The 252,503-nt window shown below is 51.2% G+C and overlaps 9 protein-coding genes, 4 long non-coding RNA genes and 1 pseudogene across 18 annotated transcripts; 7 read left to right on the forward strand and 7 right to left on the reverse strand.

Moving 5' to 3' along the window:
* Positions 1 to 2,360: 2,360 nt before the first annotated feature.
* Positions 2,361 to 2,624, reverse strand: LOC129650848 (selenoprotein W-like). Its single transcript, XM_055579649.1, is given in 1 exon segment — positions 2,361 to 2,624. A coding segment is annotated over 1 exon segment (264 nt).
* Positions 2,625 to 9,792: 7,168 nt separating this feature from the next.
* On the forward strand, positions 9,793 to 22,535 carry XAF1 (XIAP associated factor 1). Its single transcript, XM_055580087.1, has 8 exons — positions 9,793 to 9,934; positions 11,990 to 12,125; positions 12,892 to 12,948; positions 13,310 to 13,505; positions 15,726 to 15,811; positions 18,768 to 19,109; positions 22,208 to 22,275; positions 22,428 to 22,535. The coding sequence occupies exons 1-7, from the start codon at positions 9,903 to 9,905 to the stop codon at positions 22,250 to 22,252; spliced, it is 894 nt and encodes a 297-aa protein (XP_055436062.1). The 5' UTR covers positions 9,793 to 9,902; the 3' UTR covers positions 22,253 to 22,275; positions 22,428 to 22,535.
* A 5,806-nt stretch (positions 22,536 to 28,341) lies between these two features.
* On the forward strand, positions 28,342 to 31,699 carry FBXO39 (F-box protein 39). Its single transcript, XM_055580088.1, has 3 exons — positions 28,342 to 29,367; positions 31,059 to 31,235; positions 31,571 to 31,699. Exons 1-3 carry the CDS (start codon positions 28,342 to 28,344, stop codon positions 31,697 to 31,699), a joined length of 1,332 nt encoding a protein of 443 aa, XP_055436063.1.
* Positions 31,700 to 36,418: 4,719 nt separating this feature from the next.
* On the reverse strand, positions 36,419 to 39,287 carry LOC129650849 (proteasome maturation protein-like; annotated as a pseudogene).
* Positions 39,288 to 41,013: 1,726 nt separating this feature from the next.
* LOC129649427 (uncharacterized) lies at positions 41,014 to 58,408 on the reverse strand. Its single transcript, XR_008713108.1, has 3 exons — positions 57,971 to 58,408; positions 44,759 to 45,433; positions 41,014 to 43,752 (listed from the first exon to the last, which is right to left on the reverse strand). It is a non-coding gene; the product is annotated as an uncharacterized LOC129649427 (long non-coding RNA).
* SMTNL2 (smoothelin like 2) lies at positions 57,013 to 78,792 on the forward strand. Of its 2 annotated transcripts, XM_055576844.1 has the most exons (8): positions 57,014 to 57,491; positions 65,397 to 65,487; positions 66,004 to 66,246; positions 66,919 to 66,994; positions 67,893 to 68,072; positions 69,117 to 69,234; positions 69,522 to 69,673; positions 77,833 to 78,791. In XM_055576844.1, exons 1-8 carry the CDS (start codon positions 57,102 to 57,104, stop codon positions 77,957 to 77,959), a joined length of 1,377 nt encoding a protein of 458 aa, XP_055432819.1. In that variant the 5' UTR covers positions 57,014 to 57,101; the 3' UTR covers positions 77,960 to 78,791. The 2 variants fall into 2 exon arrangements, with proteins under 2 accessions (XP_055432820.1, XP_055432819.1); XM_055576845.1 differs by lacking the exon at positions 66,004 to 66,246 and having other exon boundaries at positions 57,013 to 57,491; positions 77,833 to 78,792.
* Positions 74,018 to 85,498, reverse strand: LOC129649428 (uncharacterized). The gene is made up of 3 exons (XR_008713109.1): positions 84,821 to 85,498; positions 78,986 to 79,092; positions 74,018 to 76,113 (listed from the first exon to the last, which is right to left on the reverse strand). It is a non-coding gene; the product is annotated as an uncharacterized LOC129649428 (long non-coding RNA).
* Positions 85,499 to 98,806: 13,308 nt separating this feature from the next.
* TEKT1 (tektin 1) lies at positions 98,807 to 115,548 on the forward strand. The gene is made up of 8 exons (XM_055576854.1): positions 98,807 to 98,860; positions 101,472 to 101,678; positions 103,195 to 103,360; positions 106,226 to 106,354; positions 106,895 to 107,038; positions 109,321 to 109,543; positions 113,933 to 114,129; positions 114,961 to 115,548. The coding sequence occupies exons 2-8, from the start codon at positions 101,489 to 101,491 to the stop codon at positions 115,166 to 115,168; spliced, it is 1,257 nt and encodes a 418-aa protein (XP_055432829.1). The 5' UTR covers positions 98,807 to 98,860; positions 101,472 to 101,488; the 3' UTR covers positions 115,169 to 115,548.
* On the reverse strand, positions 115,368 to 116,478 carry LOC129649433 (uncharacterized). The gene is made up of 2 exons (XR_008713110.1): positions 116,229 to 116,478; positions 115,368 to 115,539 (listed from the first exon to the last, which is right to left on the reverse strand). It is a non-coding gene; the product is annotated as an uncharacterized LOC129649433 (long non-coding RNA).
* A 787-nt stretch (positions 116,479 to 117,265) lies between these two features.
* LOC129649434 (uncharacterized) lies at positions 117,266 to 119,767 on the forward strand. The gene is made up of 2 exons (XR_008713111.1): positions 117,266 to 117,678; positions 118,843 to 119,767. It is a non-coding gene; the product is annotated as an uncharacterized LOC129649434 (long non-coding RNA).
* A 7,350-nt stretch (positions 119,768 to 127,117) lies between these two features.
* Positions 127,118 to 131,330, forward strand: GGT6 (gamma-glutamyltransferase 6). Of its 2 annotated transcripts, XM_055576852.1 has the most exons (4): positions 127,118 to 127,471; positions 128,087 to 128,289; positions 128,378 to 128,491; positions 128,797 to 131,330. In XM_055576852.1, the coding sequence occupies exons 1-4, from the start codon at positions 127,338 to 127,340 to the stop codon at positions 129,816 to 129,818; spliced, it is 1,473 nt and encodes a 490-aa protein (XP_055432827.1). In that variant the 5' UTR covers positions 127,118 to 127,337; the 3' UTR covers positions 129,819 to 131,330. The 2 variants fall into 2 exon arrangements, with proteins under 2 accessions (XP_055432827.1, XP_055432828.1); XM_055576853.1 differs by lacking the exon at positions 128,378 to 128,491.
* Positions 131,331 to 131,440: 110 nt separating this feature from the next.
* MYBBP1A (MYB binding protein 1a) lies at positions 131,441 to 146,605 on the forward strand. Its single transcript, XM_055576846.1, has 26 exons — positions 131,441 to 131,684; positions 131,862 to 131,960; positions 132,672 to 132,755; positions 132,846 to 132,920; positions 133,021 to 133,128; positions 134,093 to 134,268; positions 134,416 to 134,583; positions 134,695 to 134,812; positions 135,830 to 136,125; positions 136,358 to 136,468; positions 137,001 to 137,126; positions 137,334 to 137,501; positions 137,620 to 137,719; positions 139,732 to 139,828; positions 140,012 to 140,163; positions 140,492 to 140,578; positions 140,657 to 140,815; positions 140,919 to 141,101; positions 141,190 to 141,350; positions 142,256 to 142,508; positions 142,709 to 142,834; positions 142,912 to 142,980; positions 143,532 to 143,645; positions 143,850 to 143,951; positions 145,083 to 145,231; positions 145,395 to 146,605. Exons 1-26 carry the CDS (start codon positions 131,478 to 131,480, stop codon positions 145,972 to 145,974), a joined length of 4,068 nt encoding a protein of 1,355 aa, XP_055432821.1. The 5' UTR covers positions 131,441 to 131,477; the 3' UTR covers positions 145,975 to 146,605.
* On the reverse strand, positions 146,474 to 185,468 carry SPNS2 (SPNS lysolipid transporter 2, sphingosine-1-phosphate). 4 transcript variants are annotated; one of them, XM_055576847.1, is made up of 13 exons: positions 184,920 to 185,468; positions 168,509 to 168,574; positions 158,504 to 158,640; positions 154,307 to 154,458; positions 154,018 to 154,084; positions 152,373 to 152,515; positions 151,923 to 152,075; positions 151,609 to 151,798; positions 151,231 to 151,296; positions 149,310 to 149,408; positions 149,051 to 149,214; positions 148,575 to 148,621; positions 146,474 to 148,045 (listed from the first exon to the last, which is right to left on the reverse strand). In XM_055576847.1, exons 1-12 carry the CDS (start codon positions 185,287 to 185,289, stop codon positions 148,579 to 148,581), a joined length of 1,650 nt encoding a protein of 549 aa, XP_055432822.1. In that variant the 5' UTR covers positions 185,290 to 185,468; the 3' UTR covers positions 146,474 to 148,045; positions 148,575 to 148,578. The 4 variants fall into 4 exon arrangements, with proteins under 4 accessions (XP_055432822.1, XP_055432825.1, XP_055432823.1 ...); XM_055576850.1 differs by lacking the exon at positions 184,920 to 185,468 and adding an exon at positions 170,182 to 170,733; XM_055576848.1 differs by lacking the exon at positions 184,920 to 185,468 and adding an exon at positions 169,714 to 170,173.
* Positions 185,469 to 193,006: 7,538 nt separating this feature from the next.
* Positions 193,007 to 237,972, reverse strand: SPNS3 (SPNS lysolipid transporter 3, sphingosine-1-phosphate (putative)). Its single transcript, XM_055579650.1, has 14 exons — positions 237,878 to 237,972; positions 236,563 to 236,676; positions 236,192 to 236,262; positions 232,405 to 232,470; positions 227,241 to 227,485; positions 226,368 to 226,519; positions 225,600 to 225,666; positions 224,721 to 224,869; positions 223,620 to 223,772; positions 220,083 to 220,272; positions 202,598 to 202,663; positions 196,242 to 196,340; positions 195,971 to 196,142; positions 193,007 to 195,013 (listed from the first exon to the last, which is right to left on the reverse strand). Exons 1-14 carry the CDS (start codon positions 237,970 to 237,972, stop codon positions 194,949 to 194,951), a joined length of 1,704 nt encoding a protein of 567 aa, XP_055435625.1. The 3' UTR covers positions 193,007 to 194,948.
* Positions 237,973 to 252,503: the final 14,531 nt, after the last annotated feature.

Raw genomic sequence — 252,503 nt, forward strand, 5'->3', positions numbered from 1 at the left:
TAAAGGAAATTAATATTCAATCACCTTCAACCAACAAATATAGCAGATTCACATGGCTCACACTAATATTTAAACTTATGATATAATAGCTTACATGGGAAAAAAAACTTGAAAAAGGATAGATACATGCATATATATAATGGAATCACTTTGCTGTACACCTGAAATGAATGCAACATTGCTAATTAACTATACTCCAATATCAATTTTTAAATAAATATAAACTTATGATTTAAAAATTTAGATGACAACTTAAAATTTGGAAAGAGATACATAATAATTTCAAAATTATCTTGGGGAGAACATGAGCCAAGTTCTAAGACCATCATCCTAGGGGAAAAAACCCTGCATATGTGTACAGGAGACACACAAAAGAAAGTTCACGTAGTAGTGTTTGCAAGAAGGAAAAAATTTGAAAAATCCAACAGCGAGAGAATGAATAAATAAATTGGGGTATTTTCATGCTAGGTTTTTATATAGCAGGAAAAATGAAGGAATTAGAGATATGCACATGAATATAAATGACGCTTACAAGTATTGGGGGAAAGCTTTATAATATTTGGTGAAAGAATTAAGTTACAGAACACTTATTGGATGATAATGCTTATAAAATGTTAAATATGCAATATAAGACTGTATTTTGCTTAAGGATACAAACAAATAGCAAAAGTATAAAGAATAGAGGCATAACTAAACACCGTATTCTGTCTGGTTTTAAGCTGATGGGGAGGAGGCCTGTGATTAGGTAGGAGAGCTCTAACCATACCTGAAATGTTTTATCATTTGAACTGGGTATGAATACAGATATGTTTATCATTTTTTCCTTTATAAAACAAAATATATTAAAAACCTATTTTAAATATTGTAAAATAAATGCTTATAACATTTTTAAAGGGGCCTGTGCATATATTTGACACTAGAAAAACATTCAGGAGGTTCCAGGTATAAGATAAAGGGGGAAAAAATATTTCAGACAAAATAAGAACAGCTAATGTCCCACTTACTGAAAATTTAGTTTCCAAAGGTCATCTTTGGTGGGGGATGGGGGGTTATAGTTAGAGAGAGGAGCACAGGGATGAAAAAAGATGGGGTTCTTAAGGATCTTTTTATCACTATGTTTATAAATGACATCTGAATGAAAATGTGAACTTTGCTCCCTTCTCAAATGACATCTGAATGAAAATGTGAACTTTGCTCCCTTATCCCCAAATTGATGCTGGGTCCAAAGTTTCATGCCCTGAAATAGTAATTGCGGCCTTGACTGATAAACACAAAAGCACAGACTGTCTTTCAGATACGTCTATCAATAGAAAAGACAAGAATATTTGCTGGGGGAGGGCCTTCCCTTTAGTAAAACGTGTACTTTTTTTTTTTAGGGTTTATTTATTTACTTTTGGCTCCAATGGGTTTTCATTGCTGCCCTCGGGCTTTCTCAAGTTGCAGCGAGCGGGAACTACTCCCTCGTTGCTGTACTCGGGCTTCTCATTGTGGTGGTTTCTCTTGCTGCGGAGCACGGGCTCTAGGGCTTGTGGGCTCAGTTGTTGTGACTCTCAGGCTTGGTTGCTCCAAGGCAGGTGGATCCTCTCAGACCAGAGATCAAACTCATATCCCCTGCATTGTCAGGGGGGATTCTTAACCACTGGACCACCAGGGAAGCCCAAAATGTGTACATTTTAGGGCACGGTGCATTTTGTTGTTAAAGACGCCAGACAGAGTTCTATCCCTCTGAATTAAAATGAAGAAAGTGAAAGCCGCTCAGTCGTGTCTGACTCTTCGCGACCCCATGGACTATACAGACCATGGAATTCTCCGGGCCAGAATACTGGAGTGGTTAGCCTTTCCCTTCTGCAGGGGATCTTCTCAACCCAGAGATCAAACCCAGGTATCTCACGTTGCAGGCGGATTCTTTACCAGCTGAGCCACAAAGGAAGCTATCTGAATTAAGTTATATAATTTGTTGTTGTTGTTAACCTCATCACCATTTATTGAGTTGTGAACTGTTGCTATTGCTGCTGAAATCTGAGACTCACTCATCCTGATCCTGCTCTCGGCTTCCCCTTGAAAAGGAAGCCTGGAGCAGGACCACCCCAAACACCAGAGGGTAGAAGGAAGACATGGGGGCAGGGAGATGCAGGGAGATGAGGGATGGGGAGGGGAGCAGGACCAGTGAGCAACATTAGGCTTCTGGGGATACACACACACTCCCACACACACACAGGCAAAGACCAGTGTGCCCATCCCGCTCCAACCGCGGCCATGTGAACATCAGGGAAGGACCAGGCGTCCAAGAGACATTTCAGTCCTTCCTGTCATGAAGCGTCTGCTAAGAGGGGCTGGGCCAAGGTCACTGGTCTCTGTCTTTAGGGCACATCAAGCCAAGCGGCTTTAATGATGGCCACCAGCTTCAGAAACTTGCCCTCTGCGTCCACGTAGCCATCGCCTCCCTTCTTGGAGTCAATCAGCTTTCCTGCTACAAACACTTCAAAGAAACCAGTGACCTGGGGAGTCCCCTCGCTGCAGATGTCCAGGCGGCCAGGGAACTCTTCTCCTAACTTCTTTGTGAGCTGAAGATACTTGGGCTTGTAGCCTCAAGCACCACATTAAACCACTCAGACAACTGCCATCGTTCTGGACCGCAGGGTCCGCTATAGTGAGGACTTGCAATCTGAACCCAGGCAAGGAAAAGCGAGGTCTGCCAAGTTATATAATTTTTAAAATAAAGTTGTTCAGAATCCCCACAGTGCAAATTGCCTGGTGGCTGAGGACTGGACAACATACGGTCCTTGTAGATGGGGTGGGGTTCAGTGGAGGCTGAAGTAGGGAAAAGAGAATGAGAGCTGACTCCTGGAAACAAGCAAGATGAGACTTCTCTTTAGAGAAGTTCAACTGTGAGAGAAAAAAAAAAGAGGTATACTGAAAAAGGCCAGAGAATCAAAGGAGTTCTTAATTTGTTTGTTTGCATTATTATATACATTTTTCTTTTTATTCATTTGACTGCACTGGGTCTTTGCAGCATGTGGGATCTAGTTCCCTGACCAGAGATTGAGCCTGGGTCCCCTGGATTGGGAGCTCAATGTCTTACCCACTGGACTCCCAGGGAAGTCTCTATTATATACTTTAACCCCATTTATACAAGGTTTAACAATATGCAGGGACTTGCCTGGTGGTCTAGTGGTTAAGACTCCATGCTTCTACTGCAAGGGGTGCAGATTCCATCCTTGGTTGGGGAACAAAGATCCAGTAAGCCATGCAGCTTGGCCAAAAAAGAAAAAGTGAAGTCATAGAGTGGGGTCCATTTTTAAAAATGAAAAAACACTAATTATTCTCTAAAGTGAGTGGCTGTATATCAGCATGACATATACACAGCAAGCTTTTTCTGATAGTAGAAAGATGCTCTAGGTCTAAAATTTTTCTCCCTGCTCCCCTCCCCCCTCCACAAAAAGTGATAATGAAAGATTTAATGTTCATGGCCATTTGTCCTGGGTCACATGAGATTTGGCAGCAGCTAAGGTGGCCCATTCCATGACTGAGACCTAGAAAATCACCAGAGAGAGGTAGAAGTCCCCAGAACACTGACCTGGAGATGTCCCTCTGGGGAAGTGGAGCAGTGGTTAGTGGGGGACAAAGAGGGGAGCTGCGATTGCTGGTTGGATGGGGAAAAGTAGGGGGAGAGGGGGAGGGGATGCCTTGATCAGGAACAGAGCTGAGAACGTGTGGAAACTGACCTCCAAAGGAAGGGAAGGGAAGAGTACTCGAGACCACAATTGCAGACAGAAGTCGTGGAGCTGCTGTTTCTTGCCCATCCGTTTAATGACAAGGTTCCTCCCCTCTGGATGCCAACTAAGCAGGAGCTGGCAGGGCATCCCCCGACTTTGCTGCCCAGGCTGACTTGGAGTCTGCCCCAAACACAATCACAGATATTCCCAGGCTTGAATTCCATCCAGAGAGACTAGTCATTTGATGCAATTGCCTGTGGTCTGAAAAACAAACTCCCACCCAAACACATTGTACTTAGGGAGACTGCAATCTCGACCATCATGTCTCCCAGGACTCAGGCCCACTCTGACCACAGGATCTTTCTAAAGGCATGACTGACAGAAGTGCTCACAATCCCACCATGTAATTTTTGTCTGGCAAGTAACATACTTCTGTCGTTACATCATTTTCCTTAGCCTGCACTGTGTTCAGTCACTCAGTTGTGTTTGACTTTTTGCGACTGCATGGACTGTAGCCTGTCATCTGTCCATGGAATTTTCCAGGCAAGAATACTGGAGTGGGTTGCCATTTCCTACTCCAGGGGATCTTCCCGACCCAGGGATCGAATCCAAGTCTATTGCCTCTCCTGCATTGGCAGGCAGGGTCTGTACTGCTGAGCCACAGGGAAAGCCCTTCCTTAGGGTAGCGATCCCTTAAAAGAAGAAAGCCTGACCAAGATCCCTTCTTGAAGTCAACCGTGGAAATAACCTTTTAATATTCTCTCCTGTCTTCCATGAGCTTGTGCAGCTTCCACACACAATTTCTCAGCTTATCCTCAAGACAACACATTGAGGTATGTACTATTATTCCTGCTTCCTGGGCTAGCCTAGAGTGCCCGCTCTCCCCCACCCCCCCACCCCACCCAGTGAAGGGTAACACTGGGCAGCCCAGCCAAGTCACGGCTGAGGGATTGGTTCCCTGTGACAACCCTGACCCCCCCTGGCCTGACACAAAGGAGGCTACCGGAAACTCCTGACTGCTGCCAAGCCGGTAGCCAGAGCGTCCTGGAGAAGAATTCTAAGCTCACAACAGAGCATTTCACATCTAGTTTTTTTATGGGTTTGGGATTGGGGAGGGGTTGGTGGCTGGCCAAAGACGAGCGGCAGAATGATGCCATCATGAGAGCCCACAACACTGATTCATGTCATGGTGGGAATGGGGACAGGCTTCTGTGCCAGCCAGAATGTGCCTGGTTACACACGCCGGTTACAAACAGCAATGACTCCAGAGCGGGCATGGTGGCCAGAAAGAAATTTTCCTTCGTCTATAATATTCCAATTGTTTTTAAAGAGAACTTATATCTAGGTGGGAGGGAGGCTCGAGATGGGGGTGGGGAGGGATGTATGTATACATATAGCTGATTCATGGTGGTGTACAGCAGAAACTAACACAACATTGTAAAGCAGTTTTTCTCCAACTTAAAAAAAATGAAAGAAAACTTCTTTATGGATTAGTTATAAAATTATAGGTTCTCTTTAAAATTCAGAAGGGAGGGAGTGGGTGGGATGAATTCAGAGAATAACATGGAAACCAATACATTACCATATGTAGAATAGAGAGCCAGTGGGAATTTACTATATGACACAAGGATCTCAACCCAGTGTTCTGTGACAACCCGGGGCCGGAGGGGAGAATGGGGAGGGAGATTCAGGGAGAAGGGGACATATGTATGCTTGTGGCTGATTCATGTTGACGTACGGCAGAAACCAACACAATATAGCAAAGCAATTATCTTCCAACTAAAAAAAAATTCAGAAGTTAATGGCATCCACTGTTGCTTTGAGAACCTCAGGTTCTGGGGTGGGGTGGGGTGGAGATGGGAGTGGAAGGAGATTCCTAACTTCTAATTATCTCAGACCTGCATTGTTCACACCCATTCAGCTCAGCCAGCCTTTGCCTGCCCACTACACACAGCCCAAGGCTTCACAGGCTACTGGGCACAAGCTCAGAGGGTCCTCTGGCAGAAGCTGATGAATTAGAAACAGCTTGATGAAAGAGGTGATGAGGACCTCCTGCATGGTCCAGGGGGTTAAGAATCCACCTGCCAGTGCAGGGGACACCGGTTCGTTCCCTGGTCTGGGAAAATTCTACTTGCCAAAGGGCAACTAAGCCCATGTGCCATAACAACTTAGCCCACGTGCCTAGAGCCTATGCTCTGCAAGAGAAACCACCACAGTGAGAAGCAACTAGAGAGTAGCCCCTGCACCTAGAGAAAGGCTGTGTAGCAACAAAGATCCAGTGTAACCAAAATTTAAAAAAAAAAAAAAAAAAAAGGAGAGATGGTGATGAACCTCAAATAGCCTATATCTGTGGTTGGATGAGCACAAGTTGGGGCTACAGACAGATAAGCAGCCAACCAGACCCAGAGACAGAGCAAGTAGATCCTGTATCTGTGATGATATCAGAGTTAGCTTTGAAGAACTGGTGGAATTTTGATAAGGTAAGGAAGAGGTGGTGCAGGGGTGTGCCGGTCTGGAAAGAGGAAACATCTTGGAAGACAATTAGGATGTAGATTTTAAAAAGTTCAAGGTTATTTCCAATTCCACCACCATGGCATCACTGATCCCTGTCCCCCAGGAGTCTCATCTTTGCACTCTCTTTGACATTTCACCACCCCCTCTGTTCTGGGGGATCTCAGCAGGAGACAAAGTGTGTGAAATCTCATGGGGTTTTCCCCATTATTTTTGCTATGTGTAAAACTGCCTGGAGATGGACAGCAGTGGGAAGCAAAGGTCAGAGGAATTAAACAATTTTCCCAGGTGGGGAGGAAGGGAATTGGGACATTAAACCTGGGTCTCCCCCATCCCCTCCAGCTGTCAAATAAGGTGGCTGGTGTCTGACTTATGTTCATAGACCCCCGAGTGAGATCAGCCTGGTTCAATTCCCAGTTCCGATATTCACTGTGTGACCTTCTTTTTTTTTTTTTTTTTCCCACTGTGTGACCGTGAGCAAAGTACTTAACCTTTCTGGGCCCCCATTTCCACAGATGTAAATAGAGCTAAAATACATACATCAGAGCTGTTGGGCAGATTAAAAATGATCTTGCCTGTAAAATGCTTCATATAATGCCTGCGGCAGAGGAAATGTATAAGCAGTAATTTTTGCTGTTACTGATCATTACTGATCACTCCTATCACTGATCATTACTGTTACCATCCGCTCTCATGAGTTTCCCTGGTAGCTCAGCTGGTAAAGAATCCACCTGCAATGCAGGAGACCTGGGTTTGAGCCCTGGGTCAGAAAGACCCTTGGAGAAGGGACTGGTGACCCACTCCAGTATTCTTGCCTGGAGAATCCCATGGATGGAGGACTACAGTCCATGGGGTTGCAAAGAGTCAGACAAGACTTAGTGACTGAGCATGCAGGCACATCTCTCATTCAGTATCTGGATTTTAGAGTCTGCCAGTTGGCTGGCGGAGAAGGCAATGGCACCCCACTCCAGTACTTTTGCCTGGAAAATTCCATAGATGGAGGAGCCTGGTAGGCTGCAGTCCATGAGGTCGCTAAGAGTCGGACATGACTGAGCGACTTCACTTTGGCTTCTCACTTTCATGAACTGGAGAAGGAAATGGCAACCCACTCCAGTGTTCTTGCCTGGAGAATCGCAGGGACAGGGGAGCCTGGTAGGCTGCCGTCTATGGGGTCGCACAGAGTCAGACATGACTGAAGCGACTTAGCAGCAGCAGCCAGTTGGCTAGAGACCACGTCTGAACCTTTTCCTTAATCCTATTCTCCTTAGAAAATCTGCTCTCACTCCATTTGCAGGTGTCACAAGAATTCTCTCGGCAAGCCTGTGCCACCGCTCAATGCTTGGAATCCTTCTGTTAGCTCAGCTGTGACTGGGGTCTGGGAAAGCTCTGAGGACCCTCAGTTGTAGGGGTGGGGGTGTGCAGATACACATTAGAGAGGATCTATCAAGAAGGCGGAGGCAGGGGTTGTATAAGCAGCTTCCATACCCTGTTCCCCCTTCTCTTCCTGTGTGTAGCACAAAGAGCTCCAGACAAAGAGCCTGTCTGCACCTTGGCTTAGGTGGGCTTTCTCACGAGTTCACCCACGTGGGACATGAGAGTAGCGTGCTCACTGCATCCTAGACCTTCCCTGCCCCACTCCTGGGGCCAGGTCCCCTCCATCCCTGACAGGTTTATCCAGGGAGAGGGTGGTGACCAGGAGGAAGCTTAGGGCTTCCCAGGACTTCCACCCACAAATCCCAGCTCTCCTCCTGCAGTAACCCACTCTTGTCTTTCTTCCATGAGCACCAAGAGTTGGTCCCCACACTTGTGGAATCTTGAGTGACACTCATCTGCCCCATTCTCTTATTGTTCAGGTGGGAAAGTTCCTGGCATTCAGAACCAGCCCTTTCCTCCAACACCAAACTGTTTCCACATTAGAATCACCTTTGGAGTTTCAAAAACTCCAAAGTCACAGCCACTTGCCGGACCAGGGAAATCACGCTTTCTGGGGTTGGGCAGACATCCGTGGCTTTTGGTTAGTTTCCCAAGCGGTTCGCAAGTGTGGGCAAGTTTGGAATCCACCATCCTTGCTGCCCCAAGAATCCCAATAAATGGCCACACGTCAGGCTAAGTGCCTGAGTGTGAAGTACCCATCATGCCTCAGTGGTGCCTTTTCAATTTCTGACTTGACCGTCAGGAGGGACTTACTCATGTAACAGTGAAAAACTTATGTAGATGGTGTGCTCACTAAAGTTTAAATAAATTAAGATGCTTAGACAAATGTGCAAAGCCACAATCATTCCAATAACACATCAATGTCTTAGTTGTGTTTATGAATAATAAAGGTAAATATTGAAGCTAATTAAAGACAGGCATGGTATTTTTTTACAAATAAGATTCTGGGAAATAGAAATACACATTAAATCCCCTTAAAAATGTCAACATAAAGTATATAATATCCAAACGTTTCTGATGGAATTGCAATTATCTGCAAATTTTTCAGTTTCTACTGAGCAATTAGATACACTGTTCTGTCATTTTTATCTAATTAATTACATCCTGCTCTCTGTGAAAAGAACACAAACAACTGTTCTACATTCATTTGATCCAATTATGCATATATAATTTTGGACACGTGTTGCCTTTAGCAGAACTTGATTTCTTTGTATCTCAAATTTTGGGGTCAATTCGTCCAGTCATTTATAACAGTCTGGGTGCCAGACTCCTTTCAAGTCCATGTATTCAAATGAAAGCAATTTTTCACACAGTTTCTGGGAGCACCTGGACTCCCTAAGTTCCCTAGGTCCCCTGTAGAGTCCAGAGTAGGTGGCAGGAGGAGGGGGGTGGAAATGAGGAAACAAGCCCAGAGGCTAAAGTGACTCTTGTTGTCAGTTAGGGCCACTACCAAGATTCGAATTCCCGGCTCCTGACCCTCTGGCCATTCTAGGAGAGACAAGAGCTGGGCCTCTTGGCCCGGGGTTCAAAGCCTGATTCTGCTTCCTGTTGGCTGGCAATGTGTGCAAGTTACATCAGCTCTCAGCGCAGCAGTTTCTGTGTCTGAAGACTTCCCCATTCGCCTGCCCCCTTGTTAGCATTACAGCCGTGTTTAATGTTGTTATTTACAAGTGAGGACAGAGTTGAACAGGGGGAATAGGTGAGTGCCCTAGGTCACCAGGCTGCTACGGGATGTGGCTCCAAAGCCTGCAGTCCTCACCCTGCACCCCCAGTTCCTCCTGCCCCTGACCCGGACCAGAGTAGAATACAGGAAGTCAGGAGCCGTTCTCAAGGAGGAGCAGCCTTCAAGTTCAAGTTCAACATGGCCAACCAGCTCTCTCCTACAGAGGAAGGATCAGAGGACCAGGAGGGACAAGGAGGTCAGTGTTTTGTGGAAGAGGATGGAGTGACCCGGATGCAGTGAGGCCAGCCTGGGGGAGGGGAGGGGCTGCTGCCCAGGGCGGCCTGGCCTCTGGCTCCCACCCAAGGGGTCGCAGAAACAGCCGGCGGTAGCAGCACAGGCTGAGGGAGGAGGCAGGGACCGGGCTTCCTGGATGTCCAGTCACAGGTACTGTGCAGCAGCCCTGGGCTGAGGAATCTGAAAACCCCTCCCTTCCTAGGCTGTGGGCCCTTCGCTTTCAGTTTCGTTTCTCTGCCTGCAAAAACTGAAACTTGAAACAGAAAGATTCCGGAGATCAGAACATGGAGGGAGCCTTGCAGGTGTGCAGGAACTGGTAAGAAGTCGCTTTCCCTGGTGGCCAATCTGGCTGGTGAGAGGGGCAGACAGGATAAGTCTGTTTCTAAAGTGAAAAGGAAAGGGTCTATGTGCCCAGGAAGGCCAGGGTGGGCCCCTGCGATAGGAAGGTGTAAACTCAGGAGATATCAGTGAGAGAGGCTTAGGGTTGGCAGACATCCCTGAACCCCGCCCCACCCCCGCCTCCAGGTACTTAAGACTTTCTGGGACAGTTCTACAGCCAGACAGCCAGGCTAACCATCCCTGCTGGACTGCTCCTATTTTTCAGACCTCGGGTCCTAATTTGTATGCTCTTCATACCAGTCTTTGAAAGAAAGAGGCTCCCGCAGATTGTCTGAGACCATGCCCACCCCCACCTTTAGAGGGACCTGTGGAGCAGGGTGAGGGGATAGAGCAAAGGTCCCAGACCACACCTCTAAATCATGGGGACCCAACCCCTTGAGGCACCTTACTCTCGAAGCTCCCTACCTGTGACAGGAACCAGGGGGATCCCTCCCCAAGGTCTTTCTCCAGCCAGACCCTCCTGGCTCTCTGGCGTTTGCACCAGCTCAGGAAAAAAAGCTGAGGTGTCAGGCCAGGCAGAGGGGTAAGAATAGAGGAAGGGAGACTTTCCTGGTGGTCCAGTGATTAAGAGTCCATGCTTCCCAAAGTAGAAAAGCTTTGTATACATATATATGTAATATATATTATATATCATTTATATAATTATATTTGTTATCTATTTATAAATAAATATATAATTGTATTTCTATTTATTATATATAATATTAAGTATAATTTATATGTATTAGATATGTATAATATATGTATTACTATAATATAGTGTATATATATGTATATATAGTATATAGGGTATATATGTATTAGAAAACTTACAAGTTTTTGCCTAACTAAAATATGACATTTTGATTCCACTTGCTTGACTTTGTATAAATAGAATGCTATTTCTAATTTTTAAAAATAGATAAGCAAAAGGTTTACTGTATAGCACAGGGAACTATAGCCAATATCTTGTAATAACCTATAATGGAAAATAATCTGAAAAGTAAGATATATATAGGGTTTCCCTGGTGTCTCAGACAGAAAAGAATCTGCCTGGCAATACAGAAGACATGGATTCGATCCCTGAGTCGAGAAGATCCCCTGAGAAGGGAATGGCAACCCACTCCAATATTCTTGCCTGAGAAATCCCATGGGCAGAGGAACCTGGGGGGCTACTGTCGATGGGGTCCCAAAGAGTCAGACACAACTGAGCAACTAAACCTCAGTCTTCCACATTGCAGGCAGATTCTGTACCATCTGAGCCACCAGGGAAGCCCGGGTTAGAAGTCAAAGACACAGTCATACGCTTTTGAGACAAAGGATCATAAATCAGAATGACATGCTGGCATTTTACAAAAAGTTCGCCAAGGATACCTGCCTAGTCCCGGTGAGCAGGCACAGAGAGTACTGAGTGAGCAGTGAGTCATTGTGACTGAGCACAGAGCTGAGAAAGAACACTATTCTTTTCATTTATATTCCTGGCATCAGAAGAAAGAAAAAAAGAAACAGTTGAGCAGGCTCTTCCATCTATAAGGGGCTCTGGTTAACGTGTAGTACCGATGCACAATGCACATGAGGGAGGGAGGAGCCCCAAACACACGCACAGAGAGTTTTATCTTTAATTTGTTCTTGTCCTGCCTTAAAATATAAATTTTATTTCATCAGTCACAATCAAGACAATGAAACTATTCATTACCTCCCAAAGGTTTCTCTTGTCCCTTTGTAATCAATCGCTCACTCCTGCTCCTTCTTACCCATCGTGCTCTCCCTGGGCAACATAAGAGCTTTACAGAGCATCCTTACCACTACGTCATGATTCAGCATTGTTCTGACTTGAGATCAACATGGGGAAGGCGAGTCAGGTGGTCTCATCATCATATTTTCAGTGCTTGAGGCCTTGAAAGATCTTCATCCAGGAGCCCCATGTATAAAATATGGCTCCATGCTTTATACCATGAAATAAACCTACTTTTCCTCCCTTTTGATCCTGCAGCAAAAGAAGGGTGGCCTCCAACCACCTGGGCCTCCATGAGGCCCACTGCTTGATGTATCTGGTCCTCTGCCCAGAATGCAAGGAACCTGTCCTGCAGCATGAGATGGAAGAACACCGCCAGGGCGGGCACCAGCAGGTGGGGAGGCAGATTGGGGGATGGAGGTGGAGGGGCAGGGTCCTCTCTGCAGCCCATCTCATGGCTGCCTGCCATGGGCAAGTTGCTCAGCCCCTGCGCCTAGCCCCCTATGCAAAGTGGAAAAGGTAGATAATCCTGCCCTTCCTGTACTGCCACTTGGACTTCCCTGGTGGCTCAGACGGTAAAGAATCTGCCTACAAAGCAGGAGACCTGGGTTCCATCCCTGGGTCGGGAAGATTCAAGGGAATGGCAACTCACTCCAGTATTCTGGCCTGGAGATTCCCATGGACAGAGGAGCCTGGTGTATTACAGTCCATGGGGTCGCAAAGAGTCGGACACGACTGAGCTACTACACTTCTTTCCTGTACTGCATTGAGTAGACCCCGGTTTCCCATTCCCAATCCTTTCCCTACAGGCATATGAGGTTGGCCAAGACTAGGGGTCCCTGTTTTGGGAAAAGTAAAATGTTCGTTTGAGATGTGTCAAAAGGATAAACAGGAAAGGGGCGCTTGAAAGGCAGTCACGGCCAAGGTTGGTCAAAGGCCAACCTTTCTCTCCAGCTATTTCTGGAGCTCCTCAAGCTCAGGCATCCATCTCAGCTCAGAGGGTCCCACAAATGTGTCCCTGAGCTCAGAGTTGGTGCTGCAGGCAGATGAGGGTGCCTGATTCCAGATGAGGGTGCCTGGATCTGGCCCCCAAGTGCTCACAGACCCACCCCTGACACACAGAGCCAGGGTGGGACTCGAGCACCTCCCTCCGCGTTTAGGTGGGATGCGCCATGTGTCAGCAGAGCGTGCCGAAGCACTCGCTGGAGAGTCACGAGGTGAGGCGCAAATGTGATTTCTTCTGCCAAGCCCAGGAGGAGGGGAGGGGGCCGGTCATAAAGCTCTCCCCTCCCGCCCCCAGCTCTCTCTTCTCTCCCAAGCAGGCCTGGAACTAGCTTATCCCAGTGACACAGGGCCTCCTGCCCCTGCCCCTCTTGCCAAGGTCCAAGACAGCTCACGTTCCCCTCTCAAGGAGAGGCCCCCCTCCCACAACCTTCTCCCACCCCCCACCCCCCAGTCTTTCCCACCTGCTTTCTCTTACTGGCTTCAGTCCCCCTCAGGGAAATAAGCTCCTAGCCCCAAGGCAACTGCAATCACTACAAGCCAGTGACTATGCCCGTCCCGCCGGCCTCCCCGCAGGCCCAGGAATGCCAGGAGCGCCCGGTTGAGTGCCAGTTCTGCCAGCTGGCCGTGCGCCTGAACAAGGTGGACCTCCATGAACACTACTGCGGCCAGCAGACGGAGCTCTGCCCAGACTGCGGCCAGCACGTCATGCTCCGCGTGCTGGCCCGGCACAGAGAAGAGTGTGGACGTGAGCAGCTCCGGCTCCAGAAAGGTGAGGATCGTGAGCTCTCAGCAGGACGGGTGAGGAGGGTGATGACAGATGCGTGCGTCTCTAAGTCACCCGGCTAGTCTAGTTCCAGAGTGGCCTTCTTGTGCTCCTGCTGTGTCTTGAAATGACTGGTCCAGAGAAAAGCAAATATCATACATTAATGCATAAATATGGAATCTAAAAAATAGTACTAATGAACCTATTTACAGAGAAGGGAGACTCCGGTATAGAGTCAGACTGGTGGATGCAGCAGGGGAAGGAGAGCGTAGGACAAACTGAGAAAGTAGCATCAACATATAGACACTGTGTGCATGTGTGCTAAGTCGCTTCAGTCGTGTCCAACTCTTTGCGACCCCATGGACTGTAGCCCACCAGGCTCCTCTGTCCATAGGATTCTCCAAGCAAGAATACTAGAGTGGATTGCCATGCCCTCCACTCCAGGGGATCTTCCCGACCCAGGGATCGAACCCACGTCTCTTACGTCTCCTGACTTGGCAGGCAGGTTCTTTACCACAAGGACCACCTGGGAAGCCCCATATATACACTAAGGGAAGTCGCTCAGTTGTGCCCAACTCGGCGACCCCATGGGCTGTAGCATACCAGGCTCCTCCATTCATGGAATTTTCCAGGCAAGAGTACTGGAGTGGGTTGTCATTTCCTTCTCCAGGGGATCTTCCTGACCCAGGAATCTAACCTGGGTCTCCTGCATTGCAGGCAGACGCTTTTACCATCTGAGCCACCTTAACACCCTCATATATACACGACCAAGTGTAAAATAGATAACTATAAGAAAGCTACCATATTACGCAGGGAGCCCAGCCTGGTGTTCTGTGACAACCTAGAGGGTTGGAAAGGGGTGTGGAGGGAGGTTCAAGAAGGAGGGGATGAACATATAATTATGACTGATTTGAGTTGTTGTGCAGCAGAGGCCAACACAATATTGTAAAGCCATTTTCTTCCAATAAAAAGATTTTTTTTTAATTTATAAAAATAAATGACTGATCCAGGGAGCCAAGAAGCCAGGGGTTGGGGAGCTGGGAGCTACACAGATGAGTGCAGAGGCAATGGGGCCCTACCAGATGGGAGGCTTCCCTTGAACTCCTCCAGCATGACTCCAGCCTGGCAGAGACCTACCTGAATCCTTGTAGAGATGAGAAAGCTATGCAGAGTGAAACAGGGGCTTGCTAGAGGCAGAAACCAGACAGGATCCCCAAGTTCCCTGACACAAAATCAGGAACTTTCCCAAAGGATCCAGGTGTAACTCCTGACCCTTGGGCCTGCGTGTTGGCCACCTGGTGCCACAGCGTCCTCTCTTTGCCCAGTTACCTCTTCAGGAAGTGTGTTTACAGAGAACACGAGCCAAACACATCCTCTCACTGGTTGTTTTAGTAACAACAGTAGCATGGGGACAGAGCCGAAAATCCCCTGGGCGGTAAGTCTCTCTGGGTAAACGATTTTATCAAAATCAGCAAATGAAAAACTGGGGTGCTTAAGATTCAAGTACATTCCCAGCAAGCCTGGGTTTCAACATAGCCAACAAACAACTCTTCAGCACAACTTTGTCAACACAACACAACTTCAACAAGACTGCACAGCTTCAACAACACAACACAACTTCATCAATACAACTTCAACAACACAACACAACTTCCTCAATACAACTTCAACAAGACAGCACTACTGCAACAAGACAATACAACTTCATCAACACAACTTCGACAACACAACTTCAACAAGACTGCACAGCTTGAACAACAGCACAACTTCAACAAGACAATGCAACTTCATCAACACAACGCAACTTCAACAAGACAGCACAACACAGCTTCAACACAATCAACAAAGATGTGTGCAATTAACTCCTCATCTGATCACAGAGCTCAGAAATGGCTAAACTGAAAGAGTAGTCAGGCTGAACAGGACTGGCATCTGTGGTAACAACTCCTTCCATCTCCTTGGAAACCAGTCCTGCTCCAGGAAAACGTCTCTTCATCAGGGCTGTGTGCTGCCCCAAGGGCACTTTTACGATTTAATTGGAAATAATGTGGGTGAGTCCTGTTGTGGGTGGTCCATGTGGCCAAGGACCCTGGCAGTGCAGGACACTCATGGCAGACTCGGGTCAAGGCATCCTCAGGACTGTAGGCCACGTAGTGCGTAGTGAGGCAGCCGGGCTGGCCATTGTCAAGGGCAATCATTTGTGCTGTTGCTTCTGTGCTTTTTCAGGGAAGAGCATTCCAGCTCCTGAAAGCAACATCTGCTGTCATTATTGCAACCAAATGATCCCAGGAAATAAGTATTTCCCCCATCTGGTGAGTAGAAATTTGTCATTGTCTAATGATGCCAATAGCCAGTCCATATTCCAAAAAATACGATATGAACAGTAGATTCTTTCTGGAATTCATTCATTTTATTTATTTACTTATTGGGCGCACTGGATCTTCATCATAGCCTTCATCCCAGGCTTCTCATTGCTGTGACATCTCTTGTTGCCAAACACAGGCTCTAGATGCATGGGCTTCAGTAGCTGGGGCGCCCAGGCTTAGTTGCTCCATGGCATGTGGGGTCTTCCTGGACCAGGGATTGAACCTGTGTCCTCTGCATTGGCAGGTAGATTCTTAAGCACTGGACCACCTGGGAAGTCTTGAATGGTAGATTCTGGGTCCAGTTTTACACAGCATGAATATTAAGAGGTTCCCATATTTCGTTTTGCTTTGTTCAAAAAAGGACATCGTGAACTGCTTTAGGCTCATTTAGCACACGTAATTGGATTCCAATTATGCCAGCCCTTCAAGGAGCCTCCCTGACCAATCCAGCTATCACTGATCACCTCTGAGGACAAGGAAATTACAATTTAGGCCTAAATAGGCTCTGCTTTATTATTTTCTATCCCATGTCCCTGGTGGCTCAGATGGCAAAGAATCCACCTGCAATGCGGGAGACCTGGATTTGATCCCTGAGTTGGGAAGATCCCCTGGAGGAGGGCATGGCAACCCACTCCAGTATTTTTGCCTGGAGAATCCCCATGGACAGAGGAGCCTAGTTGTATAGAGTTGCAAAGAGTCAGACACGACTGAGCAGCTAAGCAGAGCACAGCACATCCCATATGGAAGTCTTCTCTATTAGGCTGTGAGCTTCCTCCAAAAAGTTAATAACTTTCTCCATCTTCCCACAATGAAGCTGATATCAGGGCTGTGTACCAAAAGGAGGACTCTGAAAGGATGCAATGATGTGATGGATTGATTGATTGCTTTTGCCTGGGAAAATTTACAGACATTCTCCCTCCATCACTCTAAGCACCTTTTAGTGCATTCGTCAGGCCAAGCTGTTCCCCTCTTCTACAGGATGGAGCATTTTCTTTGGGGGAATCTCCCCAAAGGATCTCTCCAAAGAACTCACTTCCTTCTTCCTGGATGGCAAACTGTCCTTTCTTTAGCCTTCAATCCAGAGAACAATGAATATCAGAACTAAAGAAATCCTAGAGATGATCTAAGTCTTTTTGTTTATCATGGACCATACATATAAAATTTACTATTGGTGACATTTAGAGCATTTTAATATGAATACTTGACTTAAAATCTAAATTACATTCCCTACCCTCCACAAAAACAATATATGGATTTGAAAACATGTTGATTGATTCTCTATTTCCACCTTTTACGTATTAATGAATGCTGTGGAACTTAGTTTCACCTGGTTTTCTACTATTCCTCTTTAGTTATTATTATTACTGTCACTTTATTCAATTCATGCCTGCTTGGATATACTCATACGTTTACCTTTCTCTTTGCTGATGTTCTTTCTTTTTAAAATATTTTACGGATTTATTTTGGCTGCATTGGGTCTTAGTTGCGGCGTGTGGAATCTTTACTGCAGTGTGAGGGCTTCTCTCTAGTTGTGGCATGTGGGCTCCAGAGCGTATGAGCTCAGTAGTTGAAGTGCACTGTGGCATGTGGGATCTTAGCTCCCTGATCAGGGATCAAACTCGAGTCCCCTGCATTGCAAGGCAGATTCTTACACTGTACCACCAGGGAAGTAACAAATCCCAAGCTTTCTTGAATCCCAAGCTTTCCTTCTGGGCAAGATTTCTGTCATCCTGAAATACATGTCTAGGTATCTCTAGTTGTCTGCGCAGTTACTTCCTTTATTCTGCATCCTTGAATGTTAATTGGATTTCAAATTCTACATTAACCTTTATTTTGAAGCATTTTCACCATCTTCCCACCTCTGTGATTGCTGTTGATAAGTCTGCTCTCAGTGTAGCTGCTGATCCTTTGCCAATAACCATTTTCTTTGTTGGATTTCAAGATCCTCTTTGCGTTGGATCTTCTGTGGTTTCACTGCAATGTATCCAAGAGAAGATTTATTTTTATTCATCCTGCTTAGGACAATAGGCTCAGATGTGTTTGTTTGTTTGTTTTCCTCTCTCTCTTCTTCAGAATTTATCACCTCATGATCAATTTCTAGTCCAAGGTAGACAAGCTTTGTCATTTTTTTGTGACCCCATGGACTGTATAGGAATCTTCCAGGCCAGAATACTGGAGTGGGTAGCCGTTCCCTTCTCCAGGGGATCTTCCTGACCCAGGGATCGAACTCAGATCTCCCACATTGCAGGCCAATTCTTTACCAGCTGAGACACAAGGGAAGCCCAAGAATACTGGAGTGGGTAGCCTATCCCTTCTCCAGTGGGTCTTCCCAACCCAGCAATGGAACATGGGTCTCCTGCATTGCAGGCAGATTCTTTACCAGCTGAGCTACCAGAGAAGCCCCTTAGGGCAATAGGCTCATATGGGTTTGCTTTTTTCCCCCCTCTCTCTCTTCTTCAGAATTTATCACCTCATGCTCAATTTCTAGTCCAAGGTAGACAAGCTTTCTTGTCATTTCCCTTTTCCAGTTAGTCAATTTTTGTCTCTCAGCCACCGTAGTTCAGACTTCAAGTTTCCCAGCTTTGTGCAGGGAAAGGGGACTCTTCCAATTTCACACATCATGTGGATGGGACTTTTCTCTCATCCAAGCTCTTAGTCGTGAGATTGACCCCACAATCTCCTCCTAAAGGGTTACCTCATGTGCTTAACAGGGACGTCTTCTTTCCTGGAACATGAGTTTGCTTGCTTCCTTGCAAAGTCAGCTCCGTGAACGTTTGTCGTATTATATCCAGCATTTCTAAAGAGTTTGGAGTGGAAAATTTTCAGGTTAGCTCGCCCACTGTATTGTCCACCATTAAAGCTGAGGTCATTTTTAAATTTGATGCTTGACTCCCCCTTGCAGGATAGATGCCGTCGAGTCTCAGGAGCTGTGGCAGCTTCTCCAGTGGGGAAACCAGAAATTCCTCCTTCATCCCCTTCGAGTCGGGCTGCTGAAGACCAGACTTCCAAGGCAGAGAAAGATGTCCGTCCAAAGCTGAGAAATAGTCACAGAGCTCCCTTTCTTTCTGAAACGTCAACAAGGCAAGCGCCACGAGGCGCAAACAAAACCACGAATCTGTCTTTGAAGTCCAATGGCAAGCTCAGAGCCTCCTCTCCTGTAGAAGATGAGACAGCCTATGACATTCTGAGGAGATGTTCTCAGTGTGATATCCTACTTCCCCTGCCAACCCTAAACCACCACCAGGTACCCAGCCTCTGTTCCCTCCATACCTGGCTGTGAGCCATCAGGACAGTGTTTAAAGAAATGCAAGTCCTGCGAGATGTCCTCAGACAACACTATCTCCCCTTTCTCTGTGTGTCTGGATCTACTCTCACTTATCCCCTGTGTATATGTGTTCATCACCTCCCATTTCTGATGGCAGAGCCAGTCTCTCATCTCTATCTCCAGTTCCCAGCCTAGTTACTGACCACAGCAAATGCCCCCAAACCATGGAGCAAACAAATGAATAGAAGGCATCCAGTCTAGCTCTCTCATGGCGTAGATAAGGCAACTGCAGTCCAGAGATCAGAGCCTTGGTCAAGATCCTAAGTCAGTTGGTATCTTGCCTCCAGCAGATTAAGGTTTACCTCCAGTAGCTCAGGATTTGCAGCCTCAATAACCTGATTTTTCACATCCTAGATTACTTTCCAATAAAGAAGAATTAGCATTAGAGGTAGTTAACCATTATGCACCAGTTACAATGCAAAGCGGGGCTTCCCCAGTGGCTCAGCTGGTAAAGAACCTGCCTGCCAGTGCAGGAGATGCAAGAGCCATGGGTTTGATCCCTCAGTTGGGAAGATCCCCTGGAGAAGGAAATGGTCACCTGCTCCAGTATTCTTGCCTGGAAAATTCCATGGACCGGGGAGCCTGAGGGGCTACAGTCCATGGGGTGACAAAGCTGTTTACAAATGGTTAATCATTATAAACATCAGGAAGGTATTTTACCCCTACCTTATAGATAAGGAAACTAAACAGAAAGGTCAAATGGCTTCCCCAGGATTTCACAATTAGAGAGTGGCAGAATACAGCCAGGTATACATGTGGATATAGTTTCAAAGCTTATGCTCTCAAGCCCCATAAAGGATGTCTCACTTTAAAATACTTTCATTATTTGATGTTTTTCAAAATACAAAAGTTATTGTTGTTGTTCAGTAGCTAAATCGTGTCCAGCTCGTTGCAACCCCTTGAAAGGCAGCACACCAGGCTCCCCTGTCCTTCACTATCCCCCGGAGTTTGCCAGTACTAGATACTAGATTTGGTTGTAACCATTTGACATGATACCATACAAACAAACACAAAGATAAAGCTAATCCCCCCCACACCCACCCCACCTCCCAAGTGCCATGCCATAAAGTACTAGTATCAGCCTCCAGGTGGCTGTCCTTCCAAAACGTCACCTCTGTTCACAAAAACCTGACAAGCCTCCATGGGGTTTGAATTGGTTTCCTTCCCCCATATATCATCTTCCTAGACTCATGACTCCACCACTTGCCTTTTTTGCTGAATATATGACGCACACGCCTTACAAAGAAGTAGACCTAAATCTTGTTCTAACTTCTTTAAGCATCTCTATATGAACACAAGCACACCATTTTACCAAGCTGAGTGAATTTCGTTCTTGCTGAGGGTGTTATTAGTGCCATATTTCCTTGCCTCCTACAACTGAAATTTCCTTTCATACTTCTCTCCATCCTTAATGATGGGCTTGCTGAATTTAGCAAAGAACAATTCATTACTTGGGACAAAAATAACTACAAAATAATTTCATGGGACATACTCATACTAAGAAAAATTCTTTGTCTCTCTGAAATTAACATCTAACTGGACAGCCTGTATTTTATCTGGCAACTCTATTATATAACCGCACACACACACATACACACACACACATTTGGAGTCCAATTGTACACACTACTTGTATAGGATTCATCAATAACCAATAATAAGAAGGGCATCCCTCCAAGTCAAATGATGTTGCCCCTTCCTTTTCTTTTTTAATGTTGTAAGAGTCCATGAGGACTCCCTAGTGGCTCAGATGGTAGAGTCTGCCTGCAATGTGGGAGAGCCAGTTTCAATCCCTGGGTTGGGAAGATCCCCTGGAGAATGGAATGGCAACCCACTCCAGTATTCTTGCCTGGAAAATCCCATGGACAGAGGAGCCTGGCAGGCTACCGTCCATGGGGCTGCAAAGGGTTGGACACGACTGAGCAACTATCACTCACACACACAAGAGTCCATGGTGTGCTGTGTTGTGCTTAGTTGCTCAGTTGCGTCCGACTCTGCAACCCCATGGGTCGTAGCCCACCAGGTTCCTCTGTCCATGGAGATTCTCCAGGCAAGAATACTGGAATGGGTTGCCATTCTCTTCTCCAGGGGATCTTCCGAATCTAGGAACTGAACCCAGGTCTCCCGCATTACAGGCGGATTCTTTACCATCTGAGCCCCCAGGGAAGCCATAGCGTGGGTACCCTCTAATCTGTTCGTCCACCCTCCTGATGATGACAGTCCTCTATTAAACATTGTCCCAAACCTCCCATAGACCCCTCCTAGTTCACTGGCCTCCCTTTTCTTCTCTTTTTCTTTTCTCTTTTTAAATTTTTATTGGAGTACAGTTGCCTTACAATATCGTGTTAATTTCTGCTGTACAGCAAAGTGAATCAGTTATGCAGATACATATGTTTACTTTTTTTTAGGTTCTTTTCTCATATAGGTCATTACAGAGTATTGAGTAGAGTTCTCTGTGCTATACAGTAAGTTATCATTAGTCATCTCTTTTATACATTGTTGTTGTTTTTCAGTCAGTAAAAAAAATGTGGAAGTGTTAGTCACTCATTTGTGTCCAACTCAGAGACCCCATGGACTGTAGCCTCCCAGGCTCCTCTGTCCATGGGATTCTCCAGGCAAGAATACTGGAGTGGGTTGCTATCTCCTTCTCCAGGGGATCTTCCCAATCAGGATCGAACCTGTGTCTCGTGCATTGCAGGCAGATTCTTTACCACTGAACCACCTGGAAAGCCCCCTTTTATCCATAGTAGTGTATATATGTCATTCCCAGTCTCTTAATTCATCCTACCCTCCTCTCCCCCTACCCCAACCCCACTTGGTATCCATAAATTTGTTCTCTACATCTGGGTCTCTATTTTTGCTTTGCAAATTCGTTCATCTCTACCTACGACTTTTCTGTCATCTACAGCTCAAGGTCCCTGCTCCAAAAACTGGGGATACGTTTAACCAGCGATATCCCAGGAACTAACACTTCCCACTTTATACACCTTCAACTTTTTAAATATCCGTTTCTTTAGGAGAAATGCCGGCGGTTAGCTTCATCAAAAGGAAAACAAGTGTGAAGTTCCAGCTAGCTTTGGGAAAGGTACAAAAGATTTTGAAGATTTTGTTTTTACACTGGTTTTTCTGCTTGCTTTCTGTGCTAGTCTGTATTTGAGGAAAGACATTTTATTCACTTGGTTTCTTTCTTGTTGAAGAAAAGGTTTGGATTTTAACTATTTTCCTCCTTTTGAACAGAGATGTTGGTTTGCCCAAGAGCTACAGCTAAACCAGGAGGAAAAGAGAACGCCAACTCTTCTGCCTGAGAATTCTGATCAAGCATCTAGGCCCAACCCAGCCTGGACACCTTGGGAAATCCAGCTTTATCTCTGAAGAATAAAAAAGATCTTCCTGAAAGCCTGTCCTCCACCTTTCTTTAGATTTTTGACTGGTTTTCCAGGGCCGGGGGTGGGTGGGGTGGGGGAGCAGCAGCTAGGACAGCATGGGAAGGGGAGTGGCAGAAAATGAGAGAGCGAGGAAGAGAAAAATGAGGTTGGGTGGTGGGGGCAGCCAGGTAATGCACGAAGAGGTGCCAGTGGAGGCCGCTGGCAGGGGGAGCAGCTGGGAGACACCCAGAGAAGCAGCCCCCTCCCGGCGAGTAGCACAGCCCTAACTGTCTGCTGGCCTGTGGGGAGACCCCTTAGGGTACCAGCTCCCACTAGGGAGGACAGAGCCCAGGACAGTGGGTGCTTGGGTGTGCCCCCACCCACCCAAAACTGCAGAAGTGTGACCTTTCTCAAGCTTTGTTAGGTTGGCTGAGTCAGGTTTGCTTAAGGCCTTCTTTGGGTCCTGGTGGCTCAGACGGTAACGCATCCGCCTGCAGGGCAGGAGGCTGAGGTTCCATCCTTGGGTTGGGAAGATGCCCTGGAGGAGGCCATGGCAACCCACTCCAGTATTCTTGCCACAAGAATCCCATGGACAGAGGAGCCTGGCAGGCTACAGTCCACAGTCGCAAAGACTCAGAAGCGACTGAGCTACTAACACTAAGGCTGGGCTGGCAGTGGCTTTGGCTTCCCAGAGAGCGCCCGACAATGGACAGGAACTGGGGCTGGATCCGGACAGGAAAGGTGGCGAACGATCGGACCTGCACAACCCAAGTCCTGGGCAGAACCTCTTCCCCGTGTGCCGAGGGGCCGGGCAGAGGGTAGGGGCTGTGGGGCCCAGCCTCCTGCCTCCCGCCCCTGACAGGGGCGCCTCCCCGGCCGTCTGCGGGATGGGGGCACCTACTCTGGCCCCTCGACCTGCGCGATCACCCCGGGTTTGGGCCCCGCGGCCGTGGGGATGAGCAGACCCCGGCAGGTGGCGGCGCGTCACAGAGGCCGCGGGCCGCTGGGCCTCTAGCCTCGGCCGGGCCGCGGGCGGCGGAGTTGGCGTCGGAGCGGAGGCGGCGCGGGCGGAGCAGGCCTGGCGCTTGCGGTCCCTGCAGCCGGAGAAGCGGGGCCCCGCAAACGGGTAACGCGCGCGGCGGGGTGGGCGCCCCTCCTCACCCGCCGCCCCCGGGAGGCTCCTGGGTCCTCTCCGCACCCCGGGTGATGGAACACCCAGGTGTCCTCCCAGGCTTGGCAGCTGTGTGACGTTGTGAACCCGGCCTACGTTCCCGCATCTGGGTTCGAATCCTGGTCCCCACTTACCCATCTCATTTTCCTAACCTTCTAACACCTGTTTCCCCATTTGTAAATACCTTCCTTATAGGGATGCTATTTAGAAGCACGTTGGCACCAACTTTCTGATGGCAGCAAACACTTGTGTAACATTTACTATATGCCAGGCACTGTTCTAGTGTTTTCCATCTATCAGTCCATTTAATCCCCCCAACACTAGGAGAAAGGAACAATTATCCGTATCAACAGATGTGGAGGGGCTTCCCAGGTGGTGCTAGTAGTAAGGAATCCACTTGCCCATACAGGAGACACAAGAGACGCAGGTTCGATCCCTGGGTGGGGAAGATTGCCTGGAGTAGGAAATGGCAACCCACTCCAGTATTCTTGCCTGGAATATCCCATGGACAGAGAAGCCTGATAGGCTACGGTCCATGGTGCCACAGAGAGTCTCGACTCAACAGAGAACACACACACAAAGTTACATACTGCAGGTGACAGAACTAGAATCTAACCCACTAATCTACACCGCCTCTTGAGGGATAACATAGGTTCCAGGTAATGACATGACTTTTGGAAGGCTTGCAACACCATTCCCAACCCACCAAAGTTCTTCCAGCCCCACCCTATGGTTTAAAGTGTCTGATAACTATTCTGACCCTGTTCACTTTCACTTTTCACTTTCATGCATTGGAGAGGGAAATGGCAACCCACTCCAGCGTTCTTGCCTGGAGAATCCCAGGGACAGGGGAGCCTGGTGGGCTGCCGTCTATGGGGTCACACAGAGTCGGACATGACTGAAGCGACTTAGCAGCAGCAGCAGCAGCTTTTTTCCTTTCTTTTCTTTCCTTGGTAGCACTGTGAGGTTTCTGGGATCTTAGTTCCCTATCCAGGGATGGAAACTGTGCCTCCTGCAGTGGAAACCAGGAGTCAACCACTGGACCACCATGGAATTCCCTGGTTTTAGCTTTTCTTGAGAAGGCAATGGCAACCCACTCCAGTACTTTCATGCATTGGAGAAGGAAATGGCAACCCACTCCAGTGTTCTTGCCTGGAGAATCCCAGGGACGGGGGAGCCTGGTGGGCTGCAGTCTATGGGGTCGCACAGAGTCGGACACGACTGAAGTGACTTAGCAGCAGTAGCAGCAGCAGCTTTTCTTGTGCACCTCTTAGGGCTTTCCTGGTAGCTCAGCTGATAAAGAATCGCCTCCAATACAGGAGACCCCAGTTCAATTCCTGGGTTGGGAAGATCCACTGGAGAAGGGATAGGCTACCCACTCCAGTATTCTTAGACTTCCCTGATGGCTCGGATGGTAAAGAATCTGCCTGCGATGCAGGAAACCTAGGTTCAATCCCTGGGTTATAGGTTCCTTGCTCTATGCTAAGTGCTGTGGGGTCCCCTAGCCCCGGACAGTTTTATATGTGAAGAAAGACACACTCTTTTTTCTTCATTAGTTAAAATACTTCCTCAAAAAAGAATGAGGCTGTTCCTCATCCCAAAGAGTGTGTGGGTTTCATAGAAGAGAAAGGCTTCGACACTGAAAGGGGAAAGAGAAGGGGGCGGGCTGAACCCACCAGAGCCCTGTATCCTGGGTGGGGATAGGCTGCTACCAGTTTCCATGCAGAGGCCTATCTGGGTGGGAGATGGGAGGGCCAGCTGGAGGAAGGGACCAAATTGTTCAGTAGGTGATGATGGGGTAGTGAGGATAAAGGCATGGAGGAAACCTACAGGATCTCATTTGAGGATGCTCATCACCACTGTGGTGTTGGGGAGAGCTGGAAGAGCCCCGGGAGCCCCTCCTGGGGAGAATGAATAGGAGACTATCCACCAGAGGGTCTACTCAGATGACAGATGCAGCGTGAGACGTACACAGGGCAACGTGAGTGGTGCTTACAGACGTGGAACACACACTTGGCAAGCACACACACAAACAAAACGAAGCACATAAAGCACACCGGAATAGTTGCCTCTGGTGGGGAACGGCGAAGTGGGACATAGAGTTAAAGGGAATAAATGGGCTCCCTCGTGGTGCAGACAGTAAAGAATACGCCTGCAATGCAGGAGACCCAGGTGCAGACAGTAAAGAATACGCCTGCAATGCAGGAGACCCAGGTTCAATCCCTAGGTGAGGAAGATCCCCTGGAGAGGAAATGGCTCCAGTATTCTTGCCTGGAAAATCCCATGGACAGAGGAGCTTGGTGGGCTATAGTCTATGGGGGTCACACAGAGTCATAAAATCAAAGAGAGTTCTTGCACAGACAAATGTCTGTCCTGAACTGAAAATTATGATTAACTTGTCCCTCTGCATCCAAGGCCTGAAAAGTAGAGGCAGGAAAAAAGTACAAGAGAAAGTAAGAAAGCCGAGGTCTAACCTGGGTCCTATTACTAACCTACTGTGTGACCACAGGCAAGATCCTTCACCTCTCTGTGTCTAGTTTCCATCTGTTAAAAAAAAAAAATTCAATTCTCAGGTCTCTTCCAGCTCTGAGCTACAATGAATAAAAAAGTCAATAAAAGCTTTGTGGAGCCATAGGGCTTAAACCTTGAAAAGGCAATGGCAACCCACTCCAGTACTCTTGCCTGGAGAATCCCATGGACGGAGGAGCCTGGTGGGCTACAGTCCACGGGGTCGCTAAGAGTTGGACACAACTGAGCGACTTCACTTTCACTTTTCACTTTCATGCATTGGAGAAGGAAATGGCAACCCACTCCAGTGTTCTTGCCTGGAGAATCCCAGGGATGGCAGAGCCTGGTGGGCTGCCATCTATGGGGTCGCACAGAGTCGGACACGACTGAAGCAGCTTAGCAGCAACAGCAGCAGGGCTTAAACCTTAAAAATGGAGGGCTGGGGAGAGGTAGAGAAAAGGAGGGTAGTTTTCAAGCATGGGAAACTTTGAAAGCAAAGCCATGAAGATTACAGCAGATGACTATGAAAAGTCTGACCGAGAGCTCAGTGTATCTGGTAGGGCCTTAGCCCAGTTCTTCCCTGGGACTCCCTAGCTTGACTGGGGTACCACCTGCAATTCAATCAAGTCAGAGACTTTCCAGTCCTTCCATTTCTCTGTTCACCAATTGCCAAATCATGTCCACTAAAAAACTCACAATTCACCCTGATTCCCACTATCATGCTGCCCTAGTTCCAGGCTTCAAGCCTGGACTCTGCTCTAGACCATCCTTCCTCCACTCCCCCAGAGTATTCTTTCTTTACCTCAAGACTGTCCACAGCACTACTGGGCATGTGATCCTTAGACCTGCCCTGATGTCAGCGAGGTTCTCCACCTTTGTTCTGCAGCTGTGCCTTTTGAATAGAGACACGTGTGTACACGGCTAGTCGCTTCAGTCGTGTCCAACTCTTTGCAACCCCATGGACTGTAGCCCACCAGGCTCCTCTGTCCATGGGATTTCCCAGGCAAAGATACTGGAGTGGGCTGCCATGCTCTCCTCCAGGGGATCTTCCTGACCCAGGGATCGAACCCATGTCTCTTCTGTCTCCTGCATTGGCAGGCGAGTTCTTTACCACTGGCATCACCTGGGAAGCCCCGAATAGAGACACAGCCATCAGCAGTGTCGCTCAACACAGTGATTCATCCAGAGAAGATGTCAGAATTCCTCTAGGACACAGCCTTTATCACATCATTCAGAGCATCTTGAATGATGCCCTTGAGCCAGCACTTCCCACTGCCCCAAATCCAGGTTCATCACTCCTTGCCTGTCACAAATTAAGCTTCAAAAAACTGTTAATTCCCTGAATATGAACACATCACATATGCTCACATCCTGTGACTTCACCCATCTTGTTCCCTCTTCCTGGAGTATACCAGATCCTCCACCACCAACCTATCTGCTTTGCACACACATATCCACCCTGCAAACCTCAGCTCAGATGCCACCTCCTCCAAGCAGCCCTCTCTACTACTTCTTACCCAGAAAGAATTCATCATGCTTTGTTTGTGCTACCCTGCACCATGAATGGGCTTCCCAGATGACTCAGTGGGTGAAGAATCTTTCTGCCAATGCAGGAGATGCAAGAGGCGTGGATTCGATTCCTGGGTCAGGAAGATCCCCTGGAGGAGGAAGTGGCAACCCACCCCAGTATTCTTGCCTGGAGAAGCCCATGGACAGAGGAGCCTGGTGGGCTACAGTCCATGGGGTCGCAAAGAGTCGGACACGACTAAGCAACTGAGCAGAGGCAGAGGCACCACGAATATACCTGAGCCTTTTCTTGTCTCCCACAGTGTTGTAACAGTCCTGGTCTGTGTCCCCGCTAGACCCCTGCTGGGTTGTGAATCCTTGTGGGTGTACACCGTATGGTGTATTTATCTTTGTCCCCCATGCACCAGCCCAGTACTGACACATGGGGCTGCAGAGCAAGTTCATTGCATTAGGTTTAATATGTGTTTGGCAGGTAATGGTCTTCCTTTTTATTCCCACAGAAAACAAGTGATTGCTTTTCTTTCCTCATTTTTGGAAGCCCTGCCCACCACGCAGCTGCAGTGGACATACTGGTTCCCCGATGGACGAAGAAGACCAACTGATCCAGCCTCAAGACCAGAGCTGCTGGGCCACCCTGCCCGATGTGTGCCTGCGTCGTGTCTTCTGGTGGCTGGGAGACAGGGACAGGTCCAGAGCGGCCCTTGTCTGCAGGAAGTGGAACCAGACGATGTATTCGGCTGACCTCTGGCGATACAGGACCATCACGTTCAGCGGGAGACCTTCCAGGGTACATGCGTCTGAATTCGAGTCAGCCCTTTGGTATGTTAAGAAATTTGGTCATTACCTGGAGCACCTGGAGATCAAATTCCTGAATCCTTACAACGCTGTCCTGACCAAGAAGTTCCAGGTCACCATGCGAGGCCTCCTCTCATGTCTGGGCAAGAGTAACAACCGTCTGAAATCTCTCTCCATCCAGCATCTCGAGTTGGACCGCATGGTCTGGAGGAACAGCATCAGGAGCTCATTCATGAAAAGCTTGAGCTTCTTCTTGAAGAAGATGGGCAAACACCTGAACTATCTCAGCCTGAAGGGGGCCAGGCTCACCACGGAACAAGGCTGCCACATCCTCAACGCCCTGAGCTACTTACGGAGCGAGAGCACGGTGACGGAGCTCAACATCGAGGACTATTTCAGCCACCACCTCGCCATCTACAGCAGTCCCCAGTTCAACAAGACCATGGCCACGTTCCGCAACCTGGTGTTCCTGACTCTCAACTACAACTGCATTTCTGACGAGCTGCTGGAGAACCTGTGCGACCACAACACTGGCACCCTCCGGACCATGAACATCAAGTGCCACGTTCATGACCCCCACGGGCAGGTCATCTGGGGCATGTCTTGGGCCAAGCTGGCCAGGCACGCCACCAGCCTGAGGGTCAACTTCTTCTTTGAGCGGGTCATGAAGTACGAGCGCTTGGCCCGGATCCTCTTACAGGAGATCCCCATTAGGAGCATCAGTCTGAGAAGCTGCTATTTCAGCGACCCCGACTGGTCCATGAGACCCACCCTGACGGATCTCCTGCCCACCTTTCGGCACACTCTGCAGGTAGGTACGACCCGAGGGCCGGGAGGCCTGGGAGGAGTGGCTGCCCCCTGGTTCCTCCTGCCTGCTCTCAAAAGGTGAAAGTGTTAGATGCTCAGCCATGCCCAACTCTTTTACGACCCCATGGACTGTAGCCTCCCAGGATCCTCTGTCCATGGGATTCTCCAGGCAAGAATACTAGAGTGGGTTGCCATTTCCTTCTCCAGGGGATATTTCCAACCTAGGGATCAAACCCGCGTCTCCTTCTTTGCAAGCAGATTCTTTACCATCTGAGCCACCAGGGAAGCCTTAAGTTGAGATTCTGAGAAAGGTCACCAAACTACGCCTCTCCTGGTCCCCAAGACCACAGCAGAGGACAAAAGCTACTGCTTGCTTCTTGTACATGAAACCCACTCTTGGTTGACTCTCCACCAAGGAAAGTGCCTATATCCCTGGCTCAGAACTCTGAGGCCTGAGCATGCAGGTGCCTCCACCGGTGACCAGCAGATGGGCAGCCCCTTCCACTCATCCACCTGACACAGCAGCACATGGGACACAGAGCAACTCCAAACCAGACAAAAAACCAGACTTGACCCAAGTTACCGAAGAGCTCAGAGGTGTGGGCTATTCTCTAATCTGGCAGCTCCCCATCTATTAAATCAGCATCATTTTGTCCCCTACTGAGGACCTCACAGTCTTCTCAAGTGGCTCAGCGGTAAAGAATCCATGACTGCCAATGGAGGAGATGCAGGTTCGATTTCTGGGTTGGGAAGATCCCCTGCAGAAGGGCATGACAACCCACTCTGGTATTCTTGTCTGGAGAATCCCATGGACAGAGGAGCCTGGCGGGCTACAGTCCAGGGGATCACAAAGAGTCAGACACAACTGAGCGACTGAGTAACAAGGACCTCACACAAGGTTGTGAGCATGAATATACAGGGGTATATATACCACTACTGGGACTTTCCTGGTGGTCCTGTGGCTAAGCCTCTACACTCCCAATGCAAGGAGACCCAGCTTTGATCCATGGTCAGGAAACTAGATCCCATATGATGCAACTAAGAGTTTGCGTGCCACAACTAAGACCCAGTGCAATCTAGTAAATTAATTAATTTATACCACTTAATAAATTTATAATTATATAACAAATAAATGATAAATTAATAAGTTCATTAATAAACTTATAAATTAAGAAACACCAATACTTACAGTGAGGGATGACAAAGTGTGAAGAGGTCATTTACGCTCACACAGCCCTGAAGTGGGCAGGCTACATCATACTACCTTTTGGTGTTGCCCATAATCACCTGGCCGGTCCACTGCAAGGCCAGGAACACCATCTTGGTCTCCAGAATCTAGGTACATTGCCTCAAAACTCAAAGTTTTGGAAACTTGGATGAGATCACTTGCATTCCCAAATCCCTTCCTCTGACAACTGCGTGTCCAGTGTCCCTTATCTAAGGCACTGGAGGGGACTTGCCCAGTGGGCCAGTGGTTGAGACTCCGCTTCCACTGCAGGAAGCATGGGTTCCAGCCCTGGTCCTGATCAGGGAAACTAGGCTCCTGTGTGCCACGTGGCACATCCAATAAATAAATAAAACACTTAAACCACCACGGCCACCAGGCCAGTGCTGGATCATGAAAGTGCTATGAAATGATCCAGCTAAGTCCCAGTATCTCTGTTCACATCGTCTGCCCCATTGGTTCTTTTCCAGAAACTAACTTTTGAATTCAACAACAGCCATGAGTCTCTGGATGAAGAGCTGCACCTCCTCATCTTATCCTGCAGGAAGTTGTTTTATTTCAAAATCTGGGCTTTCCTGGATGTTAAGTTTGTGGAGCGGATCCTAAAGAGCCGGCAGGAAGGGCAATGTGCCCTGCGTACACTCAAGGTAAGAGCACCCTGGGGTGGGTTCCACTGAGGGCAGGGACACAGGGGCTTCTCAGAGGCAGGTGTCCACTCCTGGGATGAAGGTCAGGGATGAGGCAGGGCATGGGGGTTGGATATCTCACAAGTCTGTCCCTTCTGTGAAATTGCTAATTTCCAAGAGAATCTGGAGTTTAGGATTAATAATTAGTAGTAATCATCCTCAGCATTAATAGTTGGGTTTGGGCTTTTCCTGATTCTGCCAACAATTGTACGGGTACCTCATTTGGATTGTCTTCGGGGCCTGGGTGATGTAGTCACAGGGTGCGTGTGTGCAGATGTGTTTCTCTGTTGGCACAGGTGAGAATTTACACAAACAGATATGAGACGAATGAAGAGGACAGGACACTGCGGGAAATTTACAGGAAGTACAGAAAGCTGATCGATTCAGAGCTTAACTATTTTGTCATCGCTTACCCCATGATGTAACAACCAGCGCTCTCCAGAGAAAGAAAACCACGAGCACTTTGCACCTGACAATCCGGTCCTCATAGAATGACACTTGGGGCATCCCCTACTCCACCCCTTTTCCTCCTCTCTCTCCTTTTTTGCTGGTTTCACACCAACGTGACACCCCAGCAATGCCTAGGATGTCATGCGAAGACCCCAGGTGACTTTAAAGTGCTATCTTTGCCAACTATCCAGGGGTGATTTCTCTTTTTTGTGGTTTGGTTTTGCTTTTAGAGTCTCAGTCAGCCATGGAGCTGAAGGCCCAAAGCCTCTCAGAGCAGGTTCTTACTCAGGGACCCTGACTCTTGCTAACCTTGCTCCCGAAAAGGTGCCAGGGAGCAAATGGAGCCACGATTTCCATTGACTATGAGTGTCAGCTCAGAAAGACTTTTTTTTTTTTAAACAAGATTTGTTTGTTTATTTTTCATCTTTGGTCACACCCTGCAGCATATGAGATCTTATTTCTCTGACCAGGCATCGAACCCATATTCCTTGCATTAGAAGGTGGAGTCTTAACCATTGGACCGCCAGGGAGGTCCCCCAGAAACGCTTTCTATCTTGGCTGACCTTCATGTCAGAGCCTCGTGCCACTGAAGCTGGCCAGGTCTGATCTCAGATGAATGAAATCCACCAGCAGGTCCTCCAGCGAAGCAGGGGGATTCCCACGTGTAGACAGAGCCGCTTAGAGCCAGAACTCCTTCCCACAGGAGCTCAGCTCCTAATCTGTTGGTGTTATGGACTCAGATCTCCCACATCTGCTTTTCTGGTTCTCCTTTATTTTCCCCATCCAGGCAGCATGGTGCTCAGCCTGCTACGAAAGCTCGGTTCTCATGTGGGGCTGAACCAGAAGTGACCATGACCTTCGTAGTCACTACAAAGCATCTGTAATGTCCTGGAGAAATGTCCCTGACACAATGCTAAGTGAAAAAGGCATGACACAAAACTGTGTTTCGTGTGATATCAATCATGATAAAATACAAGTACAGGGTTTTTTTTAAGCATAGGAGAGATATACCAAAAATGTTAATAGTGATCTCTGAGTGATGGGATTATGGGTGATTTTTATTTTCCTTTTTATGCTGTCCGCTATTTCTCAGATTTTCTACAAAGACCATGTGCTATTTTTATAGTCACAGGGAAACATGATGTGTTTTAAACGGGAAGTATGGATAAACTCCTGAGCCCATGCTGTTGACATGGATTGCTTCTGATCTTTTGAGATTTTGTGCATATAGTTCTACCCAGGGTTTTTTCCCCAATCAGTTCAGTTCAGCCGCTCAGTCATGTCCCACTCTTTGCGACCCCATGAACTGCAATACACCAGGCCTCCCTGTCCATCACCAACTCCCAGAGTCCACCCAAACCCATGTCCATTGAGTCCATGATGCCGTCTAACCATCTCATTCTCTGTCGTCCCCTTCTCCTCCTGCCCTCAATCTTTCCCAGCATCAGGGTCTTTTCAAATGAGTCAGCTCTTCGCATCAGGTGGCCAAAGTATTGAAGTTTCAGCTTCAACATCAGTCCTTCCAATGAACACCCAGTACTGATCTCCTTTAAAATGGACTGGTTGGATCTCCTTGCAGTCCAAGGGACTCGCAAGAGTCTTCTCCAACACCACAGTTCAAAAGCATCAATTCTTCAGTGCTCAGCTTTCTTTATAGTCCACCTCTCACATCCATACATGACCCCTGAAAAACCATAGCCTTGACTAGATGGACCTTTGTTGGCAAAGTAATGTCTCTGCTTTTTAATATGCTGTCTGGGTTGGTCATAACTTTCCTTCCAAGGATTAATTGTCTTTTAATTTCATTGCTGTAATCACCATCTGCAGTGATTTTGGAGCCCAGAAAAATAAAGTCAGCCACTGTTTCCCCATCTATTTGCCATGAAGTGATATGACTGGATGCCATGATCTTAGTTTTATGAACATTGAGCTTTAAGCCAACTTTTTCACTCTCCTCTTTCACTTTCATCAAGAGGCTCTTTAGTTCTTCTTCACTTTCTGCCATAAATTAATAAAATCTCAGGACTTTTGACAAGTGTCTCACTTCAGATTTTATCTCATCTTTTGTATGTTGTATCCATATTTATGCTTAGCTTTTCAGGTCTTTATTAAAACTCATTCTTATCTAGTGCTTTTCCATTTTCACAGCATTTCCTCAATCACTGTCTGATCTGAATGTCCCTGCAATGCTCTTGGGTGCCTATGGTTCCTGTTTCATGAACATTCAGAAAAAATCAGCCCTGGCAAGGGGTGCAGGGTTCCTATCTGGTTACCAAGCTCAGGTTCAACTGTGTGTTGCTCAAGAAATCAATATTGAGAGACACGTGTTGGGTAAAAGGAAAGATAGCTTTCTTGAGGAAGCCAGCAATCCTGGGAAGAAGGTAGACTCATGTCCCGAAGAACCAACTCACCATTGATGATCAGGGGGCAAGAGCTTTTAAAGAGAAGTTTTAGGGGTGCACAGGCAGGTGAGGGGCCACATGCAGGACAGCACAATCAACTCAGATAATCATCTTGAGATTCCTCTTACTGTGTTTTGATCAGCCTCATTATTTTTAAAAGAAAACTTTATTTTTGCCCACATCGGGTCTTAGTTGCAGCATGTGGGATCTTTTGTTATGGCACGCAGACTTCTCTCTAGTTGTGGTACACGAGCTCTGTAGTTTGCAGCTAACGGGCTCTCGAGTTGAGGCACTGGTTCAGTGGTCGTGGTGCACAGGCTTAGTTGCTCCGTGGCCTGTGTGATCTTAGTTCCCCAACCAGAGATCAAACCCACATCCCCTCCATTGGAAGGTGGATTCTTTACCACTGCACCACCTGGATATATATATATTTTTTTAAGTAAATAGCATTGTCAACTAATTATACAGTAGTGAGGAATAAAATACAGACACACAAAACAATGGCTATATTAACAACATGCACGTTATTATAATCTAAGGGTGACCATATCGTCCGGCACAGAAGCTGCTTTTCTTCCTCCCCAAGATCTTCCGCTCCATGTTGTCCAACCCACTGAACGAATGTGGCCGGGGCCACCCTTGATGACAGTTCTAGAGGTGGTCTAACTGTTCCATTTCAAAAGGTCATTTCCAAAAGATAGTTCTCTCGTATGACTTTTTCAACCCTTCTAAGTCACACTCTAACCTTGTCACTCGCCCATGTAATGAGTGATGTAATGCGTGATAGTATGACCTGCCTGTGACTGAATAATTAAGCAACTTTAGAGAAACACAAGTCCACGAAGAGAGACAGATGTTTACTGAAGTAACAGCTAATAGCAGAAAAGTATAATCAACCATAACGTCCACCACCTTGGGAATCGGTGACCTGAAAGTGAAAGTGATGCTTGCTCAGTCGTGCCAGACTCTTTGTGACCCGGTGGACTGTAGCCCACCAGGCTCCTCTGTCCATGGGATTCTCTGGAGTGGGTAGCCATGCCCTTCTCCAGGGGATCTGCCTCACCCAGGGGCTGAACTCAGGTCTCCTGCGTTACGAGCAGATTCTTTACTATGTGAGCCACCTGGGAAACCTAAGTGCTGGTAATTCTGCATCATGCAGCAATTTAAAGACAGAGGTGGGTCTTCATGTCTTGACATGCACACCCTTCAAGATGTGCTAAGTGAAAAAAGCAGGCTGCAGGGCTCTCCTGAAGGAGCAGGACTTGACTCTCCAGACAGGCTTCTGACTTAGGCCCCTGAGGCCCCTCTGATTCTGGGGCTCATCAACCTCCCTGCTGTGCCCCCTGGTGGCTTCCTGGCCGCCATCCCGACCCCCAACCCCATCAAGACCAGCCACCCGGATAAGCGACCCCAGCAGGCAGGAGCCAGTGTCTGCCTGCTTCCTTCAGGGTCCCAGATGCTGAAGACCAGAGTTTCCTTTCCTGGTGGTCAAAGAAATCAGAGAACAGCCAATCCCCATTTGGACTTGTTCTCTGGGGCTGGTTCATCATCACCCCTTTGAATTGAATACTGGGAAGGCCCATGTCTTTTCTGGACACTGCACTGGGAAAATTTCCAGGGTCACTTCAAGTTACAAAAGTCTCATTTCAGTAATCGCAGTTTTGAGAGCCACACAGAGTGGTCAGATGCACAGAGATGGAGGGTAGAATGTGCTTCCTGAGGACAGAAGCAGGGGGTAGGGGTGGGGGGAGGGTAATGGGGAGTTCTTGTTTAGCAGACATGGGGTTTCGGTTGGGCTTGATGAAAGGGTTCTGGAGATGGGTAAACAACAATACCCAATTGGGTATGCAACAATTCGGTCCTGCTGAATCCTACATTTTAAAACGGTTAAAATGAGAAATTGCATGTTATGTGTATTTTACCACAATAAAAGATGTACAAAGGGGAGGAGAGAGCGAGATGTATGGAAAGAATAACATGGAAACTTACACTATCATATGTAAAATAGATAGCCAATGGGAATTTGCTGTATGGCTAAGGAAACTCAAACAGGGGCTCTGTATCAACATAGAGGGGTAGGATGGGGAGGGAGATGGGAGGGAAGTTCAAAAGGGAGGGGATATATGTATACCTTTGGCTGATTTATGATGAGATTTGACAGAAAACAACAAAATTCTGTAAAGCAATTATCCTTCAATAAAAAATAAATAAATAAATAAATAAATAAAGATGTACAAAGAGTACAAGCCAAAAAACAAACAAACAAAAAGTTTATTTAAGGTTAAAAGCATCTCTTCTGCACCTTCCAGATCTATTTTGGGTAGATAGCACACAGCGGGGAAAAGTGCATGTGAGTCTGTGGGTCTGTATGTGGGAGCGACTCTGTGTGGCGGATGAATGTTGCTTCCCCTCTCCCTCTGCTCACACATCCTGAGATCCTCTTCCTTACTCACTCACTGGGCTGCTTTTGTTTCCTTCGGGGTTGAAATAGGGGAGAGAGAGGAGCGTTCTACTCTAAAAATCAGCTCTTGGGACCTCCCTGGCAGACCAGTGGTTAAGACTCCCAGGGCCAGGGGCTCAGTTTCCATCCCTGGTCAGGGAACTCTGGAACTCTGGTGGGGTTCCATCCCTGACTCGGGCTCCATGCCTGCTCATGCCACATGCCCTGTGGTACAGCCAAAAAGAATACTAATAAAAATTTTTAAAAATCAAATTCTAACTAGTACTGGGTGGCCTAGCACACATCTCCCCAGGCTTGCTATGTGTAGAAAGCTGACTCTTCATCTAGTAACTCTTGAAAGTTCTTCCTAACCTGCAGCCCACATCATTACCGGGGTCTCTCACCTACATGTCTCACCCTTGGTCTGGAGGGGCCCCTTACCCTAGGCCCACAGGTAGCCTTAGGCTTCAGCTTCTTGCTGCTAAGTCTCAGCTCCCCTCCAGGTGGCGCTCTTGGACAGGTTTTTATTAATATTATCGCTCTATGCAGGTCTTCCCTCTGCATAGAGGTGCCCTCTGCGTGTGCGTGCCAAGTCGCTTCAGTCGTGTCTGACTCTTTACGACCCACTGGACTGCAGCCCACCAGGCTTCTCTGTCCATGGGATTCTCCAGGCAAGAATACTGGAATGAGTCGCCGTGCCCTCCTCCAGCCGCTCTCCCCATTCAGTTCAGCCGCTCAGTCGTGTCGGAATGTTTGCGACCCCATGGACTGCAGCACGCCAGGTTTCCTTGTCCATCGCCAACTCCGGGAGCGTGCTCAAACTCCTATCCATCCAGTCGGTGATGCCATTTGGATCTCGTCCTCTGTCGTCCCCTTCTCCTCCTGCCTTCAATCTTTCCCAGCATCTGGGTCTTTTCCAATGAGTTAGTTCTTCTCAATAGGTGGTCAAAGTATTGGAGCTTCAGCTTCAGCAACAGTCCTTCCAATGAACATTCAGGACTGATTTCCTTTAGGATTTACTGGTTTGATCTTCTTGCTGTCCAAGGGACTCTCAAGAGTCTTCTCCAACACCACAGTTCAAAAGCATCAATTCCTCTCCCATGGCTCACATCTAATCTGCAGGAAGGTCTCACATTCTTTTCTCTCAGCAGATCATAGGAGAGCCAGTTTCTAGTGCAGCAAACTATCTTCCCTTCACCATCAAAATCAGTGGTGGCCGACAAGTTTGTCATGCATTCTATTCAAAAAATCTGATTCACTGGGGTAAAATTTACAGAAAGTAAAATTCACCAGTTTTACTATATATCATCATCTACCAATCCCAGAGATGGCAGAACCTGGTGGGCTACCGTCTATGGGGTCGCACAGAGTCGGACACGACTCAAGCGACTTAGCAGGAGCAGCAGCAGCAACACCATGAAGAGGATAAAGAACATTTCCAACGACTGAAAAGGTTTGTTATGCCCTTTGCATCAGCCCTTACTTCTGGCCCTTAGCAACTACCGGTCTGATTTCTATCCCTGGACGTTTGCCTCCACCAAAGGAATCATGTTTTGAGGATTTACAGATTATAAACGGAATCACACAAGTAATCACTCATACTTGGTTTCTTTCACTTAGCATAAAACCTGGGACAAGCACTCATGTTGTTGCCTGTATTGCTAGTTGTTTCTTTTTATAGTTGAGCAGTGTCCATTGCATCCATATACTACAATTTATTTATTCATTGATGGAATTGGCTTGTTTTCAAATTTTTATCACTATGAATATAGCAGCTATAAACATTTGTGTACAAGTCTTTGTGTGGATACATGCTTTTGTTCCTGTTAATATCTAAGGTGGGATTTCTGGGTCTTATGATAAGTATACAGTTAACTTGATATATATATACACATATAAACATACTACCAAATTATTTTCCAGAGTGACTGCACCATTTTGCATTCCCGACAGCAATGAATGTAAGTTCCAGTTGCTCTACTTTTTTGACAGCTCTTAGTATTGTCAGTTATTAAAATTTTATCCACTCTAGGGTATGTGTATGTGGGGTTTCCCCCATGTGTCAGTACTTTTAACATTGCGCACATCAAATTATAGTAAATAGACAACTACTGTAAGTAAGATGCAGCTCCTCTGTTCTCATGAACAGCACACACTGTATCACAGGAAATCAAGTTTATATTCCATCATCAAGTGTAGTTCTCCCATTAGTTCCCTTTGTGACATGTCATTTAAAATATCTTCAAATCCAATGGCCTCATCATTATTCCTCAAATATCCACTGAAGGGTTTGAGCTTGGAAGAAATGGAAGGTGCAGAACCTGCTGCATTGCTTTGAATTCCATGTGCAATTTTAGTGGAGCAAATAGACCCCAGATGTTACTCGGTGTGGAAAAATTCATTTTATCTTGGTTGAACTGGAAATTTTGTTCCTGGTAATTCAAGAGAATGACTAGGCAAAAGTTCATTTTTCACACAAGGGAAAAATGTTTTTTTGAAGAAGGTCCGTTTACTGAAAGTTCAGTAACTGGAATATTGTCCTTTAGCTGAGATCCAAGTCCAGCTTGCTCTGCACACAGCCGCTCAGCGCCTTTACTGTCAGCTGGCCCCACCGCTCACTTCTATTCCGTGTGGTTTTAATTTGTATTTCCCTGAGGTCTAATATTGTTGAACATCATTTTATTCGCTTATTATCCACTCACGTATCTTCTTTGCTGCCATGTCATTTTATTTGCTTATTATCCATTCATATATCTTCATTGGTTTAGTGTCTGGTCAAACCTTTTGTCCATGAAAAAAAAAGTAAGCTGTTTTTATTGAGCTTTAAGAATTGCTTGTACATTCTACACATAAGTCCTTTACTGGATAATGTGTTTTGCAAATATGACTTGCCTTTTCATTTTTCTTAATGACATCTTTTGTAGATCAGAATTTTTTATTTTTCACAGAATTCCATTTATCATTTTGCTTTTGTTTCCCATCTAAATAGTCCGTGCCAAGGGAGTCACCCTTATTTCAGTAAGGGTAAATCCAATCCTTATTATTCTATCTTGGTTAGAAGTTGAATTTCTTCAGCAATATTTAAGATTTTGTTTTTATTATTGGTATTAACAAATCTGATTGAGATCAGCCTTGGTGTGGTTTTATTTCTTTGCTTGGGCTTTATTGAGATTCTATGCATTTATAGTATAAGCTTTTACAGTCTCCATCTAATTTGGAAAACTTTAAACCACAATTTATTCAAATATTTTTTCTGTTTAATTTCACCTCTTCTGGGATTCCAGTTTGTAATTGGAATATGTTACATTGCTTGATATTGTCCTACAGCACACCATGACTCTGCTCACTTCTTTTTCAGTGTCTTTTCCTGTAATGTTTTATCTTGGGTAGCTTATAATTGCAATTTCTTCAAATGATCAAGGTCAAATGATCTTTTCTTCTGTAGTATCTCATCTGTTCTTAAGCCCATCGTGTATGTTTCATTTTGGATACTGTGTATTTAAACTTTAGAAGTTCCATTTTGGTCTCTTTTGTATATCTTTTATTTTTCTCCTTATCTGTCCAAATTTTCCTTGATTATAGTCTTAACACTTAAAATAATGGTTTTAAAGTCTATAACTACTAATTCCATCATCTCTGTCATTTCTGGGTCTGTTCCTTGTTTGGTTGTTCTCCTAAGTATGTGTCCGATTTTTGTGTTTTGTTACATGTCCTGTGATTTTCTAAAGGGTGCTGCTGCTGCTGCTAAATCACTTCAGTTGTGTCCGACTCTGTGCGACCTCGTAGACGGCAGCCCACCAGGCTCCAGGCAAGAACACTGGAGTGGGTTGCCATTTCCTTCTCCAATGCATGAAAGTGAAAATTGAAAGTGAAGTCTCTCAGTTGTGTCCGACTCTTCGAGACTCCATGGACTGCAGCCTACCAGGCTCCTCTGTCCATGGGATTTTACCAGGCAAGAGTACTGGAATGGGGTGTCATTGCCTTCTCCAATGGGTGCTAAATATGGTGAATTTTACGTTGTTGAGTTTTATGTGCTGCGTTGTATTATATTCCTTGAAAAAGTGTTGGATTTTGTTCTGGCATGCAGTTAACTAACTTGTGACTCAGCTTATCTTTTGAGAGTCTTTTTATGCTTTGTTAGGACAGGCAGACTTTACAACGAATTAGCTCTGCTTCTAATGCATGATCTTTATTCCCTTCTTCACCAGCTTTACTGAGGTGTAATTGACAAATTAAACTGAAATATTAATGTGTTTAAAGGGTACATTATTTGATATACATGGACATTGTGAAAGGATTCTCCCAGTCAAGTTAATCAACATATCATCACCTCAAATAGGCTTCCCTTCTGGCTCATCTGGTAAAGAATCCGTCTGCAATGCAGGAGACCTGGGTTCGATCCCTGGGTTGGGAAGACCCCCCCTCCCCCGGAGAAGGGAAAGGCTACCCACTCCAGTATTCTGGCCTGGAGAATTCCATGGCCTGTATAATCCATGGGATCGCAAAGAGTCGGACACGACTGAGCGACTTTCACTTTCACTTTCATCACCTCACATAATTATCTTTTAGGTGTGTATGTGAGAAAGCTTAAGATTTGCTAAGAGACTAAAAAATATAGAAACTGTGATCTACTATAGTCACCATGCTGTACATTAGATCCTCAAAACTTAACTATCTTACAGCTGTAAGTCTGTACCCTTTTACCAGCCTGTCCCCATTTCCCCCTCTCTCCAGCCGCTAGCAACCACCATTCTATTCTGTGAAAGTGAAAGTCACTCAGTGTGTCCAACTCTCTGCCACCCCATGGACTGTAGCCTGCCAGGCTCCTCTGTCCATGGAATTCTCCAGGCCAGAATACTGGAATGGGTAGCCATGCCCTTCTCCAGGGATCCTCCCAACCCAGGAATCAAACCCCCGTCTCCTGCATTGCAGGCAGATTCTTTGTCAACTGAGCCACCAGGGAAGCCCATTCTTTTGTGAGTCTTCTTTTTTTTTTCTTAATGCATAAGTGATATCATAAGTACTTGTCTATCTCTGTCTGGCTTATTCCACTTAGCATAATGCACTTAGCATATTCCACTTAGCATAATGTTCATCCATGAATATGTAAATGGCAGGATTTCCTTCTTTGTTAAGACTGAATAATATTTCATAGTGTGTGTGTGTGTACATGTGTGTAATTTTCTTTATCCATTCATCTGTCAACAGAGACCTACTTTCTATATATCTCGGCTACCATGAATAATACTGCAATGAACATGGGAATACAGTTATTTCTTAAAGATAGTGCTTTCATTTCTTTGCATATGAATCTCCCAGAAGTGAGATTGCTGGGTCATAGTGTAGTTCTGTTTTTAATTTTTTAAAGGAACCTCCATACTGTTTTCCATAGTGACTGTACCAGTTTACATTCCCACCAACAGAGTGCTAGAATTCACTTTTTTCAGCATCCTCATCAGCACTGGTTGTCTCAAGTCATTTTGATAACAGACATCCTAACAGGTGTGAGATGGTATCTTACTGTGGTTTTGACCTGCATTTCTCTAATAATTAGTGATCTCCAAAATCCCATGGACAGAGCAGCCTGTTAGGCTGCAGTCCATGGGGTCGCTAAGAGTCGGACACGACTGAGCAACTTCACTTTCACTTTTCACTTTCATGCATTGGAGAAGGAAATGGCAACCCACTCCAGTGTTCTTGCCTAGAGAATCCCAGGGACGGTGGAGCCTGGTGGGCTGCCGTCTATGGGGTTGCACAGAGTCGGAAACAACTGAAGTGACTTAGCATAACATAGCATCTTTTCATGTTGCCCATTTGTATGTCTTCCTTGGAAAAAATTCTATTCAGGTCCTTTGCCCATTTTACAGTTGGGTTATTTGGGTTTTTTGCTACTGAGTTGTATACATCCCTTATCTTTTTCTGGATATTAACTCCTTATCAGATACATGGTTTGCAAATATTTTCTCCTACTCTATGGGTTGCCTTTCATTTTGTTGCAATACATGCATGACCCATCTAAAGATTCTACCCAATGCTTGGTGTATTAGGAGTTCTATCCATTTTGACAGGTGGAAACAGGGACTATTCCTACTCCTGTGTGAGCCTCAGAAACATTTGGCATGCTCCTGAATGGTGGTCCTTTCCCTCACCTTGAGTAGTTTCTTGTTACACATGAGCACATCAGTTCTTAACAAAGTCCTCTGGGATCCCAGTCCCCTGGCCTTATAGAAGGCAAGTGTGGAGCACTGGGGGAAATGGCAGGGATGGGAGGGGAAATGGGGGCGGAGCAGAGACGAGGAAACCCTGTGGAAGACTGGAGGGACTGGGAGGATCGGTTCAGTTCAGTCTCTCAGTCATGTCCGACTCTCTGTGACCCCACGGACTGCAGCAGGCCAGGCCTCCCTGTCCATCACCAACTCCCAGAGCTTACTCAAACTCTTGTCCATCGAGTCCGTGATGCCATCCAACCATCTCATCCTCTGTTGTCCCCTTCTCCTCGCACCTTCAATCTTTCCCAGGGTCTTTTCAAATGAGTCAGTTCTTCGCATCAGGTGGCCAAAGTATTGGAGTTTCTGCTTCAGCATCAGTCCTTCCAATGAATATTCAGGACTCATTTCCTTTAGGATTGACTGGTTGGATCTCCTTGCTGTCCAAGGGACTCTCAAGAGTCTTCTCCAACACCACAGTTCAAAAGCATCAGTTCTTCAGTGCTCAGTTTTCTTTATGGTCCAACTCTCACATCCAAACATGACTACTGGAAAAACCATAGCTTTGACTAGATGAACCTTTGTTGGCAAAGTAATGTCTCTACTTTTTAATATGCTGTCTAGGTTGCTCATAGCTTTTCCTCCAAGGAGCAAGTGTCTTTTAATTTCATGGCTGCAGTCACCATCTGCAGTGATTTTGGACCCCCAAAAAATAAAGTCTGTCACTGTTTCCACTGTTTCCCCATCTCTTTGCCATGAAGTGATGGGACCGGATGCCATGATCTTAGTTTTCTGAATATTGAGTTTTAAACCAACTTTTTCACTCTCCTCTTTCACTTTCATCAAGAGGCTCTTTAGTTCTTTTTTGCTTTCTGCCATAAGGGTGGTGTCATCTGTGTATCTGAGGTTATTGATATTTCTCCTGGCAATCTTGACTCCAGTTTGTGCTTCATCCAGCCCAGCATTTCGTACGATGTACTCTGCAAATAAGTTAAATAAGCAAGGTGAGTGATAATATACAGCCTTTACGTACTCCTTTCCTGATTTGCAACCAGTCTGTTGTTCCACAGTTCGAACTGTTGCTTGTTGACCTGCATACAGGTTTCTCAGGAGGCAGGTAAACTGAGAGGATGGGTGGGGCTAAGAAGGCCTGGAGGTCTGAGAAGAGATGGAGGTGCTGGGAGGAGTTTGCAGGAGGTGAGAGATAAGAGACATGGGAAAGGGGCATGGCCAGAGCTGGTCATCTTCACAAATCACAGCCCTACCAAAACCAGATCCCGCTGGACTCCCTCCATAACCACCTGCTGCGGCAGGCCCCAAGCTCTGGCTGGGTCTGTGCCATGACAGCTGCTGGGACCCACCCCTGGCTGGACTGGGAGCTCCCTGACTGCCAGGGTGGGCCCTGCCCCAACCCTGTGGTCAGCAGGCTCTCATCCTGCTTGTGACAGGAAATGAAAGGTCACCTGGGGGATCCTGCCTTTCCTCCTCTCTGGGTCCAGAGGTCACTGAAGGTGGCAAGAAACGATGTGTGTGTTCAACTGACAATCTCCATGAAAAGGCCTCTGTGTGTGTGTGTGTGTGTGTGATGTGGGCACTCAGTTGTGTCTGACTCTTGGCGACCCCATGGACTGCAGTGTGCCAGGTTCCCCTGTCCATGGGATTTCCCAGGGCAAGAATACTGGAGTGGGTTGCCATTTCCTCCTCCAAGGGGGGGGATCTTCCCAACCCAGGGATCGAACCAGCACCTCTTGCATCTCCTACATTGCAGGCTGATTCTTTACCACTGAACCACCTAGGAAACCCCAACTGCCCCTCTCAGTTCAGTTCAGTCACTCAGTCATGTCCAACTCTTTGCCACCCCATGGACTGCAGCATGCCAGGCCTCCCTGTCCATCACCAACTCCCAGAGTTTACTCAAACTCATGTCCATTGAGTTGGTGATGCCATCCAACCATCTCATCCTTTGTCATCCCCTTCTCCTCCTACCTTCAATCTTTCCCAGCACCAGGGTCTTTTCAAATGAGTCAGTTCTTCGCATCAGGTGGCCAAAGTATTGGAGTTTCTGCTTCAGCATCAGTCCTTCCAATGAATAGTCAGGACTCATTTCCTTTAGGATTGACTGGTTGGATCTCCTTGCTGTCCAAGGGACTCTCAAGAGTCTTCTCCAACACCACAGTTCTAAACCATCAATGCTTCGGTGCTCAGCCTCTTTACAGTCCAACTCTTATATCCAAACATGACTACTGGAAAAACCATAGCTTTGACTAGACAGACCTTTGTTGTCAAAGTAATGTCTCTGCTTTTTAATATGTTATCTACCTAGACAACATACTTCCAAGGAGTAAGCGTCTTTTAATTTCATGACTGCAGTCACCATCTGCAGTGATTTTGGAGCCCCCAAAAATAAAGTCTGTCACTGTTTCCCCATCTATTTGCCATGAAGTGATGGGACCAGAAGCCATGATCTTAGTTTTCTGAATGCTGAGTTTTAAGCCAACTTTTTCACTCTCCTCTTTCACTTTCATCAAGAGGCTCTTTAGTTCTTCTTTGCTTTCTGCCATGAGGATGGAGTCACTGCGTATCTGAGGTTATTGACATTTCTCCTGGCAATCTTGATTCCAGCTTGTGCTTCATCTAGCCCAGCGTTTCTCATGATGTACTCTGCAAATAAGTTAAATAAGCAGGGGCCTTGAGGGCCCCTCTAGGAAGTGGGAAATAATGGGAAATAACAGGAAATAAAAAAAGATGCACCTAGCCCCACACAAGGAACTAGACAATGAGTCTCCAACCAGACTGGATCAAAGCGGAGACCCAGAGGGACTCTGGGAAATGGGAGGAAGTTGGTGGGGCTCTGGGCCGGGGCTAAAACGACTGAGAGTCTGGGAGGTGAGGCAGGGACTAGGAGAGCTATGAAGCAGAACTGGGGATGGTTTGGGGATTTGAGTTGCTAGAGAGAGACAGGAAGTGGAAGAAACCAGAGGGATGGGAGGGTTCCAAACGGGGGTGGGGGAATGTAGGAGGAAAGAGGTGAATTAGGAGAGCCCTGGAGAGGCCAGGAAGGCTGGAGAGGGGCGGGAGTCATTGGACCGATGTTAGGACCTGAGAGAACCAGCAAGGACATTCGGGGACACAGAGGGGCTGGAGGATTGGGAAGAAAAGGGAGGTGACATGAAGACGTGGCCTAAGGCGTGTGAGGGATGGCCGCGGAGGGCTAGGGAGAAAGTGGGAGCCACGGAGCAACACGGGCAGGGCTGAGAGACGCTCCCTCACTCCGAGTTTAAAACCGCCCGCCGTGATTAATAGATTTCTTAACTTCTCCTTGTAGTTCTTCCAGTTTTGGCGTTCCCCGCTTCAGGGCTGAATTAGGTACACACCTAACTTCAATCCCCACCTCCACGCTGGCCATGTTAAAATCCACCTTCCAAGTAGCAGTCAAGTAAACCCGGTCCTCCCCCTGCTTGAAACCTCCCAGAGCTCTCACACCTGCACCACTGCACTGGGAGCCACGCTTCACCTGGCCCCGCCCCTCATATGGCCCCGCCCCGTCGCCGCCCTCTTGGTCTGACTGCTCAAGCCTGAGCCCATCTCTGTGCTGCTTTCCAGCCTCACTGGCCTCTCAGCTCTTCAACACACCCGACTGGATCCAGGCTCACGCTGTTTTGCTCGTGCTGCTCCTTCTGCCTGGAATGTTCTTTCCCACACAACTCTTAGCTACCGTCTTACTTTATAGGTCTCAACACGAATTTCACCTTCTTTGGACAGGCCTTCTCGACCTTTCTGGATAAAGTAACCCCACCACACCACAGTCACTGAACCGCAAAGCCTGAGTGTATCTTCTGACGCCGCTATTGCCCCACCAGCTTTCCTGTTTCTTTTGTTCTTGCTTGGGAAGGATGTTTTTTTTCCCCATCCTTCTTATGTCAGCAATTCCATGTCATAGTTGCTTCTTCGTGCTCATGCTCAGTCACTCAGTCGTGTCTGTCTCTTTGCAACCCTTTGGACTGTAGCCTGCCAGGCTCTTCTGTCCATGGGATTTTTCATGCAAGCATATTAGAGTGGGTTGCCATATCCTCCTCCAGGGGATCTTCTTGACCCAGGGATTGAACCCCCATCTCCTGTACCTCCTGCATTGCAGGTGGATTCTTTACCCTCTGAGACTTTGGGGAAGCCCTAGTTGTTTCTTAGGTGTGTTCATGGAAGACGATTGGATTTTGTTAATAGAATAAGATTGGATTTTACATTCTGAAAGGCTTGGTTTTCTTAACAGGTAATTTAAAGCCATTTAAATGTACTGTGATGGATATATCTGGACTTATTTTTATATCTTATTTTGTATTTTCTACTTATCATGCTTTTTTCCTTATTTTAGTTTTCATTTCCATTTGCTATACATGCACATAAAGAATGAGCTAGTTCCCTTTGAGGTTTGTTTAGAAAAAGATCTATATGTTGTTCCTTTTTTTCTGTTTCCTCTTCTCCGTGGACAATCACTTTTTTACTCTGAAGCTGATTTTTAAAATATTTACTCCCGTATTTCTAAATGACATGTTTTTGTTACTACTGATTATCAAACTATCTTGCAGCTCAGACCTGTTCTTCTTATTTCCCTCTGCCATATGATGGAATATCATTCAGCCCTGAAAAGGAGCGAAGGACCACAATGCATGTTGCATGGGGGAACCTTGGAAACATCCCAGTGGAAGAAACCAGTTACATAAGAGCACATGTTGTATCATTCCATGTATGGGACAGAAAAACGTAAATGAACTTTTTGCCCGACCCAATATATTAATGGTGAAGGACAGGGAAGCCTGGCATGCTTCAGTCCATGGGGTTGCAAAGACTCGGACATGACTGAGCAATTGAAAAACAACAACAAATATATTAAATGTACAGAATGGAAAAATTCATACAGACAAAGTAGATTAGTGTTGAAATTGGCGAATGGCTGCTAATGGGTATAGGATTTCTGCTTGAAGTGATGAAATGTTCTGGAATTAGATAGTGGTGGTGGTTGCACACCATTGTGATGTGTTAAAACCACTGATTTTACATCTGCAGAATGTATTTAATGGATACAAACTTTTTCTCAATTTAAAAACACCATCTGCATCTCTATGATCCTTCTGAAGAAGACAAGAAACTTAGCGTCTTAGAATCCTCTTAAAAGCAAAGCTTGTGATAAGGACTCTTGTTATAGAAGGTCAGTCTGGGAAATCCTGGCAGGAAGCTGGAGAGAGACACCAGGGAGAGTGAGGGATGGAGACCAAACCACGATGGGTGTGATGCTGAGGTCTCTGCTGTGGGCAGTTCGGGCTCAGTTCCAGGGGGACCTTCTGAGGTTATCTGGAGATTCTCAAAAACCCAAGGCCATATGCTAGTGGCCTCAGCTTGGTCTGGGTCTGGCTGGGCTCCACACCAGGGTTTTCTCAGAAGTGTCCACTTGCGGGCCCTCAACCTCATGAGGATGACACATTTCTAGACAATCCCTTTGAGCCTGTGGCTCTGCTGCGGGCCGAACCACAGGCATGTCACTTCGGTTTTTGCCGCCACCTTGAAGGATGGACAGGGCTGCACTGCTTTATCATCACAACTGGCAACCCAGGTCCTGACACCAGCCAGGCTGAGGTCCCAGCCTGGCTTAGCATTTACACCGTGGCCCACACCCTCCACCTTCAGCCCTGCTCTCTTCCCAGCCCCTGGGAACAGCCTCAACTCCTTCTCTCCCTGCAGGCTCCTGTCTTCTTTCTTTTATGGAGTAGGTCTCCATTTCTTGTCTACAAACATGTCCTCATGTCTACTTGTTTGGAGCAGAGGGAGATAGTTTCAACTGTCTTTAACCAGAAGCAAAGTGACTTCTCCACGAGTGATCCTGTTAATGACATGTGGTTCCACTAGCAGATCTGGCGAAATGCACACGCCCAGAGCTGTATGTTCTTCCTAGACTTGAATCACAACTACTCACATCAGGCTTGTTTGGACCTGCTGGTGACCAGGGTCTGGCTCAACCCAGGGGAACAGGATAAAGGTGAAAGCAACTTGTAATTTTTATTGAGAGTCAAGTGTGAAGCATGCAATCATGCATATTTATTAATTTTATTTAACTAACAGATAGATAAATAGAGTGCTTACTATGAGCCAGATATAAGGTCTTTGTTTTTAAGGACCTTGCAAATATGAATAAGTTTAATGCGTATTAACAATTCCGCCTGGAGTAGGAAATGGCAACCCACTCCAGTATTCTTACCTGGAAAAGCCCATAGACAGAGAAGCCTGATGGACTACAGTCCATAGGGTCACAAAGAGTTGGATAGGACTGAGTGACTGAGCATAACAATTCTAGGGGGGCTGCCCTGGTGGCTCAGTGATAACAAATCTACCTGCAATGCAGGAGATGCAGGTTTGATCCTGGGTCAGATTTTCCATGGGAAATCCCTTACGGGAGCCTGGCGGGCTACAGTCCATAGGGTCACAATGAGCCGGACATGACCCAAGTAACTTCGCACACATGCACAACAAATCTAGGACACAGATACCGTATTATTATTATTAAAATCCTCATTTACAGATAAGGAAACTGAGGTCCAAAGATTAGTGAGCCATGACATTATTGAGACGCAAAGTCCTAAGCTCTGAGCCCTATGTGTGTGTGTGTGTGTGTGTGTGTGTGTGTGTGTGTGACCTGTGACTCCAGTTTGCACATGGGAGTGGGGGCCATGAAGTCAAACTCTGGCTGTGGTGTGACTTTCCACAGCTAGGAGTGGAATGAGGAAGAGGGCCAGAGGAGTGGCAGACTCAGGGATCTGGCCCACCGACATGGGCCTCCTGCCGCAGAGCAGCTCTGCCCGCTTCCTGTCTGTCTGCTCACGTGGCGGTGGGGCTGAGCGCGGGCTGGCTCAGACGCAGCAGCTGAGGGTACCAGTGAGGCCTGGCTGCAGCAGGGGCACTGGGTTCTGTCCTCTCTTATCTTCTCCCTGCCCAGACCCAGGAGCAGGAAAAACCTATTTATTGCAGACTGAAGGGCTAACACACCACTCCATAGTCATTCTTCATGTCCAGGGAGACAGAGATGGAAAAAGAGACAGGAATTAGGACTGAAGGAAGAACAAAATATACAGAGAGGGACTTCCCTGGTGGTCCAGTGGCTAAGACTGTGCTCCCAATGCAGGGGGCCCAGGTTTGATCCCCGGTCAGGGAACCAAATCCCATATGCTGCAACTGAGACCCAGCACAGCCAAATACATAAATATTTTTAAAATACAGAGAAAAAGAGAATCATGACGAGTCTAGACAGAAAGGTACAGAAACAGACACAGATGCTGGGACACAGATACACCTGGAGTGTGTCTGAGATGGAAGTTGCTGAAGAATGGGATAGGGGTGAGTCAGAACTGATGGGGGGACAGTGCAGGGAGCCACTAAGGCCCTGAGGGGCTTGGTGTCCTTGGAGAGTCTGGACAAGGGCCTAAGCCAGGGGTTCCCATCCTACTAATGTGGCCCTTCATCTGCGGACGGGGCTGCAGCTGGAGTCGGTGTGTGAAAGTGTGTCCAGCCCCCTTCCTGGGATGTTGGCCTGGTGTCCCGGAGCTGGGGACAGGTGCCCTACCTCCCCGTGCCCTCCTCCTGAATAGCACCAGCCGGTCCCCTCCACGCTGGGCCAGTGTCAGGTTCCAGGCTGTTCTCTGGGGGAACTTTGATCTGGAAAGAATGAGAGTGACCGAGCTGGCTGCAGCCCAGGGCGGCACAGCGTCCCTGAAACCTAGCCTGGGCTGCCCCTGCCACCTTCCTGCCCACTGACACACCGGGCAGTCCCTCCAGGACTCAGGAGACACAGACGGGGTCTTTCCTGCTTTCCTTCCCCCCTGGTTCTCTCCATCTCCATTCGCTGTTCAATCACTAGTTCCTGCACTCATTCATCCAGTGCCTGGGGCTGGGTGATGGATGGAGTTGAGGGCTGAGCGACTCTGGGCTCTGCCCTCTCGGGAGCTCCAAACTCAGATCTCTGAGATCACTGCTCCAGAGAAGCACAAATCCCGCATTGGAGCAGGGAACCAGGGCAGGAGTGGAGCGCGCAGTGGACACAGTGGGGCAGAAAGTGGAAGCCAGGCAGGCTGACAGGCTTCACCAAGGATGACTTCTCAGAGAAGGTGGCATTTAAACCGGGCTCTGGACTTCCTTGGTGGTCCAGTGGTTAAGACTCCACACTTCCCATGTAGGGGGCATGAGTTTGATCCCTGGTCAGGGAACTAAGATTCCACATGTCAGGCTGCATGGCCAAAAAAAATAAAACAACCTTCCCAAAAAACTGGGCTCTGAAGATCTGAAAAAGGAGCAGGAGTTTGTCAGACAGGATGGCAAGTGGAAAGGAAGCTTTGGGCAGGGCGACCAGAGCAACCACAATGGCAGAAATGTGCGAGTTTGTGCCTTGGCAGCCTCAGTTATTCACCTGTTGCTGGAGCAGATCCAAGGGTCAGGGGGACAGTTTTGTTAGAGAAAGGAGACTCTGGGGGCTTGCAAAGGAAGTGGCCGCCTGGTGGGTCCGGATGCTGGCCTCGGCTCTCCAGGCCTTCCTAAGGATGGTCTCGTGCCCTCGGAGACCTCCCATGCCTACCCCAGCCCCAAGGAGCCTCAAGAATGCTTCTGAGGGAGCCTGGCTTGTCTACAGACCGGAAGAGGCTCCAGAGAGCCCCTTGCCTAGACCCTAGCCCAGCCCCTTGCCTCGGCTAGGCCTCCCCACCCCCACCGCTCACTCTGAGTGACAAGGCCTTTTGCTGGGCTGAAAGCGGACACTCCCCAGCCTCCTGGGCCCCTGGGGAAGGCCCAGGAGCTCTCCAGCCCTGCAGCTCTGGCTCTTCAAGTCCTGGAGGCCATTGAGCCAGGACCTATAAATAGCCTGGGGAGGGGGAGGGGAGGCAGGCCAGGCAGGGCTAGAGGGGACAGGCTCTGGGTAGGATGTTGTAGAGGGGTGGGGAGAAGGAGAAGTCCAGAGTTCGAGGCCAGTTCTGTCCCTGACCAGGACTGCTCACTCCTCTGGGTCTCGGGGTTCCCCTGGGCGGGGGGTGGCCAGGCTGATGGAGCAGACATACAGGGACCGCTGTTCTAAAAGAACAGGAGACCCCTCCTCCTTCCTGGGTGGTTTTCAGAGGCAAAAGTGTCAGGATATTAGCTGTGAGGGCCCCAGGCTGGGCCAGTCCTGCCACAGAGACCACGTCCCCAGTCCCCAGGGGCCCGGGACAAGCTCTGGTGGGGTGCTGACTCTTCCAGGACCTCAGTTTCTCCTCTTGGTATGGCAGCCCCCAGAGTGGTGGGGGTGGGGAAGGCACTGGGTCAGCCGGAGACCTCTCCAGGCCATGGGGCCAGAGCTTAGGGGATGGGACCTGCCGGGGAGGCTCCTGGAAATGGAAAATGTGAGCCCCACGGCCTTATCTGGGCTGGAAGCAGCTGTCTCCATTCCACACCCTCCGCAGCCCCTGCCTTGGCTGGGAGGAGCAGGCAGCCCCTCCACGCGGGGATGATTGCTGTTTGTTCTCTGGGCAGCCTGTCTCTCATCAGAGGCTCGTGGGAAATTCCTCCTCCGCTGGGACCAAAAGGGCCCAGTGCTGGTCCATGGAGACAGGAAGCTCCACTCTCTTACCCCCTTCCCAGGTTAGGGCCACCCTTAGAATTGTATATGCGAGTCTCTGCAGAGCACTCAGGATCTGTACCTTCTAGACACACACTTCCAGGTCTGGTAAAAGAGACAGCGGAAAATGTGGCACGTGATGTGTGATCAAATTCACACAACGAGACACACACAAATATCTGATATACGTAAGCATGTGTAGACAACCCACATACACACACAGGCATGCGCACGTCCTGTGTTGACACGGATGCTGCAGGCATGCATCCATATGTGTCTAGAAACACATTCACCATTTATGAGCAAAGGCATAAAAATCCCTCTTCCAACCACAAGGGCTTGAACATGTGCCCATATATGTACATATGTGTACAGCTGTGTGCACAAGTACTATAGACTCTGTACCTCCCACATCTTCCCTCTACACCAACACACGTACACAGGTATACGCAGCATGATATACGCACAGGCATGTCCCCAGATACACCGGAGAAAGAGGAACATCCCAAAATACACGTGTGTCCAGCAGTGTGTCCCTGGGATGGAGTTTAAAGGAAGGTTTGGTAGAGGGAGTTGGAGTGACCCAGGGGGCAGGATTCTCTTCTGTCCTCCCTACCGGGGGCCTCAGGACTCCAGGTTCCGCCCCAGTGGCTCCGCTTCAGGCAGGCAGAGCCATGGGGCAGAGCCCAGAGCCGCTGGTGCCCTTCTCTGGGGTCCTAGTTAGAGATGAGGCCTAGGAGCTCCGAGCCTGGCCCACCCCAGGCTCCTGTGCAGCTTCCATCATGCCCCTGCCTCCCTGCTTAGCACCCCTTTTGGCTCCTGAACCCAGCAACCTGGCAGGAAAAGATAAACGCAAGTCCTGCGTCCACACCCCTGTGGATCTCATAACAAGGCAATGGTTTCCAGGGCAGAAGCTGGATTTCAAGATTCGAGGGGGAGGAGCCGGGGATGGTATGTTTGCCAGGAGGATCCAGTCCTGGAGTGTATTTCTCCGTCGAGTCCTTATTAGCCTGCTCCCCATTGGTGCCTGCAGCTGAGGACCCTGAGACGTGGGGTGTGGCTCCCTTTCCACACCTTCCCCAGTTACAAAGCTGGACTGCTGGGCCTGTTAGCCATCCCAGCGACCTGAAGGCTTCATAGAGGGCCTGGCAGGGCTGACTGGGGCCTGCCTGGCAGATAACGGGTCTGGCCTGACCCATGATCTTCTGACCTGAGCATTCCTGGCAGAGGGGCTTGAAGGGCTGAGGTGACCAGTGAGGCCAGCAGCTGTCTTTGTCTCAGTGCAAAGGCTGATGTGATCTTGGAGTCAGCCCCCGTGTGGCACCTGTGAGCCCCATGGTTTACCACACCTTCTAACGCATCCTCTCTGTGACCCAGCTCATGGAGTCCATCCATCCGCTCATTCTATTGGTTCCACTCCCTCTCCAATGAGTGCCCTTTCCCTGGCATTCACTTCCACATTTTCATGGAGCATTTTCTAAAGCCAGCTGCCTCTTCAGCTGTAGAGATAGATGAACAGCTGAGACAGACAGCTCTCTGCTCTCCGAGGATGGGCTCCAACACATGTACGCAGTGTGTGAGGGCCCCACGCCCATGCGCAGGGACCCAGGTGCAGAGGGTGAGGGCCAGTCCCAGGCAGGTGGGCCCAGGACTGCAGAGGACTGCCCCACCCCTTAAGCGCTGAACCTCAAGAGTCTGGGGAGTGGGTGGGGCCTTCAGGACAAGAGCTGGAGGCAGGTGGGTATAAGGAGAGGGACTGGGCTGGAGGTGGAGGAGTGGGAATCACCAGTGCAGGTGTGGGGGTGGATGACACCATGCAGAAAGGGTCTGTGAATAAAAGGGGGACCTTCCCAGCTCAGAGCCCTGGGGACCATGGTTAAGGGATGAGTGAAAACAGACTCACTCGGGAAGGTCACTGGGGAGAAGAAGGGGAGTCAAGAGGGTTGGGAAGAGGGGTGGTCCTCAGGGGCTCCTGCTGGAGGGCCACAGGGATGGTTCTAGAGAGCTCAAAGCACAATTCCAGGGGATTGGAGCCTCTGGGTGATCTGGGAGCAGGGAGAACTGCCCAGACTTGGCTGGATTTGACGGTTGCCCCAAGGGACCCTGGGACCACAGCCAAGACCCTGGGTTCCAGCCCTGTTTCTGCATATCTTGCTCTGTGACCTGGAGCCTGTCCCTGTCCCTCCCCAGGCCTCACTTCCCCCACCTCAGGTCCCTGACTTTGGGGTTTGGGCTTGGCTGGGATTCAATTTCATGAGGTGATTGGCAGGGGGTACAGGAAGGCTTGTCCCACATCCTGCCCCCAGCCCAGCACCAGAGCAGACCAAGGGGCCAGAAAGCAAGGTCGGAGCCAGGGGAGGGAGAACTAGGAGGGCAAGTGCCAGAGCCCCTGGGACTCAGTGGGAGGTCGGCCTCGCTAGCCCGCTGACATCAGGGCTGGTGAATGTGCAGGGAGTTCAGCAGGGTCCATCATCCTCACCTCCCCCACAGTCTGGTACCGGGCAGGAGCTGAGCCCCGGGAGGGCGGGAGGAGGGGCCTTGAGGGGGCGGCCAGGAGGAGCCCCTGGGGCCTGGGGTGAGCAGCAGCCTCCCCCAAACTGGCAAGGAGCCAGCTCTTGGATGGCACTGGTCTTCAGTGCCTCCCTCCCCACTCCAGAATCACCCCCTCCTCCCTCTCTCCTCCCCTGATGCTCTGCCCCTCTTCCTCCCCTCCTGATTCATCTTTCCTCTCCTTGGCTCATCTCCAGCTATTGACTCAGTGGTCTGACTGCCGAGGGAGAGGAACCAAGGGGGATGGTCTGATTCTTGTACTGTCTGCCCAGAACCCACCGTGAGCCCCATCTCTGCCCTTGGCAGATAGAGCCCTCCCCAGGCCCCAAGCGGCCCCTCCCAGATGTTGTCATGGTGGATCGGGACAGACCATATAACCCACCTAAGGTGGGAGAGCGAGGCTGGATCCTGGGCAGCCAGTCTCTAGAATCTTATCTATGCCCCATTAGTCCCACCCTGGAGACCTGGCCAGCCTTCCTTCTCCTGGATGCTGCGAGAGAAGGCTGGACCCCCACCCACCCCCACCCTCATTTATGCTGTCCATCCAGGCACAGACTCTGCTGCACATCAGCTATAGGACCGGGGACCCAGCTGTCCAGCCCCTCCCAGACTTTCCTGCCTGGTCCTTCCTCCGGTCCTGCAAAGGAAGAGGCTGGGCTTTTCTGGCTGAGACTGGGGTCCCTGCACTCCAGGCTCTGTGCTCAGATCCAGAGGGGCTCTGAGTGCTACTAGAGACAAGCTGTAGCCATTGCCTCTCTCCTAGTGTCTATCAAAGATTCTACCCAGAGAAGAATGCAGAGAGTAATTTGGCTCACCCTGTCCCACACAGCTACTTGGAACACACACATATACACACCATGCATGCCTTTTGGCACTTGACTTTCTCATGAAATAATTGCTGGAAGGCTCCTTGGATTAGGTAACCCAGCGTTTCTTCCTGTCCCCATGGTGGGGGACGGGGGGAGTCAGCATTTAGTATCTGTTGGGCTGATCCAGCTCCTTTGGGGCAGAGCAGGGCAGTCCAGGAGGTCTGTGGCCGCAAACATCTTGGGAAGTGTGATGGGAACAAGCCTTACAGACCTCGCATTCTTAGGCAGGGTTAGGCCGAGGAAGGAGAAGGTTAATCAGAAAAGATCTTTTTTTGCACAAAGAAGAATGGGATGTTCCCATTTATATTTTAACCTAATTTTACCATATACATGAGAACATACAGCATGTTTCAGCATCATTCTGAAGCAACAAGCTGTTTTTACTCCTTGCTTTCTTGGGATGGTTGGGGGTGGCGTATGGAAGGAAGGAATATCTAAGTTCAGGCATGAAAGGAGTGTTGAGAGGGTGTCGAGTTGGGAGCCCTGGTCTGTGGATAGAAGCTGGGGACTGAAGCTCTGATGGAGGGAGGAGGGTTCTTAGTCCTAGGGTTGCTGATCCTAGGATTTGGAGATTCAGCCCTAAGCACACCCTCTCCTCTCTATCTGACCTCAGCCACTCATGGATCCCCTAGCAGGGGCCTCTATGTGAACCCCCAGGCCCTGTGACCATTGGCAGTAAGGATAAAAAGATCTTACTATCCAGAGTGGGTTGCGAGGGGAGAAGGCACAATTGTAGAGTCAGGGAGGGACCTCACCACCTGTCTCCTTCTCCCTTAGGTCTTATGACAGGTGCAAGAAATTCCAGACAAAGACTCCATAGGTGAGTATGTGCTTGTGAGGGCCGTGTGCATGGCATGGAGGGGACAGTGACGGGCCCAGGGTGAGGGTCAGGGGTCTGAAAATTATTGCTGAGGCTTTCAGGTCTCTCTGAGCAGGGTGTGGGCGTGTGTGTGTGTGTGTGTGTGTGTATGCCTCGGGGAGTGGGGTCGGGTGGGGATGTCTCCACTCCCAGTAGGACTTGCCACGGAGGACCTCCCTCACCTCGAGGCATCCAGCGGGACACCGGGGCGGGGGCAGTCTCCGGAGCCGCTGACCACGCCCCTGAGGGCCCGCCCTCGCGTGGCGCCCAGTCCCGGGGCTCACTGGGCCCGCCCCGCCTTCCGCCCGCCCCTCCCACCGCCCCTCCGGATGAACCCAGCCAGGGGTGGCCAGTTGCGGTCCGGAGCTGCGGAGCTCGACTATTCTCTCCGTGTCAGGCCGGATCTCCCAGACAAACAAGCGCCCGGCCATGGAGTCGGCCCCCGACGCCGAGGAGGCGCGCACAGTGCGCGAGGCGCTGGGCCGCTACGAGGCGGCGCTGGAGGGCGCGGTGCGCGCTCTTCACGAGGACATGCAGGGGTTGCAGCGCGGTGTGGAGCAGCGCGTGGCCGAGGCGCTGCGCCTGGCGGGGCCGCTGGCGCGCACCGTGGCCGAGCTGCAGCGCGACAACCAGAGACTGCAGACGCAGCTCGAACGCTTGACGCGCCAGGTGGAGTCGCTGGGCTTGACGACCGGGCTGGCGCCCGCTCCCGGCACGCCCAGCCCTCCGCCCGTGCCGGGTGTCCCGAACCGCGCGCCGCGTCTGGGCACCGCGCGGTTTGCCAGCCATGCCACCTTCTCGCTGTCCGGCCGCAGCCAGGTGAGCCTAGGGGAGCGCGGGCGCCTGTTCGCGTGCGCCGGGGGAGAGTGGCTCCGCGACCCCTGCCGCCCCCTAGGTCCCGAGCGCGTACGCCTGCCGCTGCGACCCGGTCGTGGGGAACCACTGGCTTAGGCTGCCCGCCGCACCTGTCTCGGACCCCCTCCCTTCTTTGCAGCCACGTCCCATTTTCCCCGAGCTCTGTCCCGCTGTCTCCACTGTCCTTTGGCACTCGGGCGCTGTAACACCAACCCCGGCCTGGCCGACGTGTTGGAATGGTCAGCAACACCCCTCACCCCCTACTTCCCCACCTCCGTTGACTCGCCCCTGTGATGCCACTTCACTGAGGCCTGACGGCTCGGGTTATTGATTAACCCAGGTGGAGAACTCCAGCGCGGTGTGAGTGTTGGGGGCAGGACGCAGTCTGTTGGGGCGCAGCTGGGCACAGCCTTTGGGAACTCACCGTGGCGGGGAATCCTTACCGTGATGGGAGAGACGGGGTTGGGGTAGAGGCCAGAGGAACCAGTCCTGAGCAGTCTAGATTTCTGGGGTCAGTGACTGGCCAGCGACCCACACTGTGGGGGCGGGGCAGAGGCCGGTGTGGACCAGTCACTGCCCTGATCACGGGGCCTCCTGGAGTGGCTCGTTAGAATGTTCTCTGGTGTGCACAGTGGCCCTTGGGTGGGATTTTCCACCCTGCCCCTGGCTTGTGCTCCAGGGTTGGGTTTCCAGGGTCTGGGTAGTTTGCACCTGCCGTCCCTCTCAGTTCAGTCCATCACTCATTCAGATCTCTTGTGTGGGCTGGGCTGCACCTCAAGGGGCTGGAAGCGGAGAGGGGAGGTTATCAGATTAACCTTTGCCCCTAGAGGTCCCAGCCTGGATGGGAGATGGCCCCACATGGAGCAGTTCCAACAGTGCTGGCAGCCAGAGCGGGTGTCTCTCATCCTAGCGGGTTTTGTCCTGGAGGCCTAGGACCTGCTGCTGCAGGGCGTGGTGTGTGAGGCTGTACCAACCACCTCAGAGAGGCTCAAAGGACTCAGTGGCCAGAGGGGAGCCTGGTGGGGTATGAGAGGAGAGGGGTGAGTTGAGAAGGCCCCCAGATGATGGGCCAGGGAGTTGGGCTTTGTCTTGGGGGGTGGGGTGAGAGGTTCTTAAACATGCTGGTGACAGAGCCCCTGAGTGTCCCAATGTCAAGGAACATGTGCGTGCGTGCGTGCTAAGTCACTTTAGTCGTGTCCAACTCTGCAACCCTAGGGACCATAGCCTGCCAGGCTCCTCTGACCATGGGATTCTCCTGGCAAGAATACTGGAGAGGGTTGCCATGACCTCCACCAGGGGATCTTCCTGACCCAGGGATGAAACCTGTGTCTCTTAAGTCTCCTGCATTGGCGGGCAGGCTCTTTCCCACCAGCACCACTTGGGAAGCCCGTCTAGAAATATGGATACACTTAATTCTGTCCTTTGAGCATGACCACTACTTGGCCAGGATATAATATCATCACTGTGAGATCACATGCACCTAATAAACTGTGTCATCGACTGTTTCTGAGCTTTATTTTAACATACATTTGCTACTTGTCTACTCACAGAAGCAGCTGTCTAAGTTTCAGAAAAATACTCTGAGTCATGTATGCATATGTACATGAATTCACACACATATGTAGAAGTTTCTCCAGTCTTCTATTTTAAGTGGGACTTGGCCTTCAGTCACATGGGGCTTCCCTGGTGTCTCAAATGGTAAAGAATCTACCTACAATGTGGGGGAGACCCGGGTTCAATCCCTGGGTCAGGAAGATCCCCTGGAGAACGGAATGGTAACCCACTCCAATATTCTTGCCTGGAGAATCCTATAAACAAAGGAGCCTGGCGGGCTACAGCCCATGGGGTGGCAAAGAGCAGCTAACACTTTCACTTTCATGTGGGGTGAACTAGTCCTCTTGGCTGTTGGGTGGTGGTGAGGGGCACTGGCCAGGGAAGGAATAGGCTCCTCCTTGTATCCAGCAAGCTCCCTCATGGATGGATGGGGGTTGGAGGGCAGTTGCAGGCAGGGTGACTTAAATGCCATGGTCCAAGGAGAGGACAGCCAAGGGTGGGTGGAGGGAGCATCGGGACTGCCTTGCAGTGCTGTCTTGGAGGGGCAGTCATCAGGGTGAGACGGTCTTTGGATGTGAGCAGGGAGGCAGGGAGCGCAGCCCTGCTGGGGGACTCCTGGGTCACAGATCTGTGGGGAGGCCAGTTCCCTTTGGGTTGTCCTGAGGGTGAGGAACATCCTGGTGAAGCTGACCAGAGCAGGTGGAGTCACAGATCTGGTCAAGGCCAGAGGTGAGGAAGACAGCAGGGCAGAGCTGGTGGGTGAAGCCCTAGAATGGGTGGGGTCTTCAGGGGAGCAGAGGGAGAAGGTGAGGCTGGAGCCCTCTGCGGAGGTTGAGGAGCTGCCAGGGAGCGCGGAGGTCCCAGAAAGCTCATTCTTAGACTTGGAGAGAAGGCGGGGGCCCTTCTGGAAGAAGGGGTTGGGAGTCATCAGGGATGCCGCAGCCTCTTGGAGCCTCTTGGCGGGTCAGGATGGAGACACAGTTGGGGAGCAGGTTCTGGGCTTCAGAAAAGCCTGGAGTGGGTGGGGCAGCGGGCAGAGTTCAGCACTGTGGGTGGAGGATGGTCGAGGTCTCCCGTTGGGTCAGAGGCTCTCTGGGTCCCAGGCAGCTTCCCCCTGCCCCGAGGCACTGGCCTCCACTTCTCTTGCGGCCCACCTCTCAGGATCACCCACCCGGACTCCAAGCCAGTTTCTGGCAGGGAGGGGCGCTGTGTGGAGTCATCCGCACGTTGTCGCTCTCCAGCTGTGACCAGCAGCTGGTGATCAGGCGCTTGGTCATGAACAGGGAATCGGGTCTCTAGGGCGAGACTGGAAAGAGTCATAGCTAGGCGCCAGGGCTGTCTGGCCTCTCAAACTTGTATGTGAGTTTGTGTGTGTTGCTGGATGGGGGAGTCTAGGTGTGAGGGTCTTATCCACGCATGAGAGCCAGTGGTGACAGTGGTCAGGCAGTGTGGAGGCTGGTCTGTCCACTGCCCCTCTGTGATAAGCAATGAGATTTAGAGACCCTCGGTTGAGACCCTTTCACTTCCTGCTCTTTCAAAGTGGGAACCACCAGGGTTGGAGGAGGGTTGAATTCAGCATGTACATTCGCTCCGAACTCAATGCAGAGTTGATTTAGTAATCCACTTCTGAGTGCACAAACCTTGACCTTGCTAGGTAGTGAGCAGCCAGGGAGGCCCAGGGAGGAGCGAGAGGGCAGGGCGGTAGGGTGGGAGTAATCAGGGAGGACTTCCTGTAGGAGGCCTGAGACCCTGCAGCAAACAGGAGCTGCTTAAGGCTCATTTGCAGTGAGGCTGTGGGGACATCTCTCAGCTGGACCTCAGGTCCCTTGTATCTCAGGAGGACTGGCCCAGCCCTGTTTGGGCCCTGAGCCGAGCCGGCTGAGTAGTTATGACATTGACATCTGCCCGGTGGGTTCATAAGAGTGTCCACGAAGCCACAGTTGTGTTCTGGCCAGTGGAGGGAGCTGGCTGGGGGCAGCCTGAGGCCGGGCCAGGCCCAGGCCAGGAGGCTGCACCAGAGTTGGTCCCTGGAAATGTCCTTAGCTGAGCTGGAGCCACCAGGTCCCCATGTCAGAGGCAGTGGGGCCCCTCCCGAGTGGCTGCCAGGAGCAGCGTCGAGATTGGACGTGAAAGAAACCAGACTTGCCTTATCTGCCTTCCTTTCCCAGACACACTGTGTGATAAGAGACTTAAATGCTTTGGGGAGAAGTTTGAATTGAGTCTTTAAAACCGGTGGTGTGAGTGAGTGAGGAGGAGGAGGAGGCTGGGGCAGCCTTGTTAGGGGCTCAGGATGGGGGTTGTGCTGGGCCTGCTGACGTGCGCCCCTGTCCACACGCACAAGCCCACGTGGAGTCAGGCAGCCCCAAGGATGCCTGAACTATTATTATTCCTGCCCTCTCAACAGTGTTTAAAAACTTCCCCAGGAAGAGTGTCTCTGACTTACCTCCCCTCCCCCCACCCCCACCTCCCTGCCTTCCGCCTCTCTCCCTAACATTCCTGGGCCTGGACTCCCTGACCGGGAGCCTCCCCTTTCTTCAGACAAAGCCCAGGTCTTGGGGCTGTGACAGTTGGCTCCCCAGGACCCGTTTGGTCCCCAGGGCTCTCCGGTGACTTGACTTCTACCCTGGCCCCAGCATGCAGAGGGCCCCCCTGTCCAGTCCCTTCTCTGTGGCTGAAGCAGGCTTCCCCCACCAAAGGAAGACCACTGCAAGGGTGTGCTGGGGGCCCATGGCTGGGCTTGGGGACTCAGATCCCACTGGGGCAGTTACCCCACCCTTCCCCTCATTGGTGAGACAGCTTGGGCCTGATTGCACAAATTTGTCTCGAGCGGTCCTTCCTGCTCCTGGAAAGCACGAGCGCTTTGTGGACAGAGCCCGGGGTTGGGATAGGAGACCCCAACCTTGACACTGCTGCTGCCTTTAGTCATGGGGTGAGGTTAGGGGTGACTCCAACCCCCAAGCTTCTGTGACGATGAGTTGGGGGCTGGCCTCTGAGGAGCCCCTTGGTCTGAGGTGTGGGCTGAGCCCTTTTCTTGGATGAGCAGTGGTTTCCGTCTCAGGCATGGGGGAGTGCAGGGCAGGGGGAGCCTGGGAATCTCGCCTCCCAGCGTGAGTCAGTCCAGCCCCTTTCCTCTTGCTTTGCTGGAGACCCCTTGATGCGAATTCAGACCCTGCCTCCTGTCTGATGGTGGTGTCTGGTCCCCTGGGCCATCATGCAGAGCACGGGGCCTGTGCCGTGCAAGAGGAGGTGTCTGTGGGGCCCCACAGAGAGACCCACATTCCTGAGAAGATGGTTTCACCACCAGCTGGGCCCTCCAGGCCCCTGCCTAGACCTGCAGAACCTGTGGGACCAGGGTAGGGTGTGTGTGGGGGGACAGGGAGCCCCCGAGCTGAGCACCCTGCTGACAGGCGGGGCTGGAGTTCGGGGTGGACTGGCTGTTTCCCCTCTGTCTGCTGAGTTAGCTTCAGGTTAGGCTCTAGGGGTGCCCCCCACCTTGAGGGGCCAGGAGAGGCCCCCTCTTCTCCACTGTATCTATGAGTGGTTGGGAACTCTCTCTCTCCATCCTTCTGAATCAGAAGTTGGAGGGGGCCACCTCCTCTCCAAACCCAGGCTTGATCCTATGCTCTTCCACTTCCCCAGGGTCCCCACCCCACAGAGGGTCCCATCACCCTGCTAGAGTCTTTCTCTCAGCCTCTAAGCATCGTCCCCCTCTTCCGCCTGGGTGAGCCCTTCAAACCCCTTTCCCCGCCCCCACGCGCCCATGATTGCGGTTCCTGTGTCTCCTTCTCAACCCGAGGCTGTCTCCTGCCTTCACTTCTACCTCTGACTCAGCTCCTAAACTGTCACCCAGCACCTCTTTTTGGGTTAACCCCAATGGACCCTCTTAGATCTTGCCTTGACCTTCTTTTCCTTGGCCCGAGGCCACCTTGGGAGCCGCTGACGCGCCAGCGTTCTCGTTGTACTTCCACCTGCCTTTCTCAGTGTTTTTTCGGTTTTCTTCCTCCTCCCTCTGGCGGCTGCTCCTCATTCTCCTCTGCAGATGCCTCCTCTGCCCCTGAACATGGTGCCCATCCCAGGCCTCTTCGGCCCCCAGCCAGCTCTTCTTCTGGGCTCTGGACGTGAGACCCCTGCTCCTCTATTGTTTGTTCATCCTCCCTCTGAAACTTCAGACTCAAATATCCAGCTGCTTCCTGACCTCAACTCCCTGATGCCTCAGGCGCTCCTAATACTCACGTCCCAAATTGAAGTCCTTATTTTCCCCCCAGTTCCCCCTTCTCTCTCCGTAGTCACATCCCCCAGGCCCAAAGCCCAGGCTTGGAAGACGTGTGACTACCCCCTACCCCTCATATCCACTTACTCTCCCCAGATGCTGAGTCCTTTTTGTCCTCCACTCTTTCGCTGCCCCATCTCTGCTCCCCAGATCCCCACCTGAGACTAGGGAGGTAACTGGCCATCTGGTCACCCATTTCCATGCCACTGTCTCATTGGTTTCTGAAGGATGTTTCTAAAACAGAGCTGACGGCCTTCAGTTCCTTCTTGTCCAAGGAGTCAGGTCCAAGCTCTCCAGGATGGCACCTTGAGCTGCTTAGTGCCCCGCCCCCCTCCACCAGATCAGAACACTTTGGGCCTTGATGTCTATGTGCTTTGGCAGGTATCAGTCGCTCTACTGGGAATGGCTTCCACTCCTGGTCCACCTGGCTTACTTTCGCCGGGCTCAGCCACCCCTGCTTCCCTGACCCGCTGGGCTGGATGAAGTTTGTCCTAGGCACGCACCCTCATGCTAGATTGACGTCATCTGCTCACAGTCCTGGCTCCCACACCACACTGATCCCCTCATGGCAGGGTGGATACCTCTTGTACTCGTTACAGTCATAGCTGAGCCACTGGGGCCCAGGGATGGGCCGTTGTCATCTGGGAACCTGGTAGACAAGGGGGCCAGTCTGACGGTGTATAAGAAGAGTTATGGCCAACCTCTCAAGCCACTCATTGTGGGCTCTGAGTAGAGCCCCTGATTGGGGTCTGCCTCTGTCTTCTCTTGCCAGGCAGACCCCATCAGGCTTACAGATACTCTGTACTCTCCAACCTCCCTCCACGTAAGAAGGGTAGGGCCAAGGCTGAAGAGAACATCTGTCCTGACCACGAATCTTAGCTGTTTCTTACTGGGTAACCTTGGACAGTGCGTCTCCTTTTTCTGAGCCCTCAGGTCCCATCTGTAAAATGGGTGTGCTAGCATCGGCCTGGGACAACAGAAGCAAAGTGGTATAAATGGCATGCACGGGCAAAGGGCCTGATGGCTTGGCAGGCTTCAAAACGATGGAGGTTTGCGTAGCCTACCCCCTCATCTCCAGCAGGGAAACTGACCCAGAGGGGGCCCAACCGTCTGACTTGGGTCACCTGGCTCTTGGTCTTGGCTCTCTCTCTCCACATGACATCCCCAACTGCTGCAGGCCAGAGGGAATGGAGGGGTCGATGGAACCAATAAGGCCTCTGTACTCTGGACATCCAGGCAAATCTTGTGACCCCGCAGCCAATGAAAAGACCTCAGCATGAGGGCTTCAGGGCCAATTGTTGGCCCAGAAGGACCTTACTTAGGTCACTGGGTTTGGGCTCCCGACACGGCCCCAGGCCAGGTTCTCCTGACCCCAGTCATCTGGTCCCGCCTGGGCAAAGGGGTTGGGTGCCTTGTGTATTCCTTTGGACTCCCAGCCTCTTTTTTTTTCTTTAAGATGTATTTATTTTTGGCTGTGCTGGGTCTGGGTTGCTACGCACAGGCTTTCTCCACTTGTGGTGAGCAGGGGCTACTTTGTACTTGTGATGTGTGGGCTTCTCATTGCAGTGGTTTCTCTTGTTGCAGAGTGCAGGCTCTGGGGGCTTCAGCAGTTACGGCTCATGAGCTCCAGAGCACGGGCTGAATACTTGTGGCGTAATGGGTTTAGCTGCTCCACGGCACGTGGGATCTCCCCAGACCAGGGACTGAACCCGTGTCCTGTATTGGCAGGTGGATTCTTTACCCCTGAGCCACCAGGGAAGCCCTGGAACTCCCAGTCAGGACCTTTACTCTAGCATTTTGGTGGTCTGGGACGAGCCCAGTGGAGGCTTTTGCCTCCAGGATCCTGGTGGTTCAGTTGGTGAGGCTGAGTCCATGTCAGCTTCTTATATGAATGGGGCCCATCACTGAACACCCTCTCCACCCCAGAACTGTCTCTCTCAAAATGTTTGTCCTGCCAAAATCAGGGAGGGTCTCTGGCCATGATTGTGGGGGAGGGGCAGCTGGCCCCTGCTGACTGGGTCTTGGCGGGGTTTGTCTCTCTATAGAGCGTGGACCACCATGACGAGGCCAGTGAGTTGGAGATGAGAAGGACCTCAAACTCATGCATCATCGAGAACGGGCACCAGCCGGGGGCAGGTAGGGGCTGACGGCAGAGGAGGGCGAACTGGGTAGCTTCGGGGTCAGGGCTTCAGCCGTGCCTCTGTGCCAGGCCAGCTCTTGCTTGGGACAGAGGACTTGCGCCTAAACCCCAGTGGGTGGAGAGGCTGACAGGAGAGCAGCCTCATTCAATGTGAAGTAGAGCTTTGTAAACACACAAAAAAATGAGAGGTCTTGGAAGGTGTTGAGCTTCCTTGCTTCTGGAGGAAAGCAAGCAGGGGCTGAGGAATCATCCAGCTGCTGAACTGGGTAGAAAGAGAGGCAACTATTTATTGAACTGTCTGTTCAGTAAACAGGCAGTTTATTGAAAGTTAAAGCAGATGCCAGGTCTGGTTGGAGCAGCAGGGAGAGGTCAGGGAGGCTGGAGTGATCGGGGAGGCCTTCCTGGAGGAGGTGGGAAGAGGGTTCACAGAGACTGGAGTCCTCCTGGGAGGGTCTGAAGCCCCTGTGGATGCCACAGCTGACAGCTCCACCCCTGCTGGTCACATGTTCCAGATCCAGGTGACGGACCCCCCGAGGCCACTCAAACCATCCCAGCACCAGAGCCCCCCAAGCCTCGCCCTGTGAGCCTCTCCTTGCGGCTGCCTCACCAGCCAGTCACAGCCGTCACGCGAGTCTCTGAGAGGTTCTCTGGGGAGACCTCAGCCACAGCTCTTTCGCCCACATCTGCCGCCATCCTGGGGGGCCTCAGCTCGAGCCCCAGCGAGGCTACCACCCCCTGGACTCCCAGTCCCAGTGGTAGGAGCAGGAGGGCATGCATGGCCTCAGAGTGGGAGGGAGGGCAGGGGCTGGGGTGGGGTGGGGTGGGGGTGTTGGCAAGAGACTCAGAAAACCTGGGCCAAGCCCCAGCCTCCCCAACCTGTCACCGTGACCCCTTTCCCTAGCTCGGGGCCCCTCCTTCCTGACTTCTCCGCTAGAGATGCTGTGAAGTAGCATCAACCCTGTAGGATACCGCCGTGGCTTTTCCTACAGGTCCAGGTTGCGGCTGGAAGGTGGCCTCTCACCCTGCACACTTTGGCGTGGCCCCTGGGGCCTGTTTGGGCCCTGGGGTCAGGCCTCAGTGGCAGGTCCTGGGGTTGGGCTGTGTAGGTTTCCAGAATGAAAACTTGGGATCAAAGTGTTTATGGGCTCGCAGCCCAAGAGGCCCTGGGCTCTGTACTCTCAAAAGCAGGAGGGAACACTGTAAAAGGCCTCTTTTATGTCACTGCTCTATGTCCCCAGCATCCTTTGTCCTCAAGTGTTAGCTGAGGCAGGGCCAGCTTAGCCCAGGGATCCCGCCCATGCCCTGGAGTGACGCTGGGTAAAGGGCACAGGGCCAGGTCAGTGGAAGGGAGGCAGGCAGTGGTGCCCCCCACGTCCCACACCCTGAGGCCAGGGTTTGTTATTTATCTCTCTTGCCTTGTCCCTCAGAGAAGAATTCTTCCCTCCCACGGTCTCTGTCCAGCTCTGGCTTCGGGGCAATGACGGCCAGCAGGAACAACAACAGGTGAGTCTGAGTCAGGGCCCCAGTCCCTGGTGGGGAGGGGTCGTCCCTCCCCAGGAAGCGTCTGGGCTTTGCCTTGGACCCAGGCTGCCTGGGCCCCTGCAGGGAGCTCCCTGTGCTGACCTCCAGGGAAATGAGGCAGCGAGGCTAGGAGGTAGAGGGTTTTATGGCTGCAGACTGGTTTCACTGAGGAGCCTTGAAAGCAAGTCTAAGCACAGACTGGAGGGGGTGTCTCAGTCCACCCAGGAAGATGGAGCGTGGGACCATCTCTGCTTTCCTCTTCATCCATCCTGGCTGGGCCCCTCCCCTCCAGCCGGGTGCTTCCTGTCCCTGACCAAGGAGGTCCCTGGAGGTAGGACCCCCAGCCTGGGGCAGGTCTGCCGCCTTCTGGCCTACTGGGGTCCCCAGGCTCCCCCAGGCCCACTGGATTGTGATCAGAGCTGGGGGGCGGGGCTGGCTTGACCTCCCCTGCGCGCCACCTCCTTTTAATAATGAAAGGAGGATTGTGACTTTCTGGCGAACTGTTCTGGGGGAGACAAAGGGGAGCTTTTCAGTGGTGGCATGGAGGGGGCCTGGCCCTGGGGGTGGCTCTGGGTTCACCTCCCGCAAGGAGAATGCCCCCCAACCCCAGGCACTGACACCTGCCAAGGGGTGATTACTCCCAGAGAGGGGGGCCCACGGGCTGTCTGGCCTGCCTCAGAGAACAGCTCAGCTCAGAAAACCTGCAGAACCGGTTGGGGACTACAGCCAGTGATGTTTCCTCTCTCCCTGGAGCCTGGTTGCTGCCTCATTTCACACTCAGTGGGGCAGGGGACCCGGGGCGGGGGACCGGGGGCCTGGCGAGCTAGTGATGGGCGGGTCTGTGTTCCTGACTCTGTGGTTCTCTCCCTCCCTGACTCAGCCCTCCGCTGGTGACGCCACCCCAGTCACCGCCATCCCCGCAGCCGCCAGCCGCGACTCAGGCCCATCGGCCCGGGGAGCGTCGCCGGGAGCTGGTGAGGTCACAGACGCTGCCCCGCACGTCTGGGGCACAGGCCCGGAAGGCGTTGTTTGAGAAATGGGAGCAGGATACAGCCGGCAAGTACGGATGCTCTCCAGATCAGTCAGGGCCCCCAGAGAGGCCAGGACTCAGACCAGGGTCAGGCAGGCACAGCGCAGCAAAGCTGGCCCTTTCTGTTCCCCAGTATGTGACCTCTTGGGCAAAACACAAGGTCAGGGCTGACTACAGGGTGGGGTGGGCTGAGAGGTAGGCAGCCCCAGTGGAGGGAGGAGAGGAGGGGGCACGCGGGCCAGGCAAGGCCTGGTGAGAGCCCAGCCCCCTCCCTGCATTCCAGAGGGGCCCCTGGACACCCTCACGCCCACATTCCTCACCCAACTGGAGAAGTTGGTTTCAGGGCGTGACAGGGGAGACCAGAGGGCAGTCCCTGGGGTTCCCAGTAGGAGCTGGGAGGTGACACAGTGAGACCCAGGGCCCACCAGCTCCTTCAACACCCCAACCCCACCCCCTTAGAGATCAAGTCCAACTTTGCAATTTATCCAGCCTTCCTTCCTCTGGTGATATTAACACATACTGCTTGAATGGTAGACCCAGGCCTGTATGATGATAACCCCACCCCAAGTCCCAGCTCTCAAGGCTCTGACTTTAGTGAGGGGGACAGACCCATGAAGTGTCCCGCTGACCCTGACACCTGATCTTGGCCATCAAGGAGTGTCCATAGGACCTAGAGTAGAAAACTATCCCTCTGGGCTAGGAAAGAGCCGTCAGGGAGGGCAGCCCAAGAGGGAGGCTCAGAGGAGGGTGGGATGAAGGGAAGTGGAGCGGATGCTCCAGGCAGAGGGGAGGAGCACGGGCCGGGTGGGCTTAGGCCCTCTGCCCCCGGATCACCAGCGTGGTGAGTAAAAGGCAGCCCAGAAGCTAGAAGCAGGGCCGGTCCGTCAGATCCCATCGAGGCAGGCTGTGCTCTGGGATGCGCGGCTCCTGCCTGGACGTGGGTGTGGGGTTGGGAGGTTGCGTGCTACCTGAGTGAGCAGGTGGAGCATGGTCTCCGAGGAGATGGCAGCTGAGGGGCAGCCCCCCACCCCTGCCCCGCAGCCCCCACCCAGCAGGCCTGCCCTCTGTCCGCAGGGGGAAGGGCGAGACACGGGCGAAGCTGAAGCGCTCGCAGAGCTTCGGCGTGGCCAGCGCCAGCAGCATCAAGCAGATCCTGCTCGAGTGGTGCCGCAGCAAAACACTCGGCTACCAGGTGAGCCCGGCTGGGCGCTGGGACCCCGACCAGAGGCTGGAGTGGGCATCGCCCCCGGCTGTCATTCCAGGAACCCCAGGGTTGGATGGAGGGGTAGGAGCTGGATAAACCATGCCCTCCCGATGGGTCCCCAGCTGGGAGTCCAGCAAGCACGGGCACTTATTACTGAGCTGGGTGGATGGTTGCCTAGGGAGTGGCTGGGAGGACCGTGGGGTCAAGTCGGGTGGGGGAGCTGAGGCCGGCACCGTACCCTCTCTCCACCTCATCCCCCTGCCTTGGCCTCGCAGCACGTGGACCTGCAGAACTTCTCCTCCAGCTGGAGCGATGGGATGGCCTTCTGCGCCCTAGTGCACTCCTTCTTCCCTGACGCCTTTGACTACAACGCACTGAGCCCCACACAGCGGCGTCAGAACTTCGAGCTGGCCTTCACCATGGCCGAGTGAGTCTTGGGGGTCAGAAGGCGCGGTTGCTTTGGCCAAGCCCCAGCTGCCGAACAGCAGGAAATTGAGTAATATCTGCCTGGGGGACATTTCAGACTTCTCCAATGGGTCCATTTTGCTCCCCTAAATATGATCAAAAGTGTTGATTATAAAATTGCCTACCTTCTTAAGACGTGCTCATAGAGAGAGGAGGGGCTTCCCTGGTGGCTGAGAGGGTAAAGAATCTGCCTGTAGTGCAGGAGACCTGGGCTTGATCCCTAGGTCGGGAGGAACCCCTGGAGAAGGGAATGGCAACTCACTTCAGTATTCTTGCCTGGAGAATTCAATTCCATAGACAGAGGAGCGTGGTGGGCTACAGTCCATGGGGTTGCAAAAGAGTTGGACACGACTGAGCGACTTTCACATAGGGAGAGGAGGGGGTGAGGGGTGATTCTGGGGTCAGGAGGTGCTGGGGAGCATGGGATTTGGTTATAGGTTGAGGGCTACCCCAGGGCGTCAGGAGAGTGGCAAAGGGGTGTATCAGTCAGGGCTCTGGTGGCGGGTTGGCGGGGGTGCATTCAAATTGAGTAGGCAGAAGAGTTTAACAAAGGGATTCCTTGTAAATGAGTGGGCTGGTGTGAGGGAAGGAGCCAGGTGTCCTGCGATACCCTCAGGCTGGGGAGAGCAGCTCTACACAGAGGGCTGGCTAGTAGAGCCGTGCTTTGGGGCAGTGGGTGGGTGCGACCAGCTCACAATGACCGGGCAGGAAGGGTTAAGAAATAAATACCCTGCCTTCCCCCTCCTCCAGCCCTCACCCCAGGGCCTCCTGTGCATTGAACACAGAGGCAGAGGGCGGGGGAGCTGTTGCCAGTCCAACGAGTCCCCCACCCCCGTCCAGGGCAGGCACGGGGGTAGAGATGAGGGTCTTGAGGGCTGCCTTATGCTGGGAATTAAGGGGAGGAGGGTTGGAGGGCAGTAAGGCCTCCCGGAGCCCGAGTTTCCTGGAGGGAACATTTATCATTCTCTCCTACCCGCCCTCCTTTTTGCCTGGGGGGTTGAGCCTCCACCATCCGGCGTGCCTGGCCCCTTCCGTGTCTTGTCTGCAGCCCTGGTACCCGTGTGCAGGAGGTGCCCCCACTACTGCCTTGCTGCCCCCCTCAGTCTGTTCCAGCCCCCACACCTGGCCCCGAGCCTGGCTGGAGAAGGAGTTGCAGGTCACAGGTTGCATCCCGGAGCCCAGTACCGAGGGCCTCGCCCGGGGGACAGATCGGAGAACCTGAGTCTGATCGCTCGGCCCGCCAGCGTTGCCCCGTTGTGTTGTCCCAGATGACATGCGTGGCCCCTCGGCCCCCTTGGGGTCACAAGAACCCCTTGTATACTTTGAAAGTCATTCCTTTCTTGGCTGCTTGGGATTAGCTGTCATCCTAATTGCAGAAACAGCTCTGGACGGAGTGTGTTACACAACTGAGTCCAGACGATGCTGAAGGAAAGCCAAGTGTAACAGCTCCATGTTGGGAAGGGGGCGTCTCCCAGGAGGAGATCCAGCTGTTTGCAAGCCTAGAAAGGGTGCCTGTCAAAACAGTACATGGTCAGAGGGTGCAGGGCCTGGACCTCTGATGTGGGCACCCCAAGTCCCACACACGCTGGGTGAGGCTACCCTTGGCTGACCCATCGAGTTCAGGGGGCCAGGCCATGCCAGCTCATGCCCTGGCTGCCTTCGTCACCCTAAGCCCTGGACCAGGCTGGGCTTGTGCAGGAAAGAGGGTGGGGGGGGGGCCCTGGGATGGTGGCCCTGCACCCCAGCTCTCAGGGAACACAGATTCCCTTGGCAGCCGGAGCCAGAGAGATTCGTGGCTCAGCACGAGGTTTGAGCTCACAGCGCCTGCAGACTCCAACCAGATGTTTCTTCTATTCCCAAATCAGGGGCGGGAGTAGGGGGAGCCTGCTCCAGGTTTTGCCTCTCTCCTACCCAGAGAAAACAACAAGGTAAAAATTGGCCTTGCCTCCCTGTGGCCTGAGCCTGCTCCAGGCTGGCTGGGGAGGGGAGGATGGTCTGTGGGCCCCTGAGATGAGTTCTTGCTTTTCTGCTGACTCGAGAAGTAGGGGAGGGGCAACTACAGTAGGCCTGAGGGGGAGGAAGGTGCCTCCCCCCATGAGTCATCTGGGATATCACCTCCCAGGTACCTGGGGGAGCAAGCTATGGGGTGGGCCTGCCCGCCCAAGACCTCCTGGGAGGACGGCAGCTTGGCTTACCTAGTTTCCTGGACAATAAGTTGGTTAGAAAAGCTGGAAAGGGAGACTTCCCTGGTGGTCCAGAGGTTAAGAAATCCGCCTGCCAGTGTCGGGAACGAGGGTTCAATCCCTGGTCCGGGAAGGTTCCACATTGTGTGGAGCAGCTAAGCCTGTGGGCCAGAGCTACTGAGCCTGCACTCTAGAGCCCACAGGCTGCAACGACTGAAGCTCAGGCGCCTAGAGCCTGTGCTCCGCAGCAAGAGAATCCACACAGTGGGAAGCCTGTGCACCACAGCTAGAGAGTAGCCCCCTCTCGCCACAGCTAGAGAAAGCCTGCACAGCAATGAAGACCCAGCACAGCCATAAATAAATTTTTTTTTTAAGCTGAGGAAAATAAACTAAAAAAATAATAATGATACAAAAGAAAAAAGCTGAAAAGAAAACACAGGGAGACCTCCAGGAGAATACTGATTATCAGCATCTTAACAGATGCTGGGGTTAGACAGAAGAAGCCAAGCAGACCCACAGGGCTATGAGAAGCCATCGGAGACCACGGGGGCAGCAGGACGGACCTGAGACAGGCAGGCTGCGGCAGGCACCGTGGGGTGACCGGAGGAGGGAAAGCGGCAGGGTCAGGGCTCCCTGACATCAGGAAGGAGATGTTTCCAGACCCTTCAGTGAGCAAGGCGTCTTAAAAGCACACACCTCTAGAACCTGGGGAGTGAGAGGGGTTTGTGTGCCCCTCTACCAATAATTTGCCTCCCTGGAGATTCCCGGGGCCTAATCTGTGTGAGTGATGCGGTGCTGACAGCCCAGTGAGCTCCCCTTATTGGACAGGTGCTCAGGGCTTGGAAAGCGGGAGGACCGGCCCGTATTATGGTTGTGTGACCCTCCGCGCTCTGCTCCCCATATCTCCAGGCGTTGTGCAAGCCCGGCCCGGGCCCTGTGCCTGAGGCTCCCCCTTGCCCTGCGGAGAATGTGTCCTGCTCTCAGGTTACGGCCCAGCTGAGGAGCTTCCAGGCTATTTGTAGTGCCCATGTGTCTGAAAAACCAGATAGGGGCTGTAGTCAAGCCCTGGCATCCCAGACTGCATTTAGAAAAGGCTTAAACAAATAAAAATAGCCCCTCACACACCTCCTCCATTTCCCTGACAGCCCTGTAGGTACTGAAGATCACAATAGAAAGTAATAGGAGAAAACCCTCTGACCCTTTCTTAACCCCAAACAAGGTGGGGCTGAGTAAATCCATCTAAAGTTGGTAGTAGGCAGAGGGTAACTCTGGTTCTTGCTGTGCGGTGACATTTGAAATGATCTGTACTTTCTCCTCGGGACTTTTATTCCATGCTGCTCCAACTGTTTAAAACAAGCTTGTATTATTTTCACAAAAGCAGTCATGTTTTCACTTAAAAGGCAATCAGGGCCCCTAATATTTTGAGACTGTGATGTTTTTATATAAAAGTCAGTGTGCATCATCGTTTTCCTTTGCTCACATCCCATCCCAAGGAGCTATGTCCACAGCTACAATAGGAATCTTGTCGTTACTGTCATGGCTGGTGGGGTGGGGACGAGATGGATGTGGCTCAGTCCCTTGGTTCTTTGCTGGGGAAGCCAGCATCTTGCCCATGGCTTCCTGTCTGGGGGGTAGAGGGTGATGACAGGTTCAGACCTTAGTGCCCATCCTGAGGGCCACCCTGGGCAGGGGCAGGGATGTCCTTACTGGGAGGCCCAGCGCAGCCTCTAGAATGAAGCACAGGTTGGACAAAACTCAGAACATGCCAACGATTCTGGGTGCTCTTCCATGAAGAGGGCTAGAGAGAAACCAGAACCACCAGCTCAGGGCAGAGGTCCCAGGTACCCACTGTGGGCACGGTGAAGGAAGCAGACATGTTTAGTTGTAGGGAAAGATGTGGATATTAAGATTTTCTCCTGGGACTTTCCTGGTGATCCAGTGGCTAAGAGTCTGTCTTCCAACGTGGGGACATGGTTTTGATCCCTATTTGGGGAACTGGAATCCCATGTGCCACAGGGCAAGTAAGCATAGCACCGCAACTGGAGAAAGCCCACAAGCTGCAATGAAGACCCAGAGCAACCAAAAAAAAGACAAAGAATTTTCTTCCAACATGCGAAAGGCTCTTCTGTGGGGAAAAAAGTTAGACTGAGAATAGCCTTGTGGGGACAATAGGTAGAAAGGACTTAGAGGCAAAATAGCATAAGAAATGCGAGGAGGAACTTCCTCATGGTCAGAGCCTGCCATGGTCAGAGCAGGGCAATTGGAACCATCCTTGAAGGAAGTTAGGGCCCCTTCCCTGGACCTGGATGTGAGCACAGCCGAGGCAGGGCCTCCATCGGGAGTTGGTGTTTGGAGGATGGGATTTCAGTTCTCTTCCAAGGTTGAGGTTTAGGGTTTAAATGGTGCCCACATTTCCTGGAGGGACTGACTACTGAGGTCACTGCTGTCAGAGGTGATACCTGGGCACACACTTGGCATCCTCTGACTGCAGCCCTGGGAGGGGGAGAGAGAGAATCCTTGTGCTACAGGTGAGGAAAAGGCTTCAGATGCTACCTGATAGCTCAGAGAGGTGGACTCAGGTTGAAGGCCTCCCCAGGAACTCAGATTTTCAACAAAGCACCTTTGCATGCACACTCTTGTCAGAGCGCCAACCCCCTTGACACTGAGCCCCACCCTGGCCCATCCTGGGGAACAAGGGTGCCCGCTCATCGGTCCAGAAGCACTCGCCACTCCATGAACCCATCAGATTTCTTTACTAGCTGCTCACTCCAAACCCAGGGGGACGCAGCAGTGGGATCCAGAACAGGTGTCTCTGTTTCACCCTGACATTTGGTTTCTGATCTGGGGCCTGGTATCAGGCCAGCACCAAAGAACGGCTTGTGCTGATGTTACACAGCTTGTCTTTGGAGCAAGCAAGCCGGGGAGCCAGTAGGGACTGGTAGAAAGCTCTCGGGGTACTGGGCGTCAACAAGCCCACCTGGAAGGGGAGCAGCAGTGGGAAGCTGATTTCTACCCCACCCCCAGGAATTGGCACAGAAGGCTGGAGCAATGAGCAGAGCCAAGAGCTGAACCCAGCTCTTTAGAGTTCCAGTTCGGGCCACTTTCCCCTGATGACCCGCTCTGATGTTTAGAGAGAACCATGACAATACAAACAGCAACAGTGATCACCACTCACAGTTACTGAACTCTCCATGCCAGACGCCACTCGAACTGCTTTGTGTGATTCGCTCATTAATCCCTCCCACCACCCTGTGAAGTGGCTGTTATTCCAGATGGGGAAACTGAGGCCCCAGGAAGTTGTGTCCTGCTCAAATCATGTAGCTAGGAAGGGTGCAGCTGGAGTGTGAATGCGGACACTTATATCAGTTCAGTTCAGTCACTCCATCGTGTCTGACTCTTTGGGACCCCATGGACTGCAGCACGCCAGGCTTCCCTGTCCTTCACCAACTCCCGGAGCTTGCACAAACTCTTGCCCATCGAGTCCGTGATGCCATCCAACCATCTCATCCTTTGTCATCCCCTTCTCCTCCTGCCTTCAATCTTTCCCAGCATCAGGGTCTTTTCTAAATGAGTCAGTTCTTCAAATCAGGTGGCCAAAGTATTGGAGTTTCAGCTTCAGCAACAGTCTTTCCAATGAATATTCAGGACTGATTTCCTTTAGGATGGACTGGTTGGATCTCCTTTCAGTCCAAGAGGCTCTCAAGAGTCTTCTCCAACTCCACAGTTCAAAAGCATCAATTCTTCAGTGCTCAGCTTCCTTTGTGGTCCAACTCTCACATCCACACATAACTACTGGAAAAACCATAGCTTTGACTAGACAGACCTTTGTTGGCAAAGTAATGTCTCTGCTTTTTAACATGTTGTCTCGGTTGCTCATAGCTTTTCTTCCAAGGAACAAGAGTCTTTTAGTTTCATGGCTGCACTCACCATCTGCAGTGATTTTGGAGCCCCGAAAAATAGTCTCACTGTTTCCCCATCTATTTGTCATGAAGTGATCAGACCAGATGCCATGATCTTAGTTTTCTGAATGTTGAGTTTTTAGCCAACTTTTTCACTCTCCTCTTTCACTTTCATCAACAGGCTCTTTAGTTCCTCGCTTTCTGCCATACAGGTGGTGTCATCAGCATATCTGAGGTTATTAATAGTTCTCCCAGCAATCTTGATTCCAGCTTGTGGTTCATCCAGCCCCTCGTATATGGGGGCAAAAAGACCAGGGACCCTGGAACAAGAGGGCACACAGTTGCTGAAGGAAGGACACTGATGACTGGACCAAGTACAGTTGCTTTTGGGCCTTCTGGGTCTGGCCACATCCGGTGCAGGGTGGGAGAGGGGCTGTGCTGGGCATCACAGAGGACCCCTGCCATTACTCCTAGGTGCATGCTCATCCCCACGAGACCCTGAAGCCCGTACCTTCGGTTCCCACCCTCAGCTGGGAACAATGGAGGGAATGGCTTTTTTTCCAGCCCAGTGAAAGGCCCCAGTTTCCACATTCTTCTACCCCAGTGGGCCAGAAGTTAAACCAGTATTTCCCAGAGCATGAGGCCTAGGGCAGAGTTGAGAGAGGCTCTCAAGATGATTTTAAGCAATTTTTAAACCTTGGAGTTTTTGTGACCCTTGTATGCATGCTTAGTCGTGTCTGACTCTTTGCAACCCCATGGACTGTAGCCCACCAGGCTCCTCCGCCCATGGGATTTTCCAGGCAAGAATACTTGAGTGGGTTGCCATTTTCTCCTCCAGGGGATCTTCCAGACTCAGGGACCTGCATCTCCTGCATTGGCAGGTGGATTCTTTACCACTGAGCCACCTGGGAAGCCCCTTAATGGCTCATGACCAGCATTAAAAAAATTGAAAAAAGAAGTGGGGAGTGAAAGATGAAATCTAGAGAAAATATGAATAGTAGAAAGGGTCAATATTTTTGTGAAACTTTATTTCCCCATACAAGTATGTGTATGCTGAATCATGAAAGATCTCTAACTATGGGTTATGGTTTTTAAAAAAAGGTTAAAGACTGTTTTAGGAGGCATATGGGTAGATTTATTTTTTACCTGATTCATTTTACATTTATTTTCATAGTCTATGCTGATTCTCCATACACTGTTGTTAGACATTGGATTTTTTTAGTGAAATTTAATTTCAGAGCTAGATGTTTATCAATAAAACTAACCATTTGATTCATATAAATTTGACTAAATTAATAAAAACTGAAATTTTTTTTAGCAGAACTTAATATTTAGTGAAACCTGAAAGGGAAATTGAATTTCACTGAAAATTTAAAGTAAGTTTAGTTGGGTTTCCCCAGTGGCTCAGATGGTAAAGAATCTGCCTGCAATGCAGGAGATCCCAGTTTAATCCCTGGGTTGAGAAGATCCCCTGGAGAAGGGAATGGCAACCCACTCCAATATTCTTGCCAGGAGAATCCCATGGACAGAGGAGCCTGGTGGGCTACAGTCCATGGGGTCGAAAAGAATCGGACACAACTGAGTGACTTTCACTCACTACTAGTTAACTAAAGCAGCTTTTCTGGTGGCTCAGTGGCAAAGAATCCACCTGCCAATGCAGGAGGTGCAGGTTCAATCCCTGGTTCGGGAAGATGCCCTGGAGAAGGAAATGGCAAGCCACTCCAGTATTCTTGCCTGGAGAATACCATGGACTCAGGAGCCTGGCGGGCTACAGTCCATGGGGTCACAGAGTTGGACACGACTGAGAGACTGAAATACAACAGTCAAGTCAAAACACAAGTTGGAAGGGTGCTTCCTCCATGTGGGAGTTCGGGAAACACTGCATTAGAGAGAGTAACTCCACAAACTCTTGTGGGGTAATGTGAATTCCCTACTGGGGGGCACTCAGGAGCCTCCAGCTCTGGGCTGAGCTGTGTTCCCCAGCAGTGATGCTGGCTGCTGGCTGGGGCTGACATTCTGATGTGGCTTCTGTATTTCAGGAACCTGGCCAACTGCGAGCGCCTCATTGAGGTGGAGGACATGATGGTGATGGGCCGCAAGCCGGACCCCATGTGCGTCTTCACCTACGTCCAGTCTCTGTACAACCACCTGCGCCGCTTTGAGTGAAGCCCCTTGGGGCTGGAGAGCCAGGCCCCAGAGAAGACAGTGAGGCCGCCGGTGTCCCCGAGTCAGGAGGCCCCCTTGAGCAGAGCTGCATACTGGTGTGAGAGCGCTGTTTGTGCCGAGTGACTGCGCCCCCCCACCTGCCCGGCTGCATTACTGATGAAAAGTACCACTGAACTGCGCTCCGACTCATTACAGCCAAGGGCTCCGAGGAAAAGGAAGTATTACTGGAGAGAGAGAGAGAAATTGGTGCTAAGTAATTCTCTTCCTTAAAAAAAAATGCTTGTCTGTAGATTCCGGAAGCCTGAATCACAGTGTTCCTTCTACTGAACTGGATCCATTGGCTTTACAGCGTTGCATTGATTACAAAGTGTTGTTTGTTTTTTTTTTTATCAGAATAGCCAGAGTTTTCTACTTCCTCCCACTATTGTAGGTTCCTTTCCTCCCTTGCTCTGGGCCCCTGCCAGGAAACAGAGACGTATAATCAGCAGCTTGACAAGGATGACTAAAGTCTTGGGAAGAAACGGTTAATCACTCCGGGGTCCTGGGCAGCAGATGACCTACACGTCACCTCAGCTCTCTGGGGAGAGGGGAAGGCTCTCGCCTGGTCCTGTCCTTCCCAGGAGGGCCCCACAAGTGTTTGGCTAAGAATAGGCTCTTGAGAAGTTAACACTTTTAGGGAAGGACAGGCCCTTGGTGCTGTGAGGTGGTTTTTATTCACAGCTTTTTTTTTTTAGGGGATTTGCTGCAGATATTTATAAAAAGTAACTCCATCTGTACCATTGACTGTTTGTACATAAAATGATGTGTCTCACCTTGCTTGGGATTTTTTATTTCATCTGGGAATAAGAGCTTTCACATACATGCCAAAAAAAAATCTACTTGAAACCGCAACCCCCCCGCCCCCTGCTTAATTTTTTGTACCAAAATCACCACCCAGAAAGTTGAAATCACATTTGCTTTTTTTACATTTGCCTGTTGGTCACCCATCTCCACATCATCGAAGGAGTGTGGACAGAAAGTACCCACCCCTTACAGTTCTGTGTCCTGGAAGTTGACTGACAGATCTGTGATCAGCGGTGGGGTGGTCCCACACATGGGGGAGTCCATTGAAGGGCACTGGTTTATTTTCACAGCTGTTTGATTGTAAAAAAAAAAAAAAAAAACTGTTAGGTTTTTAGTAAGACATCTTTAGATTCTATAAAGCCACAGCTATTAGGTTATTCTTATTCAAGAAGCATTTTCCAACTGGGTTGGATTTTAGCCATGAACTTGGAGAATTTCCCTGTCAGGAGCTAGTATGTGTCTCCAGCTTATGCAGAGGGTTCTAACCACCAGTATCTGGGTGCCTTCTCAGAGTCACCTGTGGTCCCCTGTGTTGGGGGTCAGAGCTCTTTGGGGGTGTCGAGAAGAACATGATAGAGCTTGCCAGCTGGGTGATAAATAGCCTTAGCAGATTTGTTTGTTCAGAGCTGCCCCACTCAATCACTCAGTTGTGTCCGACTCTTTGCAACCCCATGGACTGTAGCCTGCCAGGCTCTTCTGTCCATAGGATTTTCCAGGCAAGAATACTGGAGTGGGTAGCCATTGCTTTCTCCAGGGGATCTTCCCAACCCAGGGATCGAACCTGGGTCTCCTGCATCACAGGTGGATTCTTTACCATCTGAGCCACCAGGGAAGCCCCTGTTTGTTCAGGCTGAAGGCTTATTCCATCCTCTGAGTTCTCCCTCGGTGGGAACCACCCCCTGTCCAGCTCCAGAAGGTGAGCCCTATTATTAGCAAAGACACTGTGTCTGGTCTTTTTTCATACCAAAGCTTAGGGTTTCAAACCTAAAGCCAATCTGGGATCACAGGGGCTCTATAAAAAGCATGCCTATACCGTACTGAGTCCTTGCACATGTTAAATGGAACTCTCCTGATTTGCAGACGTGGCCTTGCACCTCTGCACATAAAACAGAGCAGATCCTGCTGGAGAAAGGAAGAACGCCTCTTAAACTGAGCAATGGTGTTTCTCACGTCTCACATTCAGTCATAGATAGAGACTAGGTGTTTTTAAAGTAGGTTCTATGATGTTCTTGTCTGTGGTTTGCGGGGAGGGGCAAATGAGGGCTCATAAGCTTTAAGGGGTTTTAAACTTGATTACCTCCAAGACAAAGCCTGAGGGTTCCCAGGGAGGATGGAGGGGGATGGGGGGTGGGAGGGGGGGATGAAGGGGCATGCAAGCAGGCCACACAATCTCAAGACATTTGGAAACCATCGTTTTGCATCAGGGTTACACAGAAAATTCCCATTTGTGAAATTGGATTTCAAATCACCTTCTGCCGTTATACAAATGGTTTCACATGTTTTTTCCCCCCTATCTCTCCTGAGAGAATTATTTCTCAGAGCTGCCTGTGAGATTCTTCTGCTTTTCCAGATAGATCCCTTCACCTGGATTTTGTTAAAACTTATTAAGTCTGAACCAAATTGGCTTGTGTGCATTTCCCTGAAGGGGATGTGTCTCACCAGAGCCAAGACGGGTTTTAGCTTTTCTGACAGCTGATGGAGATTTTGTTTTCAAGGCAAGTGAGAGCTTTATAAGCACTTTCTGAACATGATCCTACACAGGCTGGTTAGAGGAGAACGTTCAGGCCAGGTGTTCAGGGGAACAGTCTGTGAAGGCCAATGAATTTCGCAAATGTGTTCAGTGACTAAAAGTTCTCAGCTTTCCTGACTGCAGTGGTCAGCACTCTGTCACTGGAGGAAACACACACATAGAGGATGTTTTCTGCCATCTCAGGTCTGTGTGACTCCAGATAATGGGATGATGGTTTAGTCGCTCAGTCGTGTCTGGACCTTTGTGACCTCATGGACTGTAGCCCGCCAGGCTCCTCTGTCCATGGGATTCTCCTCCCAGGCAAGAATACTGGAGTGAGTTGCCATTTCCTTCTGCAGGGGATCTTCCTGACCCAGGTATTGAACTGGGGTCTCCTGCATTGCAGGCAGATGCTTTACCAAGCGAGCTACCAGGGAAGCCCCAGACAATGGGATGACAGACTGTGCTGAGTGAGTTGGCCAGTTTTAGGCAGAACATTGAGCCACCCAGCAGAACCAACTCTGAATTGGGTTTCTCCAACTGGTGACTGGTGACCAGCTCATTCTGATGAATGGATCATACCGGTTGAGACAAACATGTTTCCCCTTTGCTCCCCTCCCTGAGCCATGCTCTCACACCCACACGTCATCCCCTTCAGCTGAATGATGAATGTTCTCAGGAGGGTTATTACCCATCTTATCTGTCTCTCTTTTAAGATTTGGTTTGGGCTTGCATTTTAGAGCTTTTGATCTCTTATCGCTTGGTCCTTGGACTTGATTTGACATCAAGCAGCCCTCATCGTCCTTAGTCACAGAGCACATTAAACGTGCCTGGGCCTGCCCCTTCCCTAGAAAGCACCAAACAACAACAAAAAACACACCTGGGAAGGATGGGGCCAAGAATGCTGTGCTCCCTGGGGTACCCAGGCAGCCCCGGTGGGAGGGAGACTGCAACCTGATGCAATAAAGAACTGATGGAGGCCTGGAATCAGCAGGGGCCTCGATATGGATGGTGACATCCCAGAGATGCCAAACAACGTTTGGGTCCAACGTGACCCTCTGCCTGGGTCCCTTGAGTTGATCCGGTGCTGTCACATAGGCAAGGGGCAAAATCTATATTTTTCACAAGCCAGATTTTTCATCACTCACAGCTACAAGTGTCCGTGGTGTGTTTTGTACCTCAGTTTGGCATGTGTGTTATTGGACCCCTCTTCCTGGCATCCATGACCTTACCCATACTCACAGGTCCCCCGCACTGCTCTAGCTGTTTCTTCCCCGTCTCCACCATGACCTCCTTTCCCTCTGTCCATACTCCCCTGTGCTGTCTTATACCCTGTGTCCCATCTTCTACATCAGGGGCTCATAACCCAGGACCGGCATGAGCTTTGGGAGTCTAGAAGTCCAAATTGAATGTTTTCCCTTCTTTTTCCCTCTAAAACAGGCACCTTCTCCTGTATTTATTCAAATATAGCAAACAGCAGCATGATCACTCCCCACTGTCCATGCCAGGGAACTGAAAGCCACCTTGTCCCTGAGCATCGTGGACTGACTGCCCAAGCGATTCTCTCACTTCCTTTCACATATTGTAAACCAGGCGTTTGCAAAACTCTTTCTAGTGGAGCCCCGTGATTTCTACCCAACTGTCTTGAAGCATCAGAGCTATTAGTTTTCCCCAAAGGTTTATTTTGCTAATCCTCAAATTTACAGAATACTTGAAAGAAGAGTTCAATGAACAATGTTTTCCTTTGCTTTGTAAACATTCTGCCTTGTTTGTGGTCCATCTCCATTTTTCTGAGCCATTTGGAAATAAGATACAGACATGACACTCAGCCCTAAATACTTCAGCAAATGTCTCCCTAGAGTAAGGGCATTCTCCTACATGAGCACGATAATGTCAGCACACCTGAAAAATGGAACATTCACTCATCTAATCTACACTAGACATTCAAATTTCCCTAATTGTTTCCACATGCCTTTCATGGCGCTTAAAAATTCTTGAAAATCCAGGACCCAGTGAAAGTTCACACACTGTATTCGGTGCTTGTGTCTCTTTAATTGCTTTTCATCTGAAACAGTTTTGTTTACTGTCAATTTTTCACTCAACTTTTTATTGGAGTATAATTGCTTTACAACGTTGTGTTAGTTCTGCAGCATAACAAAGCGAACCAGCTATCCACATACATATATCCTCTCCCTCTTGAGCCTCTCTGCCAAACCACCACCACCTTAGGGCTTCTCGGGTGGTTCAGTGGTAAAGAACCTGCCTGACAATGCAGGAGACGCAAGAGATGCGAGTTCAATCCCTGAGTCGGGAAGATCCCCTGGAGGAAGAAATGACAACCCACTCCACTATGCTTGCCTGGAACATTCCATGGACAAAGGAGCCTGGCAGGCTGCAGTCCATGGGGTCGCAAAGAGTCAGACATGACTAAGCACACACGCACACCATCCTACCCTTCTAACTCTTTTGAAGAGCCCAGGCCCTCTGCCTTGTTCCCCACTCTGCTGTTGTTTGCTCCCAAGTAGATTCAGGTGAAGCATGTTTGGCAAATACAGCCCTGCTGCTAAGTCGTTTCAGTCGTGTCCGACTCTGTGCGACCCCATGGACGGCAGCCCACCAGGCTCCGCCGTCCCTGGGATTCTCCAGGCAAGAACACTGGAGTGGGTAAATACAGCCCAGGTGGTGGATATTTCTATAGCACCACGTCAGAAGCACATGCTGTGGTTTGCCTGCTCTTGGCTACGGGAAGGTTGATGCTGTGGGGAAGGGCATTCCCCAGACCTTTCCATTGTCCTCTCTCCCTCTAAAACTAGTTAGAAATCTGTGGGTGATGCTTTTGAGGTCATGTCAGTATCCTGCTCTGCAATGCCTTGAGAATCTTAAGATTGTATGTTGAGATTATCAACTGATGATCTTTGCCTGACTCTGTGATTATACTGGGAGCTGAAAAGCATGTATTTTTTTTCAATTACAGTTGATTTGGACTTCCCTGATGGCACAGTGGTAAAGAAACCACCTGCAATGCAGGAGACCCAGGTTTGATCCCTGGGTTGGGAAGATCCCCTGGAGAAGGGAATGGCTACCCACTCCAGTATTCTTGCCGGAGAATTCCATAGATGGAAGAGCCTGGCAGGCTACAGTCCATGGGGTCGCAAAGAGTCGGACATGACTTAGTGACTGAACAACAACAATAAGCAAATTCATAGCTGACACAACTGAGTGACTAACACTTTCATATGACGAAGATTCTGTATCTTTTTCTTTAAATTTGTATTTTATTTTAAAAAGTTTAAACATTATGTTTTTAATACAATTTTGAAAGGTTACTTTCCATTTACAGTTATTACAAAATATTGGCCATATTCCCTGTATTATACAACTAAGCTTATTGTATACCTAATAATTTGTACCTCCTACTCCTCTACCCCTGTATTTCCCCTCCTCCCTTCCCTCTCCCCACTGGTAACCACTAGTTCGTTCTCTATATCTGTGAGTCTGCTTCTTTTTTGTTATATTCACTAGTTTGTTGTATCTTTTAGATTCTACATGTAAGTGATATCATACAGTATTTGTCTTTTTCTGAATTATTTAGCATAACGCCCTCCAAATCCATCCATGTTACAGCAGATGGCAAAATTTTGTTGTTTTTATGGATGAGTGGTATTCCACTGTATATGGAGACCGCATATTCTTGATCCACTCACCTTTGATGGACATTTAGGTTGCTTCCCTGTCTTGGCTATTGTAAATAGTGCTGCTATGAACGGGGGCTTCCCTGATGGTTCAGTGGTAAAGAACCCGCTTGCCAAGCAGGAGACGTGGGTTTGGTCCCTGGGTTGGGAAGTTCCCCTGGAGAAGGAAATGGCAACCCACTCTAATATTCTTGCCCAGGAAATCCCATAGGCAGAGGAGCCTGGCAGGCTACAGTCCATGGGGTCACAAAAGAGTAGGATACAACTTAGTGACTAAACAATTTTCAACAACAACAACTGCTGTGGACATTGGGGTTCTGTAATCTTGACCCCAATTTCCTCCATCCACTCCGCGCAGTAACCTTATATAACGCATATCTCTTCTCACTTAGATTAGAACAATTACCTCCTACAACTAGCTTCCAGGCCTCCATTCTTGGCCTTTTCTAACCCATTTTCTACCCTCAGCCACCAGAGTGATCTTCCAGGGCAAGTATGATCGTATCACCTCCTCCATTGAATGGATTCCCAACAACCCGAAGATAAACAGTTCCTTACCAGGGCATTGAAGACCACCACCCTGGCTCCAGCACTCACCTTTACCCTTGTCCCCAACTTGTCCCTTCAGCCTGTTCACCTGACTGTCTCCTACTGCTTGCTCAGAGCTGTCTAAACATCACTTCCTCCGGGAGGCCCTCATGGACAGTTCTGTCCACAGAGCACCAGAAACTCACTTTGTCCTCTCACCCAGCACTCTTGTTTTATCACTAGACTGTAAACGCCAGGAGGGCAGAGGGCCGGCCTGGCTTCCTACTGGGCGCCCATGGCCTAACAACAGCCTGGTACACAGTAGGTACTCCATGAGTACTCCCTGAACAGATGGGCAGTGCTGCACACCCACGTGGGCAGGTCGTTCTTTGCCAGACGAGCACAGGAGGAATGGGCCAAATGAATCAGTTGTTCTGGGCCCCCGGGACCCAGCCCAAGTTTCTGAAGGTTAAGAGCCTCCTTTCAGAATTAATCAGGTGCCACTCCTTCTTCCAGCAGGACATTCTAATCCAACAGTGCTTTAGTTCCAATTGCCAGAGCCTCTGGGAGGCCAGTAGGAGGAGCAGAATTAGGTGTTTGTTTATTGAACAGATGTTGATAAATGAAGCCGAAGGTGACAAGCGGTAACTGAGCTCCTCCAGACTCAGCTAGAACCACCATCAGTGAAAAGGTTCAGGTTTCAGCGCCCAGAGTGCATCGTCACCGCCTTGGATGAGGGTAGTGACACTTGGTGATTAGTGTCACGGGGTGTCCACCAAAGGCCTCCTGCCCTTCAGTCATCATCATGAGACAGGAAAGAAAGAAAATCAAATTCGGTTAGAACAGAGACATGCTGAGAACACTGCAGAGCATGTGCTGTGCTCGGTCAGAAAGCAAAGCCAGGGAGGGGAAAGCAGACCACAGCCCCTCCCCTGGCTCTGGGAGCTCCCCCCCAATAAAGGACCCACAGTTTGGAGCCTTCCAATGACTAAAACCCTGCATCCAGCAGAATACAGAAATTGGTAAGTCCTAGAGTAGTTAGTGAAAGTCATTCAGTCATGTCTACTTGCAACCCCATGAACTATACGGTCTATGGAATTCTCCAGGTCAGAATACTGGAGTGGGTAACCTTTCCCTTCTTCAGGGGATCTTCCCAACCCAGGGATTGAGCCCAGGTCTCCCACATTGCAGGCAGATTCTTTACCAGCTGAGCCACAAGGGAAGTCCAATACCGGTGTGGGTAGCCTATCCCTTCTCCAGCGGATCCTCTCGACCCAGGAATCAAACCGGGGTCTCCTGCATTGCAGGCGGATTCTTTACCAAATGAGCCATCAGGGAAGCCCACAGTGTAATTGCACAGTGTAATCAGTGTAGTTAAGCTAATGGCATTAACCACATGTCATGTGGCAGAATCACAGAGTTGGTCCACTGAGCCTCCAGGGACAGAGGCAGAGCTGTGTGCTTATCTATTTCCACCACCATCCTGGCCTCGGACAGAGTTTGGACACAGTAGGTGCTTGGTGGGCCCTGTTGACCCGACTGGACACATCACCTGCCCATCTTCTGACACCGCTCCACTGTCGTGGTAAACATCGCATTGCACGTTGGCAAGTTTGGGGCACACCCAGCCACTTTGTGCCTCTGATAAAGGCTTTGATGTAACTAGAGCAGGTTCAGTGCATAACTAAGCACAGATCAGGGGTTAGTGAGCCCTTCTGGTGGTCCATGGTCTGCGATGGAGCAGCCGATTTACAAGGGTCTGGTCTCCCACTGGTGACTTTCCCTCTGCCCCCCAGGGCAGGGCTGGGCTCTGGCACACCAGACCCACCCTCCGAGAGGGACCCATTCCCCAAAGGAAAACCCAAGGTTCTGCCCCGAATTGTGCCGCCGCCCCCCCAAAAGTCTTCCTCTGGGCCTAGGAATTTCATCCCAAAGGAGCTCTGTTTCTTTCTGTTACTTTATCCAGCAAGCTTACGCTGACCCGAGGAGGGTGACTAAGGGGAAATGGAGTATTTTCAGCCAGGGGCCATCACAGTCACTGTATCAAGTATCTTTTGGGGGCAGTGAATTTCACGACAGGTGTGTTTTTATTCAGGAGAAATAATGCACTTAATTTAGAGGGATGAACTTTCCTTCCAAGAACTGTTCACTCTCTCTCTCCCCTACCCTCACCCATGCTGCCAGGAGAACCCACAGCGATGGCAACCATGACATTTAAGCCTGGAGAGACCATTGCAGCATAAGCCCCAACACCTGACTTCAAGTCTTGTCTTTTAATGACTTTTAATGAGGTGAATTCACCAAGCCATACTTCTCTCTTCTTTCAAATGGGCGTCAGCCTGTCCCTACAGGCTGGGAAGGGGTGAAAGTGAATGTGTGAATCACTCAGTTGTGTCCGACTCTTTGCAACCCCATGGACTGCAGCCCACCAGGCTCCTCTGTCCATGGAATTCTCAGGCACAAATACAGGAGTGGGTTGCCATTCCCTTCTCCAGGGGATCTTCCCGACCCAGGGATCAAACCCGGTCTCCCGCCTTTGCAGGCAGATTCTTTACCATCTGGGCTACCAGGGATGCCTTTGAAAGGGGTGAGGAGGGGGTGTTAGTGAGATGGTCCAAGACCTGGGAAGTTGCGGTGGTCCTCACTGGGACAGCACAAGCGTGAATGGGTTGGTCTCAGTTCTCTTTCAGGCCAGAGACATGAAGGAGAAGGTTCAGAGTGGAGAGGTGGCTGGGTTGGGGTATTTTCTAAAATTTGCCCTTTCCCTATGGATTGGGTATTTTTCCTATACATTAAAAAAATTATTTTAGTGAAAAAATTTACAGCCTTTTAAAAATTCTTTGATCAGAGTAACACAAGTACATAGGTTAGAAAGTCAAACGGGCCTTCCCTGACTCCGTCTTGGGACACACCCTGTGGAGTTCTGGTGACCGTGTAAGAAGTCTGGTTCTCCTGAAGCCACAATGCTGGAGAGATCTGGGGGCGAGGCCATGAGAGAGAGACAGAGATGGATGTCTGAGGAGCCACAGCTGGTCCATCTTCTAGCTATTCTATCTTCTAGTAACCCTGGTCCTAACCAGCAAGTGAGACATGCCCAGCTGAGCCCAGCTAATACTAATAAATGATGGGCAGCTCCCTAGTGATCCACTGGTTAAGAATCCACTTTCCAATGCAGCAGATGTGGATTCGACCTCCCCTCTGGGAACTGAGATGCCCCCATGCCGTGGGTCAGTTAAGCCCATGTCCCACAACTACAGAAGAGCAGCAACGAAGATCTGATGCAGCCAAATAAAAATAAATTTAAAACAATGATAAGTGATGGTTTTGTTTCATGCCACCAAAGTCTGGTTTAGTTCAGCAATGGATAACAGGGACATTGCTCCAGCTTCTGTCTCCCCATCTCACTTGACTGCAGCTTCATCTTGCCAGTTTCTCAGACCCAAAATCTTGGAGTCACTTTTGCCTTCTCTCTTTCACACCTCACATCTATTATGTCAAGAAATATTCCGGCTCTGCCCTCAATGTTTGCCTAGAGTCCACTCACTTCTTACCACCTCCAGTGCTCATACCCTGGTCCAAGCCACCATCATCCTCTTGGGCACCGTGATTATCTTTCACCTGCATCACAGCAATAGCCTTCTAATTGCAATAGCATCTTCTGCCTATCTTCCCGCTACAGTTCATTCTCAACGCAGCAGGCAGAATCATCCTGCTGACATGTGAGTCAGCCCTCTTCTAAAGTTTTCTTCTACCTATTCGTGCCCATACATGTCTTTTTCAACACTAAAGTCACTTTTTAATTTGTAACCAAGAGACCTACATTCTAGTTCTGTCTTTGCCCCTAATAGACTAGGAAATAGAAATAGCTCGGATGAGGGATCTAGATTCAACCTGCCTGGATTTGAATCACAGCTCTGCCACTGGTTTGTGGTGTCCCGTGGGGCCAGCACTCAGTCTTCCATGGGCTTAGTCTCCTCATCCGTCTGATGGAGCTGATAATAATAGAACCTAACTCATAATGATGCGGTGGGGATTAAAGAGATGATCCACACGAATCGCCCAGCCTAGCACTCAGCGTTCAAAAAAAGCTAGCTATAACTCTTACTATCGTTCCCAATTTAAACCCTCGGGCAAACTTTGCTGCTTCGGGCACAACTGGGGATGAAGACTCTTAGGGGTATGAAGCTTTTCCAATGGCTGAGGCAGAGGAAATGTGATCGCCTTGATTATGTTTGTAGGTTCTATTAGACCACATAGCAACAGAACAACATAGCAACTAAAGAAAGCAGTTCAGTTTTGTTCGTCAGTCAACTTGCTTTTTCTTTTCGTGTCATTCCTACTTAAAAAGAAAAAACAACCACTTGAGTAGTTATCGTGTCACCCCCTGTGGTGAAAGTGGTACTTGAGTTTTGTTTCTGCTCAAAGCTGTTATCACAAATGTACAAACCAATCACAAACTCCCCCTGGTTCTTACAAGCCTATTTTATGAATGTTTTACTCGATTGTTGCCACAGTGCCCTCTAGTGGAACATAATGATTTCCTTGATTTAAGAGGCTTAGATTTTTTTTCTTTTTTTATTGAATTCAGTGTTTCAAGTGCACGGTAAAGTAATTCAGTTATACATATATACATATATATGTATATGTATTCTTTTTCAGGTTATTTTCCATTATAGGTTTTTACAAGATATTGAATATAGTTCCCTGTGCCATAGAGTAGATCCTTGTCTTTTGTTGTTGTTTTAATATTTATTTATTTTTCATTGCACTGGCTCTTTGTTGCTGTGAGCAGGCTTTCTCTACTTGCAGCAAGTGAGAGCTGTTCTCCAGGTGCAATGCACGGGCTTCTCATTGCGGTCACTTCTCTTGTTGCAGAGCACAGGCTGTAGGCACGCGGGCTTCAGTAGTTGTGGCAAAGGGGCTCAGTAGTTGAGATTCTAGAGTTCAGGTTCAGTCGCAGTGGTGGACGGACGGGCTTAGTTCCTGTGCGGCATATGGGATCTTCCTGGAGCAGGGATCAAACGCATGTCCCCTGCATTGGTGGGCAGATTCTTATTGACTGTGTCACCAGGAAAGTCCCAGTAGGTCCTTATTGTTTATCTACTTTATATGTAGTGGTATGTATCCCATTTATTATTATTCATATTAGGCTCATATGAAGATATAGCTTATCCACATATTTTAGAAAACTTTAAAAAATTACTTGTGATTTAATTTTCAATCCATTGAACTATGAGTCTTGGTTTTCACTGTCTAAGAATCTACCTTCCCACAGAGTGGTTCTACCTGGTGGGCGCCTCCGTCCCACGCCTATGGTCCCTCTGGGTTTAGAGGGCTGCTCTCAAACTAGGACATAGCAAATCTGGTGGAGCGAGAGGGCAGGCCTCACAGGACCCAGGCCAATTGTTCTGCACAGGGGATGCAGCTGGAACTCAAAGAAACTGCCTGAAGTCAGCCTTCTGTGCCAGCTCCTATCCAGCTTCTCCCCAGCTGGGTGTGCTAATGATCCTGAAGGGGGCCAGGGTATGCCATCCCAAAATATGCCACGTTGGCATAAGGATTATTTTTGAGCTGAAGGTAACTGAAAAGTGACAGATGCGGGAAAAGTTCTCTGCCCTCCCTTATCTGCCTAACTGTAGGCTATAGATGCTCCTCTGAGGAAGGCCTGTACCAGGAAGAAGAGACTAACTCTGATCACCAGAGACAGGAGTCACACTGAGATGAATCTTCATAAACAGACCTTATAAAAAAAACCCTTATCTTTCATTAGGTTCCCATGCATTCCCTAGTCACTTTCCTAGAATTTATCACCCAGAAACCCAAATCTTCTTTTTTCTAGCCAACTCTCCACAATTTACTGCCCTTTGTTAAAATGGTATAAAAGCCCCAAGTCTAGCTGCTCTTTAAAAAAAAATTTTAATTGGATCTCTTAAACTGTTTATTTGGGCTTTTTGTTTTGCTTTGTTGTGTTTGGTCATACCACGTGGCATATGGGGTGTCAGTTCCCCATCCAAGGATTGAACCCACGGCCCCTGAATTGGAAGTGCAGAACCCTAACCACTGGGCTGCCAGAGAAGTCCCTCTAGCTGCTTCTTAAGAGTTTTCACTTCTTTTTTTGTGTGAAGATCCCATGCACACAAATACTAACATAAATAAAAATCATATACCTTTCCTTCTGCTAAGCTTTATCAGTTTAACTTGCATATCCCTATATACTGAACATAAAAGAGGATAGAGGAAACATTTTTTTCTTTCCTACAATTATCTCCCAGGTGTGGAGATCATTGCAAGAAGGACAGGAGGTGAGTTAGCAGCCTTTGCTCCACCCTCCAGGGAGCACCTGGCACCTGGTTTGAGTCTCGAATGTTACTACCTCATCCAATTCAGCACCTTCAGCTGCCGTGCCTGACAAACGGCTAAAGACGAGAAACTTACCACACAAAGAACCCAGCACACACTCTGCCCTGTCTCATCTTGACTTTCAAGGGGTTTTGTGTGCTCTCTGAAATGTTAATCCTCCAGGGTGAAACCCAAGCTGGTTTATCCTTAGAGCTACCAGGGCCAGTAGAGATGGTGAGACATGAAGCACTAAATTTCTTCTCCTAAAAATACAAGGGGTCTATTCAACAAACTCACTGTTGCACCACAAAAAGCTATTCTTGTATCAGATCAACAAAGGGAACGGGGCCAAGTACAAAGACAATTTGAGGTTTATGTTCTGTTTCCTGTGGAAAAGTGAGACCCAAGGGAAGACCACTGGTAGGACAGAGCAGGTCCCACGAAGGTGCAGCGTTATCTTAGACCTAAGTTCTGATCCAGCATATTTGTGGTGGGGCCTGAGAATCCACACTTTAACAAGCACCCCAGGGGGTTCTGATGCAGATTATTGGAGGGTTGCCCACATTCTGAGAAATACTCAATGGTGTCTGCCAAGATTCAACAGCAGATACCATTAAAACTCTCAGGAGCACAAGGCCATGACAGCATAGTAAAAGAATAATTACATTTTCCAGGGTTTGGCTCCATCAGATCTTGCTTGGCCCTCATAAATGCTAGTAGATAGATATTCATAAACAATAAACATATGTTTAGCGTCCTGAACTAGACTTTTAAATAGAACATTAAGAAACTGTCACATATAGAGAACAGACTAGTGATTGCTAAGGTGGAGGGGGTTGGGGAGGGATGGAGTGGGACGTTGGGGTTAGCAGATGTAAACTTTTATATGTAGAATGAACAACGAGGCCCTACTGTATATCACAGAGAACTGTATTTAATATCCTATGATAAGCCATAATGGAAAAGAATATTAAAAGAGAATGCTTCTGTACAGCAGAAACCAATATAACATTGTAAAGCAGTTATACTCCAATAAAAATAAATAAAATAAATAATAAAAATAGAAGGAAATGGCAACCCACTCCAGGATTCTTACCTGAGAAATCCCCTGGACAGAGGAGCCTACTGGGCTACATACAGTCCATGGAGCCTCAAAGAATCAGACACAACTTAGCAACTAAACAACAACAGAAAATAGACCTACTATATGATCCAACAATTTGATTTCTGGTTATTTATCCAAAGAAAACAAAAACACTAATTCAAAAAGATATCAGATCAGATCAAATCAGATCAGTCGCTCAGTCATGTCCGACTCTTTGCGACCCCATGAATCGCAGCACGCCAGGCCTCCCTGTCCATCACCAACTCCCGGACTTCACTCAGACTCACATCCATCGAGTCAGTGATGCCATCCAGCCATCTCATCCACTGTCGTCCCCTTCTCCTCTTGCCCCCAATCCCTCCCAGCATCAGAGTCTTTTCCAATGAGTCAACTCTTCGCATCAGGTGGCCAAAGTACTGGAGTTTCAGCTTTAGCATCATTCCTTCCAAAGAAATCCCAGGGCTGATCTCCTTCAGAATGGATTGGTTGGATCTCCTTGCAGTCCAAGGGACTCTCAAGAGTCTTCTCCAACACCACAGTTCAAAAGCATCAATTCTTCAGCGCTCAGCCTTCTTCACAGTCCAACTCTCACATCCATACATGACCACAGGAAAAACCATAGCCTTGACTAGACGAACCTTTGTTGGCAAAGTAATGTCTCTGCTTTTGAATATGCTATCTAGGTTGGTCATAACTTTCCTTCCAAAAAGATATATCACCCCCTATATTCATTGCAGCATTATTTACAATAGTCAAGACATGGGAGCAACCTAAGTGTTCACTGATGAATGGATAAAGAAAATGTGATAGATATATATATATATATATATATGCATATATGTACATATATATATACATATAAACTTCTCTTTATTCTGTATGGCCCAAGATAGAAACTAGTACTCATGGATGAAAACCATTGGAAGGCCTTCCCAGCAGAATATCCCAAAGAAGGACTGACTGGAGAGGTGATGAGTTCCCCATCACTAGGAGAGTTCAAGCACTGGGCAACCATTTGGCAGGAATACTGTAGAGACTACAGCATTTCAGCATCAGATTGGATTAGATAGCCTTTCAAGTTCCTTGCAATTCTAAGAGTCAGATTCTCTTAAAGGATACCTCAAAAGTTCAAAAGTAAACCTATAGGTTTAAAAACTACCAAAATTGCTTCCCAATGTTCAGACACAGGGAAATCAAGATGAGTAGAAACTCTAGTACCATGTACACTGAATGCTTTGAAAGTTTGAAGGACTAGAACTCTAAGATGTACCTAAGTTCTCTGAAATGTCCATCAAAATAAGAGGAGTATTGGGATGAAGCACATTCAATAGCATCCTTTGCTGATTTTCACAAGCTCCAAATAGGTAATCACAAGGGGCAATTTTTTTAAATTACACTCAAATTTCATGCTTTCTAAGGTCTTGAAGTATTTTAGTTTTTAGATTGTGTTCATGAATGTACAATAATCTTTTTTAAAACCTTTATAATTAAATTGACTCTTGGTAGAACAAAAGCAAGCATAAAAGAGAATCTATTTTCCATAGCTTTTCCTGTATGGAATAAAATAGTACTCAACAAAAAGTAAGTAAATAGTGATTGGGTAACATAAATAAGAAAGAGCTAGCACATTGATTTCTTTACTGAGCAGTTTGTTTCCTAACATTAATTTAGGCAATAAAGCATTCTCAGACATCCCCTTTCCACTTAACAGAATTGCATTCTTATGTCAATGCTGCTCACTTTCATAAAAACTGGACAGCTCAATTGATTAGAGCACACCCATTCAATATACATTTATTGGGGGACTTCCCTGGTGGTCCAATAGCTAGGACTTCACTCTCAATGCAAGGGGCGCAGGTTTGATCCCTGGTCAGGGAACTAGATCCCATATGCCTACAACTAAGAGTTTGCATGCCAGAATGAAGATCAAGAATCCCTTCTGCCACAACCAAGACCCAGCACAGCCAAATTAATAATTAAAAATAAAATATGTTAGGACTTCCCTGGTGGCCCAGTGGTTAAGAATCTGCCTGCCAACATAGGGGACATGGGTTTGATCCCTGGTCCTGAAAGATTCCACGTGGAGCAACTAAGCCCATGCACCACAACTACTGAGCCTGCGCTCTGCAGCCCAGGAGCCGCAACAAGAGAAGCCACTGCAGTGAGAAGCCCACGCAGCGAAACTGGAGAGTAGCCCCTGCTCACCGCAACTAGAGAAAGCCTGGGTGCAGCAACAAAGACCCAGCACAGCCAAATACTGATAAATAAGTAAATAATACAAATATTTTTAAATGTTAAAATACATTTATTGGGCACAACAAATGTACCCTAGTCCTCCAGGAACACACACTTTAGTGCAGAGAATCTGCTAGGTCCTGGGTTCAATCCCTGGGAAGTCCAGTTAGCTTCATGGCCAGCCACCTTACAGACGCTGCTATGAATAACAGCCAGAACTAGTGGAGGTGACTATGCATTGTAGACATGGGGGAAAGACTACTGGAGTTGTGGATGTGCTGTGACCACAAGAAAGAAAGATGGCTGAAAACATCTCTCAGCCCTACTGGCAGTGGAAATGGGCTATTTCCATAGAGAAATGTATGCTTGACATCCTCCTTATCTCTGAAGGACCTCTTAGAAATACACAGAAGTCATCTGGTAGTTAGTCAAAGTTTAAAATGCCAATAAAAAGCTTTTAAATTATCACGTTTCTTGACTGCTGATTTTTCAATAGAACTGTACAACACAGGAGTAAGTTCCTGATACAGATCCAGGACACTGGAGTCTTGATTAATCAGCTTCAACACAATGGCCTATGATATGGAGACAATTTAAGAATGTTGAGAATAAAAAACTGATTTCTTCTTAATGAACTCACTGTTCCACAGTGATGCCTAAGATAGAAAACAATTCATATCTTAACAATACCCTTGTATGGAGGAAGAGATTTTTTTCCTCATCCAGGTGCAGCTGGGTAGAGAAACCAACACGGATCTGAACCCCACTGGCAATGCTACCAAAACAGAGTTCAAGGGTCACGGTAGCACTGTAGGAAATTAAACAAGAAGTTAATAACATCTGACGTTTTGGTAGCATTTTTGCATCCATAAAACTCTCCTATGGCTGTCATAAGCCAAGCAGAACAAAAATAACTATTTTTTAATTGAAATAGTTGCTGTACAATATTATATGTTACAATCTATTACAGCAATTCATGATTTTTAAAGGGTATAGTCTGTTTATAATTTATTATAAAATATTGGCTATATTTCCCATGTTGTACAATATATCCTTGTAGCTTATTTTATATCTAGTAGTGTGTACCTCCTAATCCCCTTCCCCCATATTGCCCCTCCCACCTTCCTTCTCCCTGCTGATAGCCACTAGCTTATTCTCTGTATCTGTGAGTCTGTTTCTGTTTTGTTATATTTAGTTTTTTGTGTTTTTTTAAGATTCCATATATGAGTGATATTATATAGAATTTGTCTTTCTCTGTGTGAGTTATTTCACTTAGCATAATGCCCTCGACATCCATGCATGTTGCTGCAGATGGCAAAATTTTATACTTTTTTATGACTGAGTAGTATTCTGTTTATATATATGTGTGTGTGTGTGTATATATATATATGTATACACATATGTATGCCACATTTTGTTTATCCATTCATTTGTTGATAGAAACTTAGGTTGCTTTCATATCTTGGCTATTTTAAGTAATGCTGCTATGGACATTGGGGTGTGTGTATCTTCTCAAATTAGGGTTTTGGGGGTTTTTTTGGATATATGCCCAGAAATGGGATTGCTGGCTCTCACAGTAGTTTCTCTTTTTGAGAAACCTCCATGCTGTTTTCCAGGACAGGTACTATTAATGTGGATGAGAACAGAGACAGCTAAGTGGTAGGTAGGAACTAGACTGGAAGTCAGACTTCAGGCTCATGGCTAAGTGTGTTTTCCACTACACCATGCTGCCTCCATAAGCTTCCTGCAGAATTCTTTTAGTTTCAAAACGACAGTTTAATGCTGTCCCCACTTTGTCTGTCTTTCTTGTTTGACATATAATTTCAGCTCACCAAGAGCATGAAGTTATACTTCTGGGTTATGAATCATATAATTTGTGTAACTCTTCTTAAATTCTTCAAGAACTCTTCTGACTTTCAGTTATAATTTGAACTGATAGCTTTCCAGAATCGATACAGCTATCGTATTTCTTTATGGTTCCTCTATTTGTTATGGTCAATATCTTTCTCTTTCTCGATTTTTCACTTTTACTCCAGTAATTTTTTTTCCAAAAGAGTATATGTTCAAGTTTCAGAGCTGTCCAAAAATATCTTTATTTTGCTCTGTGAGGTGTTTTGGCTGGTTATAGAATTTGAGATTTGAAATCATTTCCTCTAAAATTTTGAAGACATTATTCTAGCATCATTTCTAGTAATCTATGTTATAGACAAAAAGTTGTATATATATTCATTTCTTTCTTCCTTTACTCTTTGAATAATGACATTTCCCCTGTGGTCCAGTGGTTAAGACTCTGCATTTCCACTACAAGGGGTGTGGGTTCGATTCCTGGTCAGGGAACTAAGACCACACAGTAAGGCAAAAAAAAAGAAAAAGAAATTTCACTAGAATAGTATGTATATAGATAGAGAATAGGTGCATGTATAATGTGTATGTATGTGTGACTATGTATGTGTGTGAGAGATAATTATTTCAGGTGGGTCTTTCAATCTAAAGACTTGAGTCTTAAATTCCATATATCACTTACATGTGGAATTTTTTAAAAAATACAACAAACTAGTAAATATAACAACAACAAAAAGCAGACTCATAGATATAGAGACCTAACTTGTGGTTACTAGTTGGAGAAATAATACAGGTGTCGGAGGCAATTATTGGGTGTAAGACAGGCTCAAGGATGTATTGTATTAATACAACATGGAGAATAGAGCCACTATTTTGCAATAACAAAATATAAAGTAACCTTTCAAAATTGTGTACAATTTTAATTAAGAGAAATAAAGACTTGCATCTTTAACTCAAGGACATTTTCTCTCTCTTTCCTTCACTGTTCTCTATTTTTCCCCTTCTGGACGTCCACTTGACAAATATTAAACCTCCTGAGTCTATCCTCTCAGACTTAATTTTCCCCCTGTATTTTCCATCTCCCAGGGGACACAGTGACCTGGGGTGGTTTGCCAAAGGCATCCTCCCCATACCTGCACTCAGAGCTGCCCATTCAGGCCTCCCACACAAGAAGAGGCTGGTTGCAGAAACAGAGCTACACCAATTCCAGAGGAAACTCATTGTATTTGGGAAACATGGTTTTATTCCAACTAACAAAAATCTCAAAATCACTTAAAACTTCAGCGTGCTTTGCTTGAGTATTCCTACTTTGAATATAAGCTTTGGTTGTACACTTCTTAATTTAGCAAATTCTAAGCCTTGAGCTGCATATCTGCTTTATATACTCTTCCGTAGCTAACCATATATTCTCCTCCCTTACCCATATACTGATGCCAGATACACACTGAGTAAGTATTGATCATAAACTGTTCCATACTTTCTCTATTGGACTCATTCCTTTGCTGGCCTGTGTGGGTGCAAAACAAGGTTTTTCTTTTGAAAATATTTTACTTAACATCCAAAATAAATAGTTGGAGAGCTCTTTTTTCTTCTTCTTCTTCTATTTTTGTTAATACATCAACAGAGGCAACAGCATCCTAGTTTTGGCCTTTCAGAGGGCAGAAGCAGCAGAGCAGAGTCCAGCTGGCTGGCCTCAACTACAAGGATGAGTTCTTCCGTGAGAGTCTCAGGGTTTTTTTTTAAATCCCCTCCTCCAACTCTTGGGGTGCTTTACCAGCACTACAATCATAAAGAACATATTCCGAACGCTGTAGTCTAGTTTGGGAGTTCCAAGCCACTCATTTTCTAGATAGAGAAACCACTCCTGACTCCTAGCCCTGGGTCTGGCCACCACCACTGACTGGAGGCTGAGGGACGGGCCCGGGGTGCCCCTCCTCATCCCTCCTCCTCCTAACCCCCACCCCCGGTCCCCGCGGCCGCGGCAACCCCAGGAATCTCTCCCCGCTAACCCCATGCAGCGTCGGGTTTGTGGTTTAAGTGGCCCCAGGCCGGCCTGCACCCACTCCAGTGTTCTTGCCTGGAGAATCCCAGGGACGGGGAGCCTGGTGGGTTGCCGTCTATGGGGTCGCACAGAGTCGGATACGACTGAAGCGACTTAGCAGCAGCAGCAGGCCGGCCTGCGGCTGCGAGGACCTGGAGGCATCGTCCAGCCCAATTTCGCGGTACATCTGGGGAGACCCAGTGCGGCCCGAGGTGGCCCAGCCCGCAGCAGGACCAGTCGCAGGCCTCCTGAATCCCAGGTTGGTGTCCCGCATCTTCGCTGTAGATATCTATCTGGCCAGAGCCCTCCCAAGCCACATCTCCAAGTCCCTACCGCAGGCGAAAAGACAACACTCGCGCCTGCGCAAAGCCTTCCGGAGTAACCGCAGCTTCGCAGCAGACCCCACCCCTCTTTGCCCTGGTAACGCGTTACCGGTTGCCATAGAGCCTGAGCTGTTTACGTCCCATTTCTTCAAAGGCCCTGAGCTCCCGCTGGAGTAAGGAGGCTCCTATCCCCAAGTTGTGAAGTAGTTCTTTGTGGCGCTGAGGTAAGTAAGCCTCGGCCCCACCACACCAACTTTTTTTTTTTTCCAGTGCCTTGTGCCCATTGGAATCAGCCAACATTTAGGTTTAATTTCGACCTCATTTAGCCCTAATTTCGATTTCTCTGGGAGCTGCTCAGACTTATCCAGAAATCTGGGGTTAAATGTTGAGCCCCACACTCAGACAAAATTGGCAGAGGCCATTGGATGCACTGGATTAGGAGACCCATGTTGTCAGAGGGGGCCCGAGGTCTGAGACTCAGCCTGGTCAAGATCTGACTTCAGTTCCAACCTTCAGAGATTCAGAAGCCTTTAAGGGCAGGCACTCATATGTTTTGGGTGAGGATAGGGCTTCCCAGGTGGCACTAGTGGTGAAGAACCCACCTGCCAATGGAGAAGACGTAAGATCGAGGGTTCAATCCCTGGGTTGGGAAGATCCCCTAGAGGACAGCATGCAACCCACTCCAGTATTCTTGCCTGGAGAATCCCATGGTAGAGGAGCCTGGTGGGCTACAGTCCATAGAGTCGCAATTTAGCACACATGCACGTGGGTGGGGGCAAATTTCAACCCTGTCTGAGGAAGACAGGTCTCACAGGCAGAGCTGTGTGCAGATGTATGTGTGTGTGTGTGTGTGTGTTAGTCACTCAGTCGTGTCCGACTCTTTGTGACCCCATGGACTGTAGCCTGCCAGGCTCCTCTGTCCATGGGATTCTCCAGGCAAGAATACTAGACTGGGTTGCCATTCCCTTCTCCAGGGGATCTTCCCAACCCAGGGATCAAACCTGGGTCTCCTGCTTTGCAGGTGGTTTCTTTATCATCTGAGCCATCAGGGAAGCCCGCTGTGTGCAGAGGAGGAAGAGACATACTCCTCTTTCTTTTTTTTTTTTAATGTTTTTTTTTTAATTTACTTTTTACTTTAATGTGAAATTAATGACATCAGCAAAGATATTGGTATATTGTGATAACCATAAGAAACAGGCCTAGAATTTCAAAATTTTCTATGCAAGTTCATCCATATCTGTCTTTATCAAAATATTTCAAAATCTTCTTACTCCTTATATATATATATATATATAAAATGCAATATGCTCACTGATACATTTCAGATTCTTCTTACATCCCTATTAGAAACTCCCTTATTCACAAATTCACTATTTTCATAAGAATTTTTATAGAGATGCTATTGTATTTGTATATATGCTATTCCTCATGTTATATCACCATATATTTCCTTTTTTTTTGGAGTTTTTATTTTTTTAATCTTTCCTTACATAAGTTATTTAAACAATTTTTTGATGGTTATCTGTTTTATTTTTTTAATTTTATTTTATTTTTAAACTTTACAAAATTGTATTAGTTTTGCCAAATATCAAAATGAATCCGCCACAGGTATACATGTGTTCCCCATCCTGAACCCTCCTCCCTCCTCCCTCCCCATACCATCCCTCTGGGTCGTCCCAGTGCACCAGCCCCAAGCATCCAGTATCGTGCATCGAACCTGGACTGGCAACTCGTTTCATACATGATATTATACATGTTTCAATGCCATTCTCACAAATCTTCCCACCCTCTCCCTCTCCAACAGAGTCCATAAGACTGTTCTATACATCAATGTCTCTTTTGCTGTCTCGTACACAGGGTTATTGTTACCATCTTTCTAAATTCCATACATGCGTTAGTATACTGTATTGGTGTTTTTCTTTCTGGTTTACTTCACTCTGTATAATAGGCTCCAGTTTCATCCACCTCATTAGAACTGATTCAAATGTATTCTTTTTAATGGCTGTATACTCCTCTTTCTGTTGCTGCTGGCCTCTGCCTGCTACCTCTTCATGGGTTCCTCTTCTTGTTCTCTCCTGTTCTCTGTCCTGAGAAACTTTTGTTTCTGTTATCTGCTGAATAGGCTCAGTACCCAGTTGTCAGTTTACAGATGTCACATTTGCCCTTTTCGTTTTTAGAAAACACACCTGGATTCATCTGTTAGGCAATACTAAAATAGAACACTGCCCTATGACCTAGCAATTCAAATGAGTTCTAAAAATGCATGCATGTGTTCACCAATATACACATTCTCTCTAAATGTGAATATTCATAGCATTCTCATAATAACCCCAAACCGAAAACTCAAATATCCATAAACAGTAAAAAAAAAAAAAAAAAAAAAAGAGAGAGAGAGAGAGAGATAAATTGTGGTATAATGGTATACTACACAGCAATGAGAATGAACAAACTACAACTATATGAACAATACTGATAAATCTTACAAACATAATGCTGTTTGTTAAGAAGTCAGATAAAAGAGTGTATAGGAAAAAAGAGTACTTAGGGATTCTACATTAAGTTCAAAAATATCAAAACTAATGTATAGTGTTAAAAATTGGAATAGCGGTTACTGTGTGGGGCTGGGGTGAAGAATAGTGGCCAGAACAAGGCATGAGGTGCTAGTAATGTTTATTTCTTGATCTGGGTGCTGGATATACTGAGTTTTTCATTTTGTGTACAGATTATGGCTTGGGCACTCTTTAGTACGAATGTCACACTTTAATAAAAACTGACATTAAAAACAAGACGATTTGCTTTTAGTGAATCTAAAAAAAAAAATCTACTTTTGAGCAGGACTTTGGAAACTTCAAATGGCCAAACTACTACAACAGCCACCCAAGTTCTTGCGCGCAGAGTGGCAAATTGCTAACAAAAACCAGTACCACAGAGCAGAAGCCCAAAGGTCCCGGTCTGAACGCCTGGTAGCAGAAAGCCAGAGACTTGTGGATGAAATTGAAAAGACCACAAGAAAATCTCAAAGCGATGTGAATAAGAAACTAGGTAAGATAACACACTTGCTATGTTTGTAAACATGTTTGCATGATACTGTATTGTCATTAGCATTTCTTATTCAGGAGTGGCAGTGTATTATCTTGAAATATTAGACAGAAACATGTATTCTCCAGATTCTGTCTTTAAGTTCATTGCCCTAAGAGACATGCTTTTGATGCTTTTGAACTGTGGGGTTAGAGAAGACTCTTGAGAGTCCCTTGGACTGCAAGGAGATCAAACCAGTCAATCCCTAAAGAAATCAACCATGAATATTCATTGGAAGGACTGATGCTGAAGCTGAAGCTCTAGTACTTTGGCCAGCTGATGAGAAGAGCTGACTCATTAGAAAAGACCCTGATGCTGGGAAAGATTGAAGGCAGGAGGAGAAGGGGATGACAGAGGATGAGATGGTTGGATGGCATCACCGACTCAATGGACATGAGTTTGAGCAAGCTCCAGGAGATGGTGAAGGACAGGGAGGCCTGGCGTGCTGCAGTCCATGGTGTCGCAAAGAGTCAGACACTACTCATTGACTGAACAACAAGAGACATGGTAACCCAGTCTGATTTGCAGTCATCCATCAGTCATTCTTTTATTGATTTGATATATATCTGTTGAGCATCTAAGAGCATCCATGGACTAAGCACTATGGATATCACAGGGATATCAGAGCCTCTGTTTTTAAGAGGCTCTCAGATTGAGGAGGAGAAAGATACAAAAATTATTAGTCAGAATATAACTAGATAGGTGCTGTGGGAAGGGGTACAGAAGTGAAGGTGGAGTAGACACTGGAGAGTTGGAAAAGACATCCTAAAGAGGAATATTTGTGCTGAGTCTTTTTTTTTTAATATTTATTAATTTTTATTTTTGGCTGTGCTGGGTCTTCATTGCTGTGCTCCAGCTTTCTCTAGTTGCAGTGAGTAGGAGCTACTCTTTGTTGTGATGTGCAGACTTCTCATTATGATGCCTTCTCTTGTGGAGCCCAGGCTCTAGAGTGCAGGCTCAGTAGTTGCGGCACATGGGCTTAGTTGCTCCAAAGCATATGGAATCTTCCCAGACCAGGGATCGAACTCATGTCCCCTGCATTGGCAGGCAGATTCTTTACCACTGGACCAGCAGGGAAGTCCTAAGCTGAGTCTTAAAGAAAGAGTAATGCTCTCTTGACAATCCCATTCCTATGAACACAATTTCAAAGTGGTGCCCAGGGACTTTTCAAACAATATACTTTTGTGTCTTTGACAAAATTAAAAATTATTTAAAACAGGGCGCCTTGAGGAATTAGAGTCAATGAGTGTAGAATGATCTTTGGATTACTTTGATGTTGAATATAAGAAGAAATATGTTCTTTTTCCTTCCTTCCTTCCGTTCTAATAAACACAAAGATGTATAGATACCCCAAGTAGCACCATTCTGAGAAGGAAAGAAAGTATCTTGGTAGTTTCACAATAGTCTTCAAGTTTTTAATCTAACAGTTAACTGCACTGGGAATAGATTCATCCTGGAGTGACTTCTCTGTGTGCTTCAGAACAGAGACTTGAGGAAGTCAGGTTCTGGAAGAAGGAGTTAGATGACAAACTTGAGCAGCTGGTGTATGCAACTGAAGATCTACTCCTCTATCAGACCAGATTGCAGAAAGCCCTTGAGAGCTTTAAAGAGCCCTTGCGCATCACAGAGAAATGCTTGGAATACAGGTAGGAGGGATGGTTCCTCTAATGAATCTTCTGGGAAATGAAGTGCTGAGTGGTAAAAACCAACTGTGCTTGGTGGTGGTTTAGAATGAAACAAATAAGCATGTGTTCTTTTAGAGCCTGAAATTATCTCAGCATACTCATGGTGCTGGGCAGCAGAAGGAGCACTGGACTTGGTTCATGTCTAAATTCTGCCCTTAACTAACTTCAATATATAAGTTAGGGCTGGGTTTGGCTGTGGATAATCAGAAAGGGACAAAATAACATTGACCTTTTTCCTCTCACATTTAAGGAATCTGGAGCTAGTTCAGAGTTGTCATGGCATGCCACAGTGTCAGGCTTCCAGGCCTTTTTAATCTTGTTCCTCCCTGTGCTTGGTTTTCACTCCCAAGGTTACCTCATGATTCAAGACGCCAACTAGAGTGCCAGCCATTATGTCTACATTCCAACAAGTAGGAATAATTAGGGTTTAGCTTTCACCATTTCTACTTGCGTCTCTGACCAGAGCTTAGTCACATGGCCACACCAATAGAAACTGGGAAATGGTGGTCTTTATTTTGGGCAGACAAAGCAGATACAGTTGCTAGAGGACAAGCCTGCTCGCATACACAGAGCACATGGGAGCACTTCATAATCCAGAGCTGCTGCTGCTAAGTCACTTCAGTCATGTCTGACTCCCTGAGACCCCATAGACGGCAGCCCACCAGGCTCCCCCGTCCCTGGGATTCTCCAGGCAAGAACACTGGAGTGGGTTGCCATTTCCTTCTCCATTGCATGAAAGTGAAAAGTGAAAGTGAAGTCGCTCAGTCGTGTCCGACTCCTAGTGACCCCATGGACTGCAGCCTACCAGGCTCCTCCATCCATGGGATTTTCCAGGCAAGAGTACTGGAGTGGGGTGCCATTGCCTTCTCCAGAGAGCACTGTGCTAATGTACCTTTTTACTATAATTTCCCTCATGTAAGTACTATGAGCAGGATGCTCCTCTCTGCTTTGAGGTGATTCTGATTCACAGACCTGATCCCCATAAATCTTCTGGAGCACCATAGCAAGTCTTGTTGCTGCCAGCATAGCCCCCTCCAATCGAGTGCATTGTCTACACTGGCTATTATGTGAACTTTCCCCAGTGCAGATCTTTCCAGGTCACCCCCCGGCTTTAAAATCCCTTCTTTACCACGCTATGCCCTAACACCTTCAAGATCAAGTTCAAACTTCTCAGCTTTAAAAACGAGGTCCCTGATGGTTGGGTCCCCAGTGAGCTCTCCATCCGGTCCTGCATGTCATCCCCGACAGGGGGATGCACTTGGGGTGTTGAGCTGCTTGCACTCTGGCTCTGTCCACTCTGTTCCTCCTCCTCAGAAAGCCCTGTTGCCTCAGTGAGCTTCACCAGGACCCTCTGCAGCAACCAGGCAGCAACTCAACCAGATTTAGAGAGCTAGTAAAGCAAAGGAAGAAGGCGATGGCAACCGACTCCAGTACTCTTGCTTGGAGAATCCCATGGACGGAGGAGCCTGGTAGGCTGTAGTCCATGGGGTCACGAAGAGTCGAACACGACTGAGCGACTTCACTTTCACTTTTCACTTTCATGCATTGGAGAAGGAAATGGCAACCCACTCCAGTGTTCTTGCCTGGAGAATCCCAGGGACGGGGGAGCCTGGTGGGCTGCCGTCTATGGGGTCGCACAGAGTGGGACACGACTGAAGCGACTTAGCAGCAGTAGCAGCAGCAAAGCAAAGGAAAGTAGCAGCTGCTCAAAGAAGCCAACATCCAGTTGGCTCAATTCCGCACCTAAGGGTGATTAGGATGTAGATGTTGCTAAGTGGATTGAGTACATGCTACTCTGTGCTGGGTCCCATGCTGTCTGCTTTCATATCTCTTTTGTTCCTTGCCACAACCCTAGGAAGTACTGATAGTTATACCCATTTCACAGAAGAAGAAACCAAGGCACAGATAAATTACACAATGTGCCTGAGCCCACACAGCTGGTGAGTGATGGAGCCTTCCTCACAAGCACTATCAGGCAGGTGGAAAAGAACAAACTATCAGATGGTGACCGATCAATTTTGGGAGGAAGTGGTTAAAAGCATGTGTAATGCCCAATTCTGTGACTCAGGATCTGTAACCTCTCTGAAACTCAGTTTCCTCCCCTGTAATTGAAAGGTTATAGGAGAATGAGTTTTCACATGAAAAGCTCAGTACAGTGTGTGTCTCATGGTAAGTGCTCAGTGATGGAGTACTGTTAATTTTGACATTATTATTATTACTATTATTATAAAGCATCTTTTTCAATTCAACCCTTGTTAAAAAACAAGACTGGGCTCAACAAGACTAGAAAACATTTGTCTTTAAAGTTCTAAGTCAAAAGACAGTCTTTCCAATAAATAGGTAAGAAGGAAAAGTCTTCTGAATTGATGGCGAAATTAAGGCAAAGAAGTCCAGCTGGCATTTTTCAGACCAAGTGACCAATCACTGATTCATTTTTCTTCTTTGTGTTTTTGATATTTTGAAGTCAAATAGACACCAGCTAATGTATATTCCAGTGGCTCAGATGGTAAAGAATCCTCCTGCAATGCAGAAAACCCAGGTTCAATCCCTGAGTTAGGAAGATTCCCCTGGAGAAGGGAATGGCTATCCATTACAGTATGCTTACCTGGGAAATCCCATGAACAGAGGAGCCTGGCAGGCTACAGTCTATGGGGTCACAAAGAGTTAGACACGTCTAAGTGACTAAGACTTTCACTTTCAATGTACATCCCCGTCACATTGTCCAGATGGATTGGGTTCAGTTGTTCTTGATAGTTTTAAAAGTCAGCAAGTTTTGAGTTGTCTCCCTCCACGCATGGGATGACCGTCCACTTTTCTCCCGGCCAGGGAGAAGCGGGTTGGCATTGACCTGGTCCATGATGAGGTGGAACAGGAGCTGATCAAGGAAGATGAGATCATCCGGGGAGTAATGACCCTGCTGACCCGCACCCTGGAGGAGACATGCGAGCAAATCAGGTACTGCCCCCGCATCTCCACTGGGCGTATGTAGGAAAAGCTGTGCCCTGCAAGACCATGCTCCCTGGCTCAGGAAGAATGGTATTTAATATCCTACAAGCACTCTGCATTCCCCAAGGTGGCCAGGGAACACTCAGAACGAGACCTGGACAACCTCTCATGCCTGACAGTTGCTCTCTGGTGGTGGGCTGGGATGCAGCAGAATTTCACCCCTGATTAGAAAGTGGAGGGCACTGGAGCCATTTCCTGCCCGGGCTGACCTCTCACAAACAGGATGCCACATGGTGACGTCAGAAAAGGCCACAGTTGAAAGGAGGATTTCGAAGTCCAGGCCTGGATACATTAATTGGTCACCAAGCGTTAATGGGGTGTGTGTGCGTGTGTGTGTGTGTGTGTGTGTGTTGAGTGGATGAGAGGATGGGAGGAAGTGCCACTGTGTTGCACTAGACTAGCTTCGTTTTCCAGGGTTTCCCAAGAACCTGATGTAGGTGCCACTTGGGCATTCGAGAGGAAGAAACCCAATTTACCTTCTCCCTTCAGGTTAAACCGCTCTGCCAAGTACAATCTTGAAAAGGATTTGAGGGACAAGTTTACAGCCATAACCATTGATGATATCTGCTTCTCACTCAACAACAACTCGCCAAACATCAAGTATTCTGAGAATGTCGTGAGGGTTGAACCAAAGTGAGTGAGTCCCTGCTGGCCTGGCCACGCTGTCCTCCTCCCCACTGTGTGATGCCCCAGTGCTTCTTGGAGAGGCCAGCAGGACCTAGGACATCATCCTGACCTTAAGCTGGGAGCTGGGAAGAGGCAGGTTTTAGGCAAAGGCAGGCGCTGAGCAGTGACTACCCTATAGGGCCCAGTGGTGCCTCAGTCCTCCAGGCTAGGCCCCACTTGAAGAAAGTCTGATGTAAAAAATATTTTTTGGCTGTACTTTGTGGGGTGCAGGATTTTAGTTCCCCAACCAGGGCTGGAACCCGTGCCCCGTGCAGTGGAAACATGGAGTCTTAATCACTGGACTACCAGGGAAGTCCCTGAAATAAAAATCTTAAAACCTCTCAAATTTATTCATTTACCTATTTGCATTTTTAACAAGTAGAAGAATTTGAAAACATATAAAGAGCAAGTTAATAGTTTCCCTGAGATAGCCAGTGTTTCCTGTATGTTCATACAAACATACATATACACTCATGTACACAAATAGTTTTGTTACAAAAATGAGATTATACTCTTTACCTTTTCTATAACATCTGATTTACATGTTTCAAGTAATATTAGATCACAGACCTAACTCATTCTAATTTTTAAAACATTCTTTTTGAAGTAAAACATATGTACAGAAAACTGCACCAGAATTCCTTTTTTAAAGTAAATCATACATATAGAAAACTGCATAGGAATTTCCTGGTCCAGTGATTGGGATTCAGTGCTTTCACTATCCGGGCCCAGGTTCAACCTCTCTTTTGGGAACTAAGATCCCACAAGCCAAAAAAAAAAAAAAAAACAGAAAAGAAAGAAAATTGCACAAATAACAATCAATGGTTTAATGAATTATCATCATTTTAGTTATCTTTTGCTGTTACGAAGTTACCCCCAAACTTAGCAGCTTTAAAACAACAAGCGTGTTATCTCCCAGCTTCTGTGGGTCAAGAGCCCAGGCATCATTCAGCTGGTCGCCTCTGGCTCACCTCTCTTCAGGCTGTAGTCAACCTGTCAACTGGGACTGCGGTCTCATCTGAAGGCTCGACATGGCAGCTGATCTAAGAGGAAGCAAAAGAGAGAAGGCATCCAAGAGAGAAGCCATAGTCTTCCTCTTTCAACCTCATCTCAGACATGACCTCTCATCACATATATTCATGAGAAATGAGTCGATGAGTTCATCTCACAATTCAAGGGGAAGGCACTGTAGAAAAGTGTGAACACCAGGAGACATGGGGGGTCATCAGGGGCCATCCCAGATGGCAAACAGTCTCCACCAACCAGGCCAAGAAATAAAACGTTACCACCAACGCCAAAACCTCCACCCCGCCCCCTCTTGATCAATGTCCCCCCTCTCCTCCCCCAAAAAGAACCACATTCCCGGCTTCTAATAGGTTTGTTCTGCCTGCTTCTGCATTTATTAAACAGCATCATATTTTGAATATTGTGTATTTTGTCATATATGTAGTATATATATAGTATATGACAAAATATGCAACATTCCATAATGTTGAATCTCCCAATTAACATTATTTTGAGACTCCTCAGTGCTATATAAAGCTTAATTCCTTGTCAAACTAGTAATTCTTTTATTTATAGCATTTCAGTATACACTCATGATTATCCTATTTTTTTCAGTGTATGATCATCTGTGGGCTTCCCAGGTAGCTCAATGGTAAAGAATCTGCCTACCAATGCAGGATAATGGGTTCGATCCCTGGTCTGGGAAGGTCCCCTGGAGAAGGAAATGGCAAGCCACTCCGGTATTCTTGCCTGGGAAAAACCACATGGACAGAGGAGCCTGGCAGGCTACAGTCCATAGGGTGGCAAAAAGTGGGACACAATTTAGCGACTGAACACACACTCACATTATAATCTGTGACTACTATAATTTATTTTGATACTTACCTTGTCCCCACCTGTGTGATGTTGACCAGGTTACTCCATCTTTATGAACCTGTTTCCCACATCTTTCAAATGGGGGTATGAAAGCCACCTCACTAGGCCAGCGTGAGGATTAAATGAGAGAGTGTCTGTAAAGTGCCAGCCCAGTGCCTGGCAGAGAGTAAGTAGATTTCCCTAGAGTGGCAGCTATTGCCACTGACAGACCAGTGTTCACTCTGCCTAGAGATGGGGAAATGTTCTAGGTGCTTCCACTGGTGGAGGGAGGCCTAACTTCCCACTGGTTTCCAGTCACTTGTCCTTCCCCCCACACCCCCACGCCAAGTCCAGATATGCTATGAACGAGTGCGTGGGTCCTGTTTCAGCTCCGTGAGTCTGGAAGACTGGCTAGACTTCTCCAACACCAACGTGGAGAAGGCTGACAAGCAGAGGAACAACTCCCTGATGCTGAAGGCCCTGGTGGACCGAATCCTGTTCCAGACAGCCAGTGACCTGCGCAGGCAGTGTGATGTGGTGGACACCGCCTTCAGGAACGGGCTGAAGGAGACCAAGGACGCCAGGGACCAACTGGCTCTTCATCTGGACAAGGTGAGCTTCCTAGGGGGCCTATGGACGAGCTCGTTCAGAAGGTTTCACTCTGGAAACCTAGAATGGCCTTTAGGGCTTGTGATCCTGGGTGCTAAGGAGTAAATGTCATCCACCTCTCTCCGTCTTAGCAGCAGGCTTTGGACTTTGGAGGACTGGAGAGGGTCTTGGCGCTGCTCTGGGCCTCCTTTGTCACTCACTGTTACAAAGAACAGGCTATCTCCCTGCTTCAGGCCTTAGTTCCTCCTTTGTGAAGCATGGAGATGCACTGTATGCTCTTAGATATTCTTTATGACTCTGAAGTTCTGTGCATGCACGCGCACACGGGTGTAAGTTGCTCAGTCGTGTCCGACTCTTTGCAACCCCATGGACTATAGCCCACCAGACTCCTCTGCCCATGGGATTCTCCAGGCAAGAATACTGGAGTGGGTTGCCGTACCCTCTTCCAGGTGGTCTTCCCCACCCAAGGATCGAACCTGCATCTCTAATGTCACCTGCACTGGCAGGCAGGTTCTTTACGCTGCTGGGACTTATGTGGTGGTCCAGTGGCTAAGACTCTGTGCTCCCAAAGCAGGGGATGCAGGTTCAATCTCTGGTCAGGGAAACCAGATCCCAAGATTGCACAGGTAACAACTAAGACCTGGTGCAGCAAAATAAACGTTTTTTTTTAATTGGCTGCTGCTACTAATAATAATAACAACAACAATAATAGTAACGATGATGAACATAGCCAAATATAGTCAAGAGGCTTCCTAGTGGGGTAAGAGCTTGGTCCAGGCCTCAAAAGATGGATCTGAGATAGGAAGGCAGAGGTTGGAAGGATCCACTGTAAGGAAAAAGGCAAGAGGCCAGTCTTTGCAGAGGCCTGTGAGAAGCCCCGTCCTACCAGAGGAGATCCCTGCAGGAGCTGGGGGCTGTGGGGCTGAGGCCTTGGAAGCCTCATCTGAAATGAGCACCTGGGAGTTCCCTGGTGGTCCAGTGGCTAAGACTCTGCACTCCCAATGCAGAGGGCCCGGGTTCCATCCCTGGTCAATGAAATAGATTCTGCCGCAATTAAGAGTTCATGTGCCACAGCTAAAGATCCCACAGGCTGCACCTAAGATCCGGCACAGCCCAGTGAAAATGAAATAAAAGTGAAAAGTGATAACTAGCTTTTTAAAAAAATGGTCTGGGCAGGCCAGAATGATGGACTAAAACAAATCAGGTGAGGTTCCCTGCCCTCATCTGGAGATAGGGACCTCGCTCTATGAGAGAAGTCTCCACCTGCATATCGTCTGGTCGGAAACCTCCGTGGTCACGAAGAGACTTGACAAATTGAGGAGATGACCTTCAAATTAAAGGGTAGCGTGGCCCCCATTTTTATTTCAGTGACACAATTATTTCCTTATTTGAACAAAACGTATTTTAACTCCAGCTATACTTAGAATTTAGTACAAGAATGTTTAATCTAACACAGGGCTTCAGTTACCTTAATGAGTCAGCAACATTTTTCTATAAAGGGTCAGAAGGTAAATATTTTTGTTTTTGTGGGCCAAGACACAAGATCAAGGATATTACATAGATATTAACATAAGAAAACAAATTTCCACAAATTCTCTATTGGTAAAATTAAAAGTATAAATAATTATAACTGGGTGTTGTTTTTACAGGTCTTCTGGTGAGAAGGGGATTGATTCTTTTGGGGGAAAGAAAACAATTGCTTTGTTGGGGTTCAAAGTTAGTATTTTCTACCAAAACTATTGCAGAGGTTCACCTGTTAATGCTGACCTGTAATGAGATTTTGCATATTTCATTTTTGAAAGCATCCATTCATTCGGATAGGCACGGCCAAGGAGACATAGCCACCTATGAGCATATGCTTTTAATTGAACACGCCCATTGCTTAGAAGACCTTTATAGAATCCTGTTAAATTGTTCTCCTGGTACAGTATTTGCCTTTTAGTACCTCCTTACATATCAGATTAATCACTCCCAGTCGAAGGATAGTTAGAAGCTCTTAATTGCACAGCTAAGTGAATTTTGAAGTATGGAAATTTCCTTTGCACTTGCTTTGATGTCCAGAAAAAAAAATTTCCAGAACTTGGAAGAATATTTCTTTGGCAAACGTGTAGGGGAATGGAGGTCTTACTTCATGTTTTAACTTTTGGCAGCAGCAGAAGCAAAGAAAGCAACTTGATTCTACTTATGACCCAAATCATGTCAGTTGTTGAAATGACTTTCTCGCAGCCAGTACATGAAAGGGCTGTCTTGCCTTGTGATTTTAGGTTGACTCACTTAGAAATATTTTTCAGTGTGCAGCAAAAATGAACTTCCAAAGCCACTCCATGTTTGATAACAGAGGTTGTTCTTGTTCAGAAAAATTTTAATCTTGGCCCCAAGCTAAAATAAACCACAAGAACATTTCACCACTGCTTAACCATTTTACTGCCGAGTAGTATGACAAGTGAGGATAACCAACTTCTATTTCTGACAAAAATTCACAGAAATGAAGACAGCCAAGTCCATGGAAGCCAGTCCAAGTGAACTTCATGGTTCGCTGTTGACGTTATTGGTTTGATAACACATGATAGATCCACATGTCTTCTGCAAAGCACTTTCTAATGAATAACCAGCCACAGTCCTTAAAATGCTGACATTTCCACGAGCTCTGTAAATATGCTCAGCTAAGCCTTTTTGTGCTCAACATGTATCCACATCATCATCAGCTCTAACACTTAGTAGATTCCACTTCAGGTTGTCCTGAGTTCCTGTTTTCTTAACTTTTTGAAAATATCCTCACCTATAATTATTTCATGCAGTCATTCGTAGAGGCTAATTCTTTACTTCAAACTCAGTGTTGACTCCTTCAATAAACGACATTGAACAGGATCAGAACACCGGCCAACTCACGAAGAGCAGAAGAAAACCATGCAAACTCATGTGCTTTGTGTGCTTTTAATTAACTATAGATGTTGTTCCTTGTGTCCGTAACTCTTCGAGCAGCTATCCTTGCAGACTAACAGTCTTAAAAATAATTTATATTCCCTGGACACTCTTTCTCAGCTGCTGCAATCAAACTTGATTTAATTAGCTCACCATCAAGTAAATGGCTTTCCTTACTTGGCTAACACATGAGCCGCTTAGAATCTTATTTTGATAGAAGCCTCATTTTCCTCTGTGTGAAGAAATTCTGCAGTGATGAGATACAGTTTTAAATTTCCAGTTTCTCTGATCATTGCTCTCCTGTGTGTTGGGAATGCTGTGGTGAATGCTTAGTCTGGTACTGTTGATGTTTAGTGTATTCTTTCAGTACAGCTGTAGTGTCCTTGCATAATAAACACAGTGCTTTGCTCTCCAATAGACGGACAAAACCTAAACTTCACTCTGCCTTACTAGTGCAACCCATGAAGCCCACTTTTCTTAACATGATGAACATGCACTGATAATACAAAATAAAATAAGATGCCACAGTATGGTGATACATGTAGCATTTGGAAAGCTGTCAAGTTATTACCATGTCTTTGGGATTCACAGTCTGGACAGAAGCTCAAAACAGTGAGAGCATAATGTATACTGTCTGTCCCAACTTCTTAACTCTGCTGCTGTAGTTCAAAAGCAGCCATATATCAATGAATGATCATCGCTTAAATTGATGATGAGTCCGTGAGATTCGTTTTATCTACTTTCATGTATGTTTAGAAATTCCCATGATGCAAAGTTTAAAAAGGAAAAAAAGGAAGAAATAAAATCTTAAACTAGTTAAATATTAATCTAAAAACCCAAGTACCTTGCAGACATCTTTTGTTGGCATAAAGCCACCATCAGAGAAACTAACAAAACTCAGATTAAACTGCTTACTCCTGTAGCGAGAACAACTGGTCCTAGTGGGTGGATTGGTAAGGAAACAGGCTGAGGCAGCTTTCATGATACAAAAGTAGAGGATATGTAAGAGACACAGGTTCAGTCTCTGGGTTGGGAAGATCCCCTGGAGGAGGACACAGAAACCCACTCCAGTATCCTTGCCTGGAGAATCCCATGGACAGAGGAGCCTGGCGGGCAGTAGTTCATAGGGTTGCAAAGAGTCAGACACAACTGAAGCGACTTAGCACACACACACCAAGGTACATGGGCAGCCTCCAGCCTCTGCTGGGGGCATTCCCCAGGAAATCCACATGTTTGAGAAGATGAGGCAACAATGGCCATCAGTATCCATTCCATGCTTGAGATTCTAAGGCTGGGTGAGTTACCTTATCTACCAGCAGTCACTGCTCTAGGGAAAAGAGATCAGACCTATTCAGGCGGCCTGCATCGGTAGATAATCCGAGGTCCTCTCTTCCTAACCCCCTAAGAGTGTCTGCTGTCGAGTTTTGAGGAACACAGACTGGCCTCACCTACTCTAACCCTTTTTGTAAGGTCATGGAAGAGATCGCCTCCCAGGAGAAAAACATTGTGGTTCTTGAAAAAGCCATCCTCGACCAAGAAGGGCCTGCCAAGGTGGCTCACACACGCCTGGAGACCAGGACACACCGGCCTAACGTGGAGCTGTGTCGAGATGTTGCACAGTACAGGCTGATCAAGGAGGTCGGTGAGATCACCCACAATGTTGCAAGGTAAGCAAAGAGCTCCTAGAGGAGGGCTCAGCAACTCACGCCAATATTCTTGCCTGGAGAATCCCACGGACAGAGGAGCCTAACTGACTACAGTCCATGGGGTTGCAGCGAGTCAGGCACACTGAAGTGACTTAACCACTCAGGCAAAGGGCTACTGGGGCTCCATTTAAACCTGGACTGTGAGGACTTCCCTGGTGGTCCAATGGCTAAGAATCTGCCTTCCAATGCAGGGGACAAGGGTTCGATCCCTGTTCGGGGAGCTAAGATCCCACATGCTACAGGGCAACTAAGCCCATGAACCGCAACTACTGAGCCTGAGCATTCTAGAGCCTAAAGCCTTCTCACTCTAGAGCCCACACATAGCAGGGAAGACCTCCCCCCCCCACCACCACACACACACACACACACACACACACACACACACACAAAACCCTGAACTGAGAGCAGGGCTAGGCAATGTCATCATGGGTGAAGCCATCTGGGCATAAGGACCTTTGCCCTTTGCATCTATCATGTTTAGGGGCTCCTTTCTAGAGGAACCTACTCCAACCAACTGCTGCCATGCAGGACACGGACCCAATGTTGACATTTTTCTAAAGGCCAAATCCAGATGTTTAGGTAAATTCTAGTTTTAAATGTCGGAAGTTCACAGGTTTGTCTGCCTTGTGAATCTGGTCCAGGGCCACCGATTGGAAATTTCTGTCTTAAAGAGGAGAAAGGAAGCAGACACATCAATTTGAGTCCAGCACCAAATAGACGAATACACTTTTCCCCCTGAAGCAGTGACATGAAGCCATACGTTGTTCCTTCACATTCTTCCTCTTCTTCTAGATTGAAGGAAACACTAGCCCAAGCTCACATAGAGTTGAAAGGCCTGAATTGCAGGCAGCTGGCCCTGCAGGAGGAGATCCAGATCAAGGAGAACACCATCTACATCGACGAGGTGCTGTGTATGCCCATGAGAAAGTCCATCCCACCTCGGGACAGGGATGACCGCGGGGAGTGGGCTGGGGGCTCCCGTCCCGAGGCTGTCTGCTGAATGGAGGATTCTCATTATGCCGTTTCTCATTAAACCATGTCCTAAAACAGGAGCACAGAACTCTCCTTCCAGGTTGACAGAACTTCCACACAGCCCACCCAAAACTCTCGGCTGGGTTCCAGGCCTGCTCAGGGCCTCAGATCTGGCTCTATTCTGCTGCAGGTGGTGTGCTGTGGTTGTTCAAGGGTTAAATTCTGTGACTTAGGCTCTTCTTATACTATCATAGGACCTCAGGCCTGGGGGAAGGGTCCGAGGCATCTTAGTTCAGATTTATTTCAGTTGAGTAGCTGAGCTGGCTCCCCTGTTCAGACCATGCCCATCTTACTCAGGAGAAGGTGAATATTTCTCCTGGCTCTCAAGATTCCTTTTCCCTGGAAAATAAGATGGTGATTGCTGACTGAGGTCCCTGGTTGGTCCGCAGGATGCATGTTCAGGTCATACGGAACTGAGAGGAGAGGGGAGTGGTGCAGCCCTGGGTGAGGAGTCCCCTTCAGACTTACTGACACCTGTGGGCATCTCTCTGGGCCTCTTCCTCCCGCCCCCGCCTTCCTCCAGGTGGTTCAGTGGTTAAGAATCTGCTTTCCAACGCAGGAGACAAGGGTTCAATCCCTGGTCAAGGCATTAAGATTCCCACATGCTGCTGCTAAGTCACTTCAGTCGTGTCCGACTCTGTGCGACTCCATAGACGGCAGCCCACCAGGCCCCACCATCCCTGGGATTCTCCAGGCAAGATCACTGGAGTGGGTTGCCATTTCTTCCTCCAATGCATGAAAGTGAAAAGTGAAAGTGAAGTCACCCAGTCATGTCCGACTCTTAGCGACCCCATGGACTGCAGCCTACCAGGCTCCTCCATCCATGGGATTTTCCAGGCAAGAGTACTGGAGTGGGGTGCCATTGCCTTCTCCGCCCACATGCTGAGGGGCAACTAAGCCCAAGCTCAGTCGAAACTGAGATCAGTTGATAGGCTAGGACCTGGGACCCTCTAGTGGAATGCTTGCACCTGGACAGGCATCTCCCCCAGCAGCAGAATACAAAGAAACTATGAGGGACTAAAACTAACCTGATGCACAAAAAGGCCACAGGCCAACTGCCATTCCTGAGGTGCTGGGAGCAAAAACGGGGTACTGAACGTGATCCTTGCACAGGGGCACCACCAAGTGACCTGGGCAGACCGCCTGAGTCACCCCTCTGACCCAACCCACAGACCCGCCCCTGTTAGCCCATTTAAGGAACTAGCCCCTGCATGCCCCCTCGGGGAGGAGCAAGGACACCTGGGGCTTGTTTTCACTCCCTGCTGCTATAGTTCGAGTCAGAGTCCTGGTAAAGCCTTGCCTGAATATCTTGTCTGGCTCCTTATTGATTTCTGTCCATTAAAGAGTCCAAGAACCTGTGTCAGTAACAAAATGAAGAGGAAGGCTAGGATCCAAGGGGCCCTTCTGCTCTTAGGAAGTGAGGGGTTGAGGAGTGGGTGAGCCAGGTGGCTGCTTTCTGGGCTCATGGTCTTACCAACTCGGGTCCTTGGGCTCTTTAGTCAATAGAAATTGATGAAGATCAGATGAGAAATTCAAGCAAGGTTTATTGGGATTTGGGCTGTGGTACAAGGCAGCAAAAACAAGTCCCAGGTGCCCTTGCCTTCCTCAAGCAAGGGCGAGCTGGTTTCAGCTAGAGGGCACTAGGCAGGTGATCAGATCCCAGGAAACTTAGTCTTAAGACTGTCAGTCTGGGAAGGAGGGAGAGAAGTAAAGAGATAAGCTTTTCCAGCAGGCCTTCCTGAAGGTGCACAGTTACCTGACTGACCTAACAAGACCAGGGTTCTTGACCTTCCCCAGTCAATCCCCGGTGGCTCAGCTGGTAAAGAACCCGCCTGCCAATGCAGGAGTAGGTGCCAAGAGACGTGGGTTCGATCCCTGGGTAAGGAAGATGCCCTGGAGAAGGCAACCCACTCCAGGTTTCTTGCCTGGGAAATCCCATCGACAGAGGAGCCTAGCGGGTCACAGTCCATGGAGTCACAAGGAGTTGGATATGACCGAGCACGCATACACAGCAATCAACAGAAATTGGCCCCAGAGGCCAAACAAGAAATTCAGGCAAGGCTTTATTGGGGTCTCTGCCGCAGCAGGGGGAGCAAAGACAAACAAGCTCGCTTCCAAAGGTGGAGGGGACAGCAAACTGTTCCTCATGTTGGGTGAGGGTAGGGGTGTCCCCAGGGTCGGGCTGGAGGGGTGGCTCAGGAGTTTTGCCAACCCCTTAGGAGGTGATGTGCGCAGTGGACATGTTCAGTATCCTGCTTTTGCTCCAGGCTCTTCAAAAGTGGCAGTTGGGTTTGGGTTTCCATTCTCTGGTCTCTTTTTTTTAATCTTTTGTCCAGAATTTGTCCCAGCTGCACACGCAACGCAGTTATTTTTAGTCCCATATAGTTTCTTTGTATCTTGTTGCCCCAGAAGAGGTGTGTCCAGGTGCAAGCATTGAAGCAAAGGATCCCAGGTCCCAGTCTGTCCCAGCACCGCCAGGTGAAAAGTGTTTCCGGCTTTTATTTTCTCTGATGAATGTGAATAGAGTGTGAGTTTGCTGTTGGTTTTCTGACTAGTTAGTAATCATTTGTACTATTTTATTGTTAATGCTCAAGTAACAGTAAAAGAAAAAAAATTACATTCTTAAACAGATTCAAGTCAGTGGCTAAGGGTTTGCATTCTGGAGCCACACACAGACGTCAGCTCAAGTTCTCCAAGCATACCTGCCTCCCAGGGCCCATGGAGATTGCGTGAGATAACCCCTGGGCAGGGGCTTTATACAGAGCCTGTCCCGGGAGCTGCAGGCAGAGAAGGGAAGGAGCCCGGATAGTCTGGGAGCTCTGGGGCTTGGTGGCTGCTTTGGATATACAGGATGGGGTAGGGTCCGGGGGGAAGGAGCCGAAGATGGCTCTCTGGTTTCTGGCGTGCGTAGCAGGGTGAATCCTGGCACCTTCTGCTGAGAGGAACTGTGAGAGAAGGAGGGTGGGGTGGAGGAGGGAAGGTGATGAGCTCACACGTTGAGAATGAGGACCTTGTGGTCGAGAGAAAAATCCACCTGTGGCCAGAAGCTGGGAGACCCCTGGAGAAAGGCGGTGGTGGTGGACGCCAAGGAAGGCAGCCGAGCTGGAAGAGCTCAAAGAAGCGGTCCGGGCCCGAGCCCCAGCAAGCCCCAGCACTTCCCGGATCAGTGAAGAACCAGGCCAACAAGGAGACCTCTTACACAACATCCGAGGGGCTGAAGGAAGCCAGGAAAGCATAGCATCACGGATGCTGAAGTCGGATAAACAGAATGTTTCAAGGTGGTCAGAGGGTCAAACACTCCAGGGTCAGCTAAGAAAGGAAAGGCATCATCTAGATTTGGCAGTTAGGCAACCACTAATGACACTTTGCCAAAGGCAATTTCAATAGGACATTGGAGAAAGAAGTGTAGATGCTGAGTTTTCAAAGATGCTTATCTTATCTCAGGATGTGCTAAGAAAAGGACATTGGGATTTCCCTGGCGATCCAGTGGTTGGGACTGCTTGCTTCCCCTGCAGGGGGCATGGGTTCAATTCCTGATCAGGGAACTAAGATCCCATAGGCTGAATGATGCAACTTTTTAAAAAAAAAGTTTTTAAACCACTGTTAACCACTGTTCTCTGCTGGTATATATTCTTCCTCAAGGACCAAGAAGCTGGGAGGTGGGACAGAAATAAGGAAGCCTCTCCATGTGAGCCTACAGTCAACGTCGTAAGATGCCATGTTAATCTCTGTCATCTTGGCCCGTGTCCTTGAAAAATCAGTGTGTCCTGGAAGTCATAAACCCTGCAGCCATGAATGCAGACTTTGAAAAGTGTCTAGTCCAACTCAGTCATTGTGCATCCAGGAAAACTGAAGCCCCGGAAGGAACAGAGTGCTAGACCCAAATAATGAACTCCCATCCATACCTATGGTTGTGTTTACCTTTACACATAAATTACATCATTACATAATTATCACGGAGCACCAGATACTGGCCTTGTTTGAGCCTCGTTGAACTGTGGCCTCAGCACGTTCTGAATATCCCAGAAGCAGCCAATGTCTTTATGAACTATTTATTTCTCATCACATTCCTTAAATCATGATTGGCACTGAAATGGACCATTTCAATTAGGTACGAAGCCTCATTAATGGAGGGAGTTAGTGTCTCTCAAATTTATTGAGAGAATTAAAATTAAGGAAAGGATGGCATTACATCAACAGAGAGGTTAGCCCATCAGTCACAAGCCAAGTCAAGGAGCACTTGTTTCTCAAGCAGGCACGCACTCTGTTCTCTCAGTCTCCTGATACCATAGTAAAATCCTCTGTATTTGAGGCCTTGTGGTCTATTATTTTGTGAGCAGCGTAGGGCGAAACGTGCTAGGTCTCTGAGAGCTAAGTCCTTGGCAGAAGTAAATCATTCTGTCTGAAAATTTCCTTATGTTTCTCAGAACCTTCTGGGGAAATCTCAAAGGTTTAGCTACTGGGTGGTGTTGTCATTGTTCGTCGCTAAGTCGTGTGTGACTCTGCGACCCCATGAACACCAGGCTTTCCTGTCCTTCACTATCTCCAAGAGCTTGCTCAAACTCATGTCCATTGACTCAATGATGCCATCCAACCATCTCATCCTTTGTCGCCCCCTTCTCCTCCTGCCCTCAAACTTCCCCACCGTCAGGGTCTTTACCAATGAGTCAGCTCTTTTCATCAGGTGGCCAAAGTACTGGAGCTTCAGCATCAGCCCTTCCAAAGAATATTCTGGGTTAATTTCCTTTAGAATGGACTGGTTTGATCTCCTTGCTGTCCAAGGGACTCTCAAGAGTCTCCTCTAGCACCACAATTCAAAAGCATCAATTCTTCGGCGCTGAGCCTTCTTTATGGTCCAACTCTAACAATCCATACATGGCTGCTGGAAAAACCATGGCTTTGATTATACGGTTCAGCTGGAACCACTGTGTTTACACGGCCCAGCCCTGCTCCTCTCCAAGCCCTGGCCCACTTGGGTGGGTCAGGAGTGAGCCCCGCTCCCCAGGAATTTGCACTTGGCACCGGGAGATTTCAGTTCCATCCGGCTGCTCTCCCGCAGAGGAGATGTAGGCTTTGGAGGGTGAGGGACAGCTGCTGACTCTCGCATGGATGGGAAACAGCCAGTTTGCAACGAGAGGGGCAACAGAAGCTGCTGCACCAAGAGGAAGAAGAGCGAGCTCCCGCAGCGCTCCCACACTTGGCTCCAGGCAGTTTCAGCTAGTACAGGGTTTTAGTTTCTCTCTGTATGTGTCTCTCTATCTCTCTCAACTGTTAACCCCAGAAAACATGGAGCCTTGGCTGTATTACCAGCAGGGTGGGTTGAGGAAAGATCTGCTTGCTCCCCTCCTGGAGTGAGAGAGATAGGGGGGAGGCAGTCACTTGATATTATCAGGCTGTCATATAAAAGGGCTATGGCGGTTCAGCCACTAAGTTGTGTCCGACTCTTGAGACCCCATGGACTGTAGCCCGCCAGGTTCCTCTGCCCATGGGATTCTCCAGGCGAGAATACTGGAATGGATTGCCATTTCCTTCTCCAGGGGATCTTCCCGACCCAGGGATTGGACCCGGGCCTCCAGCATTGCAGGGTGTCTCCTGCTTTGCAGGTAGATTTTTTATGCTACAGATCCCCTTGTATTGTGTTTTGGCCCCTATGGTGTTGACTTCACAGCAGGCTGGGATCTGTTAGCTCGAAAGCCACCACCCAGCCCGGAGCCAAACTCAAATTTATACACACCCAGTTGCTTTAGATATAACCCTAATAAGCATATTTTCAGCCCCTTAGCGCCTGCCTGATTTACACACCCTGTAAAACTGCACCCAGCATCTACCGGCCATAGGTAAGACAAACCCCAGAGCTGTAAGAGGCCCCCAGCCCCCGCTGCTCTCTGGAATTCTCTGATCCAGGGACTCATCTAGACACATAAACCCCCCCTCAGAGTCCCTTCTCCCTGGGGAGGCCCCTTGCCCTCCTCCTTTCCCGGGGGTGGCCCCAGGAGGCCTCCACCGGGGAGCCTGCCCTGACTGCAGTCCTGCCCTGGAGTCACTCCCACAGCTCGCTGTGTGCTGCTGCCATCTAGTGGTCCTGGGTGTGTTTCCTCGATCAACACACATCGCACCGCATGGGGGTGGGGAGGAATAATTCTCCAGTAGAAAAAATCTGGGTGCCATTACGAAGAAGTAGTAGAGAGAGAAGGCAGCCTAAACCTTGACAGACCCGCTACTGGAAGTAACATCAAAGATGAATGAGGCTCTCAGCAGCAGAAGACTGGCACCCACAGGCAACTTGTGACACTTTCCAGAGATTAAAGCAGTTTAATCTAGTTAATTACAGAACTAGATGCGGCCAGGAAGGGCACAACAGAGGTGCTTCCTGACTCAGGCCTTCTGATTAGAAATATTCAGAAAACACATTGACCACAAAATGACTTCTTACTGGAGCTGAAGTTCCCCAGTTCGATTTCTGGCTCTAAGACGAACTTTTCCCCTATGGAAAGGGGCACACAAGTGGGCTAGGCTCACCCATTCTAATATTGCCTCCTCTGGGTGGCCCAGTGGTAAAGAATCCACCTGACAATGCAGGAAACGCAGGACACGCAGGTTTGATCCCTGGGTCAGGAAGATCCCCTGGAGTAGGAAATAGCAACCCACTCCAGTATTCTTGCCCAGAAGATCCCATGGACAGAGGAGCCTGGCGGCTACAGTCCATGGGGTTGCAGAGTAGGATGTGACTGAGCACATGCACACCGTCTATTGAGGCTGTTCCTGACTTGCTCAAAAACCCTTTTTGGTGCTATCTGCAACTGGAATCAGTTGGGCTGATTTTTGTAATTTTTTAAATACCAATATTCTGATTATATCACAGTCATTTTGCAAGGAAAAGCCAGTTCTTTCACCCCTACCACACTTCATTGCCTCCAAGTTTATAATTAGAGTCGAATCTCAGTATATCCCAGGGTCCAATTATAAGGTCATGCATGCATGAGTATGCACACTCACGGCAGGTCTGAGCCAGAAATAGTGAAAGTCAGCTAGAGGGGACTGGAAAAAAGCTGGCTCTTGGGCCCATAGCCTTCCTTGCCCCTTTTGTAGGAGCAGCCAGGAGTGCTGGAGGACAACCCACCGTTGGCTGTTTCCAGGCTCCTCACTGCCCTCTCTCAGCAGAAGAGGCACCCAGTGAACGCCTGATAAATACACCTATTAGAAGAAGCAGTTCTAAAATCTGACCCCCCATTAGACTCTACTAGGGAGCTTTTTTTTTTTTTTTTTCAGAATCTCTTTTAAAATTTTCGTTTATTTAACTAGGTTTTGTCTGCACTGGGTCTTTGTTGCTGCGCGCAGGCTTTCTCTAGTTCCGGCCAGCTGGGGCTGCGCTCTGGTTGCAGCGCTCAGGCTTCTCGAGGAGGCGGAGCGCGAGCTCTCGGCGCACAGGCTTCAGGGCATCAGTAGTTGCGGCTCGCGGGCCGGCAGCACGCAGGCTTCAGTGGTTTTGACACTCAGGCCCAGTTGCTCCATGGTATGTGGGATCTTCCCAAACCAGGAAGGGAACTGCAGTCCCCTTCATTGCAAGGGGGACATGCAACCACTGGACCACCAGGGAAGCCAACCTGGGGAGCCTGAAAACCTACCCTGATGATGAGCTCTCTTCCAGGGATGCTGACTGCATTGATGTGGGACTGGGGACGGGAAGGGATTAGCACGTTGGTATATATACTTCTTTTCATCACTGGACATTTTTCTAGTTGCAGAAATCCCTGAACTAGCAGGCTAGACCAGACAGAGGTTCTCAACCTTGGCTGTACATTGAAAACACCTGGAAAGCTTTTAAAAACAGCTGGGAAGCTTTTAAAAACTGATGAATCTCCAACCTAAAGATTTTGATTTATTTAGTTGGCCTGCCTGGGTATTATTTTTAAGCTTACAGGTGATTCTAATGCATAGAATCATTAGGATGAAGTTGAGAACTATTAGGTTAAGAGAATGAAGTCAATATAGTCATTGCAATAACTTTAAATGCACTATGACTAAAAATATTGAATCACTGTATGGTACACTTGAAACTGATATAATATTGTAAGTCATCTATACTTTAATTTAAAAAATAAATGATGAAGGCATGAGTGAATCTATAGTCCTACACTTCACACTTAGAGGCATCCGGTATGTGTGTGAGTGTGTGCATGTGTGTATGTATAGTTGAAGAAGTAAAGCTTATCCGTATCATTTTAGCATTATAGATTGATGTGGCCTCAATGGTCAGGCCACTCGAGAAGACTCTTCTCTTGCTCTCCATACATCCTCTGCTCGTCTGGTCTCTGCTTCACCTACACCCTACTCACATGACTATCCAGTCCTCTTAATCATAACGTTCTTGCCCCACTGATTTCCACTGGTTTCCCTGGTTAACTGGTAAGCCAACCTGACGTCAATTTCCCCTATAAATGGTAGCCACCATCTTCCTTGAGTAGTGAAGACTGTTGCCATGTTCTGCCTCCCATCTGGGGTCCACAGTAGGGTGCAGCTCCAGGACTTTGCTTTGGACTTATAAGATTCCCTACCTAAATCACTGATGTTTCTGTTGCCATCTCTGGGTTCTTTCTTTGGTCTCATGGCTGGGCAATTATGAGGCTTGCAGATTGGCGGACTACAGCCCAACAGAGGCCCATAGAACAGAGAGGAAGGGACTCATGTTTTTGTTTTAATTTTCTGGCCTCACTGCACCACATGTGGGATCTTAGTTCCCCAACCAGGGGTTGGACCTATGCCCCCCTGCATTGGGCAGCGAAGTCTTAACCACTGGACCGCCAGAGAAGTCCTAGGAACTGAAGTCTACTGGGTACCAGGCACTGGCCTAAATGCTTTAAATGTACTTCCTTGTCGAATCCTCATGACAATCCTGGGAGGACAGACCCACAGAGGATCCTATTTACAGAAGTAGAGTCAAGACACCCAGAGGTTAAACGACTTGCCTGCAGTCACATAGCCAGGCAGTGGCAGAAACTGGACCAAACTCTGGTTTCCAAAAGCTAGTTCCACTCCCAACTCCCAGGGAAATGATTGGCATCATTTGCCCATTGGCCTGACCTCCATTCATCCCCAGAGCCTGTCTGGCGTCTTCTTGAAGCTTCGCTAAAAAGCATCTCTGGGGGTGTGGGCAGTGCTGTCCAGGCCCAGAGCTGTGGGAGTGATAAAGACCACCCAGGAAAGGTCCCCCAGACCCAGTCAGTGGAGTTCTTGGTCCCAAAGAGTTTGCCAGGGCATAGCTCTAAGGACAGAGGAAGATTGGCTGGACAGGCGCCAAAGAATGTCGGCTGGGTGAAGGGAGCCTGTGCCAGCAGCCCGGAGGCCAGGCCGAGGACGGGGCGGTAGATACACAGGGTTCCCAGCTGCCTTTCCTTAGGAAGGAAGGACCCACTTTCATTCTGACCTTACAACCTCCCCACATTGTCTTAACAGGAAGTGAAATTATTTTATAAAATGAGCTCAGATCATAATCGTGACCCCCTCACTCAACCCTTGGCAAAATAAAAAGCTGGCCACCCTATGCTGGTATCTCCAGCTGGTTGATGGGTTATTGGTCCAAGAAATCACAAAACCTAGAAACTGAAGGTTTCTCCGGCGGGCTGGGGGTGGAAACCAGCTTGTAGTGGGTAGCAGGGTGTTGGTGGTGGGTAGATGGGAAGTGGCGACAGCAGGTGTGTATTTTTTGTAGATTGGTGCTCACGTCAGGACTGGTGGTGATAGCATCACCTGGGAGTTCAGAAGGCGAGTTTCTGGTCCCTACCGCGGACCTACAGAATCAGACCTTCTGGGAATGGAGCCGGGCAATCAGGATTTAACAAACCCCTGTCTGTGTGTACTAAGTCTCTTCAGTCATGTCTGACTCTTTGCGACCCCATGGACTGTAGCCCACCAGGCTCCTCTGTCCATGGGATTCTGCAGGCAAGAATCCTGGAGTGAGTAGCCATGCCCTCCTCTAGGGGATCTTCCCAACCCAGGGATCGAACTCTGGTCTCTTACATCTCCTGCATTGGCAGGCAGGTTCTTCACCTCTAGCGCCACCTGGGAAGCGCTAACTCCCAACACACCAGTTAGAGAACCACTCCACCTGCTCGTGAAGCGTCTGAGAGAAAGAGGAGTGGCTGGAGAGTCAAACGAGATGAAAAGATGATTTCTGTGGCTGTGACTCTAGTGTAGAAAATACTCAAGCTTTCTCAAAGCTTTTTGTTGGAATGCAATATACCTCCAGGAAAGTGCACATGTCACATGGACAGCTAGATGCACGTTCACCATCATGAACCCAGGTAACCAACCTCAGACGGAGAAACAGAGTTTTCACCAAGCATGCCAGACGCCCCTCTGCCGCCCCCTGCTGACTGGTAACGGCAGAGGCTGGTTTCACCCGTTCTTGTAATTTACACGAGAAAATCGTTTAGTCGTGTCCGACTTTTTGCGACCCCATGGACTATACAGTCCACGGACTTCTCCACGCCAGAATACTGGAGTGGTTAGCTGGTCCCTTCACCAGGGGATCTTCCTAACCCAGGGATCAAACCCAGGTCTCCCACACTGCAGGCAGATTCTTTACCAGCTGAGCCACCAGGGAAGCCCAAAAGACAAGGTGGACAGGCGACCTCCCCCACTTCCCCTGCCAAGGGTCTTTAAACCACCACACCAGAAACAAACATGGTGTTCTCCTTCTTCTTTGGCTTCTTCCAGTCCTCGTGTGCCTGTAAGATCCATCTATATGATCGCATACATATAGAGCCCTGTAGAGCCCTCATTCTCACCACTGCAGAGTACTCCCCTACGTGACCACACCACTCATTCTCCTGATAATGGATGTGTGAGCTTTCAAATATGGGACTGTTCCAATTCGTGCACTTATGAACACTCTAGTACGTGACTGTTGGGCACGTACCTAGCAGAGGGAATTTCTGGAGACTGGACCCTGTTTAAATGTTGAGAAGGAACCCCTAGAGAAGATGTGTACACTACAGGAGAGAAAGGGTCAGTGAGAGAGTGAGCTCCCTGGGGAAGCAAGAGGCAGGAAGTGGGAGGGCTCGGAGCCAAAACCAGGCAGAGAACGGCTTTTCGACTGGAGCCGCGTGAAGGTGGGTTTGTAGTTGGGGGTTGATATGGGCGGGGTGGGGGGCGGGTCTTTGTGTTAGCTTTGATTTGTTATGTGAAGAAGGACAGGTAGTCTGCTGAGAGTGTATGGCAGACGGTTTGGGGTTTGAGGCCCTCATAGTAGAGCGTGGTTAGGAGAGAGATGACTGGAAAAGGAAAGAGACTGCAGCACTCTTTGGAGTTACATAAGTTTGCCAGAAAACATCTCCTTGACGTGAACCCCAGAGTGAAGGAGTCTGGGACACCAGGTTTCCAGGCTGGGGCCCCCCAAGAGGTCTATGGCGCCACCTGCTGGACAAGATGTTCATGACATGCCCAGGGAGGTATTGATACCTTCATCACCCAAGTTGCTTCCCCAAATAGGGAAGCCCAGATCCCTGGAGTGGCCTCAGGCTGAGCCTTGACCCCAGTCAGAGACCAGACACCCGCCATACCGGAACCTAGTCACATGCTGAGCCCTCATCCAAGTCAATGTACTGCCGTCCTCTCTCTCCCCTGTCCCTAGATTAGAGCCTGAACAGGAGAGATTTAGAGGCTGTACTCCCTAAAGGGGGTGCAGAAGACCTGGGTTTGATCTCTGGGTTGGGAATATCCCCTAGAGAAGGGAACAGCTACCCAGTCCAGTATTCTGGCCTGAAGAATTCCATGGACTGTATAGTCCATGAGGTCACAGAGTTGGACATGACAGAGTGACTTTCACTTTCTTTTCTCCTAAAGGGAGGGACCACGGATGTCCTGAGTCTCAGGGCCTGTGGCTGTGGCCCCAGGATCAGGGGCCTCCCCTGCATCCCCTAAACCAGTTCCCCTGCCACAAGAGCCCCTCAGGCCCTGTGCCTTAATGGGGCAGGCTCACACACAGCCTCCCTGGCCCCGTGCCCTGCCCAGACCTGTTCTAGATTCCACACCACCCTTCCCCAGGGCTCCTCCACCTCCCACCCACCAGCCCGGGCAGAGCCTCCTGAGACTCAGCCTGGAAGACCAGCAGGCAGGAGGGCAGGCACCGTGGGACCATGGAACCCGAAGCAGGGCCTGTGCTCTACCAGAAGCTGCGGGTCTGGGAGCCGAGCTTGGAGTCCGAGGAAGAAGAGGAGGAGATTTCGGAGCAGCTCATTCTGGATGCCTCCGGGCCCCACAGCTCCTCTGGGTGAGTTAGGGAGGGGTCTGGGCACCCAGTGACTCAGGCCTGAGGCTGGTAAGTCCCTCCCTCCAGAGCCTCTAAGGAGGGCCAGACAACCCTCTGCTTCGCCAGCCCCAGGAACCTTCTGGTTAAAGGCAGGGACCCCCCAGCTTCAGCCCCAGGCCTGGCCAGTACCAGTCAATCCAAGGTCTGTGCGACTGAAGGGACATTTGTACTAAGTCAGCCCTGCTGGCTGTTCTGCCAAAGGCTCCCAGCCCCCACCCCCTGGTGCAGGAGGCACCTGCTGGGCAGGTTGGTTCTGGCTACACCTGGCCAGGCTCGGCTCCTGGAGCCTGCCAAGCCCCGCTCAGGCATCCCTCCAGACCGGCTGGACCCTACCTGTCCAACCCCTTCTTCTCCATAGACCTTCCCCAAGCTCCCTCCTGTCTCCATGTCTCCATTCACAAGGCTGTGTCTTCTGCCAGGAGACCCTTTCTCCTTGGCAAACTTCTCCTCCTCCTGCAAGCAAGACCAAGACTTTTGGGAATTAGTCCCTGGATTCTCCGGGGGTTCGTGGGGGTTCTCCAGGGGTTTGTGGGTGTCCTCCTGCCTGGCCCTGGCTTAGGACATTGCTGTCTGCAGGAACAAGGCTGGCCGTCTGCCCGGGGCCTGGGCCCAGCTGGTGGCCGCCCTGCTGTTGCTGGCCGTCGGCTTCTCCCTGGCTGTGAGGCAACTCTGCAGCAGTGGTGCCTCTCCAGGAGCCTTGGGCTCTGGGGCCCCTCCAGCCAGCGGGCACTCCCACAGGCCTGGCGTGTACCACCACGGCGCCATCATCAGCCCAGCAGGTCAGTGCGAGGAGTAGTTCAGGGGAAGAAGGGGGGGCGTCACTGGTCCCAGCTCCCCACCTCAAGACAGCCCCCTCTTTCACTGCAGCTGAGTGCTCCCGCCTGGGTCGAGAGCTGTTTGTTGCTGGGGGCAACATCGTGGATGCTGGAGTTGGAGCAGCCTTGTGTCTGGCAGTGGTCCATCCTCACGCCACAGGGCTAGGTCAGTAACCCACAACCCCAGACAGTGACCCCAACCCTGGGCCTCCGCAGTGACCTGGAACTCAGGCAGTCAGAAGCCCTGACCTCAAGGCTGGCTGGTGAGCAGGACTTAGGACTTGGGCAGTAGCCCCACCCCTAGGTTGTGACCCTTGATCCCAGATCAGTGTGATCTTGACCCCAGGCCTGGTCATTGATCCCCGTCTAAGGCCTGGTCAGTAACCACTAACCTCAGGCTAAGTCATTGACCCTTCACCTGGGACTACCGAGTGCCCCTGACCCCTATGTGACTCCTTTGTCTCCTCCCAGGTGCCACGTACTGGGGCCTCTTCCACAACAGCTCCTCGGGCAACTCCACTGCCCTGACATCGGGCCCAGCCCAGACCCTGGTCCCCGGCCTGGGGCTGCCCTCGGCTCTGCCCGCCCTCCACTTGCTGCACACTCACTTCGGCAGCCTGCCCTGGCCACACCTGCTGGTGGGCCCCATCTCACTGGCTCAAAAGGGCTTTCTGGTGGACACATCCCTGGCGAGCGCCCTGGCAGCCCAGGACACCAAGGGCCTCTGTCCACTACTTTGCCATGCTAACGGGACACCCTTGGGCCCCGGGACCCGAGTCACCAACACCAAGCTGGCAGCTGTGCTCCACAAGGCCTCACTGGCCCCCACCCCAGACCTCTCCGGGGATGCCCTGCTGAGTCTGCTGGCCGAAGACCTGGGGTTGGAGGGCCCCTCAGTCTGGTCCAGGCCCACCTTGGAGCCAGCCCTGCAGCTACCTGTGCCCCAGGGCATCCTGTTCACCACCCCCAGCCCCTCAGCTGGCCCAGAACTGCTGGAGCTGCTGGAAGCATCTCTACAGTCTGCAGGGCCCAGCCCTGCGCCCTGCCCAGCACTCCCGCAAGATGCTGCAGCCCCCAGGAGCAGTGTCCTGGCCACCGTGGACAGCAGCGGCTCCGTCCTCCTTCTCACCTCCTCACTCAACAGCTCCTTTGGCTCTGGACACCTGTCCCCAAGCACCGGGGTTCTACTCAGCAACCTGGTGGCTGAGTCTTCAGCTGGTGCCTGGGCCTGTCCCCTCATCTTTCGTGGCATCTCAGATGACACAGAGGTCGATGTGTTGGGGCTGGTGGCTTCAGGGACCCCTGCAGCTGCCAGAGTCATGACTCACACTCTGCTCAGCCACCTGGCCAGGCCCCAAACCCCAGACCAGCAAGGACCAACAGACAGCCCCAGAGCTTGTGGCCAGGGGACCCTGCTCCAGGTGGCAGCCCACACGGAGCACGCCCATGTCTCCAGTGTCCCCAGTGGCTGCTGCCCCTTCCAGGGGTTTTAAGGTGGGACAGTGTCTGGCAAGGGTGGACAGGTAGGGGGTCTCAGGGGTCTGCCCCCTGGAGGCAGGGGCAGAGAGCCCAGCAGCAATGGTGTGCATAAAGAGTGTGCGTCCATTATGTGCCCACCACTGGCTCTCTTCCGGCCTGATATGTTGTCTGGACTTGAGTTCTGGCTCTTTCTTTAGCTAAAGAATCTGAGGATAATGAAGAAAGAACACCAGGAACCTGGGGACAGCCTTGAGTTCAGATCCAGCTCTGGGAAGGACAGGTGGAAGAAAGCCATACCCCTGCCGAGGCTCTGGGCTCCTGGGCAGAGCAGGCAGATCCTGGGGGCATGCTGGAACCTCCGTGCTCCCCTCCAGGCCACACTCCACTGATCTCCCTCAACCAGGCTGGAAACAAAATAAAGATCAAGTCTCCTGGATGCCATGTGCCACTCTCACTTCTTGGTTAATTTCACATCAGCCTTTGAGGCGTCTGGGCTCCGACCACAGGGAACACAGGAGACTGCCACCCAGGGATGCAGAGCCAAGCTAGTGTCTTTCTGCTCCTCGCTGCTCTACTCCCCTGCCTCCTGGGGCAGCTCACATACAAGGGAAACCAGTTCTCACTTTCTGAAACTGATAGAGCAAGGAAGGGGTTTGAGACAGTGAGTAGGAGGTGTCCCAAGGGGGAACAAAGGGGGCTGGAGCTGGATGTGTGGTTTCAAGGCCGGGTTGGCCCTCACCTCCCCACCTCCAAGAGGGCTGGGTTCTTTCTGAACTACAATCCTCCATAGGTCAGTTCTCAAACCAAGAAATGGGTGGCCGTTAGCACTCCTGCCCCACATTGTAAAATGAATGTATCTCTGATTTACTAGAACTCAATCCCGCCACCTCCCTCTTGCTGCTGGCCCCCCCACCTCCCGGACAAAGAATTCTTCCCCCAGCCCAAATGGTACCACAGTCTACCCACTTATGTTAGCCCCAAGCCTAGCATCCCTCTAGCTTCTGTCACCTCCCACCTGTTCCAGATTAGCTGAAATTTTCTCAGCACTTGGTTCAATCCAGCTGGTATTCCTGCTTCTACCTCTGCTCTCCTTCAATTCATCCTCCACACAGCAGCAGAATAATCTATTAAATGTGTAAATAGGGGAATTCCCTGGGGCTTCCCTGATGGTTCAGTCGGTAAAGAATCTGCCGGCGATGTTCAATCCCCAGGTCGGGAATATCCCGTGGAGAACGAAATGGCAACCCACTCCAGTATTCTTGCCTGGATAATCCCGTGGACAGAGAAGCCTGGCGGGCTACAGTCCATGGGGTCGCTAACACTTCACTTCACTAGAGGTACCGTGGTTAGGACTCGGCTCTCTCACTGTGGAGGGCCGAGGTTCCATCCCTGACCCATCCCTGGTCTGGGAAATAAAATCCCACAAGGCGGGGGGCGTCGGGGGAGTTAAATAGGACCAAGGCTTGTGCCTGCATAAAACCCTCCGGTGAATTCCTATCACAATCAGAATGAACTCCTAACCCCTGAGCTCCAAGAGAGCGGAAGAGCCACACCTCCCCTCCCGCCCCGCCCCCGTCCAAGCCAGCTCCGCCCCCAGCCGACCCAATTCATTGAGCATGCGCCCCGACCTGACCTGGAAGAGGCTGTCTTCCGAGCCCACGTGTTCGACGAGCATGGCGGAGCCGGCGAGTATGGAAGTCACCGAGCCTCTGGCTCCGGGAGAGGCCCAAAAGAGCGGCGTCCGGCCTGCCGACCGTCATGGCCTGCTCAAGCACAGCCGCGAGTTTTTGGACTTCTTCTGGGACATTGCGAAGCCTCAGCAGGAGACGCGGCTTGAGGCCACAGAGAAGCTGCTGGAGTATCTGCGCGCAAAGCCGAAGGTATGGTGGCGGGACCTGGGGCAGGAGCAGCAGAGATCCCGGCAAGTAGGGGCGGGCTTGGGGTCACGTGGTCGCGAACCTGGACGCCCCAAGTGAGCGCGCGCCGAGGAGCGGGCATGGGCGGGTGCCAGACCACCCTTCTCACTGGTCCACCTGGGGATGTGTTTGGTTCCTTAGGGATCTTCCGAGATGAAGTACGCCCTGAAGCGCCTAATCACTGGGCTCGGGGGTGGACGAGAAGCAGCCCGGCCCTGCTACAGTTTGGCCCTGGCACAGGTGAGGTGGTGGCCCCTGGAAGGCGTCCACCTGTACTGGTCAGAACGGTGGGGAAGTGAGTGAGCAGAGCAGATGTCCCAGCTGCAAGGGAAGTGAGGACTGACAAGTAGGGGTAGCATCTCAGGCCAGCCGATGGGAGGTGTGCCCACGTGGATGCGGAGAAAATTGTGTAAGCAAGGCCTTTGTGCAAAGAAGCCCAGGCAGGCAGAGAGAGGGAGGTTGAGGCTGCTTTTGGTACCTGGGTTGACCAGCCTCCGAGGTACATGTACTGGCGGTGCTAAGCTCTGGGGTGAATTCTCTTACCTCTGCAGGGTTCAGGACCCTCTTCTCCCAAGGGGCACACAGCTAATTATAAGCCATATCTAAGGAGCTTGGACAAATGGAAGGCCTCTAGAGACCAGTCCTTGAAGACCAGTCTAGTGGGAGCTCAGAGCTGGCTGTGGGGACAGCGTGTTTGGGAATCACAGTCTAGTGGCCAAAGCACCCCAGCTACACATGGGACAGGGAGACAGGGGTCCGCTCCATTCACAACTGTGTTCCATCATCGGCACTGCTCAGAGGCGGGTAGGCAGCTTCAGAGGCATCCTTGGGGCGGGAGCAGGGGCCTAAGGCCTGCTCCCAAGGGCAGAAGTTGAAGGAAGAAATAGAGATTGACGTCTGTCGGGATGTGGCAGGGCCACTCCCCCTGAGCCCCTCTCTTCCTCCTGGCAGCTGTTACAGTCTTTCGAAGACATCCCCTTGGGCAGCATCCTGCAGCAAATACAGGAGAAACATGACCTGCAGAAGGTTAAGAAGGTGAGAGTTAGCAGCCCTGGGGATATCAGCAGTCCCCCAGGGTGGGAAATGCTTGGGTCCTTCTCATGGGTGCCTGGAATCCTTTTCTAGGGGATGATGAGACCTGCCCTCTTTGGAAACCTGTTTGGGGTGCTAGCCCTCTTTCAGTCAGGCAGGCTAGTGAAGGTAAGAGCTTTGAGGGTTCTGGGGGTATGTGGACTGGCTTGGAGTGGTGGGGCAGAGTGGCACGCCCCGCTCATACCCTCTCTGCCTCTGGGACCACCAGGACTCAGAAGCACTGATGAAGTCAGTGAAGCTGCTGCAGGCCCTGGGCCAGCATTACAACCACCTTCAGGAACAGCCCCAGAAGGTCCTGGTGGACATCCTTTCTCAGGTATGGGCTCAGCAGCTGTGGAGCCTTGGGTAACTAACACCACCCGTCATAGAAGAGCATGAAGAAGACACAGGTTAATGCATGGAAATGCAGTACCATCCCACGGAAGCATAAGTATGGAACATGATGTTTTGTAGTAACTTTCCTTAAAGAGTAAGAAGGAAAAGGGATGTGGTTTAATAACATGGTTTAGTCTAACATCTAAAGAATTTTCATGTGCAGTCAATATCAAAAAATCTATGGAGATTTTTTACATTCTTGATTGTGGTAAGTCTCCAAAATCCAGTATATTTCATACTCACTGGCATATCTCTGTTCAGAATAGCACATTTAACATGCTCAGTGTCCACATGTGACCAGTGGCTTCCGTATTGGACCATGCATTTGTAGAACAGTGCCTGACATGTGCCCAGTGGGTTAAACATGTTGGCCATTGTTGTTTTGGGCAGAGCTTGCCTCTCAGGGGTCCCCACTGCCCTACTTGAGAAATGGAGGTGGGCTAGTACCTAGAATCCTTGCTGTGGTGAAAAAGCCAGGGACTGGCACATCCCAGGCCAAGGCTTTCTGCATAGCCCTGGCCACAGAGCTGGAAGGACCTGAATTCAAATCCCAGCTCTTCACTGGGGACTCCTTGTTTTAAAAAAAAAAAAAAAGGCTAGTGCTGCAAAACCCAAAAGAGGAATAATTATAAGGGTGGTCCTGGGCTAGTTAGCATCAGTGGGGTGCTTATTTAAACCCAGTTTCCAAGGACTTGGAAATGTGAGCTTTTTAAGAAATCCCCTCTAGTGATTCTGTTGCCTGACAAAGTGGATTGTGACTGTCCCTTCTCAGGCTGTTGCTGTGCCAGGGGCCTTGGGGGAGCCTGGGAGGTAGAACAGGGCCCAAAGAGCTCACCTCACAGCAGGACGGACAAAGGATGCCGTGAGGGCGCCCTCCGCACCCCCAACCTGTCTCTCCATGCCAGGTCCCGGAGGCCACGCTGCAGGAGATCCTGCCCAAGGTCCTCAAGCCTGACTTGAATTCAGTGCTTGGCTCCCCTGAGCACCTGGAGCTCTTCCTCTTGGCCCAGCAGAAGGTGCCTGAGAAGCTGGAGAAGCTGATGGGACCGGTCAACCTGTTCTCGGACGAGAACATCCCCAGGTGTGAGGGCGGTGGGCAGGTGGGCTCTCCATTCACAGGTTTGCACCATGACCCGGGGTTGGGGGTCCATGTGGCCCTAGATGCCTGGCCCTTGTCTGCTGGGGAATGCCCCTGAGTCTTCTTTACCGCCACCCCCCACCTCTGTAGGCTGGTGACTGTGCTGAAGACGGTGGCCAACTCGGTGAAGAAGGAACGCAAGCTGCCCACCGTGGCTCTGGACCTGCTCCGCCTGGCGCTCCAGGAGGACAAGTTCCCGCGGTTCTGGAAGGAGGTTGTGGAGCAGGGGCTCCTGAAGAAGCAGTTCTGGCCAGCCAGGTGCGTGGGCACTTGACCTCTCCCTGCATCCCATCCCCGCTCCCCTGTTTGATGAGCAGGGCTGGCTCGGGGGGCCGAGGGCTCTGACCAGGCCCTGTCATGTGCCCCCAGCTACCTGTGCTTCCGCCTGCTGGGCGCAGCCCTGCCCCTGCTGTCCAAGGAGCAGCTGCAGCTGGTGATGCAAGGGGACCTGATCCGACATTATGGGGAGCACATGGTCACCGCTAAGGTGAGCGCTGCCCCTGCGGCCCAACCCTGCTGGAAAGGGCCAGGTGACTGGGCTGCTTCCTGCCAAGAGGTGGGAAGGGATCAGCCAGCTTCTGGAAAAGAGGGTGGTTCTTGGTGTCAGTGGTCCTGCCTGGGATGGGCAAACACAGCTGCCCCTGGGAGGAGGGGCTGGGGACCTGGGTGTCCCCCACCCCTCCATCTTCCCCTATGAATTGAGTGGCAGGGTCAGCCCTTCTGCCCCCAGGCCGCTCGGCCCAGGCTTGTACAGCCAGCAATCTGTCCAGAACCCCCTTCACCCCAAGCTGGTGTTACAGGAATACTACCCACCAGTGCTGCTTTGAGTACCGTCCACATGCCGCACACTAAGCTAAGTGCTCAACAGGGGAATCGAGTAGTGGTTAAGATCAGGGAACCTGGGACCAGACTGCTGGGTTCCTGTCCTGACTCTGCCGCCTCTAGCTGTGTGGCCTTCCATAGGTCGCTTCCCTTCTCTGTGCCTGCTCCTGCTTGTCCATGAGCCAAGGAGCAGGACCTTCCTTAGAGTTGTTGTGAGGATAATCAGGCTAATATCCACAGGCACTTAAAGTAGTGCCTGGTGTGCAGGAAGTGCTGCTGGGTTTGCTTCTAGCTCATTCCATCTTTACCGCCAGCTTTGGAGAGCTGCCATTCCCTCTTGCGAGTGAAGGACAGGCTCAGAGTACAGCGCAGGGGTTAAGAGCTCCACGGGCTGGGGGACCAGATGGACTGGGGCCGAGTCCCAGCTCCACCACTTTTAGTCCTGTGACCCTCAGAAGCTGCTTCCAGGCTTTCTTATGCTCCATTTTTCTTCATCTGTAAAACAATTAGAGGTGCCAGGACAAAGATTGTCCCAAAGACTAAACGTGGGGGCTCCTGGGTGACCCAGCTGGGTACAAGGGAGGGGACTTCCTAGGCCCCAGGGAACCTGTTGTGGAAAAGGTTGGGGGTGTGTTGGACCCCTCCTGGCTGGTGACCCCAGTGCTGTGCCCAACTCTCGCAGCTCCCAAAGCAGTTCAAGTTTGCCCCGGAGATGAACGAGTACGTGGGGGCCTTCCTGGAAGGCTGCCAGGATGACCCCGAGCGGCAGCTGGCCCTGGTAGTGGCCTTCACGTCCATCACCAACCAGGGCCTCCCTGTGGTGCCCACCTTCTGGCGGGTCGTGCAGTTCCTGAGTCCCACCGCCGTCAAGGGCTATGTGGCCTGGCTGCGGGACATGTTCCTCCAGCCTGACCTGGACTCCTTGGTGGACTTCAGCACCAACAACCAGAAGAAAACCCAAGACACTTCGTTCCATGGGTGAGTGGGTCTGTGGGGCCCAAAGGCCTGGACCCTCCCTCCCAAATACCTTGGTTCCTCGGGCCAGAGAGAAGCCACACCTTTGCTCTTAAAGGCCTCAGTTTCCTCACACATGGCCCTGTGCTGGGGATCAGGGTGCTGGGGAGCCTTGGTTGATTTTCCCGTCTCAAGGATAGGAGACACCCATTTCACTACCTCTAAGCGGTTTCCGGGACTTGTCTCCTGCCCACAGGCCCGAGCGAGCTGTGTTCCGGCTGCGGAAGTGGATCATCCTTCGCCTGGTCAGCATCGTGGACAACCTGCACGTGGAGAAGGAGGAGGCGCTGATTGAGGAGGTGGCCAGGTATGGTCCCGAGATGTGCCTGAACCCTGACTTCCCACAGGTGCGGCGGCCTCATGTCTGACCTGCTATGGTTCCCTCCTGGAACCAAAAGCCTGAGGGTCAAGTCATCCTTGCCCCTTGGGCAGGAGGAGATTGGGGGGAATTCCCCAGGGAGTCTGGGTATGGCGGGGGGGCAGCTCCAAGGTTCAGGCTGGCTCAGCGATCCCCCCGCTGCCTTTGTGTATCAACGATGTCAGGGGGTCCTTAATGACGACACTCCCGCTGCTACTCACCCTCACGGCGGCCCTGAGGGGCGGGAGCGGCGGTGACCTGGCCGAGGCCACGCAGCTTCGCATCTTTGGTTCCAAGGGAGGGATGCTGGTCCTCTCCCGGTTCGGGCTGGGCTCTGTTCTGCTGGGGCTCCAGGCCTGGGAAACGTCCCTCTTTCGTCATTGCCTCCTGGCCCCAGGCGCTCGGTGAGGCCACCCGAGAGCGGCTGGTCAGGATGGTGGCACTGACCGAGGGCACACGGGTATCCCCCCACCCTCCCCAGGTTCTGTTTCTTCCACTCGTTCTTCGAGACAAAGAAGCCCACGTCGCAGATCCCCGAGTCCGAGCAGCACTTCACCCTCCCCTTGGATGGCCGGACGCGGGAGGTGGTGTGCAGTGCCTTCTTCAGGTGGGCACCGGGCAGCCCGGGAGAGGCTTGAGGGTGGGCGAGTGGGCGGGGAGGTGGCCTCGGGCAGGATGGGCGCCACTCTCTCCAGCTCTTCATCTGAGGCCCCGTGAGTTCCAGGGGCTCAAAGCGTGGGGATGGAGTAGGGTGGCCGTGTGTACCAGCCCAGCCCATGACCCTGACCGCCCCCACCTACCCCACCACCACCAGTCTGCTGCAGACCCTCAGCACGCAGTTCAGGCTGGCGCCGGAGCAGACGGCAGACGGGCGGCCCTGGACCTACCACTTGGTGCAGTTCGCAGACGTGCTGCTGAATCACAGCCGTAACGTGGCTCCACTGACAGCCTTCACCGCGCAGCAGCGCCAAGCCTGGGACCGGTGAGAGGGCGTGGTTGCCACCCATGGGCAGAACCTCCCGGGGTCTGACACTGGACACATGGGTGGCATCCCCTGGGGTCTGGCTGCGGTGGCCTGAGAGCATGCTCATCTCGCCCAGGATGCTGAAGACGCTGAAGGAACTGGACACCCTCTCTTCAGAGGCCAAGGCCACTGCCTTCCAGCACCTGCTACTCCTGGTGGGCATCCACCTCTTCAAGGTACGGCGGCCTGAAGTGGAGGGGGCTTACAGACCTAGGGTCTGCAGGGGCCAAGAACTGCTCTGTGGAGCTGAACGTGACAGGTTTCCTAGGCTGACTGCTCCTGGTTGGAAGTACAGCCCAAGGGAAAAACCACTCCATCCACTTACTGGACACCAGCTCTACCCTGGACTTCCCTGGTGGCTCAGACAATAAAGAATCTGCCTTCACTGTGAAAGACCCGGGTTCAATCCCTGGGTCGGGAAGATCTCCTGGAGAAGGAAATACCTACCCACTGCAGTATTCTTGCCTGGAGAATTCCATGGACAGAGGAGTTTACAACCATGAGGTTGCAAAATCAGACACAACTGAGCAGCTAATACACACGTTCTATCCTGAGCTTTCTGAGCAGTGTCCCTTGTTGGTATTACCCACAGATTGGAGGCAGGCACGTTTCTAACAGGTGGGATAATAGACTCACAGAGGTCAAGTAACTTACCCGAGGCCACACAGCTTTTGGCTGGGATTCAAACATGGGGCTCTGACTCCACTATCTCATAGGACCTCCCCAAACTACCTCACTGGCCAGGGGTGGTGAATGTCGAGGAGGGCGGGGCCTGGCTCTGGGCAGACCCGCCAACCAATGGGGACGCTTCTTTTGTCTGTCTGTGGTCAGTTCGAAGTGGAGCCACGATTTTTCTGTTTAGCTTTTGCACGTTTGGAATCGACAGTGGTGAGTTGAGGGTAGTGTGTGTTTTTCTGGCGCCACCCTCCCATGGGGTTCTATGTTCTGTCAACGATATTTCTCATGTCATGGGTACCTCTTGTCATAACCCGTTCTCTAAAACCCACTCCGTCTCCTTTTCTGTTCTTTCCACAAAGGAATTTTGACCATGTGTGGAACTTAGTGCCGACAGCTGTTTTGACCCTTGTGGTTTCCTCTGGCTGTGAACCCAGGTCTCTGGAGGTTTTACTCTCAAGTTGTACAAGGCTCTTGTGGGTTGCTTCAGGTCTTCAGTAGTCTCAGGAGACAGGACTCCCTTCTGGCCTCTCGGCTGAGGTTTTTGCTTCCAGGCCTTGGGCACTCAGCCCAACTCGTGGACAAGCAGTGTGGGGAACAGTTGGTCTCCATGCCCTTTTCCAGTCCTTGGCACTGGACATCCAATAGGGGCTGCCCAGACCCTGGACCTCTGAGCTTGACATGGATGAAAGCTACCCGGCCACAGCCAGGATGCTAGAGGCAAAGATGCCCGAGGCTTTTGAGCCCCTGTTCTGGCCTTCCTTCCACCACCCCCACCCCAAATATTGAAGCTGCCCTGCAACATTAAGGAGGGAAAGTCTGCCTTTTTGGTACCAGCAGTCAGTTATTTTCAACTCACTGGCTGGTAGCTGGAGTCTGGTCTTATGCTTCAGCAAAATAGACTTGAAAGGACTGTGAAAGTTGCTCAGTTGTGTTCGACTCTTTGTGACCCCATGGACTATACAGTCCATGGAATTCTCCAGGCCAGAATACCGGAGTGGGTAGCCTTTCCCTTCTCCCAGGGATCTTTCCAACCCAGAGATCGAACCCAGGTCTCCCGCATTGCAGGCAGATTCTTTACCAGCTGAGCCACAAGGGAAGCCCAAGATAGACTTGTTAGTTTAAATTAAATTTGTTGTAATTGGTCATTTCCAGTTCTTTTTGTAACGATGTCGAGCCAGGTGTGGCGGAAGAATCTAGAACTGCAGATCAGGAGTCTGGGACCTGCTGGTGCCCTGTGATCCTGATCCAGCCTGGGCACCGGTGGGGAGGTTGGGCTTCATCTTCCGTGAGGCTCACAGACTGTGTGTCTGGATGTTAGGTCATCAGCTCTTGGGCTGCTCCTGGGGTCTGGCTGTAGCCCTCTGCTCTGGATTGTGAGGGGGACTGGCCAGGACAGTCTGGAGTCTTTGGGGCCTTGATACCAGCTCCTCCCTCTTGGTCACTCCCTCTCCCAGCTGAGCAAAGGCTGGGCATGGGGCCTGGCCCCTGATTTCTGTCCTATCCCACACAGTCCCCCACAGAAAGCTGTGACCTCCTGGGTGACATCCAGACCTGCATCAAGAAGAGCCTGGGGGAGAAAACCCGCCGGACCCGTTCCAAGGCCACCAGTGGGTCGTCGTCCCTGGGGCGGGGGGCGGGTGATGGGCAGACAGTAGGACCCAGCATGGGGCACTCAGACCTGCTCCAAGGCCACCAGAGGGTCATCGTCCCTGGTGGGGGGTGTGGGGGGGTGATGAGCAAAGCATGGGTCACTGGCACCCTGCCCAGGCTCACCCCTGCCCTGCTTGCAGACCCCCAGGAGCCGCCGTGGGTGGAGGTGCTGGTGGAGATCCTGCTATCCCTCTTGGCCCAGCCCAGCCACTTGATGCGCCAGGTGGCCCGCAGCGTGTTTGGCCACGTCTGCTCCCATCTGACCCTACGTGCCCTGCAGCTCATCCTGGATGTAAGTGGGAGCCTCTGGGGACGTGGGTCCCAGGCTGGGGCTCTCCGAGCCCAGGGCTGCTTTGTCCTTGCTGTGACCTGCATGGTTGGGGGGTGGGGGCCTCCTTCAGAGTCTCCTGCTATGCACCCCTGACTCAGGGTCAGGACTGTCAAGGACACTGGAGGGAATGGCTTTCTCTCCCAGGCTCCGTCTTCCTCCCTGAAATGGGGACCTTTGGCCAAGACTGGACGGGAGGGGGTGGGAAGGCAGTTGAGAAGGTCCTGGGGCCTGAGGGGGTGGTGAAGGGGCAGGGACAGCAGACGTGACGGCCACCTGGGACTCCCCGCAGGTGCTGAACCCGGAGGAGAGCCAGGACGAGGACGACAACGTGGTGGTGACGGACGACTCCGAGGAGCAGCCGCTGGGGGGTGCGGAGGTACTTGTCAGCAAAGGGCAGGGGGCGGGCGGACACCCGGTGGGCCACGGGGAGGCGTGACACTTGGCCCCCCCACAGGACAAGAGCTCGGATGGCGAGGACAGCAAGGGCAGCAAAGGCTCGGAGAGCGAGGAGGAGAGCGATGACGACGACAGCGACGAGGAGGACCGAGACGGGGACGTGGACCAGGGCTTCCGGGAGCAGCTGATGGCGGTGCTGCAGGCCGGGAAGGCGCTGGTGAGTGGGGGCTGGTCCCAGGGCCCCCCGTCCCTCTGCTCCTTCTCCTGCACGAGGAGAGGCTGCTCACCAGGCCTCTGTCCCCCCGCCCTACACCCCCCAGGGCGGAGCGGACAGTGAGGACGACGACGACGATGAGGAGGAGCTGGGGGACGAGGCCATGATGGCGCTGGACAAGAGCCTGGCCAGCCTCTTTGCTGAGCAGAAGCTGCACATCCAGGCCCGGAAGGACGAGAAGAACAAGCTGCAGAAGGAGAAGGCGCTGCGGCGGGACTTCCAGATCCGGGTGAGCCCCGGCCCTGCCCTCCCCCTCACCACGCCCCTCCCTCTGCCCTCGCCCCAACGCCTGGCTGAGCTCACCCTTCTCACTACAGGTCCTAGACCTGATCGAGGTGCTGGTGACCAAGCAGCCCGAGAACCCCCTGGTCCTGGAGCTGCTCGAGCCGCTGCTGCTCGTCATCCGGCGGAGCATGCGCAGCAACAGCAGCGCCAAGCAGGAGCAGGACCTGCTGCACAAGACGGCCCGCATCTTCACGTGAGGGCGGCAGGGCTCCCGGACGGAGGGGTGGGAGCCAGGGGCCCACATCACTCAGGAGCCTTCACCCATCTGTTCCTGCAGTGCTTAGCACAGGGCCCCCAGTCCCATCGACGCCCTCAGGGTCACTGCAGTTGGGAAAGCAGACTTGGTGCCCAGTTGGGACAGGCTGGGGCTGTGGCAGCGAGTGGACAGGAGACGGAACCCCTAACCAAAGTCTTGAGGGACCGGGGAAGGCGTCCTGGGAGAGGTGTCAGCAGTGCTGGAGGCCGTAGAGCTCGCTCATCCGCCCAGAGGCCACAGGCAGAACAGGAAGGCGTGTCTGACACAGTCAGACATAAGCAGCTTGTGGCCCGGCGACCTCAGTGTTGAGGGGCCACAGAGGCCTTTTCAGCAAGAGCAGAGGTGGGGTGAGGCAGGGCGGGCGCTGCTGGAGCAGGGAGCCCGGCAACGGAGACATAGATAGCACGTAGAGTCCTGCTTCCTGGGGAAGGGTGGGGGAGGGCAGTGTGGAGACAAAGGCCTGAGAAGAACTTGAGACGGAGGGGTGCCCCCAGTGCCCCCACCTCACCGGCCCAGGTCGCACTTTCTCAGCTCGGTCTCTGCCAAGACACACAGTGTCCTGAGCACACAGACCCTGGTTTTGCTTTACAAAGGGCCCGGAAGCCACTGTCCCCTGAGAGACAGGTGCCCATGGGGCTGAGGACCACATCGGGGTGTTGGGGTGTCACCCAGGAAGCCAGTTTCCCTCTGGATTCTCAGTAGATCTGTGTGTGGCCCCGGGCCTCCCCCCCAGCCTCAGTCAGACCCCTGTCTTTAGGGGTCTGTTTCCCACCTGTGAAGTGGGGCTCGGGTCTGCTGGGGTGGGGGGACGTTGTGACCAGCTCTGCCCCCGCCCCCCGCAGGCATCACCTGTGCCGCTCCCGGCATTACTGCCGCACGGCGGGCGACCGCGTGGAGACTCTGTACGCCCGGCTGGAGCGGCTGGTGCAGCAGGCCAGCCAGCAGGCTGACTCCTCCGTCGCCCTCTACCACTTCAACGCCTCCCTCTACCTGCTCCGCGTCCTGAGGGGCAGCACCGTGGACAAGCCCGCCCACAAGGCCCAGAAGAAGGAGAAAGCCAGCAAAGACGCCAGCTCCCAGCCCCAGGGCCCGGAGGTGAGCAGACCTGGCCTGGGGAGGCTCGGCCTGAAAGCCCTGCGCCACTAAATGGGAGCGCATCCCAGGAGGCGGTGGGGCAGCCAGCCTACCTTTTTCCTTCCCTGGGACCCAGCCTTCAACCGTCTGAAGGCAGCCCAGGCTGGGCTCCAGTGCCAGGCCCCACCCCAGCATCACACCAGCTCTCTCCCTTGGCGCAGGCTGCTAGCTGCCTGGACTTGAGCCTTGTGACCCCGATCTACTCGTCAGCACTGAGCTCCTTCCTGACCAAGCGCAACAGCCCTCTCACGGTCCCCATGTTCCTCAGCCTCTTTTCCCGGCACCCGGTGAGTATCGGGCATGGCCGCCCCCTCGGGCCCCTGTTGGTGGGCCCCGTCCTCACTGCCCACCATTTCCTCCGCAGATGCTCTGTAAGAACCTGCTCCCCATCGTGGTCGAGCATGTGACGAGCCACACGCGGCCCCGCCATCAGGTAAGGCCTTCCCGGACCCCAGCCCCAGGTTTGTGTGAATACCCGCTTGACTTCCGTCTTTGTTGGCTGTTTGAGAGACTCAGGAACGCTGCCCTGGGGGACAGGGTGGGGTGAGCCTGCCCCTCCAATCTGGCCAGTCCCCCCAACCCCGCCACTGTAGGCCCAGAGTAAGTGGAGATGGGGGGACACTTCCCACATGGCCTGAGTCCTCCGGCTCCTCAGAGATCACACCCTGGCCTGACGGGTATGCCTGGGGGTCAGGGTAGGAAGAGGGGGCTGGAGAAAGATGTCCTGAGTTAGTAGGGGGCCAGGAACTGTGTGCAGCTGACAGCCCTGCCGCCCCCCTCAGCCTCAGGTCTCCCCACTACCTGAGAAGAGCGGGTGGGAGCAGGCGATGGTGACAGCCGAGCCCAGAGCTTCGGTGATGACCCAGGCGGGCTGTGCTGGGCGCATCAGGCAGCCCCACCCGCGCCCCCTCTTCAGGCTCCTGGAGCTCGTGGGGGTCGCCCAGCGTGCCAAGGCCCCTGGTGACCACATTGCCCCCACCCCAGGTCCAGGCCTGCCTGTTGCTCCAGAAGACCCTGCCCACACGGGAGCTACGCGTGTGCTTTAAGGATCCAGAGTGGAAGCAGCTGCTGGGCCAGACCCTGGGGAAGGTCACCGAGGTAACAGCCCTGCACTTGCCTCCCCTACCGGCTGGCTGTGGTCCTCGGGAACCCAGGGGCGAGGGTTGCTGGACCCTGTGCCTCAGGGTGGGTTTGGGGTTCCCCCAGGAGACGTTTCTTCCCTGGGGACCCTAGTCTCTCACATGGGAGACGAGCTTCGGGCAGCTCTCCGGAGTGGCTCAGCCCAGCCGCCTTCTCCCCTAGATCCTGCGTACGCTGGGCGAGGCTGAGACCAAGTCAGGGCACCAGAAGGATCTGGCGGCCTTGGAGCTGCTCAACACTCTGTTCAGGAATTTCCATCATGAGGTGAGCACTGGGCACAGCAGGAGGTCGCCAGGCGGGCAGAGCACACAGTCTGAGCAGAGGCTGGGGGGCAGGTGGGAAGCCATCTGGGAAAGGGTCTGGATGCCAGGGTGAGAAAACTGGGCTTTATTTATTAGAGGCGGGCTAGTGCTATACGGAGAAGGTGATGGCACCCCACTCCAGTACTCTTGCCTGGAAAATCCCATGGACGGAGGAGCCTGGAAGTCTGCAGTCCATGGGGTTGCTGAGGGTCAGACATGACTGAGCGACTTCACTTTCACTTTCATGCGTTGGAGAAGGAAATGGCAACCCGCTCCAGTGTTCTTGCCTGGAGACTCCCAGGGACGGGGGAGCCTGGTGGGCTGCCGTCTATGGGGTCGCACAGAGTCGGACACGCCTGAAGCCACTTAGCAGCAGCAGCAATGCTATAACGTGTGCTTGGCCAGGGTAGGGTGACCTGGTATGCTGTTGCCGTGCTCCACTGAGAAAGCTGAGAAGGGGCTGGGAGGACTGGCAACCACGGGAAGACAGCTGTTAGGTGGGAACCCAGGCTCCCAGACTTGCAGAGATGGAGCGGGGGTATGGCATGTGAGATGCGTGAGGGCCATGGGGCGGCTGTGGGCAAATCTCTGGTTCCCCCAGTCTGGCCCAGAGGGAAAGGTGTGGGGGTCCTTGGCGTAGACACTGATCAAAGCCCCAGTGCTCTAGCTTCCAGGAAGGTGCCGCGGGGGCAGGTGCTGAGCCGAAGGCAGGCAGATCCTGAGAAGCCACACCCAGAGTGATAGCAGAAAGCCAGGAGAGGGGCCGTTCTGGAAGCCAGTGGCTTTCAAAAACACCCCACTCAGTACGTGACAGGGAAGGAGAGATGGGAAAAGGGCCTTTGGCAACCTGAAGGTCACTGCGTGGTGTCCCCTGAGGTGGGTGGGCTTTGGGCCATGGGAAGAGAGAACAGACTTGGCCCCTGGGGCCCTTTTTTCTCCCCAAGGTGAGAGAGGCTAGGGAGGCACAGGCTGAAGGGCTGGCTGAGGGGCCACAAAGGTGTGGGTGAGGGTGGGAGGGCTGGGGACTGGGAGCTGGGGAGAGGCCGTGCCTCTGGTCCCCACTGCAGCCACAGCCGTGCCCGCCTCTCTGCAGAAGCTGACCATGGACCTGACCGCCGTCCTGGGCGTGCTGCAGAGCCAACAGCCGAGGCTGCAGCAGAGGCTACAGCAGGGGGAGCACTCGGCCGGGTCCAGCCGCCTCCACGACATCTACTGGCAGGCCATGAAGTTCCTCGGAGTCCAGTACGTTTCAGGGAGGGTGGGCGCTGGAGAGACCCTCATGTTGCGTGCGTTCTGATGTCCTCTCACCCCATCGTGGGAGCTCCAGGCAGCTTGAGGACGACAGAGGCGCAGGTCACCCCTGCCCTGGCCACAAATTTCCTCACTCTGCTCACTTCCCCCCCAGGCGCCCCAAGTCAGAGAAGGATACCAAGGAGGCCCCTCAGGCCACACAGCAGAGCCCCGTTAGCATGAAGCGGAAGAAAAAGGGCTTCTTGCCAGAGACCAAGAAGCGCAAGAAACGTAAGCCTGAGGCCACCACGCAGGAGGCGGCGGCGGCGGCCAAGCCCGAAGCCACCATTGGGGACCAGCCCCCCAGCGCCGGCAAGAAGAAGAAGAAGAAGAAGAAGAAGATGAAGACCAAGTTCCCAGCACAGTCCCAGGTGAATGGGACACCTGCTGCCAAGAGTCCAACCCCAGAGCTCCCTGCCATGAGCCCCAGCACCCCCACCAAGACCCCAAAGCCACAGAAGAAAACCCAGAAGCTGTCCCAGGTGAACGAAGCCACTCCCCTGCCTCATCAATCCCCCGAGGAGCCAGCTGCCAAAAAACGTCAGAAGAAGCTACCCCAGAAGGGAGTTTCAGGCAAGTCACCACAGTCCGCGCTGCCTCGGAAAAAGGCCAGGTTGTCCTTGGCCAGCAGGAGTCCCAGCCTCCTCCAGAGCGGGGCCAAGAAGGTGCAGCTGAGGAAGGCGAAAAAGCTCTGAGTGCCCCCCTCCACCCTGTTGTGCTCAGTCCTGACTCCTTGCAACCCCATGGACTGGAGCCTGCCAGGCTGCTTCTATCAATGGGATTTTACAGGCTAGAATACTGGAGTGTGTTGCAGTCATTCCCTTCTCCAGGGGATCTTCCCGACCCAGGGATCAAACCCGCAGCTCCTGCCTTGCAGGCAGATTCTTTACCCACTTCATCACCCTAGAGACTTTTTTTCACCATGATTTTAATAAACCAGCTACTGTCTAAGGTTCCAGCTTCTATGCTGGGGGTAGTGGGTCTGTTGCAGCAGGCATGGCCTGAGAGACCCCAGCCCTAAGCTGGGCCCTGCTGCTGCTCTCAAGCACAGAACACCCTTGGGACCTTGGCTCCCAGATGCTGTGGGCCAGGCCCAGGGCTCTGGTGGTGTGTGGGTTGAGTACAAGTGTGACCACACCTCGTGCACCTCATCCCCACCCCTCAGGCTGCTTTGCTGCAGGAGCCACCAGGGCATGACTTAAATAGCTTTATTTCTTCATTTACAAGAGGAATATATTTGGCTTCTCTTAGGACTCTGAGATTCACAATCAGCAGCTCTAAAAAATAAAGGAGCAGTTTGGCTTCCGGAAGGAAGAGGAAGCAGCACTTGGACCTGGTTCTTGTACAACAAGAAAACATTGCTGGGGCCCCGGGCTGAGGCTGGGGTGGGAGTGGAGGCCAGGCTGGTCTTCGGGGGAATCCCACCCCCTGGTTAAGCCCCGCTCCCAGGGTACCCCAGAGCTTGGTGGGGAGTGGGGTGCTCCACCAACTTACCCACCCCTGAAGCCACGCCAACCAGAAACTGAGCAGGGAGCACTAAGCTGGCTGGCTCTTGGGGTCTCCTGCCAGCCCCACAGGGCCCACCAGACCAGAACCACCTTGATGTGGTGGGGAGTGTGTGGAGCAGAGGGGACAAGCGGCGGTGGGGGTGTGGGGGTCTGATGTGAACTTGGCAGCTGTACCCTGGTGTGTGGCTGCAGGGGTGGGGGTCTCAGCCACATGGAAACGTGTGAACTGAGTGGCTGACATGCACAGGGAGGTGACTCTTGACTGCTGCCTCTCCCGATGCACCTTAGCCTCCATCAGGCTTTTCCCAGCGACAGGAAGCTTGGAGGATGGCCACTTCCTCTGGCAGCCAGAGCCCTGGCTCCTGCCCCACGGATTCTGGGAATATTCCCCTGGGCGCTGCCCCTGGAAGGGGTCCAGCCTGGGGGTAGGAGTCAGTTCCTGGCATCTGTGGGGATGGTCAGGCAGGGGATGGACAGTGGGGGTGCTTCGTTGGATCCAAGGAGCCCTGTAGGGACGGGGAACCCCCAAAGGTCTCAAGCATGGGGCACAGGTGGTGTGTTGCTGCCACCAGGGCCTTCACTCCCGGTGACGCCAGCTTCCTGTCAGCACAGTCCCCGACCTGGGAGACCTCCTGACAGCCAGCCCGAGGGTAGAGACCAGTGTCCTCCAGAGTGACCAGCCAGGCTGGGAAGCGCCAGCAGCTTGGGTGCCCAGCTTTTGCCAGGTTGAGTCCAGTGTCCTCAAGGTCAGAGGTCCTCACCCACCCGGCCCTTGGGGAGCCAGAAGTGCCGCCCTGAGGCCTGGACCCCCTCCTTTCCGTGTAGTCCAGGGGCTGTTGGGTCTTCAAAGCTGCAGCCAGCACCTTGCCCAGCAAGCTGTATGGGAAAGTCCAGCCTCCTGGCCCCAGGGTCTGGGGAGGGCAAAGACGGCCCCAGGATCACATAAGCTGGGGACAGGCCAGCCTCTCCCCACGCACCCATGGGGGGCTGTCTTCCTCTGGGACCCCAGGGCCCCTGTGGTCCAGACGGGGGCCTGAGGGCGGCCTGTCCCAGGGCATGGCTCCAGCAGACACAGCCTTCCAGGTTAGTTGAGGACACAGCTTCTTGGAGCCACTGCCACTCAGCAGTCCCAGACCAGAGCCGGTGGGTGCCCTGCTGTGGGTCACAAGGAAAGCTTCGGGACAGCCTGGCAGGGCCAGGGTGCTGGGAGACACCTCCCAGACTAAGCAGGAGTCCGGGTCCATTATCCCAGCAGCACCTGGAGGGAGGGGGTCAGAGGTCAGGTGCAACGCCCAATCCAGGGCTTCCCCTCCGGATCCTCCCGCTGGCAGGGACAGAGCAGATCTGCCACGGCCGAGGCGTGGGGGCAGCGACCTTGGATTTTCCTCTGCTGGGAAGCTGAGGCCCCCCGAGGCCAGGCCCAGAGGAAGGTCCAAGTAGGAGTTGGGCTCTGGCACCTCCAGGAGGATTTGGGAGGATGGAACCCAGAACGGCAGGGAGTTCCTGGCCAGTCCCCACCCTGGCCTGTGCCCCTAGCCCTTCTGAGGAAGGAGGGGGAGCTGATTTACTGGAAGAGGGAGCCTGTCCGCCCCCCTCCCGTGGGTCTACCGGTCAATCCAGGCAACATTACTGGAGGAAGAGGACCAGTCCCGGGGCTGGGATGTGCTCAGGCAGGAGGTGACTCACAGGGAGTCTAGAACATCCCTCTGCACGGCTCCCCATTCTGAGATCCCCACCCCTTCCCTCCCGCAAGAAGCGCCCCCCACACCCACCCAGCCTGCACTCACTGCCTCAGACTTTCATGGATGTAGGAGGCATCACCAGCTGGTTCACCCTGGGGGAGAGACGGGCGGGGGTCAAGGTGGCACATCAGCGGGGGCCGGGCCCGGGCACTGCTCTGGAGCATCGCATCGCGGGAGCCGGCGGGCCGGACGTGCTGGGCAGGGACCTCGTCAGCCCCAGGGGGAGGTGGGAGAGCCCAGGAGTGGGGAGAGGGGAGAGAGAGGGGGGAGTAAAGAGGAGAGGAGAAAGAAGTCAGACGATGAGAGGAAAACGAAGGAGCAGAGTCCCAGCTCTGAAAACCATTCATTTCCGAGAAACACTCTGTCTAGACCCACCACACAAACCCCGGTGCCACCGTGGGCTCCCACTAGTGATGCAGGCCGCACCTCTTGGAGGCGGGGACCTCGTCGGCCAGGTGAACCCACCCACTCACCCTGTCACAGCCGCAGCAGGCCCACCCCCACCGACGCTGCCAACTCACTGCTGCTCAGCCTTGGCACGGTCGCTGAGGAAGAAGAGCGCGGTGGCCAGGAAGAACATGCCACCCAGGACCACGACGAAGGGGCAGAGCATGAGGGCATAGCCCAGGCTCAGGAACTCCCAGAGTGGGGAGTCCTTGGTGCTCTGGCGAATCAGGTCAGAGATCTGGGGGGTGGGGGAGTCGGTGGATGTCAGGGCGGGGCCGCCTCCCAAAGCCCCCACGCCTGCCCACCCCCTCCGCTGCAGTCCCTGGTACTCACAAAGCCAATGAGGTAGGGGCTTCCGGCATCCCCCAGCAGGTGGGAGGTGAAGCTCTGCAGGGCCACAGCAGTAGCCCGCCTGGTGGGGATGACCACATACTGCGCAAGAGGTGGCAGGTCAGAGGCCAGGGGAGCCAGGTGCAGCCACCTGGCCTCATCCCAGGGGGCCCGACACTTCTGATGCTCCCATGGCCTCACAGGAAGTTCTCTCTTCCCCACTCCCTCCTCCAGCTCCTAAGTCCACACTGCCTTAGCACCTGCACTTGGCCCTTGCCAGGGAGCCAAGCGCACTGGTCATGGGCAAACCGAGGCCCAAAGGCACAGAGATGGCACACAGCCGCCCTGGGGCCAGAACCCCAGCCTCAGGCTTGCCCTGACCTCCCCCACAGGGGAGAGACCCATCCTGGTTGCCCTGCCGAGGCCCAGGCTGGCTGAGATGGGCGATGCTGGTGAAGAGGATGAATGGAAGAACCTCCACTTTCACCCCCAGCACCGACTGCCGGAGCCCCTGGGCCCCCAAAACCCACCCTCCCACCTAGACCAAGCAGGTCCTGACCCACAAGGGGCCACAGCTCTAAAGCCGGGTGGGCCAAGGCCAGACAGAAGGGCTGGTGGCAGAGGAGCGGCGAGTGGGCAGCAGCCACCTCAGCGGGTACCCTGGGCAGCCCCCTGCCCCAGAACCCCACCCTTTGTGGACAGACTATGACAGCAGCTAGTGCCCACCAGGCACCCAGTTACTGGGGGCGGGGGGAGGGGAGACCTCGATTGCATGGCCCCGTTTCCAGGAATAATTAGTCACTTAGCCGTGACACTTAATAAAATGGGACACAATTTCCCTGGGACCCAAACCCTGTCAGCAGCTGGGGCTGCCCCGGGAGTAGAGGCAGAGCAGGGGTCCTGCCTACCGCCAAGGACACGTGATTCAGTCTCACTCTGACCGTCACTCCCACGTGTGCAGTGAACCCGCCCCACCCCTGCCACCCGAGCCTGGCACCATGCTGAGGTGCAGAGCTGAGTCAGACCTCCCACTCTTCTAGCCACGGGCTGGTCAGGGGTTAGTCAGGAGAGACAACCCTGGGTGAAGCAGATTTGCAGGGAAGCTCAGGTGAGGCAAGGAAGGCCTCCTGGAGGAGGAGAGATGGCAGGGGCCCGACACCCAGGCAGAATCTGACCTCCTAGGCTGACCCGTACTCTGACAGCAAACCCCAGGTGCCCTGAAGGTGGCCCCTGAGGAGTCCTTCCTCCTCCCTGCCCCCCAGGGTCCCACCCCCAGTACCTCCCAGACACTCTCCCCACCACCAGTCAGTCCCCCACATACCCTCCTCTCAACCCTCTCCTGGCCCCAACTTGGAGGATCCCTGAGATCAGGACCACATGTCACCCTATCTCAAACCACCACCCCCAGACTGCTGCCACAGTCAAGGCCACAGGCCCCTCCGGGTCCCTCCTAGACTGCTCCTGTCCCTGCTCAAGGACACAAACCCCTGCCACCACTCAGACAGCCTTTTGTCCCTGGCTGGCTGGTCTGGAGCCCATTGTTGGCCCTGTGAAGACAGCCTCTGTCCACCCAGCCCAGCCACAGGCATCGGGCAGGCACGCCCGGGACCCAGGCTGAGCCAGAGAGGGCAGAGTCCACAGGAGCTCAGACCCTGGGGGCGGAGCGCTGGCAGACAGCACCACGTCGGTGCCAGCCTGGCACTGCCAGCCTCCCAGCCACAAACCTAGTCCTCCAGACATTACCCTTCTGCACCCAGTCCCCACATCCCTCCCTTCTGCCTGCTCAACCCTCTGATTCCAGGCACTGGCCCAATACAGACCCCTCAAAATCCCCTCTGTCTCCCTTCACAAGTTCTGCCAGCTCTCCCATCCCTTCACCCGCCCTCCCCAGCTGCCCTGAGCAGTCAGCCATGGCCTGCCTCACCATGAGGATGTCCGCGGTGATGGCCCAGTTAGAAAACAGCAGCGTCTCCCCTACGAAGATGCAGATCTGTCCGGGGTCGGGGAAGACCAGAACAACCATCAGGGGGCGCTCTACCCACTATAGGTCCCAGGCTGCTCCCTGCACCCTGGCTGCTGGCAGGGAGCCCCCCACAAGCCTCCCCTACCCCAAGTCCTGGCAGTCAGGCTCCTGAGAAATCTGTGGATAATCTACAGGCTTCAAGCCAGGCCCACAGCCCTGAAAGGCACCCAGAGCCCTGGTCAGAGCAGGGACAGAGGACTGGAGCCTCCAGTGGTGGGGGGCATCTCCCACCCCCACATTTCCTGCTCCAGAGCCCCTGCACCCACCCCCTGCACTCACATAGGCCCCCACGATGCTGCTCTTGGCGGCCACGAAGATGAGGCAGATGAAGATGGCGGAGCCCAGCATGCCCACAGCACACACTAGTGGGTCAGCCCTCTGGGTCCGCAGGCGGCACCAGCGTGTGGCTCCTGCCCCCGTGACCACGCCCAGAAAACCCGTGAAGCAGGTGATGGCCCCAAAGATGAGGCTGCAGAGACAGAGGACAGTGGGGCGTGGGTTAGGGGGCAAAGCTGGGGTATGGGGGCTGACCGCATCCCTCACCACCCACCCCCCGCCCGGCCCCTGGCACCAACCCCCGGGCCTGGCCCCACCTGTCCTTGGCCCCACAGGGCGGGCTGCTGCAGGTTTCCGCCGTCTTCTGCACAACTTGGGCACGGTGCAGGTAGAGCGGAATCCACATGCCCAGGGCCCCTGTGGCGAAGGACACAGCCGACGTGGCCAGGGAGGAGAAGACGTAGCTGCGGCTGGAGAGAGGCCGGGGCAGCGACACTGAGCGCGGAGGCTGGCAGCCCTGTGGATGGCAGGGCCCAGGAGGCAGACTTTCCTCCCTCACACCCTCCCCCCAAGGGCAGAAGGCCTCAGATGCCTTCCCTGCAGGGTCTGGGGCCAAGGGCTCTGGCTTCAGGAATTATAAACACTAGTGGTCTCAGCACTGTCGACAATGGAGATGCCAGGGAGTCCGGCCAAGCAGGCAAGGGGGGATGTCCTCTCATCTCGGAACCCCTCCCTCTTCCCACTGGACCCCTCCCAGCAGCACTCACTTGCGGATCAGGGCCTTCATGTCCCGGAGCCATGACGTCCGTGCCTTGAGCTGCCCCCCAAGCTGGTCGGTGTGGCCCCTCCTCGTGGCCGGGACCAGGACAAGGATGAGCGTTCCTGTGATCATGCCCAGGATGGGGGACACCTGGTGGGGCAGGGTGCATCAAGTTAGGACACCAGGGCCCCAGAGTCTTTGTCTCTCTTTGGCACTGGGAAGGGGTACCAGGCAGCCATGCCTTCTCTGGGCCCTGGGCTCCTCCTCTGGGCTCATATCTGCCCAGCCTTCCAGACTGGGCAAAGCCACTGGGGGTGAAGCTAGCACAAAGGGCAGGTGGGCTCCAAATGGGCTGTCCAGACTAGGGGTAGGACGGGAGAGGGGACTGAAAGTGAAAGGGAAGGAGGGAGGAATGGTCAGAATGGAGGAAGGAAGGAGGATAGATTGCTAAATAGACGGACAGATGTATGAATGCTTGGATGGATGGATTGCTGGGTGGATGAATTAACACATGGAAACATAGGAGGATGGATAAATGGATGGATGATGGATGGTACAAAAGGAAGACAGGTAGGTGGGCGGATGAGAACTAGGAAAGGGGAGTTCCTGGGATCAGGGGCCAGATACCAGCTCTGACCCACCTCCCTGGGTCTGGGCAAGTTTCTCAGGCCAGCTCCTCTCCCTGGGGAGGGTGGGCATGAAACTTCCAGCTAACGTATCAAGTAGGTGATCATTTGGGAGGGGCCCATGTGGGTGGCTCGGCAGTAAAGAATCTGCCTGCAATGCAGGCAACCCGGGTTTGATCCCCGGGTTGGGAAGATCCCCTGGAGGAGGGCATAGCAAGCCACTCCAGTACTCTTGCCTAGAGAATCCCACGGACAGAGGTGCAGGCTGCAGTCCTCAGGGTCACACAGCGTTGGACACAACTGAAGCGACTAAGCAGCTGCAGCAGCATGGGGGTCCCCGGAGAACAGAGGCTCAGGGCCCCTTTGGGTCTTTCTTGCATCCTGCCCAGTGTCAAGAACAGAACCTCCAAGGCCCCAGGCCTCTTTCCGGATGGAAGGAGCACATCTTGGGAGCCTGGATTCCAATCCGCCAGCTCCTCCACCCGCTCATGGGAACAGGGAAATCTATACCCACCCCCACCAGCCCTGGCAGCCCGTGGGCTGGGGAGTTCCTCTCCATTTGCCGTCTCCCCCACCCCCCATTAAAAAATTCCACGGAGGCTGCTTCCTTCCTGCTTTTGAGGAAAAAACACTTTGTCTTAAGCTTCCTCTCCTTCACTAGACTGGGGATCTCTGTTTCCTCTGATTGCACCGTCCTGGGGCCTTGGCACACTTGTGCTGAATCCTCCTGCAGGACAGGAAGTGGCCCCACACAGAGGTCTTGTCTCAGTCCCACCCTGGCGCAGTGCCCCCCCAACCCCAGCTTGAACCAGGAAGTGCCACCATGAACCTGGAATTTCCTTCGTCCTCGCAGACTGCGGCCCCTGAGGGTGGCGGGGGCAAGTCTGGCTCCCCAACACCTCAAAGTGGGCTCATGGAGAAGAGCCCAGGTCTGCAAAGTGGGAAGCTAGGGAGCCAGGCCTGGGCTCTGTCCCCGAATTTCTGGGTGACCCTGGGCAAGAGCTGGTCTGGGGGAGGTGTCCTTACCCGCAAGGCCCAGTGCCAGTCTCCGGCCGCCTGCTTCACGCTAGAGCCAGTGATGTAGCCCAGGCCGCTGCAGAGAAAACAACGTAGTCAGGCTAGGACGGGCAGGGGTGTGGGGGTCAGTCTAGGAGGCCACCAGCCCTGTCCCACCCCAACACCCCCCTCAGCCAGCCAGAGAGCTGGTCCCGGCGGCTTTCAACGCTGACCGCCCGCATGTTTAGGTCACAGAGAGCCGGACATCAAGGAGAGGGGATGGTCAGAAATCCGAGGGGACCCTGCCCGGATCCCTCACCTGCCCAGCGGGATGGCGAAGTAGAAGACAGACAGCATGAGCGTGCGCGTGTTCTTGGTGAAGAGGTCGCCGATGATGGTGGGCGCGATGGTGGAGTAGCTGGCCTCGCCGATGCCCACCAGCCCGCGGGAGAGGACCAGCAGCCAGAAGTGCTGTGGGGGAGGGGTGCAGGCTGCTGGGAGACTGTCCTGCTCCTCTGCCTGCTCATCCTTGGTCCCCGCTTTGCTCCCCACCCACTGCGGGGCCCCAGAGCCAGGATGGAGCCCAAGCACTGCCTGAGCAACACCTACACCCCAGGCCTCTCCAGGCCTCAGCTCCCACCTCTGAATAGTGGGTCAGACTGGGCCCAGGACTGGGATGGAGCTGGACATTCACAGGCTGAGAGTTGCAGGTGTGGCAAGAGCAGCAGCCTGTCTCCACTGCCAGCCCCACCGATTAGGAGCCTTCTTCCCTGGGTTCTGGCCCCACCTCGGGAGCCTCAAGCCAGCCGCACTCTGAGTCCCATCCCCAACAGGGCCGCTGGGCTGACCCTGGCGGCACTGAGGACCCAGTGCACACGTGGAGTGGGCAAGGCAAGCCGAGTGGGCCCGGCACCCCTCCCCCATCACACATCAAAGAGCAGAGCCCAGCTGAGCCGGGAAGGGTGGGGCCCTGCCAGCTGCCAGTGGTCCTACCCGCTTTGATGTAGAACCGGCCCCTCCATCCCCCCAGCTGCCCAGGGCCTGAGAACCAAGCCTGGTCATTTTCCCCTGGCCCCACCCTGCCCACCCATCCGGCCCAGCATTGCCCACATCCAACCCTCCTCCGGGTCTCCCTGTTTCTCCATCTCTTTCCCAGCCCTCTCTCCCATCGCTGGTCCTGCCCACCCCTCTCTGTGCCTCTCGTTTCCATAGTTCGTTCACCCTCTCACTCTCCGTCTTCCTTCCCCTGGCCCCTGCCTGTGCTTCTTTCCCTGGGAATCAGCTGCTCACAGCCTTAGCCTAGTTTTCTGTTGGATTCTTTGTCTGTCTTGCATTGGTTTCTGTTAGCTTCTTATGTATCATGGGAATTGATGTTTATTAGATAGGTTGCAAATATTTTCCACCATCATCTTTCTTTCCACTTTTTTACGGGGAGTTTCATCACACAGAAGCTTTATTTTGTGTTATTTAATTCAATGCTGTCCCAGCTGCTGATTTTCCCTTAATGGTTTCTGAATTTCATATCTTGCTCAGGAAGGGCTAGTCCATCCCAGAACTATATATATATATGTGTGTATATATATATATGTGTGTGTGTATATATATATATACATATATATATATATTCTCTTTTCTTTTGTGTTTATTTTAGAAAGAGAAAAAAATGGGAATGATGTCCTGTTCTCCTCGGTTACAAGAGCAGGCAGATAAGGCCTCTTTGACAAAGGATCCCATTGATCCTCACTCCTCCCGCTGGAGCTGGGTGTCTTGTACATTTGTCATGACTTCTACCTTTGCCTGTGTGTACACATACCAGGGGACAACATTTAGTGTCCCCTGTGTGCTTTAAAAAAAAAATCAAATGACCATGTTTTTCTCCATGCATCTTGTCCCACAACTTGCTTTTTTTCCCTTCATCTTTTGGAAACCCATTTCAGCTGGTTGATGTAGATCTCGTTCATTCATTTGCTGCCAAGAATCTCATAGCATGAATACACCCCATTCTATCTGGGCATCCCCCTAGTCATGATCATTTAGACTATTTGTCTTCTCTCTCCCTGTCTCTTTTTTTCTATTACAAAACTACAACAAACATCCTTGCATGCACCCGCCACTTCGTATCCATGAGGTGGAGTTTCTCTCTTCGGCATATACTTCGAAGTAGAAGGCAGGGCTCTGGGGTGTACCCAGAATTTTATAAAATCCTGCCACTTTGCTCTCCAAAGAGGCTCTCCCAATTTACACTCCCACCAGCAGCTTTAATAACACTTGGTACTGTCAGCCTTTTTAATTGCTGCCAATCTGATGGGTGTGAAATGGCATCTCATTGTTGTTTTAATTTGCAGTGCTCTCCTTACTCTTGAAGCAGAGAACCATCTCTTCCTACATACATTGCCCTTTAGGGATCTTCCTCAGGAATTGCCTCTCACTATCCTTTGCCTTTTTTTTTTTTTTTTTTTTTTTTTACTGAGCTATTTGTCTTTTTCTTGTTGATTTTTATAGTTTGCTTTTGACTTTACTTTCATCTGTCTGGGATTTATTTTGAAGTGTGGTTAGAAATACAGACCATACTTTATCTTCCATCCAGATGGACAGCCAGTCCTTCCAACCCCATTTATTTGAGATGCAACTTTCATCCTTCCATGAAAAGGAGGACTCTGTTTCCTCAATCTCTTAGTTTATCCCTCTGCTGTTTTAGTTAGAATAGCCATGTTGTGATAACCAATGGGGCAAGGCCCCTTTCACTGTTATTTTCACAATGCTCTTGGCTGTTTCTGGGCATTTTCTCTGCCAAATTAACTTCAGAATCACATTGCCAAGGTCCACCAAAACCCCCCATGGGACTCAGAACATGACAGCAGTGAATTTAGAGATGAATTGGGAGTGGCCCATCTGTTTCTCCCTCTGCCTCTGTTCATCTTCTCTCCCCAGCTCTCCTTTCCTTCCACACACCCGGAACAGTGCTCAGACTTGACATCATGGTCCTAGACTCACTGGTCAATTCCAGAGGCAGCCTCGTGGGCAGGACAAGACCCAGAGGGGGCCCAGGAGCTTCTTCTGGTCCAGTCCCCATTTTTGACTGTGGCCATCAGACTGTACCTGATGCTCTAGGTCTGGAGCTTAGCTGACCTGACCCTCCTCCTTGAAGTTGCCCCCATGAAGCAAAGCTGGAACCCCCAAATCTACCAGTTCTCTCTGCCCTCACCTCCAACCTCCTCTCCATAAGTGTAAATCTGACTCACCCTTCCCTTCTTCAGACTCTCCCAGGATCCCAGAAAGAAGTTCAGGCCTCCCAAATTGGCAGTCAAGGCTCTCCATGACCTGGTCCCTGCCTTCCTCTCCAGTCAAAGCACTCTCCTCCTTGACCTGTCAACACTCTACACCATTTGTGCCTCCATAGGGCTGCTCCCTCAGCCCGTGCCATCTTCACCAAAAGGCCAAACCTGCCTGTCTTGCCTGCCCAGCTCAAGCGCCACCTCCACCAGGAAGTCTTCCCTGACTATATGGATGTCAAAGACTGTTCTCTCTCTTCAGTGAGGACTTTCAGCACTTTGCATATCTTGAAAGTCTGAATGTGGGAGCTCCTGTCACATCTTCCCACCCCCAGCCTGGATGCTCCCAAGGCCAGTGTCTCCTCTTTTGTCCCCTAGGCTGAAAACTCCCTGAGGATAAGACCTGATTTTCCCCCTTCTTCCTCTATCTCCATCTACAATAGCCATCATGTGATTGTCCTTTCTCTGCTTGAACACCCCTAGCGATGGGACACTCACTACCTATCAGAGCAACATATCTCCTCTTTGGAAGAAAGAACAGAAATAAAAATGTGTTGAACACCTTCCATGTATGTGTCAGGGTGTGGACATCCACCAGTTCATTTTTTTCTCACAACAGCCCTTCAAGCAGAGAAGTGTTATCCCCCTATTAAAGATGAGGAAACTGAGGCTCAGAGAAGTAAAGCAAGTTTCTCCAGATCACAAAGCTGAATGGGCCACAGAACTGGGATCTTCAAACCCTGAACTATGGGAGCCAAGTCAGAAACATCTTCCTTAGGTTAAACTGATGTTTATTTCCAGAGGACTTTGATCCAGGGAACTGGCTGGCCATTGGACAAAGAGCAAACTGTGTGAGGCCCAGAGAAAGGTGATGATATGTCTAGAGTCTCGCAGCAAGACGACAGCAGAGCTGAGACTAGAACCCAAGGTCCTGACTCCTTGGCCCGACTTGCTTCCCCCTGTTTCTCACATTCTCTGCAAATCAGAACCAGCTCAGGGAGAGTTAAGATGTCCTACTGGGCTACGAGTCCTTCAACTCAAGCCCAGCACAGGGAAAGCCCATCAGCAAGGCCAGTGTATCGAAATACCCAAAGACCCCCTCATCACAGTACACTTGAACTCAACAGGCTGGAACCCCAGTCCAGACTAGGACAGGTCAATCAGACTAGCCACCCCCTGGAGGAACCAGGACACGTGGACGGGATGCACAGGAATGCCGGGTGGGAAGCCCGGGCAGGCCTCACCTGCTGGGGGATGAAGGAGCTGGAGAACGTGACCACCGACCAGAAGAAAATTCCGCAGCTGAGGATCACTTTCCTGTTGAAGCGGTCACCCAGGTAGCCGAAGATGGGGGCGGCCACCATGAAGCTGCAGATGAAAACTGCATGGGAAAGGAGAGTTTCAGGGGTGGGGCAGGGGTGTGGGAGGGTCCCATGGCAGAGCCCACCTGCTCAGATCACCCAGAAAGAGACCAAGTGCCTTTTGAGGAAGCAGCCCCCACCCAAGAGGGGCAGCCTCGGCCAGGCCCTGGGCCCAGGGGAGCCAGGACAGCCCCGTTGGGTTAGGAGACCGCACAACTACATCCTCTTCAATGCTCAGCAGAAGGTGAGCCCTTCGGGTACTTGAAAAGGGCTAAGCTATCCACTCCAGTGTTCTTGGGCTTCCCTGGTGGCTCAGCTGGTAAAGAATCCACCTGCAATGCAGGAGACCTGGGTTCAATCCTTGGAGAAGGGAACGGCTACCCACTCCAGTATTCTGGCCTGGAGAATTCCATGGACTGTATAGTCCATGGGGTCGCAGAGAGTCAGACACAACTGAGTGATTTTCACTTTTTAAAAGCGTAAAGATTTATTCAGTGAACACTTTTATGCACCAGGGGCTGTTCTGGGGGTTCACCGCATCAGAATCTTGTGTGTCCTTCTGACCCCTGTCCCATGTCACTTCTCTCTCACACACACTCAGAGAGAAGTGATTTGCCCAGAGCCCCACTGGCAGTAAAGTGTCCCAGTGGGGATTTGACCTCCTATCTGCCCGATTCAAGCCAGTCTTCTTTATACTTTGCCATACCGCTCTCTTTATTATATTTGAAAAAGAGGTTCAGAGAGGGAAAGGAACCTGCCCAAGGCCACACAGCAAAAGAGGGCAGAACTGAACCTGGAAACCCAGGTCTCATGCTGGCCTGATCACACAACCACCCTAACTCCCAGTAAGCTACAGAGGCTTTCCTAACAATTAGGAACATTGTCATTTCTTTGTTCATTCATTCATTCAATAACTCGCTCATTCATCCATCCTTTCATCCATTCAACAAAGACGAAAATTCCTGGCCTCTTGAAGCTTTCATTCTAGTGAGAAACAGACAATAAAATTAAAAATATAGTATGTCAGGTGGTGACAAGTGCTAAGGAGGGGAAAAGGGAAGAAAAAGGAGATAGGAAAAGCGTGTCAGAGAAAGAATACAAGCGTAAACGTTTAAAATAGAAAGGTCAGAGAAGGTGACATTTCAACAAAGACCTGGAGGAGATGAGGAGATGAATCATGCAGATATTAGATTGAGGACAAATGCAAAGGTCCTGGAGCAGAAGTGGGCTTAGCGTATTTGTGGAACAACAGAGAGCAGAGTAGCTGATGTAGAGGGACCTGGAGGAAAGGCCAGATGGGGCAGGGTCTTGTGGCCCACTGAGGTGACTATGGCTTCTAGTGACAGAGGAAGACACCAGAGGATGCTGAGCTGAGGCGTGAGGTGACCTGGTTTTGTTCTTCCAGAACAAGAGAGCAGCAGAGTCTTAGAGGACCCCATGGGGATGGCTCTAGCAGGATGGGAGGGGCCTTGGGGGTCCCAGGTGGGATGAAGAGGCCAGCAAGGCCGGGTAGGCGCCAGGTCACGCAGAGAAGCAGCCCCTGATTCCTCCTCCTGGAAGGCGGACCCGCAGCTGACGGGCAGATGGCCAGACAAAGGCCGGGTGAGCAGACAGAGTGGCCTCTGACCGCCAAGTTGGACATTCACAGGGGCTGGCTGGTCCCTCACAGGCCTGTGCCCCTAGCAGAAGAGACAGACGGAGGGAGGAGGGCAGGCTGGGGCCGCGTGACTGTCTCTTATCCTCTGGAGGAAGACAGAGAGTGTGTTTGGGTGTAAGGATACTTTGTAATCCCAACTGGGTGATGGGGGCCTGCTGCAGAATCAGCACAGCAGAGAGGTGCAAGAATCTGGACTCCAGACACACTGCCCAGGCTCGAATTCAGCTCTGTTCCTTGCCAGCGGGCTGACCTTGGGCAGGTCACAACCTCTCTGTTCCTCATTCCATGGTATGCTGATAAATGTTTAGCAACTGTCTCTCCAAAAGGTGGAGGGAGGCGGGCCCTGATGAGTAGTGTTGCCAGTTTTCATGGTGCAAATACTCCCAATGTGGCCTGATTTCAAGCTCCCAACATGATGTCACTGATCAGAATTGAGAAGAGATACACAGTCCCGCAGAGCTGTATATGAATCTACCATCCAGATTCAACAGACATAAATAACCTAAAGAACGCAGATAATAGATACAAGGCAGTAAAATAATTAGGAAGTGATGATTCTTGAGTGTTTATTACCTTTGTTTTTAATATGTTGTTTAATTGTAAGTTGATGTAATTTAGTTTTTAACAACGGTCTGTGCTTAACAAGAAGCTCACACAATTCCTGAAAATTTAACAATCAACTCTCAGGAGTCTAAGCCACCTCCGGCATGCCAACTTCCTCATCTGTGAAATGAAGATAAAAATAGCAACTCCCGGCTAGCTCTGGGCACTACTGAGATAATGCTTGTAAAGTGCTTAATGCCACGCCCTGCCCAGAGTGGGTCAGCCTTGGTCAACAAAGGGCCCTTGTGTAGATCAGTCAAGGTAGAAATTATTTCCTCGTATCTAGAAAAAGAATTGTTCCTGCTGGGTCTGTCTCCCAGGATCTGCCTGAGATCAGAGCAGAATAGGGGTAGGAAAGAGACTGCAGTCTCCTGAGGACTCCACATGTTAGGGAAGAAGGAAGACTCGTTCAGTCTATGCCTGTCTCTGCAAGGTGGGGAGTGGGCAGAAAAAAAATTAGAGTAGGAGTTGCCCCCGCTGTCCAACCAGGGAGTAGACCTCATCTGTGGGTTGCCCAGCTTAAAGAGTTAAAATGCCAAGGAACCAGCAAATAGGGCTAAATTCTGCCAAGACAGTAGGGAGGCTTCCTGGAGGCAGTGATGCCAGAGATGGGCATTGAAGGCTCCATATGAGTTTACTGAGGTGATGATAACACTTAAAATCAAGAATACTAAAAGATCAGTTACAAATCGTATGACTGTATAATGGTTAATGAGCCATAATGCTGACCATTAATAATAACTGCAGTTACCATTTATGGAGCATTTATTCTAGGCAAGGCCCAGGGATGTACCCTGGACATAAGCACAGATTCCCTCAATCTGATTCTATTATCTTCATCTCACAGAAGATACAATAGAGGCTTAAAGGAGTGACATCACACAGCTAGTGTGTGGCTGAGGCAGAATTTATACTCCAACTTGACTCCAAAGTCCTTGCTCTAAATCACACTACAGACTGCCAGGCCGGGAAAGCAGAAGATCCCAGCTGATGTTCCAAAGGTCAGAGAAAGTTCAGGGTGTGTCAGGGACAGCAGGAAGATGCAGGAGGCTGCAGGCTGGGAAGGTGACGAAGGGAGCAGCAAGGGATGGGGATGGGGAGGGGGACCAGGCCGTAACCCCTAGGACCGGGTCTGGCGGTTAGTGAGTGGGCAGTGGGAGATCTGCAGAGCTAGACAAGCCCCCACTGGATGGGTGCAGAGAGGCTGAAGGAGGTGGGTCAGGCCTCAGCCTGACATCCAGCCATCCTGGTCCAACCCTACCCTCCTGTCCACAGCGGAACCAGAAGGCAGCCCCTCTTGCACTTCCCCCACTGGTTTTGTGCATGCTCTGTGTGGCCAGAGGCACCCAGGACTGCAGGTGGACTCCTGTTGGAGCAGCCACGCCCTTTCCCCACCCTCATCCTGCCAAAGGGCATCGAGTCCCATTTTATAGCCGGAGCCACTGGAAGGTGGAGGAAATTGCTCAAGATGACACAGCAACCCTCTTGACCTTGGCCTCCCTTGTTCCTCAGGGCCTTCCCCTTGGGGACAAGGGAGTCCAAGGTCAGCAGGAAGACTCAATCCATCTTGACAGCCCTCCCCTTCTGCTCAGGGGAGACAAGAAAAAGGACCTTTCCTGGCCCTCAGGGATGTCACAGGCCAGCAGAGAGGCCTGAACACAACCAGGTAGGGACCAGAGGAAAACAAATTCCTGACGGGAGGAACAACACGGGCAAAGGCCTGGACAGGTGACCCATGTCCCAGGAAAGGGCCAGAGCCTTCTCCAGCCAGCAGGAAGCTCTGATGAAAATAAAGACCAGCCCAGGCTAGAAGCTTCCCGGGCCCACCACCACCAACCCCATAGTCTTTGTTTATTCGAGGAGAGCTTTCTGGGCAGAGTGGCTGCCCCACCCCTGGTCTCGGCAGGGATGGCTTTCCCAGCACGAGGACATCCTGTGGTCAGGGTGTGGGGATGCCCTCCGTCAGCTCACATGTGCTGAGCCCACAGGTCCCAGACAATGGAGCCACAGGCAGGGAGCCAAGGCAGGGGGCAGGGCCTCGGAGGGCGGTGTGGGAGGAGTCCAAGCCCCTGGCTCACCAGAAGAAGCTGGGTCTGAGCCTTGCTGCTTCCTCTGCAAGATGGGTGATGCCCCCTTCCCACTTTTTCTTTAATTTTTTTGCCTCCCAGCACTGGCTTCCTGAATAGCACAGTGGTAAAGAATCCACCTGCCAATGCAGGAGACGCAGGTTCAACCCCTGGATTGGGAAGATCCCCTGGAGGAGGATCCCGCTCCAGTATTCTTGCCTGGAGAATCCCACGGACAGATGAGCCTGGCGAGCTACAGTCCATGGGGTCACAGAGTCGGACATAATTGAGCACGCACGCACGCATGCTTGTGGGATCTAGGTCCCTGGGGACAGAACCTGCATCCTCTGCAGTGGAAGTGCAGAGTCTTAACCATTGGACTGCCAGGAAGTCCCACCTCCTCGTCGCAGGGCCAACAGGAAGTCATCAGGGCTTGAGAGCGTCCCTAAGGCGCCCTCCACCTCTCGTGGTGCTGGCTGAAAGCTTTCTCCTGGTGGGCCTGCTGAGGAGGCCAGCACCCACAGCTCAAAGCAACCCCCACTGAGAGCTCTGAGCCCTGGCAGGCAGCCCCAGGAACCCCTCTACCACCACCCCCCTCCCCACACTCCATCCCCTGGGGCTGCTGAGGAGGTAGTCCTGGAGCAGGAGTGGGTGAGGTCTGCACTTGGGGAGCCCTGGACTCCCACACCATGGCCTTGGAGCACGTGCCCAGCCCCACCTTAGCCTGGGCTGGACCAGGGTTATTTTTACAAAATCCGGATCCGACCAACTTATTATTGGAAGGAGACTCACCATCCTCCACATCCTGTGGGCAGGGAGGGAGCTCAGGCAGGCACAGGGCAGTGGGGGTCAGGCTATGCCTGCCCATGGGATATGGAGGATGGAGGCCCAGGCCAGCTAAGATGACCAGGAGGACCCAGATCAGCGCCCGCACCCCCCATCAGTGCCTGGACACCCACCACACTCAAGAGGAAGGAAAGAGGGGAACTACACCTCTTTCAGACTCTGCTCAGGATATAGACCCTAGGCTGGCCACTGAGGCCTCAGGAAGAGAGGTTCTCCAGCATCCCTTCAGACAGGAGGGCCGTGGGGGGACAGCCACAGGGGCTGCCCAACTTTGCCTGCAGAACCTGAGTCTTTGCCAAAGCTGGAGGATATTGCCGGGCTGGCCGAAGTGGGGAGGGAGAAAAGTGGGGAGGGAGACTCAGTGCCAAAGCAAAGGCGCCGTCTGGTTTCAGTCTGAGCTGGCCCTTCCTCTGTCCCCTGCCCCCGAATCCTAGCCCTTCCTCGTGATGCCACAAACCCCAGCTCTGAGTTGCCTACCAGCTTCCCCCTCCATCTGCTCCCACACTCAGCCCCAGCGTGACCCTCCTGATGCACACACCTTACAGGGACCAGCCCTGATCTGCTATCTTCTCTGGCTCCCCACTGCCTCCAGACAAAACCCAGATGCTCCACACCATCAGACCCCGCCTGCTGTCCCCAGCCCCTCACCTTAGCTCTCCCCATAACAAAATTCACACCAGAGCCAGCACGGCCCTCACTCTCACTCCCCGCTCCCGAGTTGCATTTATGCCAGTGTCCTCAGATCCAGCTTCTCATTCACTTATTTTCTCTTCAACTGGGTCTAGTCTACTTGTTAACTCATCTAATTATTTTTTATTTTAATACTTATATTTTTCACTCCAGAATTTCGAATTTAGGGCTTTTAAACATCTCCTTACTCTTTTTTTTTTTTTTTTAAATAATATGCTATTCTAGTCCTATAAATTCTACTCGTTCTTTAGAGCTTTGAGTGTTAAACATACCTAACGTAAAGTCCTTTCAAATGAGTCTGTTCTAATTCTTTAGGAGTGGGTTTCCCCATTTTCGGAGCTGGTGGACTCTCTCCCACAAATGTGGGTTTCCCTGTATGCTCTGTTCATTTTGAATTTGGGTTTGTCTTCAGTGGGAATTGTCACCTGTGTCTTGTGCAGGTCCTGGGTCATGACAGCTTCCCTAAGGAGCAGTTTGGAATTTGTTTCTACTGGGATTCCTGAAAACAGATGCCTGTCTGTGGAAGTGGGTGGAATTCCCAGGCCTGTACAAAGCACGAGCTAAACTCGGCTCCCTGCTAAAATGCTGAACCAAGGAAGCCATGTCTTTTCACGGATGGAAAAACTGTCCATCAGCCTGAGCTTGCCCCGTATCACCCATATATTGGTGATCAACTAAAAACACAGGGACCCAAATCTGCTCTGCACAATCTTCAAAGTAAAAAATACCCCCAAGTCTGGGCCAGACTAGTCATACTGTGATGAATCTGGGTGATAGCTCTATGGAAACCTGTTACATTATTCTATGATTTGTGTATATTTGAAAGTCTTTGTGATAAAAATGTTTACATTAAAAATACTGTAACAAGCTTCTAAGACATATGCTGGTCCCCACTTGGCTTTGGTACCAGCTCCCACTCCTGTTTCCGAGTTCAACTCTTTGTTTCTATCACCTGGAAATGTCCCTGCTAGCTTTAGCTTTCAAACTCAGCTATGTCATTTAAATATGTTTTCTTGACATATTTTATCCAGCTGGAAGGGGGAAACTCTGACAAATCAACAAGCTAACTGAAGTCCTTTCCCCTGTGTGTGTGTGTGTGTGTGTGCTCAGGCACGTCCTACTCTTTAAAGGCCCCATGGACTGTAGCCCGCCAGGCTTCTCTGCCCATGGAATTCTCCAGGCAAGAATACTGGAGTGGGTTGCCATCCCTCCTCCAGGGGATCTTCCTGACCCACGGATCAAACCCAAGTCTCCTATGTCTCCTGCATTGGCAGGCAGATTCTTTATCACTGCGCCACCTGGGAAGCCCTGCTTTCCCCTGAGCAAATTCTAAGTCATCCTTCAAAGCCCCACTCAAATGTCCCCTCCTCCGGGAAGTCTTGACTTGCCACCTGACACAGCTAGGTCCACGCTCTCTGCTACAACCACCACCACCCCAGGCTCCCACAGTCTCCGCTGGATGGGGACTAAATATGTCTTCTGTTCCCATCAATACAAGGAATCTTCCTGCATGCAAGGACTGAGTCCGAGGCAGAGCCTAGCGCAGGGTCTGCTGAGCAGTAGGTTTGGCAACAGCTGCCCCTTTAGGTGTGGGCTCTGGGGACTCTTGACTTCCCAAGACCGCAAGACCCAAGAGCTGTACTTCTGCTGTGGGCTTTCCCAGAGGCTGAGCTACGGCTGCTGCAGCCGAGGGGCCGGCTCAGAGCTGGCAGCAATATGCAAGGGGGCTGCCAAAAGTAGGCTCTTCCCAAACCAGCCTTCATGCTCTGGTCCCCAGGGGAAACAGCACGGGCAGGTCCAGGCCGAACTCTCCGCCCCTGCCCCCCAACCCTGTCTCCTGGCCCAGCAGCCCCTGGTGCCCACAAATAAGCAGGCATCCCAGCCCTCAATCCTGGCCCTTTGATCTGGGCAAGCACCAACACCTGGCTGGCGCCCTCCACCTGGCTCCGACCTTATCAGTGCTTGGGGAAGAGACAGGTGCCTGGGGCCCAAGCCAATTCGATGATTTGCCTGGTAGCCCACTGAGTCACGTCCTGGTCCAGCCCACCTGGCTTCTTGGCTCAGTTGGCCAGAAGGGCAAGGATACTCTGGGGAGCCCTCCCAGCTGGTGCCCAGGGTAGGGGGTAGGATGAGGACCACAGGGCGAAGACTAGAGGGTCTTGGAGAGTGCTAGAAATGCTCACCACAGCCTAGAGGCACTCACCCAAAGAATGTTGAGATGCCAGACACTCTGACGCCTGGGACAAGCCTCACCAATCCAGTGAGTGTCTGTGTCCCATCCCAAGCCAAGAAGACCCCATACGCAGAAGTCCCAATGCCAGGCCTGCTACTCTCTCACCATGAGACCTTGAGCAAGTCACTTCCCCTCTCTTGACCTCTATGCTTCCATCCTGAAAGTGAAGCCGACCAAAGGGAGCTTGGAGGAGGATGAATCAAAGATGATGATGCTGTGGATGGTCTGTCCACCTCCAACCAGGTGACCAGGGATAAGTAGGGGCTGCCATGACTTCTCTCTTAACCAAGACAGGCACAGCCCAGGACATAACTGTGGCAAAGCCTTGACCCTTGCAGCCCTCCCACCCTCTCCCTGGGTGGATGCACTGGCCCTGACCTCCATCAGTGGGGGTTGAATGGAGGAGACGAGAGCAGGGGAAGATCACTCAGCAACCTGGAAGGGGATGAGGCTTGGGCTGGGCCCCCAGTGACTCAGGGGCTCTGGAGGGAGGAGGATGGGGGACGAGGCTCCCTCCTGCCCTTCCCTCACCAGCTTGGCAGCCTGCTCCCTCCCACACTCCCATGAGGCTTGACCTCTGTCTCCCCCATCTCCCAGGCTGTAAGTGCTGGTCAGTGCATTCCCCGGAGCCCAGGAGGCTGGAGGAACCTGTCCCAGGCTCCAAGGCAGGATGACTTGCTCTGATCCAGCCAAAGGAGGCCAAGCAAGGGCAGGAAGGGGGCAAGGAGCCCACAGAGGGGCTTGGGAGGTGATGTCTGCAGAGGCGAGGGGGACCTGGATGCCCTTAGGAGAAGCTGGGCCCCACAGATTGCCCCAGTCCCAGCTCCGTCCATTCTCACCTATTAGGGCTGAACCCTGGAGCTGTACATCTGCCTTCTCTCTAAGCCCAGAAGACCCCACCTAGGAAGTGAGAAACGGAGCCTGGCTGAGTGGCTGTGGCTCAAGGAGGCCTGGCACCAGGCATGCTGGAATGCCACCCAGACAGGTCAGGCAGGTTCCTGGACGGAGCCAGCTCTCTCCACCCCTGCCTCCCCGGAGAGCCCGGGAGGGGACTGGGTTCCCAGACTGGAATGCAGACCATGGACCTTCTCCCCCACATCTAACTGGGCCTCACAGCCGGAGGAAACCAGGGCCAAGGGAACCAGCCACACAGCAAGGTCAGGGCCGGGTCAGGACCAGCCCTAGGATGTAACACCGCTCCGAGTCTCTGCCCCGGCATGGGGGTCCTGCTGAGGGCACGGCCAGCAGGGCCACAGCCCATGGGAGGGCCAGGAGCTCAGGTCCAACAGGGCCACTGGGCAGGCGCAAGGTTGACATGGACCCTGGAGGGAGGGGAAGAGAGGCTGGAATAACTGTATAATCACCTGCCGTGCTGCCCTGGCCCAGGGAGGGTGGGCCCTGCCTCCCCATCAGTCCCAAGGCCAGGATCTCAGGCGAGAGAGGCCGAGAACCTCAGACCCAGGTCTAGTCTGGGACCCAGGTTTCTCAGGCTCCTGCCCTGGGTCTGCAAACTGCTCTGAGGCTGATCAGCTAGAATTTCCTGCTTTGGCATCTGAGAGGTGATTCCCAGGTGCCTGCGTTCTTACCCACAGCCCTGAGGGCAGGTGCTGTTTGTTTTACAAGAATAGAAGCAGAGGCTGGGAGAAGTAGCGCCTTATGTGAGTGACAAGGTGGGATGTTGGACACAAAGCTCACGTTCTTTTCAGCAAGTCAGGACAATGGAAGAGATGGGCAGGGAATCCCCACCGGGTAGAAAGCCAGGTGGGGGGACCAGGATGGGAGACGGGCCTCACCTGACTGCAGCAAACCGGCGCTGCGGTCCTTGACCCCAAAGTGTTGCTGGATATCCAGAAGAACGCCTGGGAGAAGACAGAGGGTGATTATTGGAGACGCCTGAGCCCAGGGCACCCTCACCCCTCCGCCCGCCCAGGTGACCCTCAGCCTCCGCCCAGTCCTCTTTCCACCCCTCTGGGTCCAGCCTGGCCCCAACTAGAGAACTCCACCCTGCCCAGTTTAGCCAGGCCACTGGGGGCCATGGAGGCCAAGCGTCCATCCTGCAGTGTTTAACCCTGCACTCAGCCAGTGTGGGGTCCGAGGAGCAGACAAGCGAGGCTTCTCCATGATCACTCAGCCCACCTAGGGCAGCCAAGCCTCCTACTGCCAGCCTGGGCCTCTTGCCCACCTACAGCCCAGCCCCAGACTAGGTGCTGGAACCCCAGAGGTGGACCCTGCCCTCAGGGGAGACCCCGAAGCCCACAGCCCAGAGAGTGGATAGGCAGCCTCTGAAAGCTGCAGGGAAGGCCCTCTGACCAAGGAGAGGGTGGTGAGAGAGGCAGGCAATGCTTATACCTGCTCACCTGCATATGTGCACAAACACATCCCCCCAGCTGTCCTCAGGAGTATAGTAGGACCCCCAGTTTTCCAATGAGGAGCCAAGATGCAGAGGGAAGCAGGTGGGGCTCCGGGCCTGCTTTCCTGGGGGAATGGGAGCCCTTGAGGCCATGTCTGCCCTTCACCCAACTTCCAGCCACCTCTGCACTCCCACTAGGAGCGTCAGCGGGGTTGGTAACTAGAACAATTAGAAACAATCGACAGCTGTGGACGGACCGGGCCAGCAACGTCCTGGCCCCCTCTGACCTCACGTAGCCCTCTACCAGGGCTCCTGGGTAAGCACAACCCTCCACCCCCACAGGCCCCAGGGCCTCTGCCTCTGCTTATCTCAGGACAACAGGAGGCCGGACCACAGGCCAGAGCCCCCCTGACCACTGCATGCCTGCACTGAGAAGGAAGAGCGGAGACAGGAGACAGGGCCTCTCTCTGGAGCTCCCCACGCAGGGGACAGACGAAGGGACCAGACCCCGCCTTCCAGGAACTCCTAGAACAATTCAACACGGCGATGCTGATGCCGGCATCTAAAATGATGGTGGTTCATATTGTTTTGTTGTTGTTTAGTCACTCAGTTGTGTCCGACACTGCGACCCCATAGACTGTAGCCCACCTGCAGGCTCCTCTGTCCATGGGATTCTCCAGGCAAGAAAACTGGAGTGGGTTTCCATTTCCTTCTCCAGTGGTTCATATTACTGAGCTTTAAGTGCTTTATCAATTCAGCCCTCACACAACCCTGGGTGGCTGGTACTATCATCCCACTGGATAGATGAGGAAACAGAGGCACAGAAGGTTAAGCCACAAGTTCAAAGTCACAGGGAAATGGTTGAAAGTAGAATCTCCAAACACAGTACGAAGGTCCCGTCCAGTGGCCGGCACTGCAGAAGATGCCACTGTCCCCCCCACCCAAAACCCAGGGCTGGGATGCCCAGGGATTTCCTGTTCTAGCAGCCTGACAGTCAAGAGCAGCTGCTCTCCTCCTTGTTAATACCCAGAGAGGATTCACCATAATTACCCATAATGAAGAGGCTGTGTGAGACCCAGCTAACAACTTAATAACTGGGGCGGGCTGCGACTTTACCTCGAAGGCGGAAACCAGGGGCCAATCCTGGGTCTGCGGATGGCAGAGCCATCAAGTAGGACCTCCGAGGTGCCCCCAACTCAGACTCAGAGGCCTCAAGTTCCACCAGGGGCTATGGGTGGCATGGCTGAGTTCGGGAAGCCACCCACACTCACCTCCCCACCTCACAGCCCATTCCCAGTCCTGAGCCAGGGCCTGTAGCTTTTTGATCTGATCACAGCCCTCTCTCACATAATCACCATCACCGGTGCCTCCCCTGGCTTCACCAGGCCATGGGGCTGTAGCTTCAGCCCTGCCAACATCACCCTCCAGCCTCACTTCTCAGGGCATCAACCCCTACCCCCATTCTCTAGCCACCATAATCTACCTATGGCCCCCCCCTAACTATACCTGCTGCCTCTTCTTCAGTTCAGTTCAGTTCAGTCGCTCAGTCATGTCTGACTCTTTGCGACCCCATGAATCGCAGCACGCCAGGCCTCCCTGTCCATCACCAACTCCCGGAGTTCACTCAAACTAATGTCCATCGAGTCAGTGATGCCATCCAGCCATCTCATCGTCTGTCATCCCCTTCTCTTCCTGCCCCCAATCCCTCCCAGCATCAGGGTCTTTTCCAGTGAGTCAGCTCTTCGTATCAGGTGGCCAAAGTATTGGAGTTTCAGCTTTAGCCTCATTCCTTCCAAAGAAATTCCAGGGCTGATCTCCTTCAGAATGGATTGGTTGGATCTCCTTGCAGTCCAAGGGACTCTCAAGAGTCTTCTCCAACACCACAGTTCAGAAGCATCAATTTTTCATTGCTCAGCTTTCTTCACAGTCCAACTCTCACATCCATACATGACCACAGGAAAAACCATAGCCTTGACTAGACAGACCTTTGTTGGCAACGTAATGTCTCTGCTTTTGAATATGCTATCTAGGTTGGTCACAACTTTCCTTCCAAGGAGTAAGCGTCTTTTGATTTCATGGCTGCAATCACCATCTGCAGTGATTTTGGAGCCCAAAAAAATAGTCTGACACTGTTTCCACTGTTTCCCCATCTATTTGCCATGAAGTGATGGGACCAGATGCCATGATCTTCGTTTTCTGAATATTGAGTTTTAGGCCAACTTTTTCACTCTCCACTTTCACTTTCATCAAGAGGCTTTTTAGTTCCTCCTTACTTTCTGCCATAAGGGTGGTGTCATCTGCATATCTGAGGTTATTGATATTTGTCCTGGCAATCTTGATTCCAGCTTGTGCTTCTTCCAGCCCAGCGTTTCTCATGATGTACTCTGCAATTAAGTTAAATAAGCAGGGTGAAAATATACAGCCTTGACGTACTCCTTTTCCTATTTGGAACCAGTCTGTTTTTCCACGTCCAGTTCTAACTGTTGTTCCTGACCTGCATATAGGTTTCTCAAGAGGCCGATCAGGTGGTCTGGTATTCTTATCTCTTTCAGAATTTTCCACAGTTTATTGTGACCCACACAGTCAAAGGCTTTGGCATAGTCAATAAAGCAGAAATAGATGTTTTTCCGGAACTCTCTTGCTTTTTCAATGATCCAGTGGATGTTGGCAATTTGATCTCTGGTTCCTTTGCCTTTTCTAAAACCAGCTTGAACGTCTGGAAGTTCACAGTTCATGTATTGCTGAAGCCTGGCTTGGAGAATTTTGAGCATTTCTGCCTCTTCTTACCCTGGCGCAATTTTGTTGACTGAATTAATTCTTGCCATTCCTTCAAAACTAATTTAGATGCCTCCCCTTCTGGGAAGTCTTCCTTGATTTCTCCCCCTCCCAAAAGGGGGAGAGCTCCTTGCCCCCACTCTCCGAAGTCCATCCTTGTTTTAGCGCTTGTCACACTAGATCAGTTTGTTCTACAGAGAAGACATAGGGACATGGATATGAGCTCCTTGGACCCGCTGTGGCCAGGAGCCAAGAGCCCCTAGTTGCTGGTTCCTGCTGAGTTCCAGGCACTGTGTGTGACTCTACAAGGGGTATTTCTAGCCCTCCTACCCATGCTGATCTAGGGTTATCATCCCCATTTTACATATGAGGAAACCGAGGCTCCGCGAAATTACATAGCTTGTCAGACAGCACACAAAATGTCAGGGGCAAGATCTGAAACCAGGTCTATTACCAAAAACCCAAGCTCATTCTTTTGTCCCATGGCTTCTGCATGGTTTGCTCTTGCCCACCCCCCTCCCCAGCCCAGGGCCGGGCACACAGCCAACCCCCAGGGACTGTTTGTGGGGGAAAAGCTCAGACAGATGGACAGGTGCCTGCCTCCCCGCCACCCCCCCACCCCAACTGGACCATGAGCCCCTTGAGAGCTGGGACCGTAGCAAGTCATCTCTAGAACCCAGGACAGAGACTGTCACAATTTAGGCACTGGGCAAACAGAAGGATGGGGAGAGTCAAGAGACAGTAAGAGAAGGGGAAGGGGGTATATGTGACTGATGTACAGCAGAAACCAATACAACATTGTAAAGCAATTTTCTTCCAATTAAAAAATTTTAAAAAGAGTGAGATGGTAGGAGGGTGCCACTCCCTCAGGGTCCTGTACTGGGTCCCCACCCACAGCCCAGAGGAGGGCATGGTTCTGCAGTAACCCCAGGCCCACTTTCTGGTAGGGAGCCCATATCAAACTGGTCACAATGAAAGTGGCCTGTGTGCACAGCAAATCTAAACACTCTTGGACTTCTCTGGTGGTCCAGTGGTTGGGAGTCTACCTGCCAATGCAGGGGACATGGGTTCAATCCCTGGTCTAGGAAGAGTCCACAAACCTCAGGGCAACTAAGCCTGTGCACCACATCTACTGAGCCCATATGCCGCAAGTACTGAAGGCCTCGCGCCTGAGAACTCTGCAGCAAGACAAGCCACTACAATGAGAAGTCCATGCACGGCAACTAGAGAGCAGGCCCCACTCACGGCAACTAGAGGAGGCCCTCATGCAGCGACAAAGACCTAGCACAGCCCTAAATAAATAAAATTATTTTAAGAAACAAAACACTCTTGCTTCCTCCCCAAGGCACATCCCAGCCATCTGACTGGATGCACTCCCCCACCCATGACTTTAAGGTCCAGCATTTGCCTCCACTTCCAGGAAGCCTTCCTTGACTCCCTCCACCGCACAGAGTGCTTCATAACAGGGAGGAATATTTCACCACATCCAAATGGGCATCCAGGACCCCCGGGAACTCCTGAGCAGTCTAGACCCCAAGGAACAGGAAGCTTTGAATGCCCCTGTCCCAGCAGCCCCCTGCAATCCAGCCTTGGGTCCAAGGCCTGAGTTCCAGGCAGAAAGTCAGAGAAACCCCCCCAGGGAACAGGGCCTCGGGCGGGCTGTAAGACTCCAGGTCAGGCCCTGCCCAAGCCTTTCTGGGTTGTTTTCCCTCTTCCAGGCCTGCAAAGGGCCACTGCCGCAGGCGGGTGAGATCCCACTGGCCGCTGGCACGGGAAGCGTGCGTCACGGCAGCCCGGACGGTAGTCTCAGATTTTCCTCTGGGCTCCAGGCTGACTTGGACCCACACAACCCCCCCTCCACCCCCACCCCCCGCCTTCTTCACCACAGCCTTATTTTTAGCCTCTTTCCTGGAGGCTGAGGTTTAGTGGGTCACAGGACGGGCCTCACGCCCAGGAGCAGCCTCCTACAGCTCAGACCCAGCCCATTCCACCAGCCCAGGGTGAGCAAGGTGGGGCTTCCATCCCACACGCAGCTCCCCCCACCCATGGCCACAGCCCCCATCCAGGCTTCTCCAGGCAGTCACCCCAAATCCACAGCCACGACTGTCCTCTGTCTACAGGGTCCTTGTCCCTGAGCCAAGAAAAAACATTCTGGAGAAGCAGGAGCACCTGAATTTCTTACCCATTGACCCTAATTACACCCCTCTCAAGCCTCCAAGGGGCTCGCCTCTTGTCCAAGGCCAGCTGCCCACTCTGCCTCCCGGGGACCCAGCCCTGGGTTAGCCACTGGCTTGCCTGGTACTGTCAGCACCTCCCTCACCCCCGCCTCCTGCAGAGTCCACAAACGCGCTCACCTCTCGCTGATCCTGGTGGTAAAAACAGTCCTGCCTCATCCCCTCTACCAGCCGTCTTTTTCTCTCCCTCCTTCACAGGGTGCCTCAGATGGTAAATAATCTATCTGCCTGCAATGCAGAAGACCCGGGTTCAATCCCTGGGTGCGGAAGATCCCCTGGAGAAAGGAACGGCTATCCACTCCAGTATTCTTGCCTGCAGAATTCTATGATCACCAGAGGTGTCTGGTGGGCTACAGTCCATGGGGTTCCAAAGAGTTGGACACAACTGAGCGACTAACACTTCGCAGATGAAGTTCTTTTTTCTTTTTTTTAGTTCCTCAACCAGGGGCTGAACTCAGGCCACATCAGTGAAAGCGCTGAGTCCTAACCTCTAGACTGCCAGGGAATTTCCATAGCTAAAGTTCTTAAAAGAATTTTCATCCCTCCCAACTCAATGTCCTCACCTCCATCCTCTGTTGAAGCCAACCGCCTCCTGGTGGCTCAGTCCCACAGGCTTTCTCACCCCTCAGCATCGCAGTCACCTGGACCCCAACTCCACGACTCCACCACCTGGTCCACTCCCTAGGCCAGACACCGGGGAGTCAGCCACGACACCCCCTCACCTCCCATGAATGGGTCCCAAGGATTCTCTCTCTTCATCTCCAACTGGTCTCCTCCCTGGACTCCCTGCCTCCAGCCTCTCCCATCCACCCAGCACCCCTCAGGCAGCCTGATCACATAAGCACTTATCAGCTTCTTATTAAGTCCTGGGCTGGGGTTTCAGAGATCACAGTCTCTGGACTCAAGGAGCTAAGGCTGTGGCCCAGCGGTTGTCAGCTCTGCCCAGGGCTCAGAGTCATCTAAGTTGTTGTTGGTCGGTTGCTCAGTCATGTCCAACTCCTCGCGATCCCATGGACTGCAGCACACCAGGCTTCCCTGTCCTTCACTATCTTCTGGAGACCTAGGGGGTCTTCAAAATACACGGCCCAGGACCCTTGTGCATAATACTACTGCTAATGACAACAGTAATATGGGTGTTGACATGTACTGTGGGCTCACTACATGCCAGACACTGTTCTGAGAGTGGAACCAAATTATTAGCTCATTGAGCGCGGCTGCCGCACTAGGGTTTAGTGGCTTTGCATTACCACCCAAATTCAGCCCAGACTTCTCGCATTTGAGGCCTCCACGCTCCAGATCTCCACAATCACCCTGTCTAGAAGCGAAAGCCAGGAATCTATTAACACACTGTCCAGGTAACTGGAAACCACTGGCCTGGGTGGTCTGAACCACTGTGGCTTGCACATCATGGTCCACAGGCCCCCAAAGCCTTGACACAGCCGTGCCCTCTTCCTGGGCTGTTCATCTCCACCTGTTAACCTCCACCTCATCCAGGGCCCAGCTCATTTCTACCAAGGTTCTTCCACCCCCCAGCTCCCTCCTTTGGGGCTCCTATTGAAGAGATGCCTGTAACCTTGAGGTACCCCCAGAGCTGGATGAAATCTGGCCTGACTCATCCATCTGGCTGGTCACAGATATTCACAGTGACTCCCCATCACTGCTGGCCCCTCAATCCCCCCCAGAGGAGCCAGGTCCAGAACCCAACCTGCTGACATCACTGAGTCCTCAAAAAGGCTGAGGTGTAAGAGGAAATCCACACTGATGTCAGGAGCCCCCAGTTCAGACCAGCCTCAGATGCGAGGTAGGGAACGTGATCCTGAGGTCTCTTTCTGCCTCGTCATCCAGTGCAGTCCACCTTGCCTCTCTCAGAGTAGCACACAGCATAGCTGAATTCCTAGGCGCATGGGCTCTGGGTTCAAATCCTGACTTCTCCACCTTCCCTGCTATGTGATCTCAGGCAAGTTATTTAACTTCTCTGTGCCAGTTTCCTCCTCTGTAACAAGGATTAATTTTTTTAATTAATTTTTGTTATAGTATACTTGATTTATAATATTGTGTTAGTTTTAGGTTATACCAAAGTGAATCAGTTATATATATATACATATATATATATACACACACACACACACACATATATCTCCACTCATTTTTAGATTATTTTCCCATATAGGTAGGTCTTTATAGAGTATTGAATAGAGTTCTTTGTGCTATACAGTAGGTTCTTTTTAGTTACCTTTTTTATATATACTAGAGTATAGAAGGCAGTGACACCCCACTCCAGTACTCTTGCCTGGAAAATCCCATGGACAGAGGAGCCTGGAAGGCTGCAGTCCATGGGGCCACTGAGGGTCAGACACGACTGAGCGACTTCACTTTCACTTTTCATTTTCATGCATTGGAGAAGGAAATGGCAACCCAGTCCAGTGTTCTTGCCTGGAGAATCCCAGGGACGGGGGAGCCTGGCGGGCTGCCATCTATGGGGTCGCACAGAGTTGGACACGACTGAAGTGACTTAGCAGCAGCAGCAGAGTATACATGTCAATCCCAATCTCCAAATTTATCCCTCCCCTTGCCTTTCCCCTTGGAAACAAACCATAAGTTTGTTTTCTCTATCTGTAACTCTATTTCTATTTTGTAAATAAGTTCATTTGTACCATTTTTTTTAGATTCCACATATAAGCGATATCATATGATAGTTGTCTTTCTCTGTCTGATGCACTTCACTCAGCATAACAATCTTTAGGCCCATCCATGTTGCTGCAAATTGTATTGTTTTGTTCTTTTCTGTGGCTGAGTAATATTCCTATATATATATGTATATATGTATGTATATCTATATATCATAACAAGAATAAATTTTAACATCTGCTTTATATAGTTGCTGTGAAGTTTAAATGGGTTAATCCTGTAAAATGCTTGGAATGGTGCCTGGCACATAGTAGGTAGTCAATAAATGTTATAAACCTTATAAACCTGATCATAGATCATTAACTCATGGTGCAAGAGCCCTGCCCTGTGATCAGTTTCTGGAGAATGGGAACCCCCACCTCAGTGTTCTTTTCTCCAAAATGGGGCAGATGGCGGGTGCCGCTTGCCATTGGCCGGTCCGTCTTGGAGGGACCCTGGTCCCCTTTGGAGGCCTTACAGCTGGCTCAGTCTGGAAGTCTCACCCCTGCTACCATGCTGGGCTGTAGCTCCCGCCCCGGTAATTATAGGGGCCTGAGGGCCTGGCTCTGCTGACCTGGCTCTGAATGGCTCAGGCTAAGAAACCACAGCCTGGCCCCACCAGCACCCACCCTCTCCTTCCTGAGCCTGAAGGGACTGACCAAGGCAGTTCCTCAGCCAGGGACCTGGGCTGTCAAGAAAGCTCACTTCTACCTGCCCCAGAGTGTCCACAGGGCAAGACCCTCCCCCCATCCCCCACGGACAAGCTAAGTGACCTCTGGGAGCATCTGGCCTCTATTCTGGGGCCCAGGTTGCCCATCTGAGAGTGACCCAGAATCCCTAGACATCCCTGCTGTGTCCATCCTAAATCTTAATCGAGTTTGTTCTATATACACTCTCCCTCCTACCCCCCACATCTGCCTAGAAATCTGGATCATCAATGTAAGGACAGCCTAGTGGTCATCTCTGCAGGGACCATGAGGATGGGGCCCCAGCCCCACAGTCTCAGCCTCTCCCTAGAAGACCTAGACTCCAAACTTGGCCCCTTAAAGAGCACCCATAGCACCCCTCCCTACCCACAGCCCTGCCTGCAGACCCTGCCAGCCTGAGGAGAGCAGAGAGCCTTCCCCCAACACCCCACCCCATCCCCTACTCCCCACCAAGCCTCTCTGCCCAGAGTGGGCGGAGACAGGCAGCTGGGCCTCTGGCCTGTGGTTCTGGTCTGTCATTTGGGGCCGGCTTTCCTGGAACTGGACTCAGCCTTAGCAATTTGGGGGCTTTGCAGGGCCACTCCTTTCCCATCTCAGCCTCTCCGGCCCTGTTCTGGTTCAAGGACTCCCAAGACCACCAGGGGCTGGGGACAAGGTGGTCACACCCTTATCATGACCCATGGAGGGTGTGGCCTGTGTGGACACAGACCCAGGATAAGGCCAAGAAGGTATGAGGGGAGAGAGGGTAGGGAGAGATAAGAGACCTCGGAACGGCATGGCTCAAGCCCACGAACCCTCAGCCGTCTCCCTGCATGTTGTGCAAGCGGGCTAAGGTGACTGGCGACACCCGCTCCCACTTCTCAGATGGAAAATTGAGATTCAGAAGATGAAGGAAACAGACCACAGAAGACCAGGCGGGAGATAGGCTGAGCTGGCCTCCAAGCTCCCCGATTTGGCCTCTGCTCCCCATTTCACCCCAAAAAACACCAGAAAAGAGGCTGCAGCCAGCCCCCTCTCAACATCCACACCAGCCACTCTCACCCGGGTGCTCCAAACAGTGTGTGACTAAGTAACAACATCCCACCCCAGGCACAGCCCTCTACAGTTTACAAAGCGTAACTGTGCTCCTTGCCGTCAGAGATCCCATTTGGCAAGTTCATGCCGGGCAGGGAAAGGATCATGAAGACTCCACGACGGAGGGGTCGGGGAGAGGAGAAGACCCCAGCAAGGTCACCACGGAGGCAGAGAACTGAGGGCAAGGCAGGAGATGGGGCCCGCACCGCTAACCTCCAAACTCTGGCTAGTGCATCATTTTTGCTTCTTTCTCACTCTAAAAGAAATGCTTCTGCCCTCAGCCACATCTTTACCTAGGGCTCCTTCCACCAACCCCTCAACCACCAAGAGAGGGCCAGGACCAGAGAGGACCAGCGTCCTGCTTCATCCCACCTGGCAGTGTGACCTGGGACCAGCCCTTCACCTCCAGTGCCCCACCTGCAGAAGAGGCAGAACCACCCCAGTGCCCTCCTGCATGTACAGGAGCCATTCTGTTCAGCATGGGGCCAGGGAGCCCCATTGTCAGGTCTGCAGGCAGGGCAGACAGGGACCACACTGACCACTGCCCCCACTTCCTTCCTGGAGACACGAGGCTTGTAGCTCATTGTGAGCCCTGGTCAGCACAAAAGGGCAGCAGTGGCCACCACAAGAGAAGCCCCAGCCTCGGCCACAGGGGCCTATCCTGGTCCAGGGTCATCCAAACCTACCAGTGCCCCTTCAGCCCAGAAGGATGGCTTTTGGGGTCAGGCCAGGCTGGGGCAACTCAATTCTGTCACATAGTCGGCCAACAAGAGCCAAGCCTATGCCTATCCCTCACATGTACTGGGGTCACAGAGGTGACCAGGCTCAGCAATCCTCGAGGCTAGAGGGAGACAGCTAGCCTATAACAGGGCTAGGTGCCATGACGGATGTGGGACAGAGTGGAGGGGACATAGGGAAGACTTCCAGGAAGGAGGGCAGAGGCACCACTGAGGCCCATCAGCAAAAACTAAGTTTGGCCCCTGCAGCAACAGGGAAACAGACCTGGCTATCTTAGGAAAGGGAGATATAGGCAGAACCGAAGTCTAGCAGGCGAGAGTCCCTGAGACCAAGTCACGCGCCCCATACTGCCCTTGGGAGCAAGACCCTGACCACAGAAAAAGAGGAACAAAATCTTCTACTGTGGATTTAAGGCTTAGAGAGGGTCAGGATCTGCCTTAGGTCACACAGCAACTCTGACAAAGCCAGGAGCAGCCCAGGAGATGGTCAGGGCCCATGGGGAGCCCAGCCCCATGAGCCTGGGGATCAAGACAGTGTCTTCTTTGCCTCCTGTGCTCTCATCCCCCATCTACCCTCAGGATTTCAGGCCCCCACACCCAGGGCTTCCCTGGCGGCTCAGACGGTAAAGTGTCTGCCTGCAATGCAGGGGACTTGTGTTCAATCCCTGGGTCGGGAAGATCCCCTGGAGAAGGAAATGGCAACCCACTCCAGTACTCTTGCCTGGAAAATTCCATGGACGGAGGAGCCTGGTAGACTATAGTCCACGGGATTGCAAAGAGTCGGACATGGCCGAACAACTTCACTTCACACCCAGGCAGAAACAAAAGCCACTTCCTGTCAGGGAAGAGACATGAAACTCCTCTCTGAGCAGCTCTGGCCCCACAACCTCCCTCTCAGCCCAGGCTATATACCCTGCAGTGTTCCTGCCCCAAAGGGGAAACAAAGGCAGAAGCTGGGCGGGTCACTGGCCCTGAGTCCCAAACTAAGGTAGTGAGTTTCAAGGCGCTTCTCTGACAGGTCATTGGCACAAAGGAGGTGCCAACAGATCCAACCGGAAGGTGCCTAAGGAGGAAAAAGGAGCTTGAAAATGGGCTGCTAGTGGTTAGTCACTGGGGTGCTGGCATTCCAGGCCGGCCCAGCGGTGCACCTGGACACTGACCTATCAGACAGGCATTCTGGAATGTGGCCCCGGGACACCCCACCCTGCAGACCTTACGTAGTGCTGACTTGGTGGTGACTAAGGCAGGGCCACTCAAGGGGTCAAATGAAGCCACCTGAGGGGGCAGGGCGGGAGTGGCGTTGATAATCCTTATCCACAGAGATAGCCACGGAGCATGGGGACTGACCTGGCTTCTACACACTCAGGTGACACGGCAGAAGGCCCGGAGCCTCCGTTCCCCTAAGTGTTAGCTCTGGACAGATTCAACAAAGCAGACAAAAAAAGAAAAAGACCCAAGAGCCCATGCTTGGCGGCCCTTCCTGCACCCAGCTCAGGTGTTTGGGGAAGCCCCCAGTCCCAGCCAGGCCTGCATTCCAGGCTGGGTCCCTGTACTCCTCTCTCCTTCTGGTTTGTGTTAGTGAGCGGTTGCCATGGATACCGGTCTCAGCTTCTTTGGCAGAAAAGACTCCCCCAGGGCAGGGCTCTGCCTCTCCTCCTCACCAGCCCCTGCTCCACCCAATTTTAAGTGCCTGATCTGCCAAGGGGCTGGATCAAAGGGAAGGAAACTGGGTCTCAGGAAGGGAACAGGTGCCCCCAGAGAAGTTAGGGGAGAATAGTCCCCTAACTCTCAAATAGTCATTCAGCAACCATGAACAGGGCCATGCCAACTCCTTCTTGCTGGGCCTGGTTCCAGGAAAAGAATGCTGCCTCCTACACCCTCAGCTCTGCTTCTCTTCTATAGATGGAAGAATGGAAGCCGGGGGCACAGGCTTCTCAGGCACCATGGTGCTGCGCTGGTAAGGTGAGACTCAGGACCCTCAAATGAGAGGCTCCACCCCTTCTCCTGACCTGGCAGCCACAAGTGGGCTCAGAATGGAGAGTGAGTGGCTGCCAGGCTGGTAGGGGCCTTGGGAGTGGGAGCCGTGTGCCCTAGGGGAGCTCAAACTGCTGCTGTTAAACTGAGCTGAAATTTATCTGCCTGGAGGGCTTCCGCCCTAGCCAGCGGAGTCTCCAGTTTTCCAGGTCAGAAGCAGGAGGGGCATGCTCTGTCCTGCCCTGGAGAGAAGACCACATTGGAGGCTTCTGATCCTGCTCCTCCCTACCATGTGACCTTGGATAAATGCCAGCTCTCTCCCAGCATCCACGTCCCCATCCACCCAGGGAGGTGGAGGGCAGGGTTAAGAGGTGGCTTCTGGGCTACATCAGTTCCATCCAACTGAAGCAACGCTCAGTAAGAAAAGCCAGAGTGGGAGCCTGGCCCTTCTCACCTGCTTCTGAGGCCTGCTGCCCTCAGGGGGTTCTCATGGGGAGGAGGAGGAGAAGCTGTAATTAGCTCGATCACCCCGTGGCCGTGGCGCTGGGAATGCCAGGATGGAGGCAGAACCTACTGGAGTTCCCAGGATGGTGAAGAAGGAGGGGATTTGCCAAGGAATCCTAAAAGGAACTGTGAGAAAGTGAGAAATAGGAGGGCACAATGATCGGGCGGCCACAGCTTGGGCAGAGCCATGGAAGAGCAAGGAAAAGTGAAGATCTCCTAGGAGTCTGGCCTTGTCCTGGGCATAAAAGACATTCTCAGTTACACCACAACCGTGGGAGGTAGAGGGGAGGAAGTGATCAGCCGGAACCCAGGCGACATCCTCAAGGTCACACGGCTGGGAATTTGAAGAGCCTGGATGTGAGCCCTGGCATCAAAGACTCTAGACCTTCATTATCCATCGTGGTGGCCCCAAGCTACTATGACTATTGGGAAATTGAAATACAGCTAGTCTAAACTGACACGTGCTATAAATGCAAAATACACTGAGTTTTGAAACTCAGTATGAAAAGTAGGCAAACTATCCCATCAACAGCTTCTATGTTGATGATGTTGGATACAGTGAGTGGAATAAAATGTTGTTCATTCATTTCATCTAGTCTTTTTACTTTTTTAAATGTGGCTCCTAGAACATGTTAAATTATATTCGTTGTTTGCCTTATATCTCTTTTGGACCAAGCTGGTCTATTCCATGAAAACAGAAATGCACAGGATGGATTGAAAGGAAGAGTGTGGGAACTCTCCCTTTTTTTTTTTTTTTTGATGGGGGAGCCAGGGCCAGATGGTGAGATTCTCAGGGATCAGGTGGGTGCAAATATCCAAGATGACTGAGCCATGGACTGTCAGCATCGCCTCATCTGTCCCAGCTGGACAGTCAGCAACAGGTGGACTGAAGCCTGAGATGACCATTCCCCTGCGATCCCCCCAAACCGCCCCCCACCTCCCAAGACACATCAAGCCATAGTAGTTGCCATAGAGACAGTAAATCTTCCTGAAAACTGAACTTGGCAACAAGGGGGTGGTGGTAGGAGAATCCACAGTAAAGAGAGAGGGAGGGAGCCAGGCTCATCCGGAGAGGAAATCTGTGTGTGCTGTGTGCTGGGGGCAGGGTGGAGCAGGAGCTCCCGGCCCTCCCTGGCAGGACAGAAGGGGATGCACAGCTCAGACAGTGTTTGCACAGAGCTTTCAGGACCTTCCTCCCTACTGCTCCACCCCCTGTTACCAATTTACCAAAAGTTTCCTATCTTATTCTCCCATTCTGACTCTGGGACCCCTGTGGGGGTGGGGGCAGATAAGTACCAGCCCTCCTTGATCCCACCCTCCCACCTCAGCCACTAAGCAGAGTCGGTTTCCCTAAAAATGTCAGCGTGTGGGTCGGGTAGGGGTGAGGGGTGGTCTGGGGCCTGAAAAGACAAGTTGGTGTGACAGAGCCAGAAGCAGGCCGTTCATTGACCAGCTGAGAGGGTGGGAACCAGGTAGATGGATTTAGATGGAATGCCAGTTTTGTCGTGCCCTCTCTGAGCCATTGTGGACAAAGGCCTTGGTTTGCTCATCTGTGGACAGAAGTTGACTATCCGCAGGTCCGCTCCCCCGCCCGTGTTCTCTGACTTCTCCCCACTTTTGGGTGGCACCTAAGCTCCCAGGTCCCAGGCAGGATGGCACATGCATGAGATGGGCTGGCGTGCTTGGATGGTGCTGACTACTCCAGCTCACCAGACCAAAGTAAGAGTCCCCTGGGGACAGCTTGTCCCAGAAATTGGTGCCAGGGGTACCCCTTTCAACTCCCCGCAGAGAGGAACAGAGAGAGAAAAGATTTTGAAAGTGGGAGTCGGGGAAGGCAGAAGCCTCTGCTCTCCCAGCACTTGACACAAAACCCTATTCAACAGACAGGGAGACTGAGTCCTGGCAAAGGGGACCCAGGTGGCATTATATTTTATGGTTTAGGCCAGGATTCACCTCTCATCACAGGCACAAAGTTCTCTGTAGAGTCTGTCCAAAATTTCTCCCTGTGTTTTTTTTTTTTCTTTTTCTTTTCTTTTTTGTAGTTGCAGATTTTACTAAGCTGTGGTTAGGCAGGTTCTGGGGCCAGCGGGCCAGGATGTCGGGGATCCAGTCACTAGTCTCCTATGGCAGAGAGCCCCCACATGCAAGTCTGGCCCAAGTCCTTTTCTCTTAAGGCTGCACCATTCCCACCCAGGAGCAGCTCAATTTAGGGAAAAGTCCCTGCTCACAGACCCCTGAGAACTGGGGGAGGGAAGGCAGCAGACTAGAATTCCCAGAAGGCTCTTTCATCCCCAGAGGGTCTGAGGATCAACCACCTCAGAACGGGGAAGAGACCTAAACACCAGCTAAGACCGGCCCAAGGTCACACACCAAGCACAGAGGAGCAGATTCCCCGCGAGAACTCAGTTGTTCTATCGACCCCTAATCCCTCCCTGAGGAGGCTGGCTCCCGGAGACGCTCACAGAGGACTAGGCAGTCCCTCTCCTGCCCCAGTGGCCTGCGCCCTACCCCAGGCCCCAACCGACAGAGAAGAGAGGGAAGAGTCTTCAGGCCTCTAGCCAGGGCCAGCTGCAAACCTCATCCTGGGTCCCCAGGCGCCGCGGACCCGCCCCGCCCCTCCCTCCACTCCCCGCAGCCCCAAGCCTTTGTCAGCCACGCGCTCACACGCTCACACACACACATCCGCGCCGCCCGCGAGCACACACTTGGTCTCCTCTGGCGCACACCCGCAAGGGGCGCGCGCACTCGCGGCACGCACGCAGGGGAGTGGAGGCGGCGGAGGAAGGAAGGAACTGACCGGCTACGGACGGACAGACCGCCTGGGCTGGGGGAAGGGGAGGAGAGGCCCAGGAATCTGAGGCTGGGGAGGGAGGGGTCGCGAAGGCCAGAACGCCGAGACACGCAAAGGAGACTCTCGCAGAAGAGGACAACGGATGGGACGTCAAGGGCTGGCGGGGACGCGCGGGCTACTCCAGGGGTGGGGACTCCCCCTACCCCTGGCCCGGGGGGTGCGGGGGCGGTCCCAGGATTGGACCAGTAGGTCTTGGGGGCATCACTTGTCCAGTGGTACCTGAGGCGAAGGCCCTTAGGGACCCCACGAAAGGCTTGGATATGGGGGGCTGCCCCGGGGTACCTCCAGGCAGAGGGTCCTGGTTCTCGGACTGGGTGGGGCACTGGCTCACCTGCTACGGTGTACCTGTCCAGGTAGTTGAGCACGTTGCCCAAGCTGAGGATGGCGGCGGCTGCCCCCCGCCCGCGGCCCAAGCTGGCTGGTTTGGGCTGCTGCGCGCCCGGGCCCTTGACAGCCGCTGCGCAGCCGGGAGTGCTGGGGGTGCTGGGGGGTCCGGAAGGGGCCCGTCTCACGCTGCCCGACAGCGTCTGCACCTCATCGTCCGCGGTCGCGACTCCAGCGGCGCCCGCTGCCCGCGCCCCGCAGCAACCGCCACCGCCGGCCCCTCGCTGCGCCCCCCGGCGCCGGCGCCTCCGCTCCGCGTCCGCCTCCTCCTCCTCCGCGCCGCCCGCCGCCGCCGAGGCGCATTCCAGGCACATCATGCCGGCCGGGATCGGGGCGGCGGGGGGCGCGGGGGGCGCGGGGCCCAGCTTGGGCCCACTCAGTGCGTGTGTGCGCCGAGGAGCCGCCGCTGCACCATTCCGGCCGGGCCCCGTCGGCTCCTGCGCTCCGGCCCCGGCTGCAGCGCTGCCACCGTTTCAGCCCGATGCGCCGCGGTCGCCGCCGCCGCCGCTCTGACAGCTGCGGCCCGGCCCCGCCCACCAGGCCCTCGCCCAATCAGCCCCGGGCTCGGACCACAGCCCCGCCCCACACGTGCTGCCCCCGGGGGGCGGAGAGGGGGCCGGGCCGCAGAGCCCCTCCCGCCCCACGGGGGCGCAGTCACGCCGGAGCCGCGCGGCCGCCGAGGCTGGCGAGGACCCGGAGGGGGTTTGTGGGGAACCACGGAGCTAGGGGCCGCGTGCGGGAAGTAGGACTCCCTGGCACCCACTCAGTGCCCTCCCTCTCCACCCCCTACCGCAGCGGAGAGTCTGGGGGACAGTTGGGGGGCTGGAGCTCAGGGCATGTGGACATCTTGGAGAGAGGGTCTCAGATGGTTAAGTCAGGAGCGCGGGTGGGAGAGCCCGTGACCGCTCCAGCAGCTACGCACCCGCCATGATTTAATCAGTTCAGGGAGGGCTACTGTAAGAACCGAGAAGCATGATCGGTGGAGGTTTTGGTCCAGGGCTCCACCAGACACAGAAGGTTATGTCGCCCACCTCCCCATGGAAACTCAGATCCAGCCCCCAGCCTCCCCCGGACCCATTCCTGTGTGCACACCGGGACCCTACCCATGCCCCACAGAGAGGCAGCCCCTGGCAGGGAGAGACAGGGCTCCAACTGGGACACCTTGGAAACAGGGCATTAAAAGGGGGCCTTGTCCCCTGAGGGCCCAGTAACCGCAAGCATCAGGCTTCAGCAGCGCATGACAAAGCCCTGAATGGGAGACAGGAAGCTGGGCCCTAACTCAGTTCTGCCCTGGTGTGTGGCATGACCCTAGACAAGAACCCTAAGTGGTGTCAGTTTCTCTCTCTGGGGGTAGATAGGAGGATAGGCTCTAGATGGTCTGGAAGTCCCCCAGGTTCTCCCTTGGGGGAGCAGGGAGCCCCATCCCCTGTGGAGAGTGTCAGGGTAGCTTCTGTATTCGGGATTACATTCTCCACTGTCACGCATCTCAGAGGTGCTGTGGTTCTGGTAAGCTCCGTCCCCCGTTCATGAGTTTGCAGCTTTGATTGAAAAGAAAATCCTGTACAAAGGGCTGAGGACAGAATGCTAGAATGAGACAGAGCCTGGGGAACCAGAATTATGTCCTGTGTTCCACATACAGGTTCCAGGGCCCAGAGATGACCCCACCATGGACGTGCAGCTAGCAGGTGCCAGAGCTGGCACTGACCTGGGGTTGGTGCAATACCTGGGCTGGGAGCTCAGTTCCCACCGCAGGCTGCTCCAGATCCCACATCCATGGACAGGTGCATCTCGTGAAGGTGGCGGCCACAGTGAGTCATGGCACAGGCAACGGGTGATGCAGCACGAGGCAGCCCTCCCCACGTCCGCCCCACTGTCTCTTGTGAGCAGAGTTAATCCCCAAGCTGGTGTTTCTTGGCGCCTTCGAGGTGTGTTTTAAATTCTGCGAAGTGACTAAAAATATGCATCGTCGTGTTGGGTATGAATGACTGTGACGAGAGGGTTAGGAAAACATTTCATTCTGAAAGTTGTTGTGCTGCCTCTTTCCAGCTTGCTGAGCGCAGGCCTGCAAAGCGGGATGCGGGAAGTTCCACTGGGTGGCCCAGAATGGCAGGTGATCAAACAGGAAAGGACAGACCTAGGAGCTCTGTGGGGTTGGGACTGAGCCCTGGCACTGACCTTCATGATGGTGTGATGATGCCAGGTAGAGGACAGGGCCCAGCCGGAGGATGTGGCCAGCTGTGGGACTGTTGGCAGAAGGCAGAACCATGGCTCTAAGCCCAACACCATGGTCCCCTTCCCACTCCCCCAAATTCCTCATCCTTTCAGCCACAGCCCTGCCCAGGGAGCAGTTTTAGCTCTTAACCAGAAAGAGAGACCCAAGGAAGAAAAGTAATATACCTAAGGTCACATACCTAGTAAATGATGAAGTAAAAGTGTTAAGTTGCTCAGTCGTGTCTGACTCTGTGACCCTATGAACTGTAGCCCACCAGACTCCTCTGTCCATTGGATTCTCCAGGCAAGAATACTGGAGTGGGTAGCCATTCCCTTCTCCAGGGGATCTTCCCGACCCAGGGGTGAACTCTAGGTCTCCTGCATTGCAGGCAGATTTTTTACTATCTGAGCCACCAAGGAAGCCCAGTAAATGATGAGGCTTGCACTAAACCTTGAGGGTAGGGTGTGTCTACCCTCTAATCCAGTGTTTCCTCTACTGCCCCATGGGAATGGGGGCAGTAGCTTCTCTTAGCTTCTCCAGGACAGAGCTTCCTCATCAACATAATGGGAGGCTGAAGTCAATGATGGCTAAAGGGACTTCTAATATTCATTCATTAAGTTTAGACCATAATTTCAAAACAAATAGGGCACAGGACATTAGTGGTCCATGTCCCAAGGGTGAGTATATTTGGGAAACGGTGAGGTAAACATAGAGAATTAGGTTCCCTCACTGAGGAACTTTTCAGAGCCTGTACATCTGAGAGTATACATTGGGAGTCTCCCATGGGGAGTATAGGCTGCCATCTCCCCATGTGTATGAGGCCACAGAACATCTTGGAAGATGACCACGGCTTTGCAGAACACACTCAGAGAAATACTGGCTCCCCCACGTCTGCTAGCTGGGAGCTCAGTCCAGCTCGTCTCTGCCCATCTCCCTACACGGGAGCGTCTCCAGTGCTCAGCCTGTCTCCTCCCTGCTCACGTGGCACACCCTCCCTCAGCAGCCTCTCACTCGTTCTTGGGCTTTCAACAATTACCCACATCCCTAGGACATCCCTCCCTCCATCTTTAGATGTGACCTCATCTCCAAACAGTAGGTCTATATGCAGTTTCCTGCACATTCCCCCCAAGACACCCCCAGCACCTTAAACTCAGCACGTCCAAGACTGAACTCGTCATCTTTCCCCTCAACCTGCTCCCACCCAGTATCATTTATCTCTGACAAATAGCAGCAGCATCCACCTTGTTACCAAGCAAGAAATCTAGAAGCCATTTGGGACTCCTCCTTCAACTCCCACTTCTAGGGCCCATTCCCTTTTTTCTTAATATCTTCAAATGTCTTCATTGCTCATGGACTTAGCTCTAACCTTTCATGTCTCACTTGAACCCTTTTAAAGCTCAACAACACCTGTTCCAACATTCCCCTCCAGTCTTTTCTTCATATTTCTTGCCATAATTTTCTAAGTCACACATACAACCCTATCATTACCTTGCATAAAACCTTTCCATGGCTCTCCACTACTATAAGACTAAAAATATCTAAGTTCCTATCTATGAAACAGAAACAGATGCACAGATATAGAGAACAGGCTTGTGGTTGCCAAGGGGCTGAGGGGGTGAGAGAGGGATGGAGTGGGAGTTTGGGATTAGCAGATGCAAACTATCATATATAGAATGGATACACAACAAGGTCTTACTGTATATCTTATACTAAACCATAATGGAAAAGAACATGAAGAATATATATATATATATATATATATATATATATATATATATAACTGAATCACTTTTCTGTACAGCAGAAATTAACATGATAGTGTAAATCAACTATACTTCAATAAATTTTTTTAAAAAATATCAAAGTTCCCTAACATGATCTCCAATAATCCTTCATGACCCATGCCAATCTCCAGCCTCAGATCCTACTGCCCATCTCTCAAAATTACACTCATCCATACTGAAAATGGAGCTCCCTAGACTCACTCATAGTTGCGATACTTTCTGGAGCCCAGAGGAGTGGCAGGAATTGGGAGCAATCGTCTCTAGTTGCCCCCTACCCTCAACACAAAAGTCTTGTCCTGGTAATACAATGATGGTTCAGGACCACGGAGAGCGCCACCTAGGCAACCCCCTCCCCTGGCTTTTTGGTCTGGTTCTGCCTAGCTTACTCCTCCCACTCATCCTTCAGAAACCCAGCACAGACACGACTTCCTCCAGGAAGCCCTCCCTGACCTACTTATTGAAATTGTCATTTCCTCTAGGCTACTTGAGTACCCTGTGTACCCCTCCATCGCACCAAACTCATTGTGCTGATTATATTTGTACATCAGTCCCCCACTCCCCTCCACCAGCCCAACAACAGATCATGAGCCTTGAGGGTTCAAACACTATCTGATTCATCTCCATAGTCCAGGGCAGAGGAGGTGGCTCAGAGAATGTTTGTTGAATGAATGAGTAAATGACATTTAGCAGGCGCAACTCAGGAAGTTCATGCTGATTTGCATCATGTATCTGTTGTTCTTCGTGATTCAGAAACCAGCCAGATTCCTCTCCTGGCCTCTCTGAGAAAGGCATTTTCTCCCTCTTTGACACCACCCTCCATTAGCTTCCATGTGCCATTTACATCCACCCTTTGACTACCTTCTCTACAGGTCACCACCCAAGGGTAGGGAGAGGACTGCTCCTCTCTGCTCCTGCTGTTGCCAAGCAGGGGACTTGGAGCCCCTCCACCCCCCAGCTCAGAACGCTTCATCTCTGCCTCTCCCCTGCTCAGAACAGATGGCTCTGAGTCCCCACTAACACAGAAGTTCCTGTTCTGTTATTTGAATATTTTTAACACTTTCTGAATTACAGAAGCTTCCATCTCCTTTGATCCTGGACTTGGACTCTCAGAAATGAAGAATCCCTTGAAGGACACTGAGTCTGGCCTCTTCCCTGTCCCATGAGAGGCTGCATCTGAGAGAGGGCCAGTGGCCTGCCCAAGATCACTGTAATGGACACAGTTATTGGTATTTGTATATGTATTTTTTTGGTCTCTTTTTTTCTTTCATTGCTGTTTTATTTTGATGCTCTTAAATGCATCCTGGTTTCCTGGTCTTAATGGAGCTATATATAAATCAAGACATGGGCTAATGGTCCAACTGGACTCTCCCATTCAGGGCTTTAAATCTTGAGCAGGGTGGAAAAAGGATAGGGAAAAATTGTCTGGCGTTCTGGTGAAGGTCCCCCAGTGAGATGGCCCAAGAGCCCTGGCTCCTGAATCTCTACATAGATGCTGTGAGCTCCTGATGTGCTTCAACAAATCCCCTTCTTGCTTAAGCTATCAGTCAGTTTCTGTTGCATACCAGCCTACAACCTTAACTGATGTAGTCCGATACCTCCCTTTACGGGATAAAGCTTGGCTCCAGCAGCCTCTCACTGCCTCCTGCCAGCTCTGTTAGAGACTGCATTAAACCAACAAGCTCACAGGCTCATCTAGGCATGGAGGAGAGATAAGAGTCTTCAGAGAATGAAACAGACTGATGTCTGGTGTTGCAGGGAAACAAGCCAGGATTGGGGTGATCATCTCAATGTGTGTGCTCAACCCTCCAAGCCTGAGATCAGGGTGGAAGAGAGATTAATCATCCAGACCCTATCAACACCTGCTCTCATGCTCAGACACACAAATGAGCAGATACGGGTGCATGCACACTGACAGGCACACCTGCATACCTGGAATGACACCTGGGAGCTGGAATGCGACATGTGGTCCAGGAAGCGCAATTAACACATGACGTGAGCAGGTCAGGTCTGAGGGCCTCATCCTGCTCAGCAGTGAGGTTCTCCATCGACATTCCCAACGAGTGAGTCCAGAGTATCAGAGACCAGTGTCGCCCAGCAAGTGCTCTTTTGGCCAGAAAGGTGTGTTCTACTGACCATTCCTCCTGCTAAGCCTGAGTGGCCGGGCTCTCAAAGATCTATAGCTAGGACCTCAGCACAGCGAAGTCTGAGTGACCGGCCCCACTGGGGCAGGGGCTGGGAGCTGAATACAGCTAGGGTTGTGTTGCTTACAGAACAGATACTGTCTCCCCCTCCCAGAGTCTGCCACCCCAGCGCTCCTGCCCTGCCTCAAAACACTTAGGATGATAACATCCTATAAACTCCTAGCAGGGCATTCTGTCTAGCTCAGTCCCAGAAAGCACCACCCTGCCCTGCCTGGTAACCTAAACTCTAGACAGCGCTTGAGTCAGAAGGGACTACCCTGATTACAGGCTCCAAGCCCCAGCTCTTCAACTGGCACCTGAGCCCTCTGGTCCCAGCCAGTCTCTCCTGCCTCTTCTCCCCCGCTTCAAAACACACCCCCCCACCCCCTCCTTTCTGACCACCCACACCTCTCCATGACTCACCACATACCTTCTGCCTCAGCCCCTGAGCCTCTGCCTGTTCCCTCCACCAGGGATTCCCTTCCCTGTACCTTCTCTGGCTATTTCCCAGCTCCTAGGTCAACTTCTCACAACTTTTGAGGGATGGAACCACTTCTTCTGCCTGTAAGTGGTCCTTACTTGGCCCAGCCAAGTGTTTTCCTATTCCTTCTGGGGGCCATGAGGTCCAAGGGCAGGGTTGGAGTCACTGCCCACCACTTAGATGGGCACTCATTGGTACCAATGTGTTTCTGGAACTGGCATAAATGAGATTTCTGATCTTTCTCCCCAGCCCCTGGACTCAAGCTGGGGAGGTGGCAGCCGATGACCCTCAGGAAGCCTTTGCCCATTTCCTGGGAGATGAGTCTCACAGGTGTCCTCCTCAGGACTATAGGTAGAAGTTTCAGACCCTGAACCTAGGCTTCTGTGGACCCAGTCCATGAGAAATCATGAGGTATATCTCTGGGTCAGGAAGATACCCTGGAGAAGGGAATGGCTACCCACTCCAGTATCCTTGCCTGGAGAATCCCATGGACAAGAGGAGCCTGGCAGGCTACAGTCCATGGGGTCGCAAAGAGTCGGACACAATTGAGTGACTAACAGGCTAGAAAAACCACATGCAATACACCTCTTAAATAGAGCCAGAGAGTGTGAAGCTGAGAGAGGACAGAGAGTGGCCCGGGTCACACAGCCAGTGAATCCCACACTGACTGCCTCCTTCTCAGGAGAAACCAAGTATGATATTGTCATTTATAACAAGAAATACATGTTTGGCTGCTCATCCTGTTTCTGGCATTGAGCTCCTAAAACCCTTGGAGTTTGCTAGGTGATGAGATCCTAAAAGTGTCTTCTGTTTGTTAGGTGACTTTTGGAACTCACCTAAAGACAAGGCTAAGAGCAAACCCTGAAATTAGAAGGTTGGAATTTTCGGTCCCAACCCTGCCCCAAAACCACCTCTGGGGAGGGGAGGGAGGCTAGAAATTGAGATCACACTCCAATGGCCAATGGTATAATCAATCATGCCTGAGTAATGAGGCTTCCATAAAAATCCAAAAGGGAGATGTCCAGAGAGCTTCCAGGCTGGTGAACACATGGACATCTGGGGAGAGTGGAGGCTCCATGCCCTTCTCCCATACTATACTATACACTGTCTGGGACCTAAGGCTCAGATGCCAGATGCTCAGATGTCCTACACATCTCCTTTATCGGGCTATTCCTGAGTTCCATCCTTTGTAATAAACTAGCAAGTAAATGGGTTTCCTAAGTTCTCTAGCACATTAATGGAACCCCAGGAAGGGGTTTCCAGTACTCTTGCCTGGAAAATCCCACGGACAGAGGAGCCTGGTGGGCTGCAGTCCATGGGGTCACTAAGAGTCAGGCACGAGTGAGCAACTTCACTTTCACTTTTCACTTTCATGCATTGGAGAAGGAAATAGCAGCCCACTCCAGTATTCTTGCCTGGAGAATCCCAGGGACAGAGGAGCCTAGTGGGCTACCGTCTATGGGGTTGCACAGAGTCAGACACAACTGAAGTGACTTAGCAGCAGCAGGAAGGGGTTGTGAGAACCTTGGGTTTACAGCCACTCACCACCTGGACTTGTGGTTGGTATCTGTAGTGTGGGATGGGCCTGGTAGGGGATAGTCTTGTAGGACTGAACCCTTAACCTGTGGAATGTGATGTTCTCTGGGTAGACAGGGCTTCCCTGATAGCTCAGTTGGTAAAGAATCGCCTGCAATTGCAGGAGACCCCGGTTCAATTCCTGTGTTGGGAAGATCTGCTGGAGAAGAGATAGTCTACCTACTCCAGTATTCTTGGGCTTCCCTTGTGGCTCAGCTGATAAAAAAAAAATCCTCCTGCAGTGTGGGAGACCTGGGTTCGATCTCTGGGTTGGGAAGATCCTCTGGAGAAGGGAAAAGCTACCCACTCCAGTATTCTGGCCTGGAGAATTCCATGGACTGTATAGTCCATGGGGTTGCAAAGATTCAGACACAACCGAGCAACTTTCACTCACTCACTGGGTAGACAGTGTCAGAGTTGAACTGAATTGCAGGATACCCAGCTGAGATCAGAGGATTGCTTGGAGCTGTGGGAATGCCCCTCTCCCTCCCACGCCCATGTTGTACTTAGGAGCAGAACCCTAACAAGGACCCTCAGGAATCATTTTTCTTGTAACCTCAGAGCCAGCCCATTTCATGAGCTCCAAGCATCAGAGAGTGGGGGGCGGGGGCAGGCAGTCAGCCTGATGATGGCTGCTCCAGAGGGAGGGCTGAGACTTGGGAAGGTTGGGGGTGGCAGGTGTGGGTTGAGCTGGAGAGTCCAGCTCCTGGAGCTTGTCCCCTCCAACCTAAGGGGCAGGGAGGACACCCATAGAGGGCAGGGACGGGGCAGACAAGGGTCAGGAGGTGAGCGTGAGTCTGGGTCACTGCTCTGCCCACAGCCACTGAGAGGCAGACCCAGCGGCAGCGATCAGAAAGTGAACAGTGATTGCCTGGCTAGGCACCAGGGAGAGGGCAAGACACTTATGCTCATGGCAGAAAGAACATGCCTCCTCACTGCTACCCGCCTGGAAGCTGTTGATCTCCTGCAGGGCCTGCTGCGCCCAGCTGTTCTGAACCTGGTGAGTCCCACCGAGCCAGCCCTCTCCATGGGGGAGGGGGTAGGGATGCAGAGCAAGGCACTCATGCACAGCCATGCAAGCCCCCCAGCGTGGGTCTGAGGCGGCTGGGTCAGTGCAGGCAGAGGATTTCCATGGATCTTGTGGCCACACCCCGACACCAGCACCTGAGTAGAGACCTATTTTCCAGAATACTGATTCAGCTCCCACCTTGAGTTCAAAGGGTGACGCACACAGAGAGGTGTCCCGTGCCCTCCCGACCCTGCAGTGTGGGGAAGCAGAGTCAGAGCGGGCAGTCCAGGGTGGGCACCCCTAGAGACCCATGCTGAGCAGCCGTACATCCTCCACCCAGACTGCCCACCTCCTCCTCTCCGGCTCCTGATCCCAGCAGAGACACCTTGAGGCTATAAATAACATGATTGTCTAAAGGCCTATATCCACGGGCTTTGTACCGGCCACACCTTAATCAGGCCTGCTGGCAGCCAGGCTGACTCCAGGCTGGAGTGAGTGGCTTCGTGCTGGGTGCAGGCATAGGCTCAGGCCTCCCGCGGGGGTTGCTGACAGCTCAATTCCCAGCCCAGCCACAGGCGCTGCCAGCTCTCCAGCTGGGAGCGAAGAAACGGCAGGTGCAGCTCGGCCAGGGTCCTGGAGCCACAGTCAAAGGTGGGCAGAGGCACTGATCCAGTGGAGGTCATCCAGAGGGGTATGGACAGGGCAGGTGGGACCTCCTCGCTGCCAGGCAGGGCCTCAGGGGCCCTCTGAGGAGGCACCCCTGCCAGGAATCAGGCGTTGGTTCTCGCTCTCAAGGATCCCTGTGGGCAGAAACCACTCAGCCAGCCCCAAAGGAGGCAGAGGTGTTTGGGGACCATGCCTGGGCACAGTCTGCCACAAAATCCTCCAGCTTCCGTTTTCAAAGTAAATTCCAGATCCAACCTGTTCTCCCCATTTTCAATGCCACCACCATGGTCCCAGCCCCTCCGCTCTCCCCTGATGGCTACAGAACCTCCCTTTGGCCTCCCTCCTTCAACACTGACCACCCTCACCCCGCCACAGTCTGCTCTCAACACAGCAGCACCACAGTGGTGCTTTTATGATGTCAATCAAATATCTTGGGGCCTGCGCCCTGGAAACCCCACAGCAGCTCCCATCTCACTCAGTGTTAAGGCCTCAGTCCCTACAAAAGCCTTCAGTCCCCCATGCTCTGATCCTCTTACTGTCACTCTCATCTCTGCCCCTGGCCCCCCTTGCTCCTGCTTCAGCCACAGCGGCCTTCTTGCAGGTCCTCAAACACAAGCCAGTACATTGCTACCCCCAGGGCCTTTGCACAAGCTCTTCCCTCCAGCAGGAGCACCTTCCCCCAGACAGCTGCACAACTCAGTCCCTCCTTCAAATCTTTGCTCCAAGGCCACCTGTGCAGTGAGGACCTCTCTGACCACCCTTTCAAAGACTGCAACCTGCCCCCACCTGTTCCTCTCTTCCCACTTTCCAGCCTTATGCCTCTCATAGCACTTATGACCTCAAACACACTCTGTCTTTTATGGCTTCTGTTTTTTATATCTTGTTTGTTTCTCTTCACGTGGGCTTGGACTTGATGTTCACTCCCCAGGATCTGCAATCTTGCCTGGCACATAGCAGGGGCATAATAATTACATGTGCATGAATCAACAAATGAATGAATGAATAAATTAATAAATTCAGGGGGTGGCCAGTGCTCTTTGTTCCTATAGGGTCAGCCCTGAGCCCAGCATGGGTGCAAAGGAGCAGGGTACCTGTGCCAGACTTCTGGGCTTGGGCCTGGTCTCTCTCTAGGTACAGTGCAGTCAGTAGGAAGCAGCCACCACCCAAGGCAATGATGAAGGCGCAGCACAGGAAGCTCTGCTGAAGGCTGAGGAAGCGCTGCAGGTAAGTGTCGGGGCGCCCGGCCCGCAGGGCGCTGGAGATCTGCAGAGGAGAGAGGCTGGGTCTGCCAGGCCCACCAGGAAGCCACTAGGCCTCCAAGTGCAGCCCTTCCCTGGAGCCCCACCATCCACCCAGCCTTACAAGTCCCATGAGGTAGGGGCTGCCGGCGTCTCCCAGGATATGGCCCACTGTGATCTGAAGCGCCTCAGCTGTCCCCCGGCATCTGGGCACCACCACCGACTGCAAAACACAAGAATACCAGGGGAGGTCCCTGAGCGAGGACAGGGAGTAGGTGGCCCCTCAGACCCTCTCCTGTCCCCCTGCTGCCAAGGACCTGCCTGGTGGGGCGACAGGCTGGCCGAGAGAGTAGGGCGGCAGGGGGTCATTGACCCCAACGCCTGAAGCCCCACCACCGAGACTTTAGCCTCTCAGAGTCTCAGGAAGGCTCCCCAGTCCCCCAGGATGGAGCTGCCAGGCCCCTAATGAGGGCCACCCCTCTTAAGGGTTTGCTCTTGAACCAGGGGGCCCAGGCATGGCTGTGACATCAGTGAAGGGGTGGGCAAGTCCCAGCTCAGGGGCGCGGAAGGCAGCAGTGGGCTGTGGAGTGAAGACAGGGCACAGCCAGGTGCCCACATATGTGGGCACCCAGGTGGGGTGCTGTGGAGGGCTCAGTCTCTCTCTCAGGAAGCCCGTCTGGGCAGAGACCAAAGGCAGCCTTGCTGAAAAGGCCCACCTAGAAGGGGGTGGGGAGGTTAAAGATATGAATTCTGGAGTCAAACTGTCTGGGTTCCAATCCCATAGCCCCCACTCACTAGCTGTCTGACTCTGGGCAAGTCACTTCACCTTTCTGTGCCTTGGCCTCCTCATCCCTATATGGGGATAATCATGGGACCTACATAAAGGGTTACTTTCATGATCATTTCTCATCCGGTACCTGAGGACATTAGGCTGAAATAAATTGAACCTGCTGTGCCTCCTGCTTGGCAAGCCTTCCCTTCTCTGGTCCAATTGGAGCATCCCCATTCATCCTTCAGGACTGACCTTCAAGGAGGTCACCTCCTCTTGAAGCCTTCCCAGAGTTCAGGTGCCTGCCTTGAGCTCCCACGGCCCTGCACCCCTAACTGAAGGCACATCCCCCACAGCTGGAAGGGTTCACCGCCCTCCTCCCCTTACCCTTACATGGTCTGGCAGCAAAGCTCCTGCCTAATTTCTCTTGGAGTCCCTGGGGGTTCAGCAAGGCACCACACATGGAAGGGACAAGCTGACAGCTTGCCAACTAAACAAGTCAAGTAGAATCATCTTGGAGACTGATCCCAGGAGAAACCCTGCTAGAACCCAGAGCTGCAACAAGATGATAAGAGGGAGGCAGGGAGGGAGGCAGGAGGTTCAGCTAGAAGACACAAGGTCACATGGTCCCAACAGGACATCCACGGGGGAGCTTCCCACACCAACGCCTTATTCCCAAGGCCTAGTTGGCCATAATCTGAGCCCATCAGAGAACAACAACAACATAATACTAATTATTATAATAATTACTAACATTCACTAAGTGCTTCCTGTATGCATTTTATATATCTCATATATATATGTTTTCTATATATCCACTCAAGCAACCCATGAGGGAGACATAATTCCTATCCACTATTACAAATGATGAAACCCTCCACAGAGAGGGTGAGTAACCTGCCCAGGGTCACCCAGCCAGCAAACAGTGGGGCTAAGATTTGATCCCAGGCCTTCTTCTCCAGGGTCTGATGCTTGACCATCCTGCTGTTAAAAGCAAAAAGGAGCCTTTCCAGCAATATTTACACGTTTGTTACAGAACGTTTGGAAAACAGTGAGAAGAACCAAGAGGAAAAGCTCACTTCAAGCCCTGCAAATGGGGAACTGGCAAGGAGGGCAGAGAAAGGGACTCCAGACAGGGAACAGGGTGAGCCAAGGTGTGAAGGCCGGAGCCTCAGGACTAGAGAGAGGGGCTTGTGGGTGGGCAGCACAGAGCAGCAGGAGGTGACCGGCTGGTCCTGGAGTCACTGGCACTTAGCCACTCTGTCCAGGTGGAGAGAGGAGCTGGGCCTCCCACCCATGGCCAGGACCTGCCACCAGGCCTGAGGAGGAACTGACCACAGCTTTGCACCTTCCCCAAGTGCTTCCTTCTCACCCCATAATTATGTGATTACTCACTGGTGGTTCTGGGCAGAATGGCAGGGCCTCCTAGAGACAGCAGTCCCCAACCTTTTTGGCACCAGGGACCTGTTTCATGGAAGCCAATATTTCCACGAATGGGGTGGGGGGTGGTTTCAGGATGATTCAAGCGCATTATATTTCCCGTGCACTTTATTTCTAATTTATTACATCAGCTCCATCTCAGATCATCAGGCATTAGATCCCAGAAGCTGGGGACCCGAGTCCTAGAACATGGGCTCTGATGTCCCCAAAAGTCCATGCAGGGGCCAGGACTCTTTGGAGAGAGAAAGTTCCCTTCCTCCCCTCCCAGGAACTCCAACCTGCAGGACCCAGACTGGCTCCTGCGGCCTGTGGCAGGGAGGTAGGTCTCCGCCTACCTGTTCTGGGTCCCCAGGGTCTCCACGTAGCCAGGGGCCAAGGCTGGCCCTCGCCAGCAGCTGGAGAGCCAGGCAGGTAATTTTAGAAGCTTAGAGGATTTTGGGTTCCCAAAACTCCAGGCTCACTCTATTCGGAGACAAAAACACCTCTGTTTTTGACTCGCCCTTCTTAGAAGAGCTGTTCCCTTTATAGCCCGAGGCATAACCAGCGCCAATCAAGGGCCCACAGAAAGTCGGAGTGGCAGTCACCAGGTGCAAACTTCCTGGCAGCCTGCCTCACGCACCCCAACCCAGCCCTCACACCCAGACACCCCTGGGAGGGTGAGACAGACAAGTGAGCAGACGGCTACCCAGGGGCAGAAGGCAGAGCAGGGAAGCATGGAGACACACGGATGGAGGGAGGCCTGGAGGGTGATGACCCCCCAGGGAAGGGGGATCTGCTGAAGAGGTGGGAGGTGATCCCGGTGGCAGGATTCCAGCATCCCAGAATACAGACCTGGGAGAGGGAGCGAGTCCCCCTTCTGCCCGACTCCCCACAGCTGGGGATGGGCAAACTAGAGGGGGGCCCAGAGAGAGGAGGGTGGGAAGGGAGCTGGAGACACCATCAGTGGGTTGGGGGAGATAGGGAGCTCATTTGGGGATACACAGTCTCCAGTCTTCCAGGGAGGGAGGCCATCCGAGGCCCAGCCAGGCTAGTGGGGAGGTCGCAGATGAGTCTGAAGTGGGTCTTGGCTGTGATGAGCCAAGATCCTTTTTATTAACCGAGCCACCAGGAGGCAGGGGTTTCACAGGATGCAAGGAGTGAGCTGCCCATCAGAGGGGTATGTAAACAAGGGGGTGGACGGCACTGGTCAGAATTTTGCAGAAGGTTCATGAGTTGGAGAGCTGGCTGCACTAGAATAGTGCCCTCCAGTGCATTCTGAGGAGCAGCTCCACCAGGATCACGCAGGACAATTCAAGAGCAATGCAGATCCCTGGGCCCCAACACATACACAACTGAATCAGACTCTGAGAACAGAGGGCCGGGAAAATGAATTTGTAATGAAAGTGAAGTGAAAGCGTTAGTCATTCAGTCATGTCCGACTCTTTGTGACCCCATGGACTGTAGCCCACCAGGCTCCTCTGTCCATGGAATTCTTCAGGCAAGAATATTGGAGTGAGTAGCCATTCCCTTCTCTGGGGAATCTTCCTGACCCAGGGAGTGAAATTTGTAAACCTGATTCTTATGCTCTTAACTGAAGAGTCCCTGAAGTCTCTTCCCCAGAGAGAATCTGGATTCTCCTCCCTGTGGATAAGCAGATCAAAGAGAGCTGTGTCTCTGAGGCAGGACCACCGTGGGGCCTGTGGAGCCCACAGCGACCCCTCAGGGATGCAGGCTTAGCTCTCTCGGCCCTTGTAGCCTGGGTGTAACTGGTGGGTACTGCCTTTCTGTTAAATACCTATTGCACATTTGAGTACACCAAGGCCAGCCAGAGAGAGGGGCAGAGCTGGGAGTGGAAGCAGGTGGACCATGCCAGAATCCTGGCTTCTGGGCTCTGCTGCCCTCTCGCCTTCCCGGCCTCAGAAGAAAGGGCAACCAGCAAGGACCTCCCTGTACTTCATGCCACACCTGAGTCCCCACACTTCCTGCCCCGGCCCCACTCTAACCCCGCCAGTCTCTCTCTACCCATCTCCCCTCCAGCCTCATCTCTAGAAAAGCAGCACTCGCTACCTATGACCCCCCAACTCCAGTGACCTTCCTCTCTTCCCCTCTCCCCTGTGCAGCTTCTCACAGGCACCGGTCTACTTGCTGGTCTACACTCCAGCCTCATCACCTCTCACCCTTCCCCAACCTGCTCCCGGTCTGCCCCTCCACTCCACAGCTCAGGTCCCTGCAGTGGTCCTCTCACCAGCATTTGGCTTGAGACCCCTCCCTTCTGGAACCCCTCCCCCTCTTTCTGCCTGGAGACTGAGCTCCAAGAACGGCAGAGACGTGGTACAGCTCCAGCCAACAAACTGTCACAAAGCTGTCCCTCCTGGGAGGCTTTGGGAAGGTGGGGAGGCAGGGGAAGAGGGGCTAGAAGCCTCCCTGGGTTGACAGGCCCCACTGAGCTTTGGGGGCTGGACGCCTCTAAGCCAGGGGAAGAGGAGGAGCACCAGGTGGGCTGGGTCCAGTCTGGCCCCCTGGGCAGTACCCGCCCGCTCCCCAGCACCGCCAGATGGGTCAGACTATGGTTGACTGGCCCCCTCAGCTCTCCTCTCCCCGCCACCCCCTCCCCGACCCCTGCCCCCAACCCACACATGGCATTACAAAGAGGCCAGCTCCGCCAGGTTAATCATTCCTGCCAACACAGACCATGGGCGGGCGCAGTCTTCACATATCTGTGGGGCTGTCATGTGGAGCAGGAACAGGGCTGAGGGGGTGGTGGAGGAAGCTGTGGGGGGCCAGGTTTCAGAGGACAAGCTGTGTTGGGGGTGGGGGCAGGTCATCACCCTGTGCCTATAAGTAGGCAGCCGCACTCGGGGCAAGCTTTGCCAGCATAATCCCATATGCCGAGGGCTTTCCCTCAGGCCATCTTGCTCATCCCGCCAGGCCAGTTATGATTGCCCCTTTTTATAGGCAAGGAAACCGAGGCCCAAGGCCGTTCAGCAGGTCTGTGGCTGAGTCTGGGCTGGAGCCCAAGTCTCCTGTCTGGAGGGAGGAAAAGAGAAGAGCCGACAGCCTTGCAGCTGATACACTCACCCGGGAGTCACAGACAGGATAGTGCTGTCTATACCCCGTAGCCTGGGTCAAAGGAAGGGCCAGAGCATCTAGACAGAGAGTGAGCCTCCTGTCCACAGCAGTATTCAAGCAGGTTCTGTTGGCTAATTACATGACTACACTTCCCCACAGCCCTTTCAAACTCAGATTCCAGGATGCCAGGATTTCTTTAGGAGATGGAAGATGAGAAAGTAGGAACCACTGATTTATTACCAGAACCCCAGCCAGCATTCCCTGCCCCAGGCACAGGGCAAAAGCTTTACAGGGATCATCTTGTTTCACCCTCACCATAATCCAGGAGGTCTTTTCATCCCCATTTTCCACACAGGGAAACTGAGGCTCAGAGACACAAAGTGACTTGCCTAGGTCGCATAGAGTTAGTAAGTGGCAGTAACAGGGCTGACACCCAGGTTCGTGAGCCCGGCTTTGTGCCCCTGCACTGGACCACCCTCAGGACAGCTCTGGTTCCCTCGTGCCCAGTGCTGGACCATGCTGGGCTGCCAGGAGGTAGGAAGAGGGCTCTCAGGGTGTCACTAGGTTGGGGACCCGGTGTAATCCACAAGGGCACAGCCCTTCAGTGTTTAACAACTTCCCTGCGATCTCCAAGGAGGAGGCAGGGAGGCTGGATGGAGAGTGTGAGGCTCAGGGAGGGTCGTGCTAGACTCTGGACCTAGCATCATGTGGTCAGGACAGCATCAGGCCTCATTGTAGCCTGAGCCTTGCAGCCCATGATATGGGAGCTGGGGTGGCACAAACCCACCTGGGCTTGGTGCTCCCAAAGTCCAGCATCCCTGACTGCATACCCAGTGTAGAGGCCAAGGAGACCACTTGCTGAGAAGGATAGCAGTCAAGAAACAGGGACAAAGAAAGAGGCCTGGAGTCAAAAAGCCTAGGTCCCAGCCCTGGCTCAGTGCCTCTGTGGGCTGCGTGACCCTGGTCCAGGCCCCTGCCCTCTCTGAGCCTCCAATGTGCTTACCTACAACACAGGAGTGATGGCCAGAGGATACATTTGAGAGTGTCAGGGAGGACCCTGGTCCAAGGTAACTGCTTGCTGACCTGTCCCTGACCCCATGGTCTCTGAAGCCCCACCTGACCTCTGGGCCACTCAACAGAAGTCTGGCCCTGAGCAGGACAGACCCCAGCTGCCCCCGTTCAACGCCCCAGGACCAGCCCTCTGCCCTGACCCCCACGCCTACCAGCAGGATGTCGGCAACCACCGCCCAGTTGCAGGACAGGAGCAGCTCCCCGAGGGCCAGGAACACCTGTGGACACGGGGTCAGGATGAGGCTCCCTGGATTTCAGTCACCAGCCCCTCCCCGTGGTGTCTTCCCACCTGTGCAGAGGGAGACTAGTCTGCACACAGGAAGCCCCATCAAGACTTCCAGGGGTGGGTGAGGTCTGCAACTGTTATCCCAGTGGCAGCGGCCTCCAGAGTGGGTGGGAGGAATGGTTTAGTTGCTAAGTTATGTCAGACTCCTGCAACCCCACGAACTGTGGCCCACCAGGCTCCTCTGTTCATAGGATTTTCCAGGCAAGAATACTGGAGTGGGTTGCCATTCCCTTCTGCAGGAGATCTTCCTGACCCAGGGATCAAACCTCCATCTCCTGCATTGACAGGTGGATTCTTTATCACTGAGCCACCAGAGAAGCTCCCAGAGTGGGTAGACATTCCCATCTGGGCAGATGGGCAGCCATGACCCAGAGAGGAGTTAGGGCCCAGGCCTGGGAAGAGCACATCCCTTGATGGACGGGCCCCAATGCCCAGTTCTTGAGGTCACCCAGGATAGCAGCCAGGACTCCCAGGCCACTTTATATATATATATATGTTTATTTATTTTTATGTGACTGCACTGGGTCTTCGCTGCAGCCCGTGGGATCCTTAGTTGCGGCAGGCAAATCTTATTTGCAGCATGTGGGATCTAGCTCCCTAACCAGGGATCAAACCCAGACCCCTGCATTGGGAGCACAGTTTTAGCCACTGGACCACCAGGAAAGTCCCTCCCAGGCCACTTTTAAAGGTGGGGAAACAGGGAAAGGTACAGAGGCTGCTCTGCCCTTGCCCACCCCTCCCACTTCGTTCCCCTAAGGCCTGTGTACACTAAGGAGGCACCTACTGCATGCCAGCCAGACCACCCAAACCAGGCATCCCATCCACAGCCCCTCCCAGGCCTTCCCCTTCCCAGTTCCCTGGAGCATCACAGGGAGGTGAGCAAGGCTGAGGCAGTAAACTGTGCCCGGATCAGGGCTTGTCTGAGGTCATCAGCTGGCCAAGGACAAAGCCAGACTGAAACACGAGGCTTCCAGCCCCTGTCCGGTGCCCACTCCCACCCTGGGCACCTATGGGGCTCAGAAAACCTGTTTGCCTATCTGCGGGTGACTGGAGGCCGCTGTGGGCCTGTCTCCCCCAGCTCCCTGAACCCCCCACCTCATGCCAAAGGATTAGGACAATCTTCATTCCACTCACTCAAGAAGAGTTTAATGAGGCAGGAAGGAGGGGAAAGTCTCATTTCTCAGAGCTCCTGACAGCTTATTGCTGGAGTGGAATTAGTCATTCCTGGAGTCACGGGGCTCTGCCCAGGGCAGCCCAGGCTCTAGCACCCGAAGGCCTACAAGCACCCAGGACAGAGGAACTGAAGGGTTACTACCTGCCCACTGACAACATGCTGGGCCTGTCTCCGTTTGTCACCCACCCAACTCTCAGCCACCTCGTAAGACACGTACCATGACTCCCACTTTACAAATGAGAAGGATCAGGCCCAGGTCACATATCACTTTCTGGTGAGCCCCTCACCCCAGTGACAAGATGAGGGACAGGAAGCTGTCAGGTGGCCGGGGGGAGACTCTGAAAGGTCCCAGAAGTTGCAGCGCAGGGCGAGGCTGGTATAAGGGAAGTCAGAGGAAAGCTCAGGATAGGGAGGGCTTCCAGGTGGAGGTGGCACTGAGCAGAGCCCTGAAGGATGGGCAGGATTGGAATGTGTCTAGAAGAGCCTCAAGGCCACGCCAGGCAGAGAAGCCGGTGAGCAGAGGCGAGGAGGCCAGAAGGTACCTGCCAGGCTGGGAGGGCATCAGTGTGGCCAGGGCTGCAGAAAGAGGGCAGGACCCACTGGGGAGGGGACGCAGCAGGGGTCTTCTCCCAGTCTCACAAGGCCTTGGCCCTCCACAAACTGGGGAACTCTTGAGGGCACGGCAGGCCTCCTCTGGGCCTGGGCTGGGCATCCACAGGGCTAGGAATCAGGAAGTGGCTGGTGGGCAAGCCTTAGGTGGGGCCCAGGCAGGCCGCAGACCCACATTCCAGCTAGACAGGATCTGCCAAGCCAGTCTCCTGGGGCCACATGAAAGCGGGGACCGCTCACGCCCATCCTCCCCTCAACTCCCACCTCCAGGGCCGGCCAGGCCACTGTCCCCCTCCCCCTCCAGCTCACAGGCTGGGGTCCTACCCTCCACACCCCCTGCACCAGCCACTCCAAGCTGCTTTCTCTGCTGGGGCTGAGTTCTGCCCCCTGCCCGCCCCCCACACCCACAGGACACACTGAAATACACCTTTTCCTTCCTCCAGCTGGGGCAGGGTGGATCCTGTCCCAAAATAGAGCCGATCAGAGGGAAGCTGCAGCCACAATGGAGCCTTTCAGGCTGAACAAACCGCCGGAGGAGGCCAGGTTTCCTCAGACACACCTGGAAACCCACCCCAAGCCACCAAACCCTTGTCTCCACGCGGCAACTCTGAGGGGCAAAGAGAGGCCCGGCTAGGGAGAGGCCACCTCCTCGCCCCATAATTACAGAGCCTCCTGAGGCGCCGCCTGGGCTCAGGGAGGGTCACTCCTTCAGAGAGGTGTGACCCCCTAAGAGTAGACAGCTCAGCCCCAGCCTGCCACACGGGGCCGCTCCAAGGAGATCACCACCCACTGGGCCTTGATTTCCCCAGCCCCACACCCTACCAGGTGCCTCCACTGTGCCAAGAGCTTGTGCTTCTAAATCTGGGAGAGGGACGTCCCTGGTGGTCCAGTGGCTGAGACTCCATACTCTTGGGTTCAATTCCTGGTCAGGGAACCAGACCCACATGCTGCAACTAAAACCAGTACAGACAAATAAATTTTAAAAAACAAGAATAAAAAATAACCTAGGAGATAACCTCAGTGGGTGCTGTTTGTGTTCCCCACAGGCTGTGTGCAAATCAGGCAAATCACCAGCAAGCTGCCCAGGGGGCTTTGCTCCTGGATGGCCCCTGTCCCCCCATCACCTGGTCAGACACAGACAGGGGAAGGTGGGGTGGGGGCGTCTCCTCCACGCCTTGCTTGCCCTCACACCCCTCCAGACACTGATTCCTGTCCATGCTGATCCTAGATGTCCCTCCCTTCTGCCCCCTCCTCCCATCCACTGTCTGGCCTGGGCCAGTCCCTCCTCCTCACCGGTTTCCCAGCCCCAGTATCCCGCCCCCCCCCCCACAACAGCAGCCCCAGAGGGGACTTCCGAAAGGGAAATCTGACTCTGCCCTCATCCCCTTAGGACCGGCACATGCTTCCCCTGCACCCTGACTCCATCCCCCAGGCCACAGGGCCTGGGAATGCCGCTGGGAGCCTGAGAAGCATGGAGCCCCGCAGTCCCTGGCCTTTTCCATCTCAGACTCAAGAGGATTTCCCCCTCGAGTTGGGGCAGTGATGGTGAATATTTCTAGCCTGAGTCACCCCCAGCCAGAGAGGCATGCACACACACACATATGCACTCACACAAAACCACACAAACACGCACAGACACAAGCGTCCTCATCACACACTCACACAAGCTCCAACACCCACACACACATACCTAGACCCAAAACCTGAGATGCAAAACTCACACACCGCAAGGAAACACATAAGCATGTAACAGGGATGACGTTCCAAGTATAAAAACATGTATGGCAAGAGTACCAACCAAACAGATAGTGGCTGACAACATTGATGCAGGCTTGCTGGGGTGAACCTGTTGGAAACCAGCCTAGCAGGTACACATGCCTGCTTGTGGTCTCATGATGTGGACAAGAAGTCACGCACACACAATCACACAGGCACACACATATGTGCGTGATAAGTCACTTCAGTTGTGTCTGACTCTTCGCAATCCTAAGGACTGTAGCCCGTCAGGCTCCTCTCTCCATGGGATTCTCCAGGCAAGAATACTAGAGTGGGTTGCCATGCCCTCCTCCGGGAGATCTTCCCGGTCCAGGGATCAAACTTGTGTCTCTAAATGTCCCCTGCATTACCAGGCAGGTTCTCTACCACTAACTCCATCTGGGAAGCCCACATACACATATACAGATACACAAATATACTCTTGTGTTTGCACTCAGGCACCTATATACACATGGACGTGCACACACTCATACCTTCACACACGTCATCACCCCTCCTTGTGTACACCTGCAGGCACAGGTGGGCATGGGCAGGGAGCAGGAGGGAAGCTGGAACACCTACTCCAGAGAAGACTCAGTCCCTGTGGGGTAGAAAGGACAGTGTCTCCACCTTGGTCCATCTCACTCTTCCAACTGGGTAGCCACTGACCTCTGAACTGCAAAGAATGGGTTCTAAGTGCCCCCAGGAAGGGGGAAAGCAAAGGTCTCCCAAAGGCTCATGGAGACTCGGGGAGAGCTAAGGCCGATCCTCCCCTTGCATGGGTCAACTCTTCACCCAGTGTGACCGAGCCAGTCAGGATGCAGGTCCTCAGCACAGACTGGTCGTCAGCAAGATGCTGGGCCGGCTGGCACACTTCACCCCTGGGCCTGCCAGCCTGTAACCGCAAGAACTGGCTCAGGGCACAAGGGTACCATCCGGCTCCCAGGGGCCAGCAGCCTGGAAGGCAAGCAGGTGGGGAATGGGCTCCAGTCCTCCTGGAGAACTCAGCTGACACGGCGGGCTCTGCTGCCCATCCAAGAAGAGACACCTGCTAGCTTCCCGCAGGGACTGGGTCCTCAGAAGAAGGGTAGGTGGGCCTCTCTGAGCCCCTCTGAGGCAGCCCCTGGCGAGTCTCAGTTACTCCAGCTCAAGATGCAAGAGAAAATTATCCAAGAAGCCCCCAAGGGCCAAGTGGTAGGAGAGCCCCCCCAACCTGGGCTATCTGCACAGCCCACCAGTCTCCGTCCTGTACACTGAGGAGGCGCCTCCTGCATGCCAGCCAGACTGCCCAGACCAGGCGCCCCATCCACAGCCCCTCCCAGGCCTTCCCCATCCCAGACCCCTGGAGCATCACAGAGAGGTGAGCAAGGCTGAGTCAGTAAACTGTGCTTGGTTCTCAGCCAGGGGTGACAGCAGATCCCAAAACCAACTCTGGAACCCTCCGCTGACCCTGACCACAGCTACAGGGTGGACACACAGCCTGGCTGCTCCCTGCCAAGCACCACACAAGCTTCCCTTGTTGGCACCAGACTGGGCAGATGTGGGGCCTTCATCCTTGCTCCTTGCTCAGGAATCCCCAAGGCTGAGGAAGGCAGCATCCCCTCCCGGATGTGAAGGCCTCAGTGACCACCATGCTGACTCTGCTTTGTCGTGGTAGCTGCATCTCTCCTTGGGCCACTAGAGAACTCAGAGTTATAACCCGGTTTGGGCTGGAAGGAGCCTAAAGGTCATCTGGAGCAACTCCTGGGTAAAAACGTGCTCAGTCGCTCAGTTGTGTCCGACTCTTTGCCGTCTCACGGCAAGAGATGGAGCTTGGGGGGTTTGGGGGGGCTCTCCTACCAGAGAAGCCCGCCAGGCTCCTCTGTCCATGGAATTTTTCAGGCAAGAATACTGGAGTGGGTTGCCATTTCCCACTCTAAGGGATCTCCCCAACCCAGGGATCGAACCTGAGTTTCCAGTGTCTCCTGCATTGGCAGACGGATTCTTTACCACTCTGCCACCTGGAAAGCCCCCATACTACACTTGATCTTAGCTAAAAGGCTGAGAAGTCTTTTGTAAAAATGGAAGGTTGCAATTGCATCACAGACCCCCCCCCATCCCCCAGAAGTAAAAAAAATAAATAAATAACGCCAGGGGAAAAAAATGTTTTTCACCAAAGAAAACAACAAAGCCTAATGAGAGAAGTATTAAATATTGGCAACCAAGGCAAAAAAAACAGATGATTCTAGGGTAGAAAATATAGCCCTTCCTAGCTCTCCCTCCCCAAAGCTATTCTCCAAAACCTCCATATCCGGAGGGAAATAAACTGAGGAGGGGTCCTTTGTTTCCACTCTTAACTGAGACCCAGTGGCAAAAGCTGCTGGGGAGAAATGGGTAGAAGTGGAGAAAGTGAATGAATGACACCAGTTACTGACTTCATGTGAGGCCTAAAAACAGCTCCCATCCCAGAAGAGGGGATACACCCAGTCATTACGTAGAATGAACCCTGTGATAGAGCATTTACCTAAATCCCAGAAGAAAGAGCAGCATCCAGGTGTTCTAACAAAGCCACTCCCACCTTACCTGAGCCCTGCAATTCCCTCCAGTGACAGAAAAGCTAACACTCAACTCTCAAGCTGCAGCCCCTTTGGGGAAGAGAAGAGTCACAGAGAAGGCAGGAATAGTGTCGAAGAAAACAAAGAGTCACCCATACTACATCACAGCACTGTGACATCAGAGCAGAGCTGCCCACACCCAGGCTGGGGAGAGCAAGCAGCATGTGAACTCTGCGAACATACAGAAAAAGAGAGAGAGGGGGGAAAGGAGGAAGGCAAGTGGGGAGGGAAGGAAGAGGAAGAACGAAGGGAGGAAGGCAGAGAGGAGACAGGGAGGAAAGAAAGAGAAAACAGGGAAAATAAAGAAAAAAAGGAAGAGAGGATGAGAGGCAAAAGGAAGGGGAAGAGAAAGAGGGAAGGAAAGAAAGGAGGAGGGAGGAGAAGGAAGGAGAGAGAGAAACAGAGGAAACAAAGGTGGAGAAGGAAGAAGAAAGAGAAGAAGAAAGAACCCAACCTAGAAGACAGACAGGAAAAGTAGCAGGAGGAAATCTCTAATAATGGTTCCAAACCAGTTGTGTGCTCAGTCGCTTCAGTCGTGTCCAATTCTGCAACCCCATGGACTGTAGCACGCCAGGCTTCTCTATGGAGTGGGTTGCCAGGCCCTCCTCCAGAGGATCTTGCCAACCCAAGGATTGAACCTGGGTCTCCCTCCTTGCAGGTGGATTCTTTATCACTGAGCCACTGGGGAAGCACTTTCAAACTATATTGAATATTAATTCAATAAAGAAAGAGCTCAAAGGACTTCCCTGGTGGTCCAGTGGCTAAGACTCTGTGCTCCCAACACAGGGGGCCCGGGTTTCATCCCTTGTCACGGAACTAGACCCTACATGCCACAGCTAAAGATCTTGCATGCTGCAATGAAGACAGAAGATCCCACATGCTTCAACTAAGATCTGGTGCAGCCAAATAAATAAATAAATATATATTTTTAAAAAAGGAAAAAGAAGCTGGTGAGGATTCGTCAATAAGTCCAAAATTTTCAAATTAATTTGAAGTTAAACAATTCCTTTGATTTCAATTCAATTTCTTCAGGTAAGTTCATACTAATGAATGAAACATTATGTGATTCTATGTATATGAAATATCCAGAATAGGAAAATCTATAAAGACAGAAAGCAGATTAGCAGTTACATATAGCTGCCGGCTGGGGGAAATGGTGAATGATTTATATGACTATGGAGTTTCTTTTTTTAATAGAAAGTCCAAGAAATGCATTTACTCTGTTGTCCCTTAGTAAGTTTCTTTTTGAGGTGATGAAATGTTCTACAACTGATGTGGTCATGATTACAAAACTCTGCAAATATACTAAAAACCATTAAATTTTGCACTTTAAATGGGTGAATTGCATGGCACATGAATTTCATCTCAATAAATCTGTTTTTAAAATTATTGTATAGGGACTTCCCCAGTGGTCCAGCGGTTGACTCCGCACTTTGAATGTGGGAGGCAATGGTTCGATCCCTGGTTGGGGAACTAAGATCCCACGTATCACAAGGCACAAACAATTTTTTAAAAAGAAACAAGAAAAATTTCCATATAACCCCAGTTTAATAAAAGTATTTCTAAAAACATAAACCTATGTTTATACACTGAGAGACACATATAGAAGGATGGTCACATAAAAATGGAAACAAACAGGCCAAGATGTTAAGAGTAGCTGATTCTGGAGGATGAGAAAATGGAAAGTTGTTATTTTCTTTTTTGGGCTTTACTGGTTTTGCTTTTTTTAAAAAAAATTTTCCCCCAAATAAAAATAGAAAGGGCACTGATAGAGTGTGCTGATTGAACTGCTGGTCTCAACATTTGAGTTCACTGTGGTAGCATGTGGCTGCCACATCCCTCACGTGTCAAGGGCCCCAGAGTATCATCCTCAATCCTCTCCTCTTCTCTATTCAAGGTCAGGCCCATGCTGATTTCATTCAGCCTCATGGCTTTAAATAACCAGCCTAGACCTCTCTCCTGAACTCCAGACTCATATATTTCCAACTGCCCCTTAACATCTGCAGGTGAATGTCCCAAAAGGCACCTCAAATTCCAAATGTCTAAAATTGAACTCCTAATCCCACTCTTTTCAAAAGCAAAAAACAAAAAAACAACTCAGCACCTCCATCTCAGTAAATGGCAACTCTGTTTCCAACAGCTCTGGCCAAAAACCCTGGAGTCATCCTTTCTCTCATCCTTTTCTCTCACACCCCACACCGAACTCATCAGGAAATCCTGTTGATTCTACTTCCAAAACACACCCAGAATCTGACCACTTCTTTACACTTCCTCCACAACCAGCCACAGGCATCTCTTGCCTGCATTATTGGAAAGTCTGCTAATGGGTTTTCCTATCTCTTATCTTTATCTATTTCATGTTATCATCCCAGCAGCCAGGAAGACCTTGTTAAGCCAGACACTAGGGAGTTACAAGTGAAAATGAAAGTGTTCGTTGCTCAGTTGTGTCCTACTCCTTGCGACCCCATGGACTTCAGCCTACCAGGCTTCTCTGTCCAAGGAATTCTCCAGGCAAGAATACTCGGGTGGGTTACCATTTCCTTTTCCAGGGGCTATTCCCAACCCAGGGATCGAACCAGATTCTTTACTGTCTGAGCCACCAGGGAAGCCCAGGTAGTTACAAAAAGTCCCCAGCTGGGACTGCCCTGGTGGTCTAGTGGTTAAGACTCCATGCTTCCACTGCAGGCTGCATGATTCAATCTCTGGTTAAGAAACTCAGATCCTGCATGCCATAAATAAATTAAAAAATTTAACAAAACAATTCCCAATTAATCATGCTTCTTGGTATGCACACCCTTGTACAGTCCTCTCCCAAGGGGAAAACGGCCAGCTTTAACCCTTTGCTTCAACCAACGCAGTAAGGCGGCAGTGATGCTATGCTCTTCCTGGCGTAGGCCTTAAGAGACTCCACAGCTTCCACGTCTGCTTTCTGAGAATGTGGCCCTGAGACCACAATGGAAGCAACGGGTTTGGGCCAGTGGAGGATGAGAGACTGAATGGAGGAGCCCCAGCCAACCACCAGACACAAATGAGATCAGCTTGGAGGTTCAACCCAGTCTCCCAGTTAAAGGCAGCTATGGAGTGAGCTATGGGCTGGTTTCATGTGAAACCAGCCATGAAACCATCCAGCCAACTCACAGAATCATAAGAACAAATCATTAGCTGAAGCCACTAAGTGTTATGGTGATTTGTTACTTGGCAATGCAGGTCAGGAAGCAACAGTTAGAACTGGACATGGAACAACAGACTGGTTCCAAATAGGAAAAGGAGTATGTCAAGGCTGTATATTGTCACCCTGCTTATTTAACTTATATGCAGAGTACATCATGAGAAATGCTGGGCTGGAAGAAGCACAAGCTGGAATCAAGATTGCCAGGAGAAATATCAATAACCTCAGATATGCAGATGACACCACCCTTATGGCAGAAAGTGAAGAGGAACTAAAGAGCCTCTTGATGAAAGTGAAAGTGGAGAGTGAAAAAGTTGGCTTAAAGCTCAGCATTCAGAAAATGAAGATCATGGCATCCGGCCCCATCACTTCATGGGAAATAGATGGAGAAACAGTGGAAACAGTGTCAGACTTTATTTTTTGGGGCTCCAAAATCACTGCAGATGGTGACTGCAGCCATGAAATTAAAAGACGCTTACTCCTTGGAAGGAAAGTTATGACCAACCTAGACAGCATATTCAAAAGCAGAGACATTACTTTGCCAACAAAGGTTCGTCTAGTCAAGGCTATGGTTTTTCCTGTGGTCATGTATGGATGCGAGAGTTGGACTGTGAAGAAGGCTGAGCGCCTTTTTTAGCTTTTGAACTGTGGTGTTGGAGAAGACTCTTGAGAGTCCCTTGGACTGCAAGGAGATCCAACCAGTCCATTCTGAAGAAGATCAGCCCTGGGATTTCTTTGGAAGGAATGATGCTAAGGCTGAAACTCCAGTACTTTGGCCACCTCATGCGAAGAGTTGACTCACTGGAAAAGACTCTGATGCTGGGAGGGATTGGGGGTAGGAGGAGAAGGGGATGACAGAGGATGAGATGGCTGGATGGCATCACTGACTTGATGGACGTGAGTCTGAGTGAACTCGAGGAGTTGGTGATGGACAGGGAGGCCTGGCATACTGCGATTCGTGGGGTCGCAAAGAGTAGGACACAACTGAGCGACTGAACTGAACTGAACTGAATAGCTAACTGATACAAACCATCAGTCAGAGCATCACCTCTGAGCTAAAAATCCTCCAATGGCTTCCCATGTCACTTAAATTGGAAGCCAAAGTCATTCGATGTACAGGGTTCCCTACAATCAGCACCTCCCCCTCCACCCCTACCATTCCCTCTAACCTCATCTCCTCTGCTCTACTCTGGTTGGACCCATTCCAACCGCATTTCCTAGAAGACACCAGTATGCTTCCCTCTCCCAGGGCTGCTGCACTTGTTGTTCCTTCTGCATGGAGGGCTCTCCCCACCTCTACCCCTGTATCCACATGGCTCCTTCCCTCACTGGCTTCAGGTTCCCGCTGAAGCATCGCCATCTCAGTGAGGCCTCCCTGACCTCCTGGCACAGCCCAGTCCCTCTTGTTGTCCACTCTCTGCACTCTGTTCTTTTCCACAGAACTCAGCCCCATCTAACTCACCATTTATTTTACATCTTTTTCTTTTTTTTTTTTTTAGCCACATGCACAGCATGTGAGATCTTAGTTCCCCAACCAGGAATTGAACTCATGCCCCCTGCATTGGAAACATGGAGTCTTAACCACTGGACCACCAGGGAATCCCCTATTTTACATCTATTTTGTTGCATACATATTTTTGCCTGTTTTGTTCAATGATGCACCCTCAGAGCCTAGAACAGAGCCTGGCACACAAGATATGCTTGGGAAATACTGGGTAAGTGAGTGAACATCATTTCTGCTCATCCTGGCTAGGACCTGCCTTGCAGCCACCTCAGCATGTCCCCAGCTCTGCTCCCTCAGCCCGTGAAGCCCAGCAGGGTGTGAGGGTAAAGACCCCCCTCTCCCAGGCTTCTCACCTGTGAGATGAGAAGAGCAGCACAGAACCAGAGACGACTTGGGCAGGGGTGGGGGTACACCTGTGGGGCTTCGTGGCTGCGTGTGCCCAGATATAGCTCACCATAATGCTAGATAACAACGGGACCTGGGGCTCAGTGAAGGATGAGCCTCTGGGCCACAGAGCAGATTATTTTCCCAAAACAGCCACTGCAATATTTCCACATGCTCTTTCAGATCACTACTAGTCTCCACCAAAAAGAGTAAATCCATTCTCTCTCCCTTTGAATCTGAGCAAGAAGTTGTGGCTCCAATGAAGAACAGAATGCAGTGAAAGTGACGCTCTGTAACTTTCAAGGGTATGTCATCAAAGACTATGCAGCTTCACCTGGCTCTCTCAAAACTCTAGTCCTTGGAAGCCAGCCACCATGTTGTAAGCAAGCCCCAGCCACATAGGGAGGTCACAGGCAGCTGCTCTAGCCAGTAGCTCCAGCTAAGCTCTCAGCCAACAGCCAGCATCAACCATCAGCCCTTAGCCTTTGACATCCAGCTCCCACCCTCCTTCTGCCTAGTTAACTCCAAGTGGAAAACAGATATGTTACCCTCACCCCCAACCTTGTCCAAACTACAAAGTCATGAGCAAAGTAAGTGTTCCTGTTTTTTCAAACCACTAAATTCCATTATATATCTATAGTAACTAGAACTGGCCCCAAAGTTCATTTATCTCTTTAGTTAAACCAATGGGAAAGTACTAGCACTCCCATTTTATAGCCGAGAAAATTGAGGCTCAGCAAGGTCAAGATCTTGCCCTAACTCACACAGCTAGGTAGTGAAGAAGCAGGAAGAGGTTCAGGTCTTTCAGATGCCTCAATGCATGTTTGTTGCCATCCCCCAATTCCAGCTCCTCCCTCTGGACCACAAAGCCCACCTAAGGGGGTACTGCCAATGTTCAACCATCTCCTCCAGCTACCAAGCCAGTGATGATGGAGTTCCTATCCTGAGCTCAGTCCCTCCACTGAATATAAACCCCTTCTCCTCTGAAGGGCAGCGGCTCTGGGAAGAAGGCCAAGGAAGAGGGTGTGAGCCAAGACCTGCTGTGCGCGTCTGGATCCCAATTAACAGCCGAGAAGTCAAGTTTCCCTGCCAAGGGGACTGGAAGGAGGGAAGAGAAGGAACCCTCTGCTCCTGCAGGTGGGCCCCAGGGCACAGGCTCCCCCACAGAAGGCCCCAGACCAGACTTTAGATGCTCAGGAAACCTCATCACCATGAAACATACAGCATGACTTGGCCCTATTTCAGCAAACTGGGGACGAGCATGCCCACAATGCTTCCCCAAACCCTTCCTTCCAATGCAATGCAGCCACAAAAGCAGTGGGAGAAAAGCTATATGCAGCTGCAGACACGTGTGTACACACATCCCACACAATTATCTGCTTGCCTGGATACACATGAATGTGCACACTCACACACAAACATGTATGCAAAACAGCACCCATAGACACACTCATACACACTGTTCACATATACAATGAATATACATGCACATGCAATATACATAGAGCATGACTGTATGGGTACACAGAAATGGACACATACGAAAGTACATATATCTGCATTCATATTCACAGACCTGCATATAGTCACACTTAGATGCACGCACACACTAGCACACATGCCCACATTCCTGTGGGCCTTCCCAGGAAGCCCCATCAATTTCCCCTGGAGCCTATCAATTTCCCCAGGACTGGCAGAGAAAGTACAGGAAGAACTGTGCTTCCTTCAACCTGAGAAGGTGAAGGATGGATGCGGAGGGGTGGATGGATGGATGGATAGATCAATCAATAGATGGATGGATGGGTGGATGGAAGACACTCAGGTGACTTCCTATTTTGAAGCCAATTTGAACAGAAGCCAATTCCTCAGCTCCCTTTGGCCACCCTTTCTGGTACTGACCCACATAGGTCTCCAAAACCTACTAACAATCCTTCATGGTGAACTGCAGCCAGTTCCCACCCTCTGAAGTTTCAGGGGTGATGTCATATCCAGGGACTTCAGACTTGTGTATCCAACTCCACTAACACCTCTACTTGGATGTCAACCTCCTGCCACAAACTCAGAAGTTACCAAACAAGCTGCTCATCTCCCCCCAGATTCCATTGTTCCTGCCTACTTTCCTATCTCAGTTAATGGCCTCTTTCTCCTTCCAGCTACACAGGCTAATATCCTAGAACTCGCCTTTGAGTCTTCTTTCTCTCACACTCTACACTGAATCCATCAGGAAATTACGACGGCTCTACCTTCAAAGTGTATCTATAATCCAACCGTTTCTGACCACCCCTGACACTTCTGCTCTTGTACTCTCCACCCTCATGGGAAGTCCATTCTCAGCACAGAAGTCAGAGTGATTTCACTGGCAGAAGTCAATGACAGAAGAACAATAGAGAAAGTCAATACAACCATGGTTGGCCACAAAACTGACCGACCTTTAGTTACACTGACCAAGAAAAAAGGAAAGAAGACTCAAGTTACTAAGATCACAAATGAACATTACTACCAACCTTACAGAAATTAAAAAGATTATAAGAGAATACGATGAATGAAATTCCTAGAAAGATGCAAACTACCAAGACTGGCTTAAAAAGAAATAAAAAGCCTTAATTGACCAATAACAAGTAAATATTGAGTCAGTAATCAAAAAAACTTGCCACAAACAAAAGCCCAGAACCAGATGGCTTCACTGGGGAATCTGAACAAATGTCTAAAGATGAATTAACACAAATCCTTCACAAACCCTTCCAAAAAATAGAAGAGGAAGAAGCACTTGTCAACTCATTCTATGAGACCAAACAAAGACATCACAAGAAAACTACAGACCAATATTTCTTATGAATAGAGATGCAAAAATACTCAGCAAAATACTAGCAAGCCAAATTCAGCAACATATAAATATGATTTTACACCATAACCAAGAGAGGATTTATCCCAGGAATGCAAGGTTGGTTAAACATACAATCAATGTAATATACCATACTAATAAAATAAAGGACAAATGACATGATCATCTCAATAGATGTAATAAACATAAGCCACACCACCTGCTCCTTAACACAAAACTTCAACTCACTCAGTAAAAGCCAGCTCGACCCAATGCCCACATGGCCCATCACTTCTCTGTCCTCTTCTCCTTTCTTCACTCCACACTAGCCCCAGTGCCCTTTTTGTTGGTCCCTAAACCTACCAGATACACTCCTGCATCAGGGCACGCTCCCTCTGCCTGGCACACTGTTCCCCTAAATATCCCATAATTCACCATATTGTGAATTTTACTTATATATCTTACCTGTTAGCTATCTCCGCCAATTAGAATGTGAATTCCTTAAGAACAGAGCTATTTTTGGCTGTTTTATTCACTGATATATCCACAGCATTTAAACCAGCATGCCACTTGGTAGGCACTCAATAAATAGTTGTTTAAAAAAAAACGAATGAACAGCAATAGCTAGTCCCTCAACCATTCACACAATGAGCAATGATCACCCCCACCCCACCCCCACCAGCCTGACACCATGCTTTGAGCTAGGAGGGCTGAGAAAGATCAGAACCAACCTGGGCCCAGCTGGGAGGGGCGATCAGAGCATATGTAACCAGGACCCGAGGAAGAAAAGTGCTGAAGAGCAGCGAGGATGGATAGAGAGGGCAGGACCTAGCAATGAGCGATGGCTCCATGGAGAGACGGTGCTCCAGCCAATCCGTGAGGGCCCAGAATGATTCAGGCACACGGAGAAGGGGAGGGAGTAGAGAGAGCAGATGGAGAGCCCAGATGTAGGGCGCAGGGGGCATGTCCTGGGAACCAGGCGGGGAACTGCATGGCAGGGCCACATAGGAATAAGGCTACTAAGGATATCAGGGCCATCCATGAGGGGCCTGGAATGCCAGGATGAGGAGTCAGACTTAGTTTTCCGGAGGCACCAAGGAGCCACGCAAGACTTCTGATCAGGAAAGGTCCGTGGTGTCACTCTGGCAGTGCGAGAAGAACAGGTTGTGGTGGGGGAGCAGGAAGACAAGGAGACCAGGAAGCTGGGTTCTTGGGACAGTCCCAGAGAAAGGTGTGAGCCAAGATGGGATGGAGTGGACCAAGAGAACAGGGGCTGCCCCGGTGGCTCGGTGGTAAAGACTCCACCTGCCAGTGCAGGAGACACACAGATTCAGTCCCTGATCTGGGAAGATTCCAGGTGCCACGGAGCAACTCAGCTCACGGACCACAACTACTGAGCCTGTGCTCCACACCAAGAGAAGCCACCGTGATGAGAAGCCTGCGCATGGCAACCAGAGAGTAACCCCCGCTCACCACAGCTAGAGAAAAGCCTGCACGTCAACGAAGACCCAGCACAGTCACAAATAAATAAATCAATAGAAATTATTTTTTTAAGTCCATTAAGGAGATAAATTTACAAAAAGGAAAAAGAGAAGAGGGGCAGTTTGGAGGTGTTAGGGTTTATGACTGGTGTTAATGGGCAGGGGTGGGGCGTGGGGAGGTTGGGGGGAGCTGGAGCCTCAATCTCGGGACCTCAGGAGCACAGAGCCATGGAAGTGGCCGGGGGGTCTGGTCAGGGCATCCAGAGGGATGAGGAGGAGGATGAGGAGTTCTGGGGATCCTGTCCGGCCCCTGCGGGAGCCACAGGGAGGAGCAGGTTCCCAACACAGAAGGGTGGACATGTCCCAGACCCTCCCACCTTCCTGCCCCTCAGCCCCTCACGCCCCAGGGCAGGCCCAGAGAAGAGATTCTCCAGCTGGCTTTGTCAGCCAAGATGCAGTGTCATTTCTAGATGAGCCATCCAGCTCTGGAGATGCGCCAGGCTACGGAGGGGGGACAGCTGTGTCCCCGCAACACAGCCAAGGAGCCACTTCCCAGAGCCAAGCAAGACAGTGGCAGAAGCAGAGCTGGCAGGGGCTCCGCGGGCCCAGCCAATGCAGAGACAGGCCTTCAACAGGGCCTCCATCTGCCCGGGGCCGCCGCCTCCCTGCAAGGTCAGGCTCATTCAGTCCCCACCAGCTGGAGATGATGATCCCAGTCACGCTCTCGGCCAATAAGCACTAAGGCATTTATTAGGCTGGCCTGGTGTATGCCAGCCTCTGTTTCTCTCCCACGGGGGTGACAAGGGTCAATGCGGCATGAAGGACATAGACTTTGGAGCCTGCGGGGGCGGCATTAGAGGCTTATCTGTCTCATTCTTGGTGCGGCTGTCTCTGGGCCTCAGTTTTCCCATCTGTTGAGTGGGGATAAGAAAAACCCTTTCCGACAGGGGCATATGGTGGTGGTGGGTTAGTCGCTAAATCGTGTCCGACTCTTGCAACCCCATGGACTGTAGCCTGCCAGGCTCCTCTGCCCATGGGATTCTCAGGCAAGAATACTGAAGTGGGTTGCCATTTCCTTCTCCAGGGACAAGGGCATGATAAGGACCAAATAAGAGCACATGCAGGAGGGAATGCTAACAGAATTTGTCTATTTCCCAGGAATTTCAGTGGAAACCCAACCAAGGCTGAGGATGCTGGTAAGAAACCCTCATACCTTAAAGAAGGTGCCACCTACCAAGGACAGTACAGGGCATTAGTTATATCTACCCACTTTGGTCTAGCTTATGACACTCCTCCAGGCAAATATTTTACATTTGATTTTAAATAGAGAAGAAGATAAAACACTGAGACTTTCCCTGCATACTTTTAGACTAGAATAATACAGTAGAAGAATCATTTTTAGAAGAAATGAGGTCCCATTATCTCCAATCAAAGCATTAACTAGGAAGGACTTTCCTGGTGGTCCAGTGGCTGAGAGTCCATGCTCCCACTGCAAGGGGCCGGGGTTCAATCATTGGTCAGGGAACTAGATCCTGCATGCCAAAACTGAGATCCCATGTGCTACAATGAAAACCCAGTGCAGTGAAATAATTTTTTTTTTTAAATGCATTAACCAAGAGCTCAAAGGACACACTTTAGAGTCAGAAAAGCTTAGGCTCAAATCCTAGTTCTACCCCTTCCTAGCTGAGATTCTTGGTATGCCTTAGTTTACTTATCTGTAAAATGGGAATATCAGAGCTTCACCTGGAAGGAGTGATAAATATAACATTTGGGAAGACCTGGAACAGTGTCAGCCTATGCAAAATAGGAGTTCCCTACCCACTGCAGCCCACTCCCACCTCTGAAGGGCCCCTCACTTACATAGGAGGCCAGGAGGGTGGTCGGGGCCAGGATGAGAGCCAGGTAGAGGCAGGGGGCTGCAGCAAGCAAGCTGGCAGCACAGATGAGGGGCTCAGCCTGAGGGTTGACTTTCTTGTACCTCCTTGAAGTCTCTGCTCCCAGGATGACCCCAATAATGCCAGTCACAACAGTCAGTGCCCCGAAAATCAGGCTGATGGAAAAGAGCAGAGAGGGCTTGGTCAGTGGTGGGATCAGGATAGGGGTCCAGCCACCTGCCCTCCAGTGCTTGATCTGGTGTGTGTGTGTGTTCAGTTATGTCCAACTCTTTATGACTCCCTGCCAGGCTCCTCTGTCCATGGATTTCCCCAGGCAAGAATACTGGAGTGGGTTGCCATGTCCTCCTCCAGAGTATCTTCCCGACCTAGGGATTGAACCCATGTCTCCTGCGTCTCCTGCATTGCAGGCAGATTCTTTACAGCTGAGCCACATGATCTGGTACCTGCAGGGCATGTGGCTGTGGGCCTCTTCCCCTCCCTCCTAACCTGGGTCCTTGGGACCCTGCTCAGGGATCCATGTACATCCTTCAAGACCCATCACAAATGTCTCCTCTTTGGGGATGCTTTCCCCTGTCCGTTTGCTGATTCATTCACTCTTTCAGTTACTACAGCACCTTCTGCGTCCCTATCATCAAGATCACTCACTAGACTGTGAATCCCTGGAGAACAGAACCAGGCTTGGTTTACTTTCTTGACTCTAGGCTGGGAGCACCGAGTCTGGAACAAGCAATATATGTTAAGCAAATGGCTCACTGATCTCTCCCAGAATTCCCAAGTGAACAGGTGAGGAAGGTGAGGTTAAGAAAGGTCAAGGCCAAGATTACCCAGCTAGTAAGTGACAGAACCAGGATCTGAATACACATCTTCATCCTGCTGGTCCATCCTAGCGCAAAGGATGGACCCAAGCCTTCTTTGAAGGGCAAAGGGATGCTGAGACTGACTAGCGTGAACTCTCAAAAACAAATGTAACTAATACTTTTCCAACCCTTAACTGGCTTCCTGCATCCTGGAGGCTCCCGCCCAGCACTGCAGCACCGGCCCCGGCTGACCCGTGTAACCTCCCTTCTTGTCTCCCTCCCTCCCTCGGCACGAATGATTGAGAATTCTCTAAACTTACCCTACACTTTCCGGCTTCCCTGTCTTGGCCCACACTCTTCCCTCTGCCTGGAGCACCACAACCCCCCACCAACCATTCTCCACCTGGCCAGGATCCTCTCCCAGAGCCAAACCTTGCCAAAAGTGCCAGGTGCCTGCCATTACCTCCATGGCTCCCACCAAGGCATAAGAACATGACAGATGCAAGACCATGGTTACTGACAAATTGAATGTCACCAAAAAAAAAAAAAAAATCTCTCCAGAGAAGACAGGGACCTGCCTGAGGCCACACAGACCCACACTAGCAAAACCAGGGTCCCCTGGCTCTCTTCCTACTGAACAAAGCACTTGTGTCTTTAGGCAGCTTAAAGGTGCTTAACCAAACCTTCCTAGGCTTCCAAGCTGTACCAGGCTCCAGCTCAGCCCAGTCAAGTGACCCCGAATCCAGATGAATGCTATCTGCCTCTGAGTCTTGGTCTGAACCGAACTTGGCAGGTTCTCAAGACCTTTCTAAGACTCGGGATTCATTATTCGGACAAGTGATTTAGATGGGGGTCCCCCAGAGCCCCTGACCAGAGGGGTGGACAGAAGACACACCTACCATGAAGTGTCCCCACCCCCACATCGCCTTCCCAGAATCAGACTCTCAGAGCCAAGAGGGTCCTCAAGGCCTGCAAGTTCTGTGCTGGTCCTCTGTACAGTGGCCCAGGCAAGCAGCTATCCAACGCCTACTTACATGACCCCAGAGGTGTGAAACTCAGTAGCCCCTTGCTGCCCCTTCCATCTGGGCTCTGGATGTTGGAAGTTTTCCCTCTGGCTGAGCTAGAATCCTGTGTACTGCGGCTTCCTGCTCCCATCCAACCCTCACCCGAGGGCTTAGCCTAACCAAGGAGGGTGTATGAACAGGTAAGTTCTGGGACTTCCCCAGTGGTCCTGCGGCTAAGACTCCACGCTCTCAATGCAGGAGGCCCGAGTTCAATCCCTGGTCAGGGAACTAGATCCCACATGCCACAACTAAGACCCGGCATAGCCAAATAAATAATATTTAAGGAAAAAAAAAAAAAAAAAACAGCTAAGATCTATGCAGAACCAGGGCTTTCTACCCACCCTGGGGTAGGCTAAACAATGCCCCCCACCCAAGACATCTATGTCCTAACTTCTGGAACCTGTGACTGTTCCCTTGTATGGGCAAAATCATCTTTGTGGATGTGACTATATTAATGTTCTTGAGCTAGAGAAATTTTCCTCCACTTTTTAGGTGGGTCTTCAGTGCAGCTACAGATGTCCTTATAAGAGGGAGATATGAGACTGAAGAGGACAAGGCAATGTGACCATGGATGCAGTGATGTGGCCTCAACCAGAGGCCGCCCACAGGCACCAGAAGCGGCACAGGAGGAGGCTTTCTGAGAGCCTCTAGCGGGAGCGTGGCCCCGCTGAACTTGCTTTTGACCCAGTGGAACCATTCTGGACTTCTGGCCTCCAGGACTATGGGAAACATTTCTGTTGCTCGAAGCTACTGAGTGTGTGGTCATTCGGTCCATCAGCCCTAGGACCCGAACACTAACTCCCATGTCAGTTTCTCACCCAGGTTCTGGGAAGGAGCCAAGTTAGACGAAGAGGCTGAAGCAGAGAAAGGGGAAATCACTGGCCCAGGAATGCACAGCCAGTGAATGCCTGAAGTGGGATGGAGTCCTGGTTTGTTTTTCCACTTTTTCAAGCTGCTGGGGGACTTTTAGGACTCAGTCTTTGCCTCTGGGGAGATAAGAATCTAGCTGTAGAGCCAGGATAAACATCACAATATCCTGGGACTTCCCAGGCGGTCCAGTGGTTAAGATTCTGCACTTCCACTGCAGGGGCACGGGTTCAATTCCCTGGTTGGGGAACTAAATTCCCACAGGCCATACAGTGCAGCCAAAAAAAAAAAAAAAAATCACAATCTCCTTTGGTGCCTCAGTTTGCCATCCGTAAAATGGGACAACCTCATGCTACAGGTCCCTCTGAAGCAAGGCTGCCTAGAAATCCCACCATTCCCTAGGTCCCACAGAAGCCTCACTCACCCTCAAGTGCCTTCCGGACCCTCACAGTGGCCCATGAGCGAGAAGACAGGGACTGGGGCCCAGAGAGGACAAGGGAGCGGCCTGTGGCCACTCAGCAGCAAGAGCTCTGCCTGAGCTAGAACCAGGCCAGTGAGCCCTGAGTCCTGGTGTCCACCCAGAGACTGAGTCTGGGGACTCAGAACCCCAAGAACTTCCCCATCAAGAGCCCAGATGTTGGGGACGTCCCTGGAAGTCCCATGGTCGAGACTCCACGCTTCCATTGCAGGGGGCACCAGTTGGATCCCTGGTCAGGGAACTGAGGTCCTGCTTGCCGTGCTGTGTGGCCAAAAAAGAGCCGAGACGTCCCTCACCTGTCTTGGCTGTTGCACGGCTCCCGAAAGCAGGGAAGGAGCAGCCCGTGCACCACACGGGCCTCGAACAGAAACTTGGGGGCCCAGAAGCCCAGAGCTCCAGTCACAAAGGCCATGGCTGTCACTCCAAGCGTCGACCACACAAAACTCCAGCTGAAAGAGAAAGTGGATGAGACAGGACAAGATGGTTGGATGGCATCACCAACCCAATGGACACGAGTTTGAGCGAGCTCCGGGGAGACAGTGAAGGACAGGGCAGCCTGATGTGCTGCAGGCCATGCAGTCGCAGAGCTGGACATGACCGAGTGACTGAACAAGGAGGAAAAGTGCTCTGGATGGAGCTGGGAGAGGGCTGGGGCTGTCGGAGCCTGTCCGCTCCCCTCCTCCATCTCCTGGGCACTCAGGTGGTCCCTGATCCTCCACCGACACCCCCTAAGCAGCTTGCCTGCCCTTCCCACCTCCACACCTTCGCTCCCGATCTGCCTTCCTCCCTCCTCTCTGAGGACCAAGTCTCCCCCACCAGAGCGACCCAAATCCAACATCACATTCTCCAGCAATCTGTCCCTCTTCCCTGCCCTCCACTCGGCTCATGGCTCTGTAACAAAGAAGTGGCGTCTGGTCCATGCCCCATATTATGGTAAATTATGAGACGTGGGTAGGTGACCCCAACCTACCTCCCCAGCCATGCCTGGAACAGAGGAGGGATGCTCTCCCATGAGGCCCGGAGAGGTGAGCATTATACACTCGGGCATCTTCCCAACAACCTGAGAAGCCGGCAAAGCTACAGAACCATGCCCACTGAATAAATGAGGGGAGTGAGGCTCCAAGTCTTAGGTCACTCAGGGATAAGGCAGTGGCAGAGCCAAGGCCAGAGCTCCCTCCCTCCCAGCCCAAATTCTGTCTCATGTCAGGCAGAGGGAGGCCTCTGAGTGGGGGAGCAACATCTCAGCTGGTGACAGAGAACTCAAAGGAAGCAGAGGGCTGTGAATGCTGCTGGGGCAGTCAGGGAGGGCTCCCTGGAGGTGGAGGGAGGGAGGGCCGTGATGCTGGGGTGGGCAGAGGGGTTTTCAATGACACGCAGGGAGGAGCAGAGACACTCACTTTCTCCACAAATATCTGACGTCCTCACACCAGCTGCTCCGGGGGTCCCCCGTGGTTGCGACACCCTGCTTCTCAGCAGCTCCCCGGGGTGGGTCTGGAACCAGCATGATAAGCAGGATCAAGGCCACAGCTTCCAGGCAGGGCATGATCTGGGGACAGGAGGGCCCAGGAAGCTCAGGGCCACATTGCTGGAAGCCAGGAGATCCCAGCTGTGACTGAACTTTGTGGACCAGGTTCTTGGGTTGCTCTGTGCCCCGGGAGATAGGGGAAATGGGCTCATATCGGAGGAGCTGGTTATACACAGAGCTTGACATACCACTGCTTCTCATCCCCTCACCCCTGAGAGGACAGGCTCTCTGGGGAGCATGGTCCCCTTTGGATTTGACTTAATACCTGTCTGTCCTGTACAGACACTACTCTGTTGGAATCAGTGAGACTGACACGGTTGAGAACTGGAGGCCTGACTACACTGACCCTGTCTGTTGAGTTCTTGCTGCTCCAGTAAGGGTTTCTTTTCTTGGCCCACACCTCCATCTGCCACGCCAGCCCTGTCCAAGCGTCTTCCCCTCCCTTGCCTCACTGATCCTTAAGATTCCATAAGGTAGCTTTACTTCCCCACTCTACAGATAGGTAAAGTGAGGCCCCAAAGAGGGAGGTGACTTCCTTGAGATCACACAGCTAGCAAACTGAACAGCTGGGATGTGAACCAGGGGCACAACTTCCAGAGGCCATGGTCCATACGCAGCCTTGAAGCTGCCGATGTCTGAACACCCGCCATGGCGCCAGACACTGTGCCAAGGGGCAAAGGCCACTGGAGACTGGAAAGTCCCCGCTGGCCTGGGGGGGAAAGCAGAGGGAAGAAGAGGAAGCTGGACTCACTCGGAGGGCCCAACGCCAGTTCCCAGTCAGCTCTGCCACAGCCGACCCCAGTACATAGCCCAGACCACTGCAACAGAGAAGGGGGGAATGGGCTGTGAGGGGAGGCAGGCGGCCCCAAGACCCCAAGGCCAGCCTGAGCCAGGGTGCCCCTACCCCAGGGAGCCAGCTCTCAGCAGCTCCCAACTAGGGAAAGTGAGCCACACGAGGCCCAGATGTCCACTGCCCTTGGTAAGTCACCAGTGACCTCTGGCTCCAGGCCCATCCCAACCATCCACTGTCTCCCTATGTAAGGACCACTCACCCCGCCTCTCCAAGTCTCAGCCCTGCCCAAGTCAGGTGATTTCAGGAAACCTAAGTCAGAGTTCAGGGGTCCGACTGCAAAGTCCACTCTGTCCTATCCCATTGCGGGGTATGTGGCCCAACCCTAACATAGTTCACTGCCTCACCTCCCAGAGTCAGCCCCTCTCTGTGTAGCCCACACTGCTGAGCTGCTCTTTCTCCCTCCTCCTGGACTGCGTTAGTATGCAGGGGCATCTCCATTACATATCTCAAACCTCCACCATAGCCTACAGGTAGGTGCTATTGGCCCCATTTACAGATGAGAAAACCAAGGCTCAGAGAGATACAGTGACACAGAGAGGAAGGTGGAGTTGGGTTTCAAATGCAACCCCTTCTGCTCGATGTCTCCTACATCCAGCCCAGCCCCTGTTCTGACCCCTTTGGGCCTCAGTTTACCACCCAGAGAAGTAGATCCAGGGTAATACCAACCTTCCAACAGGAATAAAGATGTAGAATATGGCCAGCACACGGGTCCGCTGGTCCCTCACGAAGAGGTCTCCCAGGACAGTGGGTGCGATGGTGGAGTAACTGGCTGTGCCAGTCCCCACCAGCCCCCGGGACAAGAAGAAGAGCCAGGAGTACTGGGAAAATGGGCACAAGACCACAGTCAGTTCCAGAAATCACCCTCAGGGCAAAGGGGACTTAAAGATCTGTCAGAGGGACCAAGAGCATCTTGTGACATGGAGGAGATCAGGGATCTAAGTGAAAAGTGAAAGTGTTAGTCGCTCAGTCGTGTCCGACTCTTTGCAATCCCATGGACTGTAGCCCACCAGGCTCCTCTGTCCATGGGATTCTCCAAGCAAGAATACTGGAGTGGGTTGCCAGAGGATCGCCACAACCCAGGGCTCCAGACACCTCACTATTCCCCAAATCGCACAGTCGCCCCCTGCTGGCGCCCACAGCCACTGCCCTGAGGAGCCTTTTTCCTGGGCATCCTGGTTAACAAACTGGCCTTTGCTCACCAGGCCACTTCCTGCAGACAGTAGCAGTTACCCTCACCCCAACCCCCACTCCCACCTCCACCCCTAGCTCAGTCCGGAGGAAGATGCCAAAGAGGAAGGCCCCTGTTAAGAAAGTCCAACGGCCTGTTGAGAAGACCCCTCTCTCAGCCCGTGGAAGGCAGTCCCCCCCCCAGCCAGCCTGGAGCCCGGAACAGAGCAGAAACAGCTCTGCTGGAGCTGGATCGCAGGGGAAGAAGATGGGGGAGAGAGAGAGGGAGAGGGAGAGGGAGAGGGGGGAGGGGGGAGGGGGGAGGGGGGGGGAAGGCCCCCCCGGGGGCCGGGAAGGAGTGAGAGCACCTACCCGGGGGGAGATGAAGGAGCTGGAGAGACCGGCTCCGGACCAGAGCAGGATACCGAAGCTCAGCGTGGCCTTGCGGCTGTGTCGGTCGCCCAGGTAGCCAAACACGGGTGCAGACAGCAGCAGGAAGCTGATGAAGACTGGAGGAGACACACAAGGGCATGCAGCTCCCACCCCAACAAAGGGTGGTGGCGGGTGCAGAGCAGAAGGGTCCAGTAGGCCCAGAAAAGGAAACTGCCTCAGCTTGCTTCAAAGTGAGTAGAAACCGGTGAGAGAAAAACGTAAGTTGAATCCCCCAATCCCCGCCACGGCCTAGAGTCAGGGGGAGTGGGAGGAAAGGGCGGGGGGCTGGGCCCGGACTCAAATCTCAGCTCTGCGGCTAGCTCACTGTGCAGCCTTAGGTGACTAAGGAGTGCTCTCTGAGCACCAGCCCAACAGTGGAGGTCAACATTCCCCCCTCCCAGGCTGTGTAAAGGTGAGACAGAAGTGAGCACAGGGTCTGGCACGGAGCTGCCAAGGCCCTGTCTTTAGGAGAACTCCCACCCCTGTGAGCCTGACTTTGGGCCTGGTGAAATTTTGCTCTCAGGCCCCTGCTGGAGGTAGCGGGTGGAAGGCCAGGTGGGCGGGGTGTGGGCCAGATGCCTGCTTTGAGCAGATGAGCACGGTTAAGAACGAGCACATTGATTATAAACCAGCGGCCCCTGGAGGCTGGAAGAGACTTGGTTTTCCTAAGTAAAACATTCCCCTGACGCTGCACTTGTATTTATATCATTTTCCCTAAGTACCTAACACTTATGAATTGGTGACTGGATTAATGAATGCGTTTACTATTCTGCGAAGACAAAGAAATTGCCACGTTTTTGCTTAACTACACCACGTGGATAGGTATACCTTCACTGCTTCTGTTCCTCAAATAAAATCGCCTCCATCCTTCTCGCTGAGTCCGCTGCCTCCGAGAGCCGGCAGGTGGCCAGGGTAAGGTCTAACCCTCCGCCACCCGGTCCCCCCACCCAAGGGCCTTGGGCTCTTCGGGGTCCCGCCCAGCGTCTGCGTCTTCATTCACTTAGCACAGATGATTGACGTTTTCTGAATCCAATGAATGCCCAGAGGCGTCGCAACTCTGGTTCCAGCCCCTCCCACTTTGCCCTGACCCGTTCTCGTATTGGGTTACGCCATAAGCAATTGGCGGAAATTAAGCCAGTTTTGACCTACAAAAACGGCCCTTGAATGTGGTTTGACCTAATACTCCGCAGAGAATGGTCTTTGATGTCAACGGCATTTAAAAATTTAATAACTACTGCCAAAATGAAATGCCAAAATTGGCCTCCAAAAAGGCTATATCAATTTACGCTGGAATAGAGTATTACATATTGTTTGCTGACACTTGATAGGATCAATCGATTTATTTTTGTTCATTTAATGGTTAAAACACAAATGGTGTCTCGCCGACGTTTTAATCTGCATCATCCTTTTCCCCAGTGAGGCTGAGGATCAGCCCCTGGGTTCACATCCTCAGCCTATTTTTTTCTATTGGCTCTGTGTTGATAATTTCTCCAGTCCCTTACATTCGTTTTAAGGATTTAAAATCAAATTCTGAGACTGAATTCCTGGGCTCACATTCTGACCCCACCGCTTCCTAGTTGTGTGACTTTGGGCAAAATCCTTTACTCTCTGATTCCCCTTTTATCAGAGTACAGAAGTAATGGTACTTCCCCCCTAAGCTTATGAACAAGATTAAATAAAATAAAGCACATAAAAGATAGGCTTGCTGTAAATACCCAGCAGATGTTATCTATTGTTATTGCTAATTGCATTTATAGTTTCAATCACCATCATACAAAAGAATTTAGCTGTGATGTAATCAGATGTATCAGTCTTTCTCTGGGGAGGTTACTTTGTGTCTTGTTAACACATATCTTTGTCACCTAAAGGTTCTATTTCCCCAAATGTTCTAATACTTTATGAGATTAGGGGTAGGGATCCCTCACAGTACGTGTGTGTGAATGCTCAGCCACTAAATTGTGTTGGACTCTTTGCTATCCCATGGACTACAACCCACCAGGCTCCTCTGTCCATGGGATTTTCCAGGGAAGAATACCGGTGTGCGTTGCCATTTCCTTTTCCAGGGAATCTTTCCGACCCAGAGATGGAACACAAGTCACCTGCGTCTCCTGCATTGGCAGGCAGATTCTTTACAACTGAACCACCTGCAGGATATGAACACTTTAAACCAGCAGATCTCCTGGAATGGAGAAGCCCGTCCCTAAGTGGAAGGCAGGCACGCCTTCACTCCCAGCATCTCCAGATTCAAATCATTCCTGTGACAAGGTGGAAGTCATTAAGGAGCACAAGGTTCAGAGACGGACTCTATAAGCAACCACCTGGATTTGAATCCCAGCTCTCTTACTTGCAAGCTGTGTGGCCTTCAGAAGCCCCGTTGCCTTTCTGTGCCTCAGGTTTGTCATCTGTAAAATGGGCAAAATAAGAATAACACCTGCCTTGTGGGATTGTTGTGAAGATTAAATGACTACATGTTATTAAGCCCTTAGAACAGCACCTGGCACATGGTAAAAGCCACATCAGTGTTTGTTTTAAATATTGTAAATCAATTAACTAACTCCAGCAGCTTCTAAGTCCCATTGCAATGGGGCAGAGGGGCCGGGGTGTGTCTGACCACTGCTTCGCCCCACCTCCCACCCCATTCTTATAGCTACACTGAGCCCTCTGAGCCATCAGTTTCCTCCAGTCTGCATCCCTGCGGTGATTCAGAAAAGTAAGAAGACTCACCTGAAGTCACCGGGGACAAGCCCGGTTGTCAGGCCTCCAAGCTCACTGCCCTTCCCACATACCTGTTTGGGCTACTTCTGCAGAAAAGACCCTTCCCTTCATCCAGTCTCAAACACATATACGCACATGCACATCCCCACTACATACTCACAAGCACATCTGTGTTCACAGGCTTTCTCTCTCTCCCTCTCTGTCGTCCTCTCTCTCACACACACAAACTTCTCCCTCCACACAACTCATTTATCAGGGGCTTTGCAGTAATAATCCTACTCACCATGGTAAGAACCAGAGAAGGGAAATATTGACTCAACTTCCATTATCTGTTTAATCTAGAAGGTTCTGGGTCTTGAGTCTAGAAAGCCTCCCTGTGGTTACAGTATGACTGGAAGATGAGCATCATCTGCCCACCTTAGCCCTGAGATATGAGCAACTGGGAAAGACTGCCATCTAATGCAATAATCTAACTCTTTTGTTCGGTGCCTCCATTTGTAGAACTGTGTACCCCTTTGCATGTTTTCAGCTGACATCTAAGGCATTTTTTATCATAAGTCTAACTAGCTGCAAAGGATGTGATTTCCAGCCATGATTGTATTTTTAAACTAGATTGTCATCAGTCCTTAGGGCTGCAGATCAAGTTCATGGGAAACATGCACCATAGAGCCTTATGGGCAAAGTCAGTCCTCATTTGGCAAATCAATAGGGCAAATCAGACTGATTGTCTGTGAGAAAGATATGAAAATGTCGGCTTCATTTTTTAATTAATTTTTATGGGGTTTTGTTGATTTACAATGATGTCTTGGTTTCCACTATACAGCTTCATTTTTTTTTAATTGAAATAAATGTGTTGATACCCATCCCTGAGACAACCATCTCACTTCTGAATTCTCAGTTGTAGATAAAGAGAAGACTGTCACACACGCGCACGAGCCAGCGAGATAAGGCTTGGCGCCTTGCCATCCAGGGTTTGTGGCCTGGAGCAAATATCCCCGATTGGTTTCCACCGACTCTCTGTCCTGCCTGCAGGGCCTCGTCAGCAGAAGCCAGCAGCCGTGAGGGGTCCCTCTGTCTGATACAGAGGCGGTGGGGGGGGCGTTAAATATTCTATTTATTCGGGTGCACCAGGTCTTGGTTTCAGTACTCAGGCTCCTAGTTGCGGCATTAGTTCCCTGACCAGGGACCGAACCTGGGCCCCCTGAAGTGGGAGGGTAGAGTCTTAGCTGCTGGACCGCCAGGGAAGTCTCCCCTGGAGGTTTTTTATACCTAGTAAAACTCAGAATGAGGAGAGCTGTGTTTTCCTCCCCAAAATAGTGGACAGGTGAGTATTAAAGGGGAGGTGGGAAGAAAGACCCAGATGCTTGTTCTCAGGCAGATTTATCTTAGGAAAGAAATATATGGGCTTGAGGAACTGTACAGGGATTCTCAAAACTGTAAAGAGCACATGTGTGTATCCTGTGCTGTGAGTGTGTGCACACATGTGGGTACGTGTGTGTGCATCTGTGTGTCACCATCCAGAGACCCACAGAGGAAAAGTTCGCACCTCGTGACCCCAACCACCCCCACCTTGAAATGGAAGGTGTGGCTGCTCCCCTCTGCTGGACTCCCCTCAAACCCCATCTGAACCCCTGTGGGTATGTGTCGCTGTCTGTCAATCTACTTTTACTTTTTTATTTTTGGGTGCACCACGCAGGATCTTAGTTCCTTGACCAGGGATCGAACCCGCACCTACAATGGAAGCACAAATCTTAACCACTAGACCGCAAGGGAAGTCCCCTGTCTGTCTGTCTGGGTCCTAGTGACCAGGGTTTTCAGATCCATGAGAAGAAAGCACATGTTAGAAATTCTAACCCCAGCTACAAAGCTGAGCTTAATAGACATGAAGGATGAATGACCAACTCCCCAGCCAGGATCTGAAGCCTGGGAGCCTTTTCAAGCCCCAGCTCCCTCCCTTCTTTCCCCAGCATGTGTGCATGCTAAGTTGCTTCAGTTGTGTCCAACTCTGCGCAGGCAAGAACACTAGAGAGGCTGCCAAGACCTCTTCCAGGGTATCTTCCCAGCTTGGGGACAGAACCCATGTCTCCTGTAGCTCCTGCATTGCAGGCAGATTCTTTACCGCTGAGCCACCAAGGAAGCCTCCCTTCCCCAGCACTCACCCTCATACCCTAAGAGGCTGTTCAGGCACCAAATCCCAGCCTCTACTGCCTCCTTCTCTGACACAGACTGTCCCTCCAACCCAAACACCACCCATCCTCTGTGCCAGGGGACTCAATGGGGCTCAGGTTGGCCCCCTACCAGCAGCTGGAGCTGCACAGAGAACAGGACCTGCCAAAAGACCCCCGCCCAGCATGAGCTGACGACCCCAGGCTGGGGACTCCCTCCTTACCTGTCTGAAGCAAACCAGCATTGCTGTCACTGATATGGAAAAACTTCTGTACATCCAGCAGCACTCCTGTGGACAGATGGACAGTGCTCAGGAAACAGGAAGCGGCCTGCCAGGCCTCCAAAGGCAGCTGCCTCTGCATCTGGGACAGGCTCACAGCTGACCAGCTCAGCACAGACATGGCACCCGGGCCCACTCTTCTGGTCCCTCTCTCCCACACATGCGCACAACCACACACACACACAAATACAGGATCCAGCATATCCCAAAGGCACAGACATACCAATTCACACACAAGCCTGCATGCCTGGACTACACACACATACTCACGCATCACAGACATGCAGATCCACATAGGCACATACAAACAGGCACACCCAGAGATATATACTCCCAGAAGCAGAGACACACACACACACAGGAGCCAGCACTCACAGCTGTGTAAGTCCAGTCTCATACACCCACACACATGTACACTGAGAGGTACACATAAAGACACACCCACAGGCACATGTGCATTTGCACATAAGCAGGCCTGCCATTCACATCATAGAGTGACTGGTGTGCTCACTCAGTCGTGTCTGACTCTTTGTGACCCCATGGACTGTGGCCCACTAGGCTCCTCTGTCCCTAGGATTCTCCAGGCAAGAATACTGGAGTGGGTTGCATTCCCTTCTCCAGGGGATCTTCCTGACCCAGGGATCGAACCTGAGTCTCCTGAACTGACAGGAAGATTCTTTACCACTGCACCAGCTGGGAAGCCCCGGAATGACTGGCAGCCATTCACTTAGACTACGGTGTAATGAAAGTCCCTGAAACTGTGCAGCACAGCAGCCCTACTTATATACAAACTCCAGACATTCATAGATATACATACACATGCATGAGCATGTACACGCAGACATATGTGCCCTGGCCTGGCATAGGTGCACACACAGCACGTTCTTCCAGAGGCATGAACACACCGACATGGAGTGCCTGTAAGAGCTTCAGAGATAGGTCCCACTTAGGTCTGACCTTGGCCCCGCCTCCCTGAAGGTTGCAGTTTCTTGCTCTAAGATCTTGCTAGGCTGATATCCCATCAGTCCCTAGTAGTATATCAAAGCTAGTCACGGTCCAAGGCACCTACTTATCTGAGCTGTGAGGCTCTGGCCCTGTCATCTCTTTGAATTATGAGACGGCTGAGGGCCATCAGTATCACTGTCCCCATTATACAGATTGAGAAACAGAGGTCTCAGCCACCTATGGCTGTATAGTTGGGACCATCCCAGCCAGAGGCAGCCTACCCGCCCACCCAGTGTCACAAATGGGGCTCTGCAGAAACGCCCCCACGGTGGAGAAGAAAACCTGCCATTCACACCTCGAAGACCTGCCAGCGGGTGAAAAAGATGGAAGAAACAGAGAAATCAAATAAGAGATTTTTGTTCTGATATTTACCTTGGACCCAATTGCCACAAAATCCAGATACTAGCTTCTATGTCTTTCCTTCTCTCTTAATACTTTTAATTACATGAATTAGATATATTCATTGTCAAGAAAGAGACAACACAGATAAGCAAAGTCAATGGTGGGCTTCCCTGGTAGCTCAGTGGTAAAGAATCTACCTGCCAATGCAGGAGACATGGGTTTGATCCCTGGTCCAGGAAGAACCCACATGACACAGAGCAACTAAGCCTGGGCACCGCAACTACTGAGCCTGTGCTCTAGAGCCCGGGAACTGCAATTACTGAAGCCCACATGCCCTAGAGCCTGTGCTCCACAGCAAGAGAAGCCACGGCAACGAGAAACCGGTGCACCGCAGCCCCTGCTTGCTGCAACTAGAGAAAAGCAAAGACTCAGCACAGCCAAACATAAATAAGTAAATAAAATTATTTTAAGTCAATGGCTAAGTAAAAAATTCTCTATAATCACATTCATTCTGGGGACTGGGACTCAGCCCCTTGTTTTGGCCACTCCTGGGCTCCTCCGAGCCTCATGCTGCTCTGGAGGCAGCCGGGGGACCAAGTGTGGGTCCAGCCTTGTTTTCATCTTTCTGCTATCACTCTGGCCTCCCAGAGACCTGCTTCACACAAGAGAATTCTTGGTGCGTGAGAACCACCTGCCTCAACAGTCCCCAGGCACTGGGCAAGGTTTCACTTCCCCGGGGCCTCCCTCAACCCAATAACCATGGCCCTGCTACTCACACAGCCAGAGGAAGTCCTTTCAGTCCTAGGGGGCTGAAAGACCTCCATACCCCGTTGCCCCTTCCCCTCCTCTTCAAACCCTCCACCCCCACTCCAACGCAGGACTCCTCAGCATCAGCCTAATCTATTGCAGTAGCCTCTGACTGACCTCTCTGTCTCCTTTGGCCTCCATCAGAGCCTCAACCCCGATTACAGTCTCCCCACTTGAAAATTTTCCGTGGCTCCCCATTGCTTCAGTAGAAAGTGCAATCTCCCAGCCTGGTGGCCGAGAAACCTATAACACAGCCCCAAATACTCTTTCAGAATAATTTCCTGCTTTCTCTGCATCTCTCTGATCGGACCATGCATTTTAGCTCCATTCCCTGCCTTACCGATTTTCTCAGCCTTCAAGACCCAAACCTTCTGCCCCTCATCTGTGAATTCTACCTGAACCCTCAGTGTTTCATCCTGGGAAAGTTATTTGCTCAGTTGTGTCCAACTCTTTGTGACCCCACAGACTGTAGCCCACCAGGCTCCTCTCCTCTGTCCATGGGATTTTCCAGGCAAGAATACTGGAGTGGATTGCTGTTTCGTCCTCCAGGGGAGCTTCCTGACTCAGGGATCAAACCTGGGTCTCCCACATTGCAGGCAGATTCTTTACCATCTGAGCCACCAGGAAAGCCCCTTTTTTTTTCATCCTGGGGCTGTCCAGCTAATGGTCACTCAGCTCTGTCCTGGGTTAGAGACACTTGAACATGTGTTCTGTGTCCCTCTGATCTCCTCAAAGGCAGTCACCCACAGGGTCTGGTGCTGTCTGCAATCCCCAAGTCACCTTCATTCTGCATCTGCGAGCTGGTAACTGATGAATCCATATCCTGGCCTCAGGGAGCCTGACTGCTGCAGACACCTCCTCTGAGCTCCCCAGGTACCCTCCCCCCAATCCACGCTTCTTCATCTGGCTGCATCTCTCTGTCTCAAAGGAGTCCTATTAACAAGTTTCTCTCTCTGCCACATGAGATGGTCACTCCTGTGTTCAGGAGCTACAAAGTTGACTCCCCCCTCCCCTGGGTCCCCAAGGCCCATAGTACTCAGTTCATCTTGAATGAGCGCATGATCAAGGCAGAAAAGAAGGTTGAACCTTGAACGAATGAACGAAGAAGTCAATGGGTGGTGATATGCAGACAGAGCGAGTTGAGCCCTGGGGCCTCCAGGAAGGAAGGCAGAATGTGCAAGGTTTGCACGCCGCCTGCTGCCCCAGAAACAAGCAGCCAGTAGGTTCTTGCTTGGAAGCAGGGCCAGGCCACCCTGTCCTACGCCAGGACCTCACCTCAACATTCCACCCAGAGCATCCAGAGCTTTGCCCGAGGCCCAGCCCTCCCTGGAGTCCTCACCTACCCACCGCCATCAAGCGTCCACACCTGTAGGCACACTCAGTAGGGGGATACATTGGGAACTCGTTTGGTCCTCTCCCCATTCAGGCTGGCCTGAAACCACTGGGGTGGGGCGTGGAGGTGAGAATAGCAGAGATGTGCTGCACAAGGAGAAAGTTTGCTGCATGGAGGGCCACTGTGGACACACAGCACCAGCTGGTGGCAGGTGCTGCCCAGCTTGCCCGGCCCCTGCCTCACCTGCAATGATGAACCAGTTCATGTAGTTCAGGAGGTTGATGTAGCAGAGCACGGCAGCAGCCACATAAGCTCTCCAACGGGGCAGGCTCCAGGGGGCGGGCAAGGATGGAGGATCTGTGTCCGTGGCCCTCGAGGGTCCACCTGGCCCTGGGGACTGACCGTGAAGCCCCTCTGGCTGTCTGAACTCCACAGACATGCCCCCAGCCTCACCAGCCTACAGCTCCTGTCCCAGGATGGTTGCCGAGATGAAAGACACATCAGTTCTGCACAGAGTCACTTCCTGTGGGCTCACAGTCACCCAACCTCAAAGCAGCTGCCCTAACCGCTCAGGATCTTATCGCAGGTCTTTGCTGAGCCCACTGCAGCCTCACCGGTGAGATTTCACCATCCACAGCCCCTGAGGCTCGAAGTGAGGGAAGAGAGCTCCTGGCCCGCCACCCAGAGTAACTGGTCCTTTTGACTCAGCCTGCGATGCGGTAGCTGCCCTGAGAAAGAGAAGCTTTGCGGACAGGAAGTGAGAGGAGTCTCCTAGAGTCCCATGTGCTGCGGGAGTGTCTGGCTGCCACATACGAAACGGACTGTGAATGAGGGATTTGAATCTGGGTCCTAGGTGTTGGCCAGGAGAGCGACACTGGACTGGACTGTAAGTGGAGGTTAACCCCTGGTCCTGTGTAAAGTCCTACCTGGAGAAACAAAGACGATGAGGGGCTGCTGACAGGAAGGCAGCCCGAGGGCAAAGTTCACCAATGGATGTGAAATTTAAGGGGAGATTTTTGATGAAGGGCAAAATATTGGCATGCTCTTAAAGTGCCTCTCTAGGGACTTCCCTGGCAGTCCAGTGGCTAAGACTCCATGCTCCTGATGCAGGAGACCCAGGTTCAAACCCTGGTCAGGGAACTAGACCCCTTCATGCTGTGACTAAAAGATCCCATGTGCCACAGCTAAGACCCAGCACAGTCAAATAAATAAAATAGCATGACTAATGAGGGGCAGAATTCCCACCAGGATTGCATGGCCCCAGTGTAATCATGATAGAATCTCAGACAAACCCAAACGAGGGACACTATTTTTTTTTAATAGACTTTATTTCTTAAGAGCAGTCATAGGTTCACAGAAAATTGAACAGAATGTTTAGATTTCCCGTTTACCCCTCTGCTTTCACACATGCTTAGCCTCCCCCCTTATCAACACCCCTGCCCAGAGCAGGACGTTTGCCACAGCCGATGAACTTACACTGACATGTCATTATCACTCGGAGTCCATCGTTCACATTAGGGTTCACTCTGGGTGTTGTACCTTTTATGGGTTTGGACAAATGAGTACCACCTGTACCTATCATTATGAACTAGAGTCCATGGTGCTGGTGGTAGAGAACCCGCCTGTCCCTGCAGGAGACTAAGAGACAAGGGTTCGATCCCTGGGTCAGGAGGATCCCCTGGAGAAACGCTACCCACTCCAGTATTCTTGACTGGAGAATCCCTATGGACAGAGGAGCCTGGCCGGCTATCAGTCCATGGAGTTGCAAAGATTCAGACACGACTGAGCTACTAAGCACGCATGCACATCATTATAGTGTCTTACAGAATAATTTTATTGCCCTAAAATCCTCTGTACTCTGCCTGTTCATCCCTCCCTCCCCTCATCCTCTGGCAACCACTGAAATTTTTACTGTCTCCATAGTTTTACCTTTTCCGGAATGTCACGTAGTTGAAACTGTACAGCATGGAGCCCTTGCAGATTGGCTTCTTTCTCTTGGTCATTTGCATTGACGTTTCTTCCATGTTGCTCTATGGCTTGAGAGTTCATTTTTGCTTAGTGCTTGCTGAATAATATTCCACTGTCTGAATGGACTGGAATTTATCCATTCACCTCTGAAGGGCATCTTGGAGGCTCACAAGTGTGGACAATTATAAATAAAAACAAAAATAAACAAATGGGACCTTATGAAACAAAAAAGCTTTTGCACAGCAAAGGAAACCATGATCAAAACAAAATGACAGCCCTCAGAATGGGAGAAAATATGTGTAAACAAAGCAATTGGCAAGGCATTAATTTCCAAAATATACAAACAGCTTGTGCAGCTCAATATCAAAAACACAAGCAACCCAACCAAAAAATGGGTGGAAGATCTAAGAAGACATTTCTCCAAAGAAGATATACAGATAGCTAAAAAGTACATGTAAGATTCTAAACATCACTGATTATTAGAGAGATGCAAATCAAAACTAATGAGGTTATCACCTCACTCCAATCAGAATGGCCATCATAAAAAAATCTACAAACAATAAATGCTGGAGACGGTGTGGAGAAAAGGGAATCGTCTTGCACTGCTGGTGGGAATGCAAACTGATACAACCACTATGGAGAACAGTATGCAGATTCCTTAAAAACTAGGAATAAAACCACCATATGACCCAGCAATCCCACTACTAGACATATACCCTGAGGAAACCAAAATTGAAAAAGATACATGTAACCCAATATTCATCGCAGCTCTAGTTACAATAGCTAGGACATGGAAGCAACCTTGATGTCCATTAACAGATGAGTGGATAAAGAAGCTGTGGTACATATATACAATGGAATGTTACTCAGCCATAAAAAGGAAAGTATTTGTCAGTCCTAATGAGGTGGATGAACCTAGAGCCTATTATACAGAGTGAAGTAAGTCAGAAAGAGAAAAACAATTATCTTATACTAACGCATATATGTGGAATGCAAAAAGGTGGCACTGATAAACTATTTGCGGAGCGGCCTTGAAGACACGGACACTGAGAGCAGACTTGTGGGCAGGGCCCAGCAGGAGAAGGCGGGAGGCATGGAGAAAGTGACACGGAACACACATTACCATATGCAGAACAGACGACAGCCAATGGGAAGCTGCTGTATGACTCGGAACTTAAACCAGAGCTCCATAACAACCACGAGGGGTGGGATGGGGAAGGAGGGGGGAAGGATGTTCAAGTGGGAGGGGACATGGGTAAACCTGTGGCTGATTCCTGTTGACGTTTGGTAGAAATCAATACAATACTGTAAATCAATGATCCTTCAATTAAAAATAAATAAATAAATATCTACAAACAAGAAATACTGGAGAGGATGTACAGAAAAGGGAACCATCCTATACTGTTGGTGGGAATTTAAATTTGTACAGTCTCCATGGAGAGCAGTTTGGAGGTTCCTCAAAAAGCTAAAAATAGAACTGTCATATGGCCCAGCAATCCCACTCCTGGGCATATATCCAGAGAAAAACATAACTGGAAAAGACACACGCATTTCAATGTTCATTTTAGTACTATTTACATTAGTCAGGACAGGGAAACAACCTAAATGCCCATCAACAGAGGAATGGATAAAAAAGATGTCATACATATATACAGTGGAATATTACTCAGCCATAAAAAAGAACAAAAATGCCATTTGCAGCAACACGGATGGACCTAGAGATTGTCACACTGAGTGAGGTAAGTCAGACACAAAAAACAAATATCATATGATATCAATTACATGTGGAACCTAAAAAAAGGGGTACAAATGAACTTATTTACAAAACAGAAGTAGAGTCACAGATGCACAGATATACAAACAAACATGGTTACTGGGAGATGGGGCTGCTGCTGCTGCTGCTGCTAAGTCGCGTCAGTCGTGTCCGACTCTGTGCAACCCCATAGACAGCAGCCCACGAGGCTCCCCCGTCCTTGGGATTCTCCAGGCAAGAACACTGGAGTGGGTTGCCATTTCCTTCTCCAGTGCATGAAAGTGAAAAGTGAAAGTGAAGTCATTCAGTTGTGTCTGACTCTTAGCAACCCCATGGACTGCAGCCTACCAGGCTCCTCCATCCATGGGATTTTCCAGGCAAGAGTACTGGAGTGGGGTGCCATCGCTTTCTCTGGGGAGACGGGGAGGGGAGGAATAAATAGGGAGATTGGGAGTGACATATACACACTACATATACAAAATAGACAACTAATAAGAACCTACTGCATAGCACAGGGACTTGACTCAGTACTCCACAATAGCCTTATGGGAAAAGAATCTAAAAAAAAAGAGTGGATATATGTGTAAGTGATTCGCTTTGCTGTACACCTGAAACTAACACAACATTGTAAATCAACTATACTTCAATCAAAACTTTAAAAAAACTTGAGGTGACTCAATAAAGAAATAAAGGTGATAAAAAAATATCCATGTGCAAGCTTTTGTGTGGACATAAGCTTTTAACTGGGCTTCCCAGGTGGTGCTAGTGGTAAAGAACCCAGCTGCCAATGCAGGAGTTGTGGGTTCAATCCCTGGGTCAGAGAGATCCTCTGGAGTAGGAAATGGCAAACCACTCCAGGATTCTTGTCTGGGAAATCCCATGAACAGAAGAGCCTGGAGGGTTACAGTCCCCGGGTCACAAAGAGTCAGACATGACTGGGCAACTGAGCACCCACATAAGCTTTTAACTAGAGCCCTTGCTCCGCAGTAAGAGAAGACCATGTGAACAAGAAGAGCCTGTGTGGTGCAATGAAGACCCAGCACAGCCAATAAATAAATAACTTTTAAGTGTCTTAAAGAAACCACAATGATATATTGTTCTTCATATCCACTAGTATGGACTAGAATTTTAAGCTTTATCAATTAAAAAACCAGAAAATAAGTGTTGGCGAAGATACAGAGAAATTGAAACCTTCATACATAGCTGGTAGGACTGAAGATGGTTCAGTTACTGTGGGTTGAGAGGAGGACCATAACGAAGGCTAAGCACTGAAGAACCGATGCTTTCGAATTGTGGTGCTGGAGAAAAGACTCTTCAGAGTCCCTAGGACAACAAGGAGATCAAACCAGTCAGTCTTAAAAGAAATCAACACTGAATATTCACTGGAAGGACGGGTGCTGAAACTGAAGCTCCAGTTCTTTGCGAAGAGGCCACTCACTGGAAAAGACCCTTGCCATTCCCTTCTCCAGGGGATCTTCCTGACCCAGGAATTGAACCCAAGTCTCCTACACTGCAGGCAGATTCTTTACTGACTGAGGTACCAGAGAAGCCCAGTGCAGGAGACCCAGGTTCAATCCCTGGGTCAGGAAGACCCCCTGGAGAAGGGAATGGCAACCCACTCCAGTATTCTTGCCTGGAGAATTCCATGGACAGAGAAGCCTAAGGAGCTATAGTCCATAGGGTCACATAGTCAGACACGACTGAGCAACTAACACACACACACACACACACACTCTTACTGTATAACATCCCCACAAACATATGGCTTTAAGCAACTATGGTTGGTGGTGGTTTAATCACTAAGACATGACCGACTCTTTGCAACCCCGTGGACTGTAGCCCACAAGGCTCCTCCGCCCATAGGATTCTCCAAGCAAGAATACTAGAGTGGGTTACCATTTCTTTCTCCAGGGGATCTTGCCAATGAAAGGATAAAACCCATGTCTCCTGCATTGTAGGCAGATCCTTTACCACTGAACCACCAGGGAAGCCCTTAAGTAACTATAGTTATTTATTATCTCTCATGGTTTCAGTGGGTCAGGAATTCGAGAGCAGCTTATCGGGTGTTCTGAGTCAGTCTCTTGTGTGGTGAAGAGAGATGCCACCCGGGGCTGCGCTCATTTGAAGGCCAGACTGGGGCTGGGAGGGTCCATCTCCCAGGACCCCTGAGGTTCACCCACATGGCCGGCAAGTTGGTGCTGGCTGTTGGCTCCTCTCTGCAGAACTGCGTGAGTGTCCTCACAGTGGGGTATGTGCCCTTGCGTGTGTCCTTATAACGTGGCGGCTTGTTTCCCTCAGAGGGAGCAATCCAATAGGAACCAGGGCAGAAACTTCAAAACCTTTCACTTTCTAAGTCTGCATTCTGCTGCATTCTAATCTGTCACACAGGCCAGCCCTGATTCATTGCAGGACAGGACTACTCAAGGGCACAGATAACCAGGAGGCAAAGCTACCTGGATATCCTCTTGGAGGCTGGCGACCTCAGCCTTCATCTGTAGGCTTGACCTTTCACATATAAGAAGGAAGGAGATGTCTCCTGAAAGACGGTGATGCATATTTATCAGGGAGGGAAGTCTTCCCTAGAAATCCCCAGCCAGCAGCTCCTCAGGACCCCTCAGCAAGGTCTGAGCCAATGTCCGTGACCCAGCTGCATGAGAAGCTGGGAAGGTGGGGACGGGTGAGATTGCCTCTGTTGGTGAAGAAGAGGAAGGAAAGCAGCCGTTGGATGAGCCAACAACGTCCTTTGCAGATGGCTAACCCCCTCGGCGCCCTCCAAGAGGGACTGAGCAACCACACTCCCAGGAAAACGGGGTGTCATGTAACCCTTGACGTTTGGAGGGTTTAAACAAGCCCCCGGTGTGGGCTCCCAAGGAGAAAAGGAAATACTGTCCTAACCTGGGGCTCCTGAAGCTAGTGGTCACCCTAACTAGTGGGAAAAAAGTGAAAATGTTAGTCGCTCAGTTGGTCCCGACTCTTTGCAATCCCATGCACTATAGCCACCAGGCTCCTCTGTCCATGGAATTCTCCAGGCAAGAATACTGGAGCGGGTAGCCATTCCCTTTTCCAGGAAAGTGTACGGGGAAAGAGAGCTGCTGCACACTGAGTGCCACAGTCTTGAGATGTCAAGCCTGGGGAGGCCGTAGCTGAGTTCAGCCCATTTTCAAAACACAAGAGCATCCTTCACCAGCAAGTCCTAGGGACTGGTTGGGACCAGGCTCCCATAGCGACACCCTGTGGCCGTAAGAAGCAACAGCAGTCAGAGCTATTTCAGGCATTGTGTAAGCAAACAAGTTAGTTCATGGAAACTTCAGGGTGCGCTCAAGATCCTGGATTGCTTGCAAATGAGACACGTGCAAGTGTGAGTGACCAACTGGGAAAATAAGAGCTGTAATCATATTGTATCCCACATTATGGAACCGACCATAAACCCAGGGCAAAAGCATAGACGCATACATCCCAAAGGGTTAACGGTACTTACCTCAGGCACCTAAAATCATAGGTACTATTTTTCCTTTCTTTTCTTTTTTCCTTACTTGCTAATGGTAATAATAACAAATATTAACATAGTACTTGCCATGTGATGGGTCCTGCCAGCTACCTGTGAATTGGGTATGATAATTATAGTTATCTTTTAGAGACAGAAATAGCCCCCAAAAGGCTAAACAACTGCCCCTTCTGGCTCTGAACTCTGTGCTCCTCTCCTTTATGCTACACTTTTTCTTTTCTTTTGGCCGAGCTTGAAGGATCTCAATTTCCCTGACCAGGGTTTGAATCTGAGCCCCAGCAATGAAAATGCTGAGTCCTAGATAACATCACCCTTATGGCAGAAAGTGAAGAGGAACTAAAAAGCCTCTTGATGAAAGTGAAAGAGGAAAGTGAAAAAGTTGGCTTAAAGCTCAACATTCAGAAAACTAAGATCATGGCATCTGGTCCCATCACTTCACGGGAAATAGATGGGGAAACAGTGGAAACAGTGTCAGACTTTATTTTTTTGGGCTCCAAAATCACTGCAGATGGTGACTGCAGCCATGAAATTAAAAGATGCTTACTCCTTGGAAGGAAACTTATGACCAACCTAGATAGCATATTCAAAAGCAGAGACATTACTTTGCCAACAAAGGTCTGTCTAGTCAAGGCTATGGTTTTTCCTGTGGTCATGTATGGATGTGAGAATTGGACTGTGAAGAAAGCTGAGTGCTGAAGAATTGATGCTTTTGAACTGTGGTGCTGGAGAAAACTCTTGAGAGTTGCTTGGCCTGCAAGGAGATCCAGCCAGTCCATTCTAAAGGAGATCAGTCCTGGGTGTTCTTTGGAAGGAATGATGCTAAAGCTGAAACTCCAGTACTTTGGCCACCTCATGCGAAGAGTTGACTCACTGGAAAAGATGCTGGGAGGGATTGGGGGCAGGAGGAAAAGGGGACGACAGAGGATGAGATGGCTGGATGGCATCACCAACTCAATGGATGTGAGTTTGAGTGAACTCCGGGAGTTGGTGATGGATAGGGAGGCCTGACATGCTGCGATTCATGGGGTCGCAGAGTCGGACACAACTGAGCAACTGAACTGAACCGAACCGAACCACACTGGATTGCCAGGGAAATCCTTATACTATCTTACTATCTTATTTGTTTATACTAAATTGTCTGCAGTATCCCACCTATGTAATAATATTAAAAAAAAAAAAAAGCAGTGGCATGGATAGATTTTATGATCACACCAAAAAATAACGTTTGCAACAAAACAAGAAAAACATGGCTGACCATGAACTGTACTTCTGGCTGGGATGGGAGGGTGTGTGTGGCAGGGGTTGCTGATGTCACGTGGGTACAGCTATACCAGAAAGTCAGGATTTTGCACCTGGCACAGGCCCACATCCCCTCTTCATGTGGGCTCTCCTGATTTCTTTTTTTTGACCACACCACTTGGCTTGCAGGACATTAGTTCCCTGACCAGAGATCAAACCTGGGCCCTGGTAGTGACAGCACCAAGTCCTAAGCCCTGAGTCCTAACCACTGGACCACCAGGGCTCTCTCTGAATCTATGAATACAAGGACTAGCAATTAATAGGGACCCAGCCCTGGTGAGTGGTGGGCCTGCACTGGGGGTGGGGTGAGGTTGAGGGAGGCTGCCAACCTGAAGGAAGGATGAGAAAAGAGAAGGAAAAGAAGAAAGGGAAAGAGGAAGTGGAAGAAGATGGATTAAAAAAAAAGGAAGGTAATTTTCTCAACTTCCCCCATCCCCGGCTTTCAGTATCCACCCATCAGCCTCATGATGCTGCTGCCTACTGGTGTTTCCAGACTCCACTCAGAGGTCACCTCCTCCAGGAAGCCTGCAGGCTTGGCTTATCTCTATCATGAAACTTACTGCTCATTATTGAGATTTTCTGTCTTCCCTGTGGGTCATCAAGCCCCTCAAAGGGAAGGCACTCTGCCTGCCTTCTCCAGAGTCTGACCCTGGCCTTGACCAGAAGAGAAACACAAAATGGATGTTGTGAATGAGTGGATGAGACTTGCCTCTCAGGCCACCAGCTGCACCAGCCTGGGAGTAATGGTTCTGAGCAGCGGTATTTCTGTCCATCTAGCCTTGACCAGCAGCAGCAGCCTTTACCAGCAAATAGCTAGACCTCTCCCTTTTTGAAAACATGACCCCAAACACCTCTGTGGGGATCATACAGAGGGAGACTTGCTTGTGCGTAACATGTTTCTCCCAAATATAGAGCACTCAGGAGCTCTCTGCACACAAGGGCACCTCTCTGGGGCCTGGGGAAGCCACCGCTGTAGAAGTGTTCACAGCTCCCTCCCCCTTGGGTGTGGACCGGGGTCTGAGGAGCAGAGCACAACCCAAGTGGTGGGCAGGAGCCCTACGGGGCATCACTCTGCCCTCCAGCTCTGGAGGTTTGCCCTCATCAAGCTGGAGGCCCTGAGACTTCCCTGGTGGCCCAGGGGTTAGGGCTCTGCGTTTCCACTGCAAGGGGCACGGGTTCGATCCTGGGTCGGGAAACTAAGATCCCACATGCCACACAGCGCAGTCAAAAATTTTTTTAAAAATTAAGCTGGAGGCCCTGGCTCTTTGGTTAATCAAGGCAAATTATTTTCCAGGTGGTGGGGGGCTTCCTTGGTGGCTCAGATGGTAAAGAGTCTGCCTGCAATGTGAGAGACCCGGGTTCGATGAGGCAGGAAAATCCCCCGGAAAAGGGAATGGCCACACACTCCAGTATTTTCCAGGGACCACCCAGGCCCTCATGCAAATAGACACCACCTGTCTTCCTCATGTATTCAAGTGTAACCGAAAGCGACAGGAGGACACAGATGAAACTCAAGCTGAGTCATGACGTTCATTGAAAGAATTTGGAGAGGCAGGGACTTGTGGCTCAGGTTCTAGTTCCAGCTGTGCTTCTAGGTATCCTGTGTCCAGCTGTAACACTCATGCCACCAAAGAGAAGACTGTGTCCTTGGCTCCTGGCTCCACGTGAGACTACCCCACCACCCAGACACTGGAGAGACAAGGCCTTCATGGCTACCCGAGAGAGCAGATACTGGAGAACCTAACTGCCCCACTCTTGATCCCAGTCACCTGGCAGCTAAGGTGGCAAGGAGCCCATGGCCCCACACTAGGCAGCTTGAACTAATTATCTTTTGCTGCTTAGCAAATTACCCCCAAATTTAGTGGCTTAAAACAATAATAATATTTTTAATTATAAGAATTATGCACCATGACCAAGCAGGATTTATCACAGATTGGTTTAATACCTGAAAAATCAACTGATGTAATGTATCCCATCAATAAGCAAAACTCACATGATCATCTCAATGAATGCAAAATAAAAAGCGTTTAGCAAATCCCACACCATTTCCTGATTAAAACACTCAAACTGAGAATAGGAACTTGCTCATTCTGAAAAAGTACATCTATGAAAAAAATCCACAACTGACATCACAATTAATGACAAAAGACTGGATGGTCCCTCCCACCAAGATCAGAAATAAAACTAGAATGTCTGCTCTCCCCTCTTCTACTCAACATTTTAGTGGAGGTAGTAGTCAGGACAATCAAGCAGTGGAGCATTCCCTATGCAGGGGGCCCAGGTTCGATCCCTGGTCAGGGAACTAGATCCCACAGGTAGCAACTAAAAATCCCAGGTGCTGCAACTAAGACCCAATGCAGCCAAATCAATAAATATAAACATTTTTTAAAAATGGAATTCTTGGTTCCTGCTCCCAAGTTTCTTCTCCCTCAGTCTTCTCACACCATTAAAGCACCATCATCCACCAGATGCTCAAGTAAAAAACCAAATGAGCCTTTTTCTTCCTTCATCCCCCATACTCAGTTCTTCTGCAAATCCTGCCCCCTCTGCCTCTAAAACACATTTTGAATCTATCCTTTTTCTCCTCATCTCCAGCAGCCCTCACCTGGACCACCACATTGGGATGTGAACTGGACTCTCTGTTTCCACCACTGCCTCACCAGCCCACAAGCTACACAACCCCCGAGTGATCTTTGTAAAATGGATATCAAATTAGGTAACTTCCCTGCTTGAGTAAACCACTGGGAGTGGGGGGACTACTTTCCAAAGGTTTTCTCCCACACATAGTGTAAAATCAAATCCCTTTCCCTGAATTCAGCCTCTAGTGATCTGACTGCTGACTTGGCCCCACATCTCTTATCTCCCTCCCTCCGCCCATCCTGTTACAGTCACACTTTCTCTGTCCCTCAAACACAAATGCTCATCCTCATTTCAGAAACTTAATCCCCTCTGCCTGGAATGCTGTTCCTTGAGACTGTTGCACAACCAGCTCGTTCTTATTAAGATATCAGCTTAAATGTCACCTCCTCCAGGAAGCCCTCCCTGACTACTCAATTTAAAAAAGTCACCCAAGGACTTCCCCGGTAGTCCAGTGAGTAGGTCTCCACACTCCCAATGGAGGGGGGGCTCAGGTTTGATCCCTGGCTGGGGAACTGGATACTGTATGCAGGCTGCCACAAAGATCCCACAAGCCACAACTAAGACCCAGCACAGCCAAAATAGATAATAAATAAATTTTTGAAAAACAAAAAGTCACTTAATGTGGAGAAGAGGGAATCCTCCTACACTGTTGGTGGGAATGTAAGTTGGAGCAGCCACTGTTAAAAAAAAAAAAAAATGGTGTGTAGGTTCCTCAGAAAACTAAAAATAGAATTACCATGTATGTGTGTGCTCAGTCGTGTCTCTCTGTGACTCCGTGGACTGCAGCCTGCCAGGCCCTTCTGTCTATGGAATTTTCCAGACAAGAATACTGGAGTTGGTTGCCATTACCTACTGCAGGGGATCTTTGCAACCCAGGAATTGAACCCTGCTGCTGCTGCTAAGTGGCTTCAGTTGTGTCCGACTCTGTGCAACCCCATAGATGGCAGCCCACCAGGCTCCCCGGTCCCTGGGATTCTCCAGGCAAGAACACTGGAGTGGGTTGCCATTTCCTTCTCCAATGCATGGAAGTGAAAAGTGAAAGTGAAGTCGCTCAGTCGTGTCCGACTCTTAGCGACCCCATGGACTGTAGCCCACCAGGCTCCTCCATCCATGGGATTTTCCAGGCAAAAGTACTGGAGTGGGGTGCCATTGCCTTCTCCGAATTGAACCCTAGTCTCTTGTATCTCCTACATTGGCAGGCTAATTCTTTACCACCACGCCACCTGGAAGCCCAGAATTACCATTTGGTTCAGCAAGACACGGAACCAACCTAAATGTCCAACAGATGAATGGATAAACATGTGGCACCTATATACAATGGAATACAACTCAGCCACAAAAAAAGACAAAGCCATTTGCAGCAACATGGATGCAACTAGAGATTATCATACTAAGTAAATCAGAAAAAGACAAATACTACATGATATCACTTATATGTAGAATATAAACTATGACAAGGGACTTCCTTGTGGTCCAGTCCAGTGGTTAAGACTCCATGCTTCCAATGCAGAGTATGAGGGTTTTATCCCTGGTCAGGGAATTAGATCCCAAGTGCTTTGCAACACACCCAAAAAATAAAATAAGACCAAATGAACCTATTTATGAAACAGAATCATGGACATAGAGAATAGATTGCAAGGGTGAGAGGTTGTGGGAAGGATGCAGAGGGAGGTTGGGGTTAGCAGATGGAAGGTTTTCTATATAAAATGGGTAAACAACAAGGTCCTACTTTATAGCACAAAGAACTATATTTAACATCCTATGATAAGCCATAAAGGAAAAGGACATTTTTTAAAAGTATGCATATATGTGTGTGTGTGTGTGTGTATAATTGAAACACTTTGCTGTACAGCAGTAATTAACACAACAATGTAAATCTCTATACTTCAACTAAAAAAAAGTCATCCGGTCACTTTCTGTCCCAGCCTCAGTTTAATGCTCTGCATGGTTCCTATCACTGATTGCTTTTTCTTTCTTCCCCCTCTGTCTTAACAACTGCTTTCATCACCAGCACCTGACACTCAAACCGTGCTCATTCACATTTTAATAAAGAAAGGAATGAATTTCTGTGTGACTTAAGGCAGGACAGTGCTATTCTCTAGGCTTTCTCCACCAAAAAAATTATGTGACTGAATCAGCTCTTTGTCTCTCAGGACCAATAGCCCTTAAGGCAAATCAGAGCTATGATGGTCAGTGACCACCAGGTGTCGCCAAAGGCAGCTTTGCTAAGAAGTGATTCCATGGCTGCACCAGAGGGCTAAACCATCAGCTCACCATTAAGAAGGTCTCCAAGAACACTTAGGAGTCAACACACACCTACTAGAGGCCAGCCAGGCAAATGCCCTGGGGCCGGGGACTCAGTCTTCCAATCTGTCCACTGGGTATAGACTCATTGTCCAGGTTCTAGGTCAAACACTTCCACTGCTGCAGAATTGGGGTGGGAGGAAACAAATTTAAAACATTTCCGCAGGGACTTCCGTGGTGGTCCAGTGGCTAAGACTCAGCACTCCCAATGCAGGGGCCCAGGTTTGAACCTGCTCAGGAACAAGATTCCACATGCCACAACTAAAGATACCACATGCCCAGTGGTATCTTTACTGCATCCAGTGCAGCCAAATATAAATAAATATCAAAAACAAAAACATTTCTTCAGAAAGTTCCCTTGTGGCCTAGTGTTTAGATTCTGGGGCTTTGCTGCTATGGCCCAGGTTCAATCCCTGGTCAAGGAACTGAGATCCTGCATGGGGCAGCCAAAAATAAATAAATAAATAACATTTTATCAGCATGAAAAGAAACCCTGTACCCATGAGTAGTCACTCTGCATTCCCCCCAACTTCCCTCTTCTACCCCTTACCCCAGACCTGGTAACCACCAGTCTACTGTCTGTCTCTATGGATTTGCCTGTTCTGGACATTTCATACGAACGGAATCATACATGTGGCCTTTTGTATCTGGCTTTGTTCACTAAGCATAATGTTCTCAAGATTCATCCATGCCCTCGCCTGAATTGGTACTTCATTCCTTTTTATAGCTGAATAATATTCCATTGTAGGGATCCCCTACCACCTGTTTATCCATTTATCAGTTGGGTTGACATTCGGGTTGTTTCCACCTTTCTGTTGTGAGTAGTGCTGCTATGAGCATTCATGTACAAGTTTTTGTGTGAATCTATGTTTTCAATATATTGGGTATATACCTAGAAGCAGAATTGCTGGATCAAATGGCAGCTCCATATTTAAGTTTGAGGAACTGCCAGAATTTTCCCACAGTGACTGTTTTGTTCAGTTCAGTTCAGTTCAGTCACTCAATTGTGTCCAACTCTTTGCGACCCCATGAATAGCAGCATGCCAGGCCTCCCTGTCCATCACCAACTCCTGGAGTTCACTCAGACTCACGTCCATCGAGTCAGTGACGCCATCCAGCCATCTCATCCTCTGTCGTCCCCTTCTCCTCCTGCCCCCAATCCCTCCCAGCATCAGAGTCTTTTCCAATGAGTTAACTCTTCGCGTGAGGTGGCCAAAGTACTGGAGTTTCAGCTTTAACATCATTCCTTCCAAAGAAATCCCAGGGCTGATCTTCAGAATGGACTGGTTGGATCTCCTTGCAGTCCAAGGGACTCTCAAGAGTCTTCTCCAACACCACAGTTCAAAAGCATCAATTCTTTGGCACTCAGCTTTCTTCACAGTCCAACTCATGACCACTGGAAAAACCATAGCCCTGACTAGACAGACCTTTGTTGGCAAAGTAATGTCTCTGCTTTTTAATATGCTATCTAGGTTGGTCATAACTTTCCTTCCAAGGAGTGAGCATAACATTCTACATTTCCACCAGCAACATTCGAGGATTCTGATTTCCCGACATCCTTGTAAACATTTGTCATCTGCCTTTTTGATTCTAGCCATTCATTCTAGTGAGTGTGAAGTTGTATCTTATTTACTGGGGGTTTGATTGGTACTTCCTTCATGATTAATGATGTTGCAACGTCTTTTAGTGTGGTTACTGGTCATTTGCATATCTTCTTCAGAGAAACGTCTACTCAAATCCTTTGCCCATTTTTAAACTGGGTTGTCTTTTTATTGTTCTTTTGTTTTCTGCTTTATTTTTGGCCATGTGGCTTGTGGGGTGTTAGTTCCCCAACCAAGGATCAAACCCCCATACAAGGCAGTAAAAGTGCAGAGTCGTAACCACTACACCTCCAGTGAATTCCCTCCGTGTCTTTTTATTGTTATGTTTTAAGAGTCCTTTATAATTTCTAGATACAACTCCCTTATCAGCTACATGATTTGCATAACTTTTTTTCCCATTCTCCCATGGGTTGTCATGTTCTTGATATTTGCTTTATATGTCTTAAGGTGACTTGTTTCATCTTAGTAGGTTACTCCTAGAATTATGATGTAGACATTCTTATTTTTCCCCATAAATATTTAACTTTTCATTTTTTATTGGGCCATAGCCGATTAACAATGTTGTGACAGTTGCAGGTGAACAGCGAAGGGACTCAGCCCTACATATACACGTATCCATTCTCCCCCTTCATAAATAATTTTTGTCTTAAATAATTGTTTGATATTTGCAGAGATACACCAGCTTTCTTTTGGTTAGTATTTTCTATTTACTTTCAACCTTCCATATCCTTGCTTTAGATGTTTCTCTTTGTAAACAGCATGAATCTGGGCTCTTTTTCTAATCCAATCTGACAACCAATCTGGCCGAGTTGGTGCATTTAGAATTATCGTGACTCAGGCTAATCAGAGGTGTCTGCAATCTGCCATGGACTGGACGGGAGGAGAGAAAAGGAACAGCCATTTATCAAATGTTAGTTCTGTGCCAGCCCTGAGCCATGTGTGCCCCACAGGGGGCCTTGCTCAATGCTCACGCTGTGTTGGCATAAACATCATTACTCCTATTTTTTTGGAAATTATTTTTTTTATTAATGGCCAAGCCATGTGGCTGGCAGGATCGTAGTTCCCCAGCTGGGGACTGAACCTGTGTTCTCAGCAGTGAGAGCTTAAGTCCTAACCACTGGACGGCCAGGGAAGTCCCAGAAGTTTTTTGGGTTTTTTTGAAAGTTTTTTTTTCAGTTGAAGTACAGTTAACTTGTTTTTTTAAGTATACAACAACACTTTTTCAGTTATACATAAATATATGTATATATATGCGTGTGTGCAAGCTAAGTCACTTCAGTTGTGTCCGACTCTTTGCAACCCTCTGGACTGTAGCCCACCAGGCTCCTCTGTCCATGGGATTCTCTAGGCAAGAATACTTGAGTGGGTTGCCATGCCCTCCTCCAGAGGATCTTCCCACCCAGGGATCGAACCCACATCTCTTACATCTCCAGCATTGGCAGGAGGGTTCTTTACCACTGGCACCACCTGGGAAGACTATGTATA

The sequence above is a fragment of the Bubalus kerabau genome, chromosome 4 (assembly GCF_029407905.1).
Source record: "Bubalus kerabau isolate K-KA32 ecotype Philippines breed swamp buffalo chromosome 4, PCC_UOA_SB_1v2, whole genome shotgun sequence".
NCBI classification, from domain to species: Eukaryota; Metazoa; Chordata; class Mammalia; order Artiodactyla; family Bovidae; genus Bubalus; species Bubalus kerabau.

Excerpts from the sequence above, each read along its gene's own strand:
- XAF1 (XM_055580087.1), top strand. The coding sequence starts at position 9,903 with ATGGAGGGAGCCTTGCAGGTGTGCAGGAACTG. Across the intron at positions 13,506-15,725 it reads GCAGCTCCGGCTCCAGAAAG|GGAAGAGCATTCCAGCTCCT; the intron begins GTGAGGATCGTG and ends GTGCTTTTTCAG. Across the intron at positions 19,110-22,207 it reads CAACCCTAAACCACCACCAG|GAGAAATGCCGGCGGTTAGC; the intron begins GTACCCAGCCTC and ends CCGTTTCTTTAG.
- FBXO39 (XM_055580088.1), top strand. The coding sequence starts at position 28,342 with ATGGACGAAGAAGACCAACTGATCCAGCCTCAAGACCAGAGCTGCTGG. Across the intron at positions 29,368-31,058 it reads CCTTTCGGCACACTCTGCAG|AAACTAACTTTTGAATTCAA; the intron begins GTAGGTACGACC and ends GTTCTTTTCCAG. Across the intron at positions 31,236-31,570 it reads GTGCCCTGCGTACACTCAAG|GTGAGAATTTACACAAACAG; the intron begins GTAAGAGCACCC and ends CTGTTGGCACAG.
- SMTNL2 (XM_055576844.1), top strand. The coding sequence starts at position 57,102 with ATGGAGTCGGCCCCCGACGCCGAGGAGGCGCGCACAGTGCGCGAGGCG. Across the intron at positions 66,995-67,892 it reads GCCAGCAGGAACAACAACAG|CCCTCCGCTGGTGACGCCAC; the intron begins GTGAGTCTGAGT and ends TCCCTGACTCAG. Across the intron at positions 69,235-69,521 it reads GCAAAACACTCGGCTACCAG|CACGTGGACCTGCAGAACTT; the intron begins GTGAGCCCGGCT and ends TTGGCCTCGCAG.
- TEKT1 (XM_055576854.1), top strand. The coding sequence starts at position 101,489 with ATGGCCAAACTACTACAACAGCCACCCAAGTTCTTGCGCGCAGAGTGG. Across the intron at positions 101,679-103,194 it reads CGATGTGAATAAGAAACTAG|AACAGAGACTTGAGGAAGTC; the intron begins GTAAGATAACAC and ends TGTGTGCTTCAG. Across the intron at positions 103,361-106,225 it reads GAGAAATGCTTGGAATACAG|GGAGAAGCGGGTTGGCATTG; the intron begins GTAGGAGGGATG and ends TCTCCCGGCCAG.
- GGT6 (XM_055576852.1), top strand. The coding sequence starts at position 127,338 with ATGGAACCCGAAGCAGGGCCTGTGCTCTACCAGAAGCTGCGGGTCTGG. Across the intron at positions 128,290-128,377 it reads CGCCATCATCAGCCCAGCAG|CTGAGTGCTCCCGCCTGGGT; the intron begins GTCAGTGCGAGG and ends CTTTCACTGCAG. Across the intron at positions 128,492-128,796 it reads TCCTCACGCCACAGGGCTAG|GTGCCACGTACTGGGGCCTC; the intron begins GTCAGTAACCCA and ends GTCTCCTCCCAG.
- MYBBP1A (XM_055576846.1), top strand. The coding sequence starts at position 131,478 with ATGGCGGAGCCGGCGAGTATGGAAGTCACCGAGCCTCTGGCTCCGGGA. Across the intron at positions 142,509-142,708 it reads CCCAGCCCCAGGGCCCGGAG|GCTGCTAGCTGCCTGGACTT; the intron begins GTGAGCAGACCT and ends CCCTTGGCGCAG. Across the intron at positions 143,646-143,849 it reads CCCTGGGGAAGGTCACCGAG|ATCCTGCGTACGCTGGGCGA; the intron begins GTAACAGCCCTG and ends CTTCTCCCCTAG.
- SPNS2 (XM_055576847.1), bottom strand. The coding sequence starts at position 185,289 with ATGATGTGCCTGGAATGCGCCTCGGCGGCGGCGGGCGGCGCGGAGGAG. Across the intron at positions 158,641-168,508 it reads CGCCGGTTTGCTGCAGTCAG|TTTTCATCTGCAGCTTCATG; the intron begins GTGAGGCCCGTC and ends TTTCCCATGCAG. Across the intron at positions 154,459-158,503 it reads GCTCCTTCATCCCCCAGCAG|CACTTCTGGCTGCTGGTCCT; the intron begins GTGAGGCCTGCC and ends CCTCCCCCACAG.
- SPNS3 (XM_055579650.1), bottom strand. The coding sequence starts at position 237,972 with ATGGAAGAAACGTCAATGCAAATGACCAAGAGAAAGAAGCCAATCTGC. Across the intron at positions 236,263-236,562 it reads TGGATGGTGAAATCTCACCG|AGCTTATGTGGCTGCTGCCG; the intron begins GTGAGGCTGCAG and ends GCCCCGTTGGAG. Across the intron at positions 196,341-202,597 it reads TGGTTGCCGACATCCTGCTG|TCGGTGGTGGTGCCCAGATG; the intron begins GTAGGCGTGGGG and ends TGTGTTTTGCAG.